This window comes from Pipistrellus hanaki (assembly GCF_964339955.1).
Source record: "Pipistrellus hanaki genome assembly, chromosome: 5".
In the NCBI taxonomy this organism is placed as follows: Eukaryota; Metazoa; Chordata; class Mammalia; order Chiroptera; family Vespertilionidae; genus Pipistrellus; species Pipistrellus hanaki.
The window spans coordinates 53,675,638-53,963,995 of record NC_140507.1 but is presented as its reverse complement, the minus strand read 5'-3'; the positions used below and the strand labels follow the sequence as shown (position 1 = coordinate 53,963,995).

General features: G+C 37.9%; 3 protein-coding genes across 6 annotated transcripts; 2 read left to right on the top strand and 1 right to left on the bottom strand.

The window, feature by feature from the left end:
* The first annotated feature begins 52,533 nt into the window (after nt 1–52,533).
* On the top strand, nt 52,534–207,653 carry TLL1 (tolloid like 1). Of its 2 annotated transcripts, XM_084884377.1 has the most exons (21): nt 52,534–53,764; nt 123,675–123,785; nt 127,904–127,984; nt 129,454–129,606; nt 130,130–130,247; nt 135,172–135,350; nt 136,725–136,830; nt 141,799–141,923; nt 147,926–148,041; nt 154,812–154,914; nt 157,205–157,321; nt 158,573–158,718; nt 170,521–170,716; nt 171,741–171,866; nt 172,911–173,071; nt 177,183–177,363; nt 185,435–185,560; nt 188,670–188,797; nt 197,896–198,109; nt 202,929–203,179; nt 204,350–207,653. In XM_084884377.1, the coding sequence occupies exons 1-21, from the start codon at nt 53,596–53,598 to the stop codon at nt 204,479–204,481; spliced, it is 3,039 nt and encodes a 1,012-aa protein (XP_084740503.1). In that variant the 5' UTR covers nt 52,534–53,595; the 3' UTR covers nt 204,482–207,653. The 2 variants fall into 2 exon arrangements, with proteins under 2 accessions (XP_084740503.1, XP_084740504.1); XM_084884378.1 differs by lacking the exons at nt 52,534–53,764; nt 123,675–123,785 and having other exon boundaries at nt 127,953–128,027.
* A 25,169-nt stretch (nt 207,654–232,822) lies between these two features.
* Nucleotides 232,823–248,958, top strand: LOC311623290 (phospholipid-transporting ATPase IK-like; the record flags this gene model as incomplete). The annotated part of the gene is made up of 26 exons (XM_084885304.1): nt 232,823–232,911; nt 233,308–233,420; nt 233,867–233,958; nt 234,404–234,517; nt 235,584–235,685; nt 235,988–236,049; nt 236,455–236,677; nt 236,811–236,881; nt 237,343–237,425; nt 237,895–238,053; nt 238,383–238,471; nt 239,011–239,201; nt 239,287–239,681; nt 240,048–240,236; nt 240,315–240,445; nt 241,270–241,434; nt 241,556–241,667; nt 242,186–242,261; nt 242,486–242,570; nt 242,839–243,079; nt 243,164–243,387; nt 246,140–246,223; nt 246,761–246,991; nt 247,170–247,308; nt 247,506–247,633; nt 248,686–248,958. 26 exons carry the CDS (start codon nt 232,823–232,825, stop codon nt 248,956–248,958), a joined length of 3,861 nt encoding a protein of 1,286 aa, XP_084741430.1.
* Nucleotides 248,959–263,018: 14,060 nt separating this feature from the next.
* Nucleotides 263,019–271,823, bottom strand: NPY2R (neuropeptide Y receptor Y2). 3 transcript variants are annotated; one of them, XM_084883921.1, is made up of 3 exons: nt 271,471–271,823; nt 270,685–270,892; nt 263,019–266,095 (listed from the first exon to the last, which is right to left on the bottom strand). In XM_084883921.1, exon 3 carries the CDS (start codon nt 266,077–266,079, stop codon nt 264,934–264,936), a length of 1,146 nt encoding a protein of 381 aa, XP_084740047.1. In that variant the 5' UTR covers nt 266,080–266,095; nt 270,685–270,892; nt 271,471–271,823; the 3' UTR covers nt 263,019–264,933. The 3 variants fall into 3 exon arrangements, with proteins under 3 accessions (XP_084740047.1, XP_084740048.1, XP_084740046.1); XM_084883922.1 differs by lacking the exon at nt 271,471–271,823 and having other exon boundaries at nt 270,675–271,269; XM_084883920.1 differs by lacking the exon at nt 271,471–271,823 and having other exon boundaries at nt 270,685–271,269.
* Nucleotides 271,824–288,358: the final 16,535 nt, after the last annotated feature.

The following is a 288,358-nucleotide window of genomic DNA, read 5'->3' as shown; positions in this document are numbered from 1 at the left end:
TAAAATAAACATATTATTAAGTAAAATACATTTATAATACCATATATAAAAAACAAAACAAAATATCTCAACATGTATGTGGCTCTGTGCAGATCAAACCTGTTGTCGTCAAAGGGTCAATTGTAATGAAAATATGTCTAAAAACCTGAAGTCTTCTCTTAAACACTTTCAAATGAGATATTGATGCACTAATTTTCTTGCTTTTTTTGGCTATATTAAAATTTTTACTTTCTCTCGGTTTCTTCTATATTTGTACAGAATTATACAATGTACTCCACATAAGGGATAGGATTACAGAAGTCATGTAAGACTCTTGAAACAGTACCAGGCTAAATTCTGGAAACCATTAATCTAGCTATTTTTCCCACTACTGAACTATCTTAGATTTTTCTCTTCCTTTCCTATTTCTCCTTCGTTTTTCCCCCCAATCACAAGAGATATAGTTGTAATAGGCTTATTTCTCCTTCAATTACTTTGCACTTAGAATGAGTAATGTGATGGAAAGAAACTGTAAGTTTATAGGTCAATAAGTTCCAGAACACATGCATCTCATTTGACTTTGTGTCCAGGTACAAGAAATAAGCAATTGCTAGTATTCTTTACATCTTTGTAGTCAAGCCTAGCTGTCTTAGTGATTATCAATGAACTCTCGGAATAGTGAATATTTAGCAGAAATTTGTGCTGCCTGATTTGGTTTATAAATAGAAGCAAATGGAGGTTATATATTCTTAGAAAAAGTTTTCCTCATTTTCCTTTATATTCTGTGAACTATACGCTTAGGGTGCATTGTAAGGCCCAATTTATCATAATCAAGTTTTCACTTCAATTCATCAAAAGCTCAGATCTTTCCTTAATTCATTACAATGCATTATTCTTTGTTGAAAATGTTCCCAGAGACATATGCTTTGTGTACCTTTTCTTAAACTAAAAGAAAACAAATAAAGAGTGGATTCTGTTAAGCGAACAGATGCCTAATTCCATATTCTATCTCTCACCAGTCTGTGAAATCCTCCCTTCCTCTCCTTCTGAGAGCATTTGGAACCTCACCTCTGGCTTTACATGATGTTTCCTGGCAGGCTAGCACATACCATATGAGTTTTACGTACAGATGTGAAACATGGCCAGTGGTTCTCTTGTCAAAAATAAACTGTTCAAAAACATGATCAATTTCTGATGCTGTCAGCATCTAGCCTGGTTTTCTGTAAACACAGTAGAATGTGCAATGCTCTTCCACTTGACATCTCTCTTCAAGACTGAGGTCTTGTACCGTATTTTCTGGTGTATAAAACGACTTTTGAAAAAAAAAAAAAAGCCTGCTCAGATTGGCCAGAGTCAGAGAGGCGAGGCGGTCTATTAAAAAAAGAACTGGTGTTGCCTCAGAAGTGGGGGGGTAGTCTTATACAGCGAATATAGGCCTAAACCTATGTTTTAACTGTAAAATTACGCCAGAAAATACGGTAATCTATTCCAGACTCTATGCTCAAAACAAATGGATTGGCTCTTCCCAGCTACTTCAATGGACTCCAGTTGAGATTAACTTCCAAAGCAAGTGAAAGGGCTCTTAGTCTTTTTGTATTACAAACTGTTCACAATTTCTTTGTCAACATTTGCAACAGGATAAGCCGTGAATTGTTCTTCTCTCTAGTTCCCTCAATAGCCCTAAGAGGAAGTCCCATCTTTCTTCTGGCCACCGGAGCCCATCCATATGAACAACTTAGACATATAGAAAATTAATCCAGCACACATTAGCCACACACACTAATAGGAAGTTTTCCTTTTCGTAATAAACATTTTATTGTGCTTTTTTTGTTTTGTTTTCAATTGGGAACTGCCTAACCACAAATAGAGCTACACTGAAACTAACCTTTCCACTCAACTCCACAGAAAGGTCACCTTTGCTGGGCAGATGGTGATGGGCACTGCTGTGTGCAATCCATTTCCATGTCAGCGGGCATTCTGCGCTTTCAGAAGCAATTTAAAACATATTTTAAAATAAAATGTGATGTGATGGGTTGTGCTCTAAGTGCCCACACTAGGCTGACAAGCCCTCTTTTTTCCTGCTTTAAGACTAGCTAAAATTAGGAAAGGGAAATTAAGTTATAAAGTTACATTTGTACGCTGTGTGTGGGGAGAGGTGTTAGCCTAAATAGCATCAGAGTTTTAATAAGCTTCCAGCTATATCACCAATAATAATTTGTGAGACAGGAAAATGTAATACCAAAACTACCTCCTAAGAAAAGATTAGTTAGTCATAATATTATAGAAATTGTCAGAAAAGAAATTAAAAAAAAAAATCACTGGACAAAAACAAGGTCTATAATTTCTAATCCTGTCTCTGCCATTACTCAGCCACTTAATTTCTTTGGACTTTAGTTTTATCACATAAAATAAAGGGTTCAGTTTATACCAGCACATCTAACATAAACTTATTGGAACCCAGCTCTTCAAGATCCATAGTAAAAAGAATTTCATGATCAAAAAATAAGTTTAAGAAATTTACATACTGTTTTCTTTCCTTGTCATATATAGAAATTCATGAAGAAATTTGCCTTTGAAAGACTTTGAGAAGTCCTACAGTAAAGAAACCATGTAACTTTGTTTGACTTAATGTGTCTGAATTTTATTTGACCATAAAATATAGCATTATTAAAATGCTAGGAGACATATTTTGGGAATCATTGCTTTACATAATTGATAAAATTTTGTTAGTCTGTTTTATGCATATTTACATTTCATGATTGATTTAATTAATAACATTACAAATTTAATATTTTAAATTAATATAACACTTATTTGATATTTTACCATTTTAATGTCACTATCCCTTATATTGAGTACCTAATATCAGAAATGTATTTAAATGGCATTGAGATAATTACAAAATCTGGTCTTCAGATTCAAGAATCATGTTCTTTTTTTTTTTTAATATGTTTTATTGATTTTTACAGAGAGGAAGGGAGAGGGATAGAGAGCCAGAAACGTCGATGAGAGAGAAACATCGACCAGCCGCCTCCTGCACATCCCCCACCGGGATGTGTCCATAGCCAATGTACATGCCCTTGAGAGGAATCGAACCCAGGACCTTTCAGTCCGCAGACCCACGCTCTACCACTGAGCCAAACTGGTTTCGGCAACAATCATGCTCTTTATCCGTATAAGTTGTTTTTAATCTCTTTGATTTTTCAACTAATTGATTATTTTGAACTCACACGCTTTATACCAGTTTGTATATTGTTAATTTTATTATTGCATCTTTGAGCATCAAAAGAACTTGAATTCCAGTAAATATCTGTCAAAATTAAAACCCAAACTTTAAATTCTTTGCTCTGTGGCTGAACCTACTGGGCTCTGTATTATCTGAATGACTGGCATGATCCAAAGACTTTATTAAAAAGTCATAGATTGCTCCTATTTAGCACTCTAGACAAATCACTATGATGATTAGGTCACGGACAAAGTTTGCAGTAAGGAGATAAAGTTTGGGGGATATAAGGAATTGATGAGATATTATGGGATATATTTAGGTGCAGTTTAATAACAGTAATCTATAATCACATGTTAAAAAAAAAAACACATTTGGGAACACCCAGATCACACCAGATACCACATAGCTCTGTCACTTAAAATGATTCAGGCAGTAATTTGGCAGCTGCCACACTATGGGTGCCATATGTGTGATGATCTCACAGAGCTGAGATGCTACCTCCTGAATCAGTTTTGTAACTGTGATTCATACTATGCTAGCCAACCTCCCCCACATTCTTCTGCCTCTCATGCTATTTTAGTCTTATATCCTACTCTGCACCTATCCCTAGAATTAATCATCTAATCATTCCAGAATGAGTAGAGAATGGACAGAGAATGCCTACAGTACTCTTTGAACATGTTTCAGAAAATACCTATTATTCATTAAAGAGACAAAGTATAACTAATCTATCAGTGTTCTTTAAGTAATACTAATTCTAAACTGCCCCAGTAACCCAATAATACAAAATGCTAACTTTTGTTGGTAAGCACAAGCTTTCTCTACCCACATATAAGAGCTAACTTAAATATATGACAATGATAAGGGGAAATGGAAAAGAGAAAGAATTTCAGTTCTAGATGGGCTTCCTAAGGAGCAACTTGAGTTTGATTCTGGAGATTGAATTGAGCATTGACCTGTGATCCAGGAGGTCATGATTTGATTCTTGGCCAGGGCACATGCCCAGAATGCAGGCTAGATCCCAAGTGGGGCCATGCAGAAGGCAGCCAATTGGTGATTCTTTCTCATCATTGATGTTTATTTCTCTCTCTGCCAATCTCTCTGGGATTGCATATCACAGGCAAGGGAGGAGGGAAATGCTGGGTGTTGGGGAAGAAATAGGTTACAAAATTTTTTAAATGGACAAATATTTTAGGCTTACTGGCTATAGTGTTGCTGTCACAAACTGCTCAACTGTGTCCTTATAGCTCAAATGTAGCCTATACATATATGAATGGGTGTGGTTCTGTCCCAATTAAACTTTATTTATAAAAACAGATGATCCATTGACTAGCTGTACTTTGCTGACCTCTGTTTGAAGTCTTGAACATGATAAATGACCAATGTTTGACCTTATCGTTAATATCCTGTTAGAATGGGAGTAGACAATAATAAATAAATTAACCCAAGAAAATGGGGAATAAGGCTTTCCTGTAAGTGAAGTTCTCTGTGTCTTCCACCTCTTCCTAGAGAGAACCTAGAACCTGGCTGATTCAGAATCACTAATTAGCCAGGGAAGGAGAATAGAGGATTCAACAGGATCAAAACACCAAAGTAAAGGGTTATGAACACAGAAAAAGAGTTAAACAGGCTGGATTCTACCTTGTTTCCCCAAAAATAAGACATCCTCCGAAAATAAAACCTAGCACATGGAAAGATAAGACATCCCCTGAAAATAAGACCTAGCGCAACTTTGGGAGAAAAAATTAATATAAGACACTGTCTTATTTTCGGGGAAACAGGGTAGTTCAGCCTTGCCATTCACAGTGAACCTGATCTCGATTAATTTTCTTATTTATGTTTATTGTTGAAAGTATTACAGATGTACCCTCTCCCCTTAATGCTCCTTTCCACCTTTCCTCCACTCCCCCAGGCCTTCATCACACCATTGTCTGTGTCCATGGGTTATGCATCTATGCACATAGATCTCCATTGTTTTTTAAGTTAAAATGTTTTAATTTTGAAAGTATTATTTCAGAAGATCTATTTTCTTTCCACTCTGATTGATTATTCTGCGAGCCAGGTCCAGCTTTCCTGTATCTCTTTTAGAGTTTTGAGAAGAGAAAACATAACAAAGGACTATGGCGTTGGCTATTGCAACATTGGATAATGTTTACAAGGTGTGCAGATACCTCCTTACCTTAGAGTGTGCCATCAGAATAGTAAAGACTGTTTTGTTTTCATTTTGCTCAGATGTTCTGCTTTTCTTATTCCCTAATGTGATCTTTGGCAATTCTTATGTTGTCTCTTTTTTTTTAATGGGGTGCTTTTTACAATCTGGATATCAATGTATAACTAATTATGTATTGGAACTATTTTCCCCCCTATTTGTGGGTTGCCTTTCCTTTCATTTTGGTGTGTTTTTTGTGAATAGTTTTGTGTGTGTGTTAAAAAAACAAAAACCCTTCTTTATCCCAATGTTATAATGATATCCATTTTATTACAATGATATTCACTTGTATTACTTTGAAAAATTTCATAAATTTATCTTTTCAACTTAGGTCTTGAATGCTCTTGAGGTTGATTTTTGTGTAATATTAAAGCCAGTGATCCATTTTTCCCCATTAATATAACCAATTGTCCCATACAGATTATTAAAAAGTAAAAAACCTGCAATGGCATTTTCTTATACTAAATTTATATGAGTTAACCTGTGTCAATACCACAAATATTAATTAACTTAGCTTTATAATATGTATATTATGTTTTGAAATCTGTTAGGGTGAATTTCCTCACCTTATTATTTACATTTAAGAATTTCTTTATTGAGCTCTTATTCTTCCATGAAATTTTATAATCAATTTTCAGGAATAACTCACTACAAGTCTGATTATAATTGCATAGATCAATTTGGAGTTGAGAAATTTGCAGTATTGAATAAACTTATTCACATTTATGATAAATATCTCCATTTATTTAGATGTTTTGTTAAAGGCTTTCCAGTTTCATAATTCTCTGTATAATACTTTGTATTAGAATTATTGTTAGATATTGTGTGTTCTATAGTATATATATATTTTTTGTAAATTATATTTGAAATGTAAATTATATTCTAATTATTTTTCTATTGGTTCCTTGATGTTCTTTGTAAATAGTCACATCACTTGCAAATAATTGCAATTTTGTATTTTTCCTTTTCTATTTTTTAAAGTCTTTTTCTTAATGATTTATTTGGGTAGTGCCCATTTTAATATTGAAGTAATGATGGTAGGTAGTCTAATCTTATTTCTGACCTTAAAGATAATTATTTCAATGTTTTATATTATGTATTGGAGGTCCAGTGCACAAAATTTGTACACGGAGGTGGGGGTGGTCCCTCAGCGCAGACTGCACCCTCTCCAATCTGGGACCCCTCAGGGGATGTCCAACTGCTGGTTTAGGCCCAATCCCACAGGCAGTCGGTAGATTTGGTTTTAATGAATACATTTTTGAACTATTAAAGTAATTATAAGGTTATACTCTTCTAATGTTTAGGGTAGTTAATTTAACAATTTAGTATTTATTAATTTCCTAATATTAAATCAAGATTTACTCCTGGAAAAGTTTCCAAATTATCTACCAATATTTTAAAGCACATCTCTGGGAGTCCTGACAAAGCCTGTGTCCCCGCTAGTCCCACTTTTTTCTTCTGTTAGCCCTGACAGTTGGGTCTGCCAAGATGGAGAAAGGAAGGTGGGGAAAGGAGTGGAGGTGCAGGTACTAGTAGAGAGGAGAAAGCATGTCCCAAGGAAGTTTTAAGACTTCATATTATATTAATTATTTAACCTTAATGGTGCTCCCCACCTCCCCTTGCCTTGTCATCCCATATTGTCTCAGACTCTAGCTCCACAAATTACTCTCTTGCCTAAATTTCAATTTAAATCCATTTCAACAGCCAGAGAATCTGTAGCCAGAGAAACACAAGCTCTTCAAAAAAAATGTACGTAGTTTTTGTTTCTGTTTCTTATGGTGTCCTGTAATTTTTATAGTTGCACCTATCTTTGTTGAAACAGGAAAAGAAGATAAAGGTATTTGTACCAATGTACATCCCATCCCTCCTTCCTTCGGATTTTCAGTTTTATTTATACGGGTTGTATAATGTTTAGTAAATAAGTGAATCATCTTTATTGTTAATGATTTTTAAAATTATAACTAGAAATTTTCGTGTGTGTGTGTGTGTGTGCTTTTTTTTCTTAGTGACAAGGTTTTCAGGAATGGATTCTCCCCATTACTAGATTTGGAAGTCCCCAGTAAGTTTTTTGTTGTGTTTTTTGTTGTTGTTATTGTTTTTTGTTTTTGTTTTTAATCAAAATAGCAGTATTAATTGCCCCAAATAATATATTCTATGGTTTTGATAAACATGTTGACTTATATTTATAAGGAACCCAACAATGGGCAAATAACAGAGATTCTATTTCTGAAAACACTGACTCAGAGAACTTAACCTGGCAGTTTTTCTAATTATTTGGCAATTCATCAGGACATAGAAAGGCTTCTGATAGATCTGATCCAGTGGGAACCCAAGTACATTTATGAGATTCCCATTAGAAGCATGAATGCCCTGAAACCAGTGGGAGCTCCAAGGATGCAGAACTGTTCAATGGCCAACTCAGGGGATGGAGAAGCAGAATTTGACCCCAATTGGGCCTTTCTGTAATGATCTCAGACAGGAAAGGTAAAATCAGTTTATACCTTTGAGTTCTTCCTTTGTAACAGGGCAGTTGTTACAAGGAGCAAACAAAAGAATGGACTAAAATCACTTTGGAAGGGGGAAAATGTGCCACAAACAAGTCACACAAGTCTTGTCACAAAGGTAAATGGAATCCCTTTAGACTCCCCCCCTTCCCTCCTACTTTTATTGCTCTTGAGACTATTTGAACCAGTGCAGGGGCCTGGGGAATTCAGCCTGGGCAACAGCCCCTCATCTGCAATCTCAAGAGGTTCCAAACTCCCTTGCTTTTTTGTTGCCCTTCCCAGTGAACTAGAAGTATTAAGTTGAATAAGTTTAAGAGTTATTTCTAAAAATGGTAAGAACAAATTAATGACTACTATTTATTTTCTTACACAGCGCAGTTTCATTCTAATGTCCTTTGTTCTCAACCCTTTCCCATTATCATCCAAGATGGTCCTTGGGCAAGCTCGATGCATTTCCAATGCACTTTTCAGAAGGTGCTCTTGTGTGACAATCACCCCTCAAAGATTCTAGATTTTGGTTAAAAAAGAGTTCTGGCAAAAACTGGTTTGTGCTGCAAAAACATTCAACTTGCCAATAGCCTTGTTTTTAGTTACCATGTACACAGAGAGGGAGAGAGGGAGAAAGAGCATGGTGCCGAGGAAGGGGATGCCTTCCCAATCGTGAGGAAATTGCCAATAATTCACAAAGGTGGAGCCTTAGAAAGTTGAAAAGGTCACGTTCCCAGCTGTGACAACAGCAGGCATTTGTTTTATACAGGAGTTATGCTCAGCATTATCTGTTATATGCTGTCTATATAAATCATTTTGACCTGTGTTACTTCTTAAACAAAATTATCTGCTTTACAGTTGCTTCCTATTCTGATGTCATCAATATTTATAGCTTTTTTTCTTAAGCTAAAATTCAGGTACAATTTTAATATACTGATTTTGAAATTAGAATTATTGCTTGCAGCATTTTCATGTGATATGTGAATTAATTGTAAGAAAAAGTTGAGAGTTTTATGAAGTCAGATTTTAGGAGTATGAGAATAAAACAGGAATAGAACTTTTCAAAGATGGTGTAGTTATTGATAAGGTATTAAACTATTAACTTGATTATGAGCTAATTGAAAATTCATAAAATTCATAAATTAAAATTTTAATAGTTTAAAAGCCTTTAAATCATGATTCCTGCTAAAAGTAACAGTATCTCTACATAGCATCCATAAATAGGTCTTTATTAATTTAGAAAAGTTTCTGATTTTTTTTTTATCCAATAGCCCTTTTAACAAAGGTGTCTAATATGCACTCTTAATTATCTTAATTACCAAAGTGGAACTGAAGAAGAAGAGAAAATGGTAGCTGTCTTACAGTAATCATTTTCTCGGGCTGTGAATCTGTAAATTATTTCTAATACATCATGAATGAAACATACGTCACAAACCTCACCTTACCAGTGCTTGCCACAATAGTGTACAATAAAGGCGAACTCCAAACACAGTTTTCTTTCTTGAAGTAGCCAACTTTTGCTTACATTGATTGCTTCCTTCAGAAACAGCTAATGGAACTGGGTATTCTTCTTAAATGTTGTAAGAATAAACAAACCAAAAGTAATGTTTTGTTATCCACCCCATATGTCAGTTGCTCCCTATTCTTCATCTTTTCTTTGTGTGTCAATTATGCTTTTTCCCTGAACTCTTAACTGTAAATAATATTCCTCCAGCACAAGATTCTAGCCAGGCATCACATTCTTGAGCATGTTCTGACATATTTGAAAGTCCTTTCTGAGTTATAAGTCATTGAGTTGGTTTAAGGAGGATTATTGTTCAAAAGTTCACTTTTACGTTTGTTTCCTATCTGTGATAGAGTATTCACAACATGTTACCCATTACACTATCAGTGGAAATAGTGTGATTTCTGGTATAATTTATTTTTCACAAACTATGTTCAATGATTTTTAAAGAATATAAATAAAATTGTACACCCAAAGAATTCCTTTTATTTATTTTTTCTTTCTCATCTTTTTCTATCTTAAGACCACTCCTCAAACATTCTTTAAATAGGCTGAAAATTGAGAAAAATATTAATAACATCCAGTGGTAATAAGGTATAATTATTGATGTTATAGTTCTTTGTTTTCATTGTGTTCTCAAATTCCCCTGTCTTTTATAAGTAATTTCTGTCACAAAGTTTAAGATGTTTATATTAATATGCTAGGTATCTGGTTAATAATGCGGATTTTTTAATCAAAGAAAACACAATAATTTCAAGAGAAACATCAAAAGTGCTTTATTCACAGTAATGTCCACTGGCTACATATTTCCCACATCTTCCAGGTAATTTGTGGATACCATCCCAATAGAACTTTTATTTTTTTTTTTTTGAGGCAAACCATTCAAAGACCCAATTTCCCACTTCTTCATTCATTTTGAAGTGCTGCTCAGAAAGTGCGTGTGCCATCAATCGGAACAAGTGGTAATCTGAAGGAGCAAGGTCTGGTGAATACAGCGGGTGGGTTAATACTTCCCAGGCAGAATCTTTTAACGTTTCTTTAACTGGTTGTGAAGTGTGTGATGGTGCATCATCATGAAGCAAAATTACTTTGTAGTGTCTCCTGGCACATTCTGGTCGTTTTTACCATCGAAGCATGGTTCAAATTGATTATTTGTTGTCAGTAGCAATCAGTATTAAAGGTTTCACCTGGTTTTAGAAGCTCATAATACACTACACCTTCCTGATCCCACCAAACACAGAGCATTGTCTTCTTTCTGAAGTGATTTGGCCTTGCATTCGATGTTGATGGTTGACCTGGATCAACCCATGATTTTGTGCTTTGGGGATTCTCAAAATAAATCCACTTTTCATCACCAGTCACATTCAATGCAAAAAAGAAAAAAAAAAAAGACTTTCATGCAGTTGAAGCAACATTTTACTGATGACTTTTCGTTTTTCCATTTGTATTTTGTTCAGTTGATGTGGCACCTATTTTCTTTTCTTTAAAATTTTTCCCATTGCTTGTAGATGATCAGAAATTGTTTGCTGAGCAATGTTTAATCTTTTTGCAAGTTGTTTTTTAGTTTTACATGCATCTTCATCCAATAATGCTTGTAATTATTGGTCTTCAAACTTTTTTGGTTGACCTAAAAATTCTTTGTCTTTCACATTAAAATCATCACTTTTAAAGTGTTTAAACCAGTGTTCATAAGTATCTTGAGATGGAGCATGTTCACCGTAAGCTTTCCAAAGTATACAATAATTTTCAGCAGCACTTTTCTCCAAAATAAAGTAATGAATTAAAACTTTCTGTAAATGCTCTTTTTTTTTTTGGCATGAAATTTGACATTTTTAAGTGTAAAAATATCCATGATGTTAACACCTTCAGAAAATTTGACATATGAAGTTTTGAAGCTTATTGTCAATACAACAAAATAGCATATATATCAAAATGCATATATATCAACATATGTGTAACTCCATCTACTGGAAAAAAATCTGCATTAGTAACCAGTACACCTACTACATATATGTGTTTCAGAAAGAAAGAAATTCTATAAGCCTTTTCTCTATTCTAACTGAACATGAGACATCTTTATAAAGTATAAGGGGAAAATGGGAAGGAAAAGTCCATTCAACATCTTACCAAGGTCATTGTTTACCTGTTAAAAAGTATAATTCATTTAGATCATAGCTCCTATATTGTCCTTCTTCATCATCCTTCCCCAAAGGATTTATTTTATTTGTTTTATCCTCAGCAAAACTTATGCATGCAACTTGAAATAAATAAATCTGCTTGACAAAAAATACCAGCAGGAAGAAATATGAATTACTGATTACCACCATCTAAACCTACATCTAACAGAACAGATTATTTCTGGGTTTTTTGTTTTTGTTTTTGTTTCTTTGTTTGTTTGCTTGTTTGCTACAGATCAGTTTGCAAAGGCAGGCCAAATAGAAATGAAGTACCTATTGTTTGTAAAAAGAAAGTATTTATCTGAAAAACAGGCAAATGGAAGACTTAAGAGCAGCATTACATTTCAAATGACTGCATCATCAGACCAAGTTACACTGCCCCATGCTGTGATCAGCCTGAAGATAAGGTCTTCACCATCTGTTCTCTGGAGGTCCTGAGTTTAAATCTCAATGGGAGATGGCTGCAGGATGCCCGGGGAAAGGGAAAGGTAATTTATAAATTTCATTTCCTTTATGCTAAAGCAATAATGATTTTTGCATACATTTGTTTATAAAAAGGGATAACATTGCATCCATAGATGATATTAAACAGATAACATTTTATTGTAAATTGAGATCTATTTTCACTTACTTGGTATGTTTCAGTGTTAGTTGGCTATGTTTAGGACGTACTATACACATAAAGAAGGTGTCAGCAATTATACCTACTCTGTTGTAGTTTGTCTAATCATTAATGCTATTGAATTCTGACAACATTGTTTGAGTTGGAGTGGGCTGGTGATATTCAAAAGTATTTAAAAGTTCCATCAAATGTAATATTATTTTCTCTCCAAATGTTTGGCAATGGAGTAAATTAGAAGTTCACAATCAGGTTGAAGTTGCCTTAGAATTAAACCAAACCAAATATACTTTTGAAATAGCCAGGCAGATGTTGGCATCTGGTGCTATCTAGATTAGTCTGTGACACAGCTGAAGATGAGCATGGCAGTGTTTATTATAGGTACTCAAGAGGAGAGGGATCACCTGCCTCTATATATGCATCAGGTTTGTTGCCTCATGTTTATTTTAATTTCCTATATTTTCCTTGGTCTCCCAGAGAAACTGCATTTGTATCTCAAAAAAATCTTCAATATTGAAAGCATTTCAGAAAATATAACAATTTTTCTCAAAACCATTGTCCTCAAAATACAAAAGCTATTTCTCCATTTCCTCCCTTTTCTCTGCTCACATCCACCCACATATGTCTCTTTCCTACCTTTGTGCTATAAGTAGTCATTTCATAATGAATAAAATGATTATGTTCAGACAACAGATTTGGATTTTTTAAAGGAAGTATTTATTGTCTGTACAACCCAACATATAATTCAGCTTCTTACACAGGATCCTAAAGGAAAAGTCTGAACTTTCTTTTCTTCTGGGAACTGTAAAACAAAATGGCCTTGGTAGCTCTTTAGTATGTTATGCCCTTGGTCAAAGCCTTCCTTCCCATTGCCAATTGGAAAGGAAAGGTTTAGGTTACATAATCTCCTGGACTCCTTCTGATTTTAAAACTATAAAAATTAATAAATGTGGCATATTTTATAAGAGTATATATGAACATTATAGACATGAACTAATATACATTATATACATTTATAAATATAATACATATATATGTTTATTTTGTAAGTATTAATGTCATAAAAACATGCTAGTCATAATAAAAACTTAGATTTTTGTGGGGGAGAAATAAATTGTTACTTATTAATTAGATTTGGTAGTCAAAAAAGTTATTAGACATTTCCTCCAACTTTTTTGAAATTTTGGATGAAAATACTGTACATCCTCCTTTCAGGAATCAAGAATTAGCATGATGTTAGAACATATCAAAATTTGTATATTATATATATTTTTGTCATATGTTTGTAAATCTTTCTACCTAGCCACCTTACCATCATATGAAAGTTCATTTTTTTTCTTTTTTTTTTTTTAGTTCATTTTTTTTTTCTAACATATAGTTTTAGTTTACAAATAACACTGGGTATGTTTCCGATAAAAATACAGTGATATTCTTGATATAGTGGGGTTGTGTTGGATTAGTTCTTTCATTTTTTAATTTTAATTTTTTAACTGATGAGAGAGAGAGAGAGAGAGAGAGAGAGAGAGAGAGAGAGAGAGAGAGATTTGTTGTTCCACCTATTTATGCATTAATTGGCTGCTTCTTATATCTGCCTTGACCAGAGATCAAACCAGAAACCTTGGCATATGGGGACAACACTCTAACCACCTGAGCTATCCAGCCAGGGCTGGATTAGCTCTTAAATTACTTAATATTGGGTGGTTGGCTGTAAATATTACATATGTCACTAACTCTTCATTCTGAGGAAACTTTGTACATTTTCTTCAGTTGCTTGTTTGCAGAAGATAGTGTCTACCATGAAGCCATGAAAATGATTAGAAATAGTCATATAGCTATGAGATTTTCTTTTAGCAGTTAATCTGGTTGTATAATATAATGGTAGTTGATACTTTTAAATATTTTAAAGCACTTTAAAATGAAAAGGCACAGTATATTTCTAGCTATGTACTAATGCTGATTACCTCAATTGAGTTTTGAGTTCTTTGAGCTAGGTCTAAAAAATGTGATATCCTGATTATTTGATCCCACATTGGAAAGTTTTTTTGGGGAGAACTGTGTTTGCTTTTGATTGGATGATCTGGACACAGCATGTTCTCAGTGGAAGCGAGCTAAGCAGAAAAAAATGGAAAGGCTAAAGTGGAAGAGTTACTTAAAATCAAAATAAGATCAAGATATTTACATTGCTATCATTTAAATATAGCTTATTCTATTATGAGAAATTATCAGATTGAGCGTAGGAGGTGAATATATGTTTATACAGATGTGAAACTGCTGTCCAAACTCATTATCCCATCGTGATTCAGATAAATCATGCTCTCTAAGGAGAGTGATTTGTTATATTTGTGAACAGGTGGCAGCTTCATCTACTCAGAGACCAATTATGTAAAACAGCATGAAAATAGCCAGGGTGCCAGTGCTAGGGGGGTGAGGGGGTGGGGAGAGAAGAGAGTAAATCTGTCACATGTTACAAAAGTAAGAGTGATTTGATTTTTGAACGAGGAAGATTTTTTTTAAGTATCTAGTGAAATAACTCCCTGCATATGTGTCTATCATGTGAAATTTTCATCTGAGTACCTGGTTGTGAAAATCTGTTAGTGAGGTAGTAGGAATAAAACTTAGCTCCATTATATGTCAATGGTATTTTGCCTTAGGACATGCTGCTGGAACTCATTTTAAAGGGTGGTGACCCTTAACAGACAGACTAAATGTTCAAATTTGAAAAACACTGACAGATCAACTTGCAACCATGAGTCCTGGCTGCACATACTATCCTTTTTTTTTTGGCGGGGGGGAGGGGGGGTGTGTGTGTGTTAAACCATTGCCTACCAAGTTACTATTTACATGCAAATATATCTGTTTAGTACAGATTTCTTAGGGAATTAACTAGTTGTCCCCTGGAAATGAAGAGAGAGGGTCCCTAGATAAATGAGGAAAAGTTTGGTTTGTGTTGAAGAGGGTGAACTGCTCAGAAAGCTTGCTGGGAGATGGAACGTTTCTGGGAACCAGGAGGCATGAATGAATGGGATGCTAAGAGAGTGAGGCTGCCTACGGTGGGAAACGGAAAGCCACGGCTTTGCAGAATTACCAATAACTGGATCTGCTGGCAATTTCAAACATGCCTTTCTTCAATCCTTCTAGGCAAAGCTTTTTTATACTAAAGTTTGTAAGTTCGGGTAGAGAATCAGTTTGTGTGTGTGTGTGTTTTTTTTATAGCCTGATAAAAATCCCCACAAACCCAAAGATAAGTTGAAGAAAAGCTATTTTTTCTGAAGCCTAGAAATGACTTACACAATGGTAAACAAGTTAGGAACGTAAGGGTGTTTATACTGTTTTAGCGTACCCCCATCTTGCAAAGGACACCTCAAAAAAGTCGAATTATGGAGTCATTTATTAAAGGCCGGCAGCATATGAGGGGCTAAAGATCCAAATCTCACAGCCCCGAACAACGTGCCACATCTGGCTTACATTGGCAGAATATCACAAAAGTATGGATTACAGCTTTGGGTCTGCAATGAGGAACCTGTTTTGCAAAAAGCATTTTTACAGAAGTGAAACTGAGCAAGTTAGTTATCTCAAGTATCTACCAATCACTGAATCAACAAAAACACATATCTGGGACCACCAGGGCAAAATTGTGCTGTCCAGTTTTCGGGATCACTGAGTCAATCGGAAAGTATTATCTGTAGCTACTGAGGCAATTTAGGGTCTGTTCTGATTCTGGGACCAGAGTCAACTGGAAAACATTATCTGTAGCTACTGAGACAACTTAGGATAATTGAGCAGTCTTGGTTTCCAGAAAAATGTGCTTCAGTAACCAGTGAGATCACAATCAATGGGATAATCATTGGTCACATCAATGGAGTATTGGGATAGCACACATAAGTTCAGAAAATCAAAATAACTTTCTATTGTTTTAGCAAACAAATAAGTACAGAACCCAAACAGCAGTTTTTACCCGAGATAATTGCTACTGTACTTCAATACAATTGTGCTTTGACACTACTTTTTTTTTTTTTTTTTTTTTTTTTTTACATAGCAAAGATTGCCTACAGGAAGTGAAAACATTAACAGTACTCATAAACCCTGTATTTGTTGTCAGCATTGGGGGAAATAATGGAGCCTCTTTGTTTCAAAATAAATATTCTTTCAGTATTTGTTTGGGATTCAAATTCTCTGCTAAATGTATTGACTTAGTACAATCCGCATCACTAGATTTTGACCTATCAGGCATGAGTACGTATGTAGGATATTTAAAGTGTATTGTGAACCATTCTAATGGAGCTCATTCTGACTTGACAAAGTTGCTGCATGTGATCCTGAACTTGTTAGGTTTGGGGAAAACTGAGTTTCTGTGAAATGATGGTTTCAGATTTCTCGGATGGCATGCAGTTTCTCTGGGTGTTTGGGAATGTGATGTAGCTAAGAATGGGAATAAACATCCAGCCACACCTATCTAAACACATGGCTAGTCTGCCGGAGAGGTCTTCTGTGTAATCTGCATTAACTGAATGTTTTTGTGTTGTAGCTGATGTTGACTAGATGCTTAGTGTTGACTTAGCTTAGGCTAATAAGCAACTAGTTAAAGTTCCTGTATTACCTAGTTATTTACACATAATTTAGATTAGAGCCTACATTTTAGTTTAATTTGAATCTTTTTGAATGAAGCAAACATTTTATCTTTAGTGGGTTTAGATTTAGGTACATTTTTGTAATTTCTGTGGTGTTGGATTTGCATTTGCTTTGTCACGGTGCTGACCAGAAGTCTTCTGGTTTGGCCATTTCCTGGTAATTGGGGGAAATTTTCCAAGATTTATTGGAGACCCAACAGAGGAAATTTATAGAATTGGGAATGCTTGTGGGAATAAATTGTTTCTCCGTTTTCAGAGATGAAATTAGTCATATATGAATTATTAAAATATCCCCTTTAATCTGCCTGCAAATTTGGTTTGAGAAGGAATAAAACTGCAAAATTTGGGGGTTTTTCAACACCTCATTTCAGTGTGATTTGAGAATTTAATTTATATGCTACCCACTTTTCCAGCTAGATTTGTATAAAATTAGGCTATTCTGATCTCTCTGGTAGCACCTAATTATCCCTTCATTTTTCAATACCTACCTCTAAATCCTTCCCTCTGGTTTTATCCCATCATTGGTGGTCTGATTTGCCTTCATTTTCAAAAAGTCTTTTTTATCTTTTCATTAAGTTCCACTTCAAATATTTAATCTTTAGTTACATTATATTTACCATTTCCAGTCTAGCACTTTGTTAATATGTGGACACCTTACTTGAATTCTATCTACAGAAAACTTGTGAATGCAGAAAAGAGCCTTGCACAAAGAGCTTTTAGAACTGTTGTGTGTATAACACCATAGCAAGAGGCTTAAGCTCCTGTAGAATATGTTCTAGAGTCAATTTTCTGGGTGTTAGTGTTTTCCAAAGTACTGTAAGTTTCTATAAACACCAAACTTTTCTTGAGCTGATTCCCCACCTGTGAGAATGGGCATAGCACCCAAAGAAGCCAGGAGAGGAAGCCTGTCAGAGACAATTGTGCTTCTTGAATCTGCTTGTCTGTTCCACTGAACTGTTTAATCTCTCATGATGTGTACTCAGTGCCCCCTAAGCAGCTTTACTCAGGTTTCCCAGCTGAATTCTGTGACAGACAGACAGTTTCAGACTTAACACTTAAAATACAGAGAAAGGTAATGGGCAGGTTAAAAAATGAAAGACTTTGTCTTACTTTCACACACTTTTAGGATTAGACAGGACAATATTTCATATGTAAATGTGCGTTTTTTGTTTTTTTATCTCCTTGAGTAAATTTTACACATACATGAGTGAAATTTTCCTATCATTCCCTAAATGAAAAGTATTTCTTTTTAATATTATGGTTCTTTCTCCATAGAAGAATTAGGTACATAAAGAGCCTGTGAGAGACTTTGTTACTTATTACACAAGAATGGAACATAAATATATATAAATTACAGGTTTTCTATCAGGATCAAAGGAACAATTTCCACAAGGAAAAACAACAAATTGAAAAATCTCAGCCATCAGAAAATCTGGAGTGTGTCTAATCAGCCATAGAACTACACATACCAGGATCTATGAATTCAGTGTATATGTGTATGTGCGTGGTTACATATACACAATGTTCTCAGATGTTTCTTCCCAAAATATTTTTGTGCGTGCATATATTTTTTGCCCATTTTTTTCAGTAGACATCTAAAACTCTCAAGAAGACAAAATTTCATTTATCAACTTAGTGTTTACTGCACACTAGAGATCCACTTCAAAATGAAACTCACTTTCAGTTCATTTAAATGAGACGCTTTCCTTAGTCTGGAGAGGATGTGCTCTCCTGGAAGGCAGCCAATTGATTTTGCCAGAGGATTCTACCTCCACTGTCATTGGAAATTTCTCACACAGAGATACTCCCATCCCCGGCGAGGATAATGATGACCTGGTTTAAAAAATGCTATTAATGATTGTTCAGATTTGGAGTAGATCAAGCTGTTTACAAATTATCCTACTAATATATCTTCCATGAGTCTGGTGGGGAAGGAAGTTACGCAGGCTAATACAAGTCTCCAGGATTTCCCTGTTCTCTCTGGCATTTACCTCCATATTTATTTTTCTAAAGTGGCTCTGACACCTGCTTAGATTTCTTTTAAAGCTTATTTGTAAATCCTCAGTTAAAAAATATCAGATTGTTAGATTCGCTTCTAAGTCCCATTCCCCCCCCCCACTTCTTTATGTCAAAATGAGACAAGATTATACTTCACAATATTTGTGAAGTCTTTTTTTTTTTGCATTTCATTATCCACTAGAATTCATCTCCAAACTGTCTTTATAGTCTAAGATGGTTATACTCCTTACTTTCCACATTCTGCCACTTTTTTGGTCGCAGGTTAACTACATTTTGTTTTCTTAAATTGCTCACGAAATAATCACCCATCATTTATGATTATCACATTAATTACAATAATTTATATTTCTGGAATACTTAGTGAGTGTAATGCTAAATGCTTTGCATTACTTCATTCAACCTTCGTAACAACCCTGTAACGTGGGTACCCTTACAGAGGTGAGGAAATTGAGGCACTGCGCATCACTAATCCACCCCACGTTTTCAGTTGCTCTTCAGTCCAGCTTCCATTGGCTTCCTTTCTGCCAAAGCTCTCTTTAAACAATGATTCTTCACCTCTGCAGCTGTCTGGAGCTCCTTTTCCTTTGCTGGCTCCCCTCTATCTTTTTCCTGCATGGACTTTTCCTGACATGATTCTGTAGTCAGGCTTAGTTCCTTCCCAATCTCCTGTCCGTTCAAATTGCGAGTCCCTTTTCACCTCATAAATCCCTAGGCACTATCGGAGAGTCCGCAGTAAATCTGGAAGCACCCAAGGCCCAGTTTTCAGGTGTGCTGTTAGATGGCAAGATAACTGCGAGCTGGGGAATTAGTCATAATGAGTGTTTCTGTCAGTAGAGGGCAGGAAAGCGTACTCCCTCAGTCAAATAGATTAGCATTGATTACAGCTGTCCGGAGTTCTTGTTGGAACACATAGGAAGGGGGGGGGGGGGGGGGGGAGGAACTGTTGATAATTGATTCATCTGCTTGGTAAACCAGAGGTTTATTCCATTGAAAATATTTGTTATATATGAGCCCCCTCAGTTGTCTGAGAAAGGGTGGGAATAGGAGTGAGGAGAGGGGAAGTACATTTACTTTGTTGTCTGTCCCTTCCTCCAAACCTGGTGTGAAATTCCACTTGGCATACTTTCTAAAATTTGGCCTGAGAAGCACACACAAGGATACACAGTGTATACAGGAAGCAAAATTCAACAGAGTACCTTTGGCTAGCACCCATGCTTATACAAAAGAGGAAATGGGCCATTATCCCACTCTCTACTTGCTGAACTTTGGCTACCATTGCTGTGAGGACAATATTTATCCTCATCTCACTTCATTCAAACTACTGCATTGTTTTCAAGGCACAGTATGAGGCCACAGAAACAAAACCCAAGCAAAACAAAACCTTACCTACCACAGCCAGACAGCTAATAAGTAAGAGCAAAAACTTGACAAGATCAGGCATACTTAAAATTTTTTGATATTTGTACACAAAGTGCTTTATAAAATAGGAGTGGATAAACCACCAAGATTTACTCTTTTGAGGGCATTTAAAGTTCTTTAAGACATCGAATTTTTAAAGTGGAAAGGACATTTTAGATGTTCAGAATACAGATGTACAGATTCAGAATCATAGGGAATAGTGCATTGTCCGGTATTATTAGGTAGGAAGGGACAGAACCAAGACCTGGATTAGGATCTCTGGATTCTCTTACATCCTTCAATGAAGCATATGCTTACATATCATGGTGGGTGGTATGAGATCTGAGGAGATATGATTTGATTACAGTCAGCTTTTGCTTATCCACAATGAAAATATTCAATTTGTAAATTTTCTACCGCGAATTGTAATCTTGTGATACTTTTCTTTATGATGAGAGTACATATCATGCCACCTCTAACTTCATTTATATTCATTATTTTGTTGTAACTGAATGCTATAATTATTATGCTCCTCCAACAGAAGTAAAAAGAGATATTTTTTTTTTCTTGCTGGAGGAAATTGGGGAAGCCCTCACAGAGGGCTTTAGCTTAGGATTCAGAGAGGAAGTTTGCTAGAACAAAAAAGGAGAGAAAGAAGAAGGAACCAAGATGGCAGCATAGGTAAATGCCTGCACTTGCTGCCTCCCACAACCACAGAAAAATTACAACTAAAATACAGAAGAACTATCATCAGAACTGCAGGAAAGCTGGCTGAGTGGAAGTACTATAAGGAGAAAGGTAAAGAAGAAAGCACACTGAGACTGGTAGGAGGTGAGGAGACGAGGAATGGGCTGGTCCTGCACCCATGTGTGCCGCTTTTTTAATGGGGAGGGAGATTGCCCCTGCGGAGGTTGCCTGGAGGAGTGAGGGGACCCACACCAGACCCCCAGCCCAGATTCCCAGAGCAGGGGAAAGAAGTCCCTATGAGCCGTAAGAACTGCGGACTGTAAAAACCAGTGAGAATTGGGGCTGAGTGACAGACTGTTTGAGACCCAGCTGCTCCTCTTAAAAGCCTGGCACCATGAACTGAATTTACAAGCTCTCATTTCCTCTGAGCTGGCAATTGAAGTGCGAGCATCTGGCATGGAAGGGAAGGTCCCAGCTGACCTCTGGGCCCTGGGAAGCACTTGGACCCTCGTGAACTCCCCAATACCTTAGGCACAGTGCACCCAAGACCCTGGCGCAGAGATGCAGTGAGTGTGGTGGGTTACTGTGGGCTGGGGACAGTGTGGGCCTCTGGGCTGCCCAGTGGTACCACACAGAAGCTGGGTGGGCAGCGCACTCTCTCTTGGTCAGCCGTGTGCAAACCCATGGGGAGCCCGACTGGCCCCTACAGTCTATCACCCGAAAGATGCCACGTGGGTGAGGGGCAGGCTAGCTCTTCACGGGTGCCGGGTACCTGAGTGAGGGGCTTCCCAGGTGTGCGATCCCTGACCTCCTTGGGGAAGGAACCGGGGGGAGTGAGAAAGACACCTTGCATTCTCATCACACCTCCTTCCATGTCACCCCTGCCCCTAGGTAGCTGGGGAGAGGTCACAGTACATCACCTATAGCCACCATGTTCCGAGCTGCCCCCTCATGGTCAGCACATGTCATAGCGAGCAGTTGAATTCCCAGTCAACCGGTCTCCCTGTCAAAACAACTGCTCAAGGGGACAATGTGCACAGTAGGCTTTTATTATATAGGATGCATCAATAACATTTTCATATTAGCCTTATTTAAATTCTCATTTAGTTGAAAAAAGAAAACAGAATCATTTTAAGTAACAAAGTAGGCTCACATTTAGGATTAGAATGCAGAAAACCTTATTCACATATTTAATGTTTGTTTTGTTGAGTCATAACTATAGCATCTCACTTCATGGTGGTCTATGAACAGCCAACTATTGTATATATGGGTTTGTATAATATGACGTAGTGGAAAGAACTTTTGAAATCCATCAGAATAGATTCTAATACAAGCTGTTTGAATTTTGAAAGAGTCTGACCCTGTACAAATAACCTTCCCTACAAGCATTGGTTAAAATGGAGATTATAATGCTCATTATTTTTTGAGGATAAATCAAATAAGATATGAAAGCATCTAACATAAGGACTGGTATACAAAGGACATACTCAAGTGTAAATTTTCTTTCCTCTTGCCTGCTTAATGTAAAACTTGATATTTACTTTTTATTCCCACAGGAAGAAAAACACAATTCAAAAGACAGGAAATTGAATTTCTAGGAAATTTGGGCTGGAGAACTATACAGTGGTGCCTCACACAACGAACTTAATTCGTTCCAGGAGCAAGTTTGTTATGCGAAAAGTTCGTTATGTGAAACGCGTTTTCCCATAACAATACATGTTAAAAAAAATAATTCGTTCTGTAGCATAAAATATGCTAAGATGACATAAAAAAAGATAAATTTTTGTTATTATTTTTATTTAGATACATCTAAAAACATAATTTTTTTTAAAAAAAACACACATTTTTTTAATTTTAAGACAGACTAAGTAGAGTCTACCGAATCTTGCACATCTTCATCCATTTTCTGCTTTTTGGCCGATGGTTTCATGAAAAACCTGTCCAAAGTCGTTTGTTTTTCTCTTTTCTCCAACATCTGCCGGAAATAACGGACAAGAGTATCGGAGTAAAGATCGTTGATCCTGTTTGCTTCAGCTGATACGTGCTTAAGTTAAGCGCAGTGACTAACGACTGCCTGCAGTGCCTGCAGTGCCTGCGCGGAAGGATGCAATACGTCGGTAGCGATCGTGGAAGCTCGGGCGAAGCAGTTGTGGAAGCTCGGGCAAAGCGGTCGTGGAAGCTCGGGCGACTTCGTTGTGTGAAACGAAGTTCGTTGTATGAATCATGAAATGAAGTTCGTTGTGTGCAGCGTTCTCTGTGCGAGGCGTTCTTTATGCGAGGCACCACTGTACTTGGATTTTTAAGGTAATTTAATTTTTCTAGTACTAGAAAATCAGTGCCTAATATCCAGCTGCCTTACTGCTGAGTAAATTCTTAGATTATTTCTCAAACAATTCTGAAGTCATTGGATACTGATACAACTTGCTTTGTGAATATGAAATTTTGCCTAACTAATTAATCTAGATTAATGCACCTAATCAGCATAAGCCACCAGAAGGGAGAACAAAAACAAATAAATGTAAAAAGGCAAAGTATATGATAATCCTAATGCCTTATCTTACCTTTCTTTCTAAATAAAGTAGACTCCAAATATACAGGTCTAAATTGACTTATTGCTCATTCTTTCTAAAATTGTGACGATGAGGCACTAAAAATAGATTCAGGTACTATTTATGTAGTTTTCTTTTTAATGGACATTTCACTGTCCATAACTCCTCCCACAAAATTTTGACATCCTCCCCACCCCCCAGGAGAATAATAAAAGAAAAGATCACCTCCTCTGCTACTGTTTCCCTGAGGTGTATTTTATTTCCATCTATTAATCCACCTTAGGTGAACTGATGATCCCATCAATAGGTTAGTGTCACACAAGGACACTAGATCTCTGTCCAGGAAGAATAGTGTCCTCTTGGAGAATGACATTTTAACTGTCTACAGTTGCTTTTATTCTAAATTCAATTATCTCTAGGACAGAAGGAAAGTGTCAGATGTCTCACTACAGCAGACTGTAGAATGCTAGATGTTTTATGAAACAATCTTGCAGGGTTTCTGATTAGTTAACATTTCAAGAAAAATTAAACTCATAATATGTGATCCATAAGAGTTCTGTTTAAAACACAAATGTCTCCTTTTGTGTAAAAGTTTATAATTAAAAATCAGTTATGTTAACAATATTCATATTGAAAATGCTATTAAACTAACTTAACACCTTTTCTCTCTGCATTTTTTCAAGGGTCACCTATAGTGGGTGAAATGATTCTTTTAAGGAAGAACATGCTTTGAGGTTTACTCAACTTAATTTTGATAAATAAGCCAGAAGAAGCATAACTACATCAAGATAGTGGTAGAGGTGGAAAAGAGAATAGAAAACATAAATGATGATGGAAAAAAAATAAAATGAAATAAAAATATATTAAAAAAAAGAACTATATCAAGATATTATTGAGGGGATAGAAAGAACTTGCAATGTATCTTCTGAATCATGGCTTGACTTCCTTTTTAAAAATATTTTTTATTGATTTCAGAAAGTAAGAGAGAGGAAGAGAGAGATAGAAACATCAATGGTGAGAGAGACTCATTGATTGGCTGCCTCCTGCATGCCCCCTGCTAGAGATCAAGCCCACAAACTGGGCATATGCGAATGTTAACCTCCTGATTCAGAGACTGAGACTCAGCCACTGAGCCATGCCAGCTGGGCATGGCTTGATTTCTGATACTCTCAGAACTGCTTAGATACACATACCTACCCTCTTCCATAGCTCATATACCCCTGGTCAACATACTGCGGCTCACGAGCCACATGCGGCTCTTTGGCCCCTTGAGTGTGGCTCTTCCACAAAATACCATGGCCTGGGCAAGTCTATTTTGAAGAAGTGGCATTAGAAGAAGTTTAAGTTTAAAAAATTTGGCTCTCAAAAGAAATTTCAGTCATTGTACTATTGACTAATGAGTTTGCCGATCACTGTCATATACCACCTGCCTCCTTGTGAACCAGGACCAAACACCTTCTCAGTTAGAATCAAGCAGTTCACAGACTCTATCCCACTTTTTTCTCATAGAAGCTATATGTTCTTTTATGGATAAACTCCACTCTTGGGCAATATGATGTTTGTGTTATTACCAGCGTGTGCATGCTATCTTCTGGACATTCTGTATCCTTAATGTTTCCTTACCTGGAGCGGGTTATCCTGGATTATAAAATAAATAGATTGTGCTATGCTGGGAACAGTAGCAAGACATGGGCACCATTTTGTGTGTGTGTGTGTGTGTGTGTGTGTGTTTAACTTGACATTTGCTATTTTAAAAAAATCAAATTTTATTTTTTAGAAACATGAAAACTAATTCATAATTAGTTTCTGGTTTAGTATTAATATTTAGTATTTCCATCCCTTTATTCTGCCCTGCTCCCACCTCTGACTACCAAAGATACCCTTGTTCCCTTGCTTCAACCTCAAGTTCTTGTCCTATTGTGTATACCCCACTGGACTTCCTTCCTGCATACCTGTCTGCCTCCAATTATGGCCCATTTTTCATTTACAGTGGATTACAGATAATTAAAATAAAAGGATTTATTTGTATTTTATATTAATTTGTTTGTATTATACAAATATTGTTTTGAGTGATGCTTCCCTTCATACATGGACAGTTTTGAAACATTTGTAAATAAAGTTTAAACAATTGTCTACACATCAGATTCTAGCTTCTGTGCATTTTTTTTTCTTTAATGTGAAAGACATCATGATGTTTTCTGACTTGTGTCTGGCCTTATGAATAAAGCCATGTTTGACTCTGCACTCTAATTAATGGCGCTCATTTTCCGGCCAGGTCTCTATTGGCAGCCCAGGATGGATGAGGGCCAAATTTCTGAGGTTGGTTGTTCACTGAGTAGCCTAAACACAGACACATACACATACATATTCATGGCATCAGCAAATGGGGTTTAAGGTGGTCCTTCTAGAACAGCTTCATTGCAAATGGAAATTTCTCCCTCCACTTTAAGTTATATTTTATCATAATAATTTGCTTGATTTCTTTTGAACTTCCATGCCTGGTCCCAAGAGATACTGACAACAGATATTAGAAAACAAACAAACAATTTTTGGCTGCAGATTAATTAAAAAACCTTCGTACAATGAGAAACATAAGAAGTATAAGGTAGTAAGTAGTAAAGCGTGAAGGCTCTGGAATAGATAAGATTGGATCCTTACGTAACCATTTACAACTATGTGACTCGTGCTATTACTCAACCTCTGTAAAGCTGGGTTTTATTATGTAGAATGTGGGAAAATTGCTCTTGCCAGTTTGACTCAGTGGAGTGTTGTCTTGTGGACCAAAGGGTCCTGGGTTCAATTTCAGTCAAGGGCACACATCTTGGTTATAGGCTCCTTTCCAGTCCCTGGGCACATGCAGAAGGCAACCGACCTATGTGTTTTTCTCTCACATTGATGGTTCTCTGTCTTTCCCTCTCTCTTCCACTCTCCACAAAAATCAATGGAAAAATGTCCTCGGATGAGGATTAACAACAACAATAAGAGAGAGAGAGAGAGAGAGAGAGAGAGAGAGAGAGAGAGAGAGAGAGAGAGAGAGAGAGAGAGAGAGAGAGAGACATGGAGGGAGGGAGGGAGGAAGGGAGGGAGAGAGAGAGAGAGGGAGGGAGAGAGAGAGAGAGAGAGAGGGAGAGAAGGAGAGAGGGAGAGAGAGGAAAGAAAGAAAGGAAGGAAGGAAGGAAGGAAGGAAGGAAGGAAGGAAGGAAGGAAGGAAGGAAGGAAGGAAGGAAGGAAGGAAAAAACGGGTAATTTTTAGTACCCACTTATTGCTGGTGTCATATAGGTTAAATGAGATGTAGCATAGTGCCTAAGCACTGAGTAAATGGCAGTTGCTATTATTGTTAATTTTTATTAAGATTATTAAGGTCATTTCCATAATGAGGACTAGGGCTATAATTAAGAGTGGTCTATTTTAACGTGGCTAAAAATGACAGTCTCATCTGACGTGGCGATATTTTAGCCCTCAGGATCTCTGAAATATTTATAGGAGTTAAAGGAAATTCTACCCAGGCTTTGTAATAGATGGGAGCGCCGCTCAATATCTCTCTGGCAGACACTGTAGGCTAGATTCTTTTTTTTTTTTTTAAGCTTGAAAAGGCTATGTCCTTAGTATAAAAATATTTACATTTTCTATTACCAGATGAAATATTATATCTCTCAGCAAAAATAAAGTATTGGGAATATTACAACTAAGTGTAGGACTTCAGTAGATGCATTATTTTGAATTAGAACCCAAAGAAAGATATTATATGTTCTTGGGGGGAAACATCTTATGTAACTCTAAGGAACAGTGTTTCTGTAGCAACATGGGCAAACATACAAGCAAACTTGTAGTTCTGAAAGCTGCCAGAGGCACTAAATTAAGGAGACATGGTTTCAGATAGAGTAGCAGAGAGGAATGTGGCTTGTAAGAGTTTGATATAGTCTGTGCATAAAACTGTGAAATTGAAACAATATGCGAACAGGTGTAAGTATTAAATATGGGGAATTGTGAGATATACCATTGTGATTATTTCCCTTTTCCAGGGACACTAGAATGATCAGATGGAACCAAATGCTTCAGAAACTCCTCTCCTTTAAGGTAAATGTCTGAGAATTATGCTTCCTTATTTATTCTCACCCAGTTACTGAAAGGCTCTGTCTCTGGAGTGTCAAATTTGACGTTTTGAAATATCAAAGCTATTGTCGAAACCGGTTTGGCTCAGCGGTAGAGTGTCGGTCTGCGGATTGAAAGGTTCCAGGTTCAATTCCAGTCAGGGGCATGTACCTTGGTTACAGGTACATCCCCGGTAGGGGGTGTGCAAGAGGCAGCTGGTCGATGTTTCTCTCTCATCGACGTTTCTAGCTCTCTATCTCTCTCCCTTCGTCTCTGTAAAAAATCAATAAAATATATATACATAAAAAAGAAATATCAAAGCTATCGTTCTCGCTTAATTATAAAATGATAAAAATAACTTGTTCTATTTTAAGAGCATGCAAGGGAAAGGACCTAATTATAAATTTACCTTAGATTTCAGTGTTTGAGTCCTTTAGAAATACAAGGCCTTATTTAGAAGTCTCACACAACAAAATTTTCTACTAGTATACTTCTTTATCCTCTGCTTTCTTACCTCTAAGCCAGAGTTCTAAAACATAAGCACAATAAAGAGAAAGGATATATTAAAATTACATTCATATTTGGGGACTATTAGAAATTCCAAGTTGTCTCCTACAATGACTTTAATTGACTGTTTTTTGGGTAGAATCACAGATTATATACAGAGTAGATGCCTGGGCATGAAATTCATGCACTCAGGGGAGTCCCTCAGCCCGGCCTGTGCCTCTTGCAGTCTAGGAGCCCTCAAGTGATTTCCAACTGATGGCTTAGGCAGGGAGCAGCCTAAGCTGGCAGTTGGACATCCTTAGCACTGACGTGGAGGCCGGAGAGACTCCTACTACTGCAGCTGCACTCGCAGGCTGTGAGCCTGGCTCAGGGCTTCTGGATGAATGGCACTCCCCTTGTGGGAGCACACTGACCACCAGGGGGCAGCTCCTGCACTAAGCATTGGCCCCCTGGGGTCATAGCATGTCATAGCGGCTGGTCATTTCGAAGGCTATTTGCATATTAGCCTTTTATTATATAGAATATAATCTGAATAGTACATCAATATATGAACTATTAACTTAGGGATGGCCATTTACAAAAAGCAATAAAGAATAAAACTGAAAGGAAGCAGTAGATTTTGTGTTGTTGTTTTTTGTTTGTTTGTTTGTTTGTTTTTTAAAGGATCAATACTTTAAACCTAAAAGAAAATGGCTTGTTCTTTAAAAAAAAAAGGGGGGGGGGCATATTATCAATTAACTAGAGGCCTGGTGCACAAAATTCATGCACGGGTGGGGTCCCTCACCCCTTGGGAGATGTCAGATTGCCATTGGGCGAGACCCAGACCTGGCTGGCCCCACCCTCCTCAAGCCCTGCCAGCAGGGGATGCAGCATATAAGATTGTGGGTTCAGAACAGTGACATTTAATATTTGATAAAATTTGACATTTTGCTGTAGATACTAAGATAAAGATAATTTTAAATTAATTATTTTTCTTTCTAATAACATCAGGATATTGTACTCTGTGTTATCACCTCCATTTGGGCTTTACACCTCCAATCACATTTATTAAACACACACACACACACACACACACACACACACACACACACACACACACCAAAACAGACTTTTCCCTTTGTAATACTGTTGGGGTGACATCACTGGTCCATAAGATTTGCCAAGTGTCAAACTCTGACACCACTGATTCATCTTTTCTGAACTGACCTGGGTTTCCTCCTTAATAAATAGTTCCTTATCACTGTCTGTGTTCACAGGATAAACACGGTATTATCAAGTTATCAGGGCCAAATATGCAGTAAGATTTTATTTCCACGTCCAAATATGCTTTAGGATTTTATCTTCAGCTTAAATCAATTGTGGGTTTTGACTATTTGAGGGAAAAAAAGAAAAGGCATGAATTCAATATGCCTTGCAAAATATTTTTTTGCATTGAAATGTAACCATTGATCTCAGAATAAACATATCCTCTTGATAACTCAGAAAACCATAGGGAAGTTAGTGAAAATTGCCTGAAGGATACCTGGTTGTCTTCTCTGTGTCAATCACACAACTCTTCTTGACAAGTCTTTTTGCAATTGACACACACACACACACACACACACTTCTATGCACTCTAACATGAGCCCACACACGTGAGCACATGAACTTTCAAATCTGCAGAGATGACTAGCCATTTGAATCTGCGTGTTCTGTGTTCCATAGACCACACACACACAAAAATCTTTCCTATATGGAAAAAAAAGTTAGGCTTGCTATTGTTACAGAAAGGCTTGTAAATCACATATGTTAAACAAGTGAATAGAACAACAACAACAAAAAAGGTATACTTGACATTCTTCTTTCAGCAATTCAGCCAAATCCAGTGTGAGACTCCAAAGCCTAGAATCATGTGGTGTGGATTGAATATCATCAGTCAGTGTTCACTGCATGCCTACCAAATACATGACATTATTATTCACTTTTCTACAGGCTGTGGTTCCTTAAGATGACCCTCAACAGTTTAATAAGCAAATAAAAATATAAACAAAATAATATTCACTCAAAAATCTCAATTAGCTATGATTCATTCAAGAAAAGTTTTTGCCAGAAAAAATTTAATTAATTTATAATTGGAATATCTTGTATTTTTCTAAAATCCCAAATGATTTTTAAAATCAATTTAGAATTTTTTTCTATTTTCTCATATACAAATAAAAAGGAATGGTTTTTAAAAGGTGTTTCTATTATTCTAAAACTTCAAAACTTCTTCTCTCCCCCCGCCCATATATTTGACACAACATACAGACACATTTATAATGAAATACCCATTATCTTTATCTTTAAATATGTCAGAAGTGTCAAATTTGACAGTTTTAGAACAATCATTAGTAACAATTTTTTCAACAGATAATAGTTTTCATTACCAAAAACAATATATTTCTACCATAGTCTAAAAAAAACAAAAATTCATATATAATGAAGATGAATTTGGTACTTTTATTAATTAAATATTTTTTTTCCTTTGTGATAATATATGTGGAAGTTGGGTAACTTAAAGAGGCCTCACCTTTCCAAAGCAAACTGAACAAAACTTAAAAATGAAGAGAAAAGAATTAACAATCTTGTTGAAAATTCTTATATTTTTTCTTACATTGAGAAAAATAGATTTTAATATGCTTATTACGTTAAAACAAGAAATGTGTTCCTTTTATTAGTTCCTTAAATTACAAAAAATTCTGAGCCTTAATTTTTTCAATATATAAGTACACATATAAATACTATTTTGGTATATAGATAAATGTAATATGCCCTTACAGTAATATAATACATGTTGTCATGCATACTAGTACTGGTATAACCAAGGTTTATATGAGAAAAATTCTGACCTCTGAAATATTAGGAGCTTTCTGATCTTTTCTTTCCAGCCCGCTAAGAAAAAAGTACTGTTCATTTTATTTACAGCAGAGTTGTTTGATACCAATAGATGGAATATATACAACAACGGCTGTCTAATTGTCTAGAGAATTTAGGCGGGCAGTACCTTGCTTGGGGGAGAATTCCAGAAGCAGGGTCACCTTCTTAACTCTCAGTCCAGAGCACCTGGCTCCCCTGAGCTAGTCAGTGACTTGTCTAAACGACTCCTGGTGAGTTGGTGGTGTTAGGGTCCCTGAGAGGCCCCAGCGAAGGAAAATACGGTGCCAGGCTTTCTCCCTGTGGCCTGGGGAGATTGTGGCCCGCTGTTAGGGCTATCAGCTCCAACACTAGAAAGAGGCAAGTCCCAGAAATGGAGACGCTACACTTGTGTGAATTTCAGGAATTTAAGATGAAGGACAACATTGACTCCACCCAACTTTATCGGGGCTTTTTGGCTTCCAAGGAGACCATAGGGAGCTGCAAGAGAAGGCTAAGTATGTATGTATTTTTAAAATGTTTTTAAAATATAATAATGATATTAATGACATCAATAACTCAATTATATAACTCCTATTCAATAATCTCTTATATAGTGCTATGATAACCTTGTCTAAGATTTTTTTGTGTGTGCTTTACCTGATCTGGACACTTATCCAGATTGAACTTTACTTTTTATTATAGGTATTTCTTTTCATATTTCAGTTTAGAGCTTTAAAAGCCTGACCAGAGTTAAAGAATAATGCAAGTGGACCAGGCCTAATATTAAACAGAAATCTCAGAAAAGGCTACACTTGTAAGATGCCAGGTCATGTGTATCGTGCCAAACAATGAAGGTAATGTCAAGCTCATTCAATGACATATTTTGTTTGTTGTTGTTGTTTTTTTACCTTCTTTTTTATTCTCTTTGAACTTAGAGAGGCTGACTTTCAACATGATTTCTTTGAGCTATGAAGTCCTCTAAAATTATCTCCTCGTTTCATCTCTCATTTTTACTTACACATATGGTGGTCTCTAGTATTTACTTGATTATATTTGTTATGACTTGACAGAGAGTTGATATTTTGTTTGTCACACAGTATTAATTATAAGGAATTTAGTTTTTTTATGTTTTCAGTTGAACCTTGAAAAAGTCACACAGGCCTCTGATTGAGCCTCCTGTGTTAGATTAACATGGTGCCACTCAAATAACAGGTTTCAATCATAGATTTCCTTCAATAATATGAAAACTTGCACTTAGATTCTTTTTCTTTAAGAATATAATATACCAGGAATGTTATTACATGTTACTTTAACACTTTATCTGGTTCTATTTTCTGTCATTAACTTTGTGTCTTCCAGTTCAGAAGGGAACTTTTTCCACCTTCTTAAGCCATTTCTATCCCTGTGAGTTGCCATGGTAGTTAGATGGTTGGAGATATGAATTTGGCTAAAAGCTGGTGTTTCTTTCTCTCTCTTTCCCACATGCACACAGCCACATAGAGCCAAAAACTATATACACGCACCACATATTATATACATACGACACATCAAACACACACACACACATTCACACACACACACAAAGATGTTAGTAATCTGTAGCAATCTAGGGGAATGCTAGGTCTAAGAGTTTTGGGACTGCTCATAGGAAAATGAATTCTTTGTTCATGACCTTTTGCCAGAACTCAGTTGGGAAATTAATATTATAATTATTATCAGTACTCATATAATGTCCAGCAGCAACAGAGTTTTCACTTTCCTCTCCTGTATAAGTAAAACAATATGGTTCTGCAAGTTGTTCTTTACTATCAACTTTGATCTCTAAACCACAAGTTCAATAATTCATGATTAGAAGCTCAAGTATTATGAGATACAAAAATTAATATATTACTAATTTTTAAATATTTTAGACACAGAGACCAATGTAAACGAGCTATTTTTACTGCTCTTCCTGCCAACTGTACTGTCTGAAGACTCTGGCCAAGGCTTGAAAGCTCTTTTAATTCAAAACTCCCTCAGATGTTCTTTTATGATAAGAAAAAAAGGAGAAAGCAGAACAGCTTTGTGTTCTGAGGTAATGAAGGAAGGTCAGAAACCATAGCTTATAGAATTTTGGAAAAGTGTCAGAACTACTTAGAAAGAAAAGATAAAGATTATGAGCAGCATCCATCTTGCAATCCAATGTAATGATTCCTAAGGCTAAATTGAAGTCTTGTGGAACAAATAACGTGTTGACCTTCAAAATAACCTCAGTATGACTATGAACCATCATGAGGATATTAGATAGAGGTGACATGAGATTTAATGTTAAATTATAGAAGTGACTTCAGACTCACACGATAAACTCAAAGCAGAGTGTCTTCCATGTTTTAATTCTTTTTTTGGACAGTAGGACTGTAAATGCTGTATTTTTCTTGTTTGCATCATCACTATGTAACCATATAAATCATTCTAGCTGAGCTACTTTTGAGAGTGACAAGAATACTATTATTATTCTGAAACAGCAGGAATAAACTTGGATTGCCTGTGGGAAATATTCATGGTCACCCAAGAATATATTTGTGGTAGAAAAAATATTTTATTATCATAGAATATTCACTAGTATGCACCCTATGGAACCTCAATAGTAGTTTCCAATTATTTGTGACTCAACCTAAAATTAAACCAGTACAACCTCCAAAATTTGGTCAACATTAAAAAAAAAAAAAAAAAAAAAAAAAAAGGAAAGGAAAAAAAATGAAGGAGAAAATAAGAAAGAAAAATTTCATCCAAGTTTTAATCATAGTGCTTTAAAAGTTGTGTTTAACAGAGAATGATGATATGGTCTAGTAAGTGTTAGCAACAAAGTCTTATGAATTGCAGCTATGATATAAAATGGTTGTCTAAATATAGGTCTATCAATGTAATATTCCTAGGGTGTAATTCTTGTCTTAATTATCTGCACAACATTGTGGACATTTCAATTAAAATATATGTATGAATCATCACACAAAAATTCTCTAATGTTTCCATGTTGTAGAAGGATGTTATAATTAATATCTAGTCTAAGATGGGAATTATCACAACTAATAATAATGAGAAATATTTTAGGGGGAAAAACTGCTGAAAATGGTATTACAGTACACATAAGCACAAAGGATCAGGCTAAATTTAGTTATTCCTCCCAATTTTCCACCTTAATTTTTAAACTGGATTTTATGTGAAATTGTGGTATTTTACTAAAATGTGAAATTTTTCAAAGTTAGCTTATTTGATCTAGGACACTTATTAAATGCATACATTTACTTTGAATAAGTTATTTTTTTTTTTTAAAGCTAAACCAGTTGTATGTAGTGGCACAACCTGACTCTAAATTCTCTAAATCCAATATCAATCTATAGGTTTCATGGATGAATGAAAAAATTATTGAAATCACAATGAGAAAACCTGGCTTGAGCAACTATGGGTGAATGGTTAAGCCTCTCTGGGCTTATAAGAATGAAAGAACTGGATTAGATTGTACCCTGGGTCCGTTTCAGCTTTGACGTTCTCTACTTCTGTCCCAGTGATTCAAACCACCAAAAACCATTTTGTTGTTTTTTGGCCATTAATCTTGAGATGACTATCCCCTTGACCTTGTAAATACTTATGCATCATAGAATGGCTTTCATTGATATGCATAAAAATGAGCTGTACTTAAAGAAATAATGGTAGGAAAATTTTTGTTTAGATTTTTGAACTGTAAGGACTGTATCTTTCTCAGTTTCCTTCTAAATGTTTTCATGTTGATAATCCACTGCATCTAGTGGCATTCTCTAAGTAGTATCTTTCAGCTGCATCCTTATTTCACTTTTACTTGAGAAAACAATCCCAGTTGGTTCATAAGGATTCACTTTCTGGAGAGGCATGGAATACATTTCTGATTTATTTTTTCCTTTCAAAGGTATCTCTGCCAGCTACAAGTGAGATTCCATATGTTGTGTGGTATTTAAACAGAAACTGCTCTTGATTTTATTCACACTTGAACTACCCCATTTCAGATGTTCCAAAGAATAGCTACCTAAAATGAGCTGCAAAATAGATTATAAAATTATTTTGGCACCATTTACTGAAGTGAAAATGGGTAGTATTTACTAACATATTATCACACCATCACATAAAAAGAAGGAGGCTGGTAATTTTGCTAGTTACTAGAGTACCATTTAAAGCAATTGAATGAACGGAAAGGTTTGTTGTTGTTTTTTGTCTTCTTGGAATGAGTTCCACACTGAATAGTTAGACCTGGCTGTATTCTTTCCAAGACCCTGATTTTTCTCCGAAGCACTTGCAATTATAATAGTAATTTACAAGTTACAATATATAGTCATTTACAATTATAAGCACATGCAATCTTGGCTTTGTGATGACAAATCTGAACATAATTGAAACGGTGTTGTCATCTCCATAACAATTCTCACACACCGCTGTTATTCACAGTGCTGAAGAGAATGAGAGTTGTGTAGCCACAGTGTAAGTACCTACTGGCAGAAGCTGTCAATAGCAGGACTGCTGTGGGTACAAGTTCAGATGCCTGGAACATTTATTACATGAGATTCCACAACTTCAGGTTACTAACTGCTGATTCTCCAGAGCCTTGAATACTACTAGTAGGTCTTCAGGTTACATCTGAGATCTGTTCCTATGGCGTGATGGAACGCGATTTTCGCCCTATGTTGGAACCCACCTACATAAGCACCTATGTCACTCACATGGAGCACATACACAGCAGCAATGAAGTGAAACAGTAAAAAACGTTTAAAAGACAGATAACAATTCCCGACCTTTACTTGTGGTAAATAAATAATAAAAAACATAAAGCACATATGTACATACGTCAAAATGACAGAACTTTTTTTTTTTTAATAAATAAATGGGAGATGGCGATGTAACCATGAAACGACGTACATCGTGTTCCACATAACCCGAGGACTGCCTGTATAATAAGTATGAATAAAATCTCTGAAACAGAGAAAATGGTTAGTTGCCCTAAGATTAGATATGCTCTTAGTGTGAATGTAAATTTTATATACATCTCTCCTTTGTAAATAAGTGCTTTCTAGACTTAATTCTCATAACTTGAACCATTAAAAAATCTGTACCATTTTCTGCTGCATAATTTTAGGTATTTTTTTTTTTTAGTCATAGCTATTTTTACAATACCAAAGGTCTAATCAAATACCTTTTCCCTGGAAGTTTAGGAACATTGTCATCTACATAGTAATGCTGCAATGACTGAAACTTCCTGGTGTCTCAGCAACAAAAAATGGAATATAATTTCTAAATATGCCAAATAGAATCAGGTTCTAAGAATGTTATGGCAAAAATATTAAAAGCATCTTATTTTTAAACCAAGAGAATGACATGCAAATCTTGAAAGTATATATGCCTAACAGCAGAAACATAAACATACATTTTTTGCCAACTGTAATTTAATCATTAGGTCACAACTTATTATGTTAAAAAATAAAGAATAGTCTGCAGAAGTCTTAAAGTCTTAGATTTGCTCTTCCGATGTTTAAGTCTGAATTAAACATAAAGGTTATATCCTATGACATGATGAAAGCACAGTTCTATGTATAAGACTATTACAAAGCAATGCTGACACCTACAGAGAATGTATGCAAATATCCACATTTAATTGGTGTACTTATCATTGGTTGGTACAAATACTTAAAATCCCAGTTATCTTGATATGCAAAAACAAGACAACTTGAGTTTGGTGTGTTATATTTAAAAAGAATGTTTAATTTATAATGAAAGACTCCTTTATTGGTCTTTCAATAAATTTGATTGTTGTAACATTATTATTAGTGTCAAATCAAAATGCCTGGACTATTTTAATAGCTAAGGTGGAGCCTATCCTACCAGCCCCACTGCTATGGACCCACCTGCTGATGTCACCTGATCACATGTGTGAAAGACACTCACAGTGAAAAACAAACAAACATGCTCATTCTCCTCCCCCTGTATTTGAGTAGCATTTCTAGCGAGGAAGGAGAGTTATTTTCCTCTTTCTGGGAAAGCTAAGAAAGGGTACGCCCAAATATATTCCCAGTGGCTAAAAAGACGCATGCCCTTGATAAGTGTTTTTCTCCTTGGGCTCTTCGACTACATGCTATAAAGGAACTATTTCTCTCAAATTAAAGCCTGATGTGCCCTTGGTCCAATGAATACTTTTTTAGTAAGCAAAACTCACTAGCCTCTTTAATGAGCATTAACCAAAGGAAGGCAAAAGCCATCTCTTTTGTTTAACAAGTATATGAGTGCCTAGTGGTCATGAGAAGAAGTCAGGCTTTTACCATAAATGAATAGAGTATATTGATTCCAATGTAAAGCTCAAAATCCTACCAGCTATTGTGATAGAAAACAACCCATTTATCTGCAATAAAATGTATCTAAGAACAACTTCAAAAAATGAAAGTTCAGTAACTTGGTGGAGAAAAAATATAAAGTTGACTGAAATACAATAAAGCTGATTTAAATTAATAAAGTAACATGTTCCTAAATAAAAACATAAATTAATATATAGATGTCCTTTATCTCTTAATTAATTTATAAATTTTATGTAGTTTCAAAACAAATCTTCATTGGAGGTTTATTTTCTTAAATTTGCTAGAAGTTATATTAAGGTTTTCCAGAGAATCAATCAATATATATTGGTGTTGGGTAAGACTATCTGTTTTACTCAACCTACCACTTTAAATGTTAATCTCATTCAGAAATACCCTCACAAACAACTCAGAATAGAGTTTACCCCAATATCTGGGCATCTATGGCCCAGTCAATAAAATTTACGATCACAGGTGCTAATGGGCAATATTAGTTAAGAGCAATTTGAACAAGCCAAAACCGGTTTGGCTCAGTGGATAGAGCATAGACCTGCGGACTGAAAGGTCCCAGGTTCGATTCCAGTCAAGGGCATGTACCTTGGTTGCGGGCACATCCCCAGACCGGGGTGTGCAAGAGGCAGCTGATTGGTGATTCTCTCATCAATGTTTCTAACTATCTATCCCTCTCTCTTCCTCTCTGTAAAAAAATCAATAAAATGTATTTTTTTAAAAAGAGGAATTTGAACAAGAATACTAATTATAGAACAGTACTAGCAAATAATTATATGCCTAGTAAGATGTGTATTCCATAATATATGCTATATGCCATATTAAATGTATATAAGATGAAGCAAAAATAATTAGTATTATCTAGACAGATACTTTAAAATGCAGAATTTATAATCTATCAGTAGACTATAATATCACACAAAAAAAGAATTAGTCAATAAAATGGTATTAGAAAAATTAATTTTCCATTTTATTAAAAATTTAGATAAAAACACAGAAAGTAAATTGCATATATCATCTGATCCTTAAATATGAATAAAGAAAAAATAAACTAAAATAAAATCACAAAGAGTGGTTGAATTAAGTAGAAATTTATGTGAGTCAAAACATGTCACATGAATTTAAAAAGACAGTGACAAATTTGAGAAAAATATTTACAATGATTATGAAAAAAAAAAAAAACTCGTAAGAAAAATCTAAAAATATTCTATTGAAAACTAGGCAATGATTATGAAAGTTTATTCCCAAGAAAGCTAATACAAATGTTTAACAAATATAAGAAGAAATTGTTCAACATCATTAGTAATTAATTTAATAAATTTTAAATTTTGCACATTAAAATTGTCAACGATTAAAAGTAGACTATAATCACTATTCAGTAGGTATATGGTGAGAATATACATTCTCATTTACTGCTGGTAGAATATTAACATGATAAAACCTTACGAAAAGATCATATGTAACATGAGTTTGAATAATGATCATATTTTCTTCCATTAATTTTACTACATACTTTTATTCTTATTAAATTGCGCTAAGGAATATATTCTTTTTTTTTAATTTATTTTTTATTTTTAAAATCTTTATTGTTGAAAGTATTACATATGTCCCCTCTCCTTTCCCCCCATTGACTGCTTCTAGCCTGCCCCCTCTACCTCTCTTGCCCCAGGCCTTCACACCCTATTGTCTGTGTCCATGGGTTATGCATATATGCATACAAATTCTTTGGTTGATCACTTCCCACTCACCAACTAACCATCAATCATTAGATGACTATCCTCTTGACCTTGTAAGTACTTATGCATCATAGAATGGCTTTCATTGATATGCATCAAAAACTAACTATATTTAAAGGAATAATGGTAGGAAAATTTTTGGTTTGGATTTTTGATCTGTAAGGACTGTGTACCTTTCTCATAGTTTCCTTCTAAATATTTTCATGTTGGCAATCCATTGCACCTAGTGGCATTCTCTACGTAGTATCTTTCAGCTGCATCCTTATTTCACTTTTACATGAGAAAACAATCCCAGTTGGTTCAGAAAGATTCATTTTCTGGAGAGGCATGGAATACATTTCTGACTTATTTTTTCCTTTCAAAGGCATCTCTGCCAGGTACAAGTGAGATTCCATATGTTGTGTGGTATTTTTCATTATATGGATAGAGTTTATCCAATGAAATCTTTAAGACATAATGAGAATCACCATCACATTCAAATATCAGAAATATTACAATACATTTGAAGTAATAACTATATAATATCTAATTTACTTATATAATCATAATTCAACATTATATCTATTACATTATATGTGTGAGAATAGAATATTGTTGTGCATAAATATGTATAGACATATTTTTTAAAAATGACCCTAGATAGAAAGTTTTAAGATACTGTCAAGAAATAGTTTGAGGTTCAATTAAATTAAATACATTTATTTATTTACTTTGGTATGTATATGTATATGTGTATGTGTATTCATATATATATATATTGTATAAATATATATATATATATATAAATTAAAAATCTATTGTATATAAAATATATTTCCAAGAATATGTTTCTTTGGTCAAGGAATCTTTTCTTTTTTCAGAAAAAATTTTTCATTGAACTTACATTTCTTGGGACATCTTTAAATATTATAGCACTGAAGAGGTATGAAGTATTCCAGTTTTTCTAAGTGCATATAAATTTTATAATTCCCATAGCAACTGCAACTTTGAAACATTAAAAAACTAGATAAATGTTTAAGTGTAAAACACATTTTAAATGTGTATTATTTATATCAAATGCCCTGATGTGAACAATGCATTAATATGTTCACTATTATTAATAATAGAAAGATTAAAATACAGAGAGTTATAAAATATATGTGAAATTTGGGAAGAAACATAAGATTATTACCCAAGGTAAGATCTAAGGAGAGAACATTTTCCAGTTTTGTATAATAGATTAAGTAAAGGCTAAAACAAGGTCAAGACAAACAGAATTTAGAGAGCTCAAAGGAAGCCAACAGGTGCTTGATTCCTCTTTCATTCTCCCCCATATTCTCTATTAAGGAACAACACCCTATGAAAATTCTTTCCTTTTTCCTAAAGTGAAAATGATAATTTTTCATAGAACATCTATAATGTTTCATTTGTTTGTCATCTAAGTTATGATAATTTATCAAGTTCTACTTGTCTTTTACCTTATTAGATTGTACAGTCAGGGTGATGCATATTGTACTGTTAATCTATACTAATAAAAGGATAATATGCTAATTAGACCAGATAGACTGGAAGTTTTCCGGACGATCTTCTGGACAAAGCCACAGTGATGGGGGCCGAGGCAGAGGCAGTTAGGGATGATCAGGCCAGCAGAAGAGAGCATTTAAGGGCAATCAGACCATCAGGGGAGAGCTTTTAGGGACTATCAGGCAAGCAGGCAGGTGAATGGTTAGGAACCAGCAGTTCTGAACTATGAGAGGGATGTCCAACTATCGGTTTAGATACCCCTGAGGGATTGGGCCTAAATTGGCATTTGGACATCCCCTGTGGGGTCCTGGATTGGAGAGGGTACAGGCCGGGCTGAGGGACCTCACCCCCTACTATGCACAAATTTCGTGCACCAGGCCTCTGGTAAATACATATTGTCTTCAAATAATTAGGCATAATTGTAAAAGTTATAGTTATTACAACTAAACTTTTCAGTATAAGCAGCATGTCTGAACTATGTTACATGCTTTCAGAGTTAAGCCTAAGATCTTCTTATATATATCTTACATACTTATTTATGCAGCTATGTTTTATGTTGAAGTGCACTTAATTATTTAATATCTTAATTTCATGGAATAATAATATGTATTATAGGATTAATCAAAATATAGTATAATTACATTGTTCTAAAATTTGAGGTTTTATTTTACAAAAATGTTTGCTAAAAAGCAATTGTCAAGTAAATGTCTACTTTTAATTATTCTATATAATGAAAGCCTACTATGCAAATCAGCTGAACAGCAGAACAACTGGTGAAACGAACAGTTGCTATGATGCACACTGACCACTAGGGGGCAGATGCTCAATGCAGGAGCTACCCCAGCCTGTAGGCCCCAGGCCAACAAAGGCGGGTATCATTGGGGGACCCCCAATTGCCCCACCAGTCCCACTGGTTGCCCCGCAGAGGGATACGACCTACAGCGAAAGGGGGCAGGGCTGAATGGTGAGCAGGCAGTGGCAGGGAATGGGGCTGGTGGGGGAGCGGGCTGACACCACCCGCCCCCCCCCCATCACCCTGCTGGTCGGGAGGTGATTGGGCAGCGCCTGGCCAGCCAAAGCAGGTGCCATCAGGGACCACCCAATTGCCCCACTGGTTGCCCCACAGATTGCCCCTGATTGCTGGTTAGGCCTAGGAACCCTTCCGGTGCACAAATTTCATGCATCAGGCTTCTAGTCTATATAATAAAAGCCTAAGCGACTATTAGGGTGGAACAACCAGCACAACCGCTTGCTATGGTGTGCACTGACCAGCAAGAGGCAGACGCTCAATGCAGGAGCTGCCCATTGGTGGTCAGTGCACTCCCACAGGGGGAGCACCACTCAGCCAGAAGCCAGGCTCACGGTGAGCTGAGTGATAAGGACCAAAGAGCAGATGGGTAGTAAGGAGCAAGGAGTCCTGGACTGTGAGAGGGATGTCCAACTGCCCACTGGGAGCAGACCTAAACTGGCAGTTGGGCATCCCCCGGGGGGGTCCCAGACTGAGAGAGGGCACAGGTCAGACTGAGGAACTACCCCATTCCCATCCCCAGTGCAGGAATTTTGTGTACTGGGCCTCTAGTTGTGATATGAGGAAGAGGCAAATTACTTTCATTTTCCTCTGATACTTAGCTTATATTATTATTGGACTTTTCACTGTATTTCCTTCCATTCATATGCATATTTGTTTTTCTTTCTTTTTTTTTAAGTAACTTAATGTACTCTGACTGTAATGAAATTTTTAGAAAATTTGAGGAAAGCTTTCTAAAGGTATACAGGGGTGGGCATAAGAAGGTTTATAATTGTTCATATGGAAAAAAGACATGCAGGTTATGATTATTATAAAGCTTTATTAACTCAAAAGAATGTCATGATGGAGCAATAAACCTGCTTTTGCCCACCCCTGTATATGTTTAAATATTTTCACCCTCTCAAACCTGAATAAATGCTATGATCTGAATAATGAAAAAGTACTCTAAGAGCCTTGCTAAGGTTTATTTCTTTGTGTGCAGTTCCTACAGAGACTCACACAGGGCAAGGAACTTTATGTTGGCTGACACCTTCTGGTTCTCACTAGAGGTTGCAGGATGTCAAAAAACTGACCAGCCACAGGGATGCAATTGCCAAAGTTATCTGCATAAAGCACTCTCCTTGCGCAGTATCCTTAATGTCTAGGGCGGCACTCCCATTAGAACCCCATCCTCTGAAACACAGTGAGGCCAATTAGTGCCTGACCCCTGCACTGTTTCTGTCTTTGAAACTAATGGTTTCAACGCTACGTGGCCTTTCAAGACCTGGTAGGAAAACAGGATCTGAAGATTGGTATAATATCTTCAGAGCAAATGCTTCCCTACAGGATAATAATTCAGTATCTCTAACACCTCTTTAAAGAAGTGTTAGAGATACTGAATTATTATCACAATCATTGCTATAAGTTCAACACTTACAAAATCAATATTTCTTTAAGAGTTTTAATCATATTGCTAAAAGAGTAGGTAATATTGTCATGTCATTTTCTTAATACATTTTAGTGGTTTCCATTAGCAAATATTTATTTGTTAAATTTTCAACTTTCCTCACATGTAGTATTTTCAATGATGTCGAGCTCATGTTTTTTATTTTTGCCCATCATATTAACTGTTAGAACATTAGTGAAACAAAAATCTCTCACAATTGTAGTAAAAAAGAAACAATTGTAACTCTTAAGGAGAACTTTTATTTTTATTTTTTAGAATATTTTTTCTTTTTCAATTACAGTTGACATACAACATTATATTAACTTCAGAAATCTTTTATAAGGAGAACCCTTCCTCTCTCTCTAAAATTAAAAAAAAAAGTTCTATTGAGCTAAATTAAAAAAATCATCATTACATTATTTACTTTGATGTATATTATTTTGGGAAATTCTTCATTAAAAATAATGAAACTTAGGTCAGAGTGGTAAATATCCATTTGGTTATATAGAGGCAGGAGGAATAAAAACTAGTAACTAGTCTTCTCTGATATTATGCTTTTTGTGTAATTAAGGTCACTTACTGGCACATACTCTATTTTATGCAATGCTTCTTATTTCATAACTTTGTTTATCGTTTGAGATCATGTCCTGGGAATGGAGGCATTTATATACTGGGTTATTAGAATTAAAATGGCTAATAAAATGTTCCACTGCATTCTGAATTAATTGCTCTACTAATTACTTTCCTGTTTTACTAGTAATTAAGAGCAGCGAGGTTCTCTGCATGTGGGCTGAAGATTCCAAAAGTGTAAGCCATAAAGTTTGCACTGATTTTAAAGCCAAACACATGACAATTTTAATTTCTCATAGCAACTGTTATTATAGAGCAAGAAAACAAAGGAGGACCAACTCATTTATACAGGCTATCTAGAAATGTCTAAACCTTTTGTTATTTCTTTTGGAAATTATTAAAGTGTTTTATTTTAAAAGGGAGCTGAACTTATAAATTGTTCTAGCAATAGGATTTAATTATAATTATGTTGATCTTGGAACCCATATAAGTGAGCACACTTTTAAAAAATCCTAAGATCAGGGAGAGAGAGAGAAAAAATAGATAGCAACCTTCTCCAACTCTGTAACACCACAATGCTTAATAGTGAAAATGAAACATTAAGAATAGCCATACAATAAACTATGATCTCAACTCACAGATGGTGGTGTTTGTAGAGGAGTGGGAATACTTTGGAAGGCACTGGTATTACCTTCTATCAAGTACATGCTAACTAACAGAGAAAATGGAGGAAATGATCCAAAAATGTCAGCACTTTCCCACCAGCAAAAAATTAAAATACCACACCCACTTTCATCTGAAATAGCAAGATAATTGAGGATGAGGGGTGCTTTCAAAGCCTTGTCGGAATCATTAGCTTTTGATAACCCAGCTCTCCGTGTACCCTGGCAAAGCCATGAGTATATTTCAGTGCTCTGCTGACCTGTGAGATAACCGGAATCCACTGTTCAGACAGCTGACATCCCTGGGCCAGCTGTGCTCTGCTCTGTTGACAATATTTTTATTTTTTTATTTTTTATTTATTAATTAATTAATTTATTTATTTATTTTTTGGTTGTCAGACACAGAGCAAATCTGAATGAAAGCTTTCCCCAGGAGGTGAGGAAGAGGAAAGACATGAAGGAAATAATCTCCTTTGAATTCAGCATCTCAGATTTTTAGAGTTTGTTGCTAGCCTCAAACGAACCATGTTCACCTATTTTAGGGACCATTAGTTAATGTGAGAGTGCTTTGAAGATCAAAAGCTGTGTGTGTGTGTGTGTGTGTGTGTGTGTGTGTGTGTGTGTGTGTGATGGTTCATATCGATTGGAGATGGGCTTTATAGTGCAAAACTATTGCTTTAGTGGCTGGGAAAGTGACCCAAAGTGAGTTATAACACCTGAAGATGAAGGCCAAGGTCATTAATTATGGCCACCTGAAAGCCCAGTGCAGCTTACAAAATGAACTTGGCCTGGCCCCAGAACCAGAGTCAGAGCATAATAGAGAGTTTAGAAATACTCACAGAAAAACTAGTGTTCAAGTGCAGCTGCATATTATGAATAGAGTTAAATAAGTTATAAAATCACTTGGTGATTTTACAATGCATCATAAAAACGAAAGACACACAAGTTTTAAATATATGCCAACCAATTACTCAACAACTTAATCAAGAAGTTAGTAGACAATGTCAGCTTTTACAATTTAACTTGTCTCAGCACATTGTGTTTTTATGTACTGATTACTGAAAGACATTTGCTTTGATAAATCTTGCTGTCAGACATTTATTTTTACCAAATTCATTTAAAACTTTTTTTCAATGACAGTCCACATTCAGTATTATTTTGTATTAGTTCCAGGTGTTCAGAAATTATTTTGAGGAGGTAAATTAATTGTTTACATGTAGAGGATGGAGTCACGAAACTGTGAAGTAGATGAGTTCCATTATGGATATAAGCATTATCCTCCAGTCTTCCCTTATAGCTAGTCTCTTTCTAACTGTAAAGAAATAATTTTGTATTTCCCAACTATTTTATAAATACTTATAATTTATAACTATTTATGAGCTTTCCTTTCAGATTCTCTGATTTGATTGTTGGTGTTCTCAGGACTGTGTCTTTGAACAGGAGAAGAGACAAGACTTCATAGCCTCTAAGTCCCTGCTAAATGCTAGGCTCCATGCTAAGTGATGTTTACTGCTGATGTGTTTGCGTTGCAAAATAACCATCTGAGTAAGCATTTTGTTTTAAAGGTGAGAAAGAAAAAAATATGTGCTAAGAAAGAATTAGTGGTCAAAGATAACTAACAACTAGAACAACAATGATGCAAAGACATTGTCTGACTCACAGATACAGAGAACAGATTGTTGATTCGCCAGAGGGGAGTGGGGTGAGGAGATGGGTGAAAAGGTAAAGGGAATGAAAGTACAAATCTGGCCCTAGGCAGTTTGGCTCAGTGGATAGAGCATTGGCCCCAGGACTAATGGGTCCTGGGTTGCATTCTAGTTAAAGGCACGCACCTCAATTGCAGGCTCAATCCCTGGCTCATGCAAGAGGCAACCAGTTCATGTGTTTCTTTCACATTGATGTTTCTCTTTTTCTTTCTCCCATTCCATCCCACTCTTTCTCAAAATCAATAGAAAAATATCCTTGGGTGAGGATTAACGACAACAAAAAAGGACAAATTAGTAGTTACAAAATAGTCATGGAATGTAAAGTATAGCACCGGGAATATAGTTAATAATATTGTAATATGTATCCATGGTGCCAGCTGGGTGCTGGAAATATTGATGGGAACACTTTGTGAAGTTTGTGATAGTCTCACCACAATGTTGAACAACTGAAACTAACACAAAACAATATTGAATTTAAACTGTGATTTTAAAAACTCCAAAAAACAAAACAAAACAAAGATGTGCTTTGATCCAAAACCTTGATTTTATAGTAAATGCATAGATTTTTAAAATTAAATTTTCTTCATATCCTAGCATTAAATAATTCTTGTGATTAGAATATTTTTTGGATTGATGAAATAGACTCAATTTTATTTTTGTCAATACAAAAAAGTTATTTGCACCGATATACACAAAGTCTTTTGCGGGATTCAGAAAAGAGCATCCTGGAAAAGATGGGCATGAAAAAGATGTGACCTTGATTACATCAATGACTTGAATGCAAGGCAGAGTAGAATATAATTCATCTAGAATATAATTTATCTCTCTAGAATATAATTTGGGGAACACAGAAGGATACAATGCAGAGTAAAGCATGACCAGATGCTTGAAGGGAGAAAGGGCTGTAGCTGGGACTAGAGGCCGTTGGTCACCACCAGACGTGCAGTTCTCCACTGCACAGTCCTTGTCAGAAAGATTATCAGAGCATCAGGGCCCCAAGAGTGGTCAGCGGCAGGAGCCAGTGGAGGGTCAAATATTACGAGGTGACGGTAAATGTTTATAAATGACTCACTCATTCCAACTCTTATTCCCTATTTTCAAACTAGCATAAGATCAGAAAAGTGATTGGCCTGGATGATTGGCCTGGATAATGGGCCTTATGGAGCATGGGTGTTTCTTTTTCACAGGAAACTGCTAGTACTTCATTATTTATTTTTAAATTAAGTTGTTTTCATTGCATGGAAAGTATATAGTATGTTTATCGAAGGCTTCAGTGGCTATTTTTAATTTTCATGAGTTAAGCAGAATGAAATAAAGTATAGATTGCATTTGCTAGGGAAATTGCATAGGACAAATTGGGAGACCTACCTTATGCTCATAATATGGGGGAAGAGGGGGAAGACACAGCACCGAATCAGCTAAATGAAGGGAACAGAAAATGGCCAGATGAGAGACATACTAAATTTTAGTCACAGAAGCATATTGTTGGAGAATTTATAAGCAACAAAAGTGATGTCACCTAATCTTTATTTCAGTTTGGTAGGTTTTGTATTAGTAGAATTTTTAACTAAAACTTTTCTAGCTATTTAATTTAATTTATAATCAGGTGTGTGTGTGTGTGTGTGTGTGTGTGTGTGTGTGTGTGTATGTAAGCTAAATTTCTTGCCTGATAGTCCACAATGAACAGGTTCTTCTCACAGATCACTAGGAAAATGTCAGTTAATAATCACCACCTTTTTAATGTGCTTACACCTGATTAGAAGTACCTTACATGCACAATCTTACTTAATACTCAATTCAACCCTATTTAGTATTTAATTTGTTTCAAAAATCAAAAGTGAAGTAAGGGTCGTAATTTGCCCAAGGCAAAATAACTACTAAATGGCAAAATGGGACTTAGAATTCTGTGTTTTCATTGGTGAAGCCTATGGTCTTAACCAGTTTGTCTACTTCTCCCTGCATACCTTCGAATGTGCTACTGTGTCTTAGAGCTATGCCATTTAGGTCAAACTGAAAGGGGAGAAGGCTCTTTCCAAATAATGTACTTAGAGGGGCTGGAAAGAGTTTAATTTTTTAAAATTCAGTAAAGATGATTACAGCAAACATGTACCGAAAGCTCTCTATACCCTCTGTACTGAAAGTGCATCCCGTATAGTAATTAATTGAATCTTTATAAAATGCTATTACTCCTCAGATTATCCCTGTTTTATGGATGAGGAAACTGAGGACACGGGAGGTTTAAAAAATGGGATGGAAGTGACCAAGCTAGTGAGCAGAGAGCTGGAATGCAGGCTGAGGGATATGTCCAAGCTCCATACTCTTATGCCTCCCTAGCTAGGTGTCCAGGGGACAACAGTGAGGATTCAGTAGAGGTATAGAGGTTACACAATTGAAACTACTAGTGGATCCACACCTATGAGTTCCACCAGATGGGAAGTGGGATGACCCCTTCTTCTTCCTCTCCTTTCCCCCCATTTCCTTTGGTGAAGCTGATACCTGAATAAAGGATACAATGATTAATGAAAGATGAGACAGAGGGCCGAAAACCAGGACTACGGGCTTTATTAGAGGAGGAGGACCCTGCCGGGCTCACCGGGAAAAGAGCAACACGTGCAGAGGGAACACACCTTCTGAGGGGAGGAACAGGAAGGGATGGGGCTTAGGGTACTCGGCACATGCTGATTGGTGGTTTCATATAAGGCACATGATTAGGCACATAGATACTTAGGAATCAAGGGCTTAAGGTATTTGGCAGGTGCTGATTGGTGGTTCAATGTACAGTCCATATAAGGTGCCTCGTTAGGTGCTCAGGAATGTCCAGGCCTCCGGTGTAGTTTACGTCAGACCCAGTCCATCAGTTGGGGGAAGGGAGGATCTATCAATTTCCAGAAGTTGTTTGGCAATAACACCTGGTTTCTGAACAGAAATGTCAGTGGCTCTTCTTGAGACTAATGTATCAACTAATACCTAAACCAGCAAAGAAGTCCAAAGTGCTAAGAGTAGATACTGTACATGCAATTTCTGTGTCCAAACATAGCCTTTCTGAATTGGGGGCTGACAGTGAGGATGGGTGATAAGCAAGTAAAAGAAGGAATCAACTGCGGTCCAGATGTGATGAAAGGTGCAAAAAGATTGTTTTTCAATTACAATGTAGGTATGGGGATGTAAGGATTGAATTAGATAGTGGTTACCAAGCATCCCTTAATCTTCATGTGCCACTGTTATTGTTGACTTCATATCATAAAGCTACTAACTTGTTTAATCTAAGTATTATTATAAGAAATTATATATATATGCAATTGCAAATGTTAATAATTATCTTTTCTAATACATATATACACATATATACATGTGTACACATGTACATATATACATATATGTAACCATTAACACCTTTTTTAAAGTTTATCACTATTAACTAAAATCATCACATGTACCACCTGTGGTTGAAGTATCATACTTTGGGACACTGAACTAAAATTAAGAGATGCTATTCTTGTCCTTTCCATGTAAAAAACATAAATTTGCAAGAAAATATGAAAAATAAGATTTGCATGTGAGAGAGGTGTAGAAATGCTCGGGGCTGAGAGAGAGCCTAAGACAAAGGATGGTAAATTAAAATGTTATGCAGAGGGTCTCATCAGGATGGGGTGAGAAGGACAGGGGAGAGGTCTGGAGTCTCTGACCGCTATAAGAAACAAGGGCTGCCTTTGTGCCCAGAGCCTGGGATGCTAGAGAGTAGGGAGGCACAGCCAACTACCAAGCACCAAGGAATAACCAAAGACTCGAGTCATTATCCCAATCCACACCAGAGTCAACTGCTGAAGGAAGGTGGTTATTTTTTTTTCTTTTCCTAAAGAGAAACAAAGAAACACCTTCTTTAGCACTTCTGTTGTGAAGCAAATATTGTTTTCTGTTCACTTTTTCATTCTGTCTCTGATACTATGTTTGTTACTAGGAAACAGCAATAAGCCCAGGTTTTGACTGAATGTAGTATCATCCTAATTATCCAGGGTTGGGAGCCTACTGCAGTGGTGATGCATGAAATACTGTGATATAAAAATCATAGAATATAACATTTTAAGAAAAGAAAATGTGAAAGTCAAAGGCTTCTTCACTTAAAAATATTTATTGAGATGCATATAGAATAATTTAAAAAACACAACAGCATTAATGAATCCGAAGCAGGGTTTTAAAACAAAGCCTTAAAGTAATTGATTGAAACATATGAAATTGCCAATATTTGCTGGTTTTGATCTGCAGATAAGAATTTGATAGCAGTCCATCTACAATACATACACTCTTTGGTTAACAGGTTAACAGTGTTCACTCCAGAGAAGAGGGCTGAGATCAAGAGAGAGAGGGAAACATTTTACTTTGTACACATTTGAATTATTATTTTAAACCAAGGACTTGAGGGGGAGTATATTCATGCATTTCTTGGTTTCATAACAGAAAACAATCATAACTAGCTTTTCACAAATTGACTGCATTAGAAAATAGACATTTCTAAATGACATTGCCTATAAGGCAAATTTATTTTAACCACTGTGATAGCAAACGGGGTATACCGATTGGCAGAGAAGGAGCCTCTTGCTTCAGCTATCTTGGGCGGCTTTATTCTGGAGGATGGCTGGGGACTGATGGGGTCCTGCTGCAGGTGGCCATGCTGGTCAGGGCAGTTGCCAAGTAGATGCCAAAGTGAATTCAGTGCAAGTCTTACTAAAGGAACCCATCTCCTCTTCCTGAGGAGATTGGGTTCATGTGATATACATATGTGTGGCTGCAAACATTCAACTCCCTTCTCAGGTCCACATTCTTGTTTTTATATTTTCCTGCAAATTCTTATAAATTCATGTTTTTTCCACGGACAGGGCAAACTATTTTTAGCTTGCAATCAAGGCAACTATAGAAATCAATTAAGCTTAAAGTGTGCATTTCAATATTATAAACTTGGATTTAATAAAGGCCTGTGATGTAAATAAGTATTCTCTGCAAATATTTTAGGTATAAAGAAACACTTGTATATTTTGATTTGAGGTTCTACTATGTTCTAACTCTGGATTGCAAATTTGTAAAATTATAAAACTAAGCAATAATAAATTCTTTAAGGAAAACGTGATAGGAATCATTATGTGATGAGGCAGATGTCCCTATATGGCACTTTTTTTTTCCAAGACCGAAGAATGAGACATCTTTATTCCTTAAAGTAATTGGTGTTTAGGCAAATTCCCGGAACCAAGTCTTGCAAATTTACATATGATCAAATAGTCTAATGAGATGAGCCGTTTGCTGACATTTGGATTACCAAGGGACATTTTAAAAGGTGGGGGGCATGGAGCTGGGACACTGTCAGCAGCTCAAGAGCAAGGATCTCTAAAGGAAAGTCAGATTTCCTAGGCTTTCCCATTGGGCTAAGCAGAATACATTGTTTAGCCCTGCACTAGAGCAACACCTTTATTAATTATGCAAACTCTTTTTTGGATGGGAAAAAGAATTTGAGGATGACTCAGCAAGAGTTTTCAAAACCAAATACCTCCACCAGCCCATGAAACATGCTCTTTTCAAACCTGCTCTCTGCTCTGTGACCTGGGGGTTACCAAGTGTGAGATCTGCATAAGGGGGCTGCTTCTCTTGCCAGTCAGTCCTCCCATCCTTTTATTTTTAGTTTAAGTTGGAAATAGTTGGTACTTCAAGATTAGCCTCTATTTTTTCTTCAACCAACATAAAACCGGGTCAAATCTCTTAACCAAAGATCTGGTCTACCTGTCAAAGGTGTGCGTGTGTGTGTGTGTGTGTGTGTGTGTGTGTGTGTGTGTAGTTAATTTCATATTTCCCTTTAGATGAGCCTGTGTGTTGATGGGAGCTTGGGAAAGTTAAATGTTAACATGTAAAGGCAACTTGAGGTTTTTTAGAAGTCCCCGCTACCGTGACAGTTCAAGATTTAGTTGGGAAAGGAAAGGCTCCCAACCGCCAGTCCCTTGGATATTTGGGGGACTTCTCACCTATCTTGGAAACCACTTGCAGATGTGGGCAAACCTCTGAGTTGCGCACACCGGGCGTTTTTGCAGAGATTTCCTCTGATTTTTTTTTTTTTCTTCTTCCCAATTTCCCACAGCCTGTATTTGTCTTGCGTCTGCTAGGCTGACATGCGGTTTACCTCGCGGATCCCGCTGCCAGGTTTTACACCCTCTTCTCCGGTGTAAAACGGCTCAAGCCCAAGGATACCGAGCAGCTCCGGGCGCGGGCGCCAGAACTGTCACAGAAAATTTGCTTCCCGAGTAACCCTTCCAACTTCCCTGCCTGCGCCCACGTGAGCCGCAGCGCCAGCCCATCAGCAAGGTCTTGGCGTTTCCTGCAGCTGCAATCTGTAACTTGACTTTGAATGTGTGTGTGGTGTATGTGTTTTTCTCCCTAATTGTAGTTTTGAGGAGCTTGGTTCTTAGCAAAAGTTTTTGATTAGGGGGATTTAAAACTGTTTCCTTACCTAAGCCACGGAGGCTCCGGACACTTTCCCCCCAGCCCTGGGTTGGATTCACGTTAATGGGCAGCGAAGGAAAGACACACACTGGCTGTTTATGGGGAGAGGGGGAGGGTAGGCAGAGATTTGGAGCTAAGTTATGATCCCCTCGCACCACTCCCCGGCCTGACACTCAAGACTGACACGGACATCACCTATTCATTGCTGTTCGCGGACGCAGATACCTGTTCTATCCATTTTTTTTTTTTTTAAATCTCCGGTAAAATAGAAATGGCACATTCAACGCGCTCGCGTCTGTTTGTTTGTCTAAGGCTATCAAAAGAAGTCACCGAGGAGGCTGTGGCCCGGATCCTGACCCTGATTGTATGAATAAGTAAGCAGGATGCAAGTGATTGGGTTAGATGCGGCGAAGATTTTTTTTTTTTTTTTCAAGTTAGGAAGAGGGTAAAAAGACAGCCTGGGGTGGGGGAAAGGCAAACAGTGCATCCCCCAGTCCTCGGACTCCGTCCTCAGACTCCGGCTCTCCTTGCAGTCAGCCAGTTGCTTTGCTGGCTTCGGCAGCAGGCTCCTAAGGTCTCGAGGCGTAGACGATGCCTGCCCCCCACCCCCTTCCTCGGTCTCCCCTTTCAGTTCAGATGTGCTGATGTGCTGACCGGATTCATCTTCCCGGAGCGGCGGCGGCGGGCGCAGGCGGCGGCGGCTCGCACTCGGCCGCCGGGTCGGTCCCGCCGGGGGCGGCGGCGGCGGGGGCGCGGGAGCCGGAGCTCCGGGTGCAGCTGAGCCCGCGGGGCCGCGGGCCAGTCCGGCCGACAGAAGGGACGACCTGGCCGGCGGCGAGCGCCCGCTCCGCCCGCCCTCCCGAGCCGAGCGCGCCCGCAGCGGCTCCTCCCCGCCGGCGGGAGCCCAGCTCCTCACCTGCCCTCCGCCCACCCGCGGGCCCTCCGCCAACTTCTCTCTCTGCCACCGGGGGTCACAGGCGCGGCTCGCCCCCCTCTCCTGTCCCAACGGCACACGCATGTCTCCGGACACCTGAGCACCCCGGTCCCGCCGCCGAGGAGCCTCCCCGCGGGGACAGGAGCGCCGGCCCCCGGGACCCCCGCACATCAGCGCGGAGCGCGGGCGCCTCTCCGCGCGGGCCGGTCCCCTCCTTTCCCTCCGGGGAGGAGGATGGGGCTGGAAACGCGCTCCCCGAGGATGCTCTGGTGGCTGGTGGCCTTGGGGGTTGTGTTCTACGGGGAGCGGTGGGTCTGCGCTGGCCTCGATTACGATGACACTTTGGAGGGGAGCGAAGAGGAGAAGGAGGAGGCGATAGATTACAAGGACCCGTGCAAAGCCGGTGAGTGCGCTCTCTCTCCGGGTGGGGACGGGGCGCGCGGGGCTCCGCGGCGCCCGGTGGTCTGTGGGGGGGGGCGGTGGGAGCTCACCTGTTTCCTTCGCTCCCTTGCCAGCCCCTCTGCCGCCCCTTCTTCCCTTCCCTCCTTCCCTCCCCCTCCTTTTCCCTTCCCTCCCGACACCCCAAAAGCGGCAGCCGCCGCGGCCCGAGGTGACCGGAGTTGCGTGCTAGCGGCACCGGGTGCCAAGCGCCAGGCTGCCAGTTTGGGGAGAAACGTCCTGGAGCGGCTTCTCCTCCCCTCCCTTCCCCCAGCAAAGCGACCGGAACGGAGGTGTACACACAGCTGGCCGCCCTGGGTTTTAAATGCCGGGCACGACACCTCCCCTTTGTTCCCCCAACGGTGGGTGGGGATGGAACTGCTACCTCGGGACCCGGGTGCTCCCTCCCTCCCGGCCAGGGATTTCCCGTGTGGCTTCCAGGCGAGAAGGGGGTTGGGACGCCCTTGGAGGCTCTCCCGCTGGAAGGAATTCCAATGCATGTGCCCATTAAAAAAAAAAGAAGAAAGAAAGAAAAGAAATCAAAGTTGCCACCCCATTCAAACTTGTGTCTTCCTTCCGGCGGCATACACCCCCGGGTTGGGACTGCATTGGACCCGGCACCTCTTGAAGCTCAGGCTTCTCCGCGCCCCGCGCCCCGGAGCTCCCAGGACCTGCCCTCCCCGGAGCGCGCCCCGCGCCCCTGCGGGTCTCTCCCCCGCGGGTCTCTCCCCCGTGAGTCTCTCCCCTGCGGGTCTCTGTCCCGCGGTCTCTCCCCCGCGCCCCGCGCCCCTGCGGGTCTCTCCCCCGCGCGGGGCGGCGCTTCCCTCCCGCCGCCCCGGGCCCGGCTGCACGTGCCGCGGCGGAGACCACGTGAGCGCCGCGCCCCGGGCCGCCCGCGCCCGTCTCGCCTCCCGCGGGGCGCCCGGCGCCTCGGACCCAGGCTCTGCGGGACTGAGGTGGAGGGGACCCCGGAATCAGTGTGGACCTGTGACTGACTTCTGAAGGAACGTTGCAGGGGTGCTGGGGACCGACCTGCCAGGGAGAGTGTTTGGGAGCGGAAGGCGTGCTCTGCCCCATCCCGAGAGGCGTGGGCCCTGCGGGGGCGGGGGAGGGAGTGGGCAGAGCCCCGCAAGCATCTGGGCCTCTCCGGATGGTGTGCGGGGCTCCTGGGTCTGTGACTGCCAGTGCTTCCCTTTTCTGGCTAGGTAAACCTGGTTCCACCTCTCTGGCGCCCGGGGGAAGGAGAGGTGTACCCAAGGAGAACTGATGGAAATTCCCTGGTTAATTTCTGCCTCCGGTAGCACATTGTTCTGACAAGGAGGATGTGTGTGTGTGCTCCGTTAGCGTTATCAGATCTTTCCTGGTGAGCTCTTGCTGCAGATACTTCATCAAAACTCAAAGTAGTTTAGAAGAAACTTGTCAGTCAGGGACAAACACACACAAAACACAACAACCCTGATTTAATTCATTTTGGCTTATACATTTTCTCCTCTCACCTTTAACACTCAGTCGATCACACTAAAAGTTTCTTGGGCCTTGCCTGGTCATTTGGAGGACAGGCTGTGCTTCTGCCAGGGGTAGCTAGTGGCTGAGCAACCAGAATTCAGTACAACTCCTGAACTTTTTATTGAGAAATTTGTTTTTTAATAATATCCACAACCAGGTGAAAATGGTGCACTTTATTGTTTTAGGTAAGGTGGAAATGAAGTATGTTAGTTCTAAACATTGTCTAGGAAAACTGTTCTACTCTATTGCGTGAAAGATTCAACCAGCCATCAACCTGAGCTGAACAGGGCTCAGTTGGCCCAATTCCAGGGAAATAAATACAGGTTTGTACACAAATTGAAGTAAAAGTGCCTGCCTTTTAAACAGCATTAGTTTCAAATGTGACTATATAATAAGCAGTGTCAAAAATTAGCTAATGCATTTTCAGCAGTTATGTCATTCCAAGCTTATCTTATGTTAGAAATTGTCCAGAAGAAGATTTTGTGAACACAAGTGGTCTCTCTTCTATTTATGAATATTTCCAGTTTTTAAAATTTTAGTAGTTGCCATATACAGATTGGAACATCTCAGCAAATAAGGTGTAGGGTATGGAAAAATAACCTTCACCAGCATTTACTTTTGTTTTTCCTTTAACACAGGTTTATTTTGAACACCACTGTTGAAGTTAAAACAACCTTGAATAGATTATTAATATAATCTTATTTCTTCCCTGTCTTTGAGTACCAGAAGCATGCTTGTGTGTGTAGTGAAAGTGAAATAAGAATGGCCCAAGTGGAAGGCTGAGAAGTTTGCCCAAAATCTGCGATCACTTTTTAAAGTATCAACCCTGCTTTTTAATTTAGTGAAATGAAAGGCTTTACATTTACCATCTTGGCTAAAGAATGGCAAAATCTTTGTGCCTCCCTTTTGGCACTGTATAAGAGAAAAGTTGTAATGACAAAAAAAAAAAATAGTACATTGAAATCCCAAACAAGAGTCAAAAAAAAAAAAAAAAAAAAGAAAAGAAAAGAAAAGAAAAGAAAAAAAAAGTTCCTAAAGTGAGATGAGGACAGATATGTGAATGATGGCCACTCAAAAGCAAAAAGGACTGTGCTCTCCAGACTCCAGGCCACCTTTGACCTGCCCTTTCCAAAATTCTGAGTGGAGGGCGTGGCCCTGGAATAAAGTATTCTTTCTGAACTTTTCTAACAGGGGTCCTAATATTCTGGCTTGTTGTCCAAAAGCTTTATGGCTTCAGAGCACATTATTTCAACTACAGCTCTGTATGGTAGAGTTTATTAATCTTCCCATTACACAGATTGGAAAACAGATGCTTGGTGAAGTTAAAAGTGTTTGCTAAGATTACTCATAACTTAATTTTAAGTGTCCTGGCTGCAAAGTCTGGCTGTATGAAATGGTTACTGCAGTCTTAGCTGGCCTTTTGGAAGCCTTCCTTGAAATGCAAACAATAGAAATCCATCCAGGTTTACCTGGAGTCTAGACTAAGAAAAAATGCAGTTACTTTTATATCTGATATGAGTGGAATGGCTAAAAAAATAGTTTCATCTTTTCCAAACCCAATTAGAATATAAAGTCCTTGTCCTCGCTGGTTTGGCGCAGGAGATAGAGCATTGGCCTGCGAACTGAAAGGTCCCAGGTTCAACTCTGGTCAAGGGCACATGCCCGAGTTGCAGCTCGATCCCCAGTAGGGGGCGTGCAGGAGACAGCCCATTAATGATTATCTCTCATCATTGATGTTTCTATCTCTCCCTCTCACTTCCTCTCTGAAATCAATATACTGTATATTTTTTAAAAGAATATATAGTTTTTGAGATCAAAAGTCATACCTGATTTTTAATATTTATCACAGGATGGATTACTGTTAGGTGTGTAGTTTGTTCTCGATACCTATAGATTATTAATATTGATCTTTACCCCTTATCTACAAACTTTTGTTCTAACCAAATTTAAATGTTATCCAAGGAGGAATATTCATAATGATAACTTGTGCCATACTCAATATATTTGTGAAACAATACTTAATATATTTGTGAAACAATCACAACTCTGACTTCATGAATTCATAAAACTAAATCGAAAAAGAAATCTTGTATTAATTTAATTGAATTTTGATTTCAAAAGGCATTTTGGGTATACGTGAAAGTAAGTAGTTAGTGCAGCACAGCTTCAGATATATTTATGCAGCCAAATCCATTAGGACAGAATATAGGTAATTTATGTCTGTATAAATAGACACAAAGATGCAGATAATTCAAAGGAGTGCCTGACGGCCTTTCTCCAGTGCAGTCCATGGCCACCTGAATTTGCAATCAGATTTCTCTTACTCTCTCCAGTGCAGAATGGTCTTGCGGGACCTTGGGAAGCTGATGCTGCAGGAAGTCCTTCCAGAACAGAGACCGAGGTGTCCTGTTTCACTGTTGAACTATTCTAATAGGTGTAAATCTGAGTGTTAATATGTGAAGAGCCTGGGCAAATTCAGTGTGTAAATTTATCTCTCAGATTTGTCTAGAGATTACCCGGAAAAGCAGAGACCTGATAAAACCAGTCCGTGTTCTCCCTCCCTTCCCCCCTCCTTTTCTTTCTTCTTTTCTCTTTTTGGACTTTAGGTTACATCAGGAAAGCTCAGGCAATTGAAAATATAATGTCAAATATAGGAGATTGAAGAAAGCAGTATGTTGAATGATGGGTGGAAGCTGATTAGACAGATGAGGTAAATGTCCAGAAGGATAACCTTATCCTCTTACGCAAGTGTGAGCACTCTGAAAAAAGACTTTCTACCTAGAATCCTCTGAGTCAATGATTCTTTCTTGAAAAAAATCCAAGCATGATTAAAGGTCAGTGATTTGCAAGGTTACATTTGCCTTAGAGTCACATATGCAAGCCTGTTTATATAGAAATAGCTTTTTGGCATCCTAAAGGTGTCTCCCTTCCACTTTGCTTTATAACCAGTGCCCTGGTTTCCTAGTATACTAATTCCAGAGATAGTTTTCATAAGTTTGTATCTTCTCCACAAGATTTTATCAGTCTTTTAGTCCTCGATGTTGTACTCTCTAGCTTCATTGGCAGCCTCAAAGGTGTGGTATTTTAGAATTGCTGTTCAGTGCCATGTCTACTTTATTCCGTCATAATATTAAGTACCCAAACATATAGTTCTTGGTTGGCACCACTCTAGGTTGCCAAACCCTCATGTTGAAAATGCATTCCATGGAGCCTCTTCTCTAAGGCAGTCAATTCTGTTTTAGATTTCATTTCTCAGATCTTGAACTTTTTTTTTCTCCTCTTGCGTCTGGGGCCAATTTGGAAGTGGCCAAAATACAGTTTTTGCAAAAGGGATGGCTAAGGCATTATATTTTACATATTTGTATTCTGTTCTTCATTTGCAATAGTAATTCTTTAGCCTCTGTCATGAGGACCCACATGCATTTTTGGCTAACAAATGGCAGTTCCTGTTATTAGCTATGAATAAGGTTATCTTTTCTTAAATATATTCCTGCAGATGAATAAGTTCTCTGAATTGTTACATGAACTACCTAAGAGAAGGGATCCAGGTAAGGAATTCCCATCCCTTCTCTGTTTAGGTTTCCTTTGTCCACAATGAAACAGTTAAGAGTGTGAAAGAGGCTAGTGAAGACCTTTTGAAAAAGTTCATATATGATCTCACAGCTTTTCCTCTGGCCCTCATGATGGCTCACTTTTCTACAAAAGTCTAATATATATGCCATTGCAGGGTTTTCTTCTACGGAAACCATATTGTTTTCCTCCACTGTATATGTATGCGTCTTATATTTTTACATCTTAGCAAATTTTTCTGATTTAAAATTTAGGCTCCCTTGGTTGCCACCATATTCTTTGAAACCTTAAGAATATTAGTCACATCAGTAATCCGTTAGGCCTCTCCATCACTGAGATTAGTGGAAAGAAGAAAGCCCTCACATTTTGCTAGAAATCAGGTAGAAAATATTAACTGCTAGTGATTTACCATCATTAATATTTTTTTTTTCCTTTTAGAATACTACCTATTATTTCAAGCAGTACCTTTTAGACCCATATTTTAGAATATTTAAATCCAGTTCCCTCCCTAAGCTCTTCGAAGAATGCTTAGGAAAGATAGAAGCAAGTAATCCATTTAAGCTGTGGCCTTGCACATCCTGCTGGGGCCATCTGATGTCTGGGGAGATGGGGGAAGGGGCACTGTGCTCCCCTGAACTGTAGGGAAGCCCCCTGCAGCATCCTGAGCCCACAGCTAGGCTGGCCTCGCCGGGCTCAGGTGCCTGGCAAGACTCCTGGGGATGTAGGATTTCCTCTACTGGGGAAGTTGTTGAGGCGTCTTCCAGTTCTTTCACATTCCAAGACCTGGAATTAATCGTGGTCTTACATTTCCTAAATTAAGGCTTGGAGTGTCCTCTCCCCAACCCTGCATACAGTAGAATGATTTAGAAATATGGTTAGTGGTGTACTTCCTCTAGTTATCTATTAAATAATAATATTTGGGAAGAAAATTTTTTTAAAAAAAATGTTATAGCCTCACAGCTATGGAATGGATTCTACAAAATGTGTTCTTCCCCAGAAAGTGGGAGGAGGGGACCCCTTGCTTATTTACTTCTTGCTATTGTCAGCGCTGCAAAACGGGACCTTGATTATTAGGTTTTTGAGACACTGTGTGCTGGCTAATGGAATGCTTGTTTTGTCAGCTCCTTACAAAATGGGTGCTAATCCTGTCAAGCTCGTCTGAAGAGTTCAACTACGTATTTGTATTAAGAAGTATTGCAAATTAGATGTTAATTGAAAATCAGAAAGTGAACTGAGCAGATGTTTACCTGACTCAGCTCTTTTCCTGCAATTTACATGTATGGTTTAAGACAAAATATTTGCTATAGGCCATATGGGACACAAACCAACTTCTTCAAATGATGACAGTTCTAAAAAGTTGAAACCCTACATTAAGTAGGTCAGAAATGCTTCCAAGATATATTATTTCCCCCCAACAAAATCTAATTTTATGTTATTAGTGCCCCACTCAAAGCATTTGCTTCAGTGCTTAATAAAGACATTTCAACAGTTTTTAATACACTGCGCCGTTTTACACATTACAGGAATCTTTACAGGGATGGAGACACAAACCACATATTTAAGCCAGCGTTTGATACTGTCTGTGTTGTTGAACTTCCTATCGATTGCATTTAATTTGTGTGGTGGGGAGGCAGAGGTGGAGGGGTGAGAGGGCGGAATAGTTTCTTCATTCCTTACATTGCTTATCTATACTAACCTGTCAGCACATGGGTTGTGTACCACAGGGGCACCTCTAATGGCCCCGGCCTGGTTGCTAATATCAACTTCTTTCGAGCTTGCTTCCTCGGCCATGAGTGGACTTGACGTGTTTATTAGGACAATCTCGGTTCTTGTGCAGCATTGAGAACCGCCTTGGCATCAGGTCAATGGGACGACTGTGCTGGAAGGGAGGAACTCTGTTTCTCTGCTTTGATCATTTGGAGTACAAATACCTAGTAGTTGAGGGTTGATGGCATTAAAAAAAAAAAAAAAATATATATATATATATATATATATATATATATATATATATATATATATATATATAATATTGATTTTTTATAGAGAAGAAGGAAGAGAGAGAGAGTTAGAAACATCGATGAGAGAGAGTCATTGATCAGCTGCCTCTTGCACACTCCCTACTGGGGATGTGCCTGCAACCAAGGTACATGCCCCCAACCAGAATCAAACCCAGGACCTCTCAGTCTACAGGCAGATGCTCTATCCACTGAGCCAAACCGGTTTCCGCTGATGGTATTTTTTGTTTTGTACTCATGTTATTGTGTTATGAAGTATGCCTCATCTCATGGAAGGTAAATCTTTAAAATACCCAGGAAGACCCTCATGTGTAACTAGAAAACAGCCAAATTGAGAACTTTTAAGAGAATACATTTTGGACCTCATATACCTCACATATCTAAGATTTGTCTTCATGACTCATGTCAAAGTTCATAGTTCATAGTTTTACATTAAACATATTAAATGGGCTCCTGTCTTCACCGTATCCCACCTAGTTAACATTATTCCATCTATTTAACATTATTCTGTCCCCCCAAAAGGGGATACTAGGCCTCAAAAATGACCTTGGGTGGCTGTCACCACAGTCGGTAAGTGGTGAGAACATGAATTGAGGTTCTGTGTTCCAGAGGCCATTCTCTCTTTGAATGCTCTACGCTGGCTCTCCAGCCAGCACAAATGTCTAGAGCCTGGCAGTTGAAGTGATGGTCTTTGTGCAGTGGGCATCCATCCACTGTGATTTTCTGTACTGAGAATACATCTCGCGTTCAGTGTTCAACATCCTTACATTTTGTAAGCCATGTACTGTTTTGTCAGAGTGGGGAGACCTACCACTGAAATGCCTCAGTTAGGTATGAAACAAATGAAAATGCTAAATAGCTTTGGGGAGACACTGCTGTGTGTTGCCCAAGTATATAAATTGTGACAGCAGGCTTTCCATGTCGATTAAGGCAGGCATTGAATTGAATTTGAGCAGAATTCAGTCATTAGTGTTCCTTCTTGGCACAGGTTCTAGCGTTTTGTGTGGCACATGTTAAATTGCTTCGCACTTTCAATTTGCTCTCTGAGTAGTCAGTGAATTCATGATTATGAGCCCATGGAGTGTGAAGAGTATCCTTTCAAATGCAGGCAATTCAGGAAAGTGGTTTACAGTGTACATTATGTATGTAAATGACGTGTGAATGCCTTTGAGAAAATAAATACACCGTGAGAAGGGAACATAAATAACGTGATCCTTTTCAATCCCAACTTGTCTAAAAGCCCTAAGATCCAAAGCTTGAAAGCCTTTAGTGATCATAGGGTTAACTAAACTTCTTAGAATCCAGTCTAGTTTTCTAAGGATAGGAAATCTGGTACATTCAGAACACATACTGTATATAATATTTATTATATTACAATTTCTTTGAAGAAAACATATTTTTAGCAAAATATCAGGCTTTCTGGAGGGAGAGTTCCTGCTTATACTTGTCCTCTAACAAATGGGTAAGAACAAAATCTGGTAAAACAGGCTTCCCTTTTCTGTCTCCTTCTTTTTGAAACCTGGGGACAAGGGAAACTTTCATATATATATATATATATAGTTTTTTTTTTTTTTTAGTCCAAAGAGAAGAAATAGTATCTATCTGGACCTGGATGGAGTGTAGACTGAAGGCAGTCGTTCGGGGAGAAATAATTGGGATTTGCCATCTGGAATGGGTAACGGAAGTAATGACCTAAATCTGGGGCCTTCTGTTGCCTTATGTTTCTATGGGGGAAAGAGATTTGTGAACCAGTAACCAAGAGTTAAAATACCGAAAGAAGATAATGATTATAGCGCACACCTCCCTAGTGTCCCAGGGTTCAGATGCTTGCAGTAAGAACAGATCTCTAGTGTATCATCCTCAGAGTTGGGGTGCAGCTTCACGCACACAAGTGTAGGCTGCTGAAATGAGTATCTGATACTCTATCTTATTTCTATATTGAATTGCACCTGTTGCTTAGTGTTTAAGATAACTTGCCTTGTCACTCAGTGGTGGAATTAGATTTTGAATATGAAACTCTGGATGTTATGTGTTGCTATTATTGGCATGATGTTTCTACTTTTTTACTTTTAGGGGGCACTAGTACATTTTTGAAAATTGGGATTGGCTTCAAAAGTTATATTTTAAGATTTCAGAGAGGCAGAATAGTTAAAAACTTGATCTTTGTAGTTTGATGGACATGGGATCTAATATTGGACCTACCATATAGTAACTGTGAGGATTTTGGCACAATATTTAACCTTTTTACACTTCAGTTTTCTGTTCTATAAAATGGAGATGGTGTTATGATGCTCGTGTTATTTGAAGAATTAAATGAATGTAAAGTAACGATCACTTTGTCTGGAACACAGTAGTAAATAAACACTGTATAATTTTTATTCATAGTAGCATGAATATATAGGAGGTGGAAAATTATTTTTGAATTGCAACTGAGTATTTGTGGGAAGATGATCTTTATAAAAAAAACATTTGTGGGATAAAGTTCATTTTTCTTGCCACCATATGTGCATATCTCAAGTCCTCTACATACTGCAATTGAGAGGTTAAACCCCTAAATAGATTTTTGTTGGAAAGATTTCAGAGGTAATAATATAAACATGTCTGTGTGTTGTTTTCTTGGCTATTTGCTCAAATGCTTGATATACTAAAAACATACTGACAGTTTTCAGTTCACATGAACTAATGTGTGAATAGAATCTTGGCCATCTAGTCTTCCAATAATTTCTGGTTCAGATTTTATTTGCCATCTGGATTAACTTGAAGAGCTTACATACTCACAATCCTATGTTTACGCAGAGTTAAATTTAAGCACATGGCACTAAGCTAGAAATATTCATAAATTCATCAAAGCTTTATTGAACGCTTCCTGGGAGTGAAACATGGATTTATCTTTGGGTTTAAGAGATATGAAATATGATACAGTGTCTGATCTGGTGTATTCTTAACATTACCATTTGCAGGTAGATTATAGTTTATGTATAAATACTTGCTTATATTCAAGTCACATAATTTTATGCTAAATTATTCCAATTTAGTATTTAAAAATGGACACTATTATATATTAATCAGAATATATATTCTTACAAATATTTCCTGGAATATGATTTATTTATGGTACACAGTAGTCTCCTTTTACCTGTGGGGGATACATTGCAAGACCCCAAGTGGAGGCCTGAAACTGTGGGTAGTACTAAACCCTGTATATTCTATGTTTTTCATACATACCTATGGTAAAGATTAATTGATAAATTTGACAATTTCATGGATAGAAGATTTGTGCTTACTGTAGATATTAGCAACCCCAGCATATAATTTTCTTTTTTTATTTAATCAAAAACTTTCAACTTTTCACTTAAAGGGAGCAATTTATGGCTTCTGTTTGACATATCCAAATTGCCAGCCTCACTACTATTGAACTTTGGGGGCATTATTAAGTAAAATAAATGTTTATTGAACACAAGCATTGCTATAATGCACAGTTGGTGTGATAACCAAGAAGGCTGTTAAATGGCTAACAGGCGAAGAGCCGTGAAAAGTTACAGAATTTTATGAAAGTGGTAAATAGTCTGATGCAGACAGAATGAAAGGTAAGAAGGGATTATGCTTTGGCAAGAAATGAGTCTGGAAGGTGCAATGTAAAGGATCTTAAGTCATCGGTAAGGGGAGTGAACTTGATCCCCCTGGCAGTGAGAGGTAGATTTACTGAAATTTTAAAGTAAATCATTGGCTTGATTACAGCCACATTGTATAGGTAGGAGGGGTTGTAAAGGATGGGCTCAGTTAGTTGGTGTTGGAAGTAAAGAGCAGTGAAGCAGGGAGACAGCTTGTTAAGAGTTGTAGTAGAGGTCAGTGTTGAAGAGTGCTTGCATTTGGAAGGCATCAGTAGTTACAGAAAAGAGGGACTGGATTTAAGAAACCAGTCACCAATTGCTTGGCCTTGAGGTGAAAGGTCAAAAGAGTAGAAAAAAAGGAGGAGCCAAAGATGATATCTAAATCGCTGCATACTTGAGTGGTTGGAGACAGTGATACAGGTGAGTAAGGTGAGAAAAAATAAAAAGACAAGTTTGTGTTTTGTAAAGCAAATAAAGTTGGTTTTGAAATCCTTGGAGTTGTATGTGATTCTTAATGTTTGTTTTCTCAGGTCCCCTCATGTTGTTCTTTAGGAATATACTGGTTATATTTGGACTTTTGTGTTCTATATTAAGTTTGAAATCAATTTGTCAGATCCCACTGTTTAAATTTAGATTGGAATTGCACTGGCTTTATAAGTTAATTTTGAGATAATTATTATTATTTTAATATTTTTTTATTGATTTCAAAGAGGAAGGGAGAGGGATAGAGAGAGAAAAACATCAATGATGAGAGAGAATCATTGATCTGCTGCCTTTTGCACGCCCCCTACTGGGGATAGGGCCTGCAACCCAGGCATGTGCCCTTGGCTGGAATGGAATCTGGGACCCTTCGTCCACAGGTTGACATTCTATCCATTGAGCCAGGCCAGCTAGGGCAAGAATTATTTTTATGATATTGAATCTTCTAAGTTATGAATGTTGTATATAATAGCATTTGTTTAGGCTTTCCTTAGTGCTGTTTATTGAATTTTTAATGTTTTTATTTGTAAAGTTTTTTTTTCTGCATATTTGATAGATTTATTCATTTATTTTCTATTTTTTCATAATGTGAATGTGCACTTTTAAAAAAGTTTTCTGTTGCTGTTTGTTGAAATGTATTTGATTTAAAAATATATATTTATGTTGATTTCAGAAAGGAAGGGAGTGGAGAGATAGAAACATCAATGATAAAAGAGAATCATTGTTTGGCTGCCTCCTGCATCCCCTCTCTTCCTGTTCTTGGGGATCAACCCAGGCATGTGTCCTAACCAAGAATCGAACCTCAGCCTCTTGATTCATAGGTTGATGCTTAACCACTGAGCCATAGCAGCTGTGCTGTATTTGACTTTTGATATACTTTTTATCTAGCATCCTTACAGTATCTCATTAGTTTTTATCGTTTATCTGTAAAGTCTTCATGTAGGCAATCAAATAATCTGAAATATATGTACTTTGTTTCTTCCTTTACTATGTTATGCTTTTAATTTTCCTCGCCTAACTGTGCTGGTAGTCTTCTTCCAGTGTTGCACGGAAGTGATGACTGAGGACTTACTCTGTTTCTAGTTTTTAAGAGAATGCTTTCAATTACTTACCAGTTATACATTTGATGTTTTCTATTAAAAACTAGATACTTTTTTTTTATCAGATTAGGAATTCAGCATTTACTGAGATGATATAATTACCTTTATTTTCCCTTTTAATGTGGTGAATTAGAATAATTGATTTAATAATATTTACTCCTGAGATGAACCAAATTCGAGCATGATCCATTATAAGCATACCTTGGAGGTAGTATGGGTTTAGTTCCAGATCACTGCAATAAAGCAAATATTGTAATAAAGTGATCCACAATTATGTTGGTCTCCCAGTGCATACAGAAGTTATGTTTACACTGTGCTCTTCTCCTTTAAGTGGGCAGTAGCATTATGTATAAAAACAGCAATGTATATACCTTAATTAAAAGTACTTTATTGCTAAAAAATGTTAACTATCAACTGAACCTTCAGCAAGTTGTCACCTTTTTGCTGGTGGATTGTCTTGCCTCAATATTGATGAAAACATGGTATCTGCGAAGCACAGCAAAGCGAAGCACATTAAAATGAGGTATGGCTGATTTCTTTTTACAACTTTGGATTCAGTTTGCTACCATTTTGCTTGGAATTTTTGTTTTTATGTTTCTTAGTTAAGTTGGGCTGAAACTCTCCTTTTACTGTTGGTTTTTGGTGTCAAGATTATATTAGCCTCACCCATGCTATGGAATAATTTGTGGAAGATTGGAGTTATTTATTCCTTTAATGAAAAGATATTTCTTTGCTTCTTTTGGGTGTAGTAACAGTTCATGAGAAGTTTAAACTAAATTTCTTGCTTGATATACTGGGCTACTACGGTAAGGTACATTTAGAACTCCAACTTGCTTTGGGGATGATTTTTGCCTATGAGACTTCAGAGGTTACTTGCCTTTCTTCCCCTACTTAGTTTCAAGTTTCAAGGAAATCAGTTCTTGTGCTGTTACCTGGGGTGGTATAAATTTAATTTTTTTGTATTCCTTATGACATAGGAGTCCCAGATTTTGGAGTTCTGGGTTATCTTACTAGACCCTCCAGCTTGGGTGGGCCTTGAACAGTATATTCCGTCCTCTGCACCCTGCTTGACAATAATAGCAAATAGTCATGTCAACCGATCTTGGAAGTGCCCTCAGTTGAAAGGTGGCTTTAGTCTTCTGCTTAACTTTCCGGATCCCATCCTTTACTCGACCATGAAAATGTTTTTATTCATCTTGTCATACATTCAGGAAGATTTTAAGATATATTTTATTTAACATTTTTAGTTATATGGAAAGGTCAGCCCCAGTACTTAGTCTGCCATGTTGGCAGAAGCAACATTCTCTAGAGAGGACTTTGAATGTTAAAAAGTTCTTGAAAAATGTTAAACATTATTGGGCACTTCCTTCTAGAATTTAAAAGTTATGGTAATTAAATTGCTTTATTTAAAACTAATTTATCTATAAAATATAACCATAAAGTTTTCAATGAGAATATACCATACATGGGACTTTCATAATGATTAAGCTGCCATTTGGTTTTAGCTGACTTTTGGGGATATTCATTCAGCCCTAGTATGCACAAGACCTCTGGAAATTTCGTGTATTATTGTGAAACCTTCAATTTAAATGTAAACAATTCTTATGCCCATTGCTTGGAAGGATTCAGTTCACATTTCAGGGGGAAGAATGTACATGTGTAACTCACACCAGCCATTGTGCCTGCAGGGAAGAGGCTGCTTGACTAAAGCAGTACAAGTTGCCTGCACTGACCAGTGCTGCCTTTTGGCAGATTTGATTACTCTTTAACCTTGTGGAAAAAGCTATTTTTAGTTTTCCCTAAACTTTCCAGTCAGGTAGATCGGGAATATTTTCTGCATCTCTTGATACTAATTACATTGGCTTTTATTGATTTGGAAAAAAAAATAGAGAAACAGTTCACCATCATTTGATCTCTTCAATTCTTAAAAAGTCATTAATAAGGTTTTTCTTGTTTTAAATTTAATATAAAAGGCATTTCTTTAACCTATTCTCACATGATTATTTAAACTTTTAATAATACAACTTTAACCTCAATTGACATTTACATTCATTCCAAGTTTCCTATATAACCTTTCATTTACACAGGGCCTCAAAGGCAGTCTTATTCATTAATTTGTAGGAATGTAGCTCTGGATGTACGTTCAGAATGTACTCCAAACTCCTCTTATTAGAGGTGTTAGAATGTTATTCTGAAGAACTAAATGACTCAGAATCATACTTAACCTATCTTGGAGCAGGTGATGCAACTTTGTGAAATTAGGGGTGGTGATTTATTAATATGAACAGAAGTGAATTCAAAAGGTCACTTAGTACCCCACAGTGTGTCATTCACTGATTTATTATGGCTTCCTGAAAATATGACATTAATGATTTCTTTGAATTAAGCAGTGCTCTTTCTCTGCCTCTTTTCTTTTAAAACATAAATACTATATTCTGGGTCAACATTAAGTTATTAACATGAAAATCATTAACATGAAAGGTCAGGCTCATTTCATAAATGTACTAGGCAGATAGAGAGTAAAAAGGTGGAGAAACCAGCTGTTGGGATAACTCCACCCTACTTTACACTTTGCTTTTGGGCAGCTCGTGGTCTGGGTTTCCCAATAACTCTCTTGTCCTTTAAACTTTTGCATTCTTTATATTGTTGCCTCTGCATTATTTTTAGTGATTCTTAGTCTTGTTTATGGTTATTGCCAGATGTTGGGGCATCATTTAATGCCAGTGGGTCTTGATCTGGCATCTGGAAGGGTTCAGCAATCTGGAGTAGGCTGCACGTAGATTAAATAAGCGTCCAGAGATGAAAGATAATTTTGAAAGGTATTGAGGGTCAGAGGAGCCTGGCTAAAGAAAGCAAGTTCTCCTTGTCTCAGGATCCCTTGCTTTTTATTAACATGAATTGTCCTAAGGCAAGGTGGAGATATATACTTTCAAAGGGTAGGGTTTTGTACAGAGTCCATTGTCAGATTGGGGAATAGCTTAGGTTGTCCAGGTGTTTGGCCAACAGGAGGCAATAACATGTAGATTAAGATGCCCTTAGCTTTCTGGCAGCAAACAACCAGTTTAATGCATCCTTTTCAGGTTTGGGGAAATGCCTTTAGACATTCCAGCAAGCCATAACATATGTGACTCAGTCCTTGTTGAATCCCCAAGTTCTATCAACCTTTTGATGTAACTCTTGCAATTATGGCATGCTGGAAACTGGCTTCTGGTAGGTTATAAATATTTTTCTTCTCTAAAGAAATTATTGTGACCTAATTTTAGGAGATCCATCTTCAAGATGGTAGCTATTTCTCTTAACTCTATTCCTTCTCACAACTCCAAATTATACTTGCCGTTTTGAGTCATCCGTGAGCATGTAAGCTAGTACTGAGCTTTTGAGTGGGATTATCACTTGATAGTCTTACAAACTTCCACAGTTTGATAATTTTTAAACTACTTTAGTAAGGTTCTCTATATGAGTGAGTGTTCACTACTTAAAGAAAATTTTCTTTAAATTGAAGGATCATATTTACTGATATGGGATTAGAAAGATTTTAATAAATTCAAGCTGTGTGAGCTGCTTCTGACCAGGATGGAGTAACAGGGACCAGGTTTATCATTGTGCCTGAAGCAATTAACAAAATAGAACAAAATAGACAAAATATATGAAACAATATTTCCCAAGACACTGGGCATCCGGCAACAAGGACATCAGTCTTTGGGAGATAGGGAATCAATGAATTTAGCCCTATGATTACCTTAGAACAGGGTAGGAAAATCCAGGCAGAGACCAGAAGTCTCCCTGTGTTGAGGACATGGAACTGTGAATCTAAGACAGCTAGAGTTTTCAGGGCAAAATGCCAGAGAGGAGAGAGCAGCACAGATAAAAAATCCTGGAGCACTACAGAAAGTTCTTACATTTATTCTGCAGAATGTCCAACCCAAATGTTCAGCTGTCAACTGATTAGTGTGTTCATGTAACAAGGCTACCCAAGGCTCAGGAAATACCCACCCAAAGAGATAAAAGGGGAAAAATCCTTGGAGCTCACACAGAGCAAGTAATAGTGTTCTGTTCTCATCAAACAGAGTGAAAAAACCCTCATATTTATTGGACATCAGGTAGAATACTGAGAAGAATTTTTCCACAATATTGGGGAGAACTTTGTTCTAGACTAAACACTACTCTGGTCCTACCTAACAAAGCTTGAAAAACAGACTACCGAGGATCCAAGTAACTTAATTGCTCCTCAGAACAAAAGTAAAGATTACTTACAGGAATATAAAGATATCCAGCAACTAATAAGTTAAAATTTAACCAGCATTGCATCTAGCATACAATCAGTATTGCAACATTGTTTTAAGAGGCAAAAATATTGGAAACAGTTGGACTGTCTATCTTAGGAAAATGGTGTCCAAAAGGTGTAATATTCTTAGTAGAGAATGTAATAAAGATATTGAAGAGAATTAACTAAGCATATATCTGTTCATCTAGAAATATATTTATGGTGTAATAAATTTTAAAAATTTTACTAAAACAACCATAAAAATATTTGTGTATATGTTATGTACAGATAAGAAAAAGAGAAAAAATAGAAAAATATACATGCTATTAGTATTTATTGCTTGAGGAAATGCATTTGGAATAGGATGTGCTATATAATTTTTTTCTTTCTTATAATTGCATTGTTTTGTAAAATAAGCATAAACTACTTTACAATTTTTCAAAATTTAAAATATTCAAGAGGAAAAACAACAAAGACTATATGGGAATATTAAAGATTTTTATAAAAAAATAATAGCATAGAAATACTAATTTGACAATATACTTTTATTACAACTGCAAAGTATATATATACACATGGATAAGAGTCAGTGAGAAATTCAGAGTGATAGATGTATGTATAGTTATTCCCCTTTTATATCTAAATGTTTGTGAGCAATAATGATAGTTCTATTATGTAAAGTATGTAAAATATAGATGGATATGGACAAATGTAGATGAGAAAATGTAAAAATGTAAAAGTGAAAGGTATTAGAATGTCATACTTATGAATCACTTTTATTTTTAATTTCCTCAAAGTTTAGGTAATGTTATATTTATAATAATAGGCTTTCAAAGAACCACAAAAAATGTGATTCACAAAGAGGACAAAAATCAACCAAATAAAAGTTTCTCAGAAGTTGGACATGTGCTAGAACTACTAGACAAAGACATCAAAATAATTATAATGGTACTTGAGGCCGGATGCACAAAATTTTTGCAAGGGTAGGGTTCCTAGGCCTGGCTGGCAATCAGGGCCGATTAGGGACTTCGGCTGCTGGCCAGGGCCTTCCTTCCAACTGCCAGCAAGGGCCTTCCTTCCCTGGCTGCTGGTTGCCAGCTGGGGCCTTCCTTTGTTCCCACCGCCCCTTAGTGTTCAGTGCACATCATAAAGAGCCATCGAACTTCTGGTCTCCAGGTCGAACTCCTGAGGGGACACTTTGCATATTAGCCTTTTATATAGATAGATTTCATATGTTCAAAAAGCTAGAAAAAAAAACTTAAGCTGATATATGGAGACATGAAAAATATTAAAAAAAAATCCAAATAAAATTTTTAGAGATAATTAGCCAGTATCTCAGATTAAAAATGCACTGAATGGTATTATCAACAGGTTATACACTGCAGAAGAAAAGATTAGTAAACTTGAACCCAATATAAGAAACTATGCAAAATGGAACATAAAGAGAAAAAGACTTTAAAAGCAAGAACAGAGAATCAGTGAGCTGTGGACAACATCAATATGCAAGTAATTGGAGTTCCTGAAGAAGAAGGAGATAAAGGGAGGTGGAATGTGGTTGGTGAAACTAGTTGAGGAAATTATGGTTGAAAATTTCTAAATTTGATGGAAACAATAACTCTATAGATGCAATAATATCAACAAATTCCAAGTGCAAAAAAGAACATGAAGAAAACTGCACTGTGTCACATCATAATCATATTGCTTAAATCCAGTGATAGTGAGAAAATATTAAAGAAGCCAGAGAAAAGAATATATTACAGAAATACATACTAAGGAATTATTTATGGAGGTGTAAATATAAGCATGACAGCAGATTTCTCATTTTAAGTAATGCAAACTAGTGGACAGTAGAGCAATGCCTTCAAAGTACTGAAAGAAAAACATTGCCAACTTAGAATTTTTTTACACTGTGAAAGTATCTTTCCAAAATGAAGTAAAACACTTTTGGGAGGTAAAGAACATACAAAAGCGGAAAGAATTTATCACTATCCAGTTTACCCTATAAGAAATGTTAAAAGAAGCCTTTTAAGTAAATGGCAGATGACAACATGAAACTTCTGAATCTACTCAAAGGAATCAGGAATGAGGAGCATAGGAAATGGTAACCATATTGGTCAACAAAGATTTTTTTTTCCATTGTTTAAATACCTTTCATTGTTTAAAATTTTTCTTCTGCTCTGTCTTTTATGTCTCATTTCACAAAGGATTTGGTGTCCTAAACATTCCCTCTTTATTGTGACTTTCCATATTTCCACTTAGTTCTTATCTCCTGGGCCATATTTACCTTGTCATCTTCCCCACTCTATTGTCTTCCTGTTTACTGGCATACTCTGCATCCCTGCCTTCTTGGACTTAAAAACATACACAACTACTTTTATAAAGTTGAGTTTTGACTAAAATTAGTATCAAATATAACAACATTAAAATAATTAAGAGTGATAAATATTGGGCATAGTTTATTAGGGTTAGGAGCTGAAGTAAAGAGATAGTACTCAAGTGTGTTAAGACCTAAGTTATGATTCTTAACCCAATTTCTAGAAGCATCATCAGTCACTTTTCTGCAGTGAGGTGGGTACCCTCACTGTATTATAGGAATGACTCTGCTTCTCTATTTTTAGAATAATACTGCTGCAGCACATTTCTAGGATAAGAGCAATATTTTAAACCTTATACTGTATAGTTCAGGAGTCAGCAGACTGCTGACTTGTTTTTGCATGCCCATTTTTTTATACATTGTCTATGACTGTGTTCATGCTACAATAGCAGCGTTGAATAGGTGCAACCACTAGAGTTAGTATGGACCTCCTGCAAACCTAAATTATTCACTTTCTGGCCCCTTAAGAAAATATTTGCTAACCCCTATCATTAATTAAAAGTAATAATAGCAAATATAACATTAACATGTGCCAAGTTGTTTTACTATATTAAGTAAAACTATTAATTCTAATACTCATAAGAGCCATATGAAGTAAATACTGTTAAAATACCAGTTTAACTGGAGAAACTGAGAATTGTTAGGTAATTTGTCCTAAGTCACAAAGCTAAAAAGTGGTAGGGCCAGGATTTGAACAAAGGTGGCTTGCCTCCAAAGTCTGGACTTTTAACAGCTGTCTCACACTGCTGCTCCAATGGAAGAAATAAAGGAAGCAAAGAATTTAGAAAAAGAATTCCAGCACATAGAATACATGGTGAGTTTGTGGATATCCAACTAATTCAGGGAATTATTTAAATTACAAGAAAGAAGATAAGGTATGTTTAATTAGTTTTAGATTAATTAGTGCAGTTTGCTCAGGCTTATCCATGAAAGAATTATTGTGTGACTAGTCAATTAAAAAAATTAGTTTTATTCACCCTTAGTAAATTACTTCTTTAATTAGGCCTACATCTCAGTTTTGTAATTTTACAGGACAGGAGACTCAGACTTCTTTTGTCAGCTTTCCTATTTCTCTATTTTATCTTTTTTGTTTTCATTCAGTGTCATATCCATGGAACGGTTCCACCGAGGAATCGTAATCATTTCCAAAATTTTAGTTTTACAAATTTGAGTTTTCCTTAAACCTGTTTTACATTTTCTGCATCGCTGTAAGAGAGAAATCAGTAAGTATTTATTTCAGTAACAGTTTGCAACTGAAACATGTGGAACAAAACAAGCTCAAGAGATTCTGACAGTTTGCTTATTTTTCTTAAAAACTATTTAAGTTTGGGTTTTTGACACATGGTCTCAAAAAAGTTTAAAAATTATAAACATAACAATTTGAAAAAAACTTTCTCCTTATGGAAAATAGACTTGTGACCGGTGTTTAGCATGAGCTAATATTTAACAATGTGTCAGAATTATGCTTTTATAAAAGACCATTATCATACTATAGCTTTATCCATTTTTGGACTCCAGCCATGATGTCCTTTCCCTTGTAGGGCCATAATAGATATTTCTGTCAATGTGGGAAGCATGAGTTTTGCTCATTACGAGATGTTAAAGCAATTTCTGTTCATTGCATCCAAACAGCCATCTCAGTAATAGCAATGTGAGCTTTTTTTTTTTTACGAGGCACCTGTGGAATATGTGAGGAATTGAAGGGAATGTCTTGGAGAGAGTGTCTTGTCCTGCAAAAAGAGAACTCTATAGTCAGGAGTAATAGAATAAGAATATAGGTGACTGTAGTCACAATGCAGAGCAAGGGCAGTTTCACTGAGGAAACTTTATGAACTTGTGGTAAGCTAAACAGCATTACGATATTGAAATACATGTTCAGGACAATAATATAAGTTGATGCGAAATAGAATAAATCTTTGCAACAAGCAATGTTATAGTTGTATCACGGGTTTTCTTGGGGAAGGAATGGTATTAACGTCAAGTTCATTTTCATTGCCTGCTCTAGTCCCTGCTGGCAAAAGTTTTACTAAATTCCTTGAGTGATGTATTTTATAAGCAGGAACCAATCAGAGACAAAAACAGAGAAAAATAATTGGTGTTAAGGAAAATAATATAACATTTGGAATACAAACTGCGTCATGCTCTACAAGGACATGAGGAATCATGGTGTGGTGGAATAGGCACGAGGCTGAGAATCAGGACGTTTGGATATGAGTCCTGGCTGTTTAACTTTCGGAAAGACTTGAATCCAATTTCTCAGGGTTTAGTGTGTTGCTGAGATCATGCCTTTCATATGGGAAAGGATTTGTAAGCACATTAAAAAGGTCTGGGAGGACACACATATCAAAGAGTTACTTCTGGGGAGCAGAGTGGGCTTGTAGGGGCAACAAAGGGAGATGTTTACTTTCCTCGTTAGTATTGTTTGATTTCTTTCTAATGAACAAGTGTCACTTCACTTCCTTTAGTGTCATCAAAAAAGAAAAGTAAGTAAAAACTGTAAGACAAAATTTAATTAAGCAATTTCTAGACATTGATCTAAGATGTCTTTTATATGCATTTGATCTTAGCCTTATTTCCTCCAATAAAATTAGGGAGTTTAGTCAGAGTCCCTGAAACCAATTCTACATCTAGCATCCTATGATCCTACTGAGAGCCACATGTTTTAAAATATGGGCGCTTCCCTCATCTATAATAATAAAAGGATAATATGCTAATTAGACTGGACATCTTCTGGATGTCATTCCAGATGTCCTTCCTGGTGAAGCCGGGGCCGGAGGGAAGCTAGCTCGGATCTTGGGTATCAGAGGAAGCTGCTGCTGGCAGCTGGGGAAGGAAGGCTTACTCTTACACAAATTTCTGTGCATTGGGCCTCTAGTTACTATATAAGGAAGGAATCTTTGAACTAATGTTTTCAAGAAAATTAGGTAACTGAAATACCTGGTATATTGTAATGCTGAAATAGTAATTTGTATCAGTACTAAGTAATTGAGTAAAATAATACATTATTTCACATAATTATACCAAACACTTTACTGTTAATATTGTACCTCATCCAATTTTACATAAAAGGACATTAGGGCTTATTAAGGTTAGCTAAAGTAGCCATGATCTCATAGCTGCTAAATGGTGAAACCCAAGCCTGGGTCCTAAGCTTGAAATCTTTTTTTTGGTCAATTATTGTTAAAAGCATTACATGTGTCCTGATTATTCCCCATTGTCCTCTCCCAGCCCACCCTAACCCCAGCCCAGGCCTTTACCTTCCCTATTGTCTATGTCCATTAGTTATGCTTACATGCATACAAGTTATTTAGTTGATCTCTTCCCCTCTCCCTCCTCTATCCTCTCTTCCTTCCCTCTGAGGTTTGATGGTCTGTTCAATGCTTCCATATCTCTGGATCTATTTTTGTTCATCAGTTTATGTTGTTTATTATATCCCACAAATGAGTGATACCATGTAATATTTATCTTTCTCTGACTGGCTTATTTCACTTAGCATAATGCTCTCCAGGTCCATCCATGCTGCTGCAAATGGCAAGAGTTCTTTCTTTTTTACTTACTAAATACATCTGCTCTCTCAAGTCTTTTGGGGTGTAAACTTCTGTGATATGGGGAAGTAATGATTTATTTTCATTTACAAAGTGAGAAAACCAGAGTATGTTTGATTTTCATCGAGTGCGTAATTTTTAAACTCCACTTTCTATTCAAGTTAATTTTTCAATATAAGTTAACAACTTTTACCTCCTTTCTGTATGCCTCACATGCTTTACTCTATCTCCCTATTCTTCCATAATAAAATGCATTACCCACATTTTAATGTTTCTGAAACACAAATATCTCTCAATTTATGGGCCTGTTTAATGTGAAATATTTCTTTTTTTTCTACAGTAAAATTGAAGTCAAAGATGTTCTTAAAAACTATATTGTCTTTGAATTCAGAAAATAAGACAGTAGATGCTCTTTTGGCTGCACTGCTGCCATCGTTAACAGTCTAGGGGCTGATGCATGGTTTCCTGTCTATCTTCCTGGTCTTAACACACAGTCTAATTCAGATCTTCAGTGTGAGTCTCTGAATTGTCAGCCATGGAGCCCTGCTAGATTGGACTCCCCGCTCCATTGCCTCCTAATTCTCATTCCAAAACGTGATTTGGTTTGTCTTCTGTTCTGGTTTCCTAATCAGTTTCTGTGACCCATGTGAATACCTCTCCAGCTTTTCAGAGGATCAGAATCACCTAGAGAAAAATGTTAAACTTGGGATTCCTCAGTACAACTCAGAAGTGCAAAACCAGTTGCTGGAATTGGGACCTGGAAATCTATGTTGAAAAGAATGCTTTCATGCAGAACCAGGCTGGGAATCCTGTCTGTGTGACACGTTGACCGGACGCCGGTGCCCGTGTAGGTTTTCTCCTGGTTTAGCGCTCTGGGTTCTTCACTAGGTTTTGGGAGTTAGGGAATTGGATATCATTCTGTCACTGCACTTTGATTAGAAACTTACGTACGTATTGAGAATTTCCATAAGAAGGCATTCTAATCTCTAAGAACATGTGTCTGCTTATACTTATGGTTGTGTAAGCATATCATAGTAAATTGCATTTAGAATAATATTCCCAATAGAGGTATTCATTTTACCATATAACTAACAAAAGCCTTTAGGGCTGAGTTCTTTTCTTTTCCCTTCTCTAATCAAATATAAACACTTTATGCATTGGAGTTTCAAGCAGATATTTTTTTAGAAATTATGATCAGCATACCACATGACTGTGAAGTAATCACATGTTTATTCCAAACAGTTTTTCAAATAAGAGGGTTCGGCCAATTTCCCAGCGGATACATTTTGTATTTGAATAACAATTCCAGGTCATTGATTTTTTTCCCCCCAATCCCCTTTAGTACTGAGCTTGTTATGTTTAAAATATTCAATGAGAATGAAGTTATTTATATTAAATAACATTGTGAATATTTCATCAATATCTACAAAATGCTAGTAATCTTACTAGATGCTAGACAGGCACATGGTTTATGTCCTCATGTTGCTGACTATTCTCTTTTTATTATGTGAAAAGGAGCCTTTTCAGAGCCAAGTGTTCGTGTTTGGCACCTCATGCTGCTTTCCTCCCCAAGACAGCACACATAGATTACTTTTTGAACTATGGCTTAATTACAAAGAACTGTATAAAGCAAATAGAATGATATGTAATTTATTCAGGGCAAAGCTCATCCTGCTTAGGTATGAAAGTCAAGTTGAAAATATGTTAACACTGCCTTCCAAAATGGAATCCCGTATTACTGAGCCTTCCTCCTGCATCTTACCCCTAATTTGCAGTTGTGCAAAATAACAGTTGTCTCCCAGGAGCCATTTAAACTGAGGTACTCTGTGAAACACTTATAGTGCAGTTTATAATTATTTATAGCATACACCAGGGCAGTTCCAAAACTCTTAAGAAGTCAATGCAATTAATCTCTATAATCCTCTCATTCTTTACCTTCTTTAGTCACCTTTAGTACCAACAAGAAATGTTTAAACTCTTTTCAGGAATGTTTATTTGTTTATACTCATTACCCTCATTAGATAGTATTTTCTGCTTAGTTTTCATCTTTTACCAAAAGCTCATAGGGTTTGTTTTTCCTTATAACTAACAGGCTCTGCTAAAAAAAAAAAAAAAAAAAAAAAAAAAAAAAAAAAAAAAAAAAAAAAAAAGTTATATTGAATGGGATTTGGAGAAGTCTTGAACTTACTCGTGTTACTTTTTGTAGATTTTTTTTTCCTAAATAGACATCTATAATTTTTGGGGTCTGTGGAATGCAATTTGTACTGCTGTCCAAACCCATAGAATACTCTGACTTCAGGCACGGTGTCAAAGGTTTGCTGTTCAAGCGAGTTCAGCGTCACCTGAGAGACAGGGCCGTCCCCAGTGAGAGAGAGGGCCATACAGGGCTAACAAGCCTGGACAATGACAATGTCCTCAGGAAGAATGTGAACGGTCTGAGATTCTTGTAGATCGTCCTTGCGGGCTGTTGGGTTAGCCTGCCTCATTTTCACAGCTGCCAGCAGAAACTTTTGTTTTAGAGGCAAAACGAGGACTCCAGGTTTGTGTGAGTTCTTCTTGGGGGTGCCGTGTTGACACGAGCCGGGTAGATGGTGCTGATGCAAAGGAGTCATGCCCCAGCTGGAGTTCCTGAGCTTAGGGAACGCTCTTCCGATGGGCTGAAGCAAACTTGCCCAGACTTTGTCCCGGAGAGGTGTGCTGCTCAGCAAACAAGTCTGCTCGCTGCCCTGTCTGCCTACAGGCTATTCTTTATACAGAAACCCTGGACCACATGGTCTAGGTCTAGAACTAAGGGTATCAGTACTTATGCTCACAAGGTGTGCTCCCAGGAGACCCTTGGAGAATTGTCTCCTAATAGTCCTGAGCAATGAGTACGCTCATGGGTTAAACTGTTCCTACCAGAATTCTTTTATCCTGTCTACCAATTGTGGTATACCGGAGTATATCTTCTTATATCTTCGTCAGAGGCAATACTGATGATTAATAGTCTAAATCAAACATAAATGATTAGATATACAGAAGTGTGGAGCAGCACGTCATCATAGATCAGATTCCATTTCATACTACAATAGATGGCAAATGATAGTGGCCTTTTAGGGTTCTAGAAAACATGTTAAATAATAGCTCAAACTGGAATTTCCTTTTGAAGAAGATGGTCTGAGGGGAAAAAAAAATGGAACAAAGAAGAAGCACCAGAGAAATAAGGTGTAGCTATTCAGGCAGCACTGTGTAACTACAGAGAGCAGGATTAAGTCTCTAGTCACAGTTTGATTGAAGGCTTGTGGTTAGGTTTGAATGATTAAGATGGAATGATCTGATGAACTACAGGTTTATATCTTTCCTTGCCAGGTGCTTAATTGCCTGCAGGAAGATGATGCTTTTGAAGTGTGTGTTGTATTCACTGTTCATGTGATTGAGGTTATTAGTACTGGGGATTATTTATTTACTCAGTATTACCAACTAGAACACTGAGGCCCAGGAAGTCTGGGAGCCTTCCCTACAGTCACACAAGGCCAGGAGCAGAGCTAATCTCTTCCATCTCCCCATAGGGCACGTGTTAAAGGTGCACATTATTTTAAGGTCAAAATGAGAGAATGAGAAAGAGTGAGGGAGAGAAAGAGTGAGAGAGGGACGGGAGTGAGGGAGACAGACAGAGTGTTCTCAGCAGGAACTGTAATCCTCCATGTATAGAAAACTTCACTTGTCACTGTAAATACCTACCCAAATTAATGTTTGGGAACTTCCCAGAATGAATGAAGGTGCCTTTCAGTTTATGAATAGAGCTTGGCCCTAGTGTAGAAATATATTAATTGCCATTCATAATCACTTTAGAAAGATGAATATCTGAGACGAAAATATGAGATTGTCTTAAGCATAGTGAACAAACAATAAGCCAATTATAATTTGTCCGGGAAACTTTCAAGCGTTGAGAAATTGGCCATGTTTCATGTTTGGTGGGAGGCAGGAAATGTCAGAGTAGTTGAACTACTTTCACCTATAGTCAGAGGCTTTGTCACCTATAGTCAGAGGCTTTGGCTGTATTCAGCGGGAAGGGATCTGAGAGAGCATCTGCTGGGGTGATCTCCCTTTGAAGAACCTAAGTACTTGGAACCCTGTGGCAGGGCAGAGGGACCCACTGAGGACGAAGATCATTTAATCAGAGCCACTCTATTTTCACCACATCTGGGCCTCTATTACCCTGAAAACAAACTCAAACTTTCACCAATACATAACATTTTATATCTTGATAGGAGTTTGTGTTCGTTAAAAGGAAGTGAATATACACTTAAGATTTGTGTGTTTTATTATATTTGCATTTAATGAAAAAAACAAAACGTAAACAATTACTAAACTCAGTTGTAACATGCCACAGAACTTAGGGGGCGGTGTGCAGATGTCTGTGATGTACTTGGAAATCCACCCAAAGTGGGTTGATAGATGGGTACACATTGAAGCAAGGATAGTAATATGTTAATGGTAGAATGTAGACAGAGGGTATATGGGTGCTTACCATATGATTCTTTTCAACTTGGCTATATGTTTAAAATTTGTCTTAATAAATTATTTTGGGGAAAACTCACAAACATTTTGTGAATTTTTGTAAATGAGGAAAGTGAGAGTTAGACAGAATAAGATTAAGGCACTGGCAGAACGAGGACTGGAACAAAAACCTTCAAAGAACTGGTTCTGCCTCTTAGATTTACATTCAAATTTGACCATTTGCTCCAAGATTTCTTTACCTAAATGTCAGAAAAATCAATGAGTGATGTCAAATATGGGGTGAAAGGCATTCTACAGGATTATCAACACCCCCTCTTTCTTTGGTTTATTTTCATGTTGGTAGCATTGAGGCAATTTTTATGCTTCTTCTAGTTCAATGTGTTAGGACCCGTTGTGAAGTTATATACATATTTTATGGTATTTCTGAGCCAACTTTCCCTTCTGTTTTCCACTCACATGTAAAAATGCATATGGTACTTCTTGGTCAGTATATTTCTCTGAAAGAATATAAGTGAAGGTAAAGGTGGGGAAAAAACAACACAAAAAACCGGTTTTGCTTCTGCTGTTTGGTATGTCATAATGAAGGACTATCTAAAAGTGACTTATTTATCCTTTACCCTTCTAGAACATTTAGACAGTAGGAATTTCTGGAGTCAAGATCGCTTTAAGTTTAAATTCCGTTTGTGGTATTTCTAAGTGTGAAAACTTGGGGAAGTTACTTGCACTCTCTGAGCCTTGGGTATAAACTGGGGATAATAGTACCCTACAGATAAAGGCAGTTGTGACAACTTTTATGAGTGGTAACCTTAGGGTTTGCTAGTGAAGGACTTACGCATAACATTTTATATGCATATTTTGTTTCATTTATTGTACTTTTTATTTATAGCTGACATCTACTTTCACAAGAGACTGCGTTCCTGGATATTTATAGGATTCACATCTTCATTTGTCCTGTCAATAAAGCATGGGCACTCTAATTCTTACATTGTTTGCACAAAAGCATGAGTCATCTGGAAAGCTCATTTCATTAAGATGGGGTTTATTTATTTCTAACTCTCAAGTCGTCCTTGAAAAGACTCTTGCTTTCTCAGATTTTAGTGTTGATCACTGCTTTTCAGTTTCCTCCCTAGAGTTCCAAAATGTAAGAATTGGAGAATTGTAGATTTGCACAACTCAAGAATAAGAAATGTAGAATTCTAAAAGAGTAAAAAAAAAAAAAAATTAAAATTAGTCATTAGTATAACTTTTAAAAATTGCAATATAAAGATGCCACTCTTTCATAGTAAGTGGATCAAGGTATTGGTGTCAATTGTAGGCACAGTTTCAGACTGATGAAAATGTTAACTAGAAATTTATTGGATACGTTTATATTATCCACCTCAGCGTGCATGTACATATGAGATAATAGTATATCATTTGAAGGAGGAAAAATGTCGTTACATTTACTATAGTTCAGTAGTTGTACAAAGCTTTCTTTGTCTATCATTTGTAATATTTTTTGAATAATGTGATATTTTATAGTTTCCAAAAATGATGAAATGATTTTATAATACAGAATTATCAAATTTGGGGGTGAGTGGAGCTGGGAGGAAACTCTGAAATATCTGGAATTCTAGATTCCTGGTTTTTAATCCTGATTTCAGGAAATTAAAAAACACACTAATGTTTAGTCATATTCCAGATGTATTAAATTAGAATCCCTGTGAATGGGTCCTGAATAGTCTTAGTTTTCAAAACCTTCCATGATGTCAATGTCAGGATCATCCGCCTGTTTTTTTGGTTTGTTTTTTTGGCTAACATTTAGAAAGGAAACACAGAATTGCTCTAGATTTTGGTGAAGTCACAGAGCTATTTACCTTCAAAATTGAAACTGAATCTTGGTCTCCTATTAAACCAGTGGTTTCACTCCCACACTTCTTTCCTTTGGTCAGTTTATGTGGCTCCAAAAATCCTTGGGGTAGGCTGCTTGTGTGTAGTCAGGCCTTGTTTTGGTGGATGAGCCTGAGGAATATCATATATTTGTATTTCCTGAAACACTGGGGAGTGCGCAAAGATGTTGGCACAGCCCCTGTGTTCCCGAGCTGGACTGGTGGAGCTGGCCCATAAATAATAGAGCCTTCTGTGAGCAGGAGGAAGTTCAGTGACACTTCTGAGTGGTTACAGTTAGTTTTATGCACTACGTATCAATTAAATTATATTCCACATTATTCAATAATTATAGAATGTATGTATATTAGGCTAGATTTAGTTATGGGGCATATATTAAGTTATTTTAAAGATATTAGACTAAACAAATATTCTGTATTAAAGCTCATTTAAAATGACTTATGATATTAATTCTTATGATTTTCTTATTTATAAACAATATAATTTATATACTATCCACCACTAATTGGCTTTCTGTGTATGCCAGAATTTTTAAAAATAGGGAGTTATAATATTGTCATGCCATTAAAGCTAATGTCCAAGTGAATGGTAATATGGAAAAACATGTGTTTATAACCCTTTTATGATGCTGTATATTCTTTGGCTAAATACAGTTTATTCTAGGTTTTCATCACCATTTCTTGCTGTGGTGAGACAATGTTATAGTCTCAAATGGCATGTGGCCAAACATGGGTCAGTGTTAGGCCTTGAGGGCCTGGCTGAAAACACTCACTCTGGGATACTCCTGTGCTTCTTTACTTCCAGACTGACCACTGCTTTAAGCAGTGCTGGGCCATTGCCTGGGCTGCCGAGCCCTTGGAGGTCAAGAAGAAGCACCTGGACTTCTCATGATGGGAGTCAATGTAAGTGACTTCCTAATTTGGGGGGCTAACTCCCTTCAGTGATTCCGCTCTGTATGAAGTCAGCATATAAATAATCATTTCCAGTGTCTGTTTTATGTCATCACCATACCCCAACATAATGCCACTTGGCCTAAAATAAAACGTTAGAAGTATTGCTCAGGTCATAAATTCTTATATATCTTTGGTGAAAGACATAGTACAAAAATATGGTGCGTTCATTTTTTGTTTTGTTTTGTTTTTTGTTTGTTTCCTTAGGATTACCCACAGATATTTTTAATTCTGTGAAGATCCCGCTTTGAGTAACTTGGAGTTACTTTGAAAGTTTATGCCAAGAGTAACTCAGTGAAAACTTAGAATATTTAATTAAAAAATTTTGGACTTTAAAGCTGAACATAAATGGGCTCATAAATGCGTAAGTGGAGAAAGGTGCAAAATTTGAGAATAGTTTTAATTTTTATATGTTTGAGCATTGTTGTTAAACACTGTTGCTCAGTACAGATATCTTTCTTTTCAATGTTACTTCCTGAATTCCCAATCATGTAGTGATTTCCAAGGTGACATGTAGTAAGCTGTTACAGAAAATACTTGGTATATGTTCAAATGGGTAACAGAAACAGCAGAAATAATGTTTGTTTGTGATAAATTACAGGAGATTAGGGTTGGCTTTTTCCTTTAGTTATAATAAGCAAAGATATGAGGAGAAAATAATTATAGAATAGAAAATATTAAAATAACATCATTTTATTGTCATCAAGTCCCGAGGATCTAAATTTCTTTTCGAATTGTTTTCTGTGCAGTTTATAAGTTCTAAGATAATGGCATTTAAAGACAAAAAGAAAATTTCTTTTGTACAGTTGACTCCTGTGTAAAATTATAATGCTTCACTATATACAATAGAAGGGGAAAAAAAAGTTCTGCAGTAAGCAGAGATTCAAATTAGCTTATTATTATTTTTTTTAATCTAGTGGCTTGAATCTAACTCATGTTTGCACTGATGTCATACAAATGAATGTTTTACATAATGGTAATTTCCTTAATTGAATTCATCCTATAAAGTATTCAAACAGAGAGTCCTGGAAGAGCATGGTGACAGAGAAAAAAGCCCAGGTGTAGTTGACGTTCCCATCCCCACATGACTTAAGTGTCATGTACGTTCTGTGAGCACCACTCTCATTCCCTGTCCTGCCTGCCTTCCTAGGTTGTTGTGAAGACCAAATGAGATCATAGATGTGAAAGTACTTAGTAAACTGTAACAAGCCTTAGACAATCTAATCTTTTGGGTACAACACTTGGAACGAAACGTTTAAAATAATTTGGGTATTTTATTCAACTTTAAAGAAGGTTGTCTTCTTTATATAAATTATATTTTTAAAAAGAGCGAGAAACAAAGTCATTACTATATAGTGGTCTGAAGTACACGGAATAACAAGGTAAATGTTTGGGGAAAGCAGCTTTAGTTACCATGGCATACCCTGGGATTTTCACTAGCTTCCTTTCTCTCTCTCCTCCACTTCTGCCTCTCCCGCTCTCCATTCTGTCCCCCCACCCACTTACTCTTCCAAGGTCGGTTGGACTTCCTTGCCTGTTTCATGACTGAGTTTTATACCTTCTTCACGGGTGTTATATCACTTAGACATCTGGCCGGTTTTGTATGAGGTTTTTGACACCTCTCCCTTGATGTTTTGTAGTAAGACAGAGAGAAGTTCTAAGCTGCTGGACCGGAAAAAGCGTAGTCTTTGGTCCCCAGTGAGTCATGAAAGCACAGGTAGTGTTGACAGGTGTGCGTAGCTGCACTTCGACTGAGACTGCTCCTTGGTTTGAAATGCTTTAGTTAGACCTGTCACTACCATTTTCAGTTAACAATTATTTTAAAAAAACAAACAAAACAAAACCCACTACACATGTTTAGAATGAAAACTCAGAGAAAAGCAGAAACAGAAAAGTAATGTATAAAACGGGAAGGAAGCAGAGTTTGGAAAGAAATACGTAGAATCCTGCATTGCAAAGGTGAATTTTTAGGTGGGATATGTGAGGAAGACTGTTGGATGAGTGAAAAGGAACAAAGAAAACTCATTTTACCAGAGTTGCTCTGGCTTGTCTGAAAAGCTGACGGGGGCTCTGGAATTCTGGGGAGCAGTGCTCACCAAATGACCTCTGCCAACCAAGAGCCCTGGAAAGGGAGAAAAAAAGGCCAAAAATGAATGGGTAAAAGGAGGCAAGGAACTCATTTATCTTGGCACTCATAGTTTAAATACAATCGAAAGAGGAGTATCTGTTTTGAAACGATTTAAACTTATTAGCATGAAATACTTGCTATGATTGTTTGTTATTGGCTGTTTGTGTAACGTGCAGTTGAAAGAGGGGATGAGAAAGTTCAGTATTTGCTGAACACTGTTTACCACTCTGCAATTACCCCAAGGCAGAAAACTGGAGTTGCTTTTTCTCCATTTCCCTCTCCTTCATGTCTTTATTATTGCCATCCTTTCCCTTCCAAACCTTTCTTTCCATGTCTCTTCCATCTTCCTTTCCTTCTTTATTCTCCATTCTCCTGCCTCAAGATTGTAGAATGACTTCCACAGACTTACAAGCCCTGACTTGACAATGGGACCTCTCAGCAGGGTTCTCCTCCAACATACCAATCATGAGTGATACCAATTCAGAAGAGACGCACATGCCATCTTGAATTTTCAACAATTCCCTGCTGCCTAAAGAAGCTGATATTGATAAAGACATAAAAGTTTAAAAATAGAGCATTACTTCAATAATGTAGGCTATGCACTGGCATTGTCTTACAGTTTGCAGAATTTATGTTGATGTAAACGCTGGGAAGTCTGGAACCGGTTCTTTCGATGGAGGCCACTCTTCTCCGAGGGTCAGGCACGGGTGCCAGCCCAGGATTGGAGAGGGTTGGCCTCTGCTCACCGGAGGTTCCTCCCTTTGCCTGGGCTGCCTTGTGGGAGAGAGTGATCGATGAGCTGCTGTAGTGCACCTCTGTCTCTCAGGCAGGGATATTGGTAACTAGCTTGTACCTGTCATTGGGAAAATTACACAGCGGTACCCCCACTGAACAGAAGAATTACAACAAGGCACGTTTCCTTTCCGGTGTGGCTCAGCTCTGAGACCGGCCTGGATAGGGGCCCTGGTTTGCCACTGGGACCTGTTGCACAGGTATAAACAATACCATCTTAGGCCATCGTCCTGCCTCCGAGACACAGGATGATGGGAAAATTTTCCTGCAAATGATGATGCTTTGGAATTATCAGGTATCACCACTTCATCTGTCAGTTTTTAGAGATTTAAGCAACTTATTACCTAAAGTATTATATAAGTAAAGTGCTTATTTTAAATAGGCACATAGTATGAATTATTTGAAAAATGAATATGAAATATAATATTCGTCCCTATGCTATTCAGCAAGGCGTTGGGGTAGGGAAATAAGGCAAATTAAATGAAAGGTTCAATTGTGAATACTCTCGAGGGTTAAAGGGTTGGTCACAGTAATGATGATTCCCAGCCTTGGTAGCATTCCAGATTCTCTGATAGCTTAGGAACTTTGGGAACATATGGATTGTAAAAGCAAAATATCAAACGTGTGTGCACACGCACACCTGTGTGTGTGTGTGTGGGTGTGTGTGGGTATGTGTGTATGTGTGTGTATGTGTGTGTGTGTAGACGTATCCTTTATCTGGCATCTATATCTATATTTTTAAAATATTAATTCACATTTTAAGACCTTACTGAGGAGATGAGAAGCAGGATGGGAAACATTTCTGGTTGAAAACTTTATACTCAAAAGCTGTGATATTCCTCTTAGCTGCATTTAAAAATAGGAGTAACTCTATTAAAAGAAATGAAGTTTGGATATAATGTGATAGGCAATTTCCTTTTATCCTTCGGCTAAAGTTATCTTAGGGACAGGAAGACCATAGGGGAGGGTGACGTGAGGTGGGAAACAGGAGGCTGCTCCATCTCAGGAGATGGAAGGCAGAAGGGTGAGTTTTAAGCATCTTTTGGTCCTATTTGCACAATCCAGTCATGAAATCACCTGAGTTTCAGGGATCCCTCCTGTTGTTCTGGACACGGCAGCCGGCGTTAGTGCCAGGTTTTGTTTTCATTGGTACTTGAGCCAGAGTGGTGCCATGCCCCAAGGATTCCTGGCCAGCTAGCTGTCCTGGCCAACTGTGTTGTTTTATTAACGTTGCAATAATGGAACCTCATTGTTTATACACTTGAACAACTAAAGTTTTGAACTCTACCTATAAGGCATGACAAGGTTTTACTACAGTAGAGGAATAGCATATGCTATGTTTATGTTATACTTTTTTTTAAAACAAGCCCAGCTTCCTTATCAGAAATAAAAAGTAACAGCTCTAGTGGTTTATAATTCATGTTTGATTTTACAGTTTTGAAATTTGAGCTGATATTATTTTGCTTATTTAGAAACTAGAACAGAACGCTAAATACTGGGTCTAACTTTAAGAATTAAAAAAAAAAAGTATATACCCAAATTTCAATTAGAAATTTCACATACCATAAAAGGACATAGTTTTGTAAGATACTCTCTATACTAAAATCAAGTGAAGGGTATTTGCTTACTCTTTTATTAATTTCTGCTTTCTTAGACTGTTTTGTAGGAATATTAAATTATGTTTGATATGGAGGAGGGACCTTTAAGAAAGTTTAAAGTAAAACTATTGTAAAATAAAAGCTATTAAGATGATCTCTACAGCATGGTAAGGGTACTTAATTCCCTTTAGAACTGAAAGTTTTACTAGCTTGTTTTTTTTGTGTGTTTTCTTTCTGCTCTAGTTGCAGCCATAGACCAAGTGACAGCATCACTGTTTTTAATAAAAAGGATTAATAAAATTGTAAGCGGATTAAGCATTTCAGATTCTCTCTTCTGTGCTTAATATGAGAATCTTGGCTTGAAACCAGTACGCTATACATACTAATTTATTGCTACTTTGCTTGAAGTAATGTAGAAGATTACCTCCTCTGAGATTATTCACCTGGGATAGTTATTCTCAGCCAGGAACAATTTTACCTCCTGGGGACATTTGGCAATGTCTGGAAACATTTTTGGTTGTCACAATTAGTGTGTGTGTGTGGGGTGTGTGTGTGTGTGTGTGTGTGTGTGTGTGTGGTGGGGGTTTGCTACTGGCATCTAGTGAGTAGAGGCCAGAGATGTTGCTAAAATATCTTACAGTGCAAAGGAAAATCCCCACAGCTAAGAGTCATCCAGTCCAAAATGTCAATAGTGCCTACAAGGTTAAGAAACCCTAATCTAGGAGTGTTTAAAGTTTGGCTTCTTCCTTATCGCTTCTCTTTTGACATTTCCTTCTTTTTAACCCGGTATGTCTGTCTTGGAATGGAGAAGAAGTAATAATTTTCTGTTTTGTGCTAAGTGTAATCTTTTCAAAGTAATTTTCCAAGATTGGGTATTGTACAGAGTGAAAAGGAAGTCAGGAGACGTGCACTGTCGGTATATGACCTTGGACATGTCATGTCAATGCTTTCATTTCTTTATCTTTAAAAATCGAAACTGAATAGGATCTAAGGATTCTTCTAGACCAGTGGTCAGCAAACTCATTAGTCAACAGAGCCAAATATCAATAGTAAAAGGATTGAAATTTCTTTTGACAGCCAAAAACCGACTTCTACGCATGGGCCACAAAGTTTCAATCGCACTGTACGTGCTTGCCTGCACTTGGTATTTTGTGGAAGAGCCACACTCAAGGGGCCAAAGACATGCATGTGGTTTGCGAGCCGCAGTTTGCTGACCACTGCTCTAGACCCACACAATCAAAATAATTTGGCTAAACCATGTCTTCTACCTGACATGAGCACCTCCTCTGCATCGAATAACATGCAGAGTGAAACAGCACAGAAGATCAGATGGTGTCATTCCTGATTGCTGTGTGAAGGCAGCAGTGCCCATGATTTAATAACTGGGGAGACAGACATGTAAACAGAAGTGACTGCACTAGGATAAGTGTCTAATAAAAGTGCGATCGAAGTTCTACAGAACAGGAGAGGACAGCCAGGACTGTGATAAGAAGAGTAGGGTCAGTTATCAGAGAGATGGTAGAACCTGGCATGGCTATTGGAGGAGAGGGGGAATTTGCCAGAAGGCAAGGAAAGGGCATTACAGGCAACAGGAATGGCATAAACAAAGGCTCAGAATTACAGAAGCTCTGGAATGTTTGGTGATGTTACAAAGTTTTAGGGTGGCTGAGACATCGCTCTTCTTGCATCACTTTAAAACATCACACATTTTTAAAGCTATGAAAAGTCAATATGACCGGCTCATCCTTACCCCCTTACACCTGAGCCATCCCACGTAAGTGTCACAGGCACAGACAGCCTCAATTACAGGCTGAGGATTCCTTCAGGCTCTGTCTCTCCGACTTGTTTTAACTTGTTTCCTATCTGCTGCTTCACTGTTAATGCTGAGACTCGGGATGCTGAGCTGTCAGGAAAAACAAATCCATATTTTTAAAAAATGCCTGATTCCCACCTCCCTCCCCCCATCCATTTCCCTTGAAATAACTTTGAATTTTAATAACTCCCCTGGGGCAGTGGACTTGGGTAATTAAAACATCTGATACCAAGTGCAGTACAGCGCCGTCCCATTTGGCCCTCCTAAAACAAGCAGAGAGCCTGATGGCAGAAATAGTGCCGAAGCTTCTGGCACAGTGGGAAGTCACGCAGCCCGGGATTTTGGCTTCGCGTGGTCCCATGCCGCTGAGCATTGCTGAACAATTGGTTCGCAGTTTTCTGCTGCTGCTGGGAAAACCAAAATCTTCCTTTAGAGAACTTCTAAAAGGAATGAGAGTGTCCTGAGGAAAATTCATCTTTCTATCCTGCTTGAAGAAGTCCATGCATTTTGCATGAGTTTTCCCTCAGCAAGTCTGACTTTTTTTCGGGAGAAGAGAGTTGAAGAGGAATAACGCCTTCTGTTGCTCTCCTTTGGAAATACCCAGCTAGAAGATGAAGCTCTGTAGTAGATATCTCAGTGACACCAAGAGAGTTCAGGAAATCTGTCTTCTGTTTCCAGCCGAGCAGCTGACTTCCTGTGACACTTACTTCTTGAAGTCTGAACTTCTCCTTCTAGAAATGAATCGAAGAATGCCTGCTGCTCATTGCTTAGGAAGCAATGTCTGCAGAGTATTTGAGAAGAAAAAGGTTCCATAACACAAATAAGTAGTTTTCCACCCTGGATATCAGTGAGTTCCCTGTTTATATGTTTAAGTTCTAAGAAGTCTCACATTTGGCAACTTTTCCTTTTCCCCACCAGCATGTAAAATTCATGGGTAACTGCTCCTTATGAATTTGTCCCAAGCTCACTTAACCTAATAAATATCCCAGAAAAGAGCCAGCTTGGCTGGAGTTGAATCAGCTCAGCTTTGCTAATTTGGTCACTACTAAGCCAACACTTTTTTAAGCTAGTATGAGCTAAGGGGGAATGTTCAGAAATCAAGAGTTGGGTGCATTCTCCCAGAAATCCTTGGAGTTCAGCTGACTCTCTCTGGTTGGTAAGAGTAGGAGGCACAGATACTGGTAACTATTCCAGGCCAACACAACCCCTTTGGTATATACAGACACCCTCGGAGGTGGTTGAGGAGGGACTATAACTCAGAATTAATGCCCAAGTAATCGGGTGTGACATATGAGGATTTAAAATGTTTTGAGTTCCTGCCGAAACCGGTTTGGCTCAGTGGTAGAGCGTCGGTCTGTGGACTGAACGGTCCCAGGTTCCATTCCGGTCAGGGGCATGTACGTTGGTTGCAGGTACATCCCCGGTAGGGGGTGTGCAAGAGGCAGCTGGTCGATGTTCCTCTCTCATCAACGTTTCTAGCTCTCTAGCTCTCTCCCTTCCTTTCTGTAAAAAATCAATAAAATATATTTTAAATAAATAAAAAATAAATAAAATGTTTTGAGTTCCTAAAGACTGTTTATTATGCAATAAGTGCATATTCTTTTATTGTTTATTAGATTTTTATTTTCTATGTGAAGAATCATTATACTTCATGTTTTAGTGTTGCAATAGCCAACACTCATTCTTCACATGGAGTTTGCAGCAGCTTTTGCATTACAATAGTTGAATTTAGTAATTACAACGGAGAATTTATGCCCTGAAAGACTAAAATAAAAATATGAACTATCTGGCTTTTTACAGAAAAAGTTTGCTGACCCTTGCTTTAAAGAAAAAATACTTCTATAAACAAAATAAATTTCTGCAATTTAGAGAAAGTCTCTCAGGGTGTTCATTCACATAGACAAATGAAATTCTTTTCTTTTGAAGATGTGGTAAACCCAAATACTTTGTTTTTATCATATTGGCTTTATAATACCTGAGAAAAATTTTTTAAATGCAAATATTGAAATATTATGTAAATGAAAACATATTTCTTATCTATAAGCATTCCAGAAAAAAAAAACATGCATATGGAAATAGAGTGATTACTATACTGGTATAAAGCGATATTGAATTCTATGTCACCAGTTATTTTAAGGAAATGAATAAATAAAAATAACAGCAGCAAATGTTTATAAAATGCTTATTCTGTGTTAGACATCATTTAAATACTTTTTAATTCCTTTCATCAGCCACCCTTTGAAGCAGGATGATTATTTTCCTTGTTTTATATAGGACATTTTTTAGTTGTGGATACAGTTGAGGAATTTACTTTTTAAGAATAATATTTTAGCCCTAACCAGTTTTGCTCAGTGGATAGAACATTGGCCTGCAGAATGAAGGGTCCCAAGTTTGATTCTGGTCAAGGGCATGTACCTTGGTTGTGGGCACATCCCCAGTAGCGGTGTGCTGGAGGCAGCTGATGGCTATTTCTCTTTCATCAATGTTTCTAGCTCTCTATCCCTCTCCTTTTCTCTCTGTAAAAAATCAATATAATATATTTAAAAAATAATATTCTAATAACATACTTATTATTTATTTTATGGACTTATTAATACAAATGATTCGTTAAGTTTCCAAAAATTGCAAAGCCAAGGAACTGACTGTATATTATTGAGAACTAGAGGCACAGTGCACGAAATTCATGCATGGGGGTATATGTACCTCAGCCCAGCCTGCACCTCTCCAATCTGGGACATCCCTCTCACAATCTAGGACTGCTGGCTCCCAACTGCTCACCTGCCTGTCTTTCTAATTGCCCCTAACCACTTTTGCCTGCCGGCTTGATCACACCCTAACCACTTCCCTGCCAGCCTGTTTGCCCCTAACTGGCCTTCCCTGCAGGCCTAGTCACCCCTCACTGCCCTCCCCTGCAGACCTGGTTTCCCCCCCCCCGCCCCACAATTGCTCTCCCGTGCAGGCCTGGCCCCTCCAAACTGCCCTTCCCTACAAGCCTGATCACCCCCAACTTCCCTCCTCTGCCGGCCTGGTCACCCCTAACTGCCCTCTCCTTCAGGCTTGATTGTCCCCAACTGCCCTCCCTTGCAGACCTGGTCCTTCCCAACTGCCCTCCCCTGCTGGCCATCTTGTGGTGGCCATCTGTGTCCACACGGGGGCAGTCATCTTGTATGTTGGAGTGAGAGTCAATTTGCATATTCTTTTATTAGATGGATTAGATAGGATTGAAGCCTGGTGCATGGGTGGGGGCTGGCTGGTTTGCCCTGAAGGATGGGGATTCCCTTGGAGCATGGGGCAGCTGGCCATGCCCCCCAGTGACCCAAGTGGAGGCCCTGGTATCTGGGATTTATTTATCTTCTATAATTGAAACTTTGTAGCCTTGAGTGGAGCCAAGCTTCCTGCTTTCTCCATGGCCACAGACATTTTTGTTGGGATTTATTTATCTTCTATAATTGAAACTTTGTAACCTTGAGTGGATGCAAAGGAAGTCCAGGGCAGGCATAAAGCTTGGATTCCTCCATTTCTGGGGGCAACTCAAGCCTCCTTCTCTCTCCAGCTATGTGACTGCTGACATTTTTGTTGGGATTTATTTATCTTCTATAATTAAAACTTTGTAGCCTTGAGTGAAGGCTTGGGTCCACCAGGGTGTGTGGAAAGCTTGGCTTCCTCCATTGCTGGGGAAACCCAAGCCTCCATATTGGTTGGGTTAATTTGCATACTTGCTCCTGATTGGCTTGTGGGTGTGGTGGAGGTACGGTCAATTTGCATATTACTCTTTCATTAAATAGTATGATAGCAAATAGTTTTAAAACAAAGGAAAGTTACCTTGAATTATAATCTGGCAGTTTTCAGTTATGAATTAATTTAAATTTCTTAAGCTTTTGCGAGGCTTAATTTAATTTTTAAAATATGCCTAGGTTTATGATGGTTTTATTTTTCTCTTCCTTTAAAGTTATCACATTCAAATGTGCCTGTATTGGAAACTGCAGTGGCTGGCTTCATATTCTGCACCAGATAGTTCTCCATTAAGGAGTTCATTCTGAGGCACTGCACTCACACAAAGATGATGTGGCCTGAGGCAGAAGGTGGCTGGATAATTGATAAGCATAGGATGTAGTCCCTGTGTGTTTTTTAGTAGTAAAGCAGAAGCTATGCTAAGCTGATTATATGAATGTCAGAGGGCATAACATGCTACATGAAAGGAGTTATCAGGGCTGCCAACCTTACAGGAGAGGTTGAGTAATATATTTCTCCTACATAGAGAAAAAAAAAAAGAATGTCAGAGGAGTGATTGATAGAGTTTGACTGCAAGTAGAAGCACCAATTGAAACTTAGCTTTGCATGAAAGTCAGACAAGGATTGGACATTGTGGAATAGGTAGTGAGGTGTTTATAGTTCAGCATTTAACACCACCTAGCTTTGCCTATTCAGGAATTTATCTTGTGGAAGTACAAAGGAGGTGAGAAGCAAAGGCAAATAATGCCATCAGAGACATTTGAGATCAGAAATTCCCCTATTTAGTCCACACTCATGAGAACCCCCCATGTTTTCTTGAACCCATAGTGTTGCTATTTCAGCTATTCCACATGCCACCATATGCTTTTAACTCTGAAATGTTATTTAATCGGTTGAACTTGGGAATTCTCATTTGAAATATATTTTGTGGGTAGAAAGTGAGTATTCCTAACAAAAAGTATACCCCACCCTTGATTCTCATCATTTTTACCTATACAGCTGTTTACATCAAGACTAAATATCAGAATAATAAATAAGGATGATTTATAAACCTTTTAGCATCTGCAGTAACCATGAAAACTTGGAAGATAGAGCTCAGTCATGAGTCAAAAAATGACAACTGAGAATGGGAAGTTAAATTGAATGTTCTGACAGTCATATTCCAGATTTCCTCTTTTAGAATTTGTTTGTAAGCTGTTAGTATTAAAGAGATTTATAATTACTTGTCAAAAACATATTTACAAATAATTAATCATTACAAAATTAGTTGATATAATTATGTAAATTAATTATAATTCTATAGTATGTCTGTATTATTTATGAAATTATTATTAATATGTTAATACTAGACCCTGATGCACAAAGATTTGTGCAAGAATGGGCCTTCCTTTCCCTTGGCTGCTGGCATTGTCTTCGCTCTGACCAGAGCTGCCTTTCCGCCTTCCCATGCTGCTCAGAGGCCTGGAGAGGCTGTGGCGGGGTGGAACACCTGTGTCCCGCCCCGCCCCTGGCCACTCAGCACCTGTGTATGCAAATTAACCCACCATCTTTGTTGGGTCAATTTGCATATTCACTCCTGATTGGCTGGTGGGTACTGTGAAGGTATGGTCAATTTGCATCTTATTCTTTTATTAGTGTAGATTCATTTTGATACATCAAATCAGTTATGGAGTTCTCTTATCTGTGAAAAAAAGTTTTCCATTTGTATATAGTCATTTGATAATTTAAACTTCCTTAAGAAATCTGTTATATATATACTAGGGAATATTAGCCATAAGAAAAAATGAAATACCGCTATTTGCAACAACATGGATGGGACCTAAGAATATTATACTAAGCAAGATAAGTCAGTGAGAAAAAGCTAAGAACCATATGATTTCACTCATGTGTGGTGTATAAAACTGAAACTCACAGACACAGACAATGGTATGGTGGCTACCAGAGGTGGGGAAGGAGGTGGGGAACGGGGCCAGATATATGGTGATTTGACTTTGGGTGGTGGGCAACAATGCAATATGCATGTACACTTGAAACCTATATGATCTTATTAGCCAATGTCACCCCAACAAATAGAAAACAAAAAAACTTCCCCTGAGAATAAGCGTTATTGAATTGCAGAATGAATCGTGACATTGAATTATTTGAAGTATGGAAAAAAGCTTCGGAAGCTAGAGTGTCAATGTTGGCCAGATATAATACTGCTCTTCCCAACTGTACAGCAAGACACCTCAGTTATCTGGGCACGTCACTTTTTGTGATTAGAAGGTTAAAGCAGCTTTAAGTCTATGAAATTTCTCAAAAAGATCTCGTATAAGACTTTACAAGTTTATACACTTCTACTAATATATGTGCCCCCCAAACTCAAATGAGAAAAAAAGAACCTCACCAAACCTGAAATAACCCCTCAGCTCATTTATTAATTTTTAAAGCTTCCATTGCATGCCAGTGGTGGACACTTGGTCTCATTTTGCGTAACTTTTAGTAAGTTCTCCTCTGGTCTGATCAGTGTTTTCTCAGACACTCCCTGGGATGTTATTTGGTGCATGAGGGTGGGGAGGGGAGGTTGTTTTGTGACATCATGGTCTTGGGGGAGAGGAAGCCTCAGATCTGAGCCTTGTTCCTCGGTTCACACTGGCCTCTGCTGGGAGGTGACAATTCTGGTCTTGTGCCCACCGCTGTTTCCTTGGCTGGTGTTCACTGTGGAAGTCAGGGATGATGAACTTGTGTCCCCTCTGACGCAAACCCACACGCTGTCACTGATGTTGAAAATCCTGAGGTCGGTAGCCCATTCCATCCTGGCATCTGTTCCTCAGCTTTCCATTTCAGGGCCACTTTGCCTGTTGCAGTAGCTCCCTTCCATGTCTTATCCAGCACCATCAGCTACCTGTGCCTCCTGCACAGGGCACAGAGAAATAGCCAGAATGCCCTCCTTGCCCAGAGGGAATTGAGGAGGGGCTGTGATTACTAACTTGCACTGGCATTACATTCAAAAGCCCACATCGGAGGGAGTCCACTGGACAGGCACTTCCCTGGCAGATTCCCAGGTGCCCTGTTCACTCAGGTTTGCTCTCAGTGCCCCTGAGCTGCTCCCCTCCCCGGCACATGGTGTGGGAGCTGGGACACTCTGATTTCCCTGCTGGTTCTCCTACCTTCAAATTTCTATGCATTTTACTTATCTTTTCTGTTTTGCTGGATGGTCTTCTAGGTCATGTCCACCTCCTTCTCATGATAGCATTCATTCTTTCTTTTTAAGTGCAGAATGCCTGCTGGGAAACTCTTGTCATCTTAGAGGAAAATTTTAAAAAATACAATTATGTTTTCAAAATAGCATTTCTATAGTCTCTGATATGTGACTTAAATCGACTGCACTAGGCCAGGCAAATAGAACTTAGAGGATGGAGCCTCCATGTCAGATAATGATTATCGGGTCTTTAAAAAGGTATGGAGAGTGGTGCTCAGAAATCAGACTCAAAGAATTCATGTTTGGCTTCAGGAGAATGTCCCAGGAGCTGATGACAAAGAGAAGGCAAGAGATAGAGGAACAGGTCTCTGTCTCCACCACATGTTTTCTTTACACAATTTAAAAGGTGATAATTTTATTTTTTGTCATCCTCTAGAAGTGACAAGTTAGTATTTTTTAAAAATATATTTTTTATTGATTTCAGAGAGGAAGAGAGAGGAAGGGAGAGGAAAGGAGAGAGAGAAAAACATCAATGATGAGAGAGAATCATTGATAGGCTGCCTTCTGCATGCCCCCTACTGGGGATCAACCTCGCAACCTGGGCATGTGCCCTGACCAGGAATTGAACCATGACCTCCTCGTTTATAGGTTGACATTCAACCACTGAGCAATGCCAGCTGGGCAGTATTTTTAATATCAGTTTGAGCCGACCAATTCAAACATATTTGATTGACATGTTTCAATCTACTGCAATTGAGATTAAGAAATATTACTTTATTTATAGTGGTTTTGATTGTGTTTTCTTATTGATCTCACTCCAACATACTCCAGTATTACCTCTAATAAGTCTCCTGGTGGCTTTGTCCCCTCATTAGTGACTTTCAGAAATCCAGTATATTTTAATGTTCGTCACAATGGCCACAGGATTCCATAATAAAAAGATAACTGTAGTGTTTCTTATTGGTTCAAAATATCTGGAAGCTAGTCATGAGAAATGAAATAAAAAATATTAAGATTAATGAATCTGAACCAAAATTTTGTGTTTCCTTTGATAAGGAGCAGTCAGCAGTTGAGGGCTTGTTATTTTGTTAAAGTGACTATTATAATGAAAAATGAAAGCTCTATAAAAAAAAAGCAGCAAATGATATGCCAAGTGCCTGAACTGCTTCTGGAACTTACATATAAAAAATTGAACTTTAAAAATCAGAAGTTACTTTCATTTTGAAGATAAGGAAACTAAAGTCAGAAAGGTTAAATCACAAAACTAAGAAGTAGTCAACATCTATGCCTTTTCATGTTATTATGATTTAGTAAATAGATCATGGTACAAATACCTTTGTGGCAAAAAAAAAAAAAAAATCTGTGACAAAATATTCAATGCTTAGTTATTTTAGGAATACACCGAAATTATGCTGAAAGAGCCACTATTACCTGACATCAGTCTCTGGTACTCTACAAATATATAAATTGAAGGTAGTACTAAGTAAATGCTCTTTATCTAAGTTTAACCCTTTTTAGACCTTAGTATTATAAAATAAAATTCAGATGTAGGAACCAGACCAAACAAACATATAGCTTAGTGAATTATAAGGTGCATACTCTTGTAAGCATTACCCAGGTGAAGAAATAGAGCGTTTCCACGATCCCAGAAGCTCTCCAGGTGCCCTGCCCTCCTACTAATTTTTATAATGAACACTTTTCCCGATGGTCTTATCAACTGAGAGTGCAATCCTAGACACTATAGTTTAGTCTGGCTCATTTAAAAATGTAATATATCTTTTAAATCTCTTTTGATCTACTGGTTCCCCTTCAATCTCTTTCTTTTCCTTATAATCTACTTGAGGAAGAACATACGCCCTTTAACGGGTATAGTTGACCGTCGTCTAGGTTTTGCTGATTCAGAGGCTGGTGTTGCATTCTACCTGCTCCTCTCTGCCTTCTGTATTTCCTGCACTTGGCAGTTGGATTGAGATGTATCATCAGACTCAAGTTAGATCCCTTTGGTGGTGGTTTGTTCTTTTACCAGGATATACATCATTGCCTGGCTTTAACTTTAAAAAATATATTAGTAGCTGTTGATAGTTATTGCTTCTAATAACTATTAATTCCTTGAGAGTTGCAAAATGATGCTATTTTTTCATTGACATAAATAATTTTATAAAGAAATACTTCCTCGCTTCTATGTTTTGGTTACTTGGAGGTGTAGTTCATATAAAAAAGGCAGCATAAGATTTAATTATCTTTATTTGTACAATTTTAAAGTCAGTAATTTCATTCCTATCATCCTTTAAAAGAGAAGTTAGTATTTCTAAGTATCTTCATGAACTGACTAATTTAAACATATTTGATAGGTTTCCATCCACTGCAATTAAAATGAGGAAATCTTGCTTTATTTATAGTGGTTTGATTGTGTGTGTTTTTTAATATGGTTTTTGTAGTGGTTGCTCTAGGCATAACAATATACATTTGTGGCTTAGCCCCCAGTGTACTGGTGTCAATATTTTACTACTTTGAATGAACTATGGAAACCTTCCATTTAGTTTCCTTTACCTTTCTCGCATTTAAACATCATTGTCCTAAAAAGTCTATGATATCACTTATATGAGGAATCTAAAAAAAGCCAAACTCATGGAAATAGAGACTAGAATTATGGTTACTAGGAGCTGGCAAATGTGGAGGTGTTGGTCAAATAGTACAAATAGTACAAAGTTCCAGTTTAAAATGAATAAGTTCTCTCTCAAAAAGTACCACCTTCTTCTCTTTAATGGCTGAGTAGTATTCCATTATGTTAACATATCACACATTTTTTATACATTCAACTGTTGATGGCACATTTTGATTATTATCAATAATGCTGCAGTAAACATAGGGGTGCATATATCTTTTTGAGTCACTGTTTTGGGTTTATTTGAATATATTCCCAGAATTGGAATCTTTGGATCATAAGGCAGTTCCATTTTTAATTTTTTGAGGAAACTCCATAGTGTTTTCAAAGGTGGTGACACCAGTCTGCTTTCCCACCAGCAGTCTGCTAGGGTCCCCTTTTGCCCACATCCTGGCCAATACTTATTTGTTGATTTGTTGATGATAACCATTCTGACAGGTGTGAGGTGATATCTTATTGTGGTACAAAATAAACTAACAAAATAGACACAGACTCATAGATACAGAGAACAGACTGAAAGCTGCCAGAGAGAAGGGGATAAGGGAGCTGGGTGAAAAAGGTGAAGGGATTAAGCAAAAATAAATAAATAAATAAATAAATAAATAAATAAATAAATAAATAAAAACACCTCATAGACACATATAACAGAATGGTGATTACCAGAGGGAAATGAGAATGGGGGAAATTGGAGTAAGATAAAGGATAGATAAATGGTTATAGAAAGAGACTTGACTTTGAGTGGCAAGCACACAATACAATATACACAATTGTAGACTTGGAACCTGTATACTTTTATTAACCAATGTCACCCCAGGAAATTCAATTTAAAAGATTTAAAAATGAGCAAGTTCTGGAGATCTCATGCACAGCATGGTGATAATAGTTAATATTATAGTATATACCTGACTATTGCTCTGAGAGCAGGTCTTAAATCTTCTCACCACAAAAAAGAAATGGTAGTTAATGTGACTTGTGGGAGGTGTTAGGTGATGCACTATATAAAATCAAATCAACACATTGTGCATCATAAAATTATACAATGTTATACATCAATTATATCTCAATAAATCTGGGAGGAATAAGTATTATTATCTTGAGCATCAGATGATAATTTTTGTTTCTATCATCATATATGTTTTATAAAACTCATGGGGATAGTCTCTTATATATAACACATTTTCTGTTTTTCTACCTATATTCTTCAGGCTCCAAGATCTCTTCATCTATGATTTATCATTATTTCTTAGCTTATTCACTGGAAAAAAACTAGGAAATATTATATATTTTTTAAAGATAAAATACCTGATGAGTTCATCCAAATACTTCCAGTTCAAATTTTTGATGTCTGGTATTTTACTCAATCTCTTTATTTCATTTTGGTTCTCAAAAACACTGAAGATGTTAGACTATTCCATAGTTATTCCATCACACCTCTGACACCCAACATTCTCTGAATAACAATAATAGGACAATTATGACCAATTCTGATTACTGAAAACAATAAGACAAAATGTTTTTGGACAGGATACATTTATTAACCCCCCACCCCTTATTTTTTGGTCAGAGTTTACAACCATAATGTATAATATTTGATTTCTTCTTACTTTCATTTCTTTTTATTCTGCAAGTAAAGCACTTACTTAATACTCCACACAAATTTTTCTGATGATGTCCCTCCAGTCATTTTGGTTGTCTGAAGTGTGTTCTAGTAGATTCCTGAGGAAGGGTTAATAGTAACCACATTCTTTGTGTTCTTAACTCTTGGTAACAGTTGTGTCTTTTATATGGGAAGTTGGTTTTGTTGGGTAAAAATCTTTGGCTTGTATTTTCATTTTTTTTTTTTTGAGCATTTTTATGTCTGTAGATATTAATTATGGTTTCCTGGAAGTTTTGTCTGTATTTTCTCAAAGTTTCCTTTTCCTGTTTGTTTTGCCTCTCCTCCCCTTCCCCCCCTCGGAGCTGGATACATTTCTCAGATGTCTGAGGGTTCTTTGCTGTCCAACCACATTAACTGTGAAGTTCTGGAGTTGATTGGAAGCTCTGTGTGTCTGCGCGTGGCTTGCCAGTTTTTGAGCTTCACTGCAGAGTGGTTGTATGGCTAGCTAGCCATTCACTGTGTTTCTTGGTGTGGTTTGCTACCTCAAAGGGTCACCAATATTCTTCCTGATAACGGATGCTGCTGGTCTTACATTTGTGGGACAGCTACAGGGGGCTATGGATCTCACTGACGCTTTTACAGAATATCACTTGAGACTTCTGTTTTGAATATCACTCTTTATCCTGGGTTTATTTTTTGGTTAGTGTACCCTAAACCTGGCATCTTCTCGGTTTACTTTTCTACAGAATTTATAAAATGTCTTTCTTCTGCATAGCTTGACAGATCTGGATGGGGGAGAGTCTGGGGATATAACTATTCTTTAAACAGATTGTCAAGTGGCCCTCCTGTTTTCAGCCCCAGCCCCATCTCAGCCTTTCGCTATCCTTGCAGCTCTCCACACTTGAATCTTTCTAGGTTCTTCAGGGCAAGTTGACTTGTTTCCTCTTTGTTATTTCTGTAATGTTTATCTTTCTTCCATTCTGGTTTGGCCTTACACGCCTGTGGTTGCCACTTTCTTCCATTTTGCTAAGTCACTTACTATCCCTTTATCAGCTTCTTATTTGGATTGCCGATGTCTTCTAGTTTCTTTCAAAATGATGGCTAGACTTTGCTTTCTTTTCTGTTTATTGTTTAGGATAGTTTTGAGAATACTACAAGAATATAGAAATATCTTTACACATCCATCTTGCAATGAGAAGTTTACAGCTATATCCTCAAGAATCCCCACGGACTTCCTATACATAAATTGTAGTCTCACAGCACTGGACACAATGAATATATTATTATTATGGCTAGAATTTCTTTTCCTTTGAATTTCATGCTTTTCATGACTCTAATTCTCTTACAGCTTCCTTCCTTATTTGTCTGTTCTTATGGTGCCAGTTTCATCCATAGTACCTCTTCAGCATAGATATAATTCAGGCTTTTATATTTATTACTCTTCTGTCTTTCCATTAGTAATCACTTTGACTATCACTTCTAGCTTTAACCCAACTGCAGTTCTATATAACTATCTTCTTATTGGGCATTTTCATTTACATGTTCTATCCATTTTTATAAAAGTCAAATAATATATTTAAAAATATCTTCCTTATATCAGCTTCTCCTCTTCACCTTTCTGTTGAAGGCTATTATAACTTTCTTATGCAATCAAACTTGATAGTTTAGAATTCCCTTGAACTACAGCTTACATATTTAATTGAAAATTAAGTCAGTGCATTTGGTTCTTACTTTAAAATTGTATGTGATTGCATTCAATGTTTTCTTTCCATTGCTGCTGTTTGATCCAATTTGTACTATTTTTTGTTTATTCTAATAAAAGATACTTCACACATTTGTAAAACTAAAGATATCTGAGTGTAATTTTCATCACACTAATTTGAGAAAGTTGAAATTCTTAAGAAATGTACAAAATAGCTGTTTCTGTCTATGAACACATCTACATCTATACATGTGTATATTTATACACACACATATATTTATATATGTACACACATATACACATACTAGGCATAAGAGTAATACAAGAGATTGGTAATTTTATGATAGATAAATTTGTGGTATGGAGAAAAGTTTATTTCCTAATTTGTTCAAGAAAAGATTTTTCATTACTATGCATATGCACAAAGTAGAAATTGTTCCAAACAAAATACTTTGAGATTTTTGCCCTCCTATATATTCCTCTTTGTGTTATTGTTAGGAAAGATGATGTGGATATGTGACCTATTACCCGTTTTATATCATTCATTTTATTAAAGAGCAGAATGCACATGACCAACCTTTGTTATCTAATTTTCTGACTGAGAACAGTATTGGATGGGGCCTGACTTGATTACATTTAGTAAACATTCACAATTTATTGGATTATTTATTCCTTCTATTTTATATACTGCCACTTAACTGGAGATGTTACACATTTGCTTAAGTCCTGTAAAATTGCTAATTTTACTTATTCTACATACACATTTTATTTTGTTTGAATTTAACATGATTTTGTTATATCAGAGATTTCATGATTATTTTACATCATGTAGAGATCAAACTAAATTATTAAAAAAACAAAAATGCAGGCAACAAAATTGTATATAATCTATACTCATATTTAGTAAAAGACAGTACCATTTTCTGGAGTGGACATTTAAAATTTTTTTTAAAGTAAATCATTTAAAAATTAATTGTATTTTAAATTTAAAAAAAAAAGAGCAGACAAAATTCCTTTAGTTATCAAAATGAATAGGACATTCAAGTTCCTTTTATTCTTCCTTAAATTTTTTTGGAGGTACTTTAAACCAAAATTAATTGCCCTACATGATTAACTCATTATTCATTTGCTGTTCTCAGTATATAAGAAAGGATTGCTTGCTCGTGCAAATAGAAAATTTGCTTAAATGGGTTTTTCTCTCCTGTTCAATCTAATCTATAATAATAAAAACGTAATATGCTAATTAGACTGGATATCCTTCCAGGCGGCCTTCCAGATGAGGCCTGGGCGGCAAGGGAAGCCCGGCCCCGAGCCCGCCGCTGGTAGGAAGCCCGGGTCCCAGGTGCCAGAGGGAAGCCGGTGCCAGCAGCTGGGGGAAGGAAGGCTAACTCTTGCACGAATTTCATGCACCAGGCCTCTAGTTACTTAATAACTTAAAAACATTTTCAGAACAATACATTTTAAGCTTTCATACAAGGAATACAAATATTAACTTCAAAATCTCCGTGATTAAAAAAATATTGTATTAGTTGTATACACTGTAATGTCAGTTTTATTTATGCTTTTAGAAATCTTAGAGAGCTTTGGAAGTTCCAAAATTTTAAAAGATAATAAACTCTTCTCTCTTGGTAGTATTTTACATTTTCTGTTTCTTTTGATTATTTCTAGTATGATTTTTTAAGAAGGACAGATTAAGTGCATGTATTAAAGAAAGCTTTCTTTAAAAGAAAACTTTTAATTGGACGTTTAAAATTGAACCTTTAAACTACTCATTCGAGGAAGTATTAAGTAAACCATGAATCTGAGCTCTAGCTGTGGTGATTTGGAAATTATTTCCTATAGTCTTTCTAAGCCACATGTACTCGTTGGAAAATGTGAAGCAAAATGCTTATTTCTGACCTCATCATTTAAAGCCATGGTAAGGCAAAGTCATGAAAAAGAAAATGCACGCACTATATAAATAAAGCTGTTAATGTAGATAGATTGGAGTTATTTTTTATTTCTGATTTTTTTCCTGTGTATTTTATTGGCAACAAACATTTATAGTTCTTTTATTTCTGCTCCATATGCAAAATATATATATTGGCTTCTGCCCATCATAATATTATTGAGTTTAGCTAGTCCACCTTCCTTTTGGGGATTGGCTTCTTTATGCTTGTGTATATAGGTTTTTAGTGGCTTCAAATAAATTCTTGTTTCAAGTTATATGGACTCAGCTATTTTAGAATAACCTGTCTTGAGATAAAACTTTATAATAAATGGGTAAAATTCCCCTTTGGAGGACATTCAGTATCTGCAGATGCTCTTGTTATTGTTGATTTTAACGGTTGATGTTATGGAGATATATTTTTTAAACTTTATTTTTATTGTTGGCACTATTACAGATGTCCCCATTTCCCACTCCCCTTTTCCCACCTCTACCCTATCACCACATTGTTGTCAGTGTCTATGGGTTATGTATATCTTCTTTGGCTAATCCCTTCACCTTCTTTCATCCAGGTAACAATATTATTTCTATCCTCGTAGGATAACTGTGAGACTTGAGATAACATATGATAGGGGAATACATGTTAGGTGATTTTAATGGTTAGGGGCCTCCCTTCACCCCTCTGATAGCTGCCAGTCTGTTCCATGTATCCATGCCTCTGGTTCTATTTAATTCATCACTTTATTTTGTTAATTAGATTTCACATATAAGTGAGATCATATGGTTTTGGTCTTTTTTTCTGACTGGCTTATTTCACTTAGCATAATAATCTCCAGGTCCACCCATGCTGTCACAAAAAGTAAGAGTTCTGCACCACATTAAAATTATTTTTATACATCAAATTGTGTCATTTATTGCTTAAACAATTCCAAAAGCTGTCCAAAGTTCTTATAAAAGTCAAATTCCTCATCTGGTCTCTCAAGACCCTGTCTGAATGGGCCTTTATCTCTCTCCAACTTTATTGCAGGTCCTTCTCTGGACTCAAAATGCTTAAGTCTCCATGGCCATATTTCAGTTTTTCTAACATAGAACACTTTCTGGACTTCAGAGTCTTTGCACATGTTCTTCTCTTCACTTTGAATACTCTTGGTTCATTTACTCAGTTGACTAATTCTCAGGCCTTCTTCATCAATCCAAAATTACTCTTATTCCCATGTTATCCTCTATAATAAAAGGCTAATATGCAAACAGATCGATCAGCGGAACAACTGAACAACTGGTTACTATGAAGTGCAATGACCACCAGGGTGTGTGTGTAGCATGGTGAGCGTCAGCCGTGGCAGGATGGTGGAGCATGTGAGCGGGGACACCGCACTAAGGTGGGGCACTGGTTGCTGTCATAGGGGCAAGCTTCTAGTGGTTACTGAAAATTCTTTGCTTCCATGCACTGCAGTTCTGCCTGGCACTCTCACCTGCAGATAGCGCTGGAGCAGCCGCTCGCACCTGCTGCTGGTACTAGCAGCCCTGATTGGCCCTCAGTGCTTCTCCACCTTCCCCTGCTCCTGAGGGGCAATGGGGGCCAGCAGCCAACTCTTGCACCCATTGCCGGTGCCGGACCTGCTCGCACCCACTGCTGGCACCAGCCCTAATCGCTCGACTCTATCAGAGGGTGCAAACGGGGCTGGCACTGTCAGTGTATGGGAATGGTGGCAGTGGGAGCAGGACTGTCAGCAGAGAAGGGACTGGGGCACACAGCAGGAGGGGCACAGGGCTGAGACCCACCCCTGTGCCCACTGCAGCCTCAGACCCACAGTTCCTTTCAAGGTGCACAAATTCATGCACTAGGCCCCTAGTCTGTAATAATACTATTTACTTGATTATATATATATGTTACATTTTGTTTCCTTTTTATATTGTTTATCTACCATACCATAGTGGTAGACTTTAAAGACCTGGGATTTTCTATATTGTTTGACAGGAGTCTCTGCATCTAACACCTAAAGATTAAGAATATCTTTAGTTACACAAAGAGAACAGATTATGCAAAGTTCCTGAGGTAGAAAGAGGCTTGATGTGTTCCTAAAACTGAAGGGAGACCAGTGTGGCTGGACCACAGTGGGCAGCAAGAGGAAAAGGTATGAGATTTAAAGTTCAGATCCACTGTTTTTGGAGACTGGCTAGGATGTGGGGCAGAATAAACTGGGGAAATCCTAGGAGGCTTGTGCATTATCTAGAGGAGAAGACAGTGATTTGGACTCTAGTGGTTGTGATAGAGTGCGGAGACAAGAATTGAGAGAAGATAATGTCAGTGCAGTTCTGCAGATGTGTAATTTATGATTGCTGTTACAAGTTTGGGGTGGGGGATCAAAAATTTTTGGACATGCTGTGTTAAAGGTATCTGAGACCCAAGTAAAAATGTCAACTCCGGCAGTGGCTATGTGAGTTTCAAACACAGAAAAGAGATTTTAATAAACAAACAACAAACATTAAAGAATTTGGCAATCTTTGATATGTAACTGTTTTTCAAACACACAGAACTGGATATAACCAACTGGGAGGCACTGTTGAGAAGGAAGAAAGTCCAGGGAAGACGCCTGAGAAATCTTAACAGTCAGCAAATAGACTCAGGAGGAATAGAAAATACTGTAGAAGGGAAGCTAGGATTGCGAGGAGTGGTCTGCCTTGCCCAATGCTACCAAGAGATGCACTAAACCACCTGAAATATTACTAATGTAGGCAAGAGAAGTTTTGGTGGTGTTGTGGGGCAAAAGTTTGTCAGGAATTGGTTAAAAAGGTGAGGAGGAGCTAAAGGCAGCATGTATAGACAATTTGAAAAATTGCTCTGGACGGTAAGCAGAGGGTGATATAATAGCATGAGGGAATTGGGGTCAAAGGAAGTCTTTAAAAAGGAATGATAGTATTGGAGCAATTTTGTATGTTGGTGGGAGTCATTTTGTAGAGGGAATCTTCATCAGAGTGGAGAAATTTTTGGATAGGATTCAATGCGATCCGCATGACATCATGAAGGGGACAGTAAAGGATCTGCATGGTCATAAACTTTATTTTTGCTGAAGTAGTAAAATTATTAATTCTACATCGATGGTTTAAAGTATGAACTGTATATTGTAAACATTAGAACAACTGAAAAGATGATATAAAGTCCACATAACATACTATATAAAAGATCCTAGTAAAAAAAAAAGCCAAGGAAAATTAAAATGGAATTTGAAAAATATGCAAAGGAAAATCAGTGGAACACAACTGTGGTGGACGGATTCTAAAGTTGGCCCAGGAAAATTCCAGTCCACAGGTTATGCAATCGGATGCTGTGCAAGTACTGCTGGAGGGCGATTTGCAGATGTAATTTAGGTTACTAGATGGGTTGACCTTAAAATAAAGAGATTATCCTAGAACCTAGATGGTTCTGATGATCCCACCTTAATCAAGGCAGCTCATAAAAGCAAAAGGCAGAAGAGCCAGGCAGAGAGATGTAGCAGAAAAAGTCAGAAAGATTTGAAGTGTGAGAAGAACTCAACCTGCTGTTGATGGAGGTACAAGGTGAAGAGGAATGTTGCTGCAAAGAGTCTTCAGGGACCTCTGCTCAATGGCCCTAGGGAAGTAAATGAATTCTGGTAGCAGCTTGAATGAAGCTGATTCTTCTCCATGCCCTCCAGAAAGGAATGCAGCCTAGGTGATATCTTAGTTTCAGCCCTGAGGCAGAGCAGCCAGCAGAGCCAGGAGTTCTGACCTACAGGGAGCATGAGATAAACAGCTTTGGTTTCAACCACAGAATTTGTCATAATTTCTTATGGCAGCAACAAAAATTAATACAGATTTTGGTAGCTGGAGGTAGGGTGCCCCTCTAATATATACGTACATTGTAGAAATGGCTTTGGAATCAGGCTGTGGCAGAATCTAGAAGAGTTTTGAGGAACATGATAGAAACAACCTAGAACATGATACTAGTAGCTTACGGACATTAGGGTTGCTACTGACGAGGGTGTAGAGGGGAATGAGGGACATGTTATTGGAAATTGGATGAATGGGATCATTGCTATGCAGTGGAGAGTGCTGAGCAAAATTGCATCTGTAGTTTTGTTGAAGCAAAAACTGTAAGTGAAGGACTTGGATATTTATTTGAGATTTCCAAGCCAAATGCATATTATTGGATGACTGGAAGGATTACAGTTATCTACAGTTTATCATAACTTGTGAGGAGTAAGGGTGAAATCTCTTTCAAACAGAGTCAGCATGTCTAAAAAGGTAGAGTAAAAATGAAGGTCAAAATAAGATGTTAAAAGCAGTTATTGTCTTGTCAAGGCATAAGTATTAGGTTTGACATCATGATTACCAGAATGTCATTCTGAATGGATGAACGACTTCTACATTTTGACACTTAACCATGGCTTTGGGTAATGTAAGACCAAGTGGGGAAGGCAGGTCCAAGTGAGTGTGTATAGTATTTGTCCTTTGCAATTTACTGTCATTGCTCAGGTTCTCGCCCAACCTGCAGTTTTGAAGGAGCCGTGAGGTACGCCAGATGGACAGCCTGTGCTTCTCACATCCTTTGGCCTCCCCCAAGCTTCCCTCCTCCTTCTGGAGTCTGGTTAGCTGTGCCAACTCCGCACCACAATGGGAGCTGACTTCTACCTGCCCCTCGGCTGTGTTCTCTCCTCTCAAGAGCATCTGTTTATATATAGCACCATGCTGCAGCACCCAGCTGGGTTTGTTGTTGCTCTCCATTTGCAGAGATGTTAACTGCAGTTGTATTTATTCATCATAAAGAAATACCTTTGAGATAGGTCATCCACTTGCTCCTTGTCTTTTTTTTTTTTTTTTTGCGGGGGGGGGGGGTGTGTGTACAAATGAAGAGAGTTAATTGCACTCAGTTTAATCAAGGACACAGTGCCATTTATATACTTACGTTTATTTAAGAGTAGACCATAATTTTCCTTAAATATCTTTTTGCAGCTTTATTAGGGAGAAGAGTTTCTTAACTGAAATGTGAATGCTAGGCTTTTGTAATTGAAAAAATTCCATTGGAGAATACTTGTGAGGTTCTAGACCTAAGAAGGGATCCTGTAGCAGAATATCTTGTAATAAAGAGTTAGAATATTTCTGTGTGATTTTTTTGTGTGTGTGATTTTTGTTATAAAAAAATCAGTGCTCAAACTTTACTCTGGAGACTAGAATTTTTAATTTGGTTACTATATTACTGTTACTTTTAAACTCAAAAATTATCTTATATCTTATTTTGGATCTTTATTACTTTAACTCCTCAAATAATTATTGTCTTCTTTCTGGTATTCACTAATTGGATTTGCATAAGACTGTTGCAAAGCGCCACACAACATAAGCCAATGACAACAGGGGATGCCAAAGGATATAGAGAGAAGAATGTTCTCAAAATGTCTTTAAGTGACATTGACTCAAACTATATAGTCAATGAGAAATAATCAGAATACCTATACATTTGAGGGGAGTAGTAAATCCACTTACAGGCAACAAGTGGGTTTCCCCAAAAGGAAGATTTTTAAAGGACCTGTAAAATATTGGTGGATTCATAAAACAATAAGTGGGACAAATTATAAATAGAAACTTAGTAATACTCCTGAGGAGGAGGGAGTGGTGGTGAACACAGTCAAGAAAAATATTGTGTGATAACAAAAGATGATAGGTTTTTAAGATGAAATATTAACAGACAGTTAAATGAGTACATATTTGCATTAATTTCTTCTTGTGATGGTCTCCTTGCTATTTTATGTTTGTCATACATCATATTTTTATTTATTTTTGTCAAGTGGGGAAGTTATATTCCCTTTCATTCAGGGAAGTTGCATTTGATTCTCTGATTTTAAGAATTTTGTAGTAAAGATTGAAAGATAATAAGATAATTCAGGTGAAGGGAAAAATACACAATATTAGTGGATGACTGGAAGGATTGCAATTGTCAATAGTTTATTTTACACTACTAGAGGCCCAGTGCATGAAATTCATCATGAGTAGGCTCCCTAGGCTTGGCTGGTGATCAAGATCAATTGGGGCCTTCTGCCTGCGGGCCAGGGCCTTCCTTCATTCCACACTGCCCCCTGGTGGTCAGTGCACATCATAGTGAGCGATAGAACTCCAGGTTTCCTAGTCAAACTCCCACAGGGACACTTTGCATGTTAGCCATATATACAGTGGTGCCTCACACAACGAACTTAATTCGTTCCAGGAGCAAGCTTGTTATGCGAAAAGTTCGTTATGTGAAACGCGTTTTCCCATAACAATACATGTTAAAAAAAATAATTCGTTCTGTAGCATAAAATATGCTAAGATGACATAAAAAAAAATATGCTAAGATGACATATTTTTATTTAGATACATCTAAAAACATAATTTTTTTAAAAAAATCACACATTTTTTTAATTTTAAGACAGACTAAGTAGAGTCTACCGAATCTTGCACATCTTCATCCATTTTCTGCTTTTTGGCCGATGGTTTCATGAAAAACCTGTCCAAAGTTCGCTGTGCGAGGCGTTCGTTATGCGAGGCACCACTGTGTATATATATATATATATATATATATATATATATATATATATATATATAGAGAGAGAGAGAGAGAGAGAGAGAGAGAGAGAGAGAGAGAGAGAGAGACTAGAGGCCCTATGCAGGAAATTTGTACAATAGCAGGCCTTCCTTCCCCCAGCTGCCAGCATCTGCTTCCCTCTAGCACCCAGGACCTGGGCTTCCCTTCAGCCAGCAGCACGCACCTGGGACCTGGGCTTCCTCCGGTGGGATGTCTGTCTAATTAGCATATTACACTTTTATTATTATAGATGAGGAGTAAGAGTGAAATATCAATACATAAGAGCCTCTATCTACACCTGGTAGGAGAGTTTAGTCTCCATGGTGATTGCCCTGAGTTTTACAGATTCACTGCAGCTGTGCATTCACCATGAAAATGGATGAAGTGAAAAATATGGTTGGGAGAAATTGAAGGAGATACCCAGTCCCTCAGAACGTTATTAAAATATCACCGATTTCTGAAATACATGTGTTAAGTGACATCTTTAAGTGGAATTGTATTGTCATTAACACCTAGTAAGAAACATCTATAAGCCAGACAGTTTGTCAGAATCACAGGATTTTAACCTAAATATGGTATAAACCCTTGTGAGGAGACATTCTAGCATATACATTCAAATTAATTAAGTGCCATAAAATAAAGATATTAGAAAAGTAGTTGTAGTTAAATATTACAGTCTAATCAGACTGTCTGGTTTGAATCTATTTGGTGCTTTGCTGGCTCAGTTTCTTTTAGGCTTGTTTTCTTCATCAGTTTTTTAAAATTTGAGGCAAATGACTGGACTCCCTCTTAAGTTGTTGTGTATCAATACCTGTATGATAATAACTTTAGTGCATGTTACACAGAGTAAGTTAGTCATAAGAAAAATTATATGTTATTTATGAGAGCAACATTGTAATATGCATGGTATAGGACATGAAAAGTCTCTGTGTTTGAGTGTGCCTGTCTGTGTGTGCTATTTGGGTATGTTGTTCCCAAGACCTCTGACTTTAATGTTGTCAAACAGATTTAGGCCCAACTTCTGGCTTGATGCTCGTTAGTTTTGACTCTGATGACTCATGAAGTCTCTTTCAATTTTTATCTCCTCATATATTGTATATATGAGGAGATAAAAATTGAAAGGTTGTGTGTGAGTTTTAAGAGACTCTCTAAATCAAATATAAATAAATTCATTTATCTCAATTAACCTTGTATAATTTGGGGCATATATATTTTTTTTCATCTTGAATATGTGAAAACCATGTTGACCAATGTTACCTAGCTGTTTATATTCAGATCACTGAGATTTCTCAAACTGCATTTTACTTTGTCCATGACTTAGTTTCTATGTTAAGTTAAATAATCAAAGTTATATAAAAATAACTAGATTATGTTGGGGTAGTATATAGACTCAGAAATGACTTAATACGTTTGGATTATTTTGACGAGGTTATATTTACCTTTAAGGAACTCTACATATTAAACCCTTTTATAAAATCACTCTGAAATCCTATTTAGAGTTTTTTAACCCTGGAGAGTGAGGTTTGTATCTTGAAGTAAACGAAAAACTCACTCCAACCTGTGTTGTACCTCTGCATCCCAAAATCCTGTGTTATTTGAGCATTTTATTTCTTGGAATTTCAACAAGAGCCTTATTGATTCTTAGCATAAGGTTTTTTATAAGCTTACTTATCAGCTTTACTGATCCACATCACATTGATTCTGATAACTAGAAAAGGACTGAGCAAAGCTTTTGGAAGTAAGTATATCGATAGCTGGAGAAGTGACCCCATATACAACCAGAGGAGGACATGGTGACTGTAATGTCAACATGGATGTGTACTCTTGCAGATTCCAATAATCTGTGTTCACAGCACCTACTATGAGTCACTGAGAAAGAATGTCAGCTATCCATTTTCTACGAAGGCAGACATCTGTGTATTATTGCATTATGTTGCCATCTAAGAATTTGATGTGGAATGTTCACTTGTCCAGAATACTAAGAAACATTAAAGTATGTACAATGCCTTATGAAGGATTGGATCGTAGAAAGGACAAGAACGAGAGAAAAGGGAACAACAGCAGAGAGCTTGGATGAAGCAAAGAAGTAGAACAAAACTACTGTCATGAGACAATGACAAGACCTGAGCAAAGGATGAAGGCGTACTTTGAGGGCTGCGGGCTCTCAACTCTTTAAGGCTTATAAACATCATCATCAACTTTAAGGCTTATAAACAAACCTTCATTGGAGGTTTTGTGTGAAGGAGTAATGTTAAAAGTGTTCCCAAAAGATTAGTCTGATGTAGTGGCATGCCAGAAGCCAGAATGGTCCTTGCTGATAGAGTATCAGCCTTTGGACTAAAGTGTCCCAGGTTCGATTCTGGTCAAGGACAAATGCCCAGGTTGTGGGCTCTATCTCATTAGAGGGCATGCAGGAGGCAGCCGATCATCATTGGTGTTTCTATCTCTCCTTCTCTCTGCCTTCCTCTCTGCAGTCAATAAAAATATATATTTTTAAAAAGAAGCCAGTATGAAAGCTACTTATGAGTTCAGCTAGGTGATGAGAGCCTGGCCTAGCATGCTGAGAGAAATATTAGAAAAGACAGAAAAATTAGTGAGGTGTGTAGAGGGCAAGTCAACAGAATGTGATGATTCACACTCAGTATGGGGTAGATAAGAGGGAGAGGGCAATGACAAGCTTAACACTTCACAATATCACTGGAAAGGAAAACTATTTTAAAGGCAATGGATAGAATTTATGTGGGAGTTTTTCCTTTATTTGACTGTTATTAGTCTGGTTTCTGTTTAAGGTTTATTCATGAATTAATATAATTTAATGATAAAATGCTTGGGTGTGAACTTTACCCCTTACCAAAACTTAGACAGGGTTGTCTACCTCATTGAATTTCAGTATTTTTCATCTGTAAAAGGGTGATAGGTCTATCTCATAGAATTATTATGAGAAATAAGTGTAGGCATAACACTTTTGGCATCTCTTCTCTAAGTTGTATTCTAGTACATCAGAGAAAAGCGATCTATGAGTGCTTAACTTGTCTCTGGTTTCAGAAGTTTGTTTGCAGAACAAGAAACAATTTATTTGTACATGTTGAATTTTCTTTCACAACATGGAACTTGTAAACAAGAAGCATGAATCTAAATTTCTGAGGTTATTTTGACTGTGTTTAAAGAAATATTATGTTACTAATCATCATATACTATACATAAGAACTCATGTAATTCTAACTGCTTCTAGGTCAAAGGATTTCAAAGTACAATTTTTCTATGTCCACTTCCAATTTTGAATTTTTTAAATTATTTTTTTATTGTTGACACTATTGCAGATGCCTTTCATCCCCCACCCCCCCTTTTTGCCCATCTCCACTTCCTCCCCCCACTTCTCCCCCGGCCTTCACCTGGGGCTGCTAATTCATCAGTTCTCAGCTTCAGAACATAGACTAAGCAAGTAAATGGTGAAAATACTACTTTTTCACTGCTCTTTAAGGAAGTGGTAACTAGTTTCAGGCTTAGGACATACTCTTTTGGACTATTGTGAGAAGACCATTATTTGCCAAAATAGTTGCACTAAATACATGATGATTCAAATGAACATGGAGAGATTGGTTCCCACAGAGAAAAGTCTTAGCCCATTGATACCTTAAAAGGGGAGCGTAATGAGTTATGTTTTGACAATATTTTTTTTTAAGAAAAAGATTCAAACTGTAATGTTTTGAATGACATTTTTTATTCTACTCATAAGATAGGAAATACTATAAACAGTGCATCTCTTAAAAGGCAGATTTTCTCTCCAAATGACTGTAGGGATGGATAATATGCTGAGCTACATAGGGAACAGTGATACCTTGGTTCAGAGAGATGTGGATTGTGGTTTTGGAAAGCCACATCCATTGCTGCCTGGGTGGTGAAAAGAATATAAATATGTATGTGTTAAGCCTGGGAGAACCTGGAAGTGTTTTGAATTTGGCAAAATTAAATTTCACATTGAGATGTTTTATGTTTAGCAAAACTCAAAACATATTTTGAGAATCCCTTTCTCCCTGAAGTTTATACCTCTGGGTATTTTAAGCAATCTTTTTATTTCTGGTTCATTTCCAATATTTTATGAGAGATTGCTGATAACCATGGGACCTTCTTCTTTGAACTTAGAAATCTTGTTTTGCCAATATTGAATTGTATTCCAGTCCAGAAAGCCTGAGTTCAGTTTAAAATTGTAATTTGTGCCTTGATGATTGGCCATATATCTTCAGACTCCCAATATGTTTAATTATATTGAAATACTTAATTATTCTACCTTTTATTGGATATGCAATTTTACCTTTATTATTGTGTTTCACTAGACATTTGTTTCTAAAGAGATCAGGACCCTAAGTCATTTAGCATGAAGGTTGCCTATAACTTTTATTTCTTAGGGTTGAGTGATAACTATTTATATATATAAACATTTAAAAAAATATTATATATACATTTAATATATATAAATAGGCTCCAAATTCAGCAATTCTCTCTGTAAGCTAAGTTCTAAGAAAAATATGTGGAACATGAATGGATGAATGGATACAAGTTATGATAGCAGAGAGTATAATAAATTATTTTGTGGTGTTTTTTTGTTTTTGTTTTTGTTTTGTTTTGTTTTTTAGAAATGGCCTAACAGAAATGACTGAGGCCTGCTTTTCTCTTCCTATCATACATATGTGGCATTTTTGAGGTCATGAAAATAAACTATAGAGCACAAGGTCAGAATTACTAATCACTATTAAAAGCACTTTTCCATATTAAAATGTTGAAAACTTTAACTGATCTTTGAAGAATTTTGTTTTATATATTTGATTATCACTAGAGCACATTTTTATTATGTAACTAGAGGCCCAGTGCATGAAATTTGTGAACTCTGGAGGGTCCCTCAGCCTGGCCTATGGCCTCTCAGTCTGAGAGCCCTTGGCAGTTGGTCTCTGCTTTTGCCTATGAATATTTATAATTAATTAGATAATTTTCATATGTATTCACTATTTTTGTGTTTAGAGATGCTCTAGTCTAGAAGTCTTATATTTAAAAAATACTCTAAACATTACTGTTTCTTGCCGAAACCGGTTTGGCTCAGTGGTAGAGCGCCGGTCTGCGGACTGAAAGGTCCCGGGTTCGATTCCGGTCAAGGGCATGTACCTTGGTTGCGGGCACATCCCTGGTGGGGGGTGTGCAAGAGGCAGCTGGTCGATGTTTCTCTCTCATCGACGTTTCTAGCTCTCTATCTCTCTCCCTTCCTTTCTGTAAAATATCAATAAAATATATTTTAAAAAAATAAATAAATAAACATTACTGTTTCTTTACGAAAACTTGCTTCTTTAATTTCTAAATGGCCACTTGGGTTGCTTCCATTTCTTGGCTATTGTAAATAATGCTGCAATGAACATAAGGGTGCATGTGTCTTTTCAGATTAATATACATATTGGGTTTCTTCAGATATATATTAGCATATATATATATATATATATATATATATATATATATCCAGAAGTATAACTGTGGGGTCATAAAGTAGTTCCATTTTTAATTTTTTTAGTAACTTCCATAGTGTTTCCTATAATGGCTTTACCAGTTTGCATTCCCACCAACAATGCATGGGGTTTCCCATTCTCCATATCCTCTCCAATACTTGTTTATTGATGTATTGATGGTAGCCATTATGACAGGTGTGCGGTGATATCTCATTGTGGCTCTAATTTGCATTTCTCCGGCGATCAGTGATGTTGAGCATCTTTTCATATGTCTATTGGCCATCCGTATGTCCTCTTTGGAGGAGTGCCTATTCAGGTCCTCTGCACATGTTCTTATTTGGACATTTCCATTTTTAAACAAAGTATATTATGTCTACCTGACAGTCCAGGTAACATCCTTGCTTCTGTAAATCTAAAAAGAAAGGAGCCACCTATCCCTTCACATCTCACATGACACCTTCATGTGGTTGAGTCACCAACATGACCTCAAATTGAAATTTTTAGCCAGGCAGTACTTCCAACTTAATATCTAACTTTAACAGATGACTGAAGTCAGTGATAATAAACTGCTCTAACAAGTAAAGGGTATATGTTACAATACAATAAGTAGTAAGGAATAAATTCTATGAGCAGGTTAGTAGTATGATCAATATCCTAGAGTTTTCCAAGGTTCAAAGGGGATAATGGGGATGAGGGTACTTTGTTAGTAGTAAGCACCACGTGTTTGATATTAGTATAACTTACTGACACTTTATGAAACTTTAGGAGTAAAAGTTTAAAATGTTGAAAATAACTTTGACTAGGGACATGTCACAGATATTTCCGCTTGTTTTGATGTGAATAAAATTCCTTTAATTATCCTCTCAATTGTTTAAGGTCTGGGACTATGAAGAGGAGAAATAGAAATCAGTATGTGGAGTCAAGTTTTTAGAATGTCGGTGCATTTTTAAATTTCATAAAGTTTATTTCGCCGAGCACATGATGTTTTGTGGGTTGCACAGTGGGAGATATTAACCGAAGTAAAAGGACTCCAGCTTTTGACTTGGGCCCAAGAGGAAATGTTTTACAATGATGAATAGTAACCAGAAAGGTTGGAATGCAACATTTTCTCTCTTAACCTATCATAATAGTTAGCCCAAATAAAAATGGGGAAAAAGTGGGAAAAAGATCATTCTGTTTGTGTGTGGAGGAGATCAGCCAGTGGGCAAAGTTTAGCTTAGGAAATAGAAAATAGTAAATACCATGAACAGTTTTACTTACAGAAATACTTCAAGATGTACTACAAGAGCTAGTGTCAATGTTTAGAAAGTAAACAGACTTAATGTAAAAAGAAGTATCAGGATTGATTCCTACACTGGCCACAAGTGCAAATAATAATGGGGCTAAGGGAAGAAGAAAACATGTGTTTGCTCTGCCATTACAAGATGTATGAACTGGGGAATTTGCTAGTGGTTGATTATAGTACATTCATTATTTGCGCAGTATAAAAAAGGCAGTTTTTAAAAACGTATGAGCTACGAATGTTTCATTTAACTAAAGCTTGCAACAGAAAATATTAGGGTGAATCAAAAATTTTCAATATTTATTTATACACTCTTGATCAAAGTTCTTTTCTGTCAGCGTTTTCTCTTGTGAGACAAAGAGTTCAAAATGAATGTTTGTGGTATGGGTGATATTTTAAAAATGTCCTGAGAAATCCTATCCACAGGCATTGTGGGCTATAAAGGCAGATTGATATGGTATTTCAATGGATCTTTTGTTATGGGGGAATTTTGGTTTTCTGACTTAAAAAAGAAAATATGTTTATTTGAAAACTTAACATTTAATCATATTTGTAGTGCAAATTTGCTTTTGAAACAGAAAAAAAAAAGATTTAAAAAAAACAACTTGCTGCTTCTCTGCTCACAATCTAGATTAATCTTCAACTCATCCATATCATGAAAAATAACTTTATTATAAAATGCCTCCATATTTTGGAGGAATATTCCTTGCTCTAGAGTGGTATATATATATGTATATGCATATTTATTTGTTTTGTATTTCAGATCAAACATTTACTTTTGTATTGAGATTATATTTTATTTCATGTTCAGGAAAGAATTGAAGAATTGCAGCAGTTCTGTGTTCTTTGAAGAGAACTCTAAATTTGGAGTATGTTTGGACAGTTTACTTATTTATTTATTTTAATAACAGATATTGCACCATATCCCCTACTCCCACTTCAAAAAAACATCTGCTTTGGTGATAAAGGCATCTTGTTTTAAAGTGGCCACAAGAGTCATGTTACTCAGAAGCGCTTTTTAATTCAGTTTATGAGGAAAAGGTTGCACATCTTATTGAGCTCATCATTTGTAACTAACTGCATGCACACCACTCTTTAATTGTAGTTTAGATGAATTTGTTCAGTTTGTGATAGTATATGGTAGAAGTGAAAATGCAGATCTTGAAAAAAAAACCTGTAAATTATTTAAATAAAACACTACGTGGGATGCTTTCTTAATGAAAGAAAAATCACTGAAATAATTGGATTGCAAGTACTTTTTATTATTAGAAATTTAAGAAAGGAATGTTCTGGATGGGAAACATTCTTATCCCTACTTTTTGAGAGTCTATATAAAAACATATCTTTCTTTATTTTTATATTGTATCAAGAGCTTTTAAAATTTAGATAATTGATTCTTGGAACTTAAGTTAACTTTCATTTGTGTCATCATGCAAGAAAAAATTATTCTGCGCATATGAAATGAAACCAGAAAATTATTTTCTTTATTAAGTAGGGAAACATTGTCTCAAAATGTATATATTAGATGTTTCACTAGATCTTACTTTTCCTTGGGAATTTTCTTAGAGGTTGTCAATCATGTAAAAATATTTGACTTTTGAGCCTTCACTGTTGCTCTTGTCTGAGGAGATTTTCACTAGGCCTTTCTTGGAGATTAGAGCAGGCCTTCACATGACATAATTCTTCCTCCCCAAATCCAATATCAATAAAAGCAAAAAGTTTAAGTTCTATGTGGAAAAAGTATAATAAGAAAGTGCTCTTGGCTATTGTTGAGTCTTTGAGCTACATATCTCTCCAAATCCCATAAATCTCATGATATTTGATCTGTTTAGTTCACTCATGCATTTTCTGAGCATATCAGTGTGGGGCTTAAAGGAAAGGAGGCACATTTCCCATAACTGCACTTAATATATTCTACTGAAATAAAAACGAAAGGCAGCTGCCTTTTAATTGTGTGGTATTTATTTATTTATTATTTATTTATTAAACAATTAACCTATTTTGGATGGAAAGGATTTGAAATACTCCTTCTTTGGAATGGTTGAATACCTAGTATTTTGGGTCTTAAGGTAAATTTGTAAAGTATCTAGCATGGCTAGCCTCATTTTTGCTGTACACAACGTATCCCCCATTCCTTGGCATTTTCTTATTTACATGTTCTTTGTGCCTTAGGACATACATTGAGGTCCTACTTTCTTTCAGGCCCTCTGGCCATGAGGGTAACTGATGAGCAGCACATGCTTCCTGCGGTCAGTATTTGTGAATTTAGATTGAGGATTCAGACGGTTGAAAACATATTATGAAATCTCATGTGGTGCTTTATTTCTGAGAGAAGTGCAGGCAGGACATGGAAACAGATGAGACACCTAATGGTGGGTCGGGAACACCAGGATGCGGGGAGGGCTTTCTGAAGCTGACACCTGAGGAGACTCTTAGCCACTTGTCTATTAGAGCTGCTCTGAAGCAGTAATCAGCTATCAGGTGTCATAGCATTAATTCAAGTAAATAGATTCATCTTCTTGAGCGTATTTAGTTTGCAAGTATTTTCTCCCGAGTCGACTGAAACGCTCTGCTTTTGGCAACAGTAGAGGTTCTCTACTTGGAGTGATCCACCAGTGACCTTTCCCCTGCAAAACATGTGGTGACTGTGTTTATGAACTCGTGCATATTTTTTGCAGACAGCTTTTAGGAAATCACAGATTGGAAGCCTCCCTTAAGCTGGTCCCTGGACCCCAGCTTCAAAACTGAAGGGCTAAGGAAGTGAGTGGAACAGACACGACGTGAAGTTAGGGTATAGAGAACCACAGTGTTGGACTACTTATTCTCACAAACACTCTTTTCTAAAATGTGTTTATTCTGTCTTCTACAGTAAAGGAACTCTGTCTTTCTTGGTCTCTGATTAAAAAAAAAATTGTAGTACAATGAATGCAAACAGACTTCAGGAGAAAAACAAAACCTGTGGTTTTCCATGTAGTTTAAAAATTGTTCTTTTTGACATTTTATTTTGAATTACTGGTTAGCTCTCAACCCATTTTTGACCATAGGCATCCAAGCAGAATTCCAGATAAGAAATATTCTAATTGCACTTGAGCCTTTCCCCAGTATTGTCATCTATAACCAGTTTCCTATATTAGCTTCAAGTTCTGCTATCACCAACCTCAAGTCACTATGTGAAACGGAGCACAGGAGTTATCATTCATAGTTTTAAAACCATTTCTCTCTAGTTTTGTTTTTTAATGCAAAATAAATAGACAATACCTCGTAGAAAGAAAAACAGAGAACTCCAAAGTGCACTTGAGAATTATACAAATATTTTGGAGCTAAATAACAAATATACATTAGGTTATAATGCAAATTCTAAATCCACATTAATATAAATTGTCTTGATCTAGTATGTTGTACCAATGATAAGTAAAATATTTTAGCATGAAGAAAACACCTTAAGGAAAACTTTAAACATGTGTAATATAAAGAAAGAAATTGTGCATTTTAATCTTGTGACAGCTGCCCTGGTTGGGTAGCTCTGTTAGTTAGAGCTTTGTCCCAATGTGCCAAGGTTGCAGGTCTGATCTCAATCAGGAAACATACAAGAATCAGTAATGAATGCCTAAATAAGTGGAGCAACAGATTGGTGTTTCTCTTTCTCTCTCTCCTTTCCTCTTACTCTCTCAAATCAGTAAATAATTAAAAAAAAAAAAAACCCAATGTAATAGATTGAAAATTCCAACATATCTATTATTTTATTGATAATATCAAAATTTAAAGGTAGATAAGACTTACAGGCTATCAAGTTTACACACCATAAATGAATTGGCTTAGTCACTCACTACTTGTTTTCAAAGAAATATTTCGTTTTCTCCTGAAGCAATTCTTGGCATATTCAGAACCACCTAACTATTCTGAAGCTATTAGTTGAGAAAAAAATGACAAATAAAAAATGGACTTATGTGCTCCAGAAAAGTTTTGTCTCCTCTTAAGAATTATCTGGCCTTGTGCCTTTCCTTTCCCCCAGAAGTAGTGTTTTTGCTTCTGTGAAGTATTGTGTCCTTGGATTGCTGATCTGTGTTTGATATGATCCATCAAGACATGAATCTTATTGCACGTGGAAAGTCATTACAAGAAAATAAAAATCTAAAACACATTTAAGTTTTATTTTACCATACTACTTTTATTATATAAGTGTAGTACTGACAAACTGTGTTTTGCTTGGTTGAATGCCTCAGCTTTCAAGTCAACCAGCTGATTCAGAAGAAAGTAAAAGTTTATTCTTGCAGGGGGAAAAATATACAATACTACTTATAAAGATGTTGACAATGGTAATTATTTGTACTAATGGGAGCTGGTTAAAAATGTAGGGTTTGAGGCCTCTCTGCAGACCAGCTCTCTCTAACCAGATCCACCGTGGTTCCTATGCAAATTAATGCTAGAGAAGTATTGGTGTCGCTAGCTGCCCCCCAGCACGAAGAAAGCAAGCCAGGCTGAGTCCCTGCCAGTCAGTGCCCACAACAATTTGTATAATAAAAACATGTGATGGAAGGTTTAAAGAATTACTGAACTTGGATTTACATTAAAGTAGTGTGAAATCTTGGGAAAAAAAGAGACAATGCAAAATTTATTTTTATGAAAACTAACAAGCCTTTTATATAGTAACAAAATATTTTATTTAGGCAGGCCATCTATTTCCTGGGATGTCTGGCTTTCGGGGAAGTGGAGCATCAGAGGTTTCTGTTGCATGTGAAGGAGACTGATTAGAATCTGGATTCAATTTTAGGTATCGAGCAACCGCTCAGCCAGTGCTATAAACTGTTTTACAGACTCTTCATGACTTTGTTTCTATGATGGTACAAGATAGGAAGCAGCTCTTTACTTCCACAGGCTGCCATTCCATTGACATGACGGCAGAAAAGAGGGGTTAATGAGAGAATTCTGATTCTAATAAAAATGTTTCTGTATGTGGCACTGATAAACTACATTGAACTAATTTTTATTTCCTTCCTTTCTGGATTTACACATAAACCTAATCCCTTATCGCACATCAGTATTTTTATGAGGGAACTAAACTGGGTAAATAATTTTATATGCTAAACCTTTGATCAAAGCCTAAAGCATTGTATAACTTTCAGGATTAAAGTTTAAATTTCACAAAATAACTAATTTTATTAACTAGCTTTTTATAGCTAAAATTCATAAGTATTACAGTTTGAATCCAGTAAAGGACAGTGATTTGAAAAGCCTGGATATTGTCACTTCCTGCGTTTTTCATGCATTGCCTTACTTTTGGTTTTGCAGAGGAAAAACTTAAAGCAAAAATTTTAAAAAGAAAATTTGTAAAATTGTATTTAAAAAACAAGTATCCTAATCTTTCAAGGCATTTGTCAATATTGTACTATCTCATGATTAATTTGTTCTTTCTCCTAAGTTTGTGATTTCCTAAAGTTATTATATGTTGATTTCTGATAGTACTTAGTAATTGATTAATTTTGGACTCAAATAAATAGGGAAGCTTATGCTGGTCTTTTAATGAACCTTGTTTGCATTGATTTTGCTTTTAAATATTTTACATTTTAATTGAACTTTTCTTTTCTTTTTTTAGCTGTGTTTTGGGGTGATATTGCCTTAGATGATGAAGACTTAAATATCTTTCAAATTGATAGAACAATTGACCTTACACAAAACCCCTTTGAAAAACTTGGACATACCACAGGTATGGTTGTATTGGTTTCAATTTGCATTAATTTAGAAGAAAATGTACTCTTTAAATGCTATAATGTCTCTCTGGTCAACTTTGATTTCCTGGACACAAATGAGCTTATTTAGAAATTAAAGATTTGCTCATACTTTTTATTTCATTAGTTAATTTATTTAACCAACAGGTTTGTGGTGTTTACTATGTACCAGACCTGGTTTAAGTGCTTTGGAGATATTAACTCTTTGAATCCTCCTAAGAACTCCAAGAAGGTAGATACTAAAGTAATTGTGATTTACAAATGTGGAGACTGAGGTTTAGAAGGTTATATAGTTTGCTTATTGTCACACAGCCAGGAAGGGTCTGAGTCAGGACCAAAATTCAATTCCGAGGAAGGCCAAATTTCACTCTTGAGCATTATATTCAGTTGCCTCCCATTTCCAGTTGCAAATATTAAGTTGCAAAATGTAAAAGTATCCATAGAGTAATTATACCAGACTTAGTTAGAAAAATTCAGTTAGAAAAATTAATCTATCTTTTAATATAATTTTGATGAAAACCCAGAAGACAATTTTAATTATAGTTGTTTGACATGCTTAAATTGTGCCTATATGAGACTTGTAATATTTCAAAGGTTGTTTGGGTTCTCATTTTAAAATACTTTTATTTTGAAATATCTTAAGTTATTTGAAAATTATTCATATTATCTTGATATGATTTTTCTATATTATATTTTGGAGAACACTTACAACTTTAAAAATTCTTTTTGTAGCTATAAGTAAAAAAAATCACTCAATGTAGTGCTTTTTGATCTCATTGAATCTTTCCTCAAACCCAGTACTATTTTTATTTTCTTCTGTTCTATGGAAAATAAATATATAGTTGATTTGTGCAATCCAACAGTCAAAATTTGGCTTAAACTTTTTACTATTAATTAATATCTCTTTCCAATTTGCTTTTTTTTGCACCTTTTGATTATGCTAAATTTCAAACATATGGAAAAGGTGATAGGATACTGTAAGAGGCACCACCACAATGGTATTCCCACTTAATGATTCAATAATTCTTACATTTATCATATTTGATCTGTGTGTATATGCATGTATACATGCATAAGCATGCATAAAACATTTAGTAATTAATTGCAAACTGCACAGCATTTTTATAGTAAGTAGGTTAGCATTCACTTCTTAAAAATAAAGATATTATTCTATACTAGAGGCCCGGTGCATGAAATCCGTGCATGGGGGCAGAGAGGAGGTTGTCCCTCAGCCCAGCCTGCACGCTCTCCAATCTGAGACACCTTGAGGGATATCAAACCTCCCGTTTAGGCCCTATTTGGGATTGGGCCTAAATGGGCAGTTGCACATCCCTCTCACAATCTAGGACTGCTGGCTCCAAACCGCTCACCTACCTCTGCCTGATTATTCCTAATTGCTTCTGATTGCCAGATGATCACCCCCTAACCACTCCCCTGCCAGCCTGATCGATGCTAAACTGTCCTCCGGCTGGCCCCATTGCCCCTAACTTCCCTCTCCTGCTGACCTGGTCACCCCCAACTGCCCTCCCCTGCCAATCTGGTCGCTCCTAACTATCCTCCCCTGAAGGCCTGGTTGCCCCCAACTGCCCTCCCCTGCAGGCCTGGTCCCCCACAGCAGCCCTCCCCTGCAGGCCTGGGTCCCCTCAACTGCCCTCCCTTGCTGGCCTGGTTTGCCCCAACTGCCCTTCTCTGCTGGCCTGGTCACCCCTAACTGCCCACAACTGCCCTCCCCTGCAGGCCATCTTGTGACAGCCATCTTGTGTCCACATGGGGACAGCTATCTTGGACCATATGGGGCATCTTGTGTCTTGGAGTGGCAGTCAATTTGCATATTACTCTTTTATTAGATGGGATAATCAAAATACCACTATCACAAATATTAAATTTACATTATAATACAACTTACAGATTTATTTAAAATGATAATACATAGTACTTTAAGAATTGTACGCTCTAACCTTTGTTATATGTAGGGACAGCCTTTTCTGAGACATACCCCAAACATAGGAGGAACACTACATTGGACTGTGCTCACATATAGTACATTCCTGTAGGACACGTGTATTGACAACTCTCCAGTTTCTATCTCACACTTAATCCGGCCAAAGAGACAAAGGATTCGGACAAGAGAGCAATGAAACAACTCAGCAAATCTTTGATTTATTGTGTTACATTTCATTTCTTACATAAATTTTTGTTAGCTTCAACTTTAGTCAGGTCATTTCTTTAACCCATTATCTCTCTTCATATTGGGAGCATTCACTTTCTGCGATTTAAAAAATGGCAAAACTATTTAATTTTGTCATTTCATTTATAGTTAAGCTCTGAAACAATAATAGTTTGAAGAAAACTACCATTATTTTAGGTAAATAACATAAAACAGGTTATACTGTTAATCATAAAAACAACATATTCTAAGTGAATATGTGAAAGGTACATGTTTGAAAGTAATTTGCATTATTCAGTTAAATATCAATATAAAAGTATTTTGTTTTACTTTTTTTACTTTATCTTTTTCCTTTCTTTTAGTTTATATTGAATTGATTATATTTCTTATTTCCTAATTTCAAAATATATGATCTTTCCCATAAATATTTATTTAGTTTGAATATTTTAATTTTGTTTTTGGAATATCTGAGAAATAACCACCTATTTCATTAATTTTCTTTTTCTATTCCAGTGAACTATCTAGATGGAATTTTATTTCAATGCCTATAAAAAATTATTCAAAATTCCTAAATACATTATTCACTTTGATAGCCTTGAAACATTTTCTTTTTCAAGTCTATAATTACTCTAATCCTAATTACTCTAATCTTAATACTAAGACATTTATTTCTCATAATCTGTTTCAGTCCTATAGAATATGAAACATAATTGTTACATAATGGTCACTTTAAACATATAGATGCCATCCTTTAAAAATGTTTCTTGTAACTGTTTAGGAATGAACATGTTTAAGTATTATCTCATCTTTCTAAAATGTTCAGTGAAAAAAATTTCAAACATTTTTCTCAAAGGGCACAGCAAAAATGTGACCATGTAATGCAAATAATTAAACAGAATCTTAGACTGTGACCAAGCACTCTAACATATTTACCTTATAAGGACTTAATTGATTTTTGATAAGGCTTATATGGTAATAATTTTTATTATTTTGTTATTTGCTTCAATCTAGGTCATTACGTTACAGTTTTAATTTCAAGGAGGGAAAAGCAGATATTGAGAGGCAAGACTTCAAAATCCAGATTGCTGTTTTTATGAATTTCTGGTCCTCTTTTACTGTTTTAGCCCAAAGAGACTCATAAAACACACACTAGTGGTATGAGTTCATTTGCACTTATTCTGATATCATTCGTGTTCATATTGGTTGTTTGCTCAATGATACCTCTTTGTAATTTGTCTATTAAAAATTCAAGAAGAGAAACTAGGAGGTAAAGTTGAGAGAGCATTTTTATTAAAACCCTAGAATAAGAGGACTTGATTTTCATAAAATAATTTGTTTTCTGACTTCTGACAGGAATCTACCCATTCTAGTCTTTGCTGTTAAAATTGCAAGAAACATATTTCTTTATTTTGACCCTTTCTTTTACCTTTTAAGTTATAAAATTACTTACATCTATTTTTTTAAATTTGATCACAACTTTGGAACAAAATTCACGCTCTCCATTTTTTTTACTGTTTTTATTTCCATTTGCTGATTTGGCGTCTGAAATGTTCAGCTTGCATTGGGGAAATAGCTAGAATGCAGTCAACAGGGCAGAACAGTTTGCTGTCATCCTGTGTGATGTCATTGCCACAGTGAAGAAAAATGTTTCAAATTACTAATAGATGACTCAATTTCCATATGTCCAAATAAAGTCATGTCGAGTGCTTTCTGGATCGCCCCTCACTGCCTGTGATAGTTAGCAAAATTTGCTAATGAATAATTGTTCTCCTCTTCTAAGATTTATGGATTTTCATGACTTTAACTTTCTAAGACCACATTTAAAAAAAGATACCCCGAGAGAAATTAATATAGCCTATTACTATTGTTTATTTACAAAGAACTTAAAAATACAGTGTTTGATTTAACTATTTTATTTTTATTTTTAAGGTGGATATGGAGACCATGGTATGTCAAAGAAACGAGGGGCCCTCTACCAGCTTATAGACAGGATAAGAAGAATTGGCTCTGGTATATCAATGTTTAAAGTTGCAGACGCTTGACTTGATGTACAGTAAATATTATACTCATAGCAGTTCAGTTTGCCATAATGATGCCAAGTATGTGTAGGATATATGCTAAGAAAGAGTCCTTTGTTTTTATTGTTAGTTGATAGTTGATGTAAGGCCTTCAGAACTTAATGGGGGACAATTGCAATGTTCTGTTAACTTATTTTCAGCCTCTCCTTATTTAAAAATGCATTCGGTATTTATATTGTTGTTAATGTTTATTTCTAGCAAATGGACTATCACACCAAGGTGTTTTATTAACCATGGAACTATATCAGTTTTAATCGAATGAAAAATATCATGGCTGCTTGAAGTAAAATTCACTTAAATTGACAAACATTTATTAGATTTAAAGAGTAGCTGAAATTTTTTGACCCTTCCAAAAACGTATATAGAAAAACTGCCCTCTGGTTTCATAATCAGTTAATATTTATAATATTGATTTTATGAACCCCTATTTATAGATTTGAGTTGGTGTGTTTTTTTTTTTAAGTATGTTCAAATTTCATATTCTAACTCCTTAAATTGATGGTTTAGTTTTCCCAAGCAAAGATGATTTGCTCCAGGGTATTAGAGAGACATGCTGTACACCTGAAACTGAAACAAAATAATATTGAATGTAAACTACAATTGGAAAATAAAATTTTAGAAAATACTTTAGGGATATGGCATAGGGCATATATTCAATATTGATTGTGTCTGAAGTATATATTGGCCATAGGATATTTATGTTGGCAGTGATAGATGAATAAGAAAAAATAATTCTGCAAATTTAGCAGCAAGCATTTATGAAAGGCCACCAAGACATGATAACTACAGATTTGAAAGATGCTCCAGGAAAGACTGCATTTTATGCCGACCTATTCACTATGCACCGGTTTTGCTGTGCACCTGAGTGTGTGTTCAGGAGAAATTGGAATGGAGCTTGCCATTGTCCCAGGAGACTGAGCCCTTCTCTGACTTATTGTTATTTCCTTCACTTTCTCTATAATGTAATATTCATAATTTTAATCTGTACTATAGAATATCAATGCTAAAAATGATGAAGGATTTCGCAGGAATAAGAAGAGTTTTGAATATCATAGAACTCTTGGAACAATGTGTTTTGGTGGTAAATTTCCCAGTGGTCTAGTAAAGTAGAATACTCACATAAAGGAACTTTTCTGTGGCCTGCAAAGTTTGCCTGACTTCTGCTCATTGTCAGCTATTGTATAAAAATTCATGAGAATCTACTCATAGAGCGTTAAGAAATGCACTTAATGTGATACACTTAAATCTTTCAATACTTTCTTCAAGTATCTAATTTATATGAAACTTGCCTTCATACTTATACAAATATGTAAATAAGGCATTTTAACGTTTGTCCTTTAAGAGGTATATGACTCCCGGTCCAAGGACTTGTTTCACAGAATCTTTCAAATGTCCCTGCAGGCTTGGAGCGAAACAGCACGGTTAAGGAAAAAGTACCTCTAAAATCCTCAGGGCAAAACGAGAAAAATCGAGTTCCTAGAGCTGCTACATCAAGAACAGACAGAATATGGCCCGGAGGTGTTATTCCTTATGTTATAGGAGGCAACTTCACTGGTAAGATACTCCCCCACCTGTCTATTGGGACAAAGAAGTAATAATTATCGTACAGATAAAGGGGACATTTTTATGGAATATTAACCTATAAAAGATAGTATTAAAGCAAACTTGAGAAATGCTCCCCTCACCTCAGTTGTTAGTTTAGAATGTTTTGTAATTGAAATATTTACTTGGTCTTGACTTACTTGTAAGAGTCTCAGGCACTGAGTTTCAAATGTGTCCATTAAATCTGGATGCTGACTTCTCTTCAACTGACAGGAAACACATATGTCCCATTCCCAGGGCCCTGTCCACACCTATATGTGGAGATTGTACACCCTGACCCTTCTGATTATAGAGTGAGTGTCCATTCTTAACAACGGCTCACGTGGGGCGCTCCAGGCTGGTGTTCTTTGGTTGATGATAGCATAGTGGTGGCGTCTGAACTGCTCAGCCAGACTCCGGGAGAGGGGAGTCCCAGGGAGTGCGGCCGCCCTCTCTGGGGCAGACACTGTTTGTTAATGTCATGCCATTTTTCCAGGCAGCCAGCGAGCCATGTTCAAGCAGGCCATGAGGCACTGGGAGAAGCACACATGCGTGACTTTCATTGAAAGAAGCGATGAAGAGAGTTACATCGTATTCACATACAGGCCTTGCGGGTGAGTAGAACAAGGATGACTTACAAGGGAAAGAAATCCAAAGGCAGGATTCATTTCCTAATACGTGCTTAGGGTTCTGCCCATAAGAAAGTATAAATTTTACGTAAGAAAATATTCTAAGTAAATATATTCTTTGATCACTGACCTTAATGCATGTATCTCAAGTGCATTCCTCCGTGACCCCAACTGCTTTTCCTTGTGTCCTAACTCTGAAGTGGCATTGCCTATGTTCTACGCACCTGACTTAGGAACGTCAGCAGCAGCATCTAGTGATTCTACTGTGCTCCCTCTAAAACCCACTGGTATTCATTCTGTCTTTTGGTTTGCACTTCTGTGCCACGTCAGTGCCCTGGCCCATTTACCGTATGTCTTGGACATCTCACACCTGATCTATCCCAGCTGCTCTGCCGTGTTGCCTTACCAATTCACTGACTAGAATTATCTTCACAAAATACCGGTCACATCAAGAGACCACACTTTTATGGGATTCTTTTCTAGACTTGCTTCTTTCAGGGTGATAACACAAACTCTCTCGGAAACAACTCACCTGTCATTTGTGGAAATGCTGTGTGAAGTTTTGGTAGCCATTTCTATCACAGTGTGCTGATGAATATTACTACCTCTCAACCAGTGGAAAGGCACAGAGAATAACAGGGTCCTCAAACTTACTTTAAAAAAGGAATACCCATTTCACCCTTTTACAAGTGACAAACACGCATCAGTATCTCGGCGTTTACTTGGGAAGTGCTCGTCTGAGGAGAAAGTCCACATTCCTTGGTATAGCGTTTAAGGAATGCCGTGAACTTACCACAGCTTCCCTCGGAAGCTTCTTCTGCCACCACATCTCTCCACAGATCTCAACATCTAGCCAAGTTACAGTAATAACCATTCTCGAGCAATGCGGTATACTGTAAAAGGCTTCCTATTGGGAAAGTTTGCACTCTTCTTCCTTGTATTCAGTGGAACTTATATTTACTTATTTAAGTTCAGCTTGAACTTCTCTTTGCTTGCTTGCTAAGAATACTTGGCAGGGTGTGCTGCCTACACTGCATCACATTGGGAGGCTCAGCTCCTGGACCCACCAGGATGGAACAGACTGTGGAGCCTCAGAGGGAAGGCAGGGAAGGTTGGGTGGGTGGGAAGGGATCAACCAATGAATTTGTATGTATGTGTGTATAACCCGTGGGCACAGACAATAGTGTGGTGAAGGCCTGTGGTCAGGAAGGCAGCCTACAAGAGGTCAATGGGGGAGGGGGAGAGACATATATAATACTTTCAACAATAAAGATTTTTTTTTTAAATGCATCAATAGATTAAAATGGTGACAGCCACATCCTGCCACCATAAAAGTTCCCACCATTTCCTAATGGTGTTCTTTTCTTATCCTTCCTACATTGATTAGCTCAAATTCTTCTATGAAGAGGAAGTTTCTCTAATCACTTCTATCTACTTGGATACCTTCTAGTGTACTTTATATATGGAAATGAAAATAAATAATTAATTTGTTTGAAGGAAATAGTTCTTGACCTAATTATGTATTATTCTTATTCTTTTTTTTTCCCCCCAGGGGGAGTATATTTCACTAGGTATGGTGTGGGACTGTTGTTATTTGACTTTGTGCTATCATATTTTCCTAGATTAGTTAAGTTAAAGGTTACGGATTTTATTTTGGCCTTGAGTGACATTAAGAAAAATGATACAGCCAAAACCAGTTTGGCTCAGTGGATAGAGCATTGGTCTGCAGACTGAAAGGTCCCAGATTCGATTCCGGTCAAGGGCATGTACGTTGGTTGCGGGCACATCCCTGGCAGGGGGTGTGCAAGAGGCAGCTGGTCGATGTTTCTCTCTCATCGACGTTTCTAGCTCTCTATCTCTCTCCCTTCCTCTCTGTAAAAAATCAATAAAATATATTTAATAAAAAAAAGGATGCTAAAAAAATGATACATTATTTCTTTTCTATATATTTTTAGATAGCACCATAATTTTTTAGTTATGACTTATTCAAGTGATGTTTTCTTTTACGTTACTCTAATTTTAACTTGATGAGGCTTGGTTACTTCTGAAATGCTTCCTATTTTTTATATCTATTTAATATTTAAAAGGTCTAAATCTGGACTGTCCTTCTTTCTGGTTATTTAATAGAAAAGGATGTAACTCAGCTTACATATTTCTAAAAACATAATGTATTCAGATCTTCCTTCTTTCCCACCCTTCAATTTTGTAAAACAAATAGATCCAAAGCACCGGTCACTTGTTATTTAATTGCTTAATTTCTGTTTGCAACAAATTCATATTCATACTCATTTTCTTTCATTCATTTAGCTCTTTTTATAGTTTTACAGTTCACTTGTTTGACCCTGCTAAACTACTTTTCCCCATTCATCATCATTTCTTCATGTTTTTGCTCATGATACTTTAGTCGCTTAGAATGCCTTTACTTTCATTTCCCAACAGTGGGCATCTTTCACACATTTCATTCTCAGCCATTTCTGAGCTGCCCACAGAGGGGCTTTGCTTTATCCACAGCTATCATGGCTACATTTCTGCTGCCCGTTTCCCTGTGGGCCATCACCAGTGATGAGGGCAGCTAGCTGATCTCCATGTCCCTCAACACCCAGCACTGCTTTACAACTAGGGACCTAGAAAATACTGACAACTTACATATTAGCTAAAGTACATTGTATTGTATGTAACTCAGAATTAAAGAATGTAGGAATTTAAAGGGGTCTTGAAGGAAAATACTGAAAGCCTCAGAACTTAAAACTGGAAATTTGTACCATTTCACCCCCTTTGCCCATTTCTCCCCCAGCCCCTTCCACTGGTTACCACCAATCTGTTCTCCTACTATGTGCCAGGCTGTATTCTAGGGGCCGCAGATACAGCAGTGAACAAAGATGTTAAATTGTGGGCCCACAGAGAGCGTTCTTACATTCTAGGGTGGGGAAGCAGAAAGAAACACAGAAATAAGTGAAATACCCTGTTTCCCCAAAAATAAGACAGTGTCTTATATTAATTTTTTCTCCCAAAGTTGCGCTAGGTCTTATTTTCAGGGGATGTCTTATCTTTCCATGCGCTAGGTCTTATTTTCGGGGAAACACGGTATAAGTGTATTAATAAGCCCTAACTTCTAGGACAAAAAGTAAAGCGATGTATGTAGGACAAAAGAGCATTTGTGCAAATACCTGGAAACCACAAGGAAGTGAGACATGGGCAGGTAAGGGAGATCAGAGTTCCTGCCGGAGGGAGTAGGCAGCCAGGAGGCTATGAGCAAGAGCATGTCTGCAGGCTAAAGGCACCGCAGGGCCGCATAGCTGAGTGGGGTGAGAGATGAGACAGTAGTAAGAGATGAGATGATAAGGCATTTGTGTGGGAAAGATCACGTAGGATCTTAAGAGTTTTTGTAAGTATTTTAGACGTTCCTCTAAGTAAAAGAAAGAGCCTGTGGTCAGCTGAGGCAATTTATAAATTTATAATAAATATGTCAGGGGTTCTATTACCAGTTTTTTTCCTACTTTCACAGGACTATTGTAAAAGTCAATGTGAAATGTATTTTTTTGCTTCCCATATGGACCCCATCTTATTTTTTGGAGAGGGCTATGGGTGAAATTACACTAAAAAATGTGTTTGACGTTAAATAAATTGACCCTTTTTCTTGATTATCTCCCAGGTTTTGATATGCAAAGTATTTTCTTTTGTGGTTATGACCAGCAAAAAAAGACTCAGTGTGGTTTAGTTACTACCTAATTATCAGATATTTCATTTTTTGTCACTATTGCTATATGGCGGCAAATATTTAAATCTATCCAAAATCTGTACATTTTGTGGGTTTTTTACATCTAATATTTTATTATTGGATATATACTAAATAACTATCTACGTATGAATTACAACATACTATTGAAACAAAACTACCTAGGAGCAGAAACACAACTCCCTGATTGTTTCTCTACCAGTTTTCTCTTTCTATTATTGATTTATTAAGCTTAATTAACTGTTATAATAGATTCATAAATAAGTCAAGGTGTAGGTTAAAATATTTAGGCATTTAAATACCCACAGAAACCATTAGAATGACAAATGTTTGTATTTATGAACAATCAAAATGACTATCAAATGTACTTACTCTGGAAATTGAAATTTGTAAAATTCTTTTATATATATTTTTCTTTATTGATTAAGTTATTACATGTATGTCCTTATTCTCCTAGTGGGCCCCCCTCCCCACCTCCCAGTCATTCCCTCACCCCCCTGGTGTCTATGTCCATTGGTTATACTTATATGCATGCATAAAAGTCCTTTGGTTGTTCTTGCCCCCTTATCCTCTACCTTCTCTCTGAGGTTTGAGCATCTGATCGATGTTTCTCTTATCTCTGGATCTGTTTTTGTTCATCAGTTTATAAGTAGGAAAAATATTTATTAACCAGCATCTTTCATAAATAAATTTAATTCTGTTTTTCCTAAAGAGGAAAAATAAACTTTGTTTTTATATTTAATACTGAAATAATAGATTATTGCCAGATATCAGTGTTGACAAATTAATATAATAATGGATAGTGAAGATAAAAAAATTATATTAGAAATAAATGTCAGTTGATAAGTCTTACGTTTATATGTACAATAGTAAATTAATCAATATTTGTATTTTATTTTCTAATTCATCTTCTCCTAAGAATGATTTAAGACATATGTCTAATATATGAGTTAGTATAAGAGCACTTCAAGTGATTGTTTAGACTGAGACTTTTGTTGTATAAAAATTAACCAGGGTACTAGAAATTAGCCATAATTATTAATAAAAGTCTATTCTGTCTCTGACTGTGTTGGACTTTTTAGTTCATCACAATTCTTAATAAAGTTGCATCATATTTTAATTCATTCAGCATTGCCCTTTCCACCACCATCTCCTCTTTCTTCTTTATTCCAGATGCTGCTCCTATGTAGGTCGGCGGGGTAATGGACCTCAGGCAATCTCCATTGGCAAGAACTGTGATAAATTTGGAATTGTTGTTCATGAATTGGGCCATGTGATAGGCTTTTGGCATGAGCACACGCGGCCAGACCGAGATAACCATGTAACCATCATAAGAGAAAACATCCAGCCAGGTAAGAATTGGGGTTCAGGGTGACTGAGTTTCTTCTGGTTCTGTTTGTACTGGTTATCATTTACTTCTTGACAAACATTAACTGTTTTTTTGTGTGTTTTTTTTGTTTTGTTTTGTTTATGAAAAATACCCATGCTGGTGTTCTATTTTTAGTATTTCTTTCTTCAGAATAAATGATCTTATGTGTTTTTTAAGGGTTACTTCCCTCCGCCCCCTTAAGATTTTAGCTTTTATTTCTAAACTTTTGTGTTTTCCAAGATTGGATATAGGCTATTGAGCCATAAATACTATTAAAGGTTTTATAGCATTTTATATACTTAGCTCTATATTTATGTTGTATGGATTTAGAAAGAGTCTGGAGTCTACCATCAAATATGGCTGCTACCATAGGTATCTATATTATATTAGGGACAACTTTTAGAGAAATTCCAGGGAAATGACTCATCCCAGGATAGTCTAAATAGTTTCCTTAGATTTTTCTTAAACCTGACTGCCCGAAAGACAAATATTTAAGAATGTTTTCAGCAGTTGAAATTTAAATTTAATTTTCTCTGACAGTTGATGTGTGTACAGCTTTTTGTTCATTTTGACTCTCATAACTTCATAAACATCAGTATATTTCAATTATCAAAAGAAAAATCTTAATGCTTGGAATTGTCTATGAGATAGTATGTATTTCAAGTGTAAACAAAGTAAAAAATGTGTCTTTTTAAACTTATTCATGGCCAGTTTCAATTACAACCATTGAATTCTTTAGAATTTCCAGCATTGATCTATTTATTTACCCCTCACATATTTGGTGACAGTTATTTCTTGAGGCACTATTAGATGTTCAAAATTCTGAGATGAAAAACACAAAACACAAATGATTGCAAGTGAGTGAGAAAGGTAACAATTGTCATATTGAGATAACTAAGGCCTCAGTTAAGTAGCACATGTCAAGAGAAATAAAAAGGAATAATCTTTCAAAATATTTTAAGAGGAGCATCACCATCTGAGGAAATCTCTTCAAGGTTTTATTTTTAGGAAACAGAATGCATGGTGGCACCAACAAATGAAATAATAAATATGTACAAGGCAACACTTTGAAAGGAAGGAAAACAATCTACTCTTTTGGCAAAATTAACATATTAATGAAATTCAGTATTGTACTTTCAATGTGATATTTAACATATTAATGAAATTCAGTATTACACTTTCAATGTGATATTAACACAGCGGCTCTGGATGGGTACCTTTGCACAATGTGGGTGTTAGCATGTAATTACAGTATGCATGAGATTAGCTGCTTAGTGAAGAGAAGGTGCAGGCACAGGAATTGCTCTTCTCTGCCTGTTGGGAGGCTTCTGAAATGTTATGTGTGACGGCTTCTTAGGTCAGGAGTACAACTTTCTGAAGATGGAGCCTGGAGAAGTGAACTCCCTGGGAGAAGGATATGATTTTGACAGCATCATGCACTATGCCAGGAACACCTTCTCAAGGTTGGAGTCTCAGGTTATACCTTTTGACTTTTAATTCCTTTCCTCTGTATGACTTCTCACAAAGCTTTGTCTAACATTAGAGCTGGAAGCATTTTCAAATATTCCTGCCATAAAATACAAAAATATTTTATTGATATGTAAAGCCAACACCAGGCATTTTAGATTTTTTTAAACATATTTTTACATTTGCTATCAGCAAACAGATGCTTTTACTACTTCCTTTGTGATTTGGGTGAATTTTCCTTCTTTTTCTTGCCTAATTGCTCTGGCTAGGACTTCCAATACTGTGTTGAATAGAGGTGGTGTGAACAATTAGGCTTGCCTTATTCCTGATCTTGAATTAAAAAGCTTTCCGTTTTCAGCCATTAAATATGATGATCCTGTAGGCTTTCCTATATGGTCTTTACGATGTTGAGGTACTTTCCTTCTGTCCCTCGTTTGCTGAGTGTGTCTTTATTTTTATCATGAAAGCATATTGAATTTTGTGAAATGCTTTTTTCTGCATCAACTAGATGAACATGTGTTCTTTGTTGTTCATTCTATTAATGTAAGTAATTGAAGTTTTATAGTTTCTTCTATTCTCCACCCACAGAGTCTATAAAAGTTTTAGTTGTTTTCATGAATATAGCCCATCAGCAGATTAAGGTACTTATTTGTGGGAAGAATGAGGCTAAATATAAAGGGCTTTTATAAGCATGCATAGTTTGTAATGTAGATTTTTTTTTTGCTTAACAGGGACTGCCCATTTTCCATTAGTGAAAGAATTGTAAAATTTTATGAAGTTTATTTAAAAGCATAGCTAATTTACTCTTCTATTGTAGGTAAAACAAATGAAGGTTAGTAATGGAAACCCTCAGCGATCTGTCTCTAGTCTATTGATAGTGCCTTACTGAAGGTGTTTGAGGAAGAGACTGCATTGCTTAATGGCCTATGGCAAGAAGATAGTTGTTAACTCCTGATCACAAAGAAAGAACAAAAGAATGGTGACTGACCCCCACCCAATGAAAGGGAGGTTACTTCAGTAGACAGAATGAGTCAAAGTTCATCATTCTAGTGTCTGAGTTTGAATACATACAATTTAAGATGCCCATATACTTTTAAAGTGGAATCTCTTTTGAAAACTGGAAAAAAAAAAATTTTCAGACTACAAATCTGTTTTTCAGATATTGAAAATAGTATTTTATTAGTTCTGAATGCTGCAGAAATTGTAACATTTCATTAATTTGGACTTACCTAGTTAATAATCTGTTGATTCATGCAACATAGTTGAATAATGACTTTTCTCAATGTCCTGTGCCTCAATTCCCCTTCAATAGCACTGGCCTCCCTGGAGTTGCATCCTGTTAAGTATGTTTAAGCTCTCACTTTTGATGGTCAATTACCAACAACTATTAGTTTCCCTTCATCTCAAAAAATGTACATATGGAGCTACGTAGATATTTAGCTTTGGTTTTAAGGGTTCCATTCTCTATTTGAGTTATCTAGGTTTTATCTAAAGATCATTACCTAAACCTAGAAGCTAGGGTGCTCAGTCATAAATTACTCACACTTTCTGTCACTTTTCTGTTTTATTATATTTCAGACTTCTATATTATTCTCTGGTTTACCTGTCACTATCTCAGTTATCATTATTTTGTTTAATGTCTTTCTCCTCCCAAGAGAATGTGAGCATTATAAGAGGAGGAATTTTTGTGTCTTTTATTTACTGCTGTAAATCCAGAACTATAACAGTTCTCAGTAAAATATTTCCTAAATGTAGGAAAAAGTAGAGCTGAATTTTTTTTTACCAAATTCATCGGGGTGACATCCTATCTAATAAAGAGGGAATATGCTAATTGACTGCCATGCCCTCAAAGATGGCAACACCCACAGCCACAAGATGGCAGCCCCTAGTTCCCTCAGCCCTGCCTGCCTCCAGAGTCCTCCAGTCCCCTCAGCTGCCCAGCCGCCCAGGGCTGGCACAAGGTACAGGCAAACCTTAGATGGCAGCTGCCCAGTCTCTCAGGGCCACCCGAGGCTCAGGTAACCATGGCCAGCTGAGGCTTGCAATGCCTGCAGTGGCAGCAGCAGAGATATGAGGGGGCTTTGCCTTCTCCTAATTGCCCCTTCTGCCCCTGAGGGCTCCTGGTCTGTGAGAGGGGGCAGGCCAGGCTGAGGTACCCCCCTCCAGTTCATGAATTTTCATGCACCGGGTCTCTAGTTATTTCATAAAATTATATCAGTTTAAAGTGTACAATTCTAAAACACGTCATCTGTATATTGTATTGTGTGTTCACCACCCCAAGTCAAGTTTCCTTTTTCTATCACCATTTATCACCTCTATACCCTCATCTACCTCCCACATCCCCTTTCCCTCTGGTAATCACCATACTATGAAGCGTGTCTATGAGGGTTTTTTTTTGTTTGTTTTTGTTTTTAAATATATTTTATTGATATTTTACAGAGAGGAAGAGAGAGGGATAGAGAGTTAGAAACATCGATGAGAGAGAATCATCGATCAGCTGCCTCTTGCACACCCCTTACTGGGGCCGTGCCCGCAACCAAGGTACATGCCCTTGACTGGAATCGAACCCGGGACCTTTCAGTCCACAGGCCGATGCTCTATCCACTGAGCCAAACCAGTTTCGGCTTGTTTTGTTTTTTGCTTAATCATTTTTTACCCAGCCTTGGAACCCTATCTATAAGTCTGATTCTACTTTGTTTATGAGTTTATTTTGTTCATTATGTTACCAGTGAGACGATGAGACTGGTTTTTGTCTTCTTGAAGGAAAGGTTTCAATCAAGAGACAAACTACAGCAAGCAAAGCAAGTAAAAATGTATTGTCCACAGTAAAAACACACTTAAGACAGTGAAATAAGGAAGGGCATAGAAGAAGCAATAGGAGAGCCTAGGCTGGGCTACTTTGGCTCACTGGGAAGTCAGAGAAAAGGGGACCTTGAAGACAGGTTCAGAGGATTAGCCTGGGATGAACTACCGCTACCCATCGCTCCTTTAGTTGCAAGTCTCATGGGTCCCTTGAAGAAGGGTGGGGAAGGAATGGTACAGCGTGCTCACACACGGGGTCTTTTTCATTGAGGGTATGCTGGGTTCCTTGTGTTGAGGGCATTTCTCTCCCTTGCAGGCAGTAATTTCAGGGGGGCCTCTGGGAAGGGTCTCAATAAAACATTAATCGGCTTTCTCGGTGTGCTCTTTCAGGGACGTGGTCTCCGCTGGTTGGTTGGCAGCAGGGCAGGGTTATTATTCAGTGCAGCTCGTCCTGAGGCAGTCACTGCATCACTGCGTCATTTGTCTGTTTTTCCTGCTTTTCTGGGCCTGGAGCTGATATACAACCGAGGGCTAGATTTTATCTGGAGCTGATAAACAAACAGGCCTAGATTTTATCTGGAGCTGATAAACAACTGAGGCCTAGATTTTATCTTTAGGGAGGAAAAGTCAGGGGATTGAAAAGTAGTTACAGAAAACAAGGATTCTTTCTCTTATTTAGAGATGGAAACAACACAGCCAGCATGACTCAGTGGTGGAGCATGGACCTATGAACCAGGAGATCAGGGTTTGGTCCCTGGTCAGGGTTCATGCCTGGGTCATGGGCTCCACCCCCAGTGTGGGGCATGCAGGAGGCAAACTATCAAGGATTCTCTCTCATCATTGATGTTTCTATCTCTCCCTTTCCTTTTCTCTCTGAAATCAATAATAAAAACAAAACAAAACATTTTTTTTAAAAAGATGGTGAAATTCTTGGAAAGTATGTAAACTGAAATATATCACTTATTGCAATGGAATCATAGGAAGCTGCCCATTCCACTGAAGTTTTGAAATCTTTCATAATTAATGATATCCAAACTAACATAAAATAAAATACCTTTATATTCTATCTTTTCTTTTTTAAAACAAAAAAACCTTAAATACACATTCCATTCTTCTCACCACTTAGAATAGTCAGTCTCCAGCCCATTGAACTTCCTTTAAAGCTATAAAGTTGTTTTTTATTGTAAAATTAGGCTTTATTTTCAGTGTATTAGTCAGAATTTTTAGTTATGCATATTAAGAAAAATAGTGAATTTCTCTTACAACCTTGGAACAAACAACTCAGTAGCCAACCTTACTATTATTAAGGCATTACTTAGGTAGTTATTTGATTATTAATTTTAACTTGAAAATTTTATACTATATGTATGTGTGTGTATCATTGAACTCTTTTGCTTTATACTCTTTTATCTAAAATTTGACACTCTTTGTTTTCCCTTGCTCTTTAGCATGTACTGTAATACTTGGAAGAATACTAAGATTAGAAGAATCTAAGATTTAATTAGAATAATACTAATATTAAATTAGTAGTTTAACTAAGACATGAACCTACATACACACACATACGCACACACAATATATGTGTGTATTTTATAATTTTAGTAACTTCAAAAATATTTATGGTAGGTTGTCTTTAAGAAAACATAGCTACATGAGGAAGACTTGTTTTACAACTTGGTAATACAAGGGGTTCTTAGATCTGCTTGAGAGATCCAAACAAAAGCCATGTGTATGTAGTGGGGAACTCCATAGAATTCTAGATTTTGAAAATCATGTAATATACATTTCTAAGGAAATGTGAATATCATCACTGACTTGATGTTAGGCATACATAAAGTGTGTTCCAAAAAATGTATACACAATTTAAATAATTTATTAATTCCAGTGGGTTAAATCTGAAAAGAAAGAAACATCAACTGAACCATCAGTTATAAAATTGTGTATACTTTTAGGGGAAACTCCCTGTATTTAGCACACATTTTATTTCTACTTTAGTAAAAGTGTTTTGAAAGTCTGACACATTATTTAAAGCCCATCCCGGATGTTTTCCCCCTGTGATTGACTTGGGTTTGAAAAACAACCAAAAAACCCCTAATACTTGTAAGAAGGACATGTGACTTAACTGGGTGACTTATGTGTGGCTTGCTTCTGATTTTTTTCAGGGGGATGTTCCTGGACACTATTCTCCCTTCTCGTGATGATAATGGCATACGTCCTGCAATCGGTCAGCGGACCCGTTTAAGCAAAGGAGATATTGCACAGGCAAGAAAGCTGTATAGATGTCCAGGTATTGCACCATACAAACACAGAGGCGTAATTGTGCCAGAGTGTGCTCTTCCAGATGAATAAGCCACGATTTACTCAACTGTTTACATGTCTCTTTCCATGCTGGCAAGTGACTTACTTGGTTCAAAGTCAGTAATCAGAAAATGAAATAGGAGAGAACTCTGGAACACCCACTGATATAATTAAAAACAAATCTCTAGAAATAAGATTTTAAGCACAAGGATAGTGTGTTTTCTTTCTTTTAATTTAAGGAGTAAAAGACCAAAAAGCATGTTTGTCTGATAATTATTAAATAGTTGCATGATATCACAGTCAAATGCTGAGTCTCCTTGCCAATATAAAAGAATGTCCTTTAGTTGGACTTCAGATTTGAGTCCTGATTGATCTTTTCTTGCAAGTAACCCATCCTTAATGGTATATAAATTATAATTTTATTATTGGAATGGATAACTTTGTTATAAAAAAATTTGTTCCAACCATGTTGCTAATGAGCTACTGATTGTTTTCTACTGGATAAAGTTGTTGAAAAGATTAATGGAAAGACCTGGTTGTTTTTTCTACTGAATAAAGTTATCAAAAAGATTAATGGAAAGTCTTAATAAGAAAGTTCCAAGGGAACACTAGTACTTTATTGGTCCATGGGGGGAAAAAAGAGTCAGCTTCCAATTTGGAAATGTATATTCTATGCACCTACTGTATACTTAAAATCCTCTAAATTACCTTATTTCAAAGAAACATACTTAACTTTACTTAACATGGATTTTCCAGAATTTTTGTCCATGTATTTATGTAAAACACATGCTTGTGAAGTATTTATTTGTTAAAATCTAAATTTTCATAGGAACTATGAATTTATAAGCAAATGTCACCACTATGATAACAAAGACATGGGTACTCCTTGGCTAATTTCTGGCAGTATTGGATGAACTGTGCTTTTTAAATTTCAAAATAGAAAATTATGGAAAAGATTATGTGATTGATAGCAACTGTCCAATGGACAGTTCTCATATAAAACTTTTTGATTGTCTCTCTAAATATATATGTCTGTACATTATACTTAAAAGAGCACACTAGAGATGCATTTACACACTGAATTGTAGAACTGTCAGTGGGAATTGAAAGAATCACATGTGTATGACACTAATTTAATTTTCAATCTATGGCTCTTGAATATTTTAGTTATTAATAGGAAAATAATTAGTAAGCATAATTTTCACTTGAGACTTTTATCATTAAATAGAGAAATGGGCTATTTTCTAATTTGAAATCTACACTAATAAAAGAGTAATATGGTAATTAGATCAGATAGACCGGATGTCTTCTGGACATCCTTCCGAATGTCCTTCCAGACAAAGCCACAACGGCTGTGGGGGGCCGAGGAGGGCCGGCAGCTGTGGTGCCCAGCAGTGGCCACAGCTGTGGGGTGATGGGGGCAGGACCTTCTCCTAATTGGCCCAGTCACTTCTCTCAGAGGGAGGCCAGACCCCGGCTTAGGCCTGCTCCCTGCAGTAGACATCCTCTGAGGGCTTCTGGACTGTGAGAGCAGGCAGGCTGGGCTGAGGGACTACCCCCCCAACCCAGTGCACAAATTTTTGTGTACCAGGCCTCTAGTATAGTAATATGTACATTGCTTTGTTTAATATGGCAAAAACCACAGCATACAGGCATCATCATTAATGAGGAAGATACCTTGTGTTTCTAAAGCAAGTCTTTGTATTGCAGCTTATAAGCTGCAAGGAGTAAGGGAGAACTGAAAGATACAAGTTTATATTTTTAAAAAAGATATGTTTACTTTTAATTCCCAAGGTCTTTGAGAATGACCTGGGCTTGATTTTTTTGTTTTGTTTTCATTTTTTAATTTTTTTGTTTATTTAAGTATAGTTGGCGTTCAGTCTTAAGTTGGTTATATTAGTTTTAGGTGTACAATATAGCTATTGGACATTTTATACCTTACAGTGTGATCATCCCACTAATTCTAGTAGTCATCCATCCTTCATACTCACTAAGCAATACACTCTCTCTTTTTCTAACGATCCCTCTTTCTGTTCTTTCTCTGTCCCTATCAGCACTGAAACCATCCCTTCCATCTCTCTCTCTCTCTCTTTCATAGATGGTAATTCTGAGCCCTATTTATGGTTATGTATTTAAGGTTCTTAATTTCCTCACAATGAGAGCACTGATGATGTTGGTAAACATACACTTGCCATTGTCAAAATACAGCTCAGCTACACTGATGCTGTCGGTTTAGCAGTAACTCCAAGTGCGTCAGTGGAATTGTGGTGAAGATCCACAATTATACACTGAAGTCTAAATAAGATGGCTCATCTGAGAATCACCTAAGAAAGTAAGAATTTATAAAGTTACACCTGGTTGTTTCTTGCTTTTAATAGAGAAGAGGGTTTTATAAAACTGCTTATTTCTTTGGCATCTGTCTTGCCGTTTTTGTTAGAAATTGCTGGTGAATAGAGTCAGTAAGAGCCACTTGGCTACTTTTCACTCCAACTTTTTTATTCCGTATCAGTTTGTGCTCAAAGTTCTATTGTTTCTGCATCTTATAAAGCTGTTCCTTAGAGTTTAATCTTGAAAGGAGGCCTGACCTTGTTCACACATAGATATCAGAGGTTGTGGCTTTTCTGGTCTTTAATTGCATTTTCTCTTCATTTATTTTTTCTGTAGCCCAATACCCTTATTGTTTATAACTACTTTGTACTTATACCAACTATCAACTCTAATATTATCTTCATAATTCTTTCTTAATTAAATATGTCAAGTAACAGTGAATTTATGAGGAATGTAAGGTAAATACCTTATAATAAAGCAGCTTCTAGGGATGTCTTTCTTTTAAATACAAATGTTATGTGTTGACTTTGTGTATAGTGATAGATAAAGGTCTAAGTTCATTTTTTTTTTTGTATGTGTATAACTAGTTCCCCCAACACCATTTGTTGAAGAGACTGTCCTTTCCCCACTGTTTAGTCTTATCACCCTTTTTGAATATCATTTTACTGTATATACATGGGCTTATTTTTGACTATTCTTATCCATTGTTCTACATGTTTATCTTATGACAAAATCAGACTGTTTTGATTACTGTAGACTTATAATATGTTTTGAAGTCAAGAAATGTGAAACTTCCATATTTTTTTTTCCTCAAGATTGTTTTAATTGTTCAGAGTTTGTGGTTCTATATGAATTTTAGGACTTTTTTTTTTCATTTCTACAAAACCAGTAGGATTTTGATAGAGATTGCATAGAATCTGTAGGTAATGTTGGGTTGTATGGAAATTGTTGCAATATTAAGTCTTCAAATCCATAAACACAGAATTTCTTTCCATTACTTTGTTTTCTTTAATTTTTTTCCCCTGTTGTTAGCGTAACTGATTTTTATATGTTGATTTTCTATCCTGCATTTTTGCTGAATTTATTAATTCTAATAGCTTTTTTGTGAATGTGTGGCATCTTTATGGTTTTATACATATAAGATCATGTCTTATGCTTAGAGAGATAGAAGCTCAACTTCTGAATTATGTTTTGTTTTAGAGTAATTTCAATTAGGAAAGTGATAACAATTTTTTGCATATTTTAAGCCTTTTCTCCCCCTGGATATGACTGCATTTGTAATTAAAAAACACATTCTTACAATTAAGACCACAATCTTCCTATCTGTGAAAAAGCTATGTAAGAAGATGTCATACCTTAGGGCATCATAATAGCTGACCCTTACAAAGCTACTTTATGAAATACATATCAGCCAGATAGTCACTTTATAGAAGATAAAACTGAGGTGGAAGCTTATAATACTTACTTGTATGACATAATTAGAAATACCATAATAGTTTTCTCATACCTTGCAGAGTAAATGGGAAGACTATGCTTTTTAGCTTAGTATTGTCACATTTCCTTGGTAATTTTTCTTTAATTCTTTTAATAATAAAAATTGCTCTTTATATCTGAGCATTAATCCACAAATGGCTTGGAAAATGGATAAAAATCTTTTACTAGTAGAAATTAAGTAGCCTGGGACAAACACATATACTGAATAAAATGGAAAAATATTTACCACAACTTGACTATTGTTTGTACTTCTTGCATTATAAGTAGATGCTATATATTTATGAAATTATTTTTGAATTATATGTTATACTTGTTTTTCATTTATATAATCTGTTTTTAATCATAGCATTATTGATGTGTTTGTGGATTAACTATATTTCATTGTTTTAATTCTATTATAGGAAATACAGTATCAGCATTCTATGTATTGTAGTTTAGTGGATGTTTCAATCATTATAGAATTTATTTTTAAATTGTTGTGAATTATAGCTCTTTTCATTGAAACACACTCAACTCCAACATGACTAGCATCTAAACTGACTTTAGTGAGAAGCACATTGTTTGCATACATAAATCTTAACACATTTTAATTTTTCTAAGGATCCTTGTAACATTATATTTAACAAATGCCCTTCTTGATTAATAAAAAGTTCTGAATTGCGTATTTTTGACCAATGAGCATTTTGTCTTGTTCTAAAGTTGGTTTTATCACAACAAACATTGCTTACTAATACTTTAAACTTATTCTGCTGTGCAAACATGATATCTGTGTTTCTTAGTAAATATTTATATTGTATCAGACTCTTTTTACAGCTCTATTTTGTGTTTTCAAAGTCATCATCTTTTTTACATTTAAGTTAAGATATTCAAAGCCATTGACAGCTTACCAAGGATATGATGAGCTGCTGGTAGCTATCGGCCTCTCATACGGAAATATCTCAGTTTTTATTTCAGTCTCTTCTACATTGTTGTTGAGTAAAAGTTTAAAGATGACTGGCTGCAGCATAGGAATTATTTTTGGATTAAGGATACTTAAAGCATCCTAGGTTCACGTAGCTCCTACCATGTCTTACAAAACAACAGGAAAACCCATTATAGAATGACTCTGACCTTGGCTGCACCAATAAACTAATTACACTCTGCTTTTGCCTTTGTTGAAATGGCCCTAGAGATATCAATCATACAGAACTGAAGGCTGTGGAGCTGATAATTTGCTATTTCAGATGACTAGTAATTACTTCCAAGAAATTAGACAGGCTTAGTAAGAGAAAAATGTAATTGCTTTTCCAGCAATTTGTACTTATGATCAACAGAAAAGAGAGAGTAAATAAACATCTACATCCTGTTGGAAAATTTGAGTCTTCCATGATTTTTTTAAAATATATTTTCACTGATTTCAGAGAGGAAGGGAGAAATAGAAATATCAATGACGAGAGAGAATCATTGATTGGCTGCCTCCTGCATGTTGGACCAAGCCTACAACCAGGCATGTGTCCCCAACCAGAATCTAACCCAGACCCCTCAGTCCGCAGGCCTACCCTTTATCCACTGAGCCAAATTGGCCAGGGCATCATGATGTGTTTTTATCTTTCAGTTTTGGGGGGGCTTATTTTGAGAAAAATTTCATTGTGATTACATTTTGGTACCACTTTTGTGGATTACTTATTAGTTAAGTTTTTTTTTTTTTTCGATTTTCACATGGAATAATTCAGTGTAAATTGAATTTAGCCTCAATTTACATTGAATATGTTGGTGGAATGTTTCTTGTGGTCTCAGAGCCACATCAACAAGGTAGCTACTGTCCTGAATCAAAATATGGGTCATTTACAAGTTGGCTACTGGCTCCTTGGGAAGGAATGACAGAGATGTCCACGAGGAAGGACTTTTTACAGGCCAGATTATTGATCTCCTAATCTCGTGATTTGGTTAACCCCAGTGATCCTATTAGGTATAGTGAAATTTTTATGAGACATAAAAATAAATAATTTAAAAAGGGAAAGTCTTTTATAAAATACAAATACATACTCTTGTCTAACACTAAAAGACTCACGTTTTTAATTGTGATGCCCATACCTTTCATTAAAATGAAAAATGATCTTATATTTTTTAGTAAATAATAGATTTTATCTTTTTTAAAAATCAAATATATGTATTTTGTTTTTATTTCAGCATGTGGAGAAACCCTACAAGAGTCCAATGGCAATCTTTCCTCTCCAGGATTTCCCAATGGCTACCCTTCTTACACACACTGCATCTGGAGGATCTCTGTGACCCCTGGAGAGAAGGTAGTTTATAACATCAAGAGTTCTTTTTTACTTTCATATAAGTGCAGAGGTTCATTTTTCAAATTTAATCTGCTTTGTTTTTTTTTTAATTCTCGTTTGATTAATCAAGTAAAAGACTAAACAGTTTAAAAATTTATAATGGGTTTTAAAAGATTAAACATTCTAATTTTCAAAAATATTCAGAGTGGCCAATATAAAAGTGAAAGACCTATTGATAATTTCTTTATCAAAGCATACTCATTAAGAAGGAATAAAATGTGATATAAAATATCATTAAGTTTATCTTCCTGAAGATTATCACATGAGTTATTATCTAGAAACATCATGGCACTCATGTTACAAATGTTCTTTTTTAATAAGACTGTGTGTTTCCTGGAACTAGACGACAATGTTTTCAATATATTGGAAAATTTAATAAGTAGGTTAAAAGTCAGAGCCATGAAAATATTTAATTTTTAAAATACATATGTTACAGACAAAGTCATGGAAGAATATATACCGAAACAATGCTTATTTCTCCTTGTTGAATTTATATATAGGTTTAATTTCTTCTTTTTTAAAAATATTTTTATTGATTTTAGAAGGAAGGGAGAGAGAGAAAAAAAACACATCAATGATGAGAGAGAATCATTGATTGACTGCCTCCTACACATCCCCTCCTGGGGATCGCCCACAACCAGGCATGTTCCTTTGACCAAAATTGAACCCAGGACCCTTCAGTCTATAGGCTGGTACTCAATCCACTGAGCCAAACCAGTTAAGGCTCATTTCTTCTGTTATTTTCTTTTTTAAAAAATAACAGAAGAAATGTTTCTTTATTGATATCAGATATGAAGAGAGAGGGAGAGAGAGAAACATCAATGATGAGACTCAGATTGGCTGCCTCCTGTACACTCCCTAGTGGGGATTGAGCCTGCAACCCAGGCATGTGCCCTTGGCTGGAATCAAACCTAAGACCTTCCAGTCCACAGGCCGATGCTCTATCCACTGAGCCAAATTGGCTAGGGCCTTCTTTTATTTTCTATGATAAGCATATATTATTTTGTGCAGGAAAGAATATCATTTATTCATTTATTTTTTATTTGTTTATTTGTTAGTTAAACCTCACCAGAGGATATGTTTTCCATTGATTTTTAAAGATAGTGCATGCACCCTGACCAGGGCTGGGAACCAAACCCAGGTATGTGTGCTTGACAGGGAATTGAACCCACAACTCTTTGGTGCTTGGGCCAACACTTTACCTACTGTACAATACCAGCCAGGGGAGGATGTCATTTAAAAAATGAAAGTATTGTTGTACAACAACATGAATGAACGTAATGCTACAGAACTATACACTTGAAATGATTAAAATGGCAAATTTTATGTTATGTACTAGAGGCCCAGTGCATGAAATTCATGTACTGGAGCGGGGGTGTCCCTCAGCCCAGCCTGCACCCTCTCTAATCTGGGACCCCTCAGGGATTGAGCCTAACCTGGCAGTCGGACATCCCTCTCACAATCCGGGTCTGCTGGCTCCCAACAGCTTGCATGCCTGCCAGCCTGATCACCTCCTAACCACTCCCCTGCCAACCTGATTGATGCCTAACTGCTCCCCTGGCGGCCCAGTTACCCCCAACTGCCCTCCCCTGCCAGCCTAGTTGCCCCCAAATGCCTTCCCCTGCCAGCCTGATTGCTCACAACTACCCTCCCCTACCGGCCATCTTGTGGTGGCTCTTTGACCACATGGGTGAGGCCATCTTGTGAGAGGGCATGAGGGTCAATTTTCATATTACCTCTATATTATATAGGCTATTTTACCACACACACACACACACACACACACACACAAAAAAAAAAAAAAAGAAAAAAAAAAAAAGATTGTCAGTGCATGTGTTTGTCTTGTAAGACTAAGCCTGCCAAGGTAAAGACAGAGTCCTGTCCAATCTGAGGCTGTTTTTGATGTTGCACAGGACGTGCTGGTAACAGTCCAGGTTGTGCAGCCGAGAATGTAACCTTGCTGAGCTGATAAAAGCATACAGTATCGATTCTTCCATCCCTCAGAACTGATTGATCTTTTAACAAGGATAGACTTCTTACATATTGAATACAGTTAGCATTTTTTTCTTTTCCTGTATAACCCATTTAAAAGCTATCATTTGACTACTTTAATTTTGCAAAAAAAAAAAGTCTTGTTAACCACTCATCTAACGGTTTACACATATGGGGTCAATTTACAATATAACGTTTATATTGGCAAAAGCACTGCTTAAATCTAGCAATTACCGTATAGATAAATTGTTGATTCCATTAATATGTGTCTTCTGGTGTGTGAAAGAAATCTTTGCTATCAGGAATCTTATGGACATATATCAAGGACAAAACCTAGTGATTTCATAGGCAAGCTCTGAAAAATAGTTGATGAAAGCAAGATACAACTTATCCTGGATTTGCAGATAAGAGAGCTCAGATCTTGGAGTTAGTGCAGTTAATTCAGAGAAACATGGAGAGCACTGGCTGAAAAAGGAAGGAGGAGAACATTTTTTCAGAGTATCATCTATAGAAATTGTAATTGACTGGATATAAAGTTGGAGTGGGAATTAAGGAAAGGGAGGTAGAGCATATATGCATAGCCCACGGACACAGACAACAGTGTGGTGAAGGCCAGGAGAGAGGGGGACAGAGACTGGGTGGTGGTGGGTAAGGGTGGGGGAAATGGGTTTTATCTGTAATAGTGTCAGCAATAATAAGATATATATACTAAATATAACAAAAAATTAATTTGTACCAAATGGGATTTCTGCAAACTATTTGCAGCAAAGTATATAATCACTGAATGAAACCTCTACTAATTATGTAATGTATATATATTTGACTTCACAAATAATAAAATCTATTACATTTTTAAAAGACCCTGTGAGTTAGTTGACGGTGACATCAAAATTTAAAAATACAGATATCACATATGTTTAAGCAGAAAAATTATTAGTGTTTTCTACACATTATCCAAATAAGTCCTTCAGATTTAATTGTGCTGAGTTCAGCTTGATATGATGACCTCCATTTTACAGTGATAAAATTCATTCAAACTCAGAAATTTTAAGTAAACTAACAAACTGAGAAGCTAGAACTTTAATCCTGGCTTTCTGACTCCCAATCACAGTAGGCTTCTAGACGTAGGAAAAGATGCAAACTGTTTCCTTTAGCATGATACAGTTCAAAGCTGAACAAAAATTTAATGATCAGTTATTCCAGGAATTGGCACACTTTTTTTGGAAATGATATACAGTAGATATTTTTAGCTATGCAGGCTAGACAGTCTGTTTCTAACACTTGGTTCTATTATTTAGTCCTAGACAATATGTAAAGGAATGTTTCCAACAAAACTTTCTTTATAAAAACTGGCTGTGGGCTGGGTGTGGTGCATTGCGTATAGTTTCCTGATCCCTGTTCTGCTCCTACTCTAAGTCTGATTTCTGTGAAGAAAACTGTAGTTTCCCTAGGGAGTTGATAAGACTTTCATAAGTTGCTTCTGGCTAAGGCCAGAAATCTGTTTAATTTACTGCTTTTGATTCTAATATCTCTTTCCAAATAACCACTTCATACTCTCAGTGTAATTGACAAGATTTGTAATATCTTCCCCATCCTCAGCACAATAAGGTATAAATGTTCTAGTTGATCTTTCCATGGTTCTCATGGAATTAGTTTAGGTAATCAATAACATCTTCATCATTCTGTCAAAAGTTCATTGATTTACATCTTCCTCTAAAGACTTACAAACACCTGGTCCCTAGACTATTGATCCATCTTTCTTCAATATTCTTCACTTTTTCTACATCATTGGAAAGCAGTTTTTAATAAGCAAACTCCACCACAATTGTATCAATTTAACTTCACAGAATAACAGATAAAACTCTTGATTGATAACGGGAAATCTTAAAATTGTTCCTTATATCTCCCTCAATCACCTTTTCCAAGAGAACTATGGGTAATCTTACATCAATAAATGGTAATACTTGTAAGAAATAAAACATCTATGTAATTGTTCTCAGTAGTTTTTATTTTGCCATTCTTTGAAAAAAAAAAAAAGATGCAACGTATTTGGATATAATAGTATAATATAAAACAATCAAGTATTTTCCAGTGCTTATGGTTTGTAATTCATGTATGGATTCTGCTAGCAACTTTAGGAAAGGGCCAGCATTTTATTTCTACATCAGAGCCCTCCGATTTGATTTTCAGAAAATCTATTTTTATTATATTTTCTGCTTTGAACGGGCTTTGTGTTTTATGTTAAAGTAAGCCAGTTTTGTTTCTCTATGGTGCTTGCCGTTTAAAATAGAAGATTCAAAAACAAGATAGGAAAATTTTTCTGTTTAGAGTTATTCTCCTTCCAAATGTGTGTGTGTGTTCCAGACTTCAAATATTAACTATTTGTTAGCAATCCAAACACATTGTTTCAATTCTGAATAACATTGGATGATATACATACTTCCAGTTTAGCTCACCTTTTTTACCCCACTGAGGAGGAGGTTGAGTTATTTTTACACTAGTATAAAACCCCCCTTTAAACCCAAGAGGAAGGCAAAAAATAAGCCTTGGGGTCTACTGTTCATGTCTGTATCCTAGCTGTGCCAACTCTGCTGTAGTAAAGGAATTCTTGTATGGCCATACAGACTTGAATCCCTTGTGATTGCCATATGGGAAATACAAATGCGAATGAAATTTAACACTGGTTGTATTCCCTGAGAAAAACCAGAAATTATTTCCCAATTATGTCCTAAGAATGACTTAATGTTGTATTGGTATTCAGAAATAGAGGAGAAACATTTTGGGATCTTCAGAAAAATAGTTCAGAAATAATGCATTTTGATAGTCAGCTGTTGAGGATTATTTACAAAGAAAAGAAAAAGATAAGTCCTTTTATCCTTGGCTCTTTTGGATATTTTTGCAAACATTTTTGAAGATATTTGGAATGATAAAATTAGGTGCAAGAGAAGAAAAGCAAAGAAAAAAGAAAAACTATGAATAAGGTAGATAAAAATAAATGAATCATTTTCTTAAAACCAAATTATGCCTCATCTGCTGTATTACATTTTTTAAAGTGTGTCTCTATTTTTACATCCTTAGTAGACTTCATTTCTTTGTAATCTAGAAAGTACATTTAAAGTAATTGAAATGTATTCAATTCAATGGTGAAATGTTAATGCTATTATTAGGTACAATTGACTTTCATTGTAGTTTGATAAATTCTTAGTTTCTATTTCCATAAAATGGTTATTTACATATGCAAGTATAACCAACTTTGCTATACAGTATTATGGGTGGTCATTGTGATGCAGATATATAAGGTGCCATGAAAAATATTTATTATTATGTGTATCTTCATTCTTGGAAAAAGGTAGGTAAAGATTGGTTTGCCTTAATTTAGTACTTAACTTCCTGTTAAATATCAAGAAAGAAGAGTACATGGTAGTAATTTCTTGAATGTGGATTCAGGTTGATTGGTATGTCTTTTTGTTTCTTTTTTTTAGTCATTCCTTGAGAGTTCTCTTACATCTAGGTTTTTATATCATCACAAAAAGATTCTTTGTGTAGTGTTACAAACTATAGTTTTATATTATAATTTGTTGCTTATAGCCAAAGACTTTTTCATTTTCTGGAATAAAGAACAGATTAATCAAATGCTTTAATTATCTTAACTGTTTTCAGCAGAAAAGAGTTAGAATAAGTTGTGGTTTTTAAATATATATATTTTATTGACTTTTAAGAGGAAGGGAGAGGGAGAGAGAGATATAGAAATGTCAATGATGAAAGATAATCATTGAATGACCTCCTCCTAAGTGCCTCATACTGGGGATTGAGCCTGCAACCCAGGCAGGTGCCCTGACTAGGAATTAAACCATAACCTCCTGGTCCATAGGTTGATGCTCAACTATTGGGCCACGCTGGCTAGGCCAGAATGAGTTTTCAAATATAAAAAAAATATTTTCCAAATGTACTTTTTTTCATCAGGTAGGTGAGTTTCTCATTAGTTTGACTCTTCTTTGGATATAATGAAGAATTTGAAAAGTAAAGTCTCTTTATAAAATAGTTAGAAAATTATCTTGCCAAGAACTGTTTTGAATTATCACAAAAAGCAGCAGCATTTCAAAACAAAGTACAGAATAAAGAGTCGTGTGCATGAACTAACTTGAAAGGTCTTTGAATATATATTCTTGGATCTAGAGAAGCATAGTGACATCTGCCTTTGATTATAGTTACATGGACAAATTCAAATTCTAGAGCTGTTCTTGAATATTTCAACACATACAAATAATATTATGTACTTGGAATATGGCACATGGTGGTTATTTTTAATGAGGTTATATATATCTGATCATCTTTGAAATAAATTATTAAAAAGGACATTTATGGCAAAATCAGAATGTTTCATGGTTTAAGTCATGTTTATCTTAGAAAATTCAAAATAAACTATACGAATGAAGGTTTCTGTTTTTTTTCACAGTTGGTCAAATTTGCAGACACTGTGCTTTAGTTGCTAAAATATTCCTGCTTTTATATTATTGAACATTAGTGAGAATGAGAAATCAGGGTGGTGTTCGTGTGTGTGTGTGTGTGTGTGTGTGTGTGTGTGGCATTTGTAAAGAAAAATAATTAAGAGAATACTAATGTAGAAAAAAATTAGCATCTGTTTTCATAGTAGCCCTGATTTCCTAGCCTCCAAGAATCAAATCACCACGTGCAGTTACAGTCATTTTTACTTGGTGCTGTTTCTCTTTGTTTTGCAGATCGTTTTAAATTTTACCACGATGGACTTATACAAAAGTAGTTTGTGCTGGTATGACTACATTGAAGTGAGAGATGGGTACTGGAGGAAATCAGCTCTCCTTGGTAAGAGATCAATTTCCTTCTCTGCAGCCATGCACATAGTCTGTCCTGCTTAAAGACTATTGATTCTTTCAAGAGTCACCTTAGAGTTAAAATTGAATGTGACCAGCATATTCATTTTACTATTCTTTTTCAAACCACAGCAAATGTACGACAGATAAATAGATTGATTTAAACTAGCTTTAAATATGAGGTGTAGTACTCAGATCTGATTTAATATAATGACTTGAAGTAGCATTCACATCTATTATGCTTATAGTGACTACTCATCACAGTGTTTCTGTAGTTTTAATTTTAGAAATCATGGTTTTAATGGGAAGATCAGGTAAAGTGTGTGTGTGTGTGTGTGTGTGTGTGTGTGTGTGTGTGTGTGTTTGCTTGCTCAGGCAACAGAATGTGAGCTGTTTGGTACAGCACTTGCTACCTGGTTTCCTATGCACGCACGTTAGCTGGTACTGTAAACGACACAGTTTTGCTTCTCAGAGAGTTTATTGTGGCTGGGAAGAGACATCTGTAGTTTGTGTCATAAATCATAGCTCAGATTTGATGCTCAGGGAATTCTGCTGCCAACGTGAAACCACAGCCCCCACCATTAACTTGCATGAGGCATTTTCCTGTTGCCCTGCTTTACATGAAGGTGAAAGCTGTTGGCATGTCAGCATCTAATAATTTTGTTTTGTTTTTTTAGATTGTGACTTTACCCTTATTCTTAGAAGTAGCTTTGCTCAGTTGCATTTATGTACCATACAGATCTTTTTTTTTTTTTTTTACCATCTCAAACCTATTGCATGGACACTGTTCTATTAAAAGTGACAGCAGCCTTAGGAGTCCAAGAGAGAGCCCCGTCGAAATGTTTTAAAAAAGAGGAGACACAAAGGTTCGAACGAAGTGAGGTTGAGGAAAACATTTTCAGAGACATTTGGATTCTTGGCCTAGATGAAGCAATTTGTGATGCATGTGTGTATGTCCCAAAGAAAACATTTCGCTGAACTCATATTGGAGAATCAACTGTAAATTAAAACATTGGAGAACACTTCCTCCAAGCGCACCATCAGCAGTAGTGTCTGAAGGTCCACACTGCCCTGGTCGGACCCCAGTTTTCCTGTGGAAAGCTCTCTCCACCATTTCCTCCAAAACCTTGTCCCTCCAGCGGACTGGCAACATCAGAATCACTTGGAAGGTTGTTAAAAATGTAGAAATTTATGTCCACACCATCCCTCCTGAATTAGAGACTGTATTTCACAGACTCCCTGGCAATTCATAGGCACATTACAGTTGAAGAAACATTTCACTGTTTTACATGCCCAACTTGTGCTTTGCCAATTAGGAACACAGTCCCTCACCTGTTGGCCGTTACTATGAATTTGTTTCACGTTGACTGCCATTTCAAATATACTAAAGCCATGTAGGACATCATGGCCAGGGGCAAGCAAAAATTGGAATACAATATATTATTGTTTGTAGAATAATTTCATGTGCATTGTCCATTTTGTTATTAATGGAATTTAACCATTTTGTTATCTCATGGAATTTTACTGCACAGTGGCAGACATACAGTAATGAGTATTTGTGTAGGGTTGAGGGAAGAAAGCAGACATGACAGGATTTATTATGTTCTTTGGTATTTTTCTTGCCTATGGATACACCGTTATAAAAGTGTTAGAGCTTATATTCCATTTTTCTGATACTACTTGCCATTCTGCCTACTAGCACTACAGATTGTAGCGTTATAGATGAGATGGAGTGTATGCAGTAGCGTGAGAACCTCGGAGCAGTGTGTCCGCCGCTCTGATGAGTCATCACTGAGCCTGGCTAGACAAGGAACTCCACTTTGAGCTGAGGCAGAGCCTTAACCAAGTTACTCCCCTACGAATGACCAGACTGACGATTTAAATGGGCTTCTCAGCATCATTTATACTTCTTTTCTGTTCTTCATAGAATAATATTCCCACCTTGATGGCCCCACATGACTTTTTACAAGTATGTCTTTGAACTAGCTATTTCTTCATTCTACAGAATAAAGATTCTGACAGGTGGTTAATCTGAGGATATGTTCTAATATTTTATAAATAGACACAAAGGATTGGTTTATTTATCTACCACTAGTAAGTAAATAGAAAGGTGTGGTTATGGTTCTAGTTACTAAGGATAGCCATAGGAACCAAATCAGGTCATATATAAATATAAATATAAATATAAATGTAAATATAAATATATATAGTTATTGTAGAAAGCAATTAGAATACAGAGTCATATTTAGGAGTCTCTCTCTTTATTATTTTATTTCTTTTAGGCAGATTCTGTGGGGACAAATTACCTGAAGTTCTTACCTCTACAGACAGCAGAATGTGGATTGAGTTTCGGAGCAGCAGTAATTGGGTAGGAAAAGGCTTTGCAGCTCTCTATGAAGGCAAGTCACATTGAGATATACAGGTTACTTCCTCTAAGTAACTCTTAATAGAAATATGCTTTCTCTCAAAAATATACGAAAATAAAAACCGAAAAATAAATAAATAAATACAATCTCAGTACACTATATGTAGCTGTATTTTAATTACAAGTTTTTGAAACTTTGTGTTATAATATTCACAAGGATGAATTTTAATAAAAATACTTAGTGAATGTAAAATGCATTTTTAGTACCGTTCATGTAGTAACATATAAATGAACTCAGGGATGTGTACTGGGGGGAAAAGGGCACAAGAGTTCTTAAACTGCAAGTGGTGGTGGTGGTTGTTTTTTTGTTTGTTTTTTCATGATAATATTAGAATATTGTGAGGAACTTATCATTTTCCTTCAAATTGACTTTGTGTCTGTCTGGTGCCTGCCCTGCTGAAAAGCTCTGTTAGAGGAAACTGCACAGAAAGTGATTGTGCACATTCTGGAGCACGCTTTGTCTAAAGGAGCGGGTCAGCATTCAGGGAGGAATCTGCCGGGCGCTCTGTTCTCTCCTCCTCGAAGACAAGGCACTGGCATTGTGCTCTTGGCTTGCTCTGCGCCTGCCTGGTTGTGGGTGGAGGAGGCCCTTCTTGCTCCTGCCTCTGCTCGGACAGGGGCTTAGGAAATGTAGAAGACAGCAGACTTCTGCTTCCCTTAAACATTTAAGTAAAAGGAGGCATTTTGTTTCAAAGATTAACTGCACGGCAGTGAAAAGGATTATTTGGAAGGAGCCACAGATGTTGAGCACATGACATTAGCCCATGGCCAGGGACCAGAGTTCTGTGCAGCTTCTCTCCTGATCTGCTCTTTTACCTGAGGTCAAATCACCGAAAGAAGCAGCTCAGGGAACCACAGAGCAGACTCACACAAAACTTGTAAAATCTCTCAAGGTTTTAAGTGTTAAAAATATGCTTTTTGTTTTGGTGGTTTAAAAAGCACTTATGCCTGTGATGACTACTATCTAATATTTATAGTTAAATGGCTAGAATTTTGGGGGCTTTGTTTTAATTAATTATTTATTTATTTGTTTGTTTGTTTATTTATTTATTTATTTATTTATTTTTACCATCTAAATTTTTACAACAGTATAACCAGCCAAGTTGGATTTTTATAACCTGATTTTTATGGAATTACTCAGCTACAGGCACTGAACTAAAATGTTATTTTTAGAAGAGAATGAAATGTCATGTCTAGATTTACTTATTTACTTTGCTTCCCCCAGCAATCTGTGGAGGTGAGATACGTAAGAATGAAGGACAGATTCAGTCTCCTAATTATCCCGATGATTACAGACCGATGAAAGAATGCGTGTGGAAAATAACGGTGTCAGAAGGCTACTATGTCGGGCTGACTTTTCAGGCCTTTGAGGTAAAGTCTTTTAGGCAACCTTCTTGGAGTGTGTGCTCTATAAATGACAGTGGTATTTAAGGGGATCCTCATTAAATAAGCAAAGAACCAGAGAATCAGCGTTTTAATCAGCCAAGAAGCAAAGGATTGCCTATAAAATGAAACATCAAGAGCCAATGTGTTTTTTTCCTCCCATCCTTTCTCTTGTTGCAGACTTTTGCAAGAAGATTAAAGTGCGTTTACATTATCTGTGCTGTTTGAATCAGAATGTTTGAAGTACTGACAATGGTTTCTTCTGACAAATGCACAGGCTTGTTTCACAGAGCTGTTTTAAAGGTCCATTAAATAATAGAACTTTTATTTCTCTTCTAAACTAAGAGGTTAAAAGGTAGACTTTCTTTTTTGTTGTCGTTTGGGGGGGGAATCCATTTTTGCCATTACACAGAAAAGCGTTTATATCAGAAAGAGGGATTTAAATGTCCTTAGGAGCTTTTGCCTTCATGAAATATAGTTATCGAGAAGGAGGTCAGCACCAGATGATGCAGAATAAACGCAAGACCAGTCAGAATTCTGGAGCAAAGTCTGGGTCCCAGATTGCCATACTAGCTAATGAGTTATTTATTTATTTATTTATTCATTTATTTATTTATTTATTGAGGTCAAAGGAACGGAGGGATTAGAAGCCAAGCAATTGGAAGTTACCAAGAACTACGTACAGCGTATGTTTAAGGCAAAAACCAGTCTAGAAATTGAGAGCCCAAGTGAAATGGGAAGGAATGATGCGATGTGGTGGTAGGTCCAGGCAGAGGGCTCCAGATACCACAACTGGAGATTAGTACTTCACGGATTAGAAGGCTGGTTCACTGTCCAAGCAAGTAGAAGGCAGGAGGGAATCCCATCGGCTGCCAGGGTGTGCTGAGTGCAGTGACCGTGATGGTGTCTTTGTCCCCACAGCAGGGGCATCAGGGGAATCCAGGCATTACTTACTCAGAAACCCAGAGAATATTGCATCCCCGCCTGCAAGCTGTGTAATATATTTTTTGAGACTCATCTCTACCATTTTGCATGTACCATTTGATTTCCCAAGGCATACATTTTTTTATCATGAAAAAGTTATCTTTTCTGCTGTGGTTGTGATGTTTATGCTTTCATCCATTTTGCATGTTTGGAAACCGTGGTTCTGAGATCATTTGATTCACATTTGCATTTTATTATTTCAATGGAATGATGAGATTATAAATATTATTATTCAAATTAGAGCATTTTATTGTTAACAGAAATCTAAAATTGGGTAGGATTTGCCTGCTATTTAGAAAACAAAACAACTGGTTTACTGAAAAATTATTTACATAATAACCTCCTTACTTATATGTTGTGATATTGCAAAAATTAAGCAGAGGACTCTCTTTTAATATATAATCCAATGACTTATGGAATTTTATTATAGAAGTGATGTCAGAAAATGCATTCATTCCATGTGTCTAAAAACTAAGATAGTACAAAGGACAAGTAGGAAAGATTTACATCTCAAGCACTTAGAACCATGCCTAACACAGAGTAGTTACAATAAATACTTGGTGATTGAGTGAATGAATATATTATTACTAAGCTTTAGGATTGAAAAAATCTTATGTCATAGTTTGGCTCACAGTACATTTTATTTATTATCTCTAGTTCCTGTTCTTTCTTAATTTTGATTTATTTTCTTAATTTTAATATATTTTTATTGATTTCAGAGAGGAAGGGAGAGAGATAGATAGAAACCTCAATGATGAAAGAGAATCATTGATTGGCTACCTTTTGCCTGTCCCACACTGGGCATGGAACCTGCAATCTGGACATGTGCCCTGACCAGGAATCAAACTGTGACTTCCTGGTTCATAGGTTGATTCTCAACCACTATGCAATGCCAGCTGAGCTGATTTATTTTCTTATGTCTTTTTTTTTTCTCCTTCATTTATATTCTAGGCATATTTTAATGTCTAATAAGCCTCTTATCTTTAAATGACTAGCACCAAACCTTTGTATTGTCTTACTCACTAAGCCACTCTCCTTTGGTTTTCCTTATTTCAGTACTAGTGCCCCATTGCACGGATTCATGCACATTGAAAGGAAATTAATTAGAAGGTGGCTAGTGGAGCGGGACTAGGCAAGATGGGCCAGACATGCCCCGGAGCCAACCACCTGCGGTCCCTCCCTGACAACTGCACTTGGGGTGGCCCTGCGGCTTGAAGGGCGTCTGTGGAGTGAGCAGGGTCCCTCTGGCAGGTGGGATCCCTCTCCCTGGCTTGCCAGGATCAGGCCCAAAACCAGCTTTCCGACATCCCCCGAGGGGTCCTAGATTGTGAGAAGGCAGTTCTCAGGTGACACACCCCGGAATCGGGCTCTCTCCTCTCTGGTTCCGGGTGCGTCACCTAAGAACCATCACTGCCAAGTCACCACAGCTTGGCAGCTCCTGCACTGAGTGTCTCCCCCTTGGCGGTCAATTTGTGTCATAGCCACCAGTCCCATAGTCAAACAGTCACTTAGCCTTATATATATATGTAATTTTAGTGTGTCTCTATTTACTCAAAGAATATCCTTAATTCTACTTTTTCTCTTTAACCCCAAGGCCAGTCTATCAGCATATTTCATTTATTTTTTTCTTCAAAACATGTTCCATATATGACCCCTTGATACCTACTTTCTGGCCACCAGTCTGGTACCAACACTGCCCCTTCTCATAGCTCTATCCTGGCCCTACATATCCTGTTCTCCACACAGTCAAAATGACACTTTTATAATATAAGATAGATCATAACACTACCCTATTTCAGAGTTTTTGTATTATACCTAAAATAGAACACAGATTTAATTATCATGGAACAATGTGTGCCACAATTTTGTCCTAAGCTCCTCTCTCGGTGCCAGCCCCTCTGGGCCTTCCTTCCTTTCCTCAGAAATGCCAAGTTTACTCCCACGTCACAGCATTTGCATTGATGTTCTTCAATTTCTAGATCTTTGCATTCTTCCCTCATCTTTTACCTAATTCAGACTTTTTCCCTTTTTCTTAGAATGAAGTTTAATCTATTTATTTATCTTTTTTGTTAAAAGTACTACTTCTTAATCATAAACTCTTTAAAAAGTCCTTGTCTGGTAACTCAATTTAAAATGCCGTATTTTTCGGACCATAAGACGCACCGGACCATAAGACGCACCAGTTTTTAGAGAAGGGAAATGAAGAAAAAAAGATTCTGAAACAAATAGTGTCCTAAAATATTTTATGTGCATTAAAACCCAACATCACAGTCATAAACACATGTAATCAACCCTGTAAAGTAAACAGCAGCATTTAGAACCATTTTAGAGCCGGGCAAGCACACAGAGACCACACAGAGCCGGGCAAGTAAAAAAACTTTTTTTTTAAAGTATATGTGTAGGCTATATTTGGACCATAAGACGCAGGGACTTTTTCCCCCCACTTCTAGGGGGAAAAAAGTGTGTCTTATGGTCCGAAAAATACGGTACTTTCTTACCTACAATTGCCTACAAACCATTATTATGGTTTAGTTTAGTTCACTTCACTTACATCTTTTGGAAGTTGTTATGGATTTGCTTACATGGTTATTGTTTGTCTCTCACTAGATATGATCCTCAGAGGGTAGGAATCTTACCCTCTGAGGATGTAAGATTGATCACTGTATCTCTAGCATCACTGGATGCATGATTAATATTTGATAATGGGAGGGATGGATAGATGAAGTATATGTGGGTGTGGGAACACATGATTGGTAGGTGGAAATTAACATATCCTTCCTTTATTAGAGGTATGTAAGTTTTCATACAAAAGGAAATAAGCCTGGATAGGTTTGGTTTATAGAGGATCTAGTGTGCGGTGTGGTTGAATTTAACTAGAGATCCTGGGTTCTATGAAATTCATAAGTGGACAGGGATTTAGAGATGTCCTAATATACCATTTAAATATTTTTAGATTATGGAACTGAACTTATGCTATTAATCTAGTATCACACAAATGAGCCCTAAATCAGCATTTATTTTCAGGTATAGTATATCTTTATTACTCACAAATTCTGTATTTACACATTTGCCTACTCACTAAAACTTATTTGTAGTCCTCAAATAATATTCACAGTGCTTCTGGGCTATCCATAGACAGATGCAGAGCTGCAAAATATTTGAGTCAACTGACATGCACATTCCCGGTTCTGATGTGCCTTATGGAGAAAATGTGTTAGACAAGCATCATTCGGGTATAAGTTATAGTGCTTTTGGCCATGAGTTCAGTGTTAATGAGTTGACGGTATATATCACGGTGCCTTTAAACAGAAACACACAGAAAACAAGGTTAGGCATTGATGGCTTGACAAAAACTTTGTTACCAGAAGTTTGCAGGAACCTAAAGAGTACTAGTATTTCTGCGGGAGCAGTGTATCCACTAATTCCATGTTTTCAGTGACTGTGGAATTGAACTACCACGAATACCAAAAATTGACTGTATGTATAATTTTACTTTTAGTGGTCAGGTGGTTTATTTCATTTAGTCAGTTACCTTTTTATATGAATTTATTTCTGTTTGCTTAATATATTTTCAATATATGGCTTATACATTTTACATTGAAAATGTATAATTTTTAGAAAGTCCTCACCAATCTGCAGCGTTTTGTGTGTGTGTGTGTGTGTGTGTGTGTGTGTTTCAGTTATTCCCTGATATCAGTCTTGACCATTTTTCAAAAACTGTTTCTATTTTTGTAACTTTTACATTTCCTATGTTACTCTCTCCCCTTTTAGATAAAAGGGCCCGTAAGATAAACTTACGCAGCATCCTGTTGAAATTTACTATACAGAATTTACTAGCTGTCCATTATTTATACTTTTTGTGAATTTATGTCATGACTTTACCTCTCCTAATGCTATTTAGACTTTAATGTAAGTATAGAAAGAAAATCTCAACACGTGCTTTGGGTAATGAATCTCTGGTGCTTTTCAGCAGGAAAGGACACTGGTTGGGGGTATAGAGTCCTGATACTTCTATAAGCATACCCTTTGTGACTCTTTTTCTTCTCTAGCAGTTATGGGTGCATTGCGTCTGAAGACCAGTACTGGAGTGAGCTTGTGCTTGTATGGAGATAGTGATGTCTGTAGTCACTGATGAATAATACTGCGCCTTCTATTCGGCAGCAGTGTTATTCACAAAGAAGCCTCTAAACCACTATCTTACTTAACACTTTTAGTATGCAGACATACAGAAGAGAAAAAGTTTGGGAGACTGGAAATGTTTATAGTAACGACTTTCAAGAACTGTTAATAAAGAAGAAAAGAAGTGAAATAAACTCAGAGCTGACTTATGTTTACATGGAAATCTCCACATACATTAATTTAAGTGGGATGAAGTTTGAGGCACTTGTCCACATTTCTACACACTGATTTGGTTGTAGTTCCCTTACAGAAACCATAGATGTTCAATAGTTTTACCCATCATTACTGGAGGCTACAATATTCCAAACTATTTACAGAAATTTTTATCTTGTCACTTTGTGGACTGCCTAGCTAAAAGTAATTGTTTGGTTATATTAAGTATTTTATATTAGTTTAATTTAATTAGACTAGTCTTTGTTAATGAACTAAGAAGCTTAGACAGGGAGGTCTTAAATTATTTAAAATTTTTATGCTTATGATATGCTAGTTTGGGGATTAATGGCCCCAGCTGGGTAGTTCAGTTTGTTAGAGCATCATCCAATATGCCAAGGTTGCATATTCAGTTGTGGTCAGGACACATACAAGAACCACCCGATGAATGCAAAACGAATTGGAACAACAAATCGATCCCTCTGCACTCCCCCCCTTTCACTCAAATCAATAAATTAAAATTTTTTTAAAGAATACATGTTGGTTAATGACTGTTGAAGAGAATTAAGTAGGTCAACAGAATTATGGCTAAGGCTATATTTCTACTCTGAAAGATTAGCATGTTTTTGTTTAAATAAACTTGGCCAAGGTCACACAATTCATAACTGTTAGCACTGATTGACACCAATTCCATGGCCTGTGCACTCTTCACTGAGGGCTTAGTCACAAAGAGAGGCGTCGACATTTTCTCATAGCATTAAATTCTTTCCCTTTATAACATTCTTCATTTATACATTTGTACTGTTTAATCAACATATATGTCTGTCAGTTAGGGATGTGTCTGTTTTATTCACTATCAAGTGTATATTTTCTTGCCATAACAGATTTTCATACTATCAAGTATATATTTTCTGGCCATAACAGATTTTCAATGAATATTTGCTAAATTTATGAATAGTTAAAAATAATTGTGTCATGAAGGAAAAAAATCAAGTATGCAACATTTAAAAGTTTGAGTCACATAAAAATTAACATAAACTAGACTTTTTGTTTTCTCATATTGAGAATATTTGTTTTTCTTTTTTTAACTATAATTTTTTGTGTGTTAGCTTTTATTAAAATTAAATAGTAATAATACCATTAAAATATTAAGTATGAAAGTAAATTTTAAAATAATGACCTATTATTAAGCTTTTCTTATTTTTTAAAAAAAATTCCTATTATTGATAGGATTATTTATTAGGTTCTCTGGATTTTCCCCATTGTTTAATTAATTTTTTTAGTGACTAATGCTTAATGACTAATAATGATTTTGCTAGTTACGTATACTAACAAGTTCTTCCAAAGCAAAGAATAATCACTTTAGCCTCATTGGCATGGCCCTGTGGTTGATCATCCGCCCAAGAACCATGAGGCCACCAGTTCAATTGACAGTCAGGGCACATGCCCGGGTTGCGGGCTCCATCCTCAGTGGGAGGCATAGGATGCAGCCGATTGACAATGTTTCTCTCTCATGGATGTTTCTATCGCTTTATCCTTCTCCCTTCCGCTCTCTCTAAAATATCAATAAAATATGTTTTAAAAAGAATAATTACTTGAGCATTGTTCCAAATGTATATAATGTCACAGGGTGTTTTCTACAAAAGTTGCATTATTTAGGATATGATTGCATTACTTATATTTTGAAACTACACACTAACAGTCAGAGGAGAGGGTTATTTTTTTTTTGTTATGGTAAAATAGACATAATATAAAATTTACAATTTTCACCATTTTTAAGTATATAGTTCAGTAGTGTTGAGTACATTCACATTGTTGTGCAACCATCACCACCATCCCTCTCCAGAACTCTTGCAAAATTGAAACTCTACACACAATAAACAACAACCTCCCTTTCTCCTTTACCCCCAGCTCTTGGCAACTACCCTTCTCCTTTCTCTCTATGACTTTATCTACTCTACTCTGATACTTCATAAAACTGGAATCATATAATATTTGCCTTTTTGACTGCTTATTTTAATAGTGCAATGCCCTGACCTGAAATCCAACCATCGTGTCCTGGTTCATAGGTCAACGCTCAGCCATTGAGCCATGCTTGCTGGGCATCTCCCCTTTTAAGGCTGAATAATATTCTATTGTATTTATGTACCACCTTTGTTTATGCATTCGTCTGTTGCCAGACATTTGGATTGCTTCCACCTTTTGACTATTGTGAATGATACGGTTATAAACATGGATTTACAAATATATCCTTAAGACACTGCATTCAATTTGAGGGTTATATACCTAGAAGTGGGGTTGCTGAATCATATGGGAATTCTATTTTTAATTTTTCAGGGAGCATGGGAGAGGTTTTATTGGAAATATTATCTGGAAACTTTGGAATTTTTCAAGCTTTTTACAGTTAGGTACTGCAGTAGATATTTTTGCAGTGTTAGGTTTATTTAGAGATGTGGTTATAAAATGGAAGCAAAGTGGGTGAATGGGTCCTGTGCCGGGCCATAGGCCTTCCTCTAGGCTGGCTCTCCTTCAGTGTCAGCGCTTACCCACAAGCACTGACCACAAAGCTTTGCACCGCCTGGCAGTTTCAGAATTTGGATAATCTGTAATTGACTTTAGTTTTTGCTAATTGGAAATAACTCAGCTTGTTCATGCTCCCTCTCTAACCTGCTAGTAAAGGCATGAACCCCCACTGAGTAGTAACAAAATGTAGCCTTAATCCCTTCTCACTAACCTGTGTACTTGTTTTTCCCTCTTTGGTATTTGCATCTACTTCCAATATCAGTTTTCTAAAAATATTAGAAGCTTACTATCATTTTCATTGTATTTCCTATATGCATGTTAGGCCTGTTTACATTGAGATAAACTTGGCCTCGTTCATATATGGTTTAGTTACCTTAAAGTCTGTAATAAATTAACATCATCATTATCCAAACAAAGTTATTATATGTGCAGCTGTGCATGGCATTGCATTCAGGTCACCTATCTGTGAACTGTGTCCAGGCGATAACTCAAGAAGAAACTGCTCTTTCTTATTGTTTTGGTAAATCACTGAATTTGATATTCTTTTTCTCACGGGACTTAAGGTTACTGGCATAATATCAATACACTGATTCACTTTTTAGCTTCAACCATATTTATTTCTAGCCAATCAGTATATTACTTGATTAAATAATTGATATAGCTAGAGCAAATGGTACACAAGTGACATAAATAAAATAACTGAAACTTTCATTTGTGCTCCTCAATACTTCTGTGGAGATGTAGTTGAAAAGGTATAATTATAATTAACATCAATATAACAGATTCATTGTGGTGGCATTCCACTTAGGGTTAATTCAATTAAGCTGGAAAAATATGCAAACAAGGATCACTGATGTCATTGATAAGATATCCAGGATGGTTGGTGAAGGGGTTATGCATTTCCAAATATTACAAATTCATATGTATGAGGCACATTTTATTTTGTAAGTAATTCAACAACTGTGGCCTTTACTATGTGAGAATACAGTGTATATTTATATTGTGTTATCCATAACATCAGGTGCATAATATTTAATATGTAAATAATACATAATTCATAAGTAGCTACTAATGAAATCAATTCTACAATTGACCATTATTATGCATTTATCCATGAAATATTTATCCTTGTGTTTCATATAAATTATTTAAACTTATTAAGTAGCCAGTGACTATACTTTAAATTAAAAATTAAAATAACCTATTACATATTTGTTAAAAAATAGATTGAGTTTTATTTACAGGGAAGTATCCATTTTCTTATTTATTTTCAATCACTTATTTTTTTCATATTTATATGAAGAAATATAAATTTTTGTTTCATTTTCAATAGTGTCTATTTTGTTTTTCCCCTTGTAATACTGTAATTTTTAAAAGCAGTACTCTCCTCAAATTAATTAAACTTTTTAAATTAATCTTATTAATTTTTATGCTGCACTATAATTCTATTGTGGTCTCTCTTCCTTTCCTCTTCTAACTCACACCCACCTCCCTTCCAATATGATTCATGAGTCAGAGGCAGTTCATTCTGTGCTGCTTTAAGCAAGTGAGTATATGATAGCTTGCTGAGAACACGGGTTATTTTCCTGGCAGTTTTGCTCTGGTTCGATGTTGCTTATTCTATTATCAAGCCCTACACCTTGAGAATTTTAGATATTATTGTATTTGCCCCCTTGACTGAAGAATAGCCTTTGGCCATTGTAAATGGTCTCATATTTATAAAGAACTTTGATTTTGAAAGGAGTATATTAAAGGCTAAGAAAAGAAAGACTATATATAGCTGATCAGATTGGCCTGATCATCTCCAGTGACTAGTTCAGTTACTAGTGCCTTATATTGCTAGCTCTTCCTCCCTGTCTCTCCATTTAAACAGCTACAGTTTAAAAAGTGTGTTTTAAAAATGAGATATTATTTATATTAAATATTTTATATTCATTCCCATAATCTCACACAGAAAGAGAAGACATTTATTGGAAAAAGTCTGGATTTATTAATCAAATTTAATGAGCCTGATGGAGCATCCTTCACACCTCCTACCCCCACTTCTCTTAACCTCTTGTTCCACTTTATGTTTTTCCATGAAATGTATTACTTTCTAAGAGTTTTATGATTTAATTATTTTCCTGTTGATTGTTCCTTTGCTCTCTAGCCACCAGAGGCAGCTAAGCCCCACGAGGGTGAGGCTCTGTCATTCTGCTGAGTGGTGCATTCCAAGCAGTGGGAAGAGTGCCTGGCAGAGAGCAGGCACTGTGTGTTGAAGGAATGAAGGAATCCTACTGTGATTGGGAAAAGGAAGCAGCAAATGTATTGTAGTTCTTAGTTCTAACCAAGTCTGTACTTCAAAAATCTATTTTTTGTCTTTTGTCCTTATGATACTTAATTTAAAGACTATTGCTATTAATGTTTGACAATCCAGGAAACAAACTCTTCAAACAACTATACAGTATTTTTGTGTATTCTAGTTGTAGTTCCATGAATGACTGTATTTTGCTACCGAATTATATATATTAACAAAGTGTATATCAGACAGTGGCTCACAAGGTGTGATATTTTTCATGGTTCTCTATCTTAAGATATCTAATAAGCAGTTGACTCTATTAAGATTTCAGGATGAGTGCCTCCTTTTTGTAAAAAAAAATAAATAAAAAGCAAGAATTTTATTTAGAAATTATCTCATAGCTTTTAAATTAATTTTTAAATTTTGGCTCTGTTGCTTTTAGAAGTAGTTCTAGGCAAAAAACATGAGTCCAGGAACTTACAGTTTTCCGTAAGTTTCATAAGCCGATAGTCTGATCTACCATTTGCATTTAGTTGTTGAAGAAGATAAATTGAGTTCTGCCACTTAATATGGGTTGAGGGGAGTGTATTGAGGTAAAAGTGCTCATCTACATCAGCTGAGGTACTTGGAGAAAGACTCTACAGTATGATGGTCTTTCCACATGTAACTATACTAACTATCAGTAAAGAATTCCATAGATTGGGTAGTAATGTAACCCATATTATCAGACTTTCCCTTAAAAAGATATCTAGCCAAAACCGGTTTGACTCAGTGGATACTAGCAGGGGTCTTCAAACTACGGCCCGCGGGCCACATGCAGCCCCCAGGGGAGTCTGATCCTGCCCTCCAGGTTTTTTGGGCAGTGAGGGCAGCCAAGGTGTTACAGTAGGAATTAGTAGTTCATATAGTCCGGCCCTCCAGCTCTCTGAGGGACCGTGATCTAGCCCCCACTTTAAAAAGTTTGAGGACCCCTGGTACAGTGTCGGACTGAAAGGTCCCAGGTCCGATTCCGGTAAAGGGCATGTACATTGGTTGTGGGCACATCCCCAGTAGGGGTGTGCAGGAGGCAGCTGGTCGATGTTTCTCTCTCATCGATGTTTCTAGCTCTCTATCCCTCCCCCTCCCTCGCTGTAAAAAATCAATAAAATATATTTTATTTTTAAAAAATCTACAACCTAAAACAGTTTAATATTTGTCTATAGAATTTGAATGCAGCTTTCTTTGGATAAGATAGCTATTTCCTTGATTAACAATAGGCAGTTGCTATAGCTATATTTCTGAGAAAATTTTACACTTCTTTTAGCATAATCTGGCTGACTTTTAATGACCATTATAAATATGGATATATTTTCAATTCTATTATCTAAAGAATTACCACTTGTATTTTAATTTTCTTTGAAAAGGCAGTTTAACCTTTGTTGATCCAGATGCATACAGATGTATTATTCTGTAGATTTGTTTTCTATCTCTTCATATCTACCAGAATAATAGGGGTCTTTTATCCCTGGGTGGTGTAGATATCACCATGCACACTTGCAATATATGTTATCATTTAATATAAGTAATCTGCTATATGACCAATCAGTCTCATGGCACTGAGAATACATAATAATCTTACCATAGAAATTGTTTTATCTACTAATGAGACATATGTTCACATATTTTTACTCTCTAAGATTGAAAGACATGACAACTGTGCCTATGACTACCTAGAAGTTCGAGATGGGACCAAAGAAAATAGCGCTTTGATAGGGCGTTTCTGTGGCTATGATAAACCTGAAGATATCAGGTCTACTTCCAACACCTTGTGGATGAAGTTTGTTTCTGATGGGACTGTGAACAAGGCAGGGTTTGCTGCCAACTTTTTTAAAGGTAATTTGAAATAATTTGAAATGTGAGATTTTCCTTGTCCAGGATAAATGTGATATTTAGCTTTGAGGTAGGGACAACTCGAGTAAAGTTTTATTGCAAGTTGAAGTATGCACTGTTCATAAAGGGGGTTTTGAGGACAAAGGTTATTGGTAAAATACTAGAATTTTGGACTTTGTAGCACAGGGTGTTAGTTCTTGTGGGTATTAGTTCCACTAGGATATTCTACCATTTTAAAATGAAATAGGCAAAGTAAAATTCAGAAAGGGTCCTATAGACTGGGAGAAAATATTTGCAATATAGTCGTCAAAGAATTCATACTGACTTGTAATTCATAAATTTATTTTTAGGTGAAAGCATTTCCAAATCACCCATTATAGAATGCCTTTTACTACATTGGAAAACCTTTATGGTTTCTTAGTGAATACCTAGAATGTTTTTGTTTTGTTTTTTAATAAAGAGTATATATTTTCATATAGTACATTTTTGTTTCCATATATAATTAAAAGAGTGTATTGGTGTAAAAAATGAAATTATTGCATTTTCTGAATTAATATATCTATAAAAAACACTGAGTGCTTTACATTTAAAGAGGTCCAGTAAGTTTCTGAGTTTTCCCTTTTTAATTTATATTCACCATGACATATTTCTTTAAAAGCATTTTTTAGGATATCTAGAAAACTATACTATGACATCAACAGGTGAAGCTGTGTTTTTTCAGTAAGGTTTTCTGTTTCATTCTGAAAAATAATAATACCGTGTCTGAGATAAGGTGATCTGCAGTTGGCCCTGCTCTAGGTTTCTAGTACTTCTCTTGGTTCTTACATGTTCTCAGGATGCAGTGACATGAATTCTTGTTTTTCATTTATTAAGGGCTTGCAAATTGTTCCTGCTCCTTTGTTGAAGCAATTAATTGGCTCATTTCCATTCAGAGCTATTAACGATATCATATTTTCAAAAAATCTTACACCTTAGTATATAAAAACAAAATACTCCCGTCATTCTCTAACTCTTGCCGTCTTTATAGAGGAAGACGAGTGTGCCAAGCCTGACCGTGGAGGCTGTGAGCAGCGATGCCTGAACACCCTGGGCAGTTACCAGTGTGCGTGTGAGCCTGGCTATGAGCTGGGGCCTGACAAAAGGAGCTGTGAAGGTATGACTGGGTTTGCCTTGGCATTCCCTGCTGAAACCCTCTATCCTGATTTCTTTCTTTCATTAAAGTCTCATTCCCTTTCTTTCTGCCTCCCTCGCCCTTTCCTTTCCTTTTTAATAACTTCTTTCCTCAACTAGTAAGACTCAATGGTTAGTCACAGCTAATGTGAAACTGCCTGGCTCCTCATTATAAAATCAGTCGTTTCCACCTTTGGTTACTAACCAGGCCAATTGTTTGTCTGTCTCTATCTATCTATCTATCTATCTATCTATCTATCTATCTATCTATCTATCATCTATCTATTTCTGTTTTTATTTCTCTCTGAACCTGTATTTTTATCCTCCTGTTCTTTCACCTATGACTATTACCTTTTCTTAAACATAATTTTTTGGTGTGTCTTCCTTGTTGAACTGCAGAGTCCTAACTCTGAGTCATCTTTGTATTTCTAGCATCTAGCACAGTCAGATATAAAGCAGGAACTAAAAACTTTATTAATAAAAGATTCATAAAAAAAGACATTTTGTCATTTTTCTACATTTCCTTTGTGATTCTAAGACGAGATTTCTTGATGGTGTTTTGTTGCGATGTCCTGTGATCTGTTCCAGTCAAAGCACATGCCCGGGTTGCAGGTTCGATCCCCAGTGTGGGGATGCAGGAGGCAGCCAATCAATGATTCTCTCTTATCATTGATGTTTCATTCTCTCTCCCTCTTCCTTCCTTTCTGAAATCAGTAAAAATATATTTTTAAAAAAGACAAGGATGCAGAGACTCAGTTTTCCTTATATTGATCACCCAACTTTAAAATGATCTAAAATGCTGTAGGACAGCCATACTTTGCTTGGTTCCAATGCTACAAAATAGCAGTTTCTAAGAGGGGTTAGATGATTAAAATAGTTGTACTAAAGTCTAAGGAACAGAGACTGCAATGCTCTAGATCTTGAAAAATCTGAAAGATGGTTGAAATTTAATGGTGAGATTTTGGGTCATCAATTGGAAGGTGCTAAGATAACTTTGTTAAGGAAAAATTATTTTCTTTTCTTCTAGCGGCTTGTGGTGGACTTCTTACCAAACTTAATGGCACCATAACCACTCCAGGTTGGCCCAAGGAGTACCCTCCTAATAAAAACTGTGTGTGGCAAGTGATTGCACCAACCCAGTACAGAATTTCTGTGAAGTTTGAGTTTTTTGAATTGGAGGGCAATGAAGTAAGTGAATAACAAATATAATTTTTCTATTGTGTTTTCGGATTTCCTGGAGGCAAACTGCTAAACTAAAAGGAATAGGAAAGAAATAATGTATTTTGGTGGTACAATAATATAAATGTTGTAGTCTTTCTTTGGTCTACTGCTCATTTCTTCAACTGTTTATAATTCCTGTTGGCATTGGATAATATTTTAGACTGTTTCTGAGTGACTGGAATTACTTTGAGGGAGTTTTTATTTAGTGTATTAATTTGCAGCATTTTGTGATTTATTAAAGAATTTTGAGAAAATTAGGGTCAGCTTCATGTCACATGGACTTTTCTAAAATGAAAATAAACCAAAATCCACTGGTTGAGTCATAACAAAAATATATTTTGGGAGAACCCACTGTATTTGACTTGTGGCAATGGATATATTTTCATTACATAACTAGTATTTTATTATGAATGTGTTCCCTGTTCACAAATAAGGAAAGATTAATACTTTACCCTTAATAAAAGAAACATTTGGTTGATATTGTCTTTGATTTACAAAATTAATATTTAACCTCAATAAAAATGCACTTAATTGATGTGATCTTTCCTTTACAAAAGCTTACTGTAGTGAAGGTACAGTTTTCTGTCAGGTGATCACATTTAAACAAGTGAAATTATTTATTTGAAAGGTACTTCTGTGTGATTTTAAACCTAAAAAGGAAGTTGCTTATTTTTGTGTTTCCTTAAAGGAAATTCAAGTCTGAAATGTAATTCACATATGTATTTCAGAGAATTGTAGACTTTTAGGGTTCACTGGACATTTTGAGATCTTCTTTACATCTTGTATACATTTTATGATGGGAAAGATCACAGTTTATATTCACAACATACTTTATCCATATGGAACTTTCTTTTTCTTTAGTATTATCTGAAATTTAGAGGAACTTTGAATGATGAAAATTATGCTTGTAGTATTTTTAGAAGTGTTTTCCTATGAGTGACACTTTTTGAAAATGGGAATCTCCCTACCAAGTACTGTGGTTTGATATGAACTTTGTGTTGAATGACTTCTATTCTCTCAGTTTTCCCTAAAGCTATTGGTTGTGGTAGATAGGACATTTTGATTCATTCATTGATAAATGTTTCTAAGAAGGCTAGAAGTTTATATTCAGAAGGAGGTGGGAATGGCTCTAAGTAAATGGAGCATTGTGTTCCAAATCCATTTTTCTCATGGTAATGGTCTTATTCATGGAAACCCCATACAGACTTAGTAACATATCTCAGTCTCTTAAACTTATAATGATGTCCCTATGTGGAAGGCTATTATAAAATTCTGTGTATTTTCATAGTTGGATGTCTTAGCTATCCTATCTAATAAAAGAGTAATATGCAAATTAACCATCACCCCACTAAACCCACAAGCCATGCCCACCAGCCAATCAGAAGCCAGCATGCAAATTAACCCAACCAAGATGGCTGCAGCCACGGAGCAAGCAGGAGGCTAGGATTTTCCCAGCAATGGAGGAGGCCAAGCTTTCCGCACACTCTGGCTGGCCTTAGGCCTCCACTCAAGGCTACAAAATTTCAATTATAGAACATAAATAAGTCCCAGATCCCAGGGCCTCTGCTTGGGTCACCAGGGGTGTGGCTGGCTTACAAAGCACCACAGACCCCTCACCCAGACCACCACACATCCCAAGGGAACTCCCACCCTGATCCAGGACACTCTTCAGGGTAAACCAGCCAGCCCCCACCCATACACCAGGCCTCTATCCTATCTAATAAAAGAGTAATATACAAATTGACCATCATTCTAACACACAAGATGGCTGCTCCTATATGGTCAAAGACCCTGTCCCCATGTGGACACAAGATGGCTGCCACAAGATGGCCAGCAGGGGAGGGCAATTGGGAGGGACCAAGCCTGCAAGGGAGGGCAGTTAGGGATGACCAGGCCAGCAGAGGAGGGAAGTTGGGGGCAACCAGGCCTGCAAGGAAGGGAAGTTGGTGGGGGTGGTGGGGAGCAGACCTGCAGGGGAGGGCAGTTAGGGGCAATCAGGCTCACAGGGGAGTAGTTAGGCATCAATCAGGCTGGCATAGGAGTGGTTAGGGGGTGATCAGGCTGGCAGGCAGAAATGGTTAGAGACAATCAGGAAGGCAGGAAGGCGAGCAGCTGGGAGCCAGCAGTCTTGGATTGTGAGAGGGATGTCCTAGATTGGAGAGGGTGTAGGCTGGGCTGAGGGACACCCAACCCCATGCACAAATTTTGTGCACCAGGCCTCTTTTAAAATAAAGGCATGAGCAAAAGCCTGACCTATAGAATACAGAGTTTAGCTAAAACTTAGTTATTTTATTCACTCAATGAATATCCAAAAGGAAAGTCAATGTCAATTTTAGCCTTAGTTACATTCTCCTATCCAGTGTCAGATCCCTCTCTAAACAAAAGTGGCAGCTGTAACAAAGTAAATAGAAAAATTATTTCATTTTTTTTCTAGCAATATTTTGCTAATTCATCACCTAATTAAAACCATAAGAACCAGTAATTTGAGTTGACATATTGCAAAGTACAGATCATACCCCAGAGTTTAATCATATGCATTGTTATACTTGCTAGTTACACATTTTTGTAATAAGGTCATTCATGCAAGATGTGTTCTTTAAGGTGCCCTGTTGAAACCTTAGAATTGTATTATGGAAACATCTGTTAGTGGCCATAAGATTGCTTAAGAATACCTGGCATTCACTTAACTTCTTCCATTTTGATGGTGTTTATATATTACATATAAATTCTATCTCTTTTTAGTATAAATGTCTGTCTCCATCCCACTGTATAGAATTGTTGTTGTTTGTAGTTCTGCAACATTGCTGCAGAGCAACTCAAATTAAGAAATGTCAGTTTAGCCGAAACCGGTTTGGCTCAGTGGTAGAGCGTCGGTCTGCGGACTGAAGGGTCTCCTGTTCGATTAGGGTCAAGGGCATGTACCTGGGTTGCGGGCACATCCCCAGTAGGGGGTGTGCAAAAGGCAGCTGGTCGATGTTTCTCTCTCATTGATGTTTCTCTCTCATTGACGTTTCTAGCTCTCTATCTCTCTCCCTTCCTCTCTGTAAAAAATCAATAAAATATATTTTTTTTAAAAAAAAGGAAAGAAAGAAATCTCAGTTTGGCCCTGTCTGGTTTGGCTCAGTGGATAGAGCGCCAGCCTGCAGACTGAAGGGTTCCGGGTTCGATTCTGGTCAAGGACACATGCACAGATTGCAGGCTTGATCCCTAGTCCAGGGTGTGCAGGAGGCAGCCGACCAACGATTCTCTCTCATTGATGCTTCTATCTCTCTCTCCTTTTCCCTTCCTCTCTAAAATCAATAAAAATATGTTTTTAAAAGAAATATAAGTTTGTTTGATAAGTTTGAAAGACAAAGGATCTTTTTATTTTATACCAAGTGCCTTACTTTGAAATTTTCTAATTGTGCTGTTCTGATTAGAATGAAGTTTCTGGGAGGCAGTTCTAGACCAAGCCAAATTCCATATTATTAATCACCACACTGCAGTGTAGACAATCTATAATTTTGGGCAAGTTATATAAAATTTTTGAGCCTCAGTTTTCTCATCTTTATAATAGAAAGGATCATGTCTATTGCTAATGGTTACATTATGGACTAAGTTTCATGTAGTTGTTGTCAGCATTAAATAAGATGGCATATGACAAAATTTTTCCACAGTTCCTAGTGAAAACTTAAATATTTAAAAATTTAAAAAGAAATATAAGATATATGCTATAAATATGTATAAACAAGCACACATTTATATCTCTTAGTTGGGCCCTTTCCTTGAGTTTTTTTGTTTGTTTGATTGTTTGTTTTGTTTTGTTACCTATCAATTCCAATTTAATAGGAAAGACAACATAGGAAATATAGTCAATAATATTGCAATAATCAAATGTGGTGCCAGAAGATACTTGAAATATTGGGAGGACCACTTTGTAAAGTATATGATTATCTCACCACTATGCAGTGCAGCTGAAACTAATATAAAATAATACTGAATATCAGCTGTAATTGGAAAATAAAATTAAAAAATAAATGTCAGTTATCTCATACTTCCAGATCTGGTGACTATAATAACCATGTGTGTTTTTTACTAGGTTTGCAAATATGATTATGTGGAGATCTGGAGTGGCCTTTCCTCTGAGTCTAAATTGCATGGCAGATTTTGTGGTGCTGAAGTACCTGAGGTGATCACATCCCAGTTCAACAACATGAGGATTGAATTCAAATCTGACAACACTGTGTCCAAGAAGGGCTTCAAAGCGCATTTCTTCTCAGGTATCAGTATTGAAGCTGCATGTGCATATCACACATTTTCCAGGAGGATTGCCTTAAATAGCAATGTCACCTCTTCTATAAAAGCAACACGGAGGTACATAGAATGCATGAACATTTATCACAGGATGAACAATTTTTTACGTAAAATCAGGATGTTAATAATAGGTGCCCTATTGAAATGTAGCTCTCAAACACTTAGATATTGTATAAACTAATCAAATAGGGTAAAATGCTGGTATAGTAATAGGAAATTACAATAATATTTTCATACAGTGACTTCACTCTTTAAAAGTGAATGGGGATAATAATATCAAACTTCTAAAAACTGTCAGACCTTTTCAAAATAATTTATCTTTGTTTTTGGAATATGTGGTCTTATTTTAGAAACCTATTTTTTCATTTTTACTATTTAGCGATATACTTACTTCTCTTATTATTATATATGTATTCTTATTAGCTGATATTAAAATCCCATTTTGCCTCATCACCATAGAAGTGACTTATTGCAGGAAGAGATTTAGTACTAAGGAAATTATCATTTTATTTAAAATAATGTATTAGTAGATATATTTAGCATTTGAAACTTCTGTGTTTGGAATTCAATAGTTTAATGAACTCACAATAAAGTTTATCTCTTAAAGCGCTGAAATTTGATAAAAGGTCCCCAAGTTTTAAGAAAATATATAGAAAATCAGTAAAATTACCTTAGTTTCCCAATTTCATACCTAATAGAAATATTATTATGAAAATTTAAAACTAGATAAAATTGTAATAAATCTTACTATAGCAATTTGTTCTGCCTTTCAGACTGGGGAAGCAATTTACAGCAACTGAATTCCAATTATATTTTAATATTAGGTAATTTGGATTGAGTTAATTCAAAGTCCATTTATTCCAGTCCCCATGTGTTTAAAATTAATGAGATTTACAATAGCAATGTTTTCTTTAGAGTTTTCAGTATAATTGAAGTTAATGGTTCATAAGCTCCATTGAGCTTCAAGTCATACACAAAAGTACATTCAAAATACAATGGATTTGATTCCCTTGTTCTCATTCCCTTCCTTCCCCCAGACTTAATTGCCTTTTAAAAATTGTTCTGAGGTATTCATTTAAGATTTATGTTATTCAAAGTAGACTTTTAATATCCTATTTCAATGAAAAAGACTTCCTTAGTCTTCACTATTTTAAAAATATCATGGATGCTGCAAATTTTAGGTTTCTAGTCATTAGAAATAAGGCTTCTTACCTTATTTAAAGCCACCAAATTACTCATTTTAAAAATTAAAATTGTAAAATAAATACATTTGATAATCACATTAATATTATTCAGGATCCCTCTCACATTAAATTATTCATTTTATTTAATAATACTTTTTTAAAAGGTGCATGTTATATATACTGGTGACAAAGCACAATTAAATTTAAAGTTACCAGAATATTTAAAATTCATACTCTGACATTTTTGGTCAGGGAAAGCTTTCTTAATCATAAAGACAGGTCATTTGTTTATGTCTTTAGGACAGTGCTATTGAAATATAAGGCATGCTACTTTAATTCTTATAATAGAGATACGTACGAGGACACATACAAAGCATGCTGTTCTCAGCACATGGCGAACATAGTCTTTATTCCAATTTCTATGTAGTCATATAATTGTAAAATTATCTCAGTACCTTGGTAGTTCTAAAGCTCATAATAGTTAATTTTCTGTAAATCACATTTACTGATGCAGATGATTTTAAGAAATCGTCTCTGTTTTTAGAATTTATCAGTGATGTATTTAAAAATTATAAGTCAATGAGATGACAACATTTCATTTTGATAGAGTTTAGCCTACATTGTTTGATGGCATGTTGGTAGTAAAGTACACTAAACAATAAAGTTCAAGGGAAGTTGAACCCCAAAGCCAATTTGGGAATTTTCTATGCAGACACACATTACTTCTAAAATCACAGGAAGGCTGTGGCATTCTCACTGCTATATTCATTTGACAGATAAAGCAGCTGAGAATAAACTGGTTAGTGTCACAGAGCATGGAAACCCACCCTTTTTCCTGGTTTGTCTCAACTATAAGAGTTGGCCATACCCTTTGCAAATGGCGTTAGTTACATGTTACACTGAACATATTTGTGATAGAAAATCACCAGATACACTTTTCACCCTTTTATTAGATTATTATTTTGTAAAGTCCAAGGTAATTATCATTGAGTATAAACTTTCAGTGTTTTTATATATATATATATTGAAAAGTCTTGGCAGTTTGTCAGATTCATATTTAAAGTACTGTGGTTCTGGATGTGTAAGTAGATCTATTTCTCATTTAAGTTCCTGGGGACTATGTCTGCTCAGGAAAAGGGAAGATAAAATATAGTTGTAGTAAAGAGCTGGTGTGGTGCATTAAGAAATGGCAACTAATTAGGAGTTGTTACTTAATGTCCTAATTATGATCATCTCACAAAATCAGAATTTACAAAAGATTACCCATTTTGATAGATAGGTGCTACTCACATTGAAATTATTATTTGAGTTTTAATAATGCTTCAAGTATAATAATAGATAGCCAGGTATTAATTTAATGATAAAAATAAACTAATGATTCCATGTACAAATAGTTATCTATGATAAAATATGAATGGAAATTGCAGTAGAAAACTACTAGTATCTGTGCATTATGCATACAGCCAAGCATATGAGTGAGAACAACCCTGAAAGCTGCTATGCAAAATACCAGGAACATTTATATTAAGATGGAGAGTTAGTGCGTTATAATTCTTTCCCAATTTTTCTCAGTTTTCATTAGATTGAAATATGAAAATAACTTTAAAAGAAAAACACATATCATATCTCTACCTACCTGCTACCCAAAATATTTCTAGGCTTGCAAACATTGCCTACTATACTTTGATCATTGAGAGTTAAGAAAATTAAAAATTTATCTATTTATTGATTAGTTAATAAATATTAATACAAGTTAATATTAATATGTACTTTTAGTTAAATTTTACAATTTTAATTTGATAGTTAATTTGTAGTATTTGTTACTATAGACAATTGATTAAATGTTACTCTAGTGTATCTGTTAATCAAGAGATATTTTTGAAGACTTAGACCTCTTTTTAATATTTTTATTGATTTCAGAGAGGCATAGAGAGACAGAAACATCAATGATGAAAGAGAATCATTGATTGGCTGCCTCCTGCCCGCCCTCTACTTGGGGGGGGGGGGGGGGGATCAAGCCCACAACCTAGGCATGTGTCCTTGGCTGGAATTGAACTTGGGACCCTTTAGTCCACAGGCCAACGCTCTATTCACTAAGCCAAACCAGCTAGGGCTGAAGACTTGGTCTTAAATGTTTCTTTTTATAACCAGTGTTTTCAAAATTTCAGAGGTGGTAATGAATTTATGAAAACATGAGTAATATACCGTGTTCAACTATTTTTCCACATTTTTTCCTAAAAACAATTATTAAAGGAGCCAATAAAAAGAAGAAACAATATTTGAATAGGTGATTCCATAGAAGAGGAAAGCTATTTAGAATCAATTCTAGTTTCTTTCTGCTGTGATGCATCAAGGAAAAAGACAAGGAAATGTTTTTAGGTTTTTAATGTACCGTATAATGAAAATATTTATAATCATATAGAGATGTTAGTTATTTTTGCATATAGCCTTTTATTTTAAAAGTACTTTATAGACCTAGGAAATGGAAGAATGACTAAAAACTTATCAGTCATTGATATCAATTTTCTGCCATACCTATGTTCATAAAAGTAAAAAATCATCACATATGAATTCTGATTTAATATCTTAAAGTATTTAGTAGTTTAAGAATAAACCTCATTTAAAAACAGTCTTCCTCATGGATAACTTTAATGGGAATGTAATCTGTTACTGATGGACCTAGTGACTTGCTTTGTGGAAAAATAGAATAAAACCCAGATTTCCTTACTCCCAGGTTTGTGTCTGTAGTAAAGGAGTCAGATAAAATGATTTGTGCAGTTGTTCTATCTCTAAATTGAAGTGGTTTTCATTGATATGCCCCTAACCTTATTCATCTTTCACCATATACAGATATATCTTTACATTGTTCCTCCTATACATTATTTCTGTCATGGAATGGACATCAATATTTTAGAAAAAGTTCAACCCAATTTTATTCTAACAAAACTTTAAATATTGGTGTGATTAATTTCCAATGGGAACATAAAACTTTCCTATGATTTTGAATTCTGTTCCAAGTTTTTGCTATTAATGATATTTAAATATTTGCATATCTTAGCATAAATTGTCTCTGTGGTAGCTCATAGTTTACTAGTGCTTTTCTGAAGGTGATTATTCTTCAATAGTTTTGTGCTGAAATCTATGTATGTAATATCTGTGTGTACACATGCATGGGAGTGTGTGTGTACCAGTGTGCATGGGTCTGTTTATTTTATATTTGAACATTTACTGGCAGTTTACTGCTCATACATGTTTCTGTTCTGGTGCATAGACCCTTCTTTTTCCTACAGACAAGGAAGCCTTCTGCAAAGAGAAAATTTTTATTTTTTAATCTTGCAAGACCTTGACACAGGTTGCCACTTCAGTACCATCTAGTAGGTATTATTCTTAGACTGATGGCCTCTGACAGTCTCAGAGATGCTCTGCAGGCCTCTGTGGGGAAATGCTACCTGCTGTGCCCCTTCAATGGACCCGTCCTTCATCTAACATGAAAGAATGGAAAGTAGATATGTCCATTCCAATGAAGGAGGCTCATTTCCATCTGCAAAAAATAAATGTTTTTATTTCTACTCAATAAAACATTTATTTCTCTCACTAATAAAAAAAAAACTATTGTAAAAATGTTGTGCCTACAGTATGAAAATGCTAGAAAATTTCAAATGAATTATTGATCAAATTCTCAGTGACTAAGTTTATTATACAAATATTTTGAGGAATATTTAAAATGCTGCACCCTTCTTGGTTCTCTCCTTTGGATTTTCATTGTTCAAAATATTTGTAATTTGTGTCCTAAGAGAAGAAATGGGGGGGAAAGTGAAAACGTAATTGTGTTTGCTAATAGCTTTTCTCCCCTGGTTTAATGACCTTTCATACATAAGAAATCTAGAATATACTTGTGGAATTAGGTATTTTATAATGCTGCTATTTCTCATCAGCATAGATACTCTGAAATTACATCCACTATAATTAGAAGAGTGTATTTACTTCTAATCGAACAAATGTGTGTGTGTTTTAAATACCTCACCATGTTCACTACTTCATAGACAACTTAAAATATTAAGTACCTTTTTTATCTGAATGATGTAAGATATCCGGATAATTTTAAGTGTTCCAATGTTTACTGAAATTTTCTCTTTTCATATGGCCATTTGACTCGTGGGGGCAGTTTTATATGCTATTTTTCTGGGCATGATGACTCTTTTGCTGCTGTTAGTTATTGTTTTGATTAGTCCAGTTTTTAATTTAAGCTAGCTAAACTTTAGATTAATCCATACATATATTCTAGCATATATCCTTAATTTTATGTAACATTGATTATATTGGTTGACATTAGATGTTGGAACAAAGGCAGGACACACCAATTCATGGGAAAACTAAAATGTAATAGATATTTAGACAATAATGAATATATAAAATCTTTTTCTTTCTTCTCCTGCTGCTCTTCCTCCTTTTCCTCATTCCTCTAAAAATTATTTTAAATTATTATTTTTCAATCACAACAGACATATGAATAATTAACTATTAAATACCACTATTCTAGTTTGATTGGTTTTACTTTAAACATTATTTCACTTTAGTTATCATTACCACAGGTCAGATTATATTCTATCAATTATGAAGAAAAAAAATCCTCCTTAGAAATACAACCTAGTGACAAGATTTCCACCAGAATGAAGCTTCAATGTTAGAAATATTTGTTTTGTGTTAGAATTATTTTCATGATGAAATGACTATGGATTTAAAAACTTGGCAATAATAACTTGTGTTCACTCATTTTTTTAATGATAACAGTTTTATATCTGATGTATGGCAATCCAAACAGATCCAGATAAAAGGAGGATTCAGGCAATCCCTGCTACCATAGGGCTTGTCACTTAGCAACTACTCTGCTTAGAGTTGTTAGATTTTCAACGAACTCTCAAGTCCGGTTGACCTATAGTACAACTAAAGATCACTCTGTCAGATTTACTTTAAGTACAACAAGCTATCGTTACATAAACATTTTCATTGGAAATATGTGACTATTGCAGAGTAAGAAATTCTGGCACCAGGAAATTTTATATTGGCTCTTTCCACTTAACAAACATGAAGTGTATTCTGTATCCACTTATGAAAGAATGAAGCATCTTAAGACCCTCTGGAAAGGAACATAAAAACAATAAATTTAGAACATTTACTGCTTGGCTGGCTAAAACAGAAAATGTAGGTAGCTGCCACTGTGGTGGCAGGAAGCATGATTTACCATCCACCTGTTTTGTGTTAGTCATTAATAACTCAAACTATAATTTTCACTCTTGATGCAAATAAGGGAGCAGGGATTCCACATTATTATAAATTTCTCTAAAATTAATTTTACCAGGCTCATTTTCTATTAAATTCTAATTTCTACACGCATTGGTATTTGATGCTAGGTAATTTTCCTCATTCTACATTTTGTGTGCATTTCTTTTCTTATTCTGCATTTTGTGTGTGTTTCTTTAGTCTCTATAGTAAATATTAAAAGTAAGAAACTGTTAAAAATAGGTAGAATATACATAAGTAATAGAGATATTGATTCTGACACATTCTTTAAAACTTTGGGACTGCCTGCTCCTATTTGGAATATTTTTATATTACCAATGCATGAATATATGCCAGAAGCTGTGTGGACTCTGCCATGCAATCAGTCTCCAAAAGAGGAAAAATAGATGTATATTTAAAAATCACTCTCAGATACTTTAATAAAAACATATTTCTTAAACCCATCTTCACAGAAGGAATAGTGATTGGATAAAAGTGTAAATACAGTATTTACTATTTGTGACCTACCATAAGCTCACAAATTCCCTTTAGAAAAATAAGTTGACAATGTAAATTATGAATTCAGCCTAAGTCCTGATACGACTTCATGTGTCCCTTTTGTTCTCTGTGGTGTGGGAGTGATAACACTTTGAGTGACATGTCATCATATATGTGTGTCGTGAGCAATCTGTCGACTTTGACAGACAAGCCAGCTGTGGACTAAGAGCTGAGGGACATGATGTGGTGCTGACGGTGCCTCTCCCTGGATTGCCTTCCTGCCACCCTAGTCTGGCTTTTGTTCCTGTAGTGCATTTGCTGGCTATTTCTCTAAGCTCATATTTCCCGTTCTAACCTTTGCTTCTAGCATAATAAAAGCCCTTTTAAGGAATTACTTATTAATAAACTGGGTTGCTGGAGTCAATTTTTAAAATAGATACAAATTAGCTTTCTTCTTTAGGATGGTCTGTTGATGCCTTTTTCTGTCTTCGAATATTATGAAATGTCCAGATTCATCAATATTTAGCCTAACTGCAATGTTAATGAAAAAAATCAACTATAGTTGTTACACTAACTAATTTTAAGTGATTATACACAAATTTTGGAGCCTTGTTTAGCCTCTATCTAAACACCTTGGTTAATATATTGAAGAATTTCTCTCTATTTTAATGCCATGTCTTGCATTTGTTCAAACTACTCAAAGTTTTACATTTATTTTTAAATATTGACAATAAATGTTCAGGATTGGTTGTAAAAAGATCTGCTCTTTCTCTATGTCCTACTCAAAGCTTCTACTCCAGGAGTGAAAGAGGACTGCAAGTTCTCATCCTGGCACAAATGGTCTTGGACACTCAATTCATGGTACAGGCACCACGCTAAACAAGGACTGGGTAGAACTAAGACACTATCAGTTTGTTTCTGTAATTTTTGTCTTTTTTTTTTTCCTCTTTTGGGAACAGGGTAAACTGTTGTTTAGTTTATCCTTTTCCAGTGTTAACGGAAACAAAATGATTCTTCTTTGATATTCTTTGTTTTTAAAGCTACTCACTAACCTGTGGGGTTATCTCTTTGCTAGACAAGGATGAATGCTCCAAGGATAATGGTGGGTGTCAACATGAATGTGTCAACACAATGGGAAGCTATGTGTGTCAGTGCAGGAATGGATTTGTGTTGCATGAAAATAAACACGACTGCAAGGAAGGTATGAAGAAACTGTTATTTTTTTAAAAAAAAATCTTTTTGTTGGAAATATTATGTGTCCCCTTTTCTTCCCCTACTAATCCCCTTCTAGCCTGCCTTTGCCCCCTGCCCCAAGCCTTCACCACCCTATTATCTATGTCCATGGGCTATGCATATATGTAACATGGTCTTTGGATAATTAACTCCCACACACCCATCTTCCCCTGCCTTCCCTCCGAGATTCCACATTCTATTCCATGCTTCCATATTTCTGGATTTCAGGAATATTCTTTTCTTGACAGCAGCTAGAATTTCAGGCCATTTGGGTAAAACACTGCTTCCAGGTAGAGTTCTTTTGTATCAATTAGTGATATCACTTTTGAGTGTTCAAATGTCAAATATATACACATAAACATATATACATATATACATGTATATATATATATATATATATATATATATATATATATATACACATAAATATATATACACATATACATAGAGTGGTCCAAGATCCAAGGCAAACTATTGGAAACCTCATGTTACCTAAAGAGCCTGCACTTCACACATGGGTAGAATTAGAATAACTTTGTATAACAGACATAGTTGCTGCTGTAATGCCAACTGGCAGCCAGAAAAGTATCACTTTATCCCCAGGTTTTCATTGGACAGACCTTTTGACAGTCTTCATATTTTAGCTGAATTTCTGCTAAAGGCTTTAGTTTCCCTCCCCAAAATATCTCAAAATGTGCTATATGAGTGATGCCACTTTAAATACCAGGGGAGTTAAACTCAGATGCATACCAGAGAAAAAGCATTGAAAATGGAGATACTGTGCCATTTAAAGTTTTAGTCTTGGTTTTAGCAAAAGGAAGGAAGAAAGGGAGGGAGAGAAGGAAGGAGGGAAGAAGGGAAAGGGAAGGAGGGAGGGAAGGAGGGAGGGAAGGAAGGAAGGAAGGAAGGAAGGAAGGAAGGAAGGAAGGAAGGAAGGAAGGAAGAAGGGAGAAGGAAGGAGGGAGGGAGAGAGAGTGAGGGAGGGAGGGAGGAAAACATACTAGTAGCACAACAGTAGCCTACCAGCTTTGGGCCCCAGACCTTACAATATTTCAGTATTTTATAAAAACAGTGATACCCAATATGAGCTAGATGGGCACAATACATATTTATTCAGTTTTTTACTTATTCTGAATAAATATTTTGTGTGCCCATCTAGCTCATATTGGCTATCATTGTTGCTGAGGGTCTGCTCCTGAATTTTCTACTTAACTTGAATTTATGCCTATTTTGAAAGAATTACTAAAGCAGATTTTATATCTTGTGTCATTAGTACATGTGGATTGGTAGCTACCTGCCTAGAACCACAGTTAGATAGCAACTGTTTGTATGCACATTCAAATAGTACCCTGAAATGACCCTTATTCCATTCAGTTCTATTCTAAAATGGTCATGGTCAAGGGTTTATCTCCCTACCCCCATGTTTTCATTGAGCTACTGACATGACCCAGAATCATAGGCAAGCAAGATTTTTCTTGCTATATTCATGCATGAAAGTGAAACGTCTCTTTTCACTTTCATGCATGAATATAGAACCTTAGAGATTTTGATATTTGTAACTTGGTAAAGTATTCTATGAAATTGACAGGCTGGGGAACAGGCCCAGTCAATTGTCTTCTCAGATATGCAAGACAGTTCAGAGGGGTGGAAAAAGAGAGATAGCTTTTATAGAGTATACATGTAGCCCAGGGCTCACAGGTAGCAAATAAATGTTCACTACAGTAAATATTTTCAAGAAAGGATTTTATAGGCTACTTCCTTATAGATAGAACTATATCCAGGTACCCCAACAGAGTTCATTTTTACAGCCAGGGAAGGGGTCATATTTTCTTTGACCTCTGCTGTGGGGTGGGCACTGTCGCAGTTCATCAGAAAGCCTCTTGGCTTTGTCTCATGGGCTCTGGAGATTCCACATTGCTTCTGGCAAGGCAAAGACAAGGGAGCATGTAAGTTAGAAAACCCTAGTCAAGACAGGATCCAGACTTTAAGGCTATTTTCTTGCTACACCCATGTAGATGCTATATTGTTGGAAAGGAATTGAATTTCCCCTCCTTTTTATATTCCTCACAAATCCAAACCTCCCTGTGGACATCGACAGAGATAAGGTCTAGGTCTCATAGTAAGGACTGTGTCAACAGCATATTCATGAGGACATATTGCGCAGTGGAACAGGTGTTTTTTCCATTTAGTAAAGAATTTCCCCAAAGAGGCTTCTTGGAAAATTTCAGAGAATTTATTGTATTTTAGAATAGGATACACAATCCATACAAATAATCCAAGTTTCAGTCAGGATGTATAAGGTGCTGCTTCGTAAATCACACAGAATGAACAGAGCCTGAGGATAGTAAGTGGTTTTGAAGTTTAATATAAACAAATGGTCCTCTTTAAGATGAAGTTATTTTAATTATGAAAAACCTAAAAGAAAGTTCGTGTTAGTTGGATATTGTGGGAAATTAGTTTAGAAGCTCAGCACAATGGCTAGTACCTAGTCCCTTATTTTTCTCCCTTATTGCTTCATTAATACTTTGCTGACAATTGGGTTAATTTACTTTAGCAGCTGAGATTTTAGTGTTAGTATTCAAGTGTATATTTCAACTAAAGGAGAGAGAAAATATAAATACATAATTCATAAAGTGGCTTGATTATCTTAATTAGCTATAAATAATCTTCCTGATTATAGAAAAAATTAATTGAAATGTCAAAATCCATTGATTTTTGTTTGTGGCATTGCATTAAATATTTTGCACATACCAGTGTTGATAGCCTTAATTGTTAATATATGCTGCTCTGTTAAAGTCTGAACTTACAGACCCAGCCATTTTAAATAGCTTATTTCCTTTCAGGCATTTATAAAATTCATTGTAAACACTTAATTTCATGAAAGCAAGAAAACAAACATTGCCTGATTATTATCAGCAACATGTGTGCCAAAGCAGATGAATATGATCACAGAAACTGGAGTGATGATTAGTTAGTATTCAAACAAATCTTTCAGTAGGATAGTGGGTAAATAAGCTGCTTTATTGTTGGTCCAATACTAGGCTAGATTTCCACACTGATTGATCTTATTGTTACAGCTGAATGTGAACAGAAGATCCACAGTCCAAGTGGCCTCATCACCAGTCCCAACTGGCCAGACAAGTACCCAAGCAGGAAGGAATGCACATGGGAAATCAGTGCCACTCCAGGCCATCGAGTCAAATTAGTAAGTGAGCACGTCATCCTTCTTTTATTAAGCCTATGGCCCGTGTCTTCCATGGCTAGCACATTGAAGTAAAATAAGTTTATTTGATTGAATTGAGTAAGTAAGACAGATGGAAAAGATTGTCTTCCATTTGCTTTCCCACTAACACGAAACAAATCCCTGATTTTCTAAATCAAGGTGTTAGTACTGGTACTCATAACTTCTCATATAGTGATTTTATCCTGGATGCTTTAGAAGGTATTACCAAAGTTACTGCAAAGAAGTCAGCTCTATTTCCTAATGTATTATTGAAAGTGACCTTTTCAAATGGAGAAAATAAAAAAAAATCAGCAAGACAGTAGTAAGTATTCACTTAAACACAGCATAGCAAATTCTACTGGCTATGTCCATTCTATATGCCTTATTTACAGAGCAAATGTATTTTTTATAATAAAAGTAATTTTGTTTTGTGGTTTGTGAAATATTATTTTTTTGCTTTATAAAGTTGCCTCTTTAGACATATACTGATATCTTAGACTTCTCACATATTGAAATATGAATGTAATGTTTGTCCTTTCTCCTGTGGTCTTTTAGCCTCACATTCTGTCCTGGTCAAAATATATAATATATTAAATTTCATTACAGGCTATAGAATACTTAGTATAATTTTAAGAAATAAAATCATAGGAATATAGAAATTTTAAAAATTTTCTACAATATGCTATTGTCAAAAGCATGAGGGAATGCTAGCTAGCAAGGCTCAAAATAATCTAGCAGTTGCCATAATAAAAGACAAGAAATTGTGTAGAGAATAAGGCCATCAGTCCATGACAGCTTACTGGACCAGTCCAGCCATAATGTTAATTTTAAAATTGAACTATTTCCTTTAGTGATTTTTTTTTGTCAATAAAGAGGCTGTAGTTCTCTGCAATAAACAACAAAATTAGAGACAGTTGCCAATACATTCATATTCCTATTATGGAACTCCTTTTAATCAACATATTTGACAAATATTAGTAAGTGACTTTCCAAACAAAGACATTAATTCATTTCAACCAGTCTTTGGAAGGACGCTAGATGCTAAGATGACAGCACTGTAGGAACCTAATTGCTTTCCAGTCCTGTCCAAGGTCCTGATTAAGAGGATCACTCTCTCAAGCTATGGGCTAAAATATGGAAGCTGCATTCCTTTCAACAGGGCAGTTAGCTAAAGGAGTTAAGAACATAGATTTTCCTGAAGACTTTTTTTTCCTGTGTGAGATTCAGATTTTGTCTGGTATCAAAGTCCTCACTGAAGAATTTCCTTTTTTATGTTTAGTGTGCAGTATGTCTGTGTAGTGTCACTATTTAAAGACATTTTCATTGGGTATAGAATTTTAGGATGACAATTTTGTTTTACTGTCTGCACTTTAAATAATTGATCCATTATTTTCTGACTTCCATGGTTTCTAATAAGTCTGTTGTAAATATTAATTTTATTCCCATGAAAGCAATTATTCCTTTTCCTATGGCTGCATTCAACATTTTCTTTTTATCAGCAGTTTGAATTCAGTGTATCTAGGTGTGTGTGTGTGTGTGTGTGTGTATAGTAATTTATCCTCAGAATTCTGTGAATTTCTTGCATCTGTATTGTGGTTTCTGTAATAAATTTTTTTTAAATTTTCAACCATTATTTATTCACAAAATTCTTCTGCACTGTTGTCGCTCTTGACCTTTTTGGACTTTAGTTACACATAAATTAGGTTGTTTCATTTCACCCCATAACTCTTGGATGTTCTGTTAGTTTTTTGCATTCTTTCTTAGTCTAAGTTTCAGTAATTTCTATGAACCTATCTTTAAGTTCTGGGATTGTTTCTTTGGCTATCTTGAGTTTACTGATAAGCTTTTAAAAGGCATTCTTTATCTTTCTAATTATGTTTTCTATCTCTAGCATTTCCATTTGACCCATTATTATACTTCTCATGTGTATTAGTCTCTCAGGATGCCATGACTAAATAACATAGAGTGTTTAAAACAGCAAAAATTTATTTTCTCATAGTTTAGAAACTAGAAGTTCAAGATCAGGTGCTATCAGTGTTGGCATTTGGAAGGCCTCTTTTACTGGCTTGTGGATGGTGTTTCATTGCTCTGTCCTCACATGGCCTTTCCTCTGTGTGTGCATGGAGAGAGAGCGAGCTCTGGTGCCCCTTCATCTTCTTACAAGGTCACTAATGGGATTACAGTCTCACTCTTATGACCTCATTTAACCTTAATTACCTTCCTAATGGACCTCCCTCCAAGTGCAGTTACATTGGTGTTTAGAGTTTTGACATATGCATTGAGGGGAGGACAATTCATTCCAAAAAAAAAATCTCTTCTGCTGAAATTTCTGATCTATTTTTACATGTTGTCTGCATTTTCATTAGAATCTTGAACAAATTAATCATAGTAACTTTAAATTCTGTTGGATACTTTAAACAAAGGGGTCATGTTTGAGTCTGTTCTGTTATTTTATGTCTTAACACTGATATTTTCTTCTTGCCTTTCTGTGTGTCATGTAATTTTTTATTAAACGCCAGACACTATGTATATAATAGTAGAGACTTTATGTCTGGAAGTAGACACATCTCTTCTGTTAGGCTATTAATGTGTGTTCATGTTTGGGAGGGGGTGTTGTTGAGTACATCTAGTCAGTAATTAAGCTGAGTTTGGTTCTTCTTGTTCCTATGATTATCTTCAATGTAACATTGGCTTTAAATTCATTTTTTTTAGATGGGAAGCTGAGATTTAAGAGGTATTTTATCAATGTTTGTGTTTCATCTTTAGCTTCCCCATTTATATTCAAAAGTGTGTCTCTCTCCACACTTTTTTCCTTTTTCAGTGGTAGACTGAACTTGTTCATTACTTGGTGCTTGCTAGTCTGGTAGTGAGGGCTGGGGGTTCTTTATTGTCTTAGCACAGCCTCTTCTTTAGACAGGCTCTGTGTTGTTAGGTCTGAGGGATTGCCCTTCTCAGTGGTCCTATTTTTTTGTCTCCGTGGAAACCAAACTCCACCTTATGACTCTAGTTGGTTTTCCATAGGAGAGTTTCTTTGCCTTCTCCCGGTTGTAGTAGACTTCTAATATTATTGGGATAGGAACCTGTGCCCAGAACTTCCCCAGGAGCAGAAGTGTTTTGTTGTTTTAACACCTTTCCTTTGGCTACACTAGGTCTATACCTTTGCCCTGGTGGTGATAGGGTTTTCTGCTCCACTCCCTGAGGCTTAGGGCTTTGTTTCTCAGAAAGAGTTGCAACAGGGCTTCATGCTCACAGCAGTGACCTATTTCCTTCTCCAAGCCTGTAACACCAAGGAATGCACTCGGCCATCTCCTGCTCTGCCTACAGTCTTTCTCCTGAACAAGAGACTGAGGTCATGATGAAGAGTCTCTCAGTGGTTGCAAACTCCCCATGTCTACAGCTCCCAGGAGTTTTATATTATTACCCTTGTTCACACCTGATCTTTACCATACCATTAAAAATTGTAGCTGAATGCTTCTTACCTAGTTATATGGCACCCAGAATTTCTTCCTTCTGTAGTCTGTCACTGTGAGCAGATGTTTATGTCTCATCTCTCCTTGGATAGGCCTGAGATTCAGTGGATTTGATACTACTTGGTTGACTGGTGACTTCAGTTCTTGGGTATGTTCAACAAAATTGTGATTTTTTTAGTTTACATAGTTTTTTTCTATTAGGGTAAATGCAGCTATTTCCAGCTTTCTAGATTCATGGGGGAAAAGAATTTCTGATGTACCTTAATTTGGCAATACTTTATTCATTCTCAAGTGTATGCTTTCCAGCTTATTGAACATCTCTTTCAACTCTAAGTCTGTTCTGTCATACCTCACAGGCTTTAGTTTTCATGCAAATGTTTTCTTGAGGATCAGGATGTAAAGCATGTCTGTTCAATAATGGTCATACTTACTATTATCCTAAGAAGGTAATTTTCAGAAATTTTCAGAAGGAAAAGAAGAGCTTTACTGCAAATATGGATCTTTGTTTTAACTGCTTGACTTTGTGATCTTAGTAGCAGTTATAGTCTAAACCAGGTTTTCTCAAATATTGGCATGCATCAGAATTATCTAGAGGACTTGTTAAAAAACTTTTTCCATCTCAAGTTTCTGAATAATAGCGTATTGACTCCACCTTTCTTCCCCCCCCCCCCAATTAATCTCCCAATTAAAACATGATTTCTATTATCACTCTCAGAATCAGGATCAGTAAATAGGAAAGTAGTCCCAGGCAGTTGAGGTGACTTGGCAAAGATTATAAAACTAGTAGGCCTATCAACACCTTCAAGCCGAGGCATTCTGTTTCTTCGCTTAATACATTTTTAATTATAGCATCCTGCATCAGAGAGGAAAGAAATCCATAATTGCTATGTATGTGCACATATGTCATAATTTGAATAGAAAGCAATCATGTTAGTAAAACAAACTTATGGAGTCATAAGGCTTTTTCTGAGAGGGAGGCAGGCGGTCAGAGAGGAGAAATGATGTTATTCTGATGGTTTTGAAGATGGAGGCAGTGGACATGAGCCAAGGAGTAAGGGCAACCTTTGGGAGTTGGAAAAATTCAAGGAAACAGGTTCTCACTAGGACCTCTAGAAGTACTATATGCTGTCCACCCATTTTTGTAGACTATTGACTGCCACAGCCCTAGGACAGTAAATTTGTGTTGTTTTAAGCCACTAAGTTTGTGGCCCTTTGCTATAGCAACAGTAGGAAATTACTGCATTTTCCTTGTTTTTAGTGTGTGTGCAGGCATGTGTTTAATCATGAGATACTTACTCTGTGGTAATAGCTACAAAGTAAAAGGAGCCTTGGTTGAAAGGGATAAAAATATGAATGAATAAGAACAAGAATCTATTATTTCTGCCTTCATCCTGTTTTAGGTATATGAGACTAAACTGCTCATCAAATTTTGGGGGACCTTTTTCATTATGTTGAATTACTCTTCATTAAAAACAGCCCTGGCCAGTTTGGCTCAGTGGATAGAGAGGTGGCTCGTGGAGTGAAGAGTCTCAGGTTTGATTCCAGTCAAGGATACAGTACCTAGGTTGCAGGCCTGATCCCCAGACCTGGTCCAGGCATGAGTGGCAGGCAACCAATCAATGTCTCTCTCTCACATTGATGTTTCTCTTTCTGTCTCTCCCCCTCCCTGACATTCTCTCTAAAACTCAATGGGGGGGAAATATCCTCAGGTGAGGATTAGCAAAAACAAAACAAATAAAACTGAAACAAAATTCCAGGCAAGGGAGCATACAGTAATTAGTTTTATCTGAAATTTCATAGCCTAGAGTTCTGCTAAGTTCCATAGTTGTTATTTATAGCTTCATATATGGGATATTTTTAGAAAACAAAACACCCTCAAATGTCATATAGTTCTCTACCATCAATCCATAAAGAGTGTATTTAATCAAAGTTAAAGAGGGCTCATAGGGGAAAAAAAAAGAGCTTTTATATTAGAGACTGGGATTTGTATTCCACTATACCATTTTTTCCAGTGGCCTCTAATTCCTCCAATATCTTGTGGGAAACCAAATGACAGTTCTTCCCCAAAACAGGAAAAGGCAAAAGATGACTTGGGACTAGGGAGCTCTGAATCCTATTTCACAGCTGCTCACATTGCATCAGTCTCTTTAATTTTCTTAAATGGTCACCCTGGCTAAATTTTATATCCGCATCCAACACTATCATTTTATTATCTTGTCCTTTGTGGATATATGTAGTGACACTGAATGGCCTTATCCTTTAGCCAGTGCCTGTATTTTCAATAAAAGCACCTCCACAGATGTTCATATGAGGGGCCTGCATATGCAAGCCTGGCTGGAGGCCAGCTAGGTAGATGAGGCTTTCTTGTGTGTTCCAGAAACACACAGTTATTCTTTCTACAGCCTAAAATGAGAGTTCAATTTTATTTCCTTCGAATGGGACTCCTTGATCTCCTAGGTTATCTTATGGGAAATACATTAAGATTTCTGACTAGAGCTCACGGTTATTCACTCTTTGTAAAACCTAGATTAGGAAACTTAAAATCATAGAACTATGATCATGGAATGAGTAAGGTTTAAATTTGAATACCAAAATGTCTGTAAAGTAGTAGTGTAAGTGCTTAATAAAAATATTTTAAAATCCCACAAAAGAGGGTAGTGTTGCAGCAAAGTTCAGAATTCCTTACAGCTCCATACATTGGCTTTGCTAGCTGCCCCGTCTTCACTGTGAAGGCGAAGGAGCTGTGGGGTATCTCAGTGTCTCCGTGGGGCATTGTAGTAACATTGGTTCCTGGCGGCTGCATTACTTAGAGAGATTCGTGACTCAGAGTGTGTCATAGTGTAAAGCAATACATCGTGCGTCTCACTTTTATCTTTGGAAACTAGAGTATTTTTAAAGATTTCTGATTTCCCATGGGCTCCCATAATACTTCTCTATGGAGTAGAAGTATTTTGTATTGAGGCAAAGTCACTATGCACGGAGGTCCCTCTGTGCGGATGCCTCGATGATATTTAGGGCCAGATTAATGAGATCTCAGTATGTGAGTTAGTCATGCTTTGCTTGTGTGTGGTAGAGCGTTTAGGTTAGTCTGACTGCTGGGAAAGGACCACCCAATCTTTGCAGTGGACCTAACAAGCTGCCACCAATTCCAAGAGGAAAATTCATTCATACCTTAATGAATGAGAGTTGTCTGCATTGCTTGAAAATATGTCCGCGACAGAATCTTTGCCTAATTTGATTCTTATAGAGTCAGTCTGATTCCATTAGTAATTTGATAAAAAGCCAGAGCCAGTTGGCTCCGGACCAGGTGTCAGTATGCCCCCCAGCCCACCAGCTCAATGCCACTTTGTGTAATGTTGCTCCGCTCTGTAAAACAGATGTTATGATTTACTCCAGACATCCTGCATTTCATTAAGGAGTGAAGTAGTCAGTTATCTCATTCACTTAGTTTTCAATGGACCAATCAGTGGACTGAACATGTGTGGTCTGTAAAATCTGATCCCAGGTTTAGCTTTTGCTTAGAGTATATGCTTTAGAATGCCATTACCCCATCACTCTCACAGTTTTCTCTTCTACACAGTCTGTTTCTCTGTTCTTTATATTTATAGGTGGATTATTCTGAATCACATTCCGAAGGGACAACTACTTGTCATTGTTTTCAGATAACAGTATTTTTCTTCTTGAAATACTGTTGATCTTATGATTCAGAAGCTTCATATAATATGTAATAAATTTATCTGGTACAGTTATGCCAACTTTCTCTCTTTGTTGTTTTTGTTTGTTTGTTTGTTTGTTTGTTTTTAAGGTTACAAACTGAAATTAAGACTGTAGATGCGTGCACAAGGATGAGAGAGGCTGAGTGAGATCTCAGAGACAGAAAAGCAGCCGCTTTGGTCTGCTACTCCCAGAGCATTTCCACTCATGGGTTTGGCCATAAACATGGGATAGGTGTGTAGGCAAATGAATGGCAGAGTTACCCAGACATTCAGCCAACTATCCATTTAGGTTTATCTATGTCTAATGTCTACTCTATGCCAATAGATAATAGATAATAATCAATGACAAACTCCTTAGGTGGCTGTCTACTTTGAATATTGTGTTTCAGGATAAACTGTTCACTATATTTTTTCGCGCCATTTTTTTTATTTCCAGTGAAATTATTTTTTAATATATATATTTTTTATTTCAGAAAGGAAGGGAGAGAGAGATAGAGATAGAAACATCAATGATGATCATTGATTGGCTGCCTCCAGCACGTCTCCTACTGAGGATTGAGCCTGCAACCCTCATTCTCTAATGCATTTTAATTTACTCTTTTTAGAAATTAGAATTCAATGGAATGAGACATGAAAGATCAGCCTTCTTTCTTTTCTTTTCTAAGTACCTTTTATTCCTTTCTTCTGCACCCTAATTAATATAAATTGTTTCTTTCATTTTTTTCTCTTACACCCCCAAAGTCAGAAGTGATAGTAGACGGTGGTGTGGTATAGAACTGTGGCCAACACTGAGGGAGAACTCTTCTTAGTCACTTTTTCTTTGAAAATTATAAAATGTATTAAACTGAGCATTATGATTACTTCACAAAATTGCATTAAATAAAACATGGATATATATATATATAAAGTTTATGTGAAAATATTTTATGCAGCAAAATTAATTTTCAAGTATATTTTATATTTCCTCAGTGTTTGTTTTTTGTTGTTGTTGTTTTTAGCTTTGCTCTATAGATTTAAATAGTAGTGATAGCTTATTAATTTCAATGTTATTTTCAGTCTATCTCAATTAAATTTTTCTTTGCGACAGTTAATGTATTATATACATATTTAATGGATTTTTTATTTTAAGAATGTGCAAAGACATGCATAAAATTTACCACACTGGTAAACTAGAATGATTTTTTTTTAGAATGATTTTTAAATAGCAAAGCATACTAAACTTTGTAAGACTCCAAATATAAAATAAGTATACCATTTATTTGAATAGTAAATTTTAAAATTTTAGCCTAAATTTATATGTTTCTAATAATGTGGGTTATAAAATCTAAATAAAGAAATAGATAGTGAAAACTTTGTTTTATTCTCTCAAGATTTACTGCATTTAATTTTTGTCAAGATATGATCATTACTTTATGGAATTTTCTTCTTGGTTTAGGTGCATGAAAGTAGGATGATGTCCAATAGTTTATGATCATCAAAACCAGAAAGAATCAATTTTTTAATATAATGGTTTAAAACTTTCTGATACATTCGTAAAATATTTGGAATTAAATTTGGGATAAAATATTACTGTGGTATTCTAATTTGTCTAAATACTGTTGTAAATTTAATTGCAATAGTAGAATCAGTTATAATAGTTGGATAGTAGACTTTCAAATGGAGTTAATGCATTTTTTTTTCTCATTTGTTTTCCAGAGCTTTTACATTTTATTGATTTTATAGCCCTTTCAATTATTCGCTATATGTATTAAATAATTTGCATGGCCTGAACATATTTCATTGATCTGTATTTCTACTTCAAAACCCAGAAGCCACTTTTAATAATAAGTGACCTCCCTTCCTTTTTTCCTTCCTAACTCCCATCATTCGTTCTTTTCTTTCTCTCTTTAAACAGGCCTTTAGTGAGTTTGAGATAGAGCAGCATCAAGAATGTTCTTACGATCACTTGGAAGTATTTGATGGACAAACAGAAAAATCACCAATTCTTGGACGACTATGTGGCAACAAGATCCCAGAGCCCCTAGTGGCTACTGGAAATAAAATGTTTGTTCGCTTTGTTTCTGATGCATCTGTTCAAAGAAGAGGCTTTCAAGCTACACATTCTACAGGTCAGCAAATCAGGGCCCTGCTTCTCTTTTCTAACTAAGGGCCAGCTTTTCCTCCTGTGAATGCAGTGGGTCCCCTAACAAGATCCCACAATAGAGTAAATCTGACTGAAGCACTGTCTAGAACATGCTGCATCCGACCTACCTAGCTTTGTCGTTGATGAACATGTAGGAAGAAGCCCAATAGTTTGGTCTGATTTGTATTCAAATGCAATTTGATCAAGTGGGACTACATAAGTGTAACAGTTTGATTTATATACCATATTTAACAGATAGAAATTTATTTTTCGCATCAATACATTTTTTAAATCAAATTTGGCCATCATCTCTCTGTTTTATAGAACCTTATTTGTTTCCCCTTTTATTTGGCATGAAACACAGAAGTTCTGTAAACCTAATCACTAATATGATTTACAGATTACAGCTGTTCTACAAGTCTTTAAAGAAATAAACTATAATTTAGAAAAATATGAATAATTTTAGGCAAACATATAGTATAGTATTTTTATATCTTGGATTCAATTTAATGATATATTCCATAAGTTTCTAGAAAATGTCTTTTTTTTTTTTTTTTTTTTTTTAGTCTTTTAAAAAAGAAATCAGTTAATTGCAGATGTTTACTAGAGTCATTTAGCTTATAGTGACATCTAGTGGCATTAACTATATTTAAACTAATGAGACACCAGAGAAATCTATTTTGGTGTATAACAGTATACATCAGTGATTTTCAACCTTTCTCATCTTATTGCACACATAAACTAATTAATAAAATTCTGCAGCACGCCAGAAATATTTTTTTGCCAACCTGACAAAAATAGGTACAATTTTGATTCCTTCACACTGAACAACTGTTGTGTTAGCTGTTGTCATATTTTTATTTGATAATCTAAGGCAAAAAAAAGTCAGTGCCCTTGACTAAATAGTCAAGTATTACATGTTTTAAATATTTTTGCAGCCTACCAGTTTAAAATCGCTGGTCTACATATTTATGAAACAATTTTAGTGCAGTAATTTTTGTCTCAGTTTCATGCTGATTGCTTTTATCTTTTTGTTTCATTTTGTTTTAGAAATTTGAATTTGAATTATTTTATTGTCCAATATTATTTTTCAATCTAGTGTATTTTGTTATAAGCATTAGATTTACATTGAAGGCTGTGAGAATGTGGATATTGTCAGGATATTTATCTGATTCATAGTAGTAATAATTAGATTCATATATAATATAAAGTAATAATTTTTCATGATTAATATAAATATTTTGGTTTGAGAAAAGTCTTTCATGGACCATAAATTTTATATTAATGAAGGATTTTTCATACATTTGACATTTACTTTTAAATATTTTTTGATAACTTGTCATGTGTTGAAGGAATTTAGAATCCCATTACTCCATCAGTATTTTTCTAACAGTAGAGAGGTCATGGTAGATGATATTCTGGCTATCACAAACTCCAAGAATGCAGTGTGAAAACATGCTTTCAAAACTTTCAAAATAGCTGATGATATAGTATTTTAAATTATCTGAGTATAAATTCCTTTTTTTTAGCTTTGTAAAATTTTTCTTTAATAGAGAAACTTCTCTTTGTACTTGTAAACGGAAAGTAAAGATTATGTCGGTACATCTGGGCTCTTGGTCCAACTATGCCATCACTTACCTGGGAACTTGGGAAATGATACTGTCTTTGGATCTCAATTTCTTCATCTGTAAAATAATAATTTCAAAGTTTCTTACAACTACAAACTCCGTGATACCTTAATGTGCCTGGCATCTTTTCATGGAGTCTATTTGCAGTGTTTATATCCCCATTAAGAATCTATTGGTAGAATCTAATTCTTTTTTTTTTTTTTTTTGGAAAGTTTAAAAAATACTTGTTGTTAAAAGTAATAGGTCCTTTTAAGCTCTTCCAGCCCGCTCCTATCTCCCCCCCGCTCCCCCCTCAGGTTCTCACCACCCCATTGTCCCTATCCGGAGGTTAAGCATATATGCATACAAGTTCTTTGGTTGATCTCTTTCTACCCACCCTCCCCTACCTTCCCTCTGAGGTTCAACAGTCTGTTCATGCTCCTAATTAAAGTTGATATTCAATATTAAATTATTTCAGGTATATTGCATAGTGATTAGACATTTATATAGCTTACAAAATGATACTCCCAATAATTCTGGTACCCAACACTTCCACATGTGTCAAACACAAGGCCCGCGGGCCAAATCCAGCCCGCCAGGCCTTGCAATGTGGCCCACACCGCGCTGTCATCACTGCACTCCGCTGTCAGTTTATGACATTGTCAGTTTATGACTGTTCAGTAAACCATTCGGCCCGCGATTTAGGCTGGATTTTAGATTTTGGCCCCTTCCCTGATTGAGTTCGACACCCCTACTTAGACACATACATTTGCTTTACAAACATTGAATGCTCAAAAAAGCCATATGATATAGATGTTATTTTTTTTTCCAGAGGAAGACATTGAAAATCTAGAGAAATTATTAATTTTCAAAGAATTCTAAAATTACATTAAAGCATGGATTTTATCCTAATTATGTCTCCAAAGTTTATGTACTTTTACTGTAGTATATTTTCTCCTAATGTATAAATTTTGGATTAGAAAGGAAACTGATTTAAAAAAAATGGATCACTATTATTTTAAGCAATAAAGATTGAATGCTTTCTTATCTAAGTTTTAAACAAATCCTCAGTCCACAAAAACCTAACTGATTAGTCTCATTTTTTTTCCCTGTGCAGTTTATACCCATTCATAAACCCCCGAGAACAACCTTGATCTCATTTTGTTAAGCAAAATGTGCCTTGGATATTGTCCTATCCAGCACTGTCATCTCAGAAATGAGGATCCTGAGATGACTAAACTTAGATGACAACCACATAACACACAAAAATAACAGTTGGAATTAGAGTCCTGGCCTTCCAACTTCTTATCATTTGCTCTTATCAAAAATTGTAGTTTTTTTTCTTTATGTATAATTTTTTTGCCCTCATTTAACCAGCTTTCTTGGAATTTTCTAGACAGGTTTATTTTATACTGCTACTTCCTAGCAGCCACATTTTTTAAAATATTCTTACCAATAATGTACTGCCTACTATGTATTTTTCCCCAGCACTTTCTTTTTAACAAGTTTTTTTTTATTCTGTAGTTTTTTGACAAATATTTATTTAGCACAAACTTTAGATAGATATGTAAGGTGTTAGTAATTTATGAAATAAAATTAGAAGCTCAAGGGAATTTATAGAAAAATAGGAATTCTCACCTATGGGCAGCTCACAGTCTGACAGATTAAACTGATTTTCAGACGTTTCTGAACTTCTGATTGTAGGTCAGTTTCTACTAACAAGACAGCCAAGTCCAGTACTACATCTGTCCACCGTTTTTGCTACATTTATAGTGCTTATGCATGATTTGCTGCCTTCTAGAATACATAGAGCTATTATCAGTGGGCCCTGAAGTGTGCATTTTAATTTGCTTCCCTAATTTATATTTCTCTAAACAATTTTAATTTTATCCACAAGAAAAGCTTCTAACATGAATTTTGAAACCAGGTGATTGGAAATACACTTTAGTATAGCTTTATGGCTACTTTTCCCCAAGCAATACTGTCCAAATCTACTGGAAATAGATTAGAGAATCGTGTTTCCCCCTCACAGTAGATCTGGTTTCTTGTAGGTCCAATTTTATTTTAATCAGGTAGCAATGTTTTGTTACAGTTTTAAATAAATGAATTGTAAGAAACAAATCTTCCCAATAAAAAGAAAAATCTGGTGTATTCGCCCAGAGGAGGCAGCTATAATACAGGGAGAAAAAAAAGAGAAATGTGGAGAGAAAGTAATGTTTTAAAACATGACATGGTCTGGTAGGACTTTTCTGTAGCACAAACCATCACACTTTTAATGCCATTTTAAAATCAAATGATACATTATTATGCTCCTTAGAAAGGAAATTATTTCTATCTAACTCAATTATATTAGAAAACCCACCACTAAAAGCACTTATAGGTCAAATTACAGGACCTCTCCCGGAATTTAATACTTTTTCAGGAAATGAACAAACTTGTCTTTCCAAATTAAAATGAAGGCCACCCCTGGGCTTCTCTTCCCTTCTTTACCTTTCTTACTGAGCTTCATTTTCCATTTCCCAGAATTCTGTAGAAGACACTCTGGGAGCTTGCAAAGTGTTTTCGGTGGGTTTGAAGATGGTATTGCTGACATGCTAACTTACTGTTTATATTTTGCTGACTTGGTAAATGAACAGGGATATTTGCAGGAAATGTGCTTACTCTATTTAAATATCTTCTTTTAAAGGGACCCTATAAAATGAATTGATTGAACATATTTCAGAAGCCACTCATAAGCAATTGCCCCACTCTGGCTATTATTCCCTGTTGATGGAAAAGCTTCCCAGGCCAGTCATATCTCTTGTATCCAATAGCCAAATGTTTGTCCTTTATAAAGTTATCCTGCAGACTAAATTCTCTCTCCTTTTTTTTTTTCTTGGAAAATTAATTCCACATTTATTATGTTGAGGCATCCATAGGAACTCATGGGACTTATAGAGTTCATAGGGTTATTTGAGTGATTCATAGGAATTCAGTTGTGTATTGAAACAGATAAACAAAACAGGGAACTTTTTGAAATATTTTAAGTCATTTTTTCAAACTATGTCATTTTTTTTCAATAAAATTGAATTATAATGCCTTCTGCCATTTGCAGATAGAAATAACTTCTAAATTTAGACGTTAGAGAATGGTTAGACTCCATTGAAATGGAACTTGGACCTCGTTGAACTTACTTGTCTCATTTTTTCTCCTGGGCAGAGTGCGGTGGCCGGCTGAAGGCAGAATCCAGGCCCAAAGACCTTTACTCACATGCGCAGTTTGGTGATAACAACTACCCAGCGCAAGTCAGCTGTGAATGGCTGGTGGTGTCAGAGCAGGGCTCGCGGCTGGAGCTGTCTTTCCCGACTTTCGAAGTGGAAGAGGAAGCCGACTGTGGCTATGACTATATCGAGCTCTTTGGTGGCCTCGATTCAACAGCGATGGGGCTTGGTCGATTTTGTGGATCAGGGGTAAATACAGCACCAACAATACCATAGCCATGATTAAAAATGCCTATTGATTCATTATTAATATATGTAACGTACAGAAGAGCAGTATTTTTACAAAAAAAAAAAAAAGATATATTACCAGTGTCTTAACACATTATAACACGCCTTGCCACTTCTTACCACTTCTGGTGAATTTGCTTGATAATTTAATCAAAAGAGACAAATGAAATCAGTAGTTGTAATTTCTTGTGACCATCCACATTCTAACTTTTATATTCTTGGCTTTATAATGCAATAGATATTTAACTTTTTTAATAATACAAATGGAATATACTTAAACACACACATTTGATAATGTTGTCGCCTTCCTAAATTAAAGCATCCCAGAAAAACGAATATGCACACCGTTTAGATGGACATTCTCTTTTCAACAAATGTGTTTGGTGGGAGTGGATGGTCCCCCACAGGCATGCAGGTCAGTCAGATGTTATATAACTGCAGGGTGTCACTTTGCACAGGACACATTGGCAGGTACGGGCCAGAGCATGTCACAATGAGAAATTTAAAACAAAACAAAAAAAGGAAAGCCTCAGTGCCTTCTTTCCCAGAATCGTCTGCATCAATATCAAATCCACATACTCAATATCTGAATATATATATTGTTGTGACGACATTATCCCCAGTTTTTTTATTGTCTATCAGTTGCTATTGCTTAATTGATACTATTAAACTGCTATCCAAATAGCAACTGCAATGAAAACAAAAACCTTCTTGGACTTCAATTATTAAAACAAGAAGGGATGCAAAGTTTGGATTCTGGAAGTGACTTTGCCCCAGAGCAGCTCCTGAAACAAGTTTACTAATGTCTCTTCATCCTCTCTGAGCCTCATTTTATTTATTTGTAAATCAAAAGAACTTGGCTTAAAAATTTGGGCACAAAAAACACCAAGTTCCAGAATTTGGAAACAGACTTAAGAATGCTCAAAGCCCAGCCATATTACTGACTAGCTGTGTGAACTTGAGCATGTCACCTGTTTTCTGAAACTCAGGTTTTCTCCTCTGTAAAATGAAGAAATCGCTCATATCCACTTTTCAAGGTGTTAGGAGGAATCAATTACCCCAAAAAAACATAAATTCCCTTAAGGAAAAGTGACTTATCCTGTTGTTTGTTTGTTTGTTTGTTTTCTTCAGCCACCAGAAGAGATCTATTCAAATGGGGATGCAGTTTTGATTCATTTTCACACTGATGACACAATCAACAAGAAAGGATTTCATATAAGATACAAAAGCATTAGATATCAAGAGACCACGCATACCAAATAACCAATACCAAAACCTCCTTCAGAAAAGAAAGGAATGTGCATAACGGAGAGAAGATATAGTTCGTTGTTTTTTTAATGAAGATATTAGCACAAATGTTTTATATAATAAAACTGAACAGAAGAAAAGTGTATGACCAGATTTATCTCTACTGAACGAGAAGTTTGCAGCGAACCTTGGTCAGCATTGCAGGATATTTGACCTCCGTGCTGATGGTGTAAATAAAGCTGGTGGGACGGCCTGATGTGCGTCAGGAAGACTCCTCGAGCTTTCGTTCACAGCTTGACGCAGATGCCTCGCAAGTCAGACAGTTAGGTTCAGGGTCTGTGGCCCTGCAGACTGTTCTTTTTGACAATTTTGCAAGATCTGGGAGAAATAAAAGGATCTTGCAGGTCATAAACTGGAAAACCCTCTCCTGTTCTTCAGCTAATTGCTTTGGCTCTGTATCTTGGACACAGTGTAAGCCAGATCCTTGTAAAATGTTGTGAAATAGGTGTGGTTTGTAATTTAAATGTAGGTGTGGCCAATATTTGGAAACTGGAATATTTCAGCGTCATTATTTTCATTTGCAGGCCAGATTAACCTCTTTGAAACATAGATCATCTTGAGACCACGTTATTTTACTTATAGTTTGACAACTTTGAAACGTCAGTAGTTTCTACTATAGCAATTAAAATCTGTTATTGAAGTGCTGAAAAGTGCCCAGTTGATTGGTAGATTCAGTTCTTTCAGCGAAAGTACTGCCTTTTCACACCAAATCCAAGAAGCCACGTGCTGTCTTAGGAACTCTACAAAGAAAAAAAAGAAACACAAAAACTCCCAACTGGTGTGAACAGGATTCTTCTAAATGAAATGACTGGATGGTTCATACTCAAGATACCACTGCTGCTATTGTCTTTCTTTTGTTGTTCATCTGTCGTAGTTGTAGTTGTTATTGTTGATGTTGTCACGGTTAATGTTGTATTTAAAAAAAAAAATGAAATGAAGAAGAAGTAGGCCTTGTAAGAATTGAAAAATCTCTCTCTCTTTTTTTTTTCTTCTTCTTGGGATTCACTTTAAGAAAAAAATGCAATGTTGGAAAAAGGTTTTGTCTCTGAAAGACTCTCTGGTGCTATTCCATGAACATTTTATTAAACAAAGTTTTTTACTTTGAGCCAACAACCTGTAGACCATGAATGTCTCCCTCTGGTGGCATTTGAAGACTAAAGATTTGTGAAGTGTATCAAGAGTATATCATCGCAAGGGCAGCACTTGTCCTGTGGAACAACTACTTCTAATGCCTTAGAATTCTTGCACATAATCCAACAGATCCTTCTAGAAACGCATCTTTTGAAATATTGAACATAATAGTGTATGTTAATTAGCAGCTCTATGAGGAAAATCCATTTCTCCGACGGAACATTGGGTATAAATATGTTGATCTGCTTTTGTTGTAGAAAATGATTTTCTGCTTTCAAGCCATGTGTGTTTTTAATATTAATGTATGTATATGTGAGCTTGTCTGAGTGAAGCTGTAAGAAGGTGAAAAGTAGTGGGTGGTTTGAAAAGTTAAAATTTATGTGCCAAGTTCTACTAGAATCCTGTGTGAAGTAGCACCTTTCTTAGGCAGTTTCATGGACAAATAATGGGAACTTCTGATTATTATAGACCCATTAAAAAAACGGCTCTTTCCTTCAGAGAAACTCTATTTTGATATTTTTATGTTGATTGCTCTATAAAGTATCTTTGTTTCTGTTAGCTGTCCATGAATATTAAACATTTAATAAAATTGGGCATTTTTCTTCATTTTTTACACAATTAAACTATACACACAGATGTAGTTTATTTGTTCTGTTATTGTTGCTCTAAAGAATCTTTTCCCTGCTTATGAATTATAATATGTAAATACATTTTAAAACCAATCTTTTCGTCTTATTGAATGTTACTTTGGAAATGTATAACTGTTGCCTGCAACATAATGAGATTTTAATGGAGCTGACTTATTCCAGTAACTTCTATACTTTTCACTAACCTCTAATTAGCCAAAATTTATCAGGAATGGGAAAAAGGAATGGAAGAACACGTGAACACCTAGTGTATGACACTATGCCCAGCCTGGGTCTGGGCATAGGCACTAGCTCTTTTAGCCTTGATGCTCCCTTTGACAGCTGTGATGATGGTCTCATTTTCTAGTTCAGGACCTGAGGCTCAAAGAATGCACATAATATCCCCGGGGTCACAGTGTACTGTCCGATGTTGAAAGCCAGCTTGTCCCTTCTAAAAATCTGTGCTTGTCCTACCAAATGTAGCAGAATCAATCTTAACATATATGAATAGTAGATTTTTTTATGATGAAACTTTTCTACATTGAGTAAATTATAAGGATGAATTACAGTAAAACCTTCAGGATAAAACGATTGCTCCTTTCAGAAACAGCATGGCAATTCAAACATCAACTGTAGATAGCTTAAAGGACTACAGTTAGTACTAGAAATAAAAATAAAAAAAACACTATAGTTTGGAGTTAGTAACCATGGGTGTTTTGTTAAAATAAATATTAAATTATTTAATCTGCTGTGGTAGGGAACTGTAGTGATCTACTCTATGAAATATTCTGGATATTCCAGTTGACAACTAGGCTACAATGTGCTGCTTCAACACAACTGGAAAGTTAAAGTTAAAAAGGTATTTAGAAAGCAAATGGAAATGTTGTCATAACTTAGGTCTTGAGTGTGGTCATTGATTTTTATTGTATCTTATGTCATATCAGTTCACTGCATACTAATTTATATTAATTCCACTTTGGCTTAAATGTGTTGTTAAATGCAAATACAGACAGCTTCAATGTTTTGTTAATACCGTTCTAGACATTTTATTAAATTAATTTTGTAAGTTATTTTCAACCCCTATGTTAGTATGTTGGTTGTTCTCTCTTACTCCTATGCATTCTGTACACAGAAAAAAACTGCTCCCACTTCATATGATTTTATTAAGTTATTTTTAAAAGTCATTAATCTAGTTTATTACCATGCCTTAATTACCTGAATAAAACAACATTTTTAAACAAATGAATGAGAAAAAACAATTATATTTTTGAAGTTCTTAAATGTTTTCTGTTTATATTGGCTGGATTTTTGCTATCAGACTAATTTTAATATATTTCAGTGTCATACTCAAATTCTACTCAATTTTGTTTTTAAATCTTTTATTTGATTTATATTACTACTGTATCTTATGGGAAGCCTCAAATAGAAAATTTTATTCTTCCATACAGAAAATCTCTAAAAGCATCTAATGATTAATTATTATTTTTTAAAGAAAAATAAAAGAATAAAATTTACTTTTAAAAAACATTAAATTATAGATTGCTTAGATTTAGTAAACTACAGTTGTGTGACATGCAAAATGACTTTAACTTAGCAATTATAAAAATGTTTGGAAATTTTGTTCAGTGAAAATGGGAATAAGACTTACTTTTTGGAAAACCTTTAATACTACTTGTTAAATCTGGCATGGGAGGAGAAATAGGAAAAATAATTACCTCCTAAAGTTTTATAACTTGAACTACAGCAATACCTTCTTTCTCTCTCTCTCTCTTTTTTTAATCCTCATCTAAGGATATTTTCCCATTGGTTTTTTTTAGAGAGAGCGGAAGAGAGAGGGGGAGAGAGAAAGAAACATCGATGTGAGAAACACATTGGTTGGTTACCTCCCATCCCAACAGGGCCGAGGATCAAGCTATAATGGAGGTATGTGCACTTGGCCAGAATCAAACTCCAGACCCTTCAGTCAATGGGCCGATGCTAAGCCAAACCAGCGTAGTTTGACTTATAAGAATATCAAAAAGAAAAAAATGGTTTGTGAATGAATGGAAGCATTTTATGCCCCAATACATAGTAAATACTTAGCTTTTAGTCTTTTAGTGTTGTTATAAAAATGAAAAATGTTGTTTAGAAAGTTTAGGAAAAAATTGTTGCAAAGCTGGCTCTGATACATAATGAACTACTATTAGTTTCTGAACTTCCTTTTGACATCTACTCTTCTCATTGTCCAGCCTTCACCGCACCCATCTTTCACTATCCACCACTGTATTCAACCTGAATCCAGGCTCATGTGTGATTCAAATCTGCACTTTGACACCTCATTTCTGCAGAGACTGATGCAGGATGATTCCAAAGAGGATATCTTTGGAATCATCCTCTCATACAATATCTCAAATAACAATTTTTTTAAATATATATATACATTAATGATTTTTTTTAACCGAGAGGAAGGGCGAGGGATAGAGAGAATCATCGATGAGATAGAAACATCAATCAGCTGCCTCCTGCACACCTCCTACTGGGGATATGCCTGCAACTGAGATACATGCCCTTGACCAGAATCGAACCTGGGACCCTTCAGTTTGCAGGCTGACGCTCTATCCACTGAGCCAAACTGATTAGGGCTCAAATAACAATTTTTAATACAATAAATATCAGTTTCTAATTTTAGAAGACTTGTCAGTGGAAATATATTCGGGTCAAAGCTTATGAAAGAGAAGACCTAAGGAGCCAATATGCAGCTTAAGATGTCTAGATAGAAAATCCTGGCAGCTGGATCTTGTCTTGCCTTTGTTGCCAGGGTGAAGGCATTGAGTAAGTAATGAAATTATTTGTGGTGTTACGTGTAATTTCTATAAGAAGACAAACTAATAGCTTCACCAATCCCACTGCCCTTACTCTGCTCTGTCTACCCATATTTTTTGTATAGCTGGAAAATTAGTTATATAGTATTTTATTTGTGGCCTATCAAACTTAGAGCATACTTGTCTCTGAAATAAAAATAGCAACCAAGGTTATTCAAACTGATACATAATAGTTTACACATGAGCTCAAAGTGTGATACTGTTATATATCCATTGCATTTGTAAAACTTCCAGAGTTTTGCAAAGCTGTGTATAGCACAGGAACTCTTACACACTCGTGGAAGGAATGACAGTGAAAACCCTTCGGATAGCTACTTGACCCTATCTAACACTTGGAAGGTGTCCAACCCATCAACCAAGAATTCCATTCGATGATCTAGAAATATTCTTGTCCTCTTGCCTGGTTTTAGAGAAGCCATTTGAACTTTCATAACTGAGTATCAGAGAAGTTAGGCCAGGAATTTTGTTCGTTTGACTACTCAGTCAATCTCCTTACTAGTAATTGGTCAGTTCAGATTTTTCTATTTCTTTATAATTCATCTTCATAATTTTGTAAGTTGTGTAATAATAAAAATGTATTCATTTATTCTAGGTTATCCATCTTGTTGGTGTATATTTGTTCATAGAAATCTTTTATGATCCTTTGTATGTGCATAATATTGGTTGTAGTGTCTCCTCTTTCACTTACTACTTTATTTACTTGAGTCCTCTTTTTTGATTGGTAAGTCTAACTAAAGATTTGTCAATTATGTTTGTTTTTTCAAAGAACCAGCTCTTAGTTTCATTGATCTTTTTTATATAATTAATGTTATAATTTTTCCAATTATCCCTATTAAAATAGTATATTATTCTTGGGGAAATAACTATACTTATGTCGCTGTATTTTATCTATCTATCTATTTATCTATCTATCTTCCTATATACCTACCTATCTATCTACATATACATGGGTTAGGTATGAGCTACACCTATTTTGACAGCTGATCTATTATAGTTAGTTTTCTTCCCCAATTATTACATTAATAATCACTCATTGCATTCACTTGTCCAACATATTTTAAATTTTATGTAAATTCCTCATTAAAATTTGTTTTTCACTTAATATTTTTATTTTCAGTAAAGTTTAGTGTTACCTTCAACTACTGATGAATTGAAACCAATCTTTTTCTTTATTGTTTTTCTTTCTAAAAGTAATTTCTACTTGAAAAATTATTTTAAACATATTTCCTTAAAATATGCAATCACATACAAAAGAACCACAATCCTCCATGATATACTTTTTAAAATATATATTTTATTGATTTTTTTTACAGAGAGGAAGAGAAAAGGATAGAGAGCTAGAAATATCGATGAGAGAGAAACATCAATCAGCTGCTTCCTGCACACCTGCTACTGAGGATGTGCCTACAACCAAGGTACATGCCCTTGACTGGAATTCGAACCTGGGACCTTTCAATCCACTGAGCCAAATCAGTTTTGGCCATTATATACTTTTTATACTAACATATATTAATCTATTTTCATGTGCCAGGCACTATTTTAAGATCTTTAATTACATTAATTTATTTAATCAGAATAATCCTACAAGATAAATTCATTTTTACAAATGGCAAAATTGTATCACATAGTAAAAAGTACTAACCACCTCATTCATTTTTAACTTTCACAATATTTTATAGACTATTAGTGGCCCGGTGCATGAAATTTGTGCATGGGGGTGGGGAGGTCTCTCAGCCTGGCCTGTACCCTCTCCATTCTGTGATCCCTCTCACAATCCAACTATTTTACTATCCTCCAATCCTCATACGGAACTGATTATTTCCACTGGCTCCTAAGTGCTCACCTGCCTGCCTGCCTGATGCCCCTAACTGCTCTCCCCTCTTGGCCTTAACCCACTAGCTGCCTATGTGCTCTCCCTTCCTCTCCAGGCCTTCAGAGCCCAACGCAGGAGTGCTGAGAGCTCTCTGCCACGGCCCCATCCCAGTCCTGACGCCCCCTTTGGGCTGGGTGGCACCTCAGGCCTGCGTGTGCTTCCAACAGTGGGGCCACTGTGACGCATCCTGATGCACCCCTCTGGGCCAGGCAGCACCAAGGTCCTGTGCACACCTCTGCTGGGGGCCGCCCCCAGTGGCAGCCTCATGTCCTGGTGGCACAAGTCCCACCCAGCAGCTCCAGCCTGCACATGTCTCTGTCGGGAGTGGCCTTCACTTCTGAGTCAGAGTGTGTATGTTAGCTCTGGACAGGCCTGGGCATGCCTATGCTGGGGGCCGAAGTCCCCCTCCCCAATCCCCCCTCCCAACCAGCTTCTGCCTGTGACACTGTTAGGACCAATTAGCATATTATATCTTTTATATATATATATATATATATATATATATATATATATATATATATATATATATATATATATATATATATAGAGAGAGAGAGAGAGAGAGAGAGAGAGAGAGAGAGATAATACAGCTATTTTGCCTGGGATATTTATTCAATGCAGTACCTTTTTTCCTGAGGACTTACATGCATTAAAGACCCATAGCTGCATTAATGTTATGGTTGTTAACATATTAAAATTTATTTAAGATATGTGTGCAAATAAGCTTGAAGAAAGTGTTAAGGATATCAGAATGCCTTTTAAAATTTTATATTTGGGAATAATAAACCAAGTAAAGCCATTGTAAGTAGCCAGATAATTCTTTGTATTACAAACTAACCAAATTGTGAGGTCATTTTGCATAAGGAAAAATGTCAGTAATGCAATCCTTAATATTATCAGAGTTAATTAAGTGTACTTAATTTCCCAACATTGGATATAATGATTAAAATACACTAATATTGACCTATTTTATATTATGTTTTGAACATTTTGTCTTACTTCTATCAGTTGGGGTTACCTATGTCCATTATCCTTACTTCTTATTAGTGTGAATTTTTAAGATTGACTCAAGTATGAGGTAGATGTATTAGTTTGTATTAATATATGAATTAATATTAGTGTATTAGTGTAATAATGTTATAATGCCCTTTGCAGTTACTCAGGTCTCAATAGTTTCATTTTAAACTATTTCCCTATCCTCCAATCCTCATATGGATGATAATTTCCACATCTACATAGCCAGTGCAGACTGCTTTGTTATGTTCCTGATCTGAATATCAAACTACCAACCAGGTATTTCAAAAACACCTCAAACTCAATATATCCAAACTGAAGTCAGGATTCCATGTACTCTGTTTACAGGAAAGATATAATTTCTCCTTGGTTGTATAATTGCTAAATCTAGATGTAATGTTAGAAATCCTTCTTCTGTACCAAGTCTTGTCAATATTACTTCCTAATTCTCCCTTAGTTTGCTTCTCTCTGTCTCTTTTGCTGCTTACCAAGGGGGAGTTATTGCCATGTCTTCCCTGGCCTTTTGTGATAGTTCACTATCTACTAGTCATTTAATCTTTCTACATATAGTAATTTACTTAACCCTAATCCTATGAAGCCAATACTATGATTATCCTGATTCCGCTCATGGGGCAATCTGTTTACTATCACACAAACTAAATGAAATGGCTGGAATTTGAACCAGGTCTACCAGGTGCCTGCCTATGTCCTTATACAACATTACAGGACCTGATGTAAAGAAACAAATATTTTTTCCCCTCAATTTTTAGGAAAATGGATTGTGAATGTCTTAACTGAAGTTATCTTGAGTCCTTAATACAGTCTTATAAAATGGAAGGCCACATTTTTCATAATGGAATTTTTTAAATCATGACTGAGCAAAATGGAGAATATAACATTGAAATCTTAGCTCATTAAAATTCTTTCCTCGGGGAATTAAGATAATGTTATCCAGATCTTTTTCCTTCAAAAACCTGACACTTGCCTTAAGAGAGGGATAGAGTTTGGAGGAACCTGAGGAGTAAAGATCTCACATGTTCTCGGAGGATGCCTGTGCTATGTCAGCACCCCCAGTCAGCCTTGGGCAGTGCTGCGTCACAGTCTATTTACAGTGAGTCCTGGGACTGCGGCCTGCAGGGCATCCCTCTCTCCTCTTGATGACAGTAGTATCCATGTAATTTAAATTCCAGATGTGCAGGAGGCAGGTTGACATCCTGTTTTAAAAACTGAGGAGACTGATATGCAATACCTTCCAAAGTCCAACTCTAATTTTCCCAGAGATAGACTCCAGGACAGCCTGCAGGTTTATTTAATTACACTCTTTATTTTAAAGTTTTATTTTCCTAGTTCATGTTTAGATATGATGGATGAGTTCAAAATCAAAATCTTTGTAATTGAGTTGACACCATACCCAGAGTTGTAAAACATTGAAATTCATTAAATTTATTGGGGAAAAACATTTTCTCTCCAGAGCAAGGGATATTTTGCAAAAATCAATAATTTGTACTCTCTCTCCTGATGTTATGTCTTTGTCCATTCCTGGATGATGTTTAGAGCCTGTGTGTGTGTGAGAGAGAGAGAGAGAGGCCATTTTTTTCAATTGATAGTTTATTGTTTTAGCAAAATGTCGGAGAACTTCTCTAAAGAAAAAAGAGTAAATACACTTAAGAATTCAAGAGTGCTTAACAAAGGAAAAAGTTAGAGGTTCAAGCAGCCTTGGTAGTCACCACTCCAACTTCCTCAATGTATAATTGCAGAAATTGAGAGCCATGAACCTAATAACTCATGTAAGCTAATGAACAAAACCAAGCCTAGAGACCAAATCCTAAAGATGTCAGGCCGATGCTCAATATGCTCTTAGTCACTGAAAACAAGTTTACCTCTGATATGATTGGTATCATGATTTTTAGTTTTCACTATTGTATTTGTGTATTCATAGGTCTGATTCAATTGATCAAAATCTATCAAGTCAACTTTATTTTTGCTTTCTCTTTTTAAAATGTATCTATTTCTGTCCCAGATTGTAAGAGAGTGACTTAATTGCTATGGACTTTGTGCAGGATAAAACCAATGCAGACTATGTGTGGTCAGCTCTCCTTCAGGTTCTCTTTTCCCATTTTATTACTTAAGTTTAATCTAGTACTTATCTTTGCGACCCACGTATAATGCACCACTCGTTACTCTTCCTGTTTCTCTATCTATGAATAGCTGTTAATGCATAATTCCATAGGAACAGATGAAGATCATGCTTAATCACTAAAAGAAAATAAATTTTTGACCAAAGTAAAACCATCATGACTACAATAAGGATTAATTTTAAAAGTGTAACACTGCATTATCACATTCAATTTTACTTTGTAAGATGTAAGTAAATGTAGAATTATTTTAATTGCATGGAAATATATTAAGCAGCAAAAACAATTAAAAGTGTATTATCTGTTATAGATGTTCTGTGTCAGTCTCAGCTCTGAAGGACTTTATAAACTTTACTATTAATTTTTAACTCAATGAAGAAAATATTTTGCATCTTGCATAGAGCTTAATTTGTGGGCACCAATGTTTTAGTCAGACAGCCTGCAATGTAATCCAGTTCCACTACTTAGGTCTAAGGGAGATTATTTGTAAAGGATGCACTTATTTTTTCCCCCAGAATTTATAAAGAATAAAGTGAGATAATTTGCATGAAATATGAAACAAATATTTGGAACATATTAAAATTTTAGTAAACATTAAGTATTAACATTGCCAATATTAGCCAAAACATTTATTTGAGTTAATTTCTATCTTAGTTACTTATATATAAATTTAAAACATATTTGTCACTATATAGACAATAGAACAAAAAATATTCAGTGCTGTCTCATAACTGTCATGTAGTTGAGTTGTATACTTGCTTGACTTTGTCCACTAAGACCAATCTGTAACTCTTAAAATCTGGTTGTGGTGCATTTTATGGTCTTTCCCAAATATATCTTGGCTACTAATTTTTGTTACTATCATATTTAAACTAATTTGCTGTAATTATAGTAGAGTTTGGCAAAAATTAGTTTTTTTTGGAGACTTTAAAGTGTGACTGCCAATGTGTGAGTTCTAATATTATAGCTCTGTTCTTACTTAATCCATTTAGATGTGTTATTCCAAGTTTCATCTTCCAAAATGATTTTTCTATAATAAGGCACAGATATTTTTTAAAATTCTTCAAATACATATGTCAAATTATTATTGTGTAAACCTGACACATTATTTGGCTAGCCTCACAGAAGCAATGAAATAGTATTAAAAATAGCATATTTGCTAATATTTGGTCAGCTTTGTAGTAGTATTTTTCTGGAGAAAACTACCAGGCTCAAAATTTTAATAAAAATAAATGCTGTCATTCAAAGCAAAGCAGGAGATATTTAATCAGAAACTGGCATCTTCAAGGCTCTCTACTACACAGTATAGAGGACTGAAGGACAGTGAAGACACGAGCTTATGAAATGGTATGAAAGACTAAAAATAAATGAAAACTGATTATATACAACAAAAGGAAAGAAACAACAGGGAATGTGGGATTGCTACCCGCAGCTGGTACATGGACAATAAATGAGATATAAAAGAAGAGAAGTGCCCTAACCGGTTTGGCTCAGTGAATATAGCGTTGGCCTGTGGACTGAAGGGTCCCAGGTTTGATTCCGGTCAAGGGCATGTACCTTAGTTGCAAGCACATCCCCAGTAGGGGGTGTGCAGGAGGCGGCTGATCCATGTTTCTAGCTCTCTATTCCTCCCTTTTCCTCTCTGTAAAAGAATCAATAAAATATATTTTTAAAAAGAAGAGAAAGGAACATTTTTTTTCCAGAGTTGGGTGATCATGGAGTTTGCACAGTTTTTAAATCATGAAAAGAAACTGCAAAGGTTTCTGCATAGAAGAGAGGAATTTTGAAAGGATGAAACCATTGTGATCCAAAGTGCTGATGTGAGATACTGGGCTTCAAATCAAAGGAAGATAGTGAAGAATGACTTTAAGGAAAACAGGGAATTGTGTGGGCTGGGAGGTTTCTCTGAGACAACAGATGGCAGGCAAGGCCAGACGGAGTATTTCCCTCTAACTCTGCTTGGGAATATTAAGCTGGCAGAGAGCTGCACATAGTCTTGAAAATGTGCATATTAACATTAATATTGGTCAGCGTTCACATTTTTTAAAACTGTTTTGAGGTTGTTGCTTCACAAAGCATAGTGCTTTTTACATACATGTTTGCTACTGTAGTAATGTGTGCGACAACTGAATAAAGTAAAATATTTGAAATGTTATTCTCATCTGTTTGCTGGCTCATAAATCTATGTGAAAAGCTATATTACAAATCCAGTTAAGCTTTATATTACATATATTTTTTTAAATGAGTTTGGTGTCTATTTCTTCCCTGGGGGTTAGAGACTTGGTTTTAATCCAGGGCAAGACCCATTCTCTAATATGAAGTTATGCACCCTGACAGATGTCAATAGTAAGTAACTTATAGATGCTTCAGAATGTTCGAGTATTAAGTCAATGAATATAATTATCTAATTATCTTTAGATGCTTGATGGCCAAATAACCAGAAAACAGCCATTTGTCAGCAGAACAGTCACATACATACTGCAGGGGTGGCAGAGTTCTGCAGCACGTCCCCTCTGTTCCACTTCTGGCACAGCTCATCGGTGAGGAACTGCTAGGATTTTTTCTATCAGTAATAATTTATGAGACTTGAGAAGGAACATGGTTAAGTAGCCGCACCTAAGTGTAATTTCTCCCAAACAAAACACACTGTATGTGAAAGATGCCAGGGAGCATTATGAGAGTCTGTCAGGTTAATTCCACAGAATTTATTTGACTCTCTTTACCCTGTTCCCGAAGAGGAGAAAGCCCACACAGTCTGTGTTAGAGCTGATTCCGGAGCTGTAGGTCCTCCCTCCATGCGTGTGGCACATGTTCTTTTCTTGCTTCAGAGAAAATAAGCTTAAAAAGCCTAATAATACGCGTGGCTACCCACGGCTCTTTTTAAACGTGCTTTGGAGGCGTTACTCAAACATTTTAAGATCTGCCATGGATCAGACCACCTTGACAAAGCACAGCTTTTAGCATTTATATCACTGGATTCCTTAGAAGGAATTCAGCACTAGTCACCTTACAACATATGTTTCTCGGGCACTTCTTGAGTCCTGTGCAGACTGCAGTCTTTGAGGTGTGCATATGTCTAAAAGGGAGGGTGCAAGTACTTGACAAGAATGCTCTGTGGTTCACTGGATATTTTAAACAAGTTTGCTATTAGAAAACACAGGTAATAAAAGCCAAAAGCCTGGCAAACAGGAAAATATCTTGCTATGCATTTCTGCCATGTGGCTAAAAAAAAAAAGTCTTTGTTGATTCATGAATAGAAGTAAAAGGCAGAAGGGGTAAAACCTTGTCAAACTCAAGTTAGGCCAATGAGATGGGTAGGGAAGACGATGACCATTCAGAAAAACACCGATGTTTTTGTCTTGGCCTCATGTCCGTCTCCCTCCCTCCTTCCTTTCTTGGCTTCTTTCTTTCCTCCTCCCTTTATTTGTTTTTTTGTAGCTGATCCACACAAAACAGGAGTAAAAAATCAAATTTGTATTTTATTTGTGGATTTTTGGTGACGATTGGCAATTATAAGCTCCAGGAGTAACTAGAAAATCACCCTCTCTACATAAGGACTTGTCACACTGGCATTGTTTGGTTGGAAGCTGTGTTTGGGGGCAGAATATCCTCTAAGATAGGGGTGTCGAACTCAATCAGAGAAGGGGCCAAAATCTAAAATCCAGCCTAAATTGCGGGCCGAATGGTTTACTGAACAGTCATAAACTGACAATGTCATAAACTGACAGCGGAGTGCAGTGATGACAGCGCGGTGCGGGCCACATTGCAAGGCCTGGTGGGCTGGATTTGGCCCGCGGGCCTTGTGTTTGACACATGTGCTCTAAGAAATAGAGATTTGTGAATATGACGTCGGAGATCCTGGAAGCCCTCATCAGCGGAATCACCTAGCTTACATTCTAGGGAAAAGGAAGTTAACAGCATTTGAGTTTGTAAAAACACTGCACTATTCTCTCATCAAAATGGATGCAAGTAAAAAAATAATTTAGATTGGCTGATAATTTTTTGGAGAAAATATTAAAAGTCACAAAAATTAATTTCTAAGAATTGATAAAATGGTACAATTGGTTTGAACAATGAAATTTGAAGTGCACTGTACTTTTAATAAGGAAAATAGGATGTTTATTTAAACATAATTGGTTGACTTTGCAGGCTTGAATTAAAATACATGGAGAGAAAAAATCACAAAGTTATCCAAGCCTACCCTCAGAAGTAGAACAATGGAACATTTGTTTATTCTGAAGAACGCAGGAAATGAGCCCTTGGGGCTTCATGATATCAATAACACCCATAAAATCAGAAGCAGATAAAATGAGTGACTCTTCCCAAAGCCAGTCTTACTATGTGGTGGTGCATTTTTCGGACATTTTATAAAATATATGAACAAAGAGTAGAAGGATGTGCAAACCGTGTGGGAACAAGGAAGCTGTTGCATGAAATGTTTTGGACTGGGATCATCCATGCCCATCTGTTCCTATTACTTAGAAGAAAGAGATATTCTCAGCTCTTTAAAGTTAAATGAGATCAGAAAACGGTTACATTATGTTAGAGTTATTGGTTTCTAGAGGCAATGTTCACATTATTTCCCCATCACCTCCTTGGATTTGCTACCTCCTCCCTTTTCATTATCATATTACCAGGACGCCTGAGGGCAGAGGCCACCAGCTCATCACTAGGAAAAGTGATGAGATGCAAATTAGATTTGCAGCTACCCACTGGCTTTCTTGCTATGCTAACAATCAGGTAGTAATAGAAGGATTCTTTGAACCTATAAAAGCCTAAATGATATCATCTGTTACACACAAAACTACATTTAAGACCTGACATTTACTGAAAAGGAGAACATAGAATTGTATTTGCTTGAGATTTTGCTGTTACATCCCTTATAGTCACCAAAATCTTCAGTGAAAAACATTATATTTTTAGTTTAAAAACTACCTTGAGTTAGGGCAAGTGGTTTGTTGGGCTCCTTCATTTCATGTTTCTCTAAATAACTCAAGACTAATAGAACTAATTGGTACTCTGTCATTGAAACGTGGGCTTTTAACTTACAGGCATGTGATCTTCAAGCTATAGGAATTATATCTTCTTCGATTTTGAATTGAACAGTTAAGTCTTTGCCCACCTGCGGTGCCTCAGAATTGCACAATATCCATACCCAGCCAGTCCCACCCCGTCAAGCCCCAGCAGGTGGGGGGGCGCAGCCTCAGGTCCTCTGGCCTGCTGCCAGGTGGGGGCGCAGCCTCAGGTCCCATGGCCCAGAACCAGGCAGAGGGCACAGCCTCAAGTCCCTCATCAAGCTCTGCAGAGTTGGGGGTGCAGCCTCAAGTACCTCGGCCCAGTGCCAGGCGAGGAGCATGGCCTGAAGTCCCCCATCAAGCCCCACTTGGCCAGGGGTGTGGCCTGAGGTACCCAGTCAGGTCCCACAAGGTGGGAGACATAGCCTGAAGTCCCCTATAAAGCCCTGCGGGTCTGGGGGTGCGGTCTAATATCCCCCATCAAGCCCCATCAGGTGAGGGGTGCAGCCTCAGATGCCCTTGCGCCGAGGCAGAGGGTGCACCTTGAGGTCCCCCTTCAAGTCCTGCCAGGCAGGGGCATGGCCTGAGGTCCCCTGTCATGCCCTGCCAGGAAGAGGGTGCAGCTTGAGGTCCCCAGCCTGTCCCCTGTCAAGCAACACAGGACAGGGGAGTGCAGGCTCAGGTCCCCTGCCCAGGCCCAGCACCTCACAGCCTCAGCTCCCTGCTGATTGCTCTTTAAGGCTCATTATGGGAACTCAACCTCAGCTGTGGGCGCCTCCATCTTTGTGACGGTGTGATGTTCAGTTTGCATATTTCCTCTTTATTAGGTAGGATTTTTCTCTCACCTTCTTGCCTCTCACTTATTTAAAACTACACATGTATCTACCACGGTAGCTGTATCTATGTATGTGAATGTTTTTTCCTACATCTTAGTCCATACCCATGCCCATGTACTCACTTGGTCTGATTGCCTCCCTAAACCTTCCCGTTCTCCCTATCTGGCTTCTGAACACACCTGACAGTGCCTGAGTCTCTGATAGGAGGCCTGTTTCAGGTCACGGCCCCTGTGGCACAGCTCCTGGAGGAGGAGTTTCTACATGGGCATCTGCAGTGGGAGCTGTGGTAAGAAGTTTCCCTTCAGAACCTTCTCCTCTAATAGCCATTTCCACGTTCAAAAGAGCAGAAATGCTCATTTGAACGGGCACCATTGTTATTTGCTTTGCAGAAAGATGTTTCTGGCAGGTGAAACATAAATTAAAGGCACATAGAGCAAGTTCACAGCTTGAACATGTGTTTAGATGTCACTCAAGCCAATCACAATTAGGGCTGTAGAAACTGTTTCCACTTCTCTCTAGCAGGGAGTGTAAGACCGGGGCGTGAACAGGGAGCCCGCATCTGAAGTGTGTTTACATGGTCTGCTTAATGGTAGCATTTTGTACATGGTACATGGATTCATTTCTTGGACTCTGTTGAATGTATTGATTTAAATCATAGATTTGGTTTTCTTGCATAAATAAGCCAGAAGTAATAAGTGTATCTGTTAGAAGGAAAATATTCCAAAAAAGCGTATAAGAGAGAGTCTTCAGAGGCACATAATAATGCTCATTGGACTGGGGAAGAAGAAGAGTGGGATAGAATGCAAAGCACAAATCTTGATCTGACCTGTGTTTCCAAAATATACAGATTTCTCTGTACACCTCACTCGAAACTACATATAAGGGGGCGTGCAAGTGACGACTGGAGGCTGCTTGCACTGGCCCCAGAAAGGAGAGTTCTGTTTATTAGAGAGGGGTCCTCACTGCCCCTTGGGATTCCAGCCTGAGAGTCCCACGATGACATGCCTTTGAAAACCCCTGACTCCTGGAAAGCAAACCTCGTTTTAATGAAAATCATGGTAATGGCTTCATGGGAATATGTTTTACTAAATGATTGGGAATGCTGTTGCCAGGGAGATAAACCATCAGTTCAAATAGAGAAGTGTAGGTAACACATCCATCCTCACAGCCTAATGCAGTACTTGTCTCTAGTTGTTAGGTTCATTGCAAAAATAGAAAACACCATGGCCTTGAACCAGTTCATGCAAGAGAATCAGAGTAGACATAATAACTCTGATCGGAATGGTTGGACAACTCTTTGTGATTTAAAAAGCAATTAGCGTCACAGTGGATTTTTCTCAGAAAACAGTAAACAAAGTCAGTAATAACAAGCTGACCTCAAGAGCAATCTGCCTGAAGCTATTTACAGCAGGAATGTGTGCTCCTCCTCTGTTTGGCTCATGCATCTGTTTTGGGAATGAGCGATTAAACATGGATTTAATACCCAGCCACCCCGTGTCAGTGTGTGGCCTGTGAACAAAGCTGCTGACACAACTTCACTCCACCCTAGCAGGATTTTCCAGTGTGAGGCCAGCTCCCAGGAGGAGATATATACAAGTTCAAGGAAGGAGAAATAATATATTTTATGTTTATAACTTTCAAAATCAAATCTAATTTTTAAATATTATGTACCAATTCAACAACAAACACTTTTTAAAATAGTTTAAACTAAAATGGCCGTGGGAACATGGGCTTTTATCCATGTTCTTAAAAGGAATCTTCAATAAGGGATCTCACAAATACTGTAAGTGCAGATTATTTGAAATGAACTTTGCAACAGGGGAGGTGCCTCTCGACCAAGGTGGAGTCAGTTTTAAACTTCTCAAATATTTTAGAGAAGCACAATTTTTTTCACATTTCTTCTCTTCCCTCTGCATATGCAGACATCGTATATTTCCCACGGATTTTGACTTAAATTTTCCATGGTTGTCTAAAGAATGATGGCATTCTGTTTTGTTTTGTTTTTTTTTGTTTGTGTGTTTTTTTCTGTAACCTCCATAAAAAATGGTTTCTAATTCTTTCTTGTAGACATTCTGAAACCTGAATGCTATATATCTGACAATAGTTCAATGAAATCTCTGGGAAAGATGTAGATGTACCCTAAGTTCATGGGTTAAGTGTAAACGAATCACCAGTGATGGGGAAGTTTTCTCTCATTTTGGTGCATATGATATTTTAGTATATTTCAGTGAAAATGGTCCTCTCTAGCTTCAGCCTTTTATTTTTATTTTATTTTATTTTATTAAAATATATATATATTTTTAATATATTTTATTGATTTTTTACAGAGAGGAAGAGAGAGGGATAGAAAGTTAGAAACATCGATAGCTGCCTCTTGCACACCCCTTACTGGGGATGTGCTCGCAACCAAGGTACATGCCCTTGATAGGAATCGAACCTGGGACCTTTCAGTCTGCAGGCTAATGCTCTATCCACTAAACCAAACCGGTTTTGGCTATAAAAATATATTTTTATTTATTTCAGAAAGGAATGGAGTGGGAGGGAGAAAGATCAATGATGAGAATCACTGATCTGCTCCCTCCTACATATCTCTCACTGGAGATGGAGCCCATAACCAGGGCATATGGCCTGATCTGGAATTGAGCTGTCACCACCTGGTTCATAGGTCACTGCTCAACCACTGAACCACACCAGCTGGCCTCTACCTTCAGCCTTTCAAAAAAGGGCTGTTTTCTAAATAATAAAGAAGTGGGTATGAAATATTTATATGATTTTTGAAATACTGTCTGATTCTACCCTTCTTCTTCTTCTTCTTCTTCTTCTTCTTCTTCTTCTTCTTCTTCTTCTTCTTCTTCTTCTTCTTCTTCTTCTTCTTCTTCTTCCTCTTCTTCTTCTTCACAATATGCCTGTTTACATTAAAATCCATAAAAGAAGACTGAGAAACTTTGAGGAATGAGGAAAATAAGCAGAATGCCTGAAAAGGGAAGGGCTTTAAAAATAGGAGTAATGAGTTCTTTCTACGTGACAAACAGTGAGGTGATTGCAGGGGGTAGGAGGTGAGAGGAGGTGGAAGAGGATAAGGAGTGATAAATGGTGATGGGGGGAAAAATAAAATAAGATTAAGTGATGAATAAAGTAATAGTAGTAATTCACTGTGTCCAGTGCTACAGAGAGGTCGGATCAAATGAGGACTGACCATTGGGCTGGACCTAATGAGACTGGGAAGACAGAAGCTGAAGTTCGGACTAGAAAAATAAAGGTCATTGGATCCTAGTCAGAGCAGATTCAGTAGACTAGACTCCTGGGCACACAGACCTTGCTAGAATGGCAAAGAACTTGGCCTTAAACAGAGTAGAATGAATGCATCATGTATTTTTAACAGTTCGAAATGAAATAAATGAATATAAATGTAAGTCAGTTCATGTATGTGGTGGTGGGAAGATCAGGAAATCTATTCAAAGTAATTCTATTTCCCAAGTAAGTAAGAGGAAACATCATCATGTGAAAGAGAGAATGAAAAGTGGATGTTGAAAATTTGAAAAGAGAGAGTAATAATAATACCAAAGAATAGAAGGATGAATTGATTAGGGAAATGTAGTCCTGACTACTGCTGAAGGTTGAGTAGAGATTCAGGTGGTGAGAAAGCAGAAAGGCCAAGTTAATGGATTAGTGATGTTTGTGGGAAGCATCAAGGAGTTGTTCCAGTGGATGAATAGAGCAAGCTCACAGGGAAGACAGGAGGTTATAGTTGGGAGACATGAAGAAATCAGTAATAAGTCATTGGGTGGGATTGGAACTAATCTTTTACATTGATATAGAAATCACCCAGAATGATGACATGAATGTTGAAGAGAAATATCAGAATCTAGTTCTGCAATGAATGAGAGATGGCGACAAAGAGATAGTTGACTTTAAAAGAGAGAAAGAAAGTGATATTGCCTATTAATTTGAGCTTCAAAATTACGCTGTTGAGGGAAAAGAGAAAGTAAATGTTCTAGAATATACAATGAAGTTCAATGAGGATACCTAATCTTGAGGCATCAAAGCCCAGAAATTAATATTATGGACTTGGAATCAAATTAACTTCTGCTACTTAGCAGATGTGCTGACTGTGAGTAAATAACTTAAGTTCTTGGCATCCCACTTTCCTCATCGCTTGTTGGGAATGATAGTTGCTATCTCAGAGAATTGTTTTAGGGATTAAGTGAGTTTAATAGATGTAAATGCCTAACACATGGTGATTAGTCAGTGAGTTTGGATATTACTGACTTTTAGCCTGTGGTGAGAAGAGTATTGGAGGGGGAAACTGTGTCACATCTTGATAGTACTACAGGGTAAATTATGCCCCTAGAGAGTAATCTGGTTTGGGGTAGGGCAGTAAGATGTTCAGAGAGTATGTTGAGGATGTGGAATATTTTGCTGATGGCCAACTCAGAGCCCATAGAGTCCACTGGTAGGAAGTTTGTGTTCACACTACATGGGGATAAGAATCCTGTGGTCATGGGTGAAATGGAAGTCTTTCATTACTGTGTGTGTTAAGTAGCTTTATAACATGTTTGGGAATTCAATCATAATTATCAGAAGTTTTAATTATGATTTAATTGCAATCTCCTTCTCAATTTGGCTTTTCAAGCAATTGGTAGACACGGGGTAGACATAGCATAGCATCATAAGCATTTAAAGTATAAACTGGCCTGAGAGAATGGGAAATTCAGCAACAGGAGCCCCTTTCCTCTGTCAAAATACTATGCATTGATTTTGATTCACCTGGAAAAAATTAAGTGAGAGAAGCCAAACATGATAGATATGGAACTATAAATAAACTTAAGCCTAATTTGCCTAAACAAACACAATCATCTAAAACATAAAACAACATGACTATTGAATTAGGTGGGGTTCTGGTACATTTTATTTAAAAATGCATCCAAATTTGAGTTTTTCAGTTCACTTGTAAGTCTTCAGCTTTTTGTCAATGTATCTTATCATTTGAACACTGCTTTTTTTCTCCAGAAATTACGTATGTGTGTTCATGCTTATTGTAAGAGAATTTATAATACAAAGTAAAACAGAGTTTTAAGGAATTGGTAAAACAGGTTGTATAACTCTTAGAGGAATGCACTAAGGGAGTACTTACAGAGACAAGTGGAAGTAATCACAGACAAGCAGAAGACATAGAAGATTTGCAAATGAGGAATTGATATATGCAGGTGCCAATTCAGCACAAACTTCCCAATCCCTATTCTCTGAGGCTTTAGAGTTTTACCCTGGAGCTCTTGTTAGTACATTTATGAAAATTTTAGCAGCTCTCTAAATTGCAAACTTTATTACAGGTCATGCTTTTAAACATCCGCATGTTGCACATTTTGTAGGAAGGAAATGAATTGAAACAAGAGGAGCCTAAACCTACATGTTTTGAAAAAATTAAAAAGCAATAAAGAAAGCACGTGCTAGCCATTACAGATGTTTGCACAAATTAAAAGTCCCACTGCATTTTAGAGATTCTAGGTCAGCACAAATAAAATTTCACATTAGGAATAGTTTTCCTCTTGAGGAAACTTTGTACTAAACAGCTGACCTGATAACTTACTAGCATACTTTACCATAAGCAATTATTAAATATTTATGAATGTGTGTTACTGGGAATAGAACTGTTTGTGCAAAAACAAGTTTACTGGTACATCATGTTATTATAAATATACTAGAGGCCCAGTGCACAAAATTTGTGCCCTGGGGGGAATCCCCTCAGCCCAGCCTGCACCCTCTCTCAGTCCAGGAGCCCTCAGGGGATGTCTGACTGACCGCTTAGCACCATAGGATGTCCTTAGCACTGCTACAGATGCAAGAGAGGCTCCACCACCACCGCTGTGCTGGCTGGGCTTCTGGCTGAGCGGTGCTCTCCCAGTGAGAGTGAACTGACCACTAGAGAACAGCTCCCGCATTGAGCATCTGTCCCCTAGTGGTCAGACTGGTTGTTTCACTGTTAGGTTGATTTGCATATTAGCCTTTTATTATATAGGGTTTCTAATAAAAATTATAAAATTTTAATCTTATTGATAATTACTTTGTTTCTTCCTTTATCTTTTCCTTTTAATGTCAATCTCTCCCACATTTACAACATAAGAGGGAGATTTGTGAAGCTGGAAAAACCATGTGAACCAAACTGTCTTCCAAAGTTCAGAAAAAAGAAACTCATATAAAGAAAAGAACAGAGAATATAAAAAAAATTTTTAAGTTGAAGTTCAATTTAAATCACTATAATAAAAAAATGTTTAAATGAGTATTACTTTCTTAGAGAAAATAATAGTTTCAAAAAGACAATCTCCTAAAACAATTCCAAACAAGCTGAGGTGCTCAATAAAGATACAAGATATGAAAAAGCAAGATAAATCAGAATTATAAAGTCAAACTGAGGTAATAAAACTAAAGAAAAAAATTTAGAAAGTAAGAATGCAGAAGAAACAGATCAAATAAAATGTTGTAAAAATAGAAGGTAAAAAGAAAAAATTTTAAAACTTAAAGTAAAGCAAGTCATACAAAAAATTCAAAAACTAACAAGTCTTGGAATTAGTCAAAGAAGATCCAAGATCTAGAGAAAGGTGATCTCTAAAGAAGAAAACCAACATAAATTATCCTATATAATAAAAGCAAATTGTCCCCTCAACCAGAAGGTCATCCTGGAGTTTGACCAGGGGGCAGGGCCATTTGGGGGAAGGGAGGGAGGCCCCAGCTGTGGCAGGTGGCCAGGGAAGGGAGGGAGTAGTTGTCAGCTACTAGGGACCCTACCAGTCCACAAATTTCATGCCCTGGGCCTCTAGTAAAATAAATAAAACTCTAAAAATATTCATTAGGAGGAGAAAATCTGTCCTGAAAAAAACAAAGAAAATATTTGAAACAAGGTATTAAATTAGCATATGGAGAAACTAATACCAAGACTTCAGCTAGTAAAATTAGAAGATGTCAAAAAGAAAGCCAAAAAAAAAAAAAAAATCTGTTGAGTGTCTAAGTGATGTGATATGTTTTAAAAAATGTAAAGATTACATCAGACTTTTCAACAATACCTTGTGACATAATAATGGAGTAATATATTTAGAATTCTCAAGCAAACAGTCTGTTTTTTCAGTCATTTGGTCATCCTTCACTAACCACCCCTTTCCAGGCTGGTCATAGGCAGCCATCTTGTAAGGGTGTGAGGGTTAATTTATATATTACCTCTTTATTATATAGGATTAATGTATGTAAGCAAAATGGTAGAATTGGCATGTCACCATTTTTAATCCTCCAACAAATTAATGGTCCTAGACTTTGAGAAACAATGGCAGCTAACATAAAAAAAGTGTGGAAAACAGCCACTCTGTGCCTCCTGCTGAGAGAATACAACAGCACGAATAGTCGCACCCAAGGGTAGTGCGCATGCCTATTTAAGCCTGAGTCCAGTTATATTTTAAGGAAATATGGAGGACAGAGGAACACACTAAATTGCACCATTTAGTATACATTGACAAAATCTAAGACCAAGATGCTAATAAAAAGGGAAACTTTGGGTGGTGGTGTTGATATATGGGAAACCTACTTTTCATTCAGTTTTTCTGTAAATCTAAAACTGCTCTAAAAAGTCAGGCGGCTTTCATTGGATTGGAACACAGAGAAGGACTCCTCAGGTTGCTGGGATTAGAACAGTATACACCTTATAATAATTTACCAGGGTACATGTTTGGTGCAATTTTTTCTTCTTAATATTGGATTTATTATAATATGTAGCATATATATGGCCTGTTAACATGATAACCTGGCCAGTGATTTATCTCTGATGGCTGACTGAGACAGTCATAATAGATGAAAATATCCAATTGGCTTCTGGTGAGTCCTGGAGCATTGTGGGAATGTGCAGCTATGGAATAGCCTAGAAGGCAGGGCAAAGGTCTTTCCCACAGAGAGGAGTACTCATGGTTAGCAGTCAGCATCCTAGGGATGTCTGCCATTCCATTTCCTTAAGTTCTCTTTCTCTTTCTTCAGTGATCAGCTGTCTTCACTTGGCAGGAAGTCTGAGTCCACACAAAGTGATTATGGAAATCACTAGTTATTTTAATGTTAGCAATAAACAGTCATTCAAACTCTGCTCTTTCTCACAAATGTAAACACCCCATTAGATAGCTGTAAGGTCAGACAGTAACCTGAAGCTGAAAATTTTGCTTCTCTGTAGCTCTGGTTCTTGTCTTTCTCCTCGGTGTGATCCAGGTCCTTTAGAACTGATGCTCATAAAGGAAAATATCAATTCTTGTCTAATAGCTCTTACACACTAGATGGCAGCATTGCTCCTTATCTTCCAAAGAAAGGGACTCCATGGCCTCTTTCAAACAGAACAGTCTCCAGACAATATCTTGCTGTCACAGAATCTTTACTGAGACAGTGCTTGCCGTGTACTCTCTGGTTTGCTATGATAATATGGCTCCTGTTGCTTAAAGTTTTATGATTACCTACTCTTCTTATCTAAACAGCAATATTTTTATAGAAAAATTATAAAGGCAAAAAAGAGAGTATCTGTCAAGGCCTTATTAATATTAATATTATGGGATGTTATTAACACTAATCAGCTTCAAATATAGCTAAGAATGCCAAGCACCTTTGAAAACTTGAAGAGCAGACTTAGTACAAGTAACAGAATTCAGGAAAGAGTTGTACATGTGTATCAAATTATATGTATCAAATTATATCTATATATCCCATTTGTACTAAGCATTGTGTGTCAGATATATATGTGTGTGCAGAATTTAAACTATGGATCTTTAAGAAACCTTAGAGAATAGAAATCTATATTTAAGCATTTTCTTTTCAGCAGAAAGCAAAAGCAACACCGGAATATCTTGGAACAAAATTTGCCAACACCCTTGTATCTGAAGCCACATGGTCACTCTCGCTTGGCAGGTCCAGCCTTCATATCAGCATGACTTGATCAGGGGGCTACATTTATCCACAGTATTTGTCACCCACTTGCATGTATGTACACTCTGTACATTTCACAGGCATCATGATTCAATTACTACCAGGAGAGGCTTAGTCCCTTCTGTTCAGTTCATGCTCTTGTGCTTATGTGTGGGCAGTTGTACAAAAAGAAGCAAGTGTGAAACCTCCCGTATGGCCTAATATGTTAGTTTTCATCTTTCCCCCACAAGCACAGTTGTTAGTTCTAGCTCTTAGTGTGTGTTACATAATTTAAGTTAGGAAATACCACATTTTATGTAGTGTGAAATAATTTACCTTAACTTAAAATAATTTTTTTTTAAAAATTGACAATCAGTGAGGTAGATAAACACAAGAAAAGTCAAAGTCATGCAATTTAGGCACCTACTGTTAACCACAGTAACAAGTGCTTAGTAATTTAGATTCATTTGTCAAAAATGCATAAAAAGTCAAATGCAAGAAAATATTATGGTACCTAATTTTAATTCATTATCCTGTAACCATCACTAGTAAAAAGTTATTTTAAAAAAGGATTCAGAAATTAATTTCTAGTGAAATATTTATGTAGAGAAACATATACCAACAAATGTATTTCTAATATTTAAACAGTAGTGGGGAAATAGTAGTGAAAAACTTTTTATGAAATATTTTATATTTTTGTATTTTTCTACTTATCTTCCTTTTCTGAACCATAAAATCCATGTCATGCATATTACAAAAAATTTTTTTTCACATACTCAGTAATAAAATAGTCACTCATCTTAAGTAAAAGCAGTCTGCTTGCATCGTTTACTTTTACACTGGTAGCTAATTGAATGCAAAAACAAATGGAAAATTATTTAATGGGATTAGGTCAGAGTTGATTGGGTGGTGAGGGCCTTTCATTCTTTTCTATTTCTACTTGAGCACATTTATCATTTTGCACCTAGGAAACACACTTATACTGTATCAGTTATTTACCAAGGGCGTTTGAAGATCTGAGTGAATTGTATTTCTGATTCTGTCTGTAGTATTTTTCTTCATTCATGGCAGCACGTTCAGAATGAGCTCCTTCTGGGAGCTCTTAAAAATGAAAATATGAAATAACAATGCAGATTATTTTGCGCTAAAGGTAACTGTGACCCATTGGGCTCAAGAGAAACTTCTGCCTCCCCATCTTAACTATCTAGAAGAATTTATATCAGAAGCCTGGCCCACAACAAGAGTTACCACCAGAACTGACTTTTTACTTATTTATGTAGCAGGGAAACTACAAAATATCTCCCCTTCTTATCTTCTTGCAATGACCCTTTGACGCCCCCACGGTGCATTTACGTTAGCGCTGGCTCTGAGTGTTAGACTCATACCCCTGTTTCCTTTCTGTCTCTGACCCTCTTGAGCATGTGGAGCCCTGCCCTCACTTGGGAGCTGTCTGTGAAGGCCCACAACCTCAGCCCCTCCCCAGCAATACCTCAACCCTTCTCCCCTCAATGCCTCAATCCTCTCTGCCCCCCCCCCCCCCCCGACCCCGCAATGTCTCAAACCCCTCTCCACCACCCCCAGGCCGGGACAGAACAAAGGTATGGTAAAGGCATGGATTTTAGATGTCCTGGCATGCCAGGTGTGGAGCCACACACCCAGGAAGATATTGTCTCTGTGGCCAGAACCTGCCCCAACGGGGGAGCAGGAAAGTCAGCTCTGGTTCCCAGCTGCCCCCTGTGGCCAGGACCTGCCCTTGTTGGGAGCCAGCAGCCAGGTCTGGTTGAATGCCCAAGAAGCTGCCACGGAAAGGGCAGGGTGGCCACAGCCCCTGTGTGCTGTGTGCTGTGTGCCCATCCCCGGAAACATGTGCGCCCAGTGCCCTGACTCCTACCCTATTTGTGTGCTGTTCTGGCTCTTGTGGGTGGGAGAGCCAGGGCCGTTCAGGATTCTGCTTTTAATTTATTCAAAGTGAAAAATGAAGCCAGAACAAAGCCTCAGGGACAGAAGATGGTGGCGGTCCCCAGGTCCCAATGTTAGGAGCATAAAGGTGTTGGAAGGCTGCCAGGAGGAGGCCCCAGCCACCCTGTCACTCTGGCTTTTGCTAAAGGTCAAGAGGTCAGGATCCCGCGGAGGACACAGAGCCTTTCCCCTAGGGATCAGGGTTTCCTTTCCAGCTCCTGGGGGAGTGCAGGGGGTGGCCCAGTCAGGCCCTGGTGACTGTTACATTCCTCTGGGGCTGTTCTTGTAACCACTGACTTTACCCCTCCCCTTCTGTAAACAAGAGTTTTCTAAAGAAGTGGTTGCCAGTGGCTTCACAGACGCCCGTTTCTGTGCACCCTTTGCAGTTTGCCAAGCCCATTGGCTGTTGGAGGCTGAAACCCATTTCTCCCTGCTGTTACTATCCCAGAGAAGAAGTCAGGACCCCAAACCAGTCCTCACAGCTGCACCCAGCAGGGTCCTTCCTAAAAGCCCCTTCCCCGGGGTCTTTCTCATTAACGACGTGGGTAGGGTTGGATGTGCATTTGTTGGGTGCATGAGCATGAATAAGCAAAGGAGAGGTTTACTTGGCAACCCTGGGAGGCCAAGCGGGACATGCAGACCCTGCTTCCAAAGAAATGTGATCGAGAGGTTGCTGCTCTAATAGGGAAGGTGAGATCCCCATTCTTCACTCATTCACTCACCCAACATCTGCTCATCAGTGACGCTAACGCCTAAAGGCGAGCCCAGACTCGGGTGGGGGGAAGACACTGGGGCACAGAGTCAAACCCAGGCACCCCATCCGTTGTGTCAGTACTGGGCCAAAGTGAGGGGACCCAGGGCTGTAGGGAAGGTACCCAGTGCCCACTGCCTTCCTAACTTCCGCCCTTCCAGGAGCTCCTAAAAGTGAAAATGTGAAATATGGAATTTAATCATCTCCCTTGTGCCCCCAAATTTGCCCCGCCCCCTGAGTCCCAGCTCTCCAGTGGACCCTAACTGGTGACTGAGAGAAGGCAGGGCAGGGCAAGGCATTTTGTGTAACTGCATTTTGTGTAACTGGACGCTAGCCCTAACCCAACCAATCAGGTCAGCCAAAGTAGTGACATCACCCCCCCTATAAAGCCCATTGATATGTTAAATTCTTTCTCTCTCCTGCCATACCGTCGCAGGTGTAAGTGGGACCAAGCTTGGACTAGTCTGAAATAAATACAGGCCTTCTGCAATTGCATCGGATTCCGCTCCCTGGTAGTCTTTGGGGATCATGGGCACAACAACTGCAGTGGCCCCTTCCACACACCTCCTGCCCTGGCTCTGCCTGGCTCTAGTTCTCCATCTCCAACCGGAGGCTGCCCCAGCCTCACTGATGGCATTGGGATTCCTCCTAGCGTTGGGATGGTCTCTGCTAGCTTATAGGTGAGAAAACCCAGGCGGCTCAGACTCCCACCCAGGTACCTAGTCCCATCCTGGCCCTGCCCCCCTTCCGCTGGCCCTGTCCACCTTACTCAGGCCCATTGTAACCAGATCCGACCCTAAAACCCTGGTGCCTATGAAGACCCGCCCCCACCCCACTGTGCAAGACCCTGCCCACTGACCCACTGCAGCGCCCCCTGTGCTGGCCCCACTCCCAACTCATCCTGGGCCCTGGCCCCGCCCCCAGGATCCTGCCCCGAGGCCACGCCCACTAGCCACGACCCTGCCCTTAAGCCCCGCCCCCTGGGCCCTGCCCGAGGCCACGCCCACTCACCAGGGCCCAGCCCCAGCCCCGCCTTTAAGCCCCGCCCCGTGCTCGGGGCAGGACCGTTAGCAGCGCCCTAAGGGCTCTAACGGCTCCGCTGGCCACCGGTAAGGAGGTTTCCAAGTCCAGCCGCCACCCAGACAGCGACAGCAGCTCCGAGGAGAGAGAGCCAGGATGCGGACCAGCCTGGGCAGAGGGGGGGCCCGGAAGAGGTTCCTGTTCAAGCAGGGCCTGTCCGAGGAACCCACGAAGAAAGCAGAGGGGTGAGGAGGCGGGGGCCGGCAGGCGGGCAGGACTTGGGGAGCTGCGGGGGCAGAGGGTGGGCCCCTGTGAGACGCGTTCCCCATGGAGGGAGTGACCGTGGACTAGGTGGAGGGGGGAGGGCGGGTCCGGGCTCAGGAAAGCCTGCTGTCTGCCTCCATCCCGGTGATGACGGCCTGGAGGTCACTCTCAGACCTTCGAGCAGCCGGGCCCTGGAGCGGCACTCAGTGGCATGACCTCTGACCTCGCTGGGGAGGCAGGGTGTCCATGTGGGAATGGGGGGAGGGGGCAGCCGGGGGGCGGGGAGCCGCGACATTTGGGGAAGGGAGGGCTGACTGACCGGCAGTGTCTCGAGAAGGCGGGGCCCCCGGTGTGACCTGGGCGCCTCTCCCCACCAGCTCCACCAGCCCGCCCCCCGGCGAGGCCCTGAAAGAGGAGGAGGAGGAGGAGCAGGAGGAAGAGCAGGAGGAAGAGCAGGAGGAAGAGCAGGAGGAGAAGGGGAAGAAGACAGGTGCGTGTTGGGGGGCCGCTGGTGGGGGTCACTGGAGGCAGCCAAGGAGCATGGCAGGGGTGGTGGAGCTGACGGGGAGACACCCCCGAGCCCATTGGGCAGACCCACCACGGGGTTCTCGTGGGGTTCCAACTAGTTCCAAACCCCATGACTGAAGGCTGGCCTCTGCATTTGGGGGCTGCAGACCTGAAGTCGCTGGGCTGCCCACTCTGGGGGGGGGGAGGGGGGGGCGCGGGCAGCTGGGCCTTGACCCCGTCTGCAGAAGGGGCGGCCTGTCCTCTGCGCCCTCGGGGCTGTGGCGCCTTCTCCGCACTTGGTGGCTGACCAGCTTCCTCACCCGTGGCCAAGAGCCAGACTCCCCAGAGTCTGGGTTCCCCAGGAGCCTCCTCTGGGGGGTTATTAGGCAGGTTTGCACCCCTTGCCACTCCCCACTCTCCCTGCTCCAGTGTTCACCTGGGAGGTGAAGGCCAATGATAGGACCTACAACAACCAGTTCCAGGAGAAGATCTTCCTGTGTTGGCAGAGGAGGAAGTACAAGGTGGGTGGCCCGGGCCCCAAGGCTTTCTCCTACCTCCTCCCACTCAGTCTCTCTCCCCCCCCCCCCCCCCCCAGTTTTAATCATGAGTAAATCACCAGTTTGGTGCTAGAATGTCCTGTGTTTCCTTGCCATCCCCCCACCCCGTTCGCATTAAAATAAGTCAATATTAAACCTTCAAAGTACATCAGGCTCTATCTAAAATCTTTTCCTGTGTGTGACTCACTTTGAGAAATATGGGGGTCACAGCCCTCTTCTATGAGTCTGCATCCAATAGAGGCTCAATTAATGTTGGCTTAAGGCTTGGCTCTCAGCTAGCACTCAGTACGTCTGTTTGAGACTTTGTATGCACTGGGTGCTCAGTTATTGCTGATAGTAGCTAAAGCGTGGGGTGAGGCCAAGATGAAGTCCTGGCCTGGCAGTGCCCCCATGCTGGCTCTCATTCTAGGGCAACACCATTAGCACAGCCAAGTACAACTTCTTCTCCTTCCTGCCCTTAAACCTGTATGAGCAGTTCCACCGAATGTCAAACTCCTACTTCCTTTTTATCATCGTTCTCCAGGTAGGGCAGGGTGGGGTGGCCCTAAGGGTCAGCACTTGTGCACACATCATTCCTTCCACCTGCTGGAACCGCCTCCTCCAGGAAGCCCTACCTGGCCATCTTTGACACATGGCTCTGTAGACACTGGGTGGGGGTGGGAGGATAAGTGTGTCTGTTGTGAGGTTGGTTGTTTGGTTGGACGGGGCAGCGGGGGTTGGCAGTGTCTGGCTCCTCACACAGTGAGTCCCCCTGCCTAGTCCAGGGCCTGGCACACAGGAGGTGCTCAATATACGTTCAACAATGAAGGTGAATGAGTGGTTCCTTCAGGTTCAAGGAGGGTGCAGCCTCTCCCCAGGATAGACAGCCTTAGCCACATGACCCTCTTGGCCCCATCCACCCAGCTGACACCAGAGGGTGAGGAGGAAAGGATTGAGAGCAGGTTCTAGGGACCTGCAGGGCTACTTCCCAGAACCTGGGTGGCCCTGCCAAAAGGGCAGATGTCGGCCTGTTGCAGTTGGGTGGGCAGTTTACAGAGCACCCTGACCCCCACTCAATAGCTCATTCTGGTCTGACCCTCTCCTTTTCTACATCAATCCCATGAACATACTGTGTACAGGTCCCATGCTGGAAACTGAGGACCCAGCAGTTGCCCTGACAACCACTGTCATTAAAACACATGGCAGGGCCCAGTGATGGAAAGGGGACCCACCCCCCCCCTAGGCTTGTCTGCGATTCACTCAGAGCTCAGGCCTGCAGGGTGACTGGGAAAATCAGAACCATAGGGAGGGAAATAGTAAACCCCAGGCTCTGAGGAGGGAGCATGCTTGGGGTTCCTGGGAAATGTGTGTGACGTGGGAGCTGGGCATGGAAGGGAGATGAGTTTGCTAGGAGGGGAGTTCTGGGCAGGGTGTGGAAATAGGCCATTGTCCCAAGGCTTGTGGGGGGAGGTGGCTGGCCCCTGGGCCCAGGTGGTGTTGACAGGTGGGACACAGGATGCCAGGTTGAGGGGCTAGATGGGAGGGCAGTGGGAGGCAGTTGTGGGGAGTGTCAGGGGTGGTGGGCTGGTGTGAACCACCGTGTTTGTCAGGGTGTCTTTCCTGAGGTCACCACGGTACCCTGGTTCACCCTCTTTGCCCCACTCGTCTGCCTTATCCTCATCCGGGCCATCCGAGACTTGGTGGATGACATCGTAAGTAGTCACAGGACTGCTGGGGAGGGGGGTGGTGCCAGGATGGGGTTCTTGTCTTGCTTCCACAAGGGACAGGTGCAGGCACATGACCCTTTGGCCCTTGCTGCCAATAGCTATTGTTCCAGCAGTTACCACTTCCCCCACCAGGGTCCCTGGACAGATATGGCTGGTGTGGGCTCACTATAGGGTCACATGTATGAGCTGGAACTGCTCTGCACCTAGGCCCTTCACCAGGGTGGTATGGGGCAGGATGGGTGGAAGCAAGGCTGGGGCATTGTCCTGACCCATCCCTGTTGACTCAGGGGCGACATATGAGTGACAGCACCGTCAACAACAGGCCCTGCGAGATGCTGGTGGGGGAGAGGTAAGGCCTCCAGTTGCTGTGTTGGGGAGTTCATCCTGAGAAAGGGAACTCCAGCACGTGTGTGTGTGTGTGTGTGTGTGTGTGTACGTAAGTGTACGTGTACATATCAGGGAGGAGTGCCCGACAGAGTGCCCAGAACCCTCCACGCCCGCCAGACGTCTTGGTTGAGTCCGATGTGTGACAGGCACCCAAACATTTATTGGATGCCTGCTGTCTACCAGGCCTGGGGCTGTGTCCTGTGATGATGAGGATCTGATTGTTAACCTTGCAGGCCTGAAAGTTCTGTGGAAATGGGAGGCAGGGAAATTCTGAAGAGACTTGGACAGAGGTTAGGGAAGGGAGCAAGGTTAGGGAAGGTTGGACTTCTGTGTGGACTAAGAATCCCCCTCCCCGCAAAACCTGTAGGTGTGTACACAGGGAAGCAAAGCACCACGGAGGCATCTGTAGCCCCAACCTCCTGAAGTTCTTTCAGCTTCAGGGTGGCAAGAGGGCCAAGGGGTTCAAAGATGTGCCTGGTTGGAGCCCTCTCTTACATCTGCCACCCTCCCCCAATAGGTTTATGTGTAGAAAGTGGAAGGACCTGCATGTGGGGGACCTGGTCCGTCTGCATGACACAAACATTGTCCCGGTGAGCTGTCAGCTGGCCCAGAACTTCCCACTTCTAGTGGGGGGTGGGGAGGGCCTGCCTTCTTGCTTGCCTTCCTCCTCTCCACCCCTGCAATGCTATTTCCTTCCTCCCATCCCTACCTTCCCCACCCCAGGCCGATATACTCTTATTGGCCAGCACGGAGCCCAGCAGCTTGTGTTATGTGGAGACAGCCGACATTGATGGGTGAGATGTGGGTTATCAGTATGGGTTTGGGGGCCTGGGAGGCAGCAAGGCCTTCCTCATTCCCCAATAGCCACGACATATGGCTCTCCAAGCCCTCTGGGATATTTAGGTCATTCATTCTGGGAGCATTTGTGGGGCACCTGCAAGCTGGCAGGGGGCAATAACATTAAATTGGGTGAAGGGACCCATTTTCTTTGCACCAACATTTCTAGAAGCCCTACTGTGCTCCAGTTACACCTGCCCAAAAGAAGGCCTGAGTCTGGCTTCAGCCATTTTGAAAATGCCCTGCGTGATTTTGGGCAAGGCTTTCTCCCTCTCTGGGCCTCAGCCTCCTGCTGGGCAGCTGGCATGCTTAGCAGGGACCCAGTGAAATGTTTGAGTGGCTTTGAAAGGGGTTTGGTATAGCTTGCCAGGGTGCTATCTGTTCCTACCTCTTATCTCGCTCCCCTTCTCATCACCAGGGAGACCAATTTGAAGTATAGGCAGGCCCTGTTAGTCACGCATAATCAGCTGACCACTGTAAAGAATATGGCTTTCTTCCATGGTAAGAGGTAGCAGCTCACCCACCATCCAACCATCTGGGCCATTGTCTGCCCCTCTGTACAGTGGGCATGAAATTTCCCCACCTCACTGGGTTTTGGAGAATGGCAATGGTATTTGCTGGAGGGAAGTGAAATAGCTTTTAACAGACCAGCTTATCCATGCCTGTTTCATATCCTTTGAATCCATGTAACGGTCCGGGTGTTTTCTGTTATTGTTACAAAACATGCAGCACTCTTTTTATCAGGCATTTTTATTTTTAAAGCATTGCTCACATTAAATGTTTTTGGTTGTTTAATAAAAATTTAAAAAAGGCAGCATGTTGTGTGTACAGAGATAGGGAACTGACTCACCCATTGCAGTATATTTTTATTTCCCACCTGGAAAGTGAGACATTTCACACCTTGCATTGGAGAAGCATGGCCCTACCCCAGGCATGCCTCGAAGCTCCTTGATTGATCTGTTGCTCATAGGCAAGGTGGTGTGTGAGGAACCCAACAGCCGGATGCACTATTTTACGGGGCATCTGGAGTGGGAGGGCAAGAAATTCTCCCTGAACAGTGGCAACATTCTTTTACGTGGCTGCAAGATTCGAAACACGGACACCTGCTATGGAATGGTCATCTATGCTGGTATGACTACTTTAGGGCCTCTGCAGCATGAGCTGCCCTGGTGGTGGTGGGAGGGGGGAGGGCGAGAACTCTGAACTTGTTGGCAAGAAGTCACAAGGCCAGGGCCTACCTGCTGAGTGTCTGCTGTCACAAGATGTGGGGCTCTTGGCACAGTTTCTATGGAGCCTTGGGTTCTAAAACTGTGCAAATAAACATATTGAGCCAGCCCTCTTGGATGGGTGGCTAGTCAGTTATGTGGATGGATGTGTAGAGGAGTGGAGTGACAGAGGGATGGAGGATGAGGTGGATGGATAGGCAGGTAGACTGATGGATGGATGCAAACCATGCAGGTTTTGACACAAAGATCATGAGGAACTGCGGCATGCTCCATCTGAAGGGGAACAAGATAGACCGTCTCATGAACAAGCTGGTAATCATGGTGAGCTTCACAGAGCCCCTGCCCTGGGGTGCGGGCTGAGGGACACAAAAGAGGGAAGGGAAAGTGCCCTTCCCATAGACAAGTCCAAGCTGTCATTTTTCAGGCCTTAGTTTCCTTCCTCTGCAAAATGTATGCAGCCCGATCCTACAAACAGAGGTTTGTGGACCAGAAAATATTACTGTAATCAAAATCTTTAAAAAATTTCTTGATCCTGAAATTTTTCCAAACCTCCAGGAGATAATAAAATGTTCGACTCCCCTCCATGGACATTTATTTAACAATTCTTAACTTTTAACCTAATCAACTGTCTTTTTAAATAAAAGTCATTGTAATAATGTTTTTTTAATAGCAGCCACAAAACCCAGCAAAACCCCTACAAGTTCCCTCCCCATAGGACTCCCAGCCACCTCTTCTTAGCACTCCTCCCCCATGCTGATGGGTGGGAGTGCTCCCCCTCTCCTGTTTGTCTTTTACCCTGTGGTGGGTCGGTGCTGCCTTGGGTCCCCCCACAGGCTCTACTGTTTCCCTTTCCTGAGCAGATTTGCATATTCGTGGTGCTGCTCTCTATGGCCTTGACCATGGGCTTCTGGAGCAAGGTGGAAGAATTCAGGACCACGCACTATTATATGTCTGAGTTGCGTGTGCATGATATAATCACCGAGGTTGTCATCGTATTCTTGAGCTTCATCATTATGCTCAGTGTCATGATGCCCATGGCCATGTTCATCACGTGAGTCCCGGACACTACTCAGCTAGAGAGAAGTGGGAGCTCAGGTGGGCAACGGGACAGTATGTGACCCAGCATGTGTTTGCAGAGCTGAATTCATCTATCTGGGGAACAGTATCTTCATTGACTGGGACGTGGAGATGTACTATGCTCCCCAGGATTCGCCTGCCAAAGCCCGTAGCACCAGTCTCACTGTCCAGCTGGGCCAGGTGGAGTACATCTTCTCGGACAAGACTGGCACACTCACACAGAACATCATGACCTTCAAGAAGTGCTGCATCAATGGCATTGTCTACGGCCCAGACAAGAATGAATCCCTGTATAGGGAGAGCCCCTTCCTCTGGAACAAATTTGCCCATGGGAAGATGCTGTTCAGAAATTCGAGGCTCCTGAGTATTGTGGGCAACAACAAGGACAAGATAGTGCGGGAGTTTTGGCGTCTCCTGGCCATCTGCCACACAGTGATGGTGATGGAAAAAGACAGTGAGTTTTTTGCTGGCTACCCAGGCCCTGGAGCTTCTGAGGGCCTGGAGCTTCTGTGGTCTGGCCTTCGAGGTTGTCCATCCCAACTCCCAGGGCTCCTGTTACCCACCTTATAGAGTGCTCAAGCATGGTGCTGGAGATCTGTTACTGAGCTGGGAAGGGGAGGTCCCAAGATGGGGACCCAAGTGTCCGCCTTCTTTTATTTGGCTTAGAGGTTGTACTGGCCCAAGAGACCATTACCTTATATCTGGTGAGCACCAACTATGTCCATTGGAGATGGTTTTATGGTAGGTTCCCATAAAAGACAGTATGTTTTCAGCAAATGTACCGCTCCTACATCCCATCCCATGGCTCCTTCCCTGCCAGATCAGATATTCTACCAGGCAGCATCCCCTGATGAGGAGGCACTGGTCACGGCAGCCCAGAATTTTGGCTATGTGTTCCTGGCACGCACACAGGACAGCATCACGGTGATGGAGTTGGGGGAGCGGCGGGTATACCAAGTCCTGGCCATGATGGACTTCAACAGCATCCGAAAGCGGATGTCTGTGCTGGGTGAGCACCCTTATCCCCAGGGATGGAGATGGGCAGGAAGGGGAGAACTTATGGGCAGCCAGTTCTCTACTTCCACAGTCCGAAGCCCCGAGGGCTCCATCTACCTCTACACCAAAGGCGCAGACACTGTCATCTATGAACGCCTGCATGGGAATGCCTTGTTTGGGAAAGGAAAGCCCGTGAAAGCAGCTACAGAAGAGGCCTTAAATGTGAGTCCTGTGAGAAGGAAGGAAGGCTGGGTAGAGGGAGTAAAAAGAAGGGAGGATGTGCAGAGAAATGGCCTCGGATACACAGGTAGTCATATACAGTTGGCCAGGCTGTGCCCTTTACCTAACACAGAGAGAGCATTTTTTTCTAAGTGACACAAGTGACCCTCTCTGGTTAGGCTTTGACCCTGGATCCTCCCAGCCCCCTTAAACCTTGTCTAGTTAGGCGTGGGTTCTGAAACACAGCCCCAAATATTTTGTCTTCATGAGTGAACTCCAAATATCTCAGCCAAGCTTTCGAAGCTGTATCCTGCTGCCCTCTCTAGACTAATTCTCTTTGCCCCAAGGGCATTCCCCAGGACACCTATTTTCCCATGCTCATGTGATGCCCCAGGACCTTTGCACACACTATTCCCTCTGCTTGGATGCCTTCCTCTATTCTGTCACTCAGGATCTTTTGGTCCTTAGGGCTCTGCCACCTCCAGAGAGACTTTCCTGCCTGACCCTAATATGGGGATGACATGTCATGCCAGGTTCTATGGTCCAGCTCTGACCCTTTGAGATTGTCCAAGGGCTTTGCTGGATCCCCAGCATCACCCAGCACAGGCATCAGGTTTTGTGCAAAGAATGTTCTTGGCCTCTCATTCAGGACTTCTCAGTGTGCTCTGCTCTGTCAAGAGCAGGACTCCAGGGCAGGCAACTAGTCTCTAAGAACTGGGGAAGGGCAGTCAAGGTTCAAGGAGCCTAGGCACAGGGAGAAGGGACTGAAAGAAGCAAAGGGAGGCAGAGGTGACAAGGTGACACCTGTCCACCCTCTCTGCCCCCAGGCCTTTGCTGAGGAGACTCTGCGCACGCTGTGCATGGCCTACAAAAAGGTGGAAGAGGACCAGTACCAGGAGTGGCAGCAGCGGCACCAGGAAGCCAAGATGCGTCTTGAGAACCGTGCCCAAGCCCTGCACCAGGTGTACGAGGAGATAGAGCAAGACCTCCAGGTGGGCGTGGCACAGGAAGTGAGGGGACTCCAGCACCCCGGCTCTGGGACCCTGAATCTCCCATTTGTGTTGGGTTAGCTGGGTCCCTGCTCAGTCTGTTCCCTGTCCACTCTCCATCCAGCTGCTGGGAGTCACAGCTATTGAAGACAAGCTTCAGGATGGTGTTGGTGAAACTATCCAGTGTCTCAAGAAAGGGAACATCAAAATATGGGTACTCACAGGGGACAAGCGAGGTAGGTCCCAGGATGGCCATCAATGGGTGGGAAAGGACTCATAGATGCCCAAGCACTATACCATCAACCTATCCCACTGGTCTGGGTTCAGTCCTGCCCCCCACCTTGTCCTAGGGAAGGGAAAATAGGATGATTAAAACTGCTGGCAACTCCCTCAGGTGGGTGTCAGTAGGTTCTGAATTAGTGCTTCTGTGGGTAGGGGAGACATACACACAAAATATTTAAAATGTCGTTTTTACAGCTGTGTTGTTATAAAGACAAATATCTAGGCTGGAAAACATACTTTTTATTCATATTTCAAAATAAAGTATTTTTGTGGGTTCCTACAAGTGCCCTAGCATGATAGGTCTAATGATCCCCAGGCCCCTTTGCTCAGAGCAGCAGACCAAAATCTTAGGTCAAGCTCTCATTGGCCAGCCTGGGTTGTACCCTCCTCTGAACCAGTTGCCATAGCCAGGAGTGGGCTGAGTTGCCTGGACATGGCCACAGGCAAGGGGTTGAGCTGGACTGGTTTGCAGAGACCGCGGTGAACATTGGCTATGCTTGCCAGCTGCTGTCTGAGAGCATGACCATTCTGGAAGAGGAACAGATAACGTAAGGAGTTGGGGATGGGGGCAGTTGAATTGGTTGGGGGCAGGGTGAGGGTGGGGGATGGCAAACACCTATGGCCACCTAGGTGTGGCCCTAGGGATCAGCAGAGTGTCCTCAGCCTCCACCTGGCTGGACTTCCAGAAGAGAAAATTGAAGCACAGCTGGAGGTAGAGGATGGAAGGAAGCTTGTTCCTGGGCATGGCTGAGCCCCAACTTGATCTTTGCAGTGAGATCCTGGAAGCCTACCATGAGAGCAAGAACAGCCTGCCTCTGATCAAGATGGCCGCCATAATTGTTACTGGAGAATTTCTGGTCAGTGTTAACTCAGACTTGACTGGGATCCCTAACGTGGGGGAGGGAATTGGTAGGAACTGGTGGAGGTAGGCTGCTGGAAAAGCCAAAATGAAAGCCATACTAGGAGATGGTTTTCAGAGGGACTGGAGCCCATGTGGTCAAGTCCTCACTGGGGTTTGTGGCAGAAGGCCAGGAGGGAGGAGAGGCCAGTTGGAGACGTTCATTAAGGGGAGGGGTGAAGGCAGAGTGATGTGCCCCTTTGCCTCCATCCTACCTTGTTGACCAGGACCAGCTGATGAAGAGTGCAGCAGAGCCGATGCTTCAGAATAAGAACTCTAGCACCCGCCAGTGCCTAGGGATGTGGCAGGAACAGGCCTTTGTGGAACTCGCCTGTAGCTGCAAAGCAATCATCTGCTGCCGGGTGACACCCAGGCAGAAGGCCATGATTGTGGCGCTGGTCAAGAAATACAAGAATGTCGTGACCCTGGCCATTGGGGATGGCGCCAACGATGTCAACATGATCAGGAGTGGGTGGTGGGCACTGGGTCTGGGGGGAAGGCCTGTGGCGGGCTGGGGGTGGCCCAGGGCTAACATGCTGTATGCCCCTGCAGCTGCGGACATTGGGGTAGGGCTGGCGGGCCAGGAGGGCATGCAGGCGGTGCAGAACAGTGACTACATGCTGGCCCAGTTCTGCTTCCTGAGGCGACTGCTGCTGGTGCATGGGCGCTGGTCCTACATGCGAGTGTGCAAGTTCCTGCGCTACTTCATCTACAAGACGCTGGCCATCATGATGGTTCAGATCTGGTTCGCTTTCTATAGTGGCTTCACTGCTCAGGTACACTGCAAGCAACAGGCCTTTGGGGATTCTTTGTGTTGGGGTTCTGTGCCCTTCCTGAAGGGTGGTGGGCACTGCCTACTCCATTCGGGTCCTTGTGGGGCAGGGATTGCCTGAGGTCGCAGGGCCAATCAATCATTTCTATGGCTGCATTCATAGAGGTATAGAGTATAGATAAAGGGAAGGGATGGTTTCTGCTCAGTCAGCTTTGAGCCTGACATTTTCAGGGATGTTTGACAGATTTGAGCTCTGAAGCCAGTGCAGGGAAGCAGATGCTCTGCACTGGCTTCGGAGCTCAAATCTTTCAGAGCTCCAAATCTTTCTGGGGGAAAGAGGGAAAACTTGAACTCCAGAGAAGATAAGACCTGGGGTCTGGATCCTAAGTTTAAGACCTGGGGTCTGGATCCTAAGTTTAAGACACTCTTGACAGTATAATATCATGGTGAAGTATAATTGTGCTTCCTAGAGCCTTAGAAGAGTCATAGGGTGATGGTTTCCCATGGCTATAAGGAAATTGTTTGAAAGTAGATGGCTGTGATAGAAAATAAGCTGCTGTCATTGTTATCCAGGCATTTGAGAGGGAGCTTTACCAGAGGACACCCTTGAATAAATATAATTGTTTGTTTTACGTTTTTATTTCCAAGTATATTATTCATTTAGCTGCTGCTGTGCATGGAATTTGTTTTCTTAATTCCCTTTTGAGATAGCTTAAACAGATGTGTGTTTTTTTGTTTGTTTGTTTGTTTTTTATGTTGATCTGTACTCTCCAAATTTGCTAAATTCTTTTTATTGATTCTAGGAGATTTCTGGTGGATCCCTGGGGGTTTCCTGCGGGTCATCTGCAAATATAATGTTTCCCCTTTCTTCCCCTCCAATTTGGATACCTTTTATTCCCTTTTCTAATTTCTCTGGCTAGAACTCCCAGTGAGATGGTGAGGGTTGGCATCTTTGTTTTGTTTCTAGTCTTACTTGAGGACATCATTTTTATCAGTTTGGACTCCTGGGGTATCTTTTATTGTATATTTCATTGCTCTGATTGTCCCCAGCCTGTTTTTGTTTTTGTTTTTCCCCCTGAGCATATCTTCATTTTTTGGCGCTCCAAGAGGTTCCAGGCTAATTTTATTCTTTCCTTGCCCCAATCCTGGAATTAGCCTCTCTCCTAAGGAAACCTGGTTCCTTTCATCAGAGAAGGATAGTGTCAGTCACCAAGAGCTAAGTGCTCAGTGTGTGCTTGGTGACACTGGATAGACAGATTTAGGAAATGTACACATATTAGCCCATGAATTGACACATCTATATGTCTGTTTTTATATGTCTACCCACCTAGCTTGTGTATATTAAAAATTATATGAGTTCACACTGATATTTCTGATTCCAATCCAAAAGACAATGCTCAGTTTAGCCTTTTCCAGGTACTCATTTATGACACTTCTCCAGCAGTGAGAAACTTGATTCTTATTAAATTCTTGACCATTATTTTTTTGCTTACTTGCAGAATGCACATAAAATGGGTTTTGGGCTCTGGATCAATGTGGCTCAGTTGGTTGGGTGTTGCTCCATGCACCGGGAGGTTGCTAGTTCAATTCCTGTAAAAGATAATATGCTCAGATTTTGGGCTCGATCCCTGGTTGGGGTCATGCAGAGAGCAGCTAATCAATGTTTTGTTCTTACATCAATGTTTCTCTGCCTAACTCTCTCTCTCTCTAAAAATCAGTAAAATATTTTTTAAATGTTTTGTCAGTGTAAGAAACATGCAAATCTTTAGAGAATTTTTGTAAGTTTATTTGAACCAAACTGTAAACAATTGCCAGGATGCAAAATTTCAGCAGGTCAAGATAATGCTCCAGAGAATGGCAGTTTTTTGCCTCATTTTATATATTATAATCAAAAGAGCAGATCCAAGTGGTTTTCATGAAATCTATTGGTGATAAATTAGGGAGACATGTAAGAGAAAGCAAAACAGAAAAAAACTCGGGAATTGAATGAAAAGTAAAATGATAGACACATCTTTTACACAGGTGGGTACACGAAAGTTAACAATCAGCAATTAACTCAATAACAATGGGATTCGTGGTCTCCACAGAGTGGTCTGGAAAAGGGAAAATTACTGTGACGTTCCAAAGCTCTGCTATCATACATGCAAAAAGACTATAAGTTCAGTTAAGGTACTGATTGACCTTTGTAGGGAAGATGTAGGCCTAGGACATTACTACCCACCATATACTAGACCATCCTTTGTGGTTATATCTCTGAGTTTGCAAGACTGCCTCACAGGCTTTCTCTAAGCTTGCCAGGTTAGCATGTGGTCCCTATTTGTCCACATTTTTAAAAATGCTATTGAAACAGAAACCCTTTCTCCTCCAATTAGGTTGTATTCAGGCATTGAAAGAGAGTTAGTTGAGCTCATTGTCTGCTGGGGTCTCTTCCAACTCCTTTTTACCCAGAAATGTCTCCTTAAGTCTAACATGACCAAAACCCATGCTTTTTAACCATATTTCCTCCTGTAGCTCTTTATTTGCAGCTCTTATATTAAACATGCAATGATTCTATTTTGAAAGAATTAGATTCTATTTTTTCTCTTTTTCCCCCCAAACGTTGGTTATAATGCAACTTCCTAACTCACTAGGAATCCTTCCCAGGTGCATAGCTAACTTGAGTGGTTCTCCTCAGATAAAGAGCATTTCCGTTTCTGGCCATTTGGCATTAGAAGGCTTATCACTAACCACATTCTCCCATTCCTTCCCATCCTTAGCCTCTCTATGAAGGCTGGTTCATGGCGCTCTTCAACTTGCTGTACTCCACCCTCCCAGTTCTGTACATTGGACTGTTTGAGCAGGTGAGCAGGCCAAGGACTTGCTTCCTCCTTTCCTGGAGATGCTCCGGTCTCTGCCCCACCTTCTCCTCCTGGGGGTTGGGCTAGGGTGGGGATGGGGCTGACAGAGTACTACTGTTCCCACCAGAGCCCAACCTGACAGTGGATGAAGCTCTCTTGCCCAGCTACCTCCCCCAAATCTCAAACCATAGTGGGGAGGAGATTAGAAAAGATGGTTCTCCTGTTTAAGAGGGGTCTGGCTACGTGATCCAGACTAGGAAGTCCAGTAGAACCTTTAGGATGATGGAAGTGCCTCATGCCTATGCTCACCAGATAGGAGCCACTAGTCACAGAGGGCTAACAATTAGTACTTGAGGCTGCCTGGTGTGATCTGAGAAATGAGACTTAGCATTTCTGCTTTTTTAAGATTTTAAGCTGGTTATTTTAAAATAACAAAATTCACCATCTCATCATTCTCACTTGCATGGTTCAGGCATGCCAAGCATGCATTTTATTGGGAAACCAACCTCCAGAATTCCTCCACCCCCACCCCCATTCCAGGATGTGAGCGATGAGCAAAGTCTGAAGCTGCCCGAGCTGTACATTGCTGGCCAGAAGGAGGAGCTCTTCAACTACTGGGTCTTCTTCCAAGCTATCGCCCATGGCATAGGAACCTCCCTAGTCAACTTCTTCATGACCCTGTGGGTCAGCAATGACATTGGGCCCATCAGTGACTATCAGTCTTTTTCCACTGTCCTGTCCCTGTCAGGCTTGCTAACAATCACCATGGAGGTAAGCAGGGCTGCTTCCCTCCCCACCCACAGTGGGAGCTTGGACACCAGCCATAGAGGTCTCATCACCTGGTGACCCTCCCTGAGAGGCCTTAGCAGGTGTCACCCTTCAACCTCCTCCACATAGTCTTGCCTGGAATTCTGGCCTCCATAGTTTAACACTCCCTTTTCCCATTCAGGTCATCCTCATCATCAAGTACTGGACAATCCTGTCTGTGCTGGCCATTTTCTTCAGCTTCTGCCTCTACATAATGATAACTAGGACCAGCCAGAGCTTTTGGCTCTTCGCAATTTCCCCCACAACCTTCCCTTTTCTGTGTGAGCCTTCCAGGAAGAGATAGGGGGGCCAGCCCTGGAGATGGGTGGGACCAATGTTGTAAGGGAGTTTTCACAAAGGCACACTATGGGTTAAGGGTGAAGAAAAAGGTGGGTGTTAGGAAGAGAGGGGGGTCTTGAGCAGGCTCTGGGGAGATTAAACCCTGAGGCAGGCCATGACCCTGCCTTGTCTCCTCCAGCTGTTGATCAAAACGCTTTATCTCATCCCTACATCCTGCTGATGATATTGCTGAATGTGTCATTAAACACCCTGCCTGTACTGGCCTTCCGTGTCATTTACCAAGCCCTCAGGCCGCTACGTCTCAAGGTGAGGGTGGCTGGGGTCTCCACTGCACCTTGCTGGAAGCAGGGACTCCAAGGAGATGTAGAGGTGGGGTTATGGGTTTGGAAACCTAGATGCACACCCAGTGCGTTTATGGGGAGGTGGGGGCAAGTAATAGGCTCTGGGACCCCAGAAAGGAAGCCATACTTTCTGGTTCCAGCACTGACTTTGTCAGACTTCCACCATGAATTATCTAGGACTTGGGGGTTGAGATGACAGAAATGACCTGGAAAAGGTTTAGGCAAAGGGATATTAAAAACACTCCCAAATGTGTTTGTTCATCCATAGATGAATGGATAAACACAGTGTGTAATTCATCCACATAGTGGAATATTACTCAGTCTTTAAAAAGGAGGAAATTCTGACTCCTGCTACAATGTGGATGAATCTTGAGGACATTATGCTCAGTAACATAAGCCAATCACAAAAGGACAATATTTGTGTGGTTTCATTCATAGGAGGAGGTCCCTAGATGAGTCAGATTCATAGAAACACAAAGTAGATAGTGGGAGTAGGTGCTAGAGGAGTTAGTGTTTATTGGGAATAGTTTCAATTTTGGAAGATGAAGTTCTGGAGATGGATGGGAATTGATGGTTGCATAACAATGTGAATGAATATGCTTAATGCCATTGAGTTACACTCTTAAAAATTGTTAAATGGGAAATTTCATGTCTATTTTACCACAGTAAAAAATGTTGGGGGACTTAAACTGGCTCAGGTAACAGAAACCTAGAAGGACAAGCTGCTGGGCTGGGCTACAGAATTGACTGAAATAATGTACCAAGATATGGCCATAGACCTGTCATGTTTTGTCACACAGGCTAAAGACATGGCTGCCCCCATGGTTAACTTCTCCTGCCTTAGACAAAAGATGGCACTTAAGGCACTTGGTAGTTGATCTAGAATCAGGTCCCAATGAGGACTCTAGTTGGGTCAACTTGGGTATGGAAGAGCCTGGTCAATGCATAGTGGCCAATGGGAGCAGGTAACCTAAGAGAAATCAACACTGAGATCTTGCTTGCCCCTTTACTCTGCAGGAAGAAGAGAAGGAAGAGGAGAAAGAGGAGGATATATTACCGATTGAGGAGATCCCTACCGTGCCACGGGCCCGGCGCTCAAGCTATGCCTTCTCCCACCAAGAAGGCTATGCAAAACTCATCACACAGGGCACAATTATGGGAAGAAGGTCAATAACCACCAAACGCACATCTGAGGAAGGACCTTCCACAAGCTTGGAGTTTGGACGAATTGTCCATGAGCATCAAGTTACCCTGTTACCAGTGGAAGATGTCATTTCTGGAGGAGAATAGGTTCTAGCACTGGAGGGGAAAGGTGTCCTCTGAGAATATCATCTTTGTGATGAGCTCCTCCTTGATTATGGAAGGGCACTCCTCTCACCCCCACTTTTTTGGTATATGTAATAAAAAATTAATTAGGCCAAGTAGTCTATAAATGAATACTGTTTTGAGTTATTAAAATGCTTTTTTGAACAACACATTTCCAGTGTCTGGTACAGTTTACCAAATGTCCATTTTCATGTAACTCTTACACAGTATAGATTCCATTAATGTCATTACTCACCTAACTGTTAAAAACCTTTAACAGCCTAAGTTCACAGCACCCTGTGAAGTGGAAGGCGGAATTGACCTCATTTTACAGATGGGGAGATCTAAGTATGGAAAGGTGAGACAGGTGGCTCTTGGAAAGCCATGTGGCATGGCCAGGTGTGGTGTGGCGGTAGGGCTGCACACCAGCTAGGGGTCCTCTGCCTTGTCATTTACAGGTCCCAGCACCACTGCAGAACTGCATGAAAAGACCTCAGAGTGAGACCAAGTTTCTGTCTAGTTGAGAATTTAAAAAGAGTATAAGTTTTGTTTCTCATTAAGCCAACCACTCACCCTTATCCTGAAAAACTAAACTATGACTAAATGTCAGTTGGGATAATTTGCTCTATTTAAGACTTTCATAAGTTGACTTGAATTTTGTAACTGTGTGTGTTCTCAAAACCATTTGGAAGACAATTTGAAATGGCATTAGGGATGATGAAATTTTGAGAACAGAACATAGAAATCAATAGTTAATGGAGTTAAATCAAAACACAAACTATATGCTATGATAGAGTAAAATCCTAAATAAGTGGAGAATAATTTCTCAGTGTTTAATAATGCCTTTCACAAAGCAAATGTTGAATAAGCATTGCTTAGATAAAGGACAAATCACTGACAACAGCCCTGTCTTGGGAGAAGGGCAAAGGCCTATGGGTTCCCTGGCCTGGGATGCCCTGCTAATACAAAGCTGCTCAGCCAAATCCTCGGGGTGTCAATACTTCTTTTCTGCCCACTAAAAGATGGGGCTATAAACAAACTCTCCTTTGAGTTTATACTGCTATTTATAAAAAATATTCAAATATGATTAAATATACAAAGAGCCATAGTGCCTTATAAGGAAGTGTCTTTAACACTATGCTCATATATTAAGGACAGAAGTGAGGTTAAAGCTGTGCCATTGTGTGTTGGGTTTTTTTTTTTTGGTTCCAGATTTTCAATTTATTTCTAATGCTAAAAAGCACCAGTGCCCACATAACCCTTCCTGCTGAAAAAGCCTTATTCTGAGTAGTGAGTCCAGCTCTCCAGAGTACATCCTAAATGCACTTTTGGCTTCAAAGGATGGCATGTGGCCTGGGGTTGCCCCGGAGCACACTCTGGAGGGGAACTGCTGAATATGCTGTTATTTACTCCTTGTCTATATTTAATCCATGCCCTATCTTGACTCAGCCCAAGAATATATTGCTCCCAGAAGTAGGAGTTCCTTTGGTCCTAAGGCCTTCTGACCATTTTGGTCTTGAGTTGTATTCAGAAGAGTAAATGGTGACATACAAAATGATTAAAAAAATCTATTCCGCAGAGTGGCCAGCCAGAGGTTGCTTTGTGTCAGGCTGCATGGAGTGGGGGACCCCCCCTACTCTGGCATGCCATAGCTCCACCTTGCTCCCTTTGATTATAGGCAGGCCTGTGGGCACCTGCTTCTTATACTCCAATAAAAGTGAATTTAATGAAATTTCCTCTTCTGTTCAGAGGCAAAACACTTGCCATACTGTCAGAGAATAACCAATGTCACAGACAGGGTTGCACAGCATCATTGAGATTCTAAACTAAGGTGACCAGATGTCCCGCTTTCGGTGGGACAGTCCCAATTTTTAACAATTTGCCCCCCGTCCTGCGTTCCACGGCGTTTTAAAAAAGTCCCGATTCTCTTGACGTGGGACAAATTGTTAAAAATTGGGACTATTCCACCAAAAGCGGGACGTCTGGTCACCTTATTCTAAACTCTAGTAAAACCAACCAAAGGATGCTAGAATCAGGCATACACTCCACTTGTCACCAGACTTTGGACTTTTGATTTTTCCATTCTGCACCATTTGGTTGAAATTGCAACCATCTGTAAACATTGCCACTTTTTGCCACTTTCCTCAGACATTCTCCAAAGACCATCAGCAGGCCTGTGGCACTGAGTCAGGTGATCTGCTTCAGGTTCTAGCCAAAAGATATTTTCAAGTGTGAGCTCTACCCAAAAGAAAGAGTAGCTATGTGTACTCCAGACTGGGATTCCAGAGAAAGAGATCCATGGACAGATTTTCAGGACAGATTTTCAGGATTATGACCTCTGTGACTAAATATTCAGAATACTGGAACAATGCCAGGGAGGGAACATATATACCTGACATATATACCACTGGTTTCATATCCGGGTCAGGGGCTAGAAAGAAGGCTCTCAAGAAGCTGAAATCACCATGTATGGGGAAATCCTCTACTGGCCATGGGGGATGTATTAGATGTGACCAGCCAAAGTGATTCCAAGAACACTGGCTAAAACCTGCTGGAACAGAAAGTCAAGAAAGCAAGTTCAGATAGCTCTGTGGTAGCTTGAAGGGCAGCTGGTAGAGCAGCAGCAGCAGCTCATTGAACCTGACTAATTAGGGCCAGTTAGGGACTCTGGACTGGACTGTTGAAGCCTGGGTTGGCTCCATAGCTAGTTCCCTGCAGGGGGTTGGATAGGGGTTTGATGCCAAGGGCCCCTCAGTCTGGAAATGGGGCCAGCTGGAAAGAGAGCCACATACACCCCATGCCCTCTGTTCATCACACAACACATATTCCTAGGAACCTAGTGCTAAATCATTGTAGACAATATGTTTCTGGGTCGGGTTTTCTCTGGGGCAGAGCACCTCCCTCACTGCATCTAGATCTATTGAAAGACAACCCTCCACACAAGGTTTGTCTTTCCATGCCTATAGGGGCAAATTGGAGGGGGGCAAGAAAGAGGAGGTGGACCATGGTGGCTCAATTTCCCCCTCTCCTATCCATCTTCTCAGCTCCCTGGGAGCTATATTTGCCAATCCACTGGGAGCTTTGGTGGGAAGGATGGGGATGAGGAGTGGACGAGGGGGAAGCTGCTCTAACCTGAAGGATGTACCACCTCTGCTCAGTGAGAGACACCTCTCTCACCCCACTGAGGCTTGGGGAACTGGCTGGGACACCTCTTCTCATAAATTATAAATGCTTTTAATGGCATCTACAATGCGTAATTACTTCCAAGAAGTTTCCATTGACTTTGCCCAGATCCATCAAAGGAGTCACTATCTGTGGCAGCTTATAGCCTTAAAAAATGTATTTCTTAGTGATTTTCCACATTTCAACATTAAAGGAGTTAGCAGAAGAAGTTGATTTCAGCATTCGAGGGTGACTTTGAGGGGTTTCAGAATCAGGGGAGGAAATAACTGCAGGTGTGGTGGAAATAGCAAGAAAACTAAAATTGGAACTGAAGATGTGACTGAATTGCTGAAATATTATGATAAAACTTTGATAGATGAGGACTTGCTTCTCATGAATGAGCAAAGAAAGTAGTTTATTGAGATAAAGAAGCTACTCCTGGTGAAGGTGCTATTAAGATTGTTGAAATTACAACAACCTTAGAATATTACATAAACTTAGTTGATAAAGTAGTGGTAGAATTTGAGAGGATTGATTTCAACTTTTAAAAGAAGTCTACTGTGGATAAAGCCACTATGGGAAACAGTGTGGAGTTTCCTCAAAAAAAGTCAAACTGCCATTTAACCCAGTGATCCCACTTCTAGGAATATATCATAGAGAATCCCAAAACACCAACCAGAAAACAATATATGTGCTCCTATGATCATAGCAGTGCTATTTACAATAGTGAAGATCTGGAAACAGCTCAAGTGCCCATCAGTAGAGGAATGGATTAAAAAAAAAAAAAATCTGTGGTATATTTATACAATGGAGTACTACGCAGCTGGAAGGAGAAGAAGAAGAAGAAGAAGAAGAAGAAGAAGAAGAAGAAGAAGAAGAAGAAGAAGAAGAAGAAGAAGAAGAAGAAGAAGGAGAAGGAGAAGGAGAAGGAGAAGGAGAAGGAGAAGGAGAAGGAGAAGGAGAAGGAGAAGGAGAAGGAGAAGGAGAAGGAGAAGGAGAAGGAGAAGGAGAAGGAGAAGGAGAAGGAGAAGGAGAAGGAGAAGGAGAAGGAGAAGGAGAAGGAGAAGGAGAAGGAGAAGGAGAAGGAGAAGGAGAAGGAGAAGGAGGAGGAGAAGGAGGAGGAGAAGGAGGAGGAGAAGGAGGAGGAGAAGGAGGAGGAGAAGGAGGAGAAGGAGGAGAAGGAGGAGAAGGAGAAGGAGAAGAAAGAAGAAGAAGAAGAAGAAGAAGAAGAAGAAGAAGAAGAAGAAGAAGAAGAAGAAGAAGAAGAAGAAGAAGAAGAAGAAGAAGGGGAGGAGGAGGAGGAGGAGGAGGAGGAGGAGGAGGGGGAGGAAGAGGAAGAGGAAGAAGGAGAAGGAGAAAAGGAGAAGGAGAAGGAGAAGGAGAAGGAGAAGAAGGAGGGGGAGAAGGAGAAGGAAAAGGAGAAGGAGAAGAAGGAGGATCTATTATCCTTTGAGGTAGCATGAAGGGACCTGGAGATTATTAGGCTAAATGAAATAAGCCAGTCAGAGAAAGACAAACACCACATGATCTCACTTCTATGTGGAATCTAATGAACAAAATAAACTGATGAATAAAATAGAACCAGAGGCGTGAGAAAACATGGAATGGACGGATGAATCTCAGAGAAAAGGGGGGGAAGAGAGATGGGAAGAGATTAACCAAAGATATTATATTCATATATGCATTGCCTATGGACACAAACAACAGGGTAGTGAAGGCCTGGGGCCAGGTGGGAATCTGATGGAAGGGGACAATGGGGAAAAAAGGGGAGACAGCTGTAATACTCCCAATAATAAAGGTTTAAAATGTATTTCTTAAACAATAAGACTTTAAAGTGGATGCTATGTTAGCAGGCACAGAAATAACATTAGTCTTGTCCATCTCCATCAGAGTTCTTGGTAACCAAGTGCATCGTCAATGAGCAGTCATATTTTGAAAGGAATCTTTATTTCTCAACAGTGGGCTTAAAATATTCAGTAAACCATGTTGTGAACAGATGTGCTGTCATCTTTGAAAATGTGAGTTCAAACTTGCAATATAAGTGCTCTAAAAAAATTACAAAGTTTGTACTATCTATAACTTAACATACATCACTGAGTTTTATCTAACACCTACCAACCCCATACACATATCACTCTAAAATTTAAAACAAAGTGATTAAGAAAAACAGAAACAAACCAGATTCACTTGTAATTAATAGGAAAAATATCTTTATCTAAAATATATAATATTGGCTTTTTAAAATAAAAATTTAGTTAAATATAAAAATTAAAATAATCTCAGAAAAATAAAAAAGAAAAGAAAAATTTTGTGGCCTTCAATTATAGAAGGAAAAAAGAGACTGTAATATATAATGCAGAAAAAAAATGTTTGTATTAGACTTTACTGGGAACATTCTTTATACATTCTCCAAAAGAGAAAAAAAGCCATGATGACTAGGAGTTGCATGAACATGCTGTTAAGAAATGAAAAGTTGACATTTAAAGCCAGGTTAAGAAATAAATGCACAAAACACAGAGTTAGGAAACCAAGATGGCGGCATAGGGTAGACACCCGAATGCAGCCTACCACAACAAATTTGAATTTAGAACTGGAAAACAGGGGAGGCATTGCCCTGAAGCACCGGATGGATAGCTGAGAGGAGACTGCCATCTGGGAAGGAGAGGGAAGGCACACTACCTCAGGAACTGTGGAGGTACAGAGAACTGTGCGTGCGAAAAGGCGCTGGCTTACTCCTGGCGCAAGAAGAGGGAGGGCCCAGCTGAGTTAGCTGCTGGCTTACTCCCGGAGCGCTGAGAGGGTGGACAGCTAACTCGCAACTGGCTTTCTTGTTCGAGAGGAAAACAGAATCACCCTATTGTTCTGATAGACGGCCCCAGTCAGGGAGAAGCCAGACTGTCAGGCAGTGGGCAGAGATCTCTCGGAGGTGTGTGAAGCCAGAGGCCATTACTTCAGGACTTGGGGAGGAGCCAAAGGGAAAACAAAGCTTGTCTGCACCAACCCAAGACTCCACCCCATCCAAGCTGAGCACAGAAGCTCACCCAGAGGCTGGCTTTCTCTAAGGAGGGACTGGCCAGAATCCAAAGCTTGTTTGTGCCTTTACCAAAGAGGTGCGCGTGCCTGCAACCAATCTTCTGAAACTCACTGCGAACAGGACTTTTCTAAGGAGAGACTGACAGGGAACCAAAAATTGTCTGCACCACCCCAAGACCCCGCCCCATCCAAGTGGAGTACAGAAGCTCTCCTACCTGAGACACTGCTGATCCTCACAGCCAATTGGCTTGGAGATCAACGCTTCCCAGTGATACCAACAATAAGCAAGGCTTAACAACAAGACTGCACACACAGCCCACAAAGGGCTACACCAAGACTGTCCACCGCAGGTAACTGGGAAGGCTGTGCTACTGGGCTTTACCAGAACACCTAGCACGCAAAACTACTCCATCAAATCAGGGAAACAACTAAAATGCAGACAAGAGGCAGGACACAAAGGAAGGAGATGGAGGAAAAGAAAAGATTGGACATTGAGTTCAAAACTACAGTTATAAGATTATTCAAGAGTATCCTAAAAAAGGCCGATAAAATAAATGAGACCTATGAAAATATGAAAAGGGAGCAACTAGAAATAATAAGGGATCAATTAGAAATGAAGAAAACATTGTCTGAAATAAAAAATATTACATAGAGTCCTAAAAACAGACTGGAAGTTCTCAAGAATCAAGACAAAGATTCAAAACACAAAGAGCCAGAGGACACTCCTCTGCATAAGCAAAAAGATAAGAGAATTCAGAAAGTTGAAGATAGTGTAAGAAACCTCTGGGACAATTTCAAGCGAACCAACATCAGAATTATGGGGATCCCAGAAGAAGAGAGAGAGCAAAATACCGAAAGAATACTGGAAGAAATAGTGACAGAAAACTTCCCCCACCTGGGGAAAGAAATAGACTTACAGGTCCAGGAAGCCTGCAGAACCCCAATCAAAAGGAATCCAAGGAGGACCACACCAAGACACATCATAATTAAAATTCCAAGAGCAAAAGACAAAGAGAGAATATTAAAATCAGCAAGAGCAAAGAAGGTAGTTACCTATAAAGGAGTACCCATACGATTGTCAGCTGATTTATCAACAGAAACCATACAGGCCAGACGGGAATGGCAAGAAATATTCAAGGTGATGAATAGCAAGAACCTACAGCCAAAAATACTCTACCCAGCAAAGCTATCACTCAGAATTGAAGGCCAGATAAAGAGCTTCACAAATAAAATAAAAAAAGCTAAAAGAGTTCATCACCTCCAAACCAGAATGATATGAATTTCTTAAGGGGGTTATTTAGGAAGAGGAAGAAGATAAAGATAAAAATTATGAACAACAAATATGTAACTATCAACAAGTGAATCTAAAAACCAAGGGAATTAAAAAATCTGATGAACAATATTAACTGGTGAATATAATAGAATCAGAGGTGTGGAAGGGGAGTGGACTGACGATTCTCAGGGAAAAGGGGAGTGGGGGTGTGGAAAGAGACTGAACCAAAACTATGCACCTATGGATGAGGACAATGGAGGATGGGGAAAGGACAGAGGGTGAGGTGGGAACCTGGTGGAGGGGAGCAATTGGGGGGGAGGGGGCGGGGGGAGAAGAGGAACACATTTGTAATAATCTGAACAATAAAGATTTATAAAAAAAAAAAAAAAAAAAAAAAAAAGAAATGCATCAGAAATTCCAAGTTTATTTTAAGGCTAAGAAACTCAAGTCACAAAGTTTTTATTAAAGTTTACTCTAACTTTGACTATAGTACATATATATAAAATGTAGATAATTGAACTCATGAGTGGCAAATGTAATGCCATTGAAGTTACAAAAAATATTTAGTAATGTGTTAACATTTATAATAGCCTGTTTTCAACACAAAGAACTTTGATTTATGTTATTTTTAGTTCCTGTGACCTAATGGATTTCCTTAAGAGAACTGTATTAGTTTCTTCCCAATGCTAGAAATAATCTATATATATATAAAAGCCTAAGTGATCATCTGACCATTCGACCATCTGGTTGATAGCTGTGATGTACAGTGACCACCAGGGGGTAGACACTCAATGCAGGAGCTGCTGAGCTGTGGTGACTTGGCAGCTGCAGTTTTTGGGTAACACACCCAGAACCAGAGAGAAGGGTGTCTGATTCTGTGGTGCATCACCTGAGAACTGCCCTCTCATAATCTGTGACCTCTTTGGGGATGTCAGAGAGCTGGTATCAGCCCGAATCCTGCAGACAAGATCAAGGGACCCACTGGTGCGTGAATCTGTGCACCGGGCCTCTAGTTGTTATATAATTCAGGAAATGTGAAAACTTTTATTTTACCCACAGAATATCTTCTAGTTGTATTTAAATAATCCCTCCTTCCTTTAATTTTTAATGTTTTCTGTTAAAAACTAATAAAAAAATTTAAAAATCAAATTTATGTTTCTATTTGACATTTTGTTTTTCACTTTTACCAATATATGAAATTATATTTAAAGAAGACAATAAATACACTTGCACAGGATCAAAGAAAAAGAAAAATTTCGCCAAAAAATTGCATTTTACACGGAGGGAATAAGTGTAGCTAAATAATAAGCTACACTTATTAGGCGAAAACTTTTCTTATGCTGTATATTGCAGTGTATGTTGCAAAAACTTTTCTGGAAGATATTTTTGGCATTAAGTATAAAGATAGTTAATGTCCACATACTCAATTCCTCCATACCTAGGATTTTATCCAGAATAAGTAAGTATTCCACAACATTTATTCAAGGCTTCTCATCAAAATTGAAAAGAAGCTAAAGGGACATGAATAATTTTTTTAATATGCACAATGGACTTATGCACAATTTGGCTGTTGATTAATATTACAGGATATTCAAATGAAAAAAATACATTCCGTTTCTTGAACACATGTAAATGAACACTTTTATGTGCACAGGAAAAATAGTATGGAAAAAAATCTTAACTATTAACAATGATCATGGCTGAGTTTGGGAGTAGGAAATGGACTGGCAGGTAAACAGCTTATATAATCTTTTAAAAATATTTATAAAAAATACTTATTGTCTCATGAAACTACTAAATTTCTAACTTTCTAATATAAATAAAAAGCTTGTTATTTTAAAAGTTTCATAACATGATTTTAAAGGTAGTTTATTTTTCAGTGTATTTTTTTTAAATCACTCTAAGTAAAGTCTCTTAAAAATATTAATGATTGTGTCCTGGTATTTAATCTCAGGTGCTAAATACTTTGCTGCCATCTGCTGTATTTAGCACCTGAGATTACATGGTTACTAATTCATGCCCAAGCTCAAGCATAGTTCTTGGTGAGAAACAGGAAGAGGTCCTTGGCAAAGCCATTTCTCACCTTAGTTCTCTGCCTCCAGCCTTCCTAGCCTTGGGCCTAGTTAGGGTGGAAGATTGAGAGCATGCCACCAGCTGGAGACTTGTGTCTCAATCCTCATTAGGAGGATTAAAGTGCTTTGGCTTCAACATGAGAAGTTTAAAATAATACAAAAACAACCATTTTCTGAAAAAGAGAGGAACTGGGCCTTTGGTTACCTTAGGTCTACTGAGAATTTAATCCTCGTTTTACAAGGTCTGCAAATGAACAGAGAACCATCTACGTGAGCTGAAAGGGTTAATGCTCATTGCAAAAGGACTCCTTTCCAAATACAAGTGACTTAAGCAGTGGGGACAGCAGAACACTTGAATATAACTGCAAACAGACTATATTTTAGTGAGACCATTGCAGGTGACACCACTCTTACATTTATGAAGATACTATTTCACCTTGGCTTTTATGTGGGCACCAAGGGTCCAGGGCAGTGACTGTGGGCCCAGGGCAGTGACTGTGGTCAGCTTGGCTCAGGGTGTCAGAAGTCCTCCCAGGAGCATTTCTCACACCCTTGAAAGAAAAATTGCATTTTCATAAAGGATAATTCCTCCTTTTCAAGTCTGAAGCAATGGTAAGAAAATCTCATACATTTATGAGTGTGCATGAAAGAGCAAAAGGGGGTGGACTCAGTGTGCCCCTTGTGACTCAGCATTTATGAAATGACTATAAGAGCAGTTAACCATTTGGCAAATGCAGACCGAGGTTACTTAGCCAAGACCTATCATTAGAGCTAATGCAGTACTCCTGTGGCTTCATTCACCCCAAAATATATCAAGCAGAGCCCAATGCAGTCAAGTGTTTATTTGCTGCTACTTCCCCCACTAATGGGTTTTAAATGACTTGCAGCCCCTGTACCTCTTAGCCTGAGAAGTAGGACTTCACACAGCTTAATTACTACTGGCCTTGCTGAACATGTGCTACCATCAAGCCCAGTAGGGAAACCAGCCTCAGCCACAAGTATTCTGACTGCTATTGAGTGAGGGAGTTAGGGGTGGCTCCAGTTCTTTGCAACAGGTGGCTGTGCTCCCATGGACTAAAAAAGAGGGCTTGGCTCATGGTAGCATGCTTGTGGGAATCACACCATTCTCTGAATGGCTTGGAATTAACTTCTCAGTCTCTAAAAATGCTTTGAGATTGGTATTTTCCAAATAAAGTGGCCTGGGAGGATTTTATTGCTTTAGTTAACTTAAAATTAAGAATATAAACTAGTAAGCCTATACTTTAGTGTTCTCTTGCTTTAAACACTCGACAGACAGATTGAGGGTGGAACACCTCATTTTTTGGTAATGAACTAGTACTAGAAAATTATTGGAGATGAAACATATTTTTCTACAGGGTTATGTAGCTTGAAATTTTTAGCATTGCTATTGATTTATCTACAACATAAAGGCTAAACCATAAAATAAATCCCTTTCTGCCTCTTTTGAATTTATATTGGGACTAGAGGCGCAGTGCATGTATTCCTGCACTGGTGGGGTCCCTCAGTGTGGCCTGTGAGGATTGGGTGAAACCAGTAGTCTAATGCAGCCTGCAGCTTCTGCCTGCCGCTCCTACTCATCCTGGTCTGACTATGCCTGCCACTGCCACTCAGTAGGCTTGATGCCCCTCCACTGCGGCCTCCAGGCAGTGGTGGCCAGCCATGAGCCCTATGTCTGGCACCCATTGGTCAACTGAGTGGTGCTCCCACTGTGGAGCACACTGACCACCAGGGGGCAGCTCTTGTGCTGATCATCTTCCCCCCGGTGGTCAGTGTGCATCACAGGTTGAATGGTTGCTTAGGCTTTTACATATAGATAAAGAATAAATCCTATCAACATTCATGAGTTTCTGGCATTTATGTTCTAAATATTCCATCAAAGACACAGATATACAGATATAAGTATACATTTGAACACACATAGAACCCAAAACAGCACTGATTTTTGCAGAGGATATATGTGTCTTTTGGAAAAAAAAAAATATGTACCTATGAGGGAAATTGTTTTGAGTCAATCAAGTACATTTTTCAAGTGAAAGTCCTTTAAAAGAGATAAATCAATCTAGGCTGAAGGGGAAAACAAACGGGACAGTGAATGAACAACTTGGTAAAATCACAGGTCAGACTGGTTAATGGCACATGCTTTGGAGTCAGAGCTGTCTAGCTCTCCTATCAGTTGTGACACTTTGGTGAATTTATTCAACATCTCCAAGTCTCCATATCTTCATCTTTAAAATTGGATAACTCTTAATTGATATGCTTTTTTATAAAGATTAAGTGAATGTTATAAAAATGTAGCTAAGGATTTTACAGTAATATATTTTTAAAATTGGTACCCATTAGATTTACCCAGTTGAAATTAATTTAACAAATATTTATTGAGGTCTATTGTGTGCCAGACACTATGTGCTCAGAATTCAGAAATAAACCAGTAAGCAAAAAAGCAAACATGGTCCGTCTTTTTTGAAAGAGGCCAGGCGGGAGAGGCGCACAGTGCTAACACTCTCAGACATTCCTAGTTTACTGAGGGACACAGTCACCCTCACAGCTAAGTTTAAAATGATGACTGTGAAAAGTACATGACACTGTGAAAGCATGTAACAGGGAAGATACATTAGTTCAAGAGCAAAACAATTTCCTTAAGAACGTGATGATTCAACTGAAATACGAAGGAAAAGTAGGAATCCAATAAAGAAAGAGAGAACAGAAGGATTTTGCAGACAGAGTTTTCAAAGCCCAGTGGAAAGGGCACACTGGAAGCTGCAAAGCCATTGTCCTAGGACCACTGGGCAAGACAGGGGAACAGGAGCAGAGGTGAGGCTGCCCTGGGAAGGGCTGTTTGTGAAAGAACTATGTATGTTCTTGTCTTTAGAAGGGTATTGCAAATATGAAAAGTAAAAAACAAACAAACAAAACAAAAACAAAAACATGTCATTATTGGCTACTAGAGCAGCACAATTGAGAATATAACCAGGGAGGGAGGAAGAGAGGGAGAAAGATAGGGAGGGATAGTGAGAGGGAGGGTGGGAGACTTAGAACAATTGATTTCCTGAAAGTATTTATCTTAATCAGAGTGTGTCTCAGAGTGAAACAGATGAAGGCAGAAAACAGTACAGTACATGAAGTAAAATGAACAAAGGGTTATTATGACTGGATAGGTTTTGAGATCAGAGTTACAATACCATATAAATAAATGGGCTGAAAGAATGCACTTTAGGATGAATTTCATAAAATGAGCTGTAAAGCACCTTCCATTTCTGTCATTACAGACTTCCACAGCATTTCCATTTAAGTTCTATATTAAGCATTCAAATGATCAATTATACATCTGGCATAAATCAAAACTAATTAGTTTGTTAATGGATTTTTGATTGGTGTTGCTATTCAAGCAAATGGGTTGGTTCATAATATCTTATAACTTGCTTCTGGTGGATTGAAAACAATATTGCAATTCTGGTGTGAATGAAAGTGAGGATCTCAGCATGAAGAAGCTGAAGATATTTATATATCATTCAAAAAGTACTTTAATGTAGCAACTCAGGCTTAACGATAGGTACCTAAATATATGCTAGAAATGTCTAATCATACTTAACAAAATTTCATCTCAACTAGGTACTGTTAACACCCCTAATATCTTCAGGTTTAGAGAATATCTTTAACACATTGGCCTTCATAATAGAAAAGGTAAACAAGATAGTTTATCCACATCTTGCAATTCTGAATAATCCAACAAGGTACGGAGAGGATGAAGTTGAAACTAGAAATTATTATTTGGGCAATTATCAAGATTGCCAGAATTGTCTGATGGCAATGAAATAGCATAAAGTTTGAGTTTTTGAAAAATCATTCTGGCTAGTGGGTAAAAGTTGGATTGGATGGGAAAATGACAAAATATAGATACTAATTAGGAAGTTGCTACATTAAATCAGATGAGAGATAACAGTGGTCTGGAGAGATAATCACAGCCTGAACTATGATAGGTACCACAAAGATGGAGAAAAGTGAATGGATTCAAGAAATATCTAGGAATTAGAAGGAACTGTGGGAATTAATTGGACATGTGTGATAAAAAGGGATAGAGTCAAGGGTAACTCTAAAGTGTAAGGCTTTGGGGAATTGGGAAGATAGTAGTGAAGTGACTGGGGCAGGAAATATAAGAAAGCAAAGTGAGGAGGCTGGGAGGTGCATCACAATGGAAGGTTCTGTTTCAGACATCCTGGATTTGATCTGCTAACGAGACAGCTGTGTGGACATGTCAGGTCAGCTGATACAAATCCAAGTTCAGATGAGAGGTCTGGTATAAAAATAAAGATTCAGGCATCAGATGTGAGAGTGCGTCCACTGACTCAGGTTCATGTTTAAAACGGAAAGAGAAATAGACTAACTGTTGAGAAGCCACCATTAGATTCCTGTTTTTAACTATGTGAAAGGTTTACAATCTCATCTTTAATAGGAACTGATATAAAGTATCACTCAATCTCTCTAGTTCTCCAGATTCTATTTATTTCAACAGATAAAATCACTATATTTAAAAAATGTTTTTATTGAATTAGCAGAATTAATTAGGTGATGTATATTTACTGGATCATTAATTAAATTCTAATAATTTACAAGTGCAACTGGTAATACAGTAGCATACACATTTTCTACAGTGCAAGAATTCTCAAAAAGACTTTTAACCACAATTTTCTAAATTTTCTATTGATATATCTTATACAAAGTAATTGCTATTTAAAGGAAAAAAACAAAACAAAACAAAAAAACTTCTTTCTGGACATATATGTCAAGTACAACAGAAAAATCTGTAATTATATGACATATTACAGACACAGTATTTTGTTTACTTTTAAATCAGTCTTCCGCCTAATCTAAATTATATTTTTCATTCTTTTTCTGTATTCCAAAAGTGCTGTCCTCTTCAAGAGCAGTTTTTCATTTCTAGCAAGAAAGTAGCTCAGAAAGAGCCAAAGTATGAATTTTAAATATATTCATAAAATAAAAATTTCCAGTTCAAAAAGTTAATATTTGTAACTAAGTGTAATATTACTCATGGAATTTTTTTTTAATTTAAGGACTCTATTTACAAAAATATGATTGCAATGAAACTTCCTTAACAGCATTCAAAGAATTATAATTATTTTAACATCTCAATTATTTGTCATGAACATAATAGGGTTTTAAGCATCTTTGGTTGTGTAAGTACAATTTTTAGGTATATACTCATGTTATCAAAATAACTTAGCTAATTATTTTGAGAAAAGCATAATTTATGTTGAAATTGGTCCAAACAGAACATTTGCAAAATGGAATGAGTCCAATGTCTTTAGCATTCTTATCAGATGGGTGCCATCTTGATGAAATTATACTGTGTCATGAATGAGTCCATTGAAAATGAATTTCAAAAAAAACACTAGTGTTCTATGAACACATTAGAGCTATGTACCTGTGCAAAAATTGCTTACAAATAACCACAAAAATTTTTTAAATACCACAAAATTATTTTCTAATTGGTTTAATTTCTAGTGAAGACAAACTCAGCTCCAACATAGGAATAATACATGTTCAAAAGATATGATAATTAATATTTATTAATTAAATCACTAAATGCATTACGTTGCATGCTTATTTGGTTATCGAAATGGTATCTATGTATAGAAAGCAGGGACAACTTAAATGAGAAGTCAAATGATGGTTTACCTTTCTATAATTCTGAGAACTTCAACCTTTGATTCTGAGTCAAAGCAACTTTCCACTAAATGCGCCTTTGGTTTTAAGCATAATCAGCTGAGTATTAAGAACTTCCCCCATCATTTTCCAACACACTAATTATACGGCAAATTTCAGTTTACTTCCTTGCAGTCATACTATTAGGTAGTAACATTTACCTGTAGCATTTCCTAGTGGGTTTAATCTATAGGAAGATTCATTAAAACAGACACACACACTAAATACAATAAAGGAGAGCCTGTGGTTCCCTAGGGAAATTGGTGTTTGGTCATCCTTTCATCAGATGAGGGGAGAGCAGTTAATTAAACATCATCCCCAACCTACTCCCCAATGTGATTTGAAAGTCAGCTTATTGAGCCACTACCTTTTAGCAATGCTGGTAAGGCCAGTTCCTTGTTCAGGTTTCCTTCACTACAGGAAACCGGAAACTGTCACAAGAATGTCCGTTATTCCACCTTCCGGCAATACAACTGTAGGTGAAATGTTTTGCTGTCCTGTCTCCCAACAGGTGTGTTTTCACCTTGGCTCTGCCAATGAGGTTTCCGTGAATGACACCAAAAAGCATCCATTCAGATGCTCTTTTTCTTCCTAAAAGTGGGAAATCAGGGCGCCGTCCCCAACCAGATGTATAGCTCTGGTCAGAATTCATCCACACATTTTCACACCACAGCTTCCTTAGACATTGGTTGCCTCTGTGAAAGAGCCATTGGGGCCATATTTCCTTTTCACTTCCAGGTTCTTTTTAGCCTTGAATGACACAAATACTTCCGAGTGGATGGTGTCCAACCTGGGCTCACAGCGGAAGGCCGAGAGGAAAGCCTTTCTGTAGTTGCTGTTCATCCAGCCGTAGAAAAGGGGGTTGGCAAAGGTGGAGCACATGGCAATGATGTGGAGCACGGTGAAGATGAGCTTGTACTCCCTCAAGTTCAGGACTTGGTTGTCAATGTCCACAGCGAGTTGGAAGGCATGGAGAGGCAACCAGCTGACCGCAAACACCACCACCACGCACACCAGCATTTTGGTGGTCTTTTGCCGTCGCTGATGGTAGTGATCACTCGCAGCTCCAGGGCTGACGTGGTTCTTCAGTTTGCTCCAGATGCGAGTGTAGGAAAAAGAAATGATGCTCAGAGGCAAAACATACAGGATCAGTAAGGAGGAAAGACTGTAGACAGTGCCATACAAGCTCTTCTCACCAGGCCACTTCTCCGTACAGGCCACAATCGAAAAGTCAGGGATAATCTCAATCAGTGAATACTCGCGGAAGATGGCCAGGGGGCTTGCCAGCAGGGCACTGATGCCCCAGGCCAAGCCAATAATCAGGAAGCTGATTCGCTTGGAGATCTTGCTCTCCAGGTGATAGACGATGCAACGATGCCGGTTCAGGGCAATTACCGTCAAGGTGATGGTGGACACTTGTACTGCCAGGCCCTGGGCATAGGGCACCAGGTGGCACAGGACAGGACCCATTTTCCACTCTCCCATTAAGGTGTAGGTAAGAGTGAATGGCAAGCACAGGGTGTTCACCAGAAGGTCTGCCACAGCCAGGTTGGCAATGAAAAAGTTGGTTACTGTTTGCATGCTCTTGAATTTGATTACCACGTGGATCACCAAGGAGTTGCCAATCACCCCAAGCAAGATGATGAAGCAGTAAGCCAATATGAGGATGATCTGCACTTCAATCAGCGTGGTGCTGTCTCGAAGCTCTGGCTTAGGGTCAGGGGCCAGCTCACCATTAGGAGTGGTTTGCCCTGGACCGTACTGCTCCACTTTCATTTCTTCCACTGTCTGGTTCTCATCAGCCTCTGCACCTATTGGGCCCATTTTCAGGAACAAGAATCTACAATTAAAAACAAAAACAAAAAGAACAACTATGATGCAAGGGTGAGAAAAAGGAATATCACAAAAGGCTTAGTTTCATTTTGGTGGGGGCTCAGAATGCCTGTCCTCTGATATCTCAAATTGCACATAGTCAAATATTTTAATAAAGCAGACCCTTGAATGTGTCTATTTTTTGTCTAAGTCTAAATATGGATGAATTAAATTAGTTACTTGACATGTATGTTACAATGGTAAAATGTAATACCTATGTATAAATGAAATTCCTATGTGAATGCCACTAAACTGATTCAATCCATTTTATGAGATGGATTCTAGAAACTTTATCAATTAATTTTATAATTTCTATTAATTCATCAAATTAATTTTAAATTAGAAAAATAAAGTGTCCTTCAATATCTTGACTGTTCTAAATTTATAAATATAGCAACAAACTACACAGAAAAGAAATTTTGAAACCTTTGGCCTGGTGCCTGAACTTTGGGAGTTTAAAATATTTAGGGTAAAGTGAGCAGATTCTCTTTCTTACCCATTGTACCCAATGTAGGGGTTAGAAATAGATAGCCTGTACAAAGCAGTTAGTTTTTGTTTTTTTCATGTTCTAAAATAAACATTTTACCTGACATACAGCAGAATCCTACATAGGAACTATGCAAAAACTATGTCTAAACCTGAACTCCATCTCTCACTAACCCCTAAATATTAAGGTTTTCACACTTTGCTTCCCCAATGGCAGCCCCCAATCCAAGGCTTTTTCTTTGCATGCCCAACCTCAGCCACTGCTCCCGCCATCCATTAAGCCAAGTGAACTCCAAAAGCAGGTTACCATTCTAGGCTTCTTCATCTCCTTTAGCCCCCACATTTAAGAAACCCTCAGACTGGTCTCTCACATATCTTTCCCAGGGGTCCTCTTATCATTGCTACCACATTCGTTTTGCCTTTGCTCTCTTACCATAATTACTCTAATAGTCTTCTATCTTATATCCCTCCCTTCCTTCCTTTCTTCCTTCTTTCCTTCCTCATTCATTCATTCATTCACTTAACAAATATAATTGAGCATCTACTAAATGCTCAGCATAGCTCCATCCTTGCATCGAGCAAGCATTTAAAAACTTATGTCAGGAAGGAGAATTTCTGTTGGGGAAAAGGGCAGTAGGATAGGACCTCTATTCTAGGCTCTGACATTTTACTAGGTAGTAAAATGGGGTTTCTGAAATTCAAACATGATCATATTACTCCCCTTATGCCCCCAGATTTCTTAATATGTTGGCTTTTAATAATAGTTCCCCTTTCAGGTCAATAAAAACACTCAGATCCCAAGATCATGGTAGTGGTATCTGTTGAATATATTCATAATGGGGGAAAAAAGGCTTCCATCATTAATTTAGAACCTCATTTAATGAATTCATTTTGTATTCATCATAACAGCATCTACCTACATTTGTGAGTCATGTTTATTCATCCCACAGACCGTGGCTGGCGGGGTCTCAGTGCCCCAGCCCCATCTCCCACCCTTCCTCTGGAGGTTGACTGCTACAGGCTACACTTTCAGGCTCATGATTCATGGGAATGAATGGCCAACCGGAAGTCCTGGCAGGTAATTAGAGGGCACGAGGAACGCAGAAGCCACTGTATTCTCCTCCCTCCCTCTCTTCTGACAGAGCCTCGCAGCCCATCTATGGCTTTGCTTGGCGCAGGGCTGACCCACAGTGATTCTGTTCCCAGTGGATGGCCCTGGTCCCTGGGGTTCAGTCACACTGCCTCCTCCCCCTGTCCCTCTTCCTGGAAGTAGCAATGATTCCTTGCTCTTGCTAATCCCTGGCAGCCTCAACATCCTGTTTGGCTTTCATTGCTTATATAACCAATTCGCTGCATGTAATTCCTTCTCTTTTACATATCAAATAGCTTCTGTTTCCCTGGACCTACTGCTCTCATTGAAGCGCTCTCCCACTAACGGTTCTGCATCGCAGATGGATAACACTGGCATAGGAAGAAAATCCCAACGCCATTGTATACATTCCAAGCTTTCCTTGGACTCATCCTTGCCGACCCCTCTGGCTTCATCTTTCCTGACATCCTAGTACATACTTGTACTTCTGTTGTGTTAAACTACTCCAGTTCCAGCAGCACATCAGCTTTTCTCTTGTCTCTCTGCCCCCTACCCCCCCCCCCGAAATGGGAAGCCTCTCAGTTCCCCCAACAACCTGTGCTCACGTCTAACCCCAAAGCTCAACGTGTCCCGTTGCAGTTGTTTCCCTTCCACTGACCCACACAGCAATCTCTGTGAGACAGAAACTGGATCATTCCCACCCCTTGTTAAAATCTTAGCACACCATCCAACACATTAAAGGTGCTCGATACTTTGGCAAAACAAATATGAAGCTAAAGGAAAACATAATCATGCTGAATAACAGAGAGCAGCAAAACACCAAGTAATTTTGATCCTTTTCCTTTACTGACTGTAATTGCCTGTACAGAACTCCTTGTTCTGATATGCCAGCCTTTAATTATTTCCTTATTCTTGGCCAGGTAACCACTTCCACAAGAAAGTTGTCCCAAGATGCCAAGATCCCTTTTAAACCAATCCCTGATTAGAACATTACAGCATTGGCAGTCAGTATACTCAGAAGGAAACTTTCTATCTCAAGGGCTTAACACACACAAACACACACACCACACACCACACACACACCACACACCACACACACACCACACACACACACACATCACAACACACACACACACACCCACACACCCCACACACACACCCCACACACACACCCCACACCCACACCCACACACACACACACATCACAACACACACACATACACATCACAACACACACACACACACACATCACAACACACACACACACATACATACATACACACACACAAACCACAACACACACACCACACACAGGAGCCATAATGCAGAGAGAGATTTCCATGTACTCACATATTTACTTTAGTAATATATTCAAGTTCTCTTTGTATAAATTTTAAATAGACTGTTCCAAGAAGGACAGGTCCTCATTTGCATTTGCCTCCCCTCTTTAGTAATGAGGGAAAAGAGAAACTAACCAGCCAAATCTTGGCGTGTATATTGGATAGGCTGTGCCATTTCTCTTAGACTAAGAGAGTCTTTACAGAGTGGATTAATCAGTCCTGACAATTCAACAGAGCTAACGAGACTCCAAAGGTCTGAGTTAGACGTTTGCAGCAAACTAAATCGAGACTGAGCCTGAGATAGAAGGATATTAGGGCCACATTTTATTTATTAACCTCTTTTGCTTGATAGTCCCATTTTCTTTATTTCAAAGCGCCTTTAGTTAAAGCTTCTCTGCAGGAACAGTTAATGATCTACATGCTATTAGCATATGGGTGCTGGACGTCAGCCAGGTCAGCGCTCACCTGGGAATGTATTACTTCATGAGCGCACTTCTGGAAAAGCGGAAGAGGAAAATGAGAGAGAGAACTGCCAGGTTAAAAACTCAGGAGCACAAAAATTATGAGAGAAGTAAACAAGGGGAAACCCTTTCCTTGAAATAACACCTTTCTCATAGTTCGAGACACTTAAGGAAAACTGAATATTTACCTTACAGTGACTCCCAAAAATTCTGCTATAGTGATATTTCTTTATAGAACAGGAAAATGGCTACAAGTCCCTACCCACCCTCCTTCGGAGATTCAAAGCTTTAACTATACATTTAAGTTTGTGGAACTTTTAACAATGGTATGCTTATTGTCACAGGTTGGCCTTGATAAAACTTAACATCTTATCAATCACAAAACCTTCCAGGAATTTTTCCCAAAGGAAAAGCCCAAAGATCATGCCAAGAGCCTTATACTTGCTGGTCCCAGGGGAGAGAGGAGTGGACATTCAAGAATGCTACATACAAGTCATGGCTGTTTGCCTAATAAGCAGAAAGTTGAAAACATTTGCTAAAGGGCTTCAATGTCTCTCTTCCAATTGAGTTTGTGGTTTTTCCTTGAAAACAGCACTGTCTGTTTCATGTCACTAACTTTAATGTGTTCTTTTTGCAAAAAAGTAAATAAATAAATAAATAAAAATTCTTAAGGCTTTTACTTTTGTCTTCTCCTCCTCCGTCCACCAGTCCACCATAGGCTCCTATCAGTGGGTGAAGTCGACATGGAAAACCAGTGAGTGCCTAAATAAATGTGTTTGTCCTTGAACAGCTTTGCAGAATCCAATAGGACACCTCTTCTCCCCCCCCCTTTTTTTTCTTTCTTTCTTTTTTTTTTTTTTTTTTTTTTTTTGGATAGGGGTTTCATTTTAAAAAGAAGAGGCAAGAACAAGAACAACTTGCTACTCTGGAAGGCAGGGTCAAGGAAATGGCCAAGCATCTTGGAAAGATAGGAGTTAGGGATGCTATCACCTTTGACCTAAATGAGGGGGGGAGATTCCTACACTCATGAGGACCCCCACCACCACCACCACCACCACACACACACACACACACACACACACACACACACACTCTCGGTCCCCTTCCTAGCACCTGAGCGCTTCTTTGTGGGATTTTCTTCCCAGAAGGTGAATCAGGGTTAGGACTTACACTTACTGACCTGGCCGTCAAGTTTCTTTCTGCTTAGAAGCACCAGCAAGACGTGTGGCAGGAGGCAAGTCCAGTTCCGTTTGTTTGTCTGTCCTGACGTCCTGACCTCGCAGGGCAGGCGCCCCTCGGTTCAGGTCGCCGGGAGGCTGGCTGCTTCCTGGGGCTCCGCACGGAGGTCTGCAGCCCAGAGCCCTGGGGTGAGCGGTGGGGTGCGGAGGCTGCGGAGGAGGAAGTGGTGGTGGTGGTGGGGGGGGGGGCTGTGAAGCCCTTCCCGCGCAGAAGAAGACACAGGTGGGTGCGAAGGTCCGGCTGGGGAGAGGCGTGGATGGGAAGTATCCCAGGCGATGGAGTAGCCTACTGCGCCCTGGGTCTCCGCCGCCTCCCGGGCTCCGCAGCGCTCCCGGCGGGGCCCTGCCCAGCGCGCCGCCCCGCGCCCGCACCGCCACCTGCAGCTGCTACTCCCTCTCCCCGGGGCGCCTCTCAAGTTTGATGCTCTTCGTGGGGAGTTTGCAGCATTGCCACCCCCTTTCCCGTCCACCACCCCCTCGCCTTGCTATCAGCTGGCTCCTCAGTTCCGCGAGAGACAAGCCGGGAAGGCTGGGCGACACCGCCCCCTCCCCGCCCCCCCCCCCCCCCCCCTGCAGACGCGGGTCCGGAAAGGGACAAGTCCTGGGCGCGGGGAGGCGGGGGAGGCCAGACCCGGCTGCGGAGAGGGTCTCTCTCTCTCTCTCCCTCTTCCGCCACCCCCACCCCCACCCCAGGGGGAGCAGAGGTGGAGCGCTGGCCCTGAGCGCACCCGGCAAAGCGCTGCACGATCGCGCGGGGTCCGCCTGGGCGCTCAGCTCCGGGGCTGGGACGCCGGGCGCTGATGCAGCTCTACACGGGCGGTCGCGGAGGCGAAGGGAGTTCAGATCCTTTTAGCCCAAGACCAACAGGTGACTGCTGACCAGTCAGGTCCGGCAGCGCGGCTTCCGATGCTAAAGCAGCAGCGGGCACGGTGTGCGCTCCGGCTCCAGGCAGAGCTGGAAGAGGAAGAGGAACACAGTGGGTCACCAATAAAACCAAAAGGCGCGTTATCCAGCTACCTGACTCCCAGATCCTTCACTCTTGGGTCATTTCCCAAGCCATTCCTGCCTCCGTGAGCTCCAGTCTCCTCCTGGCGAAGCCCAGGACTAAACCCTGCAGCCCGTGCGTGCGATCGGAGGAAAACAGGATCCTGGCGCCAGTCCACAGAGCTATGGGGTCTGTGTGTTCGGTGTTCCTCCCCAAAACTCTTTATTCAGAGCCACTCCTTCTGGAAGTTTACAGACATTCTCTCCTTCCCATGTTCATTTCCAGAGGGGACAGCAGACCCTATCTAGTTAGGAAAGCCAAAGCCTGAAACTGGTAACCAACTTCTTTCTTCACTCTCCCCTGTTGGGGTTTTACCCACGTTACTTTCCTTCTATGTATCAGTCTCTTGGTTTCTGAAATGAGAACAATCACACTGGTTCACCTGGGATTTCTCCTGAGTATTTAAAGGGAGGGTGAAGGAGGGAGGGTTATATATATATATATATATATATATATATATATATATATATATACTCTCTCCAAAATACCAGTTAAGGCCTAACCTCAAGAGGATGGATTTCTAATCCCATGCCCGTTTACCCTCCCTAATAATGGTGCATTGGTAAGGCCTCTCTACACAGCCTGTTCTGAAAAGGATCTTAATGTGGAATGCGCCCATAGCAGCATAGAAATCACTTCTAAAATGCAGCAGCTTGGGCTTTTCAACTACCAAAAGACACAAGTAAACAGAACAGGATATATCCAAGATGCTCTCCACAGCTCCACTTAGACTGCTTTTGTAGATTTATTTATTTATTTATTTATTTATTTATTTATTTATTTATTTATTTATTCATTCATTCATTTATTCATTTATTTATTTATTACTTCGGGTAAATATTCCCTGCTCAGACAGGTGTTTTATGCAACAGGTTCCATGCGTCTAAGTATCTTTGCTCCAGTGAAGAAAGAACTGTGTGTGCTAAGGAGGGCAATGGTGGAAGTGGCTTGAAACAATCACCACAAAAACAAATACCGTTCACAGGAGGGCAGATGAGTGCTGGCCTTTGGAGTAATTGCTTTGCAGGAATCACCTGATTTTCCACTGACATTGATTGCACAAAACATTTTTGCCTCCTTTAAAAGCATCTTAGCAATCATGCACAGATATTTGCTCCTTCCTTATCGACCGATGTGTGTCTTAGATGATTCACATAGTTCCACAGACATCTAGTCAGCTGCCCTAATAAGAGTAAGTGACCTCTTTGACTGATGTCTTCCAAAGAACAGAATTGAATGAGTAACTAAATCTGTTGAAATTAAAGTTGCTTTACTGTGTGTCATATTATCATGGATAGTTTTAACTATAAACTCATGATATTTTTGTGTATATATTTTAATGTGCATATACTGTGTGCTATGGTAACAATGAACCACTTTGAAGAACACTCATAAAGGCAATTTAGACACTGATAGAAGTTTGTGGAAGTGGTGGTGAAATATTGATTAATTCAAATTGGGATAAGACAGGATTATCACTGCCTGATTTTTCTTGCATCAAATTATTTAGGGTCCCAGGCACTACCACACCTCACCAGACTGTGTGCTGACTGACTGTTCTTCAAATAAGGAACAGACTCAAACTCAGATGCCTACGAGGCTGGTGCTAATGGCAGAAACACCAGCAGACGAGGCTGCGGGAGACAGTCCGGATGGTGGGGACAGCACAAAAGCATACTTTGCTGAAGGAGAAGTCTGCTTCTCATATTCCACTGAACTGCCCTGTACGACCCTAGACCCAGTATTGTCAGATCTGACATTCTAAGATAAGCAGAATCCATGTTCTTAAATTTTTCCAAATTTTAAATGAAGGAAATTAATTTTTAATAAGCCACCCCCCCAGGTGGTAGATAACTGTGCAGACCAAAATAAATAAGGAGATGGATGGGTGGATGGATGGATGGATGGATGGATAGATGAATACATGCAACCTGACTCATGGGTCTCCAACATTGAAGCTTCTGCTATTAGTATGTGATATTTGACAAACGTCCTAAAATATCTCAAACATGCCTCTACTACCATTTCCTCTATCCTGTACAAACACCATTCTTCTGTGCACATAAATATAAAAGGAATACAACTAAAAATCAATTGCCAAACAAGTAATTTTCTTTTCCACTTCTGGATGAGTGAGACTGTGAAATAAAGGACCTACTGAGAACTGAACAATTCAGTATTTTGGATAGTTAAAATGGAGAAAATTCTGAGAAGCTCGCTGTTTAACCAGAAAAAGTTGGATAACATCAAAAGCCATTTGTAATATATTTAAAATATTTTTGGTAATCCTCACTTGAGGATATTTTTCCATTGATTTTTTTTTTTTTTGAAAGAATAGAAGGGAGAGGGAGAGACAGAGAGCAAAACATCTATGTGAGAGAGACGTCAATTGGATGCCTCCCACAGGGGTCCCTACCACGGCTGGGCATTGAGTCTGCAACTGAGATACATGGCCATGACTGGAATTAAACCCGGGACCCTTCAGTGCCGGACTGACACTCTATCCACTGAGACAAACCGACTAGGGGTGTGATACATTTTTAGATAAAGTAAATCATGATATGGATTGCCTTTCACCTGAATTTATTTTGAAAGCAAGGAAGCTCCCCTCAAGGTGCAAATAATCTTATTATTAGTTTGACAATAAAAGTAATTTATAGCCATTGTACAGTTAAAGAAAACAAACAGGAAAAAAAAAAAAAACAGCAAAGAGCTGAGGGGAGGAAGGCAAGTGATGAAGGAATGGGGGCAAGTGTCAACAATAAAAATAAAGAAAAAAGAGTAAAGAAATATACATTATCTGAAACAATGCTGCCCAGGTGGGACTTTCTACGGTGATGAAAATGTTTTATGGCCACACCGGCCAGGAAGGTAGCCATCAGCCACAGTGGCCTTGAGCACATGAAATATGGCTGGTGCAGCTGCTGACTGCTAACTTTTAATTATTTTAAAAACCCACTGAAAAGAATAAGTATGTTTTGATTCTTGGGGGAATGTCCTCCTGGTTTCCTTCTGCCAGAAGCTAGTTTTCTTCTCATGTGAATGTCACAGTTTCCTGAGAGATTATTAAATAAACTTCGATCCAGATCAACCTGACTTCAATCACAGACAGAAAGAAATAGCGTAGTGCAGCCGGAATATGGAAACTGATTCTAGAAGAAGGAAAAAGGAAGCTTTGTAAGTCAAGATACCATCACCTGGGAGAAACCTAAGGAAGGGGTGAAGAGTATAGGACCAAAAGAGAGAGGGCAGCAAGCCCAGGCAGAGGAATTCTCCTAACCCTAGTAATGTCAGAGAAGCTCATGGAAGCTATAAAATAACCTGGTCTAAACAAACAAAGCCTGCTAACAAGTCCTCGGTTAGGAAATAGTAATAATTAAACTAACTTAGTGGGTAGTTATAGTGTTCAGTATATTTGAAACAGATGCGGTCTTGCTTTGTTTAAATGTTCAATAAACTTAGTTATTATTTACCCTTAGGCTTAAGTTCATCTTACAGAAATTCTTTTTAAAGTTTCAATAACACTCCTTTATGGTAAAAATTATGGAACTTAGATATCCTGGTCAATAGGCCGTTTGTCTATCATACTGATTCTCAATTGATTATAGAGATATTTCTGACTAGATCTGTGCCCACCTTTCATTTCTGGCAGGAGAAGGCACAATGAGACAGAAGTAAATAGCTGAACAGATATGATGAGTTTGCATCAAGTAGACAAGACAAGAGAGACCAGTTTATATGAATGGATCCGAAAGTGTTATAACTTTTAAAATGTCTCTCTTAAAAAAACAAAAACAAAAACAAAACAAAACAAAAAAAAACCCAAAAAAACAAAAAAACAAAAACGTTTAAAAACCTAGCTAGTCTAATCATGCTTGTTTTGACGGTAATACTTCCTCTTCCTTCTGCTTCATTACAAACTTTTTTTTTTTTGTAAAAGTGGACCAGCAAATGTGTGAATGAGCAAGAAATGGCCACCAAATACTGAATTAAACAAACTGATAGGCTAGAGTTTCTTAAAATGTTTGTGTGGCAGTATATGTGATGAAGACAGGTGTCTCATTGAAGAACAGCAACTAATCATTCAAAGTGAAATGAATGCTAAATCTGAAATCGGGCATAGGTATCATTTGCAATGATGTTCATTTCTATGGACTTAGAGATTTTATTTTTGTTTTGAAATTTTAAATATTCAAAGTAACTAAGCAGAATTGTAAGCAACGTTTTCCTGAGATTTTTATTTCTCAGTGATCAGACAAATGGATATTGAAACTGGTAAGGATATTACATCTAAAAGGATATTTAAATGCAAATGATTCACAGTTCAAATTTTAAGGTAGAGCAAAGGCAGGGACATTTACATAGGAATTCAGAATTTAATCAATGCCAATTTTCATTTGATTATCTGAAACCTGCACAGAAGATCCATAAAACATGCACCCTTTTGGAAATTTTTATTTAAGTGTTTATCTTTGTAACATATAGAGGCATAATTGGATGTATAGCTTTTGAATCATATACTCAAGCTGAAGATAATTTTTAATTTTTCTTATAAAAGAACAAACAAAATCAAAGCATTCTCTCATACTAAATTGCTGTTGGTATTAGCCTACAATGGGAACAATTTTAGCAGAGAAATTGCAGCTGAGAGAATGGTGTTCTGACTCTGGAATGTTAGGCCCCAGACAGTATGTAAAAGGGGTGGACTTTGCTTTGTTTCCATTTTAAGATTTTAAACTTCTAAATTTTGAACTTCTAAAACTTACATTATCCTGCATGGGTGATCTATTCAGGGTTTTTGTTGAATTCTTGGAAATAAATGCTAAGATGTTCAATTTAGTCAATTAACATCTAGACCACACTTTAATAAAAATTTCATGTCTTGATATGTATTCTGTTTTTCTTTATTATTACTGAGTTATTCTTTCAAGACTAATAACAAGAGCAAATATTAGAGAATTGTGTAATCTTCTGACGATTCTGTCCTCTGGAATCTTTATTTCTTCTAGTTTGTGGCAGCATAAAAAAAATTGCTATAATAAGGCTTTTGACTGATTCATTCATCTTGCTCTTCATTTCCTAGTACATAGAAATCTGATAATATAATTGCTTTGTTTAGAGATGCCAATTATTTAATTAAGTTTATCTGTCACAGAAAATGTAAACATTACCTCCTGTTAATTATTATATATTGTAACATGGGTATTATACTAAGATTATATTGAGACTAGAAGCCTGGTGCATGGATTCGTGCATGGGAGGGTCCCTAGGCCTGGCTGGCAATTGGTGCTCATTGTGGCCCATTGAGGCCATCTCAACCCAGTCCCAATTGGGGCTGGCTGCCTGTGGGAAGGGATTGCAGAAGGTTGGTTGACTGCGGGAGGTTGGCTGTGGGAGCACACTGACCACTAGGGGGCAGCTCCTGCATTGACTGTCTGTCCCCTGGAAGTCAGTGCACGTCATACCAACAGGTCAACTGATTGTTCGGTCATTTAGTCACTTAGGCTTTTATATATATATATATAGATAGATAGATAGATAGATAGATAGATAGATAGATAGATAAGCAGAGTAGAGAAAATACAAATGTGGAATACAATTATCTAAACCAGGACTATGTTTGTCAAACTGTGATCCTAGGGGTCTCTTCATTAAAACCAGCCAGGGTCCCTCCTAACAATGCAGATTCCAGGACTCCTTTTCAGACACTGCAGCCAAAGAGTCTTTTGGGATAACAGATGCACTCTGCAATTACCAAGTTTCCCAGATAATTCAAATGTATGTCTTCCTTTGACAAGCACTAAGCTAAGGGGACATCCTGCTCATAAACCAGTAAGTAGAAACAGGCTCATAGATACAGAAAGCAGACTGGCAGCTGTTAGAGGGAAGGAGTATTGGAGGAAGTTGGTGAAAAGGTGCTGGGATTAAGGAAAAAACAAAACAAAATCAACATACCTCATAGACACAGACAAGAAAATGGTGATTACCAAAGGGAAAGAGGAGTGTGGGGAAGTAGAAGAGGATAAAGAGGGGACAAATGATGACAGAAGAAGAATTAATCTGGGGTGGTGAACACACAATACAATATTCAGGTGATGTATTATAGAATTGTACACCTGAAACCTGTATAATTTTATTAACCAATTCTATCCCAATAAATTTAATAAAAATAAAATGAAAAAATTTTAAGGGCTAAATAAATGAGAATGACACAGAGAGAGAATTTCACCTGAATTACTCAGAATTTTGACGTTTTCAGAAATTATTCGGCAATTCTTTCCTTCCCATTGCTCATCCTAACTTAATGTAGTACTACATTTTGTTTCCATAGACAAAATTAGTTGAAGATATAAATATCTGTTGTAAATTCCTAGGGATATATCTCTTGGTTTAATTAACTTTCTAGTTAGAAGTCAGAGATTCACTTTTTTAAAAGTATTTTTTAAGTGTATTTTTATTGATTTCAGAGAGGAAGGGAGAGGGAGAGAGAGATAGAAACATCAATGATGAGAGAGAATCATTGATTTGCTGCCTCCTGCATGCCCCACACTGGGAATGGAGCCTGAAACCCTGCATATGCCCTGACCAGAAATTTAAACCATAATCTCCTGGTTCATAGGTTGATGCTCAACCACTGAGCCAAACTGGCCTGGCTATCTGAAAACTCTCAGTCCCTTATATTTCTTCAACACTTATATAGCACTTTCAATTTTATATTTTTATGTGATTATTTTACTACTTGATGAAATACCTTCTCAATTATCCCTTGATAGTTTGAGGGTAGGCTCTGTGTGTGTTTTTATCATATTGTATCATCAGGATTTAACACAGTGCCTCTAACACAGATATAAATCAACATATCTTGTACATTTGTATGTATTTGGGAACATGAAAAGATAGTCTACCAAAATATTCCTTTTTTTAACCTGTTAACTTATTGTTACACAAACTATTGAAACTCTCTTCTCCTTTCTTATTAATCTCTGTCAATTTCCTACTTCTTGATTCATCATTGCCTCATGCAGTTAGTTCTTACTTCTCTTAGAGAGAAGACTGAACAGGTCTCTCCTTCCTTCTTTACGTTCTGTCCTCTTTAAGCACAAGTCACCCTTCTCCACAGCTCAGGAAAGTAGATATCCCTAAACTGCAAAGAAAGTAGCTATTCCTGAACTGCTAAGAAAAGTCGATGTTTTTCTGACTCAAGAACATATTTCACCAGTCACTAGATAAGGGGATAAATAAATTACAATTCTTGCCCTAAAGGGCTTACAATCTGATTAAAGAGCTGAGGTGTGAAAAGTAATTAAGTTGCAATGTGATATATGTAACCTCAGAAGTCCACAGTTTACAGGACTGTCCCTTGTCACATGGGCCTTACTACCTCGAGGCTTGCTTACTTCATCAAAGCCAGCAAGGCAGAGAGCCTGCTAGCACAAGAGAAGTTTTGATCTTATGTAATATAATCATGGAAGAGATCACTTATCCCCTTTGCTTTCTTCTACTGGGTAGAAGCAATTCACATGGTGGCTCAAGAGTGAGGCATTGCCCGCAGGCGTGGCTGTCAGAACGCAGGGAAATTTGGGAACCAATTACATTAATGCATCTAGAACATGGTTTTCTAACTTTGTCTGAGCATTCTGTCTGCTCAGACAGGTAAAGTAAAACATTTCTTTTCTTGCTTGTTTTACCTTCTATGAAATCTGCCCAGATTGTAGATAATGTAGAATAATTTCCTGTGCTCCAAGTTGATTGTAGCATGCCCTTGATTATTTAAAACACAATAGAAAATAAAGAAGATTTATTCATTCATATTATAAAAGGAGGGAATTATAAGCAGTTGGGTTTTTTTGTTATGCCCTATAGTTCTTAATTGGCTCCAACAGTGTTTGTAAGATTTCTGTGGGTAGAGTTGTTAAATCAAAGGATCATTTTGCACAGGTAAAATGGTCCTAATACAACCTTTTAGAGATTACAGATTGATTGGAAGTACTTGGAGGTGTTTAATATCCTTGCTGACCATGTGTTTTTAGTTAGGCTCAGGTGCAAATATTAAAGAAATTCTTACAAAATAATTTAAGGTTTTGAGGTATGTAGTGTTTTGCAAAGGCAGTCCATGCTGGTGAGTCCATTTGTAACCTTAATTTATATCACCAAAGGCATTTTGTTCATAAACCCATTAAGTGAGCATGAGCAGGCCATCTTATCCACCTGGCTATTGGTTGCTTCCAGTCTTTGAGCAAGCTTTCAAGTGGTTCACAGATTTCTTCACCACCTACTCACTTCCTGAGATATCTATTGATACCTTCCTCCTGCAAGTCTCCTTATCACTATTTTTCTAATCCTTCAAAAATCATTAGAAATCGCTCATAAATGTACATAGAGTCATGCCTTTGGACATATCTTCTTATAGGAAAACCAGGAATTCAATATGAAATTGTATCATCAGGATTGAGCATAGTGCCTCTAACACAGAGGTAATTTCTTCTCAGCTGTCTCTCAGGGCCACCCTTAGCTGGTGAATGTTAGAACATTTCACTTTAGGGTGGAGCCAAATTATTATGCAGAATAATTTTGGAAATAAGTTCATATTTTTCATCACTTTGTCAGAGAGAATTGCCCCCATTAGGCCATAAATATGTACTGAGAGGTATCAGGTTAACAAAATAGGCACAGCACATGAAGAATGTGAGACATACAAATTGAGAGGATAGTGTAATTTGTTTATGTTCTTAACTTTATTAAAAATTGCTCACAATTTTGGTAAATCTCAGCACTACTAGGCTGCTTATTTATTTATTAAATTACCATAAAGTAATTTCAATAGTTCAAATTGACAGGTGTCTTTATCACAGAGAATCTATCTGTCCAGACACCTATCTATCATATATCTATCTATCTATTTTATCACATAATTCACAATGTCAAATATAAGGGCAAAGTGTCAATATTCAAGCAAATATTTAAAGTCAGGTTTTCTAATTTTGCATAAAAATGGACAATTTCCAATATTCTCACAGTAAATATGAAATGAAGCTTAACGTTTTGAAAAGAAAAAAATACTCATGAAAAATCAAACATATGGATTGAAGTTTTAAAAGAAGACTTAGGATATCCCATTTTTCCCCTGGAATATTAAAAATAATCTAGTCAGAAGGATAAGTATTTCATTGTTTCTTATAAACCAACAGAAAGAATTCCACACAAATTAGTGAAAAATGAAACTTGCCAGACGTATGAGAAGTATAATTATGAAAAAATCCAAATTAATTAATTCCATCTATTCCACTGAGTGATTATAATGTTTTAAGATGAAGAAAAATGTACCAAATCATCATCTTGTACATAATGAACTGCATCCAAGCAAATTTTTTTATGGCAAGTGGATGTCAGCATCCTTTGTGTTAAAAGGACGAAAAGTAGTCCCTAATTTGCATATGTGGGGTTTGTAAAGAATTAAAAGAAAAACATAGAGAAAATGTTATTCACTGAGAACAGCATTTCCACTTCCATGAGGGAGCAAATGGAATTTGGAATTACCCTCCTGCTGTGAACAATTAGAAAACTGAACAACCTTACTTATAGACTAGAAAACAGACGGTGCAAGACTGGGGTCCATGAGGGCAAGTAACCAAATGAGTGAGCACTAGGGTTCCTCCAGCTTTCTTCCCAGAGAAAAACTGCCAGAATGCGGCAGATGGAGGGAAATTCTAAACATGGTCCACTGGTCTCAATGAGATGAGGAAACCGTGACCAGAGTTTGGGGAGGTCAAGAATTTATGTGACAGAATATCAGTAAAAAGGGAACTTAGCAGTGAAAGATCTGCAAAGGGACCTCTTGTGTCTTCGATCGATCGAACACCAATCTGTGCGAGCTTAGGAAGGGCTCATAAGAACAGAAAACGAACCACTTCCTTGGAGAGAACAATTACCAGAGAAATGTAAGATAAAAATTCTCCAGAGCCCATGTTGCAGAGGCTGAGAATGACTTGAGTTCCAACTAGCCGGAGTTTAGAGGACTTACTGGAAAAATCAATAGAGATTCCAAAATGGTCATGTCTTAGAAGTGGTAATAATAATTACCAAGGGTAGAGGATTCTCTAAACAACTTAGGAAAGCTTTAAAAAAAAATTTTTATTGATTTCTGAGAGGAAGGGAGAGAGAGAGAGAGATAGAAACATTAATGATGAGGGAGAATCAGTGATTGGCTGCCTCCTGCACACCCCCAACTGGGGATCAGCCCACAGCCCTGGGCATGTGCCCTTGACTGGAATCAAACCCAGGACCTTTTGGTCCACAGGCCGACGCTTTATCCATTTGACGCTTTATCCACTGAGCCAAACCAGCTAGGGCTAGGAAAGCTTTTAAAAATTTAAAAGCAAGCCTTAATGCATCAAGCTGTCTCACGAGCTACTCAGCTGCCTACCAGAACAAATTATAACACTATTCAAAGGGATACAACAAAATCAGGCACTCATATAACACTATTCAAAGGCATAAAACAAAATCAGGCACTCAACAATATCTGCCATTGGGTCAAAAAGAGACATAGAGAGAGGAAGAAGTGGTCCATAACCAGGAGAAAAATCAATTAATAGAAGCAGACACAGACATGGCAAATATGATAGAATTAGCAGACAAGGGCATTAAGTATGTTGAATATTCTCAGGGTTGTAAATGGAAATATCTTATTGTCATAATTAAGAGGGAAATGGGATATATGAAAAAGGCATCTTCTAGATATGAAAAATACAGTACCTGAAATAAAAATTTCACTAGATGAAATAAACAGCAAATTATAATTTGCAGGAAAAAAACAATACAAACCAAGAACCGTGAATTTGAAGGTAAAGCAACCAAAACTAGCAAAAAAAAATAAATAAATAAATAAAAAGAATAACAAAAATAAAACTGGCCCTAGCTGATTTTGCTCAGTGGTTAGAGCATCAGCCTGTAGATGGAAGGGTCCCAGAGTCAATTCCAATCAAGGGCACATGCCCCAGTGAGGGGGCATGCAGGAGGCAGCCATCAATGATTCTCTCTCATCATTGATGTTTCTATCTCCTTTCCTCTGTGAAATCAATAAAAATATATTTTTAAAAATAAATAAGACTGAAGTCGCATAGTGACTCAGTGGCCTGTGGAGTGATACCAAGTAACATTTGTGCAGAAGGAGGAGAGGCAGAAAAAAATATTTGAAGAATTGATATCTGAAAGTTTTCAAAATTTAATAAAAACTAATATTAGTCAAAGCAGACATCAGTACAAAGAATATTAACATAGACAAAGAGGAACATCTAAAATAAAGATAGCGTTCTATTTGTCAAGAAGTCATGCTAATCCTAAATGCATATGTACCCAATATGCTTCAAAAAGACTTTAAAATAAATGAAGCAAAACTGAAAGAACTAAAATGAGAAAGAAAAATACACAATTACAGTTGCCTATTTCCATATTCTTCAGAATTCTTATAAAATAAGTAGAGAGAAACCAGTAAATTCCAGAAGATTTAAACAACAAAGCAATAAACTTGTCTGTATTGACATTTGTAGAATTTACCCTAAAAGCTCAGATATGCATTTGTGTAAATTATCGTGGAAAATAGCATCTAAATAGCCCATATTCTGGTCAAGAAAAAAGTCTAAGTTTAAAATTGGTGTGAGTTCAATTTATATTATTTGCAGCAAATAAAAAACTAATACACATCACTTTCTTGGTCATATAACCCAAGAGCAATTAGTAGTTCACTATCTTATGATGCTTGTTAGCAATTACACTTTAGCCTTTAACAAAAATTTACCCATAAAAATGGACAAGTTACTATCATCTGGGGGGGGAGGGGGGGGACCAATCATTGTCACTAATAGAGAAATGTGAAAAGGGAATCCGGAAGGCTAGTCAACCTTAATTGCTCTGAATGGTCAGAGCCAATCACTCATTGTTTAGTTGACACATTGGTAGTTAAGGCAACCTCCACCTGTTAATCATATGTAAATTCTTGCTGATTGTCTATTATTGGAATTTCCTGCCTAAAGGGTATGGGTGTTTCCCATAGCCACAATAAAAGAGATAGCAAGGCCAGAGCAGTCCCTAGAGGTGGACTCCCGCCTGGCCCCTATTTTCCCAAATTAATTCTTTTCATTGTGTGTGCAGCCTCTGTAGGAACCAAACCCTGATTGGAAACTCTGAACCATGCGGGACATGGAAGGGCCTCCACAATCTAGATATTACACTGAACAACACAATGGTTAGGGGAGCGGATCTCCACACAGTCAGAAATTTGTGTGTAACTTTTGAGTCCTCCAATACTTAAGTTGTCCCTCAGTGTCTGCAGAAGGTTGGTTCCAGGACCTCATAGATGCCAAAGTCTGAGAATGCTCAAGTCAATGAAATAAGGCAGTGTAGATCAATACACATAGTAATAGCAGAGGTATTTATTGGGGGGAAAATCCATTTAAGTGGACCTGCACAGTTCAAACCCTAGTTGTTCAAGGGTCAGTTGTAACTATCTTCACTGAGAGGGTAGGGTGGGGTGGGGCTAACTCCTGACTCCATTTTGTACTGTGGAGCAGGGTGGAACTATCCTCCATTTTGTAACTGGACCCTAGCCCAACCAATCAGGGTCAGCCAAAGCAGTGACATCACCACCCCTATAAAACCCTTGATCTGTTGAAGCCCATGCTCTTCTGCCACGCCAATGTCGGTGTAAGTGGGACAGAGCCCTTGCTAGCATGGAACAGGCTCATTAGTTTATTGCATAGGACTTGGCTCCTTGGTGGTCCTTGGGGATCACAAAATCTGGGCGTAACATTCACCAACATTAAAATCTACTGATTACATATGAAGTAAAATTATCTCTCCAGTTTCTCAGCAATACTGAGAAAAGCAGACTGAAGACAAGGTTGTAGATTTAGATATTAAAAGCCATGATCAGATGGCAGAGCTGAGGTGTATTTTTTTTTTTTTAAATACAGATGGAACTATTTTTTTTATTGGAGTTTAATTAGGGTTCATCTAGGTCAATCTTATTTTCTCTTCAGCTTAAAAATGTTTTAAATAATGTACTTTTCACTGATTGCATTTCCCCTCTGCATTAACAAATACTTCAGCAGATTTTACAGAACCTGATTTCACTTTTTCTTCATACTCCTGGGAATTACAATATGAAACTGCACTTACTTTATCTGCAAATGGTACGTGGTTAACCAAATTTGCCTTAATGATGCTCTAAAATTACAGTTGTACATTTTAGTCATATTCTGTACAAGACTCTCAAGCTAACTGTGGAAAACAGATGGAATGAGGTATCTCTCCTTTCATGTAGAAAAGTAGTTCTCAACCTTTCTAATGCCTCGACCCTTTAATACAGTTCCTCATGTTGTGGTGACCCCCAACCATATAATTATTATTGCTACTTCATAGCTGTAATTTTGCTACTGTTATGAATCATAATGCATATATTTGTGTTTTCCAATGGTCTTAGGTGACCCTGCTAGCGGTTCTCAACCTGTGACTCACCAGCTAGGAGAGCCTATGATTCCACAAAATAGGAACAATAACCTTCGAAAAATAGGAATAAAATTTGTGAGAAATAAATGAGATAATAAGTAAAAGAACCTAAGTCAGTACCTATTTATATATGGTTGTTAATTTTTATCTGAAGGTAATTAATTAAGGCAAACTTGATTCTTAGTTGCTTCAATACCAATGACAGTTATTTCTATTTCCATGATTTAAACCTGGAGTTTTCTTGAATAAGACCATGAAATTCTTATCAGAAAGCCAGGAAAATCATTTTATCTAATTCTCAGAAATGAGCTAACCCACCTCAAGATGCCCTAAAATTGAAGCTTGTGCTACATTTCAACAAATGATTAATTTGTACTTAATCCAAAAAAGATTTAGGCAATTTAAATAAGTTCCTGTTTTGTGAAGCATTAAAAACATTTATTAAAACACTAGAGGCCCAGTGCACAAAATTCATACTCCCTCCCTTCCTCCGGCTGCCTGCCACCAGCCAAGACCTCCCTACTTTCCCCCAGTCTGCCCTGCCCACTGGCTGAACACCTGGAAGAACTCCCAGTTCAGGGGACAATTTGCATACTACACTTTTATTATATAGGATATGAACACTGTTGTTCAAAAAGTATCCATGTGACTGGCATGGATTTGGGCTCCAGGAGAAATGAAATCTGTCCTTTAAAGAACACAAAGGGTATAAAATCAAATTAATCAAAACTAAACAGTACTGCTTAAAAAAGGAAAAAGCACATTCTGCTTCTTGTTTATGTTGGATTGGTTACCATGACAATTTGTGTCTGTGGCTTAATCTGAATGAATATGGTTCTGCAAATTCATAATATTTATGTGCTTTTAACTATGAAATTCAAAAACCAAAAACAAACAAATAGTAAGATAGGAGGAAAGGAGACATAGCTAAGAGAATCGGATACTGTACTAAAATTTCATGGCATGAGTAAGAAAACATATAGCATAAAACCAGGCTCTTTGACCCTCATTGCACATTAGAATCCCCTGGAGTACTGTAAAAATATGTACAAATGCCTAAGTTCCAGACCCTGGGATTTCCATATAATTAGCCTCGTAGATGCCAAAGCATTCATATTTTGCCAAGGCTGTGCAGTGATTCTGACGAGCGCCGCCAGGGTTGAGAAGCACAGGATGAGGGTTTTCCTGGGTCCAATGGCCAGGGTTTAAAGCCCGGCTGTGTTTTTTACTTGCTCTATATTCCTGAGCAAATCATTTAGCCAACCTGAGATTTACTTTCAGTGACAAGGTATTGCTCACTGCTTAACATAGTGCTGGTTTTTTTTCTTTGGTTTTTTTTTTTTTTGTAATGTCATTTATTTATAAAATATTTTTTCTAATTTAAATAGATAATCCTACACGTGTCCTGTCAATATGTTCCCCATGGATACTTTCTGTCAGTGAAAGCTAGTGTTAACATAGGGGTCAGCACTTTCTGTTAATGGTTATTTGGGCAAAATATTGCAAATTGTCCACTAATGAGTGTTGTACCTTGGTAAACTGTGTTTTGCAACAAGTACAATTTATTCTACTAAGACCTGTCTTTCTGTCATTTAATTTCTATTTCATAGAACTCAAATGGCTAACATGGTAAGAATTCACTTCTTATGATGCCAGTGTGTACTATCACACCACTTTAAACATAGCCTACAGCTAATTAGTACTGAAACGCTTAGAATCTGGTCATCTCTCTGTCTCTCCTTTTCCTTTTAAAAATAAGATATTAAGTTCAATCTCTTGGTTTAAACATATCTTTTATATGTGAAACTATATCATTAAAATACACACTTGTAACCAATATGAATGTGTTAATAAAATACTAGAAATCTGTGTTTTTCATTAATATAGTACAAATAATCCAACAAAATATTATTTCAGGATGAATTTTTTTTTTAATTGCGGGAGAACATATACCACTTCTGTGAATAGGTAAGAATAGTCTATTAATAATGTATTGAAATATATCTTTTCTAAATTAGTTAAAAGATTTTCCATTTTTGTAATATACTTTATTATAAAAACTTTATTAATTATGGAATTAACCTTAACCCAATAAAAGCAAGTAACTTTAATTTCTAGGTTACTATTTGGTTCACAACTCCAACTCCAACACATATAGAGGGACAAGGTATTTTACCTTCTTAGGACCAGAATTTCCTCATCTGTATAATTGGGGCATTTATGGAATTTACATTATAGAGCTATTGTGAAGAATTAATGCCCACCAAGACATTCATAGCCTCATACAATACCCTCCTCTGTAGTGTGGGTAAGACCTTTTTCTTGGTTCTGGCCAATTGAGTATAGCAAGGGTGGTGAGAGTATGTGATTATATGTATATGATTATATTATATGAGACTGTAATGTCTGTTTGGAGAGGAAACTCTTCCTTGCTGGCTTTGATGAAACAAGGGGCCATATTGGAAAGGGCCACAGAGCACAGAACTCTGGCCAACAGCCAGCAGGAAACTGAGGCCCTCGATTTGTCCGCATACAGGGGAGTAAACAATGCCCACAACCAAGCGAGCTTGAAATCAGAGCCTTCCCCAGTTAATCCTCGGATGACACCACAGCCCTAGTGGATACTTTGGTTGTAGTTCTTGGAGACCCTAAAGCCAAAAGCCTTATTAAACCATGCCCAGACCCCAATCCTCAGAAACTGAGATTATACATGTGTGCTTTTTTAACTTGCTAAGTCTGTGTTAATATTATTAGGCAGCTACACATAATTTACACAGTCTATGAATATTGGTGAATGTTCAAAAATATTAGCTATTCTTATCACTGTTATTAAAAATGATTGAAATATGAATTAACTGTTTGATTTTGATTTTTCTACAGACTACTGAAGACTATATTTTCTATTCTTATCAAAGTTTTTGAAGTTGTGATTTCTCCATTCTGGATTTGCTACATGTCCATGAAAACTAATATGCTATTTACTCACTGGTTTTTTTTTACCCTCCAAATTATTGTTTTTAATATACTTTTAATGATTTTAGAGAGAAAGGAGAGAGAGGAAAACA

Coding starts and splice junctions, on each gene's coding strand:
- NPY2R (XM_084883921.1), bottom strand. CDS start 266,079: ATGGGCCCAATAGGTGCAGAGGCTGATGAGAACCAGACAGTGGAAGAA.
- TLL1 (XM_084884377.1), top strand. CDS start 53,596: ATGGGGCTGGAAACGCGCTCCCCGAGGATGCTCTGGTGGCTGGTGGCC. Junction 136,831..141,798: donor GCCAGGAACACCTTCTCAAG/GTTGGAGTCTCA, acceptor GATTTTTTTCAG/GGGGATGTTCCTGGACACTA. Junction 158,719..170,520: donor TGACTTTTCAGGCCTTTGAG/GTAAAGTCTTTT, acceptor TTACTCTCTAAG/ATTGAAAGACATGACAACTG.